Here is a 288,358-nt window from a genome sequence, read left to right as displayed (position 1 = left end):
GGAATTGATTACAAATCGGATGACAGACAACAGTGAGTAAATGGAAGAGAAGAGTGAAAAGTGGAGTGCCTCAAGGATTGGATCTGGAGCCAGTTCTGTTCAATATCTTTGTCAGCAATATTTTGCAAGAGTTAGAAGGAAAACCTTGACTTTTCATGGCTGACACTAAGATCTGCAACGGAAGGGACACATCTGAAGGAATAAAAAGAATGAGACACGATCTAAGAAAGCTTGAAGGGTGTTTGAAAGTTTGGCAGTTGGGATTCAATGGTAACAAGTGCAGAGTCATGTATTTGGGGTGCAGAAATCCAAAGGTGTTCTGTGTGATAGGGGGTGAAAGACTGACGTGCATGGACTGGGAGAGAGACCTCAGGGTGATAGTGTCTGATGATCTGAAGGCGGTGAAGCAATGTGACAAGGCAGAGACCAAGGCTAGAGGGACGCTGGACTACACAGAAAGAGGCATACGTTGCAGGAAAAAGGAGGTGATACTGCCCTGTACAGGTCCCTGGTGAGGCCTCACCTGGAGTCCTGTGTTCAGTTCTAGAGACCGCATCTCTGCACGCACTGGCTTTGAAATCGGGGTTCTGCCCCGCAATATCCCTGACCCCCCCCCCCCCCCAATCCACTAAATGTTTATCGCGCGCTCTGTTGCCTGCATAATTTGTGGGTTTTAAAATGTGAATTGCTTACACTTGGCCCCTATACTCATGTACATGGGCCTTTTGACGCCAGCAGCTCTTTTAAAATTCATCCCCCTATGGTCTGTACCTGAGACAACAGAGGGCAAAGTGACTTATCCAAGGTCACGAGGAGTGGCAGTGGGATCTGAACCCTGGCTTCTAGCCCATTGCTTTAACCACTAGGCTACTCCTAGTGGTTAGAGTGGAGTCCCTTTCCTCTCACCGTCCCCCAAAGTCCCCTAGTGGCGCCCCTTTGAAGTGGTCGGCTGGAATGGGGCTCCTCCTTGGCACAGCTTGACTCCTTGTTGGCCTGGGCATTAGGTGCTAGGAAATTGCTTACATTGCATTACATTACCGGTACGATAAGACCTAGTCTTGAGCATCGGTATAGTAAAAGAAATTAAATAAATAAATAAATACATTGCCTGTGCCTAAATCCTGGCCTGGTTGTGACTGAAACCTGCAGCCAGTTGCAGGGAGCAGGGTGGTTGCCCCGATGTCCTCCCCTCCCCTGCATCTCCCTGCTGGTACCTTTCTTTCTAGTAAAAAAAAAAAAAAGAAAGAAAGAAAAGAGCATTGCTCCTCATACCTATTTGTGCATGAGCCTAATAGAGGGTTTGAATGCACGTTTGACTCTGAAGAGAGGTCAATGAGAGTGCAGCTTAAGGCATGATCTGCATATCACTCCACTACCAGGACCTTACATTAAGCCCTCAGTCAGCACAGGGGTGGACCTCACACCCCCTAAGAGAGGGGCCCTGGTTGGCAGCAGAGCACTATTCCCAACACCCTGGCTTTTACAAAAACAGACAAAGGATTTCTTTCTATCCTCCTTTCCAAATTTTTTTTTTTTGTGGGCAAGGATGTGGCTTTGTGAGGCTCTCCCTGAGAAGCAGCTCGCCGTGTCTGTGGGTTTTCCTGTCCATGTGAGGGGGAAAATGCTTCTTTGTGCTGGAGAGAGGTGTCGGGCACTGTGAGAGCAGGCCGCTCAATCACGGCTTTTCATATTAACGGGGGAGACTTATTTCTGGAATCAGGGCTGGGAGTTCCAGGCTTGGAGACCCGAGGGACAGGGTCCACCACGACCCGGAGCCAGCGGACTCTTCCTTCCGTGAAGGGCGAGGGTCAGGTGGGAAGGGAGGAAAAGGCCTGTGGCTTGGCAGAATTCTAACGTGGCTGCCGTTCGACTGAAAGGTAAACATCGAGAGAGGCAAACCAGAACAAAACAATTTCAGTCAAACTCGCAGGCAGACACCAGCAACGGAGGGAAGAGCGCTGCAAGACACCCAAGAGCAGGGCGAAGCTGCCCCAAGAGTGGCACGGATAGGCACGGCGACAGGACAAAGCAGCCCCGACACAGGCGTCAACACCCAAAGGCACCATGAGAGGAGCAAAGGCACTGCCAACCGTGGCAAGAACACTAACAGTGGCATGGAGACCACCCGGCACCATAAGAGGTGGGGGAGCGGCATCCGAAGTGGCAGGAACACCCCAGTGCATCATGGGAGGGGCAAAGCGGTGCCAACCGCATCAAGGACACCCCAAGTCTCCAGTAAAGCAGCAAGAACAGTTGGTATCATCACCCCCAAGACATAGGAACGAGGGGTAAAGGCAGCAAGCACAATGGCTACAGGGTGCAGGAAGAAGAAGGGCATCAATGCCCCCGGAGGAGGGGCAACAGCACCAACAACAGTGGCATTAACAATTCACGGCACCAAGAGAGGGGCAATGTGGCAGGAACAGCGGCAGCAATTTCCCCAAGACACCGTGAGAGGGGAAGGAGCAGGTCGGGCAGTAACTGAGGCAGAAAAAACACAGCAAGGCATCGAAGCGAGAGGGAGACAGGTGGGAGGTGAAAGTTTTTATTTTTTTAAAATATATATTCTGTTAATGTTTCATTTTGAAGCCAGAGCATCCCAGTATAAATCAAGAGACGGGCAGGGGGGTGGGAGGAGCAGGCAAGGAGCAGCAGAGCAAGGCTGCGGAAGCAGGAGAGAAGCAGGGCACATGAACTGGACAGGGCGGGGGCAGCACAAGAGTGGGCACTGACAGCGACATAGCAAGGGGCTGAGGGCGAAAACGGAGGGCACTGGTTCACTGTCGCTGTGCCACCAGTCCGTCTGCAACTTGCATGGAAGTTCGGGGAAACCAAGGTGAAGGAGATTTATTTTAAGTCAAAACACCGAGCTGTACTCGAACTTTAAGTGGCAAAACAATTTTTTCAAAAATTAAGGGAAAAACCTCGGCGAGCCGAGCAAAACCTTAACCATCAAGCTCCTGTGCGCTACAAAGGGCTGAATGCCTCTCAATCACTGGCAAACCCCACCCCCCACAAAAGGTGCTGATAAGTGCAAAAATATCATAAAACTTACTGAGAGGTCAATATTCAGAGATAGCCAGCTAAGTAAGTTAGAAGAATTAAGACTTATTTGGCTAACTTGCAGGGGATATTCAGCAGCACGGCCACTTGGGGGTAACCTGCCCGGGGCGGCAGTTGCTGGATGGCTGCCAGGAACACCAAGTCACTGTGCTGTGCTGCTGAATATTCCCCGTCTTTGCCACTACTTGGCCGGATACATCTCAGCTGGCTAGGTTTAGACTGACTTATCTGCTCGACTCAGCCAGGTAAGCCCGAACATCGGCACCTGTCCAGCTAAACCCGGAGGGAAGAGCGGACGAAGGTAGAGCAAGTCTGGTGACACTAGCAAATGAGGTTTTATAAGCCTCGGCATGCTTTTACAGTCTCCGCATTTCTCAGCCTTAAAGCGTTAATTGGAAAATCCAAAGTCCTCCCTGTTCTTCCATCCTTGTTTGATTCAAAGAGAACAGACCCTGTTAGCCTGTGGTCGGGTCTGTGGCCTACATTTCGGGAGCTTCATTTGCAGCTTTTATTTTACTTTTACCAGGAATTTATCAGTGTTTATTACAATAGGAACAAAAAAAAAATGATATTTACTCAGGAAAATGGCAAGTAATTTGTTTCCACTGATTTCTCCCAGGCCCTGCAAAAATATGCCTGAGCTATAAACCTTGTTTGCTAGTGTCACCAGGCTTAAATTACCCTTAGCCTGTCTTTTCTCTCTTCCAGGGTATACATATTAAAGTCCTTCAGTCTCATCGCATTTTGGTGGCCTTTCTCTGGATCACTTCCATTCTGTCCGTACCCTTTTCTGAGATGAGGCCTCCAGAACTGAACACAGTACTCCAGGTGAGGCCTCACCAAGGATCTGTACCAGTGGTATTGTCACCTCCTTTTTCCCCGAAATTATGCCTCTCTCTGTGCAGCCCAGGATCCCTCTGGCCTTAGCCACTGCCCTGTCACATTGCCTCGCCACCTTCAGATCATCAGGCACTATCATCCCCAGGTCTCTCTCCCAGTCCCTGCACGTCAGTCTTTCGTCCCCCCTAACACATACAGTTCCTTCAGCTTGCCATGCCCCAAATGCGCGACTCTGCACTTCTTGGCACCGAATCCCAGCTGCCAAACCTTCGTCCGCTTCTCAAGCTTTCCTAGGTCACTTCCTGTTCTCTCTACTCGTTCAGGCATTTCCACCCTGCTGCACGTCTGTCTCATAAGCAAAAAGACAAATTTTGCCTTCTAACCTCTCTGCAATATCACTCACAAGGATATGAAACAGAAGCAGTCCCAAAACAGATCCTTGAGTATCTCCCGTTCTTTCTTCAGAACAGGTTCCCATTTACCACTACTCGCTGACATCTGTCACTTGTTGCGGTCGGCAGCTCGCGGGGGCGGGCCCCCGTGAGCTGCATCACTCACCCCAACGCCATCGCCGACATGCCGCGCTCGGGACGCCGCCAGCAGCTGGGGGCCTCACCGCAGGATGCTGCTATGACCGCCACCTCCCATCTGGCCTCCCATGGGTGCGTGCACACACACGTCTTCCCTGTTAAAGAGCTACTGGCAGGAAGACAGCAGCGACGCCCTCTGATGATGTCACCAGCAGCCCACAGTTTAAGGCTCCTTCCGAGGAGCATCAAACACCTCATCAGTGGGTTTCCTGCTTTTCATTGCCAGCGTTCCTGTTTCCTGCATTCCTGTGCCTATTTGTCCTGCCTTTCCCTCCAGCCTTACCTCATCCAGCCTCTCCTCCAGCCATCCACCTCCTGCCTTCAGCGTCCAGCCTTGCCCTGTCCTGCCCATCTCATCCAGTGTCTCCCCTGTGTCTTCGTCCTCCCTTGGCCTGACTCTCCAGATCTTGACCTCTTTGCTTGGACCTGACCACTCTTGCTAGCTGCCTGCCCTGACCTTGGCCTGTTCCTTATAGTCATCTGTCTGTCTGACAACCAATTTGTAATCCATTCTACCACCTTGGGACCCACTCCCAGGTTTCTCATTTTATTCATGAGCCTCCCATGTGGGATTATATCAAAAGCGTTGCTGAAATGCAGGTAAATCACATCGAGCATTCTTCCTTGATCCAATTTTCTAGTCACCCAAACAAAAAAAATCAATCAGATGTGTCTGACAGAACCTTCCCCTGGTGACTCCATGCTGCCTTGGGTCCAGCAACCCACCCGATTGTAAATAATTCGCTGTCCTTTCCTTCAGCAGCGTCTCCATTACTTTTCCCACCACAGAGGTGAGGCTAACCGGCCTGGAGTTTCCAGCCTCCTCTCTGCTCCCACTCTTGTGAAGCGGGACTATATACATTTGAATGACATGCCCCTCTGAAAGGCCTGACCATGACTCTGAAAATAATTTTTGGTTTCTTGAACAGATGGGGCATGACAGGTTTGCTAGAAGAGGTAAAAGGAGGAGTTGAGGATCTCTCTGAGGTAAACATAAGTACATAAGAACATGCCAAACTGGGTCAGACCAAGGGTCCATCAAGCCCAGCATCCTGTTTCAAACAGTGGCCAAGCCAGGCCACAAGCACCTGGCAAGTACCCAAAAACTAAGTCTATTCCATGTTACTGATGCTAATAATAGCAGTGGCTGTCAACTTAATTAATAGCAGGTAATGGACTTCTCCTCCAAGAACTTATCCAATCCTTTTTTAAACACAGCTATACTAACTGCACTAACCACATCCTCTGGCAACAAATTCCAGAGTTTAATTGTGCGTTGAGTAAAAAAGAACTTTCTCCGATTAGTTTTAAATGTGCCTCATGCTAACTTCATGGAGTGCCCCCTAGTCTTTCTATTATCCGAAAGGGTAAATAACCGATTCACATTTACCCGTTCTAGACCTCTCATGATTTTAAACACCTCTATCATATCCCCCCTCAGTCGTCTCTTCTCCAAGCTGAAAAGTCCTAACCTCTTCAGCCTTTCCTCATAGGGAAGCTGTTCCATTCCCCTTATCATTTTGGTCGCCCTTCTCTGTACCTTCTCCATCGCAACTATATCTTTTTGAGATGCAGGGACCAGAAAGCGCTCCACTGGGGGAGCCTTCATGGAATACAGGGAGCAGCCAATCTCTCTCTCTCTCTCACACACCCACACACACCACCACCACCACCTGCCTGCCTGCCATCCCTCAGGAGAACAAAAATACAGAGAAAGGAATAATGAGATGTGGCAAAGTGATTTACAGCTGTTGTGGTAACCTTGGTTTGTTAAAGGCAGGAAGATCTGTCCCTTGATCTCATTCCCTCAGGAAGAGAAGGAGCTGACTATGAATCACCCAGTGCACGCTCCCAAGGTGCAGCCTGTCACCTTCATTCCCTGCCTTAACTACCAGGAGCCCCTCTCCAGGCTGCCCTGGCGCTGAATACGAGTCACTGTGGCCATACTGAGATATTACATGGATTCTGTGTAATGCTCCCACTCTTCTCGTCCTTGGTAAGGTCACTGTAAAGTATTGTGAGTACCCCATGCTTTATAAACCACTGCGTCCAGAGGAGAGCAACAGGAATGATCAGAAAGGCTGAAGGAGTTGGGTTTATTTAGTCTAAGAAGACAAGACTGGTGGAAGAGCAAACTTCAAACACATAAGGGGGGTTAAAAAAAAGAGGACAGATACATGTACGGAAGAATTTTCTAAATGTAAGGGTAGTTCAGCACCGGAACAAGAAGCTTCCTCAAAAATGCTTTAAAGAACACTTTATACAAACATCTGTCGGGACTGGTTCGGTAGAGTGGATCCGACCCTTTATGATTTCTCTGCAACAAATGATGGTTGGATTACTAGACGAGCTATAATCAATTGCGGGTCCGAAACTGTGGAACAAATTACCATGGGACTTGAGAGTACAACATGATAATAAACAATTTCGGAAGGATTTAAAAACCTGGTTATTTCGGCAAGCGTTTACAGATGAGTAGATTACAAATAAGAATCCCTAGGCAATAACTGCGTGTAAATGGTTTTTATATTTCCTACTTTTAACTTTTACTTTCTTTTAAATGATAATATTTTTATTCTTAATTTCGGTTAATTTTATATTTCTTAATCTTTTTAGATATTTTATAATATTTTATTATGTATTTTCATTCTTCCAATTATTTTTAGTTTGTATTATGTTTCAATTTTGTGAACCGTTGAGACGGATTGTTTCCATTCGACGGTATATAAAACTGTTTAAATAAATAAATAAATAGATAGATAATTTGTAAACCCCTTATACTATTCTCAAGTGTTCTGCCTCTGATGAGAACCAGCTCACCAAGGCCTGCCGGGTAAGATGAAGACCATGTCAAAAGCCGGCACATTATTTCAAAGGGAGCGGGAGAGAGAAGAGGTCATGACACAGCGCTGTACAACCCCCGGGCCAGCGCAGCAGCTTTTCCACTGTACTGGTTCTCCCCTCGCCCTGGGTAGCAGCCCTTAAAGTGTGTGAATACATTTGTTATGCTTTTAGATGTAGAGCGTGTTTCTAGGTCCAGCTGCTAGCTGACAACCAGGTCTCTTGTTCTAGTCTATTAGCAATGCTATGTCTGTGTTATCTGCGCGCTGGACGTCCTGTTATCATAGTCTCTCCATTTGACCAGCCTTGAGCACTGCAGTACACCTGTGTTTAGATTGCACCGCCTCTTTCCTTGCTTTCAGAGGGGTGTGTTGCTTTCCTTGTGCTTCTGTGGTTTTTGCGACTCTCCTAACTGGATGTGCCCACCTCTGGTGACCTGCGGTGGATCCGTGTGTCGGGGGGGGGGCTTTCCTTAGTTGATGGTGATGGTGGCTGTTAAAACAAAGGCCCCCACCCCCCGCTTAGGATCAGCCCTTCATCATTCCATGATGTTGGGCAACTGCTGTAGCAGGATTGCAGGTCAGGACCATATTGGGCAATCTGATTGGCTGCGGTGTGTTTGCGCACATCTATTACATGCATAAAATATATCGTCAACATCTCTCCCTCTCATGATCTTCCCGTCCTGCCGCCTCTCGCCTTTTATTAACTGCAGAATTGTTCTTGACAAATGTGCCCCCTGCGACATTCCTGCACACAGGATTTATAAGGCTGGCCCTCGCCGGGACGCCCTGAGGCATAAATCCTGAAATATTTAGGAAAACCTTCTACATTTATTACACTTAATACTATATTTAACGTGCTCAGCGGGGCCCCATAAATCCAAGACCCTGGTAGACCTCGGACCAAGTTTCTCTCTGGGCCTGTTCCAGGAACCCTGCCAGAGCCAAATTTCTGTTTGAATAGCTTGGTGAGTTTATTGCACTGTAATTAGGGCCGCACATCACAGCGATGGCTTCATGAAGCGTGCTGGGGATTTTTTTATGGGGGTGGGGGGGTGGGGGAGGGGGTGCTTGCTTTCATTTCCTCCTGCCAGGGCTGCGTGTGCTTGTTCGGGCACGGACCTCGCTCTCTTCAGTCTGGTGCCCTGGGTGAGCTTCCCTGAAAGGGCAGGATGGCTTTTCTCTGGAGCTGGCAGGCCGAGAGATGACCGTCTCCAGCGGCTGATCTTGTTTCTTATAGTGATCCATTAATATTTATGGGAGCTGCCAGGAGGCCCTCAGCATGGATCTGGCAGAGTCCCTGGCTACTTCCCTGCTCTCCGGCTCCCCCTCTCTCTCACACTGTGCCCGTCCCTCCCTCCTCTTGGGCACCCTTTCTTCTCTACTCCTTTCACTTTCTCTCGTTTTGTCTTTTACCCACCTACTTCCTTTCTGCCTGCCTGTCTCCCTCACACCCTTCCCTCCCCTCTCTCTCTTATCGCACAGGGGATCTCCCGGTCAGTTGTGAGGGTGGTTTTCAGTGACATGGGCACCCGTCCTCTGGAATCTGCACTAAGACCACCAATTCCTGTCACCGAGTTGTTCATGGGACTGCTTTACACAGAAGCATAGAATATGAAGGCTAATAAGCTCCATCTAGTCTGCCCATTATCGTGCCATAAATCCCACTTGACCTCTGGCTTTAACCTCACCGCTTGGCAACTAGGGATTTGCTGTGCTTATTCCAAGCATTCTTGACTTCCATTAGATTCAGATGAGTTCACTGGCCTGACAATTTTACAGAATACTGTGTGCAATTCTAGTCACTGCATCTCAAAAAGGATACAGCTGCACTGGAGAAAGTGCAGAGAAGGGCGACCAAAATGATAAGGGGCATGGAACGGCTGCCCTATGAGGTAAGGCTAAGGAAGTTAGGGCTGTTCAGTTTGGAGAAGAGATGACTGAGGGGAATATGACAGAGGTCTACAAAATCATGAAAGGACTTGAAAAAGTTAATGTAAATCGGTTATTTACTCTCTCAGATAATAGAAGGACCAGGGGGCACTCCATGAAGTTAGCAAGTAGCTCATTTAAAACAAATCAAAGAAAATTCTTTTTCACTCAGCGCATAGTTAAGCTCTGGAATTCATTGCCAGGGGATGTGGTTTCAGAAGTTAGTGTTACTGGATTTAAAAAAGGATTGGATAGGTTCCTAGAGGAAAAATCCATAAACTGATACTATGGTAATTAATAAGCAATAGTAGCTTGTGCTTTATCTAATGTTTGGGTACTTGCCAGGTACTTGTGACTTGGATTGGCCACTGTTGGAAACAGGATGCTGGGCTTGATGGACCCTTGGTCTGACCCAGTGTGGCATCTCTTATGTTCTTATGTCACCATTCCCATTTTATTCTTCACCACTTCCGCCGGGAGGCCATTCCATCCCTTCCTCACCCTTCTGTGAAGAAATATTTGCTGATCTTCCTCCCGAGTCTACCTCTTTGGAGAATCATAGCAGGTTTGGAAATGTCTTTCCTCTGAAAAAGGTTTTCATCTTCTGCATCACTGATACCCATGAGGTATTTGTATGTCTCTGTTTATCCCCTCCCCCAATCTCTCCTCTCCTCCAGCCTTATTTCATTTGGCCTTTGGTGCAGACCCTGGAGGATTTTGGAAACCTTTGTCTGAACTGACTCTCGCCTGTCTGTGTCCTTCCAGATTTACAGCCTCCGGGACTGGACAAATTATTCTCTCGCTTTCTACTGGTCCTACCTCTCCCTTTGTAGCCCAGCATCCCTCTGCCGCCGGCTACTGATTTGCTTTCAGCCGGTGATGACCTTTAGCTTCTACCAGCCTGATAAACTTTTCACTCTATTCCCTTGTGCCAACCCAACAAATGTTCCCAGGGGTTTTCTCTAGCGCCTTTGACACAGTCACCCGTTTTCAGTCACCTCGTTTATACTCAGGGCACTTACCCAGCTGATGCGCCTTTTTTTCCCCCCAATTCTGGGGGTAGGCGGCTGCTACAAACTGTCCAGGGATGGGCTCTGTGTATTTGCTGGCTTCAGGGCTGGGGAAAAGGGTAGTAAGCAGAACCACATTTTATGGAACATCTTGCACGACATATCTCAGGGAATTTTGCAAAACCAGGGCTCCGCAAAATTCTTTTGAGGTAAAAAAAAAGTGCTACCGAGTTCTTTTGCCTGACGTGCTGTTACACCTGGGCCCTCTGCGCCCATGTCCGCACCTGCCCGCCTGCCTGCGTGAATGCTCTGCGCCCATGTCCGCACCTGCCCGCCCGCCTGCGTGAATGCTCTGCGCCCATGTCCGCACCTGCCCGCCCGCCTGCGTGAATGCTCTGCGCCCATGTCCGCACCTGCCCGCCTGCCTGCGTGCATGCTCTGCGCCCATGTCCGCACCTGCCCGCCCGCCTGCGTGAATGCTCTGCGCCCATGTCCGCACCTGCCCGCCTGCGCACACGCTCTGTCTTCATGTCCAAGCAACTACACGTCTCATGGGTCTGATTTCTTGACTTTGTTTCGCCAGGGCATGTTTTGAGATTTGTTGATCGGGAGGGCGGGATTAAGGCATTCATCTTAGTTTCGAGTGGGTGTCAGAGGCGCAGGGCGGACAGCGAGCCAGTGGCAGAGGGGGGGGGGGGGGGGGGTCATTCTCCAGCAAGTCCCGGGGGGCTTCCCTACTCTTGGTTACCACAAGATACATTTCCCTTCCCCATTTGCCATATTGGGGGGGGGGGGGGGGGGGGAGGGACAAAGCATTGATGATTGAGAGCCTGCATGGCCATACGTTGATATACGGCCTCTGCGGGGCTTCCTTCAGGAGGGCGGGGGGGGGGGGGGGGGGACGAGGAGGCCCGGAGAGGAGGCTGCCCTGATTGATGAGCCACGGCCCCAGCGCTGGCTTAAGGATCCAGGAGTGGTTGCTTACAGTTTCCCAGAGGAAACTGCCTGTTTGCAGATGGCAGGGTGACAGGGTTTACACTGAGCAGCACAGTGCATCTAAGCAAAGCTGTCAGGCAGGGAGACAAATGAAGTGCAGGAGAGGGGGGATTCCTCCGTTCACACCTCGGCAGGCAAACAACGCACCACCCGGCTTTACAGGTCAAAAATCACTTCCTTCCACCACCCCCCCCTCCCCCCTCCCCATCCCCCACCAGCACCAGCACCACCAGCACCTCGGATGCATGTGCCAGCTTGTGAAAAGATTCAACCCTTCCCGCCCCCCCCCCCCCCCCCCTGCCACCACCACCACCACCCTGCACAGCTTAATCTTTGCCAGGAAGCAACCAAGGGAAGGCTCTTAGCCCAGGGCTTCCCTAGCCCGGCTCTGGCCACTTGCCTCCTACAATCAAGTTTCCTTGCTCTCTGCGGGGCCCTTTTTTCATTTAAAAAAAAAAGAAGTTACGATGTTGTTTATGAGAAAGCACAGCAAGTCTGCGCAAGGCCTGAGCACAGAGAGCCTAGGCCCCTGCTGCCCATCCCCCTTCAGCAGCGGCAGGGTGGTCCTTTCTAGCGGACGGGCACGGGGAGTTATTAGCCAAGCAGGGTCTTAAGGCAAGCGCAGAGCTCTGCTCCTGGAGGAACAATTGCATCCCCCACCCTGAACCTCCTGGGACTCTTTCCCTTCAGGACTCCCTCAGAAAGGCTGATACAATGCCCCAAGGGTTTCCCGAGAAAGTCAGGAGCACGGGGGCGGAAGGGACGTGGGATACTTTGGCCCTTACTGGGCAGCGATGGCACGGGCCAAGATTTGGACTGGCTGGAGTTTTTCGGTGCCGCAGGGCGAGCGGGGTGGGTTTATCAACCGGTTCCAGCTTTTCAGGACTGGCCCTTTGCACCGTTCCTGCACGTTGTGCCAGTGTCAGGCACGGGACTGGGCAGTTCCGCCCCCCGGGGAACTCAGCGCTTCGGGTAACCCCAGCTGCTTCGTAACCTTCCAGAGCAGCGTTTCCCCCCAAAGGCGCGCGGGTGCCCCTTCAGACCTGATCCAGGTGCGCCTCGGGGAAAAAAAAAAAACGTCACCACTGCCTGATGCTCAGATCCAGGCCAGCACCTGGGCGCTGCTTTCGGCACCTCGCGGGTGGGCTCTCGGGCGTGTTAGGAGCTCTTTCACAACTGCGCAGGGAAACTGCCTCATAGACTCACTGCACGTTTTTTTTTTTTTATCCTTTTACTCAGAGCTTAACGTTTGTCCCATGAGCACCCACCTCCAGGTGAAGATTTAGGCACAGGCAACTGCCTAATTTTTTTTATAAGCGCCGGAGCATTGCCGGCTGCTCTGCCTCTGTCCGGGCCGCACCTCACGCTCAAGGCCCTGCCCCCTCCTCCCACACAGGCTTCCTGTTATTTGTGGAAATCCGTGGCTGTGGCAGGGCCTTGAGGGTGCAGTGGGGGGGCTGCAGGCCCCACACTGAATTTCTTTTCCAAGTTACTGCCACTGCCGCCGCAGGATCAGGTCGCTGCTGTTTTAGGTAAGCGGCTGGAGTGGAACCCCTCCCTATCTCGGAGGAGGGGGGGGGGGGAGAGAGGGGAGGTCGCCTGCCCCCATTGGCACTGCCTGTGGGCACCGGAAGTGCGGATCTGACTCTGCCCAGCTCCATTGGGCACTAATGAGATTTCTCAGCACATGGCTGCCCAGTGCTATCAGACATCCCAGTCAATGCGCCTAAGGACTTCCCTCCTCTCTCTGCTGCCTTCCACTGACATCACAGTGCAATGGTAAAGCAGTTATACTGGGAGAGGGCCAGTTCTAGGATAAACCTGTGAGAAAACTGAAATTGGCACCACCACCCATAGCCCTGGTGAAAAGTATTAGCTTCACTCACGCCATCTCCTGCAGCCTTCCATCCTCCCCTCCTTGCTCCTCCCTTCCATTCCTGCCCCCACAGCTTCCATCTTCCCCTTCTCGCTCTTTACCTTCCGTCCCTGTAACCCCCATTTCCATCTCTGCCCCCTCCTCTCCTTCCATGCCCCTCCCCCCCCGGCTCTTCCTTCCATTCCGGCCCCGCCCCGGCCCCACCAACGGGAGACCAGTGCTAGGAACTGAACTAAAACGCTGCTTCCTGCCCCCCGGCGTCTTTCTCTCCTGTGCGGCGTCAACGGTGCACCGTGCGGGAGAGAGAAGCTCCGGGGGCAGGAAGCGGCTTTTAGACGTGCCGGGGCCCCCCCGCAGCAACCCTTTCTCAGGCCTACAGGCCCTATCGGAAGAGGGGCTACGGATCTTCTGCAGCCCAATGGCTGCGTTAAGAAGAGGCGCTGGTACCCCTAGCGCTTGGCGCCTTGTGTACACCCCAAAAGCTGGAAAGCACCCCCCCAGGTGCACCACGGTTTTCACCAGAGAAAGGTCATGTTTGGTTGATGATTTTGATTGGGTGACTAAGGAATTAGATCAAGGATGAGCATTTAGGGGTGATTTGCCTGGATTTCAGCAACGCTTTTGATACGGCCCCCGCAGAGGAAGCTCACAAATACGAGAAGCCTGGGAATGGGTACCAAGGTGGGGGACTGGATTACAAACTGGTAAAGTAAGTAGTAATACATGGAACCTACACTGAGGAATGAAGAGTGATACGTGGAGCTTCTCGAGGATCTCTTCAATAGGAATAGAGAAAATGAGGCGTGATTGAAGGTTTGTCAGCTGGGATTCAATGCCAAGGAGTGCAGAGTCGTGCATGTGGGGTGCAGAAATCTGAAGGAGCTCCAAGTGATGGGGGGGGAGTTGATGTGAATGGACCGGAAGAGAGATCTTGGGGTGACAGTGTCTGATGATCTGAAGGTAGCGATGAAACATGACAAGGCAGTGGCTAAGGCCAGAGGGATGCTGGGCTACACACAGAGGCACCACCAGCAGGAAGAAGAAGGTGCTGATGCCCTTGGTGAGATCTCTCACCAAGGATAGTGACGGAGGCAGTCCAGAGAGGCATCCAGAATGCTGTGGAGTCTGGACCAAAAGCCATTTCAGATAAAACGGAAAGACCGAAATACATTTCCCATAGAGGAGGGTAGGGGAGATATGATACAGACTTTTAAATTCCTGAAAGGTATTAATTATGTATATGAATCAAACCTTTTCCAATGGAAAGGATGCCGAAGAACTAAGGGTCATGATATGAAACTTCAAAGGAATAGAATCAGATGCAATGACAGGAAATATTTCTTCATAGAACGCCCTCCCAGAGGAGATGGTCAAGACTAGTATGGTAATGGAAATCAAAAGAGCATGGGATAAACACCAAGGATCTCTAGTGGCTAGAGGTCAGAAAAGAAGAAACGGGGTAACTTGTGGTAACTTTTGGTATAACATTTCCTCATGGGAGTAAAGGCACAGGGGGGTAACCTGCATGGAGCGGCAGTAACAACCCTAAACAGAAGGCACAGGGGTAACCTGCATGGACTGGCAATTACAACCCTAAACAGAAGGCACAGGGGTAACCTGCATGGAACGGCAGTTACAACCCTAAACAGAAGGCACAGGGATAACCTGCATGGAGCGGCAGTAACAACCCTAAACAGAAGGCACAGGGGGAACCTGCATGGAACGGCAGTTACAACCCTAAACAGAAGGCACAGGGGTAACCTGCATGGAACGGCAGTTACAACCCTAAACAGAAGGCACAGGGGTAACCTGCATGGAACGGCAGTTACAACCCTAAACAGAAGGCACAGGGGTAACTTGCATGGAGCGGCAGTTACAACCCTAAACAGAAGGCACAGGGTAACCTGCATGGAACGGCAGTTACAACCCTAAACAGAAGGCACCAGGGGTAACTTGGCATGGAGCGGCAGTTACAACCCTAAACAGAAGGCACAGGGGGAACCTGCATGGAGCGGCAGTTACAACCCTAAACAGAAGGCACAGGGGGAACCTGCATGGAGCGGCAGTTACAACCCTAAACAGAAGGCACAGGGATAACCTGCATGGAGCGGCAGTAACAACCCTAAACAGAAGGCACAGGGGTAACCTGCATGGAGCGGCAGTTACAACCCTAAACAGAAGGCACAGGGGGAAACCTGCATGGAGCGGCAGTTACAACCCTAAACAGAAGGCACAGGGATAACCTGCATGGAGCGGCAGTTACAACCCTAAACAGAAGGCACAGGGGGAACCTGCATGGAACGGCAGTTACAACCCTAAACAGAAGGCACAGGGGTAACCTGCATGGAACGGCAGTTACAACCCTAAACAGAAGGCACAGGGGGAACCTGCATGGAACGGCAGTTACAACCCTAAACAGAAGGCACAGGGTAACTTGCATGGAGCGGCAGTTACAACCCTAAACAGAAGGCACAGGGGGAACCTGCATGGAACGGCAGTTACAACCCTAAACAACCTGCTGGGCAGAGTACTATGTTACAGTGGGATGGATTTACTGCCCCAGTGGCTTTGTATGAGTGCAGATAGCACTGCTCCTGTTGCAAAGTGGTGAAAACATGGTAAGTGAGCCTACAGCTCTCACATCTCCTCTGTGAGCGAGCGTCTCGCTGATTTCCCTCTTACTCGCTTCCCCTTTCTTTCTTCCTCTTTCTCTCCCATCTCGCTCTCTCTCTCATACCTCTTTTCTGTTTCTCTACCTCCCGCCTCTTCTCCATCTTCCTTCCTCTGACCTCTCGCTTGTTATTTTCCCATCTCCTGCTTCACTCTTGTCTTCCCCACCACCTTGCTTTTTCAACCCATTTCTCATCTCGGCTCCACCTGTCTCCCTGTCTCTCCCTCTCCTTTTCCGCTACGGCTTTCTCTCTCGCTCTCTCCATCTGTCTTCTTCCTTATGTTTATTTCTCACAGTCACATGCACCAATATTCAGCAATATTTATGATTACAGCCGAAACCCCTCCGTGATATTAAACATTCCTCCCTGAATCAATAATAAACTTCTGTTTATGTTAGGAATTTGATTGAGCGTGGGTGACTGCAGGAGGCTCATCAAGGCCTGTGATCTCTGACCTCTGACCCGCTCATCCCTTAGCAACCCGGGAGCGCATGTTTCCTAAGTGATGGGCTGTCTTGGGAATGTGTTGGTTTGGTTTTGTTTTTTATAGACCTGCTATTAGAGATTTCGACTCCCCTCCCTTCCACAAAATATTTAGTGTTTCATCTATGAATCATCAAAAAAATAACAAAAGCAGCGAAGAGGAATGGTTGCCTCTCGGGTTAGGGAGATATTGGGGAAATATCCAGACTGCAGCCAGTGCGTGAATGAAAGTGTTTGCAGACTGGGCGCATCTCTACCGTGGCTATATCGGCAGTGAAGGTGCAGAAGAAGGAGTCAGAAACGTGGACACCCCCTGCCGCAAGGTATTGGTTCTCTGGAAACACCCTCACTGTCCCTTGTTTCAATCGATGACCAACGCGGGGCCCTTCTCTACTGCAGATTTGCCCAGGCAGCAGCCGGAGTCATCACCTCCTAACCCTCACTCAGACTGAACTTCAGGAGAGCTCCACCTCAGAGGAGCCTCTGCTTAGATCCTTTCACCGAAATATTCTTGATATATTATTTTTATGTATTCATTCTAATGTCTCTTTCTTCTTCCAGGGGGGAAAAAAAATCCTCCTTAAGTGTGGGAACAATAAAACACATTAAAAAAAATGTCTTCAACATAAACCAAAGACCAGCACGCATCAATAATATATCATATACGTAAACGCATGCAATGCACAATAAACCCCTTATTAACAAGCTCAGCAGTCCTTCAAATCATTGTGGGATCGGTTTTGCAAGATTAATGTAACACCCTATCACGGTCAAGCAGATGGCGTAGTGGACCTGGCTCTGAAGCTTAGGGCTGGTTATATCATGTTGGACATGTCTAAACGGCTAACTTTAGGGCAGCCCTACAGCCCGACCTAAGTTAGCCGCTAACTCCAAATATCTGAATTAGCAGCTTAACTTATGTGGCTAACGTGGCTATTCCTCAGAAAGCCTCTTGCCCGCCCATGGAATGCCTTCTTCTTATTTGGCTAAATTAGCCCGTTAAGGGCTAAATATAGTCGGGTAAGTCATTTAGATGGATAACTATTACATTATCTGTCTAGATGGCTTTTGAATATGGACTTCTAAGTGTTCAGGACACTTTTTTTTCTAGTTTCCTTTTTTTTTCATGAGGAAGGAGATCTGCTGTGCCCAAATCAGTGTTTGCTTCAGGGAAAACCTAGGAGTTTGCGTATGTCTGTGACTGTAACAATTTGACTGTTCTGAAGTTTTGTTTTCCGAATTGATTGCACCAGATTCAAATGTATTGTCTGCCAAATGGTTCATCTACATTTTGTACTTGAGTAAATGGCTATAAGGTGAATTTTCAAAAAGTTGTGCATTTAAAAATCTGCAGATATGCATGTAAAATGGCAGATATGCGAGTATATGCTATTTTAGAAACTTCAATATAAGCGTATAAATAAGGGTCCGCAAATACAATTGTGCATGCAAAAAAGGGGCGAGACAGGGTGTTCCAGGCCAACATTTCCATGACTAAGTTGCTATTTTATAAAATATTTATGCATGTAAATTTGGCAGCTTAGTTGCAAACATTTACACCTGATCAATATATTGAGTAAGGATTGTAAACAACTTAAAAGTGAAATCCTGACTTGGTGGGAGGCCTGGGTGAAAGAGGGGGCTTCAGGCTGAAAAGCCAGGAGGGACTCGATGACCTGCAGATGGACTGGGCAAACAGGTAGACTAATTGGTAAAACTGGTAATTTCATTGTTACATGCATGTTAGAAAACCTCCCGACTTACATGTGTAAAAGCCAACTTACGATGGATAAATGAGTCTGATTTACACGTGTTAAATCTACTTGTGTATAACTTTAAAAATATAAGTAAAAATAAGTGGGTATACCAGTTACGCACACTTATCTGGCTAAGCAGAGGCTTTGATGCTACTTATATGGATAAGTTCAGAGTTTTCTGTCTAAATAGCGTCACTTATCCCGATAAATTCTGATTTATCCAGCTAAGTAGCACAAAGCCGCTACTCTTATGTAGGCCCTTTTTATTATCTTATGATCTGATGATACCTAGTTGTGAAGCTCATCACTTTCAATATTGTATGTGGAACTGATAGATTGAGGGGTATAGGTTGTGACTGGATATCTGTGAATGCATTTAGGTGATGAAAAACGGGGGCGTAAAGTCAGGTATATTAATGGCATGATGTTTGCACACAGACTTATTGAAAGTGCAAGGTACATGTATATATCTAATGCGCAACTCTTGAAATGCCTCTCTTTTATGCAGCCAAAGTAGTGTGCGAAATGAAAGTTCATGCATACTTTCAGACAACTGAAAATTCATTTACAAGTATTCGGCTGACTTAGGTAGGTTTTCATGTGTAAAAAATAAAGACAAAGGCAATTAAAGTTTTGAAAATGTACCCCTTCATTCATATATATATATATATATATGTTTCTAGAACCTGAGATTAAGCAGAAAGGTCATTCACATAACAGGTTAATTGATGGAGGCTCACCATGACCATGAATAAATCATGCATGCTCACATGGATTTTAGCACAAACGATTAGCATCATTTCAGGATCCTCAGAAGTTTGCATACACATGCTTTGGCAGGGTTTCTGGTTTTTATAATACTCTTCATGATACCGATCAGAGCATGGTACAGTCCACAACAGAAAGTGCCATAGGGAATGTGATCATTGTAGAAAAAACAGGTTTTACATATATTTCCTCAACAGTGATTGAAGATTAAGAGTAATTATGAATAGTAATATAGTAAATGAAGGCAAATAAAGACCAAAATGGCCCATCCAGTCTGCCCAGTTGAATTTCAACCACGTGTGCATATAAATTCCTAAAAGCAACTCAAAATCATCTCTGCTCTCTCTCCCACGTCTTCCACCCAACTCTCAACTCTCTTTTGATCTGTCTCAAGCATAACCAAAATCCATTCAGTGAAGGCGGCTTGCCCAGTGCTTTCTTGGAGCCCTGTCGTCATCGCACTATGGCTGTTCAGTGCTGTAACTGCTGCTCTGTGCAGGTTTCCCCAGTGTTTCCTTGAGGACAGATGCAATCATAATACAGCTGTTTTGAGTTAAACTGCTACTCGGTACAAGTTACCCCAGTGCTTCATTACTGTCCTCTTGAATGTCTGCAATACCTTCTGTAACACTATGAAAATAGCCAGTAGTCAGAAATGATAAGGCAGAGAAAACTTACTTACACTAGCAAAGTACAAAGGGTTTGAATTCATGGTGACAGCTCAGGCCTGAAAAGACCAGCGGACAGATCACCCAAAATGGCTACGAAATCAGGCCATATTCATGCACCATGATGGGGTTTCCCAAACCAGATTTTCGCGATATCCACAACAAATATGCACAAGATAAATTTGCATACACTGGAAACTCAGCCAGGCTGGGGAAACCCTGTACGATGAGTTCCATTCAGCGATGTTCCAGGTCTGAAAATCCTGCTGTACCAGGTGCACTGGGCAAATTATTGGCAATCGGTTAACAGTGGGTCGGCTCTTGGACAGCCACCTCGCTTTAAAGTAATTTACCCCGTGCAGCGCCAGCAAATTGACGGTACTGATCGACGGAGATGATAGGGGGACGCTGGCACAAAGTCTGCAGGTACTTTCTATTTGCAGACATTCCACAGGTTTCGCTGAGGAAGCACACGCGTATATATATATATATATATTTTTTTTTACGTTGGAACTCGATGAGGTCATGTGCACCCGCTTTATTTGCGGGTAGATCTCCTTCAGGGAATAAACGTGGGCAGACTTGAAAACGCAGTCTGCAGACATTGTGTGATCATCCTGCCCAAAGCGCTCCAACCCCTAGCGCCTCCTCCTAACGCGGCTGTAACTCACACGGGTTGTTTCGCAACGCAAAGGGGGGTTACAGACAGGCAATTGACATTCACGAATTACTATTGCACCGCATGAATGGCTTTGCCCTCCACCAAGGGCTGAGAAATATCATTCTGAGGTCGTTCCGTTTCAGGCTGCAGAAGTCCCTGTTAGCGTCTCAGAAAAGAAGATGCCAAGGCTTGAGAGAATGAATTAAGCCGGTGGGGGGGGGGGGGGGGTAGTAGAAAAAGCACTGAGCCAGGAGGAGGCACAAAGAAATCCTGGTCCGGATTCCTAGGATGTGACTCACTCCCGAACGTTTCCCGTGTGGAATTCATGTGCATTTCCAGACTCCCAGGAACCAGTTAGACTGGGGATAGATGGGTACCCAGACCTGTTCCTGACTAACTGGCAGCCTTGACTCTCTGAAAAGTTTACCCGTTCAGGATGTCACTGGCGCTTTATGTCTATTAGACCAGTGAAGGGGAACCAACTCTAGTACAGACGCCACTTAATTTTCTCCCCAGTGTTCCCAAGTGGATTTGAAGCTAGCACTGAGCTTTCCCTCAATGACCTTGTCCTCTATAATTTCCTGTCTTCCACTGTAAACTTGGACTTACTGATGACCTCACCATTACAAGTCTTCATACTGTGGCTGCTAAGATTATATTATTCATGATAAGAGCAAAAAGGGACCAGGGAAGACAGAGGCCGCTTTCCCAGGATGCAAAGGAAATCAAAAGGAAGAGGATAAGCTGGGAGAGGGGGAACCAGTGGAGGGGCAAAAAGAAGGGATGGGACTGAGAGAAGGAACACAGCAGAGAGGGCAAAGAAGAGCGGGAAAAAGAGTAAGAAATATTGAAAGGGAGGAGGAGGAGAGGACAAGGACAGAACAGCGGGAAGAGAAGAAGGGTAGCAGCCCAGGGGTTAGAACAGTGGGCGCTGAAACCAGGGAAGCCAAGGTTCAAATCCCACCACCACTCCTTGTGACCACTGCCTCATAAAAGCTTCAGACTGTGAGCCCTCTGTGGGCAGAGAAATACCCTGCATTACCTGCATGTAACCCACTTTAAAGTGCCCGAATGAGCAGAATGCAAATCAAACAAACAACAGCAGAGGGGGAGATGTCAGACGTGAGAAGAAAATGCAGAGGAAGGCTGGATCTGGGTACAGCGCTCCTGCTTTGCTTTGCACGCTGCCAGAAAATTACGCCCTCGCTATTCACATCTGGGGATGGATCATCTATTTACTTTGTACACTGCGGCTCATCCCAAAGATAACTAATTATGAGCGATGGGCCAAAAAGAGATCGCACTCCTAAACCCCTGCCCCACCCTCGGTGCACGCCTTCGCCTGCGGCCAGCGTTCATCGAGTCGCCATTCCGTGCTGCGAGAACACAGCTGACAGAAATCGGGTGCATAAAAATGGGAAATCGCAGTAACGGGGGCGACTTTGGAAGGAAAAGGGAATCCTATGCAGAGTGCAGGGTATCAGGGAATTCACTTTTGCAGGGCTGAGCTGCCCAAAAACACCGGACTGCTCTCTACCCTGCATCCAGGAGCTTTTGGTTTCCTGTTAACCGGGTCGGGGGGGAGGGGGGGGTGTTAATTCTGGATCCCCGAACGGCGTTGCCTCCTTTTTATCGGCGGCCACCAGAGAAAAAAAAAACATATGGACAAATCTTTCACATTTCTCGCTCTTAAAACTGTTATCCTCTCCTGTTTGCTTGGGGGTTTTTTGGCCTCAGCTTCAGTGTTGTCCTTGTAAGGCAAAATGGATATTGTTTTCCTTTAAACCTTCCCAAATATTTGCTCATAAATCAGGCCTTTTATTAGGGGTAAGGACAGGGATGGCTGCTTTCCCTGGTTAATAATTTATGAATGAAGCGCTCTTCCTCCGGCCGTTCTGACTTCTCCAGGAGGAGCCCTTGAAACCTGTCCAGCTCAGAAAGGGAGGAGAAGCAGTTTTACGAGAGGGGGGGGGGGGGGGGAGAAATGCTACAAACGTGTGCCTTGAAGTAAAGACAATTTATTGCCTTCTGCTTAGAACCCAGGAGTTTCCCAGCGGAGCCAACCCCCCTGAACAACACAAGGAGCTGCTATCAATAATCCATTTCATTATTTATAGGGCTGGATAACCTTTTCCATCATTTCCCGTGTTCCAGCAGCATTAGGGACTGACAGGCCAGGCAGCTGGAGAGAGAGGAGCGCTGCATCCTGAAGGGTTGAAGGATGTTTGCCTTCTCTCTGGGATGCTCAAGCCGCAGCCACTCACCGGATTGGCAGTGGGCACTTTGGTTATGTTCAGAGTTCAGGTTCAGGCTAGAGTGACCGTCCCCGAGTTCACAGGGACAGGGGGGGAGCCAATCCCGGGATTTCAAGTCCATAAGTCACAGTGGGAGAAGACCTGGATTGGCTCAGCCTATTCCTTTTTGGGGTTTGCGCAGACGTTTTGTTTTCTTGTTCCTTTCTTTTTTAATTTGTATTTTATTTCATGTTATTTTTATGTTTTTTTGCTATTTAATCTGTTTGCATTTTGTTGTTTTAAATTATGGAATGTTATGCTGTGAACTGCTTTCATTGTATTTTTACCGTTTGCGCGGTATGTGAATTCATTAAGAACATAAGAAATTGCCATGCTGGGTCAGACCAAGGGTCCATCAAGCCCAGCATCCTGTTTCCAACAGAGGCCAAACCAGGCCACAAGAACCTGGCAATTATCCAAACACTAAGAAATAAATACATTGTAAAGTTTCAATAAAAACCCCCAAATTATAAAAACTAAACAAAAAAATGTTGAATCTGAAACCAACCTCTCCCCCACAAGATGTTTGATTGGGTTCAAGTTTGGGCACTGGCTGGGCAACTCAAGGACATTCACAGACTTGTGCCGAAGCCACTGCTGCATCGTTCTGGCTGTGTTCTTAGGGTCGGTGTCCTGTTGGAAGGTGAATTGTCACCCCTGTCTGAGATCCAGGGCACTCTGGAGCAGGTTTTCATCAAGGATCTCTCTGTACTATGTCCTCCTCCATTCCCCCCCCCCCCCCCCAAATCCAGAAAAAATTAACAATGGTGTCAGCCTCGGTCTGCCAGCACCATTTTCAATAGCAACATCAGTGGAGCAGACGTAACTGGGTATTGCTCCTGCCCTGTGGAGGAATTCTTGATTATAGGGTAAAAGGATCTGGGGATATGAGGGAGAGGGAAGGCCCAGGAGAGTGTTTTTTTATTTTTGACTGCAGTGACGGTGTTAATTTAAAAAAAAAGAAATTTTGTTCATTACTCTTTTGTTTTGTTTTAAAACCGAATTCAAACAAAACAGGAAATTTTGTAAAAAAAAAAAAATTTCCCTAATCATTTTGAATATAAAATTATAGGGTCACCTTATCTGAGGCAGAATAAGCAAGGGTGATGTCTTGCCACCTACTAAAAAAAAAAAAAAAAAAAAGAAATGATTTGAGTTTTTGGTTCTGAGGTGGAGGAGCACGCACCGTGGTGAACGCACGCGTTTCTGATCCGGGCCCAGGCCACAGTCAGCGTGGTTGGTTAGGCTGAAAGAAAATCAGAGGATTCACTGAAGGCAGCCTTTGTTTGATTCACCAGCAGATCTTGCCATGCGGTAATCCAGGGGGAGGCGAACAAACACTGTGCATCTGTATCTAATTCCATCCGTAGGAAAACAAATAATCCTTCCCGACCCCAAACGTGCTGATCAGATTCATTCCCTAGGTTCCTATTTTCTGGCGCAGCCCAGGAGCAGCATCGTCTCCATGACTGCTTTCTTCACACCTCCAAAAACCGGTTTTGATATTTTGAATCTATTTAGTGCTCTATCCATCACTCTGTTGGCAAAGTGCCCCACGAGTTCCCCACTTTTTGAAAAAAGAACCCCTTCCTCTGAAGGTGGTGAAATCTATTATCCCTTAAGCCTTGAAAGCAGGCCTCATTTGTTTTGACTGTGCCTGCTGAGGTAAAAAGAGCTTTGAAGGAGACTCCTGGTATTTCCACAGCATAATTAACCCCCTACCCCTCCCCCTGTTGTTACTTTTCTAAGGATAATAATCACAGCATGGACAAACTTTCAGAAGCCTTCTATCCCTTTTTACATTTAAGAAAGCATGGGGCAAGCATAGAGGATTCTTGGCCACAAAGAAGTGAAGGGATTGCCTGAGACCAACAGGGTCCATGGCATTGCAATTAGGAAGGGACTTGGGCAGACTACAGGGACCTCATGTTCCGTTTCCATATTCCAATTCTAGGTTTTGCCGCTTACAGAGCGCCGCGATACCTCGCCAGTGGGGAAAGCGGATGATGCAAACATGGGTGGCGTTGACAGTACTTTTGCACTGAAAGGGCAGTCAACCTGGGCAGCAGTGGCGCAAGCTACATACACACAGACCCTCCCTGCAAGTATAGCACAGGCGCTGGCAGTGCACGTTTTCTTTATGTCTGCAAGAATTAAATGCACCTACATTTCTGTCTGTATTTATATCTATGCCAATGTCTTATTTAAATCATGTAAAAGCAAAGTTCCTCAGGCACATGCACACACTGACCCATCACAGAACAGATACAGCTTGAGCAACAGCAGCGCAGGCTCCACACACACACACACACACACACACACACTGCCCCAACACCGTGTGTCAGGCCTATTCTAGAAGAATCACTTATAGCAGTAAGAGAGAAGAGTCGAATCCCTCGCTGTGGCAGGAATTAGTAATGTGGATGCCTGCTCTCTGAGAACTGTATTCAGTTTGATAACTCATTTCAGACTGAACCATGTATTGAAGCATGAAAAGAACCAGCTGGACCTTCCCTCAAGCAGATGATTCCTGGAACTGTGTGTCCGTACCTGCTGTTCATGGTGTGGGAGGCATTCAGTGATACAGCTTGATGGCTCGATCTTGATATCGTTTAGTATTTAGACCACAGGTTGCTGAGGTGTCAAAAGTCCTTCACCCCGCCCCCTGGATGTCCCTTGGGTCTCCAGGATGTATGTTCCCCTTGGACATCTGTCTGGCACAGAACGGATTCCGGGTTCTGGAATAACGAGATAACAGCTTGAGATAACATGAATCATCTCCAGCGCCGTTTCAACTTTTCACATTTGGACCGTGCTCAAGAGGCTGTCAGACATCTCACCGTCTCTCCTCCCCGACACAACCCCCCTCCCCCCCGCTCACACACCTCCACTTTCCAAACAAGGCTCTCCCCCATCACTGTCCTCCATGGGGTCACTCAATCCTCCCTACATGGCAGGAATTTCAGTTTATTAAAGTCTTTCTAACCTCTCTCTGACACCACTTGGTATCTTCAGTTCCTCTGTTTATCTTGGATTGGGATACGGATATCCTCCTTATCCTGACAGTGATTGGTTATTGGGAGCATCAATCACAAGACTCCACGGACATGAACGGGGGTCTGCAATGTCCGCATCTTTCTATGTATAAGTCTATGCTTGTTGTGTCATAGCATATGTGTGTATGTTAATATCATTGTGTATCTGTGCATTTATGCAGAGTCTGGTGAAAACAGAGGATTTTTCAACCAACTGGGAACTCAGTAATAGAGGATGGAAGATAAAGACTAATGGGGCCCCTCCAGCTTACCGAGTTATTTTTGTCCACACAGTTAAAGATTATGGAGTGAGCAGGAAAAATGTCCTTTTTTTTCTGGTTCATTTCTACTTTCAGGGTGCGGTTGCCGAACCGAAATAAGCACGTGAAAGGTAACCTTCAATATTGTGCACAACTCAGCACGTGCACAGATAAGTAGGTGCAACTAAAGTTACACCCAAATTTTCTAAACTGTGCAATACTGCATATTTCCACTCCAAAAGGACATGCGTATGAATGTGCACATTTTTTTTTAGGTAGGGGCCCACATAGTTTGCACACCTATTTTATCAAAGTGCATGCATACATCTTATGTGCAAAATAATTGTAACATGTGCATGTAATAGCCCTCAGAGTATGTGCAGAAGTAGGTGTTTTATAAAGTTAGCTGATGCATGTACTGCACACGTATCTTGTTTATGAAAATACTTATTTGTGCACATACTTCCAGGTATCAATTCACCTATGCCCTTCACCACTTGCCCTTGACACTCCCACTCAAAAACTGCAAACAAAAGAAATCAGATTTAATTTCCACGACTTGATTAAGGGGTGTACAAGCATGAGCACGTTTGATGACACGTCCATGCTCCCTATAATGTGTGGCCCCCCCCCACCCTGGAACACCCTCATTCTCTGTGCATACTCACGTGGCAGCATAAACACATCTGTACTTGCATATATATTTGTACAGCCATTCAACAAAATGTCGCCAACCTCAGAGGCAGCCATGGCCACTTTGGAGCCAGGACTCGGTGGGGCAGGAGCAATTGAGGATCGCTCCTGCCCCTTTCTACATTGCATACTATCTACAGAAGGGGTAAGTGGTGGCTGGGGGGTGAGTGATAAGGTCCATCCCCTTTAGGGTGGGTCATTGGTCCACGTCTATAAAGGTGACTCCATGAGTCACTGCGAAGAGTCAATCAAGAAGAGTAAGTGAGGGGTTCTGCTCTCCAGTCTCCATTTAGAAGGGAGGAGAGATTTCCTTCCTCTTCTTTGGGGAAGACTTGCGTAGGCTTTTCTTGTCTGTGCGGTTTCACTGTTGGAGTAGGAGCCCAGAGAAACCTAGCTGTAGTATTTCCTAATCCACTGGGAACAGAGATTGCATCTAGGAACTCCCCCTTGTTTTTTCACCTTTCCTTTATAAACACATGAATTAGGTAGACTCGACCTCCTAAAAATGTACTCCCAATGAGCAGCTAACTATAGCTTCTTTCTTATATTTATTAGTTGCTTAAAGTGTAGGCATTCCCAGGTGCATGGTTTAATGGGGCAATGGGGAGAGGGGATTTAGCTGGCTAGCATGAATTTTCAACTAAGTTTAACCGGCTAAGTCTGTGTGTGAGTGGATAGTTAAGAGACTTAGCTGGACAAACCTTGAGATTTCAAAATCCTGCCATACTTACAGGAAAAGCCAAGAGTCACTCAGAAGTGCACGGGTCAGAAAGATGTATCTTTGAGCAGGGCCAACGCAACGATATTAGGCACCCTAGGTGAACCCTTACAGCCTGTCGCCCCCCTCCCCCCACCCAATTTAAAATTGTGCATTTATAATAACAGATTTTACAAGAAAAAGGAAATTCTGAGATAAAAATATAATATCCATGTTGTTGTGATAGTTACATGCACTGCTGTGGTGCCAATCAAAAAGCTGCAAAAAAAACCGACATGTGGAACCCATATGGTATTAGGTCTATTGTAACAAATTTCAAAACAGCAGATACATCAAATTACACCCAATAATTAAAAATAAGGATTAAAAAGTCCCCTGCTCTTCATCCTTGGGAACTTTTGATTTCCAGTCTGAGCTTATCGTGGATCAATGGGAGGAGGCAGCGGCAATACAAACACTTTTTTCTCTCTCTGTCTGACATACACCCTCTCCAACACACACCCCCACACACTCTCTTCTCTACACGCTCTCTCACACCCACACATCCATGCACTCTCATATACTCATACACATATGCTCTTTTATTTCTCTCCCCGAAATGTGGAGGCAGCAGCAGCACCTTTCTTCTTGGAACCCCCATGGCACTGGGAGGTCTCCTCTCTCTATGATGTGGAGCGGACACGGCTCCTCTATTCAGCCGCGTGATCTGGCCACTGCTGCTGCTGCTCCTGCTTCTCTCTTTTCGACTAAGCGGCCCAGCCTGCTGCTGCTCCTTTCCTCAGCTGGGAGGACTTTCCAGTGCTGTTCTTGCTTTTCAAAGTCAGGTGGGGCCCATACCTATTGCTCCTTCCAGCTGCGAAGATTGGGCCTCCTTCCCATCCGCATTGCCCCACCACGCACTTCCTCCTGCAGCCCCCACGGATGGGAAGGAGGAGGCCCAATTGCCATAGTCCTGCGGCTGCTGCCGGTGTTGGGAGCGTTGTTTCCACACATCTGAGCAGGGCCGGTGGAAGCAATTGGTGGCCACCACCCCCAAACCTGTGGTGATCTAGGCTTTGGAAGAATACTAACAAAACAGAGAAGTTAGGGCATCCCGATAGAGAAGTTGCAATAAATGCTCAAGTAGCCCAGGTGCCTTTAAGTAAAAAGCAGCTAGAGCTGAAGGATTCCAAATTACTCCTGTCAACTGATAAGCAGGTTGTTAATACAAACTAAAAACATTGATTTGTGCTATACAAATGCTAGAAGTCTAAAAAATATGATAGAAGACTTAGAGTGCATAGCACTGAATAAAAAGGTTTGATATAATTTGTGAAGGAGGATAACCAATGGGACACTCTGATATCAGGGCACAAATTATATCGCAATGATAGGATGGATCAAATTGATGGATGGGCAGCGCTATATGTTAAAGAGGGCATTGAGTCAAACAGAATAAAAGTTCTGCATAAAACAAAATGCAATGTTGAATCTTTATGGATAAAAATTCCCTATGAGATGGGGAACAGAACAGCAATGGCGGTGTACGATTGTCCACCTGGTCAGAATGAAACAGAGAGATGATGAAATGCTAACAGAACTTAGGGAAGCTAACAAAATCAGCAGCACAGTAATGTCTGGGTGAATGTCACATCAAGACATGCTAAGCCCAGATCAGATGTATTCCACGTATTAAAAAAAGGTGGAAGAAACATCAAATGATTGCCGGCATGGTTAAAAGGTGAGGTGAGAGAGGTTATTATAGCCATAAAAATTTAAAAAAAAATGGAAAAAGGAATTGAATGAAGAAAACACGAAACAACATAAGCACTGGTAAGTTAGATGCAAAGCATTTGATAATGAAGGCAAAGAGAGAATTTTAAAAGACAAATTGACAAACTAAAGAGGAGCAAATCACTTGGACCAGATGGTATCCATCCCAGAGTGCTGAAAGAACTGAAAATGAAATTAAAAATCACTAATAACAGGTCTGCAAGCTATCATTAAAATCAGTTACAGCACCTGAAGATTGGAAGGTGGCCAAAATAATTCCAGTTTTTAAAAAGAGTTCCGGGGTGATCCAGGAAACTAAAGACCAGTGAGCCTGACATCAATGCTGGGCAAAATGGTAGAAAGTATTATAAAGAACAAAATTACTGAACATAGAGATAATCATAGTTTAATGGGATAAAGCCAATATGGATTTAGCCAAGGGAAGTCTTGCCTCACCAATCTGCTACATTTCTTTGAAGGCATGAATAAACATGTTGGTAAAGGTGAGTCAATTGATTATAGTACATCTTATATATATATAAGTATATATATATATATATATATATATATATAGATATAGATATATAGTACCCATATATCTGTATCCAAGTTCTATCTACCTGTTCATTGTAAGACATGTACTTTTCACTGTTATTGTTTAGAATGTAAACCGAATTGATCAGTAATTCTGTTATTGGAAAGTCGGTATATAAAAGTGCTAAATAAATAAAATAAATAATCTTGATTTTCAGAAAGTGTTTGACAAAGTACCTCATAGGAGACTCCTGAGGAATTTAAAATTCATGGGATAGGAGGCAGTGTCCTATTTATGCATTGGGAACTGGTTAAAATACAGAAAACAGAGTAGGGCTAAATGGTCAATTTTCCCAATGGAGAAAAGTTTAATAGTGGAGTGCCCCAGGGATTTGTATTGAGATGATGCTTTTTAATATATTTATAAATGACCTGGAAATGGGAACAAGTGAGATGATCAAATTTGCAGATGACACAAAATTATTTAGTTGTTAAATCACAAGAAGAGGACCTTGCAAAACTGGGAGTCTGGGCATGCAAATGGCAGATGAAATTTAATGTGGACAAGTGCAGAGTGATGCACATAGGGAAGAAGAACCCAAATTATAGCTACAAAATGTAAGGTTCCACATTAGGAGTCACCATTCAGGGTGTTGATGATAATATGTTGAAATATTCTGTTAAGTGTGCAGCAGCAATCAAGAAAGGAAATAGAATGCTAGGGATTGTTAGGAAAGGTGAAACAGAAATGATCAGTGCCTCTGTATCGCTCCATGGTGTGACCGCATCTTTAATACTGTGTGCAATCAGGGCCAGTGCATGGGTACCAGGCACCCTAGGTGGACCCTACAGACTGGCACCTCCCTTGGAATATATGCATTTATAACAATATATTGTATTTGAAACACACACCGTGCAAGGCGAAACTGCTCCTGTCCTGTCATCAGCCAGGCCCTTTTGACTCTGCTACTGCTCCTTCGGGCCGATGCTGTGCCTCCTCAGTTTACCATTCTGGCCTGCGCAGTCCGACTGATTCTCTTGCTTCTGTGCTCTGCCTCCTTCCGGTCCTGCACTCCTTCGGAACGCACCAGCCCGGCTTCAGCTATTTTGTCTCCAGCCCTTTCTTCTAATCCAGCAGGGCCAATGTCAATCAGAGCCAGTGGGAGCACTGGGGGGGGGGGGGGGGGGACGACACAGCTTTATTCCTCACACCTCTGGTGCTCTAGGCGGCTGTCTACTCTTTCTAGGGCTTCCACCCTGGTCACCGCATCTCAAGAAAGATAGAGCAGAATTAGAAAAGGTACAGAGAAAGGCCACCAAAGTGGTAAAGCGCACGGAAGGGCTCCCCTATAAGGAAGGGCTGACGAGGTTAGGACTCCAGCTTGGAGACTGCTGAGGGGAGATATGATAGAGGTCTATAAAATAATGAGTGGAGTGGAACGAGTAAAAGTTAATCAGTTGTTTACTCTTTCAAAAAGTACAGAGACGAGGGGACTTACAATGAAGTTACTGGGTAATACATTAAAACAAACAGAAGTGCTTGGGAGGAGGACAAGATGGCTGCCAAGGAATGAACGGCTAACGCTGAGCTCCCGAGGTGAACTGTTTCCTTGCTTGATATTCCCTGAACTTTTCTCTTTTTCTTGGTTGTTATCATGCCCCATACAAAGCGTAAAGCAAGGATAAAGGATATCACCTCGACTCCAGCTTTGGCAACGCGGATAGAGGAAGTGTGTTTCCCGGACTGGTGCTGTCGACGCTGGAGGGAGGGGCCTTTGGGGGTGTCAGCGGAGAGCAGACGCTGAGCCCCCAGGCCATAGAAACATTGTTGAGCCCCGGCGCGCCAACCGCCCCAGCTCCTCCGTCGGAGGGGAGAGAATTCAAACCGACTACATCTGCTCTGCTGGAAGTAAAATCTTTTCCTTCACCGGAGGTAGGACCCCAGAGAGGGGATGTTTGTATTACATTGCCCTGGGTGAGCCTTGGAAATTCTGGCTCCAGGGGCCTACTCAGTGAAGAGATGCACCGAGCTGCCATGGGAGCTGATCCCCTGAAGGATGAGCGGGATGAAGGAGACCTACAGGTGATTTGTGAGGTCTCAAAAACCAGGTCTTCCAATTCGACTCTGGAGGAAATTTTAAAAGCAATTTCTTCAATGGAAAAAGCGATTGTTTCTTTAATAACCATGGTAAAAGAAAGTATCACTAAGAATCAAGCCCTAGAGGGAAGAGTTGGGAAAATTGAATCCTCAGTTGGTGAAGTGGAAAAGAAAACAACAGAAGTGGAAAAAATTCAAGTAAACTTGATAAAGTCTGAGAAAATTCAATCGGTGAAAATGGAAAATCTAGAGAATCAGTTAAGAAGAAATAATATAAGGATTCTTAATTTTCCCAAAATGCGGATGCTTGCACATCGAGAACTTTTTAGAAGTTATCTTCTTAACAAACTAAAATTCTCGGAATAAGATCTACCAAAGATTGAAAAGATATATTATTTTCCTCAACCTAGTGTCATTAGAAATTCTGCAGAACAGAAGGAGAATCAAGAAGCTACGGTTGATCTGACTGCTATTTTGGAACAATCCTGTGAGTTAGTAGTCAAAGGGAGAGCGACATTGTTTGTCCAACTTGCAACATCATCAGAAAGAGACTTAATTTTGAGAACATTCTTTCGAAATCAATCTTTAAAATTTTATGGGTATCCGATGAAAATCTTTCCAGATATCACCAAAATTACCCAAATTAAAAGGAAAAAATTTCTAGAAATGAGAGAAGAAACCCAGAGTAAGGGAGCTAAGTATAGTTTACAATTCCCATGTTTATGTACTATAATATATAGAAATTCAAGATATATATTTAGAGAACCAGATCAGCTAAGATCTTTCCTAGACTCCCACTCTAATGAACCTTTACGGGAGGGGTTGGCATAAACAAAGTAGAATGTAACACCAGTTAATTCCAAGGCATTTGATATATCTGCTTTATAAATTCCTGTTTTCTGCTTAAGTTACATCTTGCCCTCCTTATTTCCTATATATTGACACATATAGAATAGGTTTATATATTATCCTATTATGATTGTAAAAAGGTTCTCTTTTTTTTTTTCTGTAACCCTAACTATAATGTGAACTATTTCCGGACTGAAGTTCTGTATTTTTTTTTTTTTTTTTGAAAAATCAATAAATAGAAAAGAAAAAAAAAAACCACGAGTGCTTAACACTGAGTTTTAAATGTGTAAATACACTTTACCTTGTGTGAGTAGGCTTTTGAAAATTGCTATAATACATGCGATTGCATAATCCATAGGATTTACTTGCATAAATGCACTTTGTTCATGTAAATGGCTTTTTGAAAATTGCTACGATAGTATGTTGCATGTACTTTGAAAATTCATCTGTATGTGAGCTGAGTTAAAAAAAATAGTTTTGGACAAGTTCCTGGAAGAAAAGTCCATAAACCATTATTAAGAAGGACTTGGGGAAATCCACGACTTATCCCTGGAATAAGAAGCTTGGAATCTATCAAGCTTTTGGGATCCTGCCAGATACTTGTGACCTGGCTTGGCCGCTGTTGGAAACAAGATAGTGGGCTTGATTGACCTTTGGTCTGATCCAGTATGGCAGTTCTCATGTTCTTATGACCAAATCCAGTATATCTGGGTAAGTTTTTATCCAGATAAATCAGGGACGTACCAGGGTGTTTTGGACTGGAGCAAACATAGGATAACCTAGTTGGAGAACTCAGAATTACTTTAGTTATGCCGAGAGACACTCCTAAACATTTATTCGAGTAAACTTATCTGGATAACTTTGGGTTTGTCCAAGAATATTCTGCAGTGTAGCTGCACCTCTGAATAGCCAGTTTAAGTTACCCACCTAACCTACGTATACAGCTTGTGGCTGAATATGGACCTCTGTGGTACTATGTTCCTATGACTTTATACATTAGCTACAGTAAAGCTCTTGAGACCAAATAAGTCCCTTCTTCTGATGCAACCATGTATGGAAGAAAGGACCACAGAATTGCAACCATATCTCTTCGCCAGGGCTGGGAAGTCTGTTTTCTCAGACTTCGATACGAAGTTTATTATTCAGACTTTGACATACAGCCTACCTGGGCGCACACTGCAGAATACTGAAATCTCTTGCAAGTGTTGGAAAGCACCTGGATCTTCCTTAAGAAGACTGAAAGATGAAAACATTTTGGCTTCTGAAACAAAGAACTAAGGTTGACTTGTTTCTGATGTTTCTGCCGAACTTGAGTCAAAGGCATTGGAGAATGAAACCACCCAATAGCACTCGATGGTGAAGTGGTATAATGGGGTTTACGGTTGTCTCTTTGGTATAGGGAAGATATGATCATTTGATTGCTATTATAGTTATTTGATGCTGTTTTTAATGCTTTTATATTGGTGTAATTTTTTTATGTTTATTTTGATGTAATTTTTTTTATAAGTGTGGTAGCATGATTTAAGTGCCACTAGTAAAAGGCATGAAACAAATCTAAAATCTAAACTAACCTGAAAGGTGAAGAATCACCTTGGGATATGAATGAAAGCTTAGTAATTTCTCTGGGAAAGTAAAATGTCTGGGTATAGGCAGGGCAATAGAAGAGAAAATGACTTCTTCTTTTCACCAGGAATAAGACAGGCACATTTCAATGTGGTTCCCCTTTCTTGGACCACATAGGCTTGATGGATGATGAAGGGCATCTTTCCTGATAACAATTAACCAACGGTTCTGGGTCGTCTGGAGAAGCTGGCATCTGAGCTAGTCCGGAGACTTGGTTTACTGAAATCTAGAGATATAATGGGGGCAAAACCTCGACTGCCTCAAACTGCCCAGATGACCTGGATTCTAGCTGATAACTTTGCTCATCATGCTCAACCATCCAAATGGGTTCTCTACATTTTATTTTAGGATTAGAGCAGAATTTTGTGATGCAAACGTTGCTCTGCATTTAAAATTGATATATTAAAAAAAATCCTTTAAGTCTCCCATCATACCATGAACTTTGGGTCTGTTTAAAATTCTGATCTACATTTGCATCACAGAATTATGAACAAGAATAAGAATCTGCTGGCGAAGCCTTGGGTTGAGGCCATCCCCCCCTATCCGCCCCCCTCGACTGGCGATTGCTGCAATGCCAAATTTGGACCACCTCGATACTATTAACCCTCTGTTAGGCCTCTGCCTGCAGCCGGACTCCATAAACTGTTTTCGCACAGCCCCTTATTTGGTAGCTTAATAAGAGATGGTCTCGGACGAGAGAGAGGGGAGGGGACGGTTGCTTCCTTCTGCCAGGTTCATCCTTGTCTGCTAGAGATAAAGAAGCTGCCTCTGCACTCCCACCTGTCGCCATGGAAACCTGCGGGCCCGTCTGCAGATGTGGACGGGGAGAGCCCCTCCCGGCAAGCCCTGCGGCTGGAACCTCCAGCAAAGAATAAATCAGGAGGCTTCCCGCCTTCCCCTCCCCCTCCCCCACTCCCACGCCGGCCTTCAGACGATTTATGGCCGCCTGCGTCGGAGAACAGCATTTCTGGCCAGCTGACCACATGTTGGGATTACAGATGGGAGGGAGGGTCAAGGGGGGCTTCTCAGGAATAGGGGCGAAGAGAGGCAGCCTCTCCGAGAACTAGCGACCAAAAGGGAACCGTTTTTAAATTGGTTTTCTTTGTAATGTTATAGACCGCTTTCCCAAAACTGCTTAAAGCACGGTAGGAAAAAGACGTAAAATCATGAAGCGCTTACAAAGTAGAAACCCGTGTGGCAGGTGACGAGGGAAAGAAAGACCACAGTGCAAGTAACAGCCGTGGATTTTGTACTCAGCTTGAATTTCCAATAACTGTGCGTGCAAACGGCGCACCGTTCACATGCAGAACTTTACTCCCCATTTTGCTGAGGGGACTTAATATTCTACACATCAACTGAATTCAGCAGCACTGTTCCCGCCTATTATTTTGGGTTGCAGACCTGATAAAGTGCTGAGGCTTTAGTCCACTTGTATGCACGGATATAAAGGTCAACACATTTATTTTTAAAAAGTGATACCTTTTTATTGGGCTAACCCAAGCATTCGGGAGTTAAACACTTTTTACCTCAGGTTTTTGTGCGTCCTTCAAATTACATGTGCAGCTCTGCAATTAGAAGCACCTCGAAAATTTACGGCCTGTAGGCACACGCATTCCCTCAGACTTATAAAATCCACCTGCTCCAGCTTCTGAACAAGTCAGGGAAATGCTGCTTGGGTACCTGTGACCAATGGGCCCAGGTAATAAAAGTTTAGTTTGTCGGCGAAGACCTTTTGTGCACACTAAAATCTGCAGGCTAGGCAGTAAGGTGCGTGCTAAAACTGACCCCCAGCACATAAGCAGATAAGCACTGAAATATATGAGGCCTATGGTAAACATCATTGTATGTTCACCATACCTTATTAGGAAGGGAATGGTTACTAGAACGGAAAATGTCATAATGCCTCTGTATCGCTCCATTGTGAGACCGCACCTTGAGTACTGTGTGCAATTCTGGTCATCGCATCTCAAAAAAAGATATAGTTGCGATGGAGAAGGTACAGAGAAGGGCGACCAAAATGATAAAGGGGATGGAACAGCTTCCCTATGAGGAAAGGCTGAAGAGATTAGGGCTGTTCAGCTTGGAGAAGAGACGGCTGAGGGGGGATATGATAGAGGTCTTTAAGATCATGAGAGGTCTTGAACGAGTAGATGTGACTCGGTTATTTACACTTTCGAATAATAGAAGGACTAGGGGGCATTCCATGAAGTTAGCAAGTAGCACATTTAAGACTAATCAGAGAAAATTCTTTTTCACTCAACGCACAATAAAGCTCTGGAATTTGTTGCCAGAGGATGTGGTTAGTGCAGTTAGTGTAGCTGGGTTCAAAAAAGGTTTGGATAAGTTCTTGGAGGATAAGTCCATTAATGGCTATTAATCAATTTTACTTAGGGAATAGCCACTGCTATTAATTGCATCAGTGGCATGGGATCTTCTTAGTGTTTGGGTACTTGCCAGGTTCTTATGGCCTGGTTTGGCCTCTGTTGGAAACAGGATGCTGGGCTTGATGGACCCTTGGTCTGACCCAGCATGGCAATTTCTTATGTTCTTACCTGTGGGCTCAGTAAAGGGAAAAAATGTAACACCTGCCTCGGAGTACTGCGCACACTAAGGCTCTAAATCCCCAGAGCTAATCAGCCCTTTCACTTTTGTCTGGTTAGTACAAGGAAGCATCCCAGTGCACAGAATGTCTCCCCTCCTCACATGACAGAAAACCTGCCCAGCCCCAGCATCACCTGCACTTCCAGCTAGGTTTCTCCCCCCTCCTCCACCCCCAGTGCATTAGGAAACTCTTTATTGCCTGTTTTGAAATTTTTTTTTTAATTGGCCATTAAAAGTACATGACCATTAGCCACAGGGAGTGTAATTTTATAACCGTGCACAGTGGGGCAAAGTCTGCATGTATCTTTTACGCTCAGACTTTACCCTTAATTTTCAAAGCAAACTTATGCGAATAAGTGTAGTGGAGTCAAGTGCCCCAAGGATCTGACCTGGGACCAGTGCAGTTCAATTTATTCATTAATGATTTAGAAGACAGCAAGAGATTTGCAGAAGACACAGGCAGGTTGAAAGGAACTGCAGAAGGCTCTTGCGAGACAGTATCTAAATGGCAGATTAAATTTAACGTGGACTGAGGCAAAATGATGGATATAGGGAAAAAAAATTCTAATTTTAGAAGCATAATGATGGGTTCCGCATTAGGAATAACACTCAGAAAAAGGATCTAGGAGTCATTGTTAACAGAATGATGAAATTCTCATATAGGGAAAAATAACCCATGCTATAGTTACACAATGTTGGGTTCCATATTAGGTGCTACTACCCAAGAAAGAGATCTAGGTGTCATAGTGGATAACATTGAAATCGTCGGTTCAGTGTGCTGCGGCAGTCAAAAAAGCAAACAGAATGTTGGGAATTATTAGAAAGGGAATGGTGAATAAAACGGAAAATGTCATAATGCCTCTGTATCGTTCCATGGTGAGACTGCATCTTGAATACTGTGTACAATTCTGGTCACCGCATCTCAAAAAAGATATAATTGCGATGGAGAAGGTACAGAGAAGGGCTACCAAAATGATAAGGGGAATGGAACAGCTCCCCTATGAGGAAAGACTAAAGAGGTTAGGACTTTTCAGTTTGGAGAAGAGACGGCTGAGGGGGGATATGATAGAGGTGTTTAAAATCATAAGAGGTCTAGAACGGGTAGATGTGAATCGGTTATTTACTCTTTCGGATAATAGAAAAACTAGGGGGCACTCCATGAAGTTAGCATGTGGCACATTTAAAACTAATTGGAGAAAGTTCTTTTTTACTCAACGCACAAATTCTGGCCTAGATTGGCCACTGTTGGAAACAGGATGCTGGGCTTGATGGACCCTTGGTCTGACCCAGTATGGCATGTTCTTATGTTCTTATGTTCTATGTGGCGGCAGCCAGAAAAGCAAACAGAATGCTAGGGATTATTTGGAAAGGAATAGAGAATAAAATGGAAGACATCATGATGCCTCTGCACGGATCCATGGTGTGGTTGCACCTGGAGCATGATGTGCAATTCTGGTCACCCCCATCTCAAAAAGGATATAGTGGAGATAGAAAAGATTCAAAGAAATGCAACCAAAATGGTTAAGGGGTTAGAAGAGCTCCCTGAAGCAGAGAGGCTAAACAGATTAGGGCTCTCAGCTTGAAGAACAGAGAGGGGGGAAATAATTAAGTTAAATAGGGAATGGTTAGTTACCCTTTCAAACAGCACTAGGAGACACTCTTTAAGGCTAACAGGGAGCAGATTTAACAACAATTGGAGAAAGTATGGTTTTTTTTCTCAATGCACAATCAAGCTGTGGAATTCATTGCCAGAAGATGTGATCAAGGCAACAAGCATAGCTGGGTTTAAAAACAGTTTGGACAAGTTCATGGAAGAAAAGTCCATAAATAGTTATTAATCCCATGCTTTTTTGAATTCCGTTTACCATTTTGACCTCCATCACCTTTTCCGAGAGTTGATTCCATGAAGAATTGTCTCCTGATTCTAGCCCTCTGGAGCTTCATACTATATAACCTCTTGTTCTCTGAAAAAACAGATTTGCTTCTTGCTCCTGATTTATATCTTTGAGGTATTTAAATGTCTCTATCATATTAGCCATGCTTTTCATGCATTTTTCTTCTTTATCGCTACGTCCTCTTTTCCAGTATCAAACCTTTTATTGATGGGGATACCTGTGCATCTTCCTCCATATTTGTACAGTTCCTGTCAGGCTGTGTATTTGTCTCCATGTAAGATGCCTCTCTGGGTTTGGGTGTGTCTCCGTGTTACTGCATTTCTGGCTGTAAGATGACATGCACGATTGGTGGTAAGGTTGATGGCCCTGGTTGCGTCTGTGCCTGGAGGTTTCATCACCCGACAATGGCTTTCGAGGGCCGGGATTACTACAACTCATTTATTATGGAGACAGTTGCCTATTGGCCATTTGCCACCGGTGCAAAAGTGTGTGTGTGGGGGGGGTCTTATAACCCTCCACCCATAACTCTGCACTCCAGAGCAGCAGGGTCGGTAACATCTGTATCTCTCTAGCCCCACAATTTGCCTCGAGTTTGTTCAGACATTCTTGCCTCGATTTTTCTGGCCAAATAGCTGACACCGTTTATGTATCTTTCTTCCTTTCCCGATGTTTCGTCCAGATCTCTGATCCCATTCCCATGGAAGCGATCGTGTCCTTTGACAGGCGCGCACAGCATCGCTAACACTGCACAGAGTACGCGGTGTTTCCTGTCCATCATCATGGCTTTGGCAGAGAGAAGACATGCTCATTGCCATAAGCTGCGCTGACCCTTGGGGGCTGTGAATGACAAATTTGTTTTGACAAGTAAAGTGAGTGAGCGTGACCTGGAAGTCATGGCAGAGGTATGCAAGTATACACAAACCGAGCAAAGCACCAGCACCTCCTAATGTCTCCTAGTTCACCATTTAAAAATCGAAAAACGAAAAGCAGCACATTTACTTTTAATTAACAGCTTTCAGATAATTCTGTCCTTTCGCCTTCCACTTGGCCTCTCACCTTACTCTCAACAGGGACTCAAATGCAACCTCTCTCATTACCCCCCACCTTGCATGAAGGAGTCATTATACACCAGCCTCTCTCCTTACTCCATCCCATCTGGCTTTCGTCAGGGCATTATTCTGCATACTCTCCTTATACATTCCTCATCAAGTTCTCATCGGGGAGCAAATATGCATGGCCTCTGCGTATTACCCTTTCATCAGGAAACCATCATGTACAATCTCCTCTCTTAGTCGCTCTACTGTGCCAATGTTTACAATATCTGCAGATACGTACACAAACGCAAACCCTGCCTAAACATACAGCCTAACCCAGGTAAAGCTCGACCATATGTGTACAGTCACGTTCAACCTAACCATACAGGCTATCATGCATAGCCTGACCACACGTGCATTGTCGCACGCAGCCTGACGAAGCACAATGCTGTCGCATATAGCCTGAAAGAGATGCACGATAACCTGCTTGCTGCACATTACCCCTGCCCCCTTGGGAATCAACACCCACCTCTTCTAGCCCGCAGCCAGGATGTAAGCACAACAATCACATTGCCCCTATTATGAAACAATTTCGTTGGCTATCTGAAAGGTTTTGAGCCAAGTCTAAGATCATGCCGCTTGCATAGAAAGTTTTTTTCGGTTAGGGATGCACTCATTTAAAAGATTCCCTGAGATATCGTCCTTCAAGGGTCTTAAGATCTGTAACTGATGCTCTCTTGGTGGTTCCAAATGTTCGGCAGGCTAGATGATCTAGAACAAGAAACAGAGCATTTTCCTGCACATTGCTTATATGCTTTGCAAATATTATACTCTGCTCCGCTGTCAGGTCTATGCTAAGATGGTTTAGTTCTTTGCATATACACCGTGGATTATTATAGTTGTATTGATTTTCTGTGTTTTTGTTTTTTAATTAATTTATGGTCATTTTGTTTTTAGCTCTGTTACTGATGTAAGGGCACCCAAAATTTGCCCCTTATTAGAGGAGTTGCCTTTAACTCTTATGGCCACAGAGGTCTCGACAGACCCTACCCTACTAGTGAGGTCAGTGTAGGTTTGGAGTATATTAGGAGGCCTAACGCTCCCCATAGGAGGGAGCCTTAGTTTTGAGACAGATTCAGAGGGAAAAGGTGCACCAGAGGAGAATGCTGGGGGTTCCTGAGAGGGAGTCTTCTAAGCACAGGATGAAGGCACAGCTACTGGGGTCTTTCCCTTCATAGGGACAGTACCAGGAGTGGGACCCCCTCACTACCAAAGAGGGTCTGGAAAAGAAGAATTCCTGTCCAGTGAAGGGGACTGAGACCCGCGGTCCGGGTGCTTAGTACTCACAGGGAGGGGAAGGGTCCTGGGGTTCAGCAGGGGACCTGAAGAAAAGAGGCTACCAGGAAGCAGAGGTGTTTGAAATTCCTCCTGTCTTGGAAGACAATGTGGCGAAGCGTTCACTGAGAGGATTTTAGCCCTTAGTGGGTTGTTTTTTGGAAAAAAAAAAAGCGGCCCAGCTGAGGAAGGTGTCCCGAGGAGCTCCTGGTTGGGTTCAGCCAGAGGCTCTCTGGAATGGGAGAAGCTGCCGAGAGGAAGTAGCTGGAAAGACCCAAGGGATGAGAGCTGCGGTCCCTGCAGAGCTGACCTGCTTTGGGAATGCAGAGTGTTTCAGCTGAAAGTGTCAGGTTTTTGGGTTTTTTTCATGTGTGGTTTTGGATTTTTTTTTTTTTTTTATTGCTCTTGGGTGCACTTAGAGTATCACTATTTTGCGCTTTCGTCTCACTTGCCACCAGTAAAGAACTTTTACTTTCAACAACAGCTTTGGAGTCTGTCTGGTGGTTTTCTTTTTATTTAGCAATTTACATGCGCAAATCGGGAGATTTTCTAACATGCGCACGGCAATAAAATGACCAGTTTTACCAATCAGTCTACCAGTTTGCCCGGTCCATCTGCAGGTCTCATCGATACCCTTTTAGCTCTTCAGCCTGAAGTCCCCCCATCTCACCCAGGCCTTCCACCCAGCCACTATTTCGCTGTTAAGGTATTTACGATCACTTACTCCAGATATTGCGCAGGAGTAAATATGTGCCAGTAGGCTGACAAATTTACATGCATAAATCGCTTATAAAATAGCAACTTACTTGTGTAAATGTTGGTCCCGCCCTGAAATGCCCTTAGACCGCCACATTTTTACGCGCGCACATTTGCTCATGGACTTTGACTTATGCGCGTGTGTTGAGGCTTCTATAATAGCATATATTCGTGTTTATGCTATTTTTACATGCGTAATTGCTGATTTTTACATGCGCAACTGTTGAAAATTCACCTTTCAGTGTATGGCTACATTTCTGAATCACACATGTTGTGGATTTTTTGAGCCAGACGTTTCCTCCTGCACCTTTGGGCATCAAGGTCAATCGGACCCAGGGCTGGGATCTTGCCAGGATTCACAACTACCCAGGGATTTTTCCCCTATTGTAAATCCCCCTCTCACTTAATCCAGGGGTAGCCAACTCCGGTCCTCGAGAGCCACAAACAGACCTGGTTTTCAGGATATCCACAGTGAATAAGCATGAGAGAGATTTGCATACAACAGAGGCAAGCACATGCAAATCTCTCTCATGCATATTCATTGTGGATATCCTGAAAATCCGCCCTGTTTGTGGCTCTCGAGGACCGCAGTTGGCCACCCCGACCCAGTCCAATTACCACAGCAGTAGTCCTCAGCCGGTGGCCACACACCAGAGCTCCTTCCAGAACTTAGATACTAAGCCCTCTGGGGATAGGAAAATACCTACGGTACCTGAATGTAATCCACTTTGAAGCGCTGAAAAAAGTGCAAAAAGCGGCATATAAATCTAAATAAATAAATAAATAGCCCTGCAATGATAAGTCCTGAAGTTCAGTCACTAGATGTCGCCAACGTAGGAATGGCTCAGACTCCCTTCCTCTTAGGGACTACAAACACTGCCTCTCCCTGACCGATCCCCGGTGAGCAGAGAACCATACCCAGGGTCCTCTGCATGCTATTCTAAGGGACAGCATTCCTAGTAGTGGGTGCAAGCTTTTCTTTTACCAATGCTACTTTTGTAATGCCAATAAGTGGAAAGATGCATTGCCCCTCTTTCTCCTCACAGGCAGTAAGAAAAATCAACAGCTTTGCTCTCATTTTTACAGCAGAGGCAAGTGAAGGGAAACAAGGGGTGAGAGACAGGTTGGGATAAAAAATTTGCATCCTTACTTCTAAATACGATTTAAAAAAAACCCTTTTTATGTTAAAATCTTTCTGCATCAGGGGCTGGGGACCACGCCTGCTGGGTTTATTATTACAACCCAGCAAGGAGGCAGTAATCTCCTCTGGCTTCTGCCCAAACTCATCTCCTGGGGAAGGGGAGAGAGAGACGAGCCCCTTGGATGCTTCCTGTGCCTCCAGCACAGAGAGAGGGAGAGCGAAAAAAAGGGATGAAGAGCAGGGAGAGGGAACAGGAGAAGGTGGGAGGCGAGCAAACAGTGAGGAGAAAGGAAGGGGAGGGTGATGAAGGATGAAGAAAGAAAGGACAAGAGAGTGGCAAAACGGCGAGAGAGAGCGAGGGAAAAGAGCAATGTTTTCTCTCCACTAAAGCTGAGCTGGGAATTCACGAGGTCCTAAAAACCAAGTTTTACACTGGAACTGTGTGGCTACATCTAGCAGAGAGGGGGGAAATGGGCCCTCACCCTTCAGATTATCCCCAGTCCAGCTTGTGTATGGGGGGGGGGGGTAGGAGGAAAGGTCCCTTCTGGTCTGTGAGTCCTGGGTCAGCCGGGGCACCAAGGGGGGGGGGGCAGGTAGTGCTTTGGGAAAGATCTGAAGGAGGCTTTCAGCTAGAATTAGAAACCATTTGCCTTCTCTAGCTGAGAAGCTGGAATGGACGGGGGAAGTGGCCGACGTGCGTGCTGTGCTGTTGGAAGGTCCGGTAATTGGGGCCCTTCTTCTCCTGCCAGGCTGGGCCCGAGCCATGGGCCAGCACCGGGCCATACAATTCACCAGGTATCCTAAGAGAGGCACTCGCCTAACAGCGAACAGAAGAGCTTCAGTGCAAGCGAGGAAGCAGATGGCCAGCAAACACAGCGGAGCCATGAGATTATTCACCTGTTTTTATTTTTACCTCTTCTGGATTTTGTCATCATTTACTTATTTTTATTTACTTATTTATTTATTTTGGTGAAAGTTAAGGCAGATAGAAAGGTTACCCAATTGGTAATGCTGCTGTACCAGAACGTAATCTGCTTCGAAAGGGCCGACCAGCCGTGAAAGGTGGAATAGAAATCAAAAACTAATTTATGCACAGAAGAGGTGCAGCAGTGCAAGCATCACCCCCCCCCCCCCCCACACACACACACACACACACACTCCCAGACCCAGCATGGGACAGGGACAGCACAGACAGCAGCAATAAGGAGCTTTCCTCACACACACACACTGCTCCCACCACCGCAGGCTTCCTTCACACACACACACACACACACACACACTCCCAGCTCCAGCATGGGACAGGGACAGCACAGGCAGCAGCAATAAGGAGCTTCCCTCTCACGTACACACTGCTCCCACCACCGCAGGCTTCCTTCACACACACACACACACACACACTCCCAGCCCCAGCATGGGACAGGGACAGCACAGACAGCAGCAGTAAGGAGCTTCCCTCACACACACACACACACACACACACTGTTCCCACCACCGCAGGCTTCCTTCACACACACACACACACACACACACAATCCCAGCCCCAGCATGGGACAGGGACAGCACACACACACACACACACACACACTCCCAGCCCCAGCATGGGACAGGGACAGCACACACACACACACACACTCCCAGCCCCAGCATGGGACAGGGACAGCACACACACACATACACACACTCCCAGCCCCAGCATGGGACAGGGACAGCACACACACACACACTCCCAGCCCCAGCATGGGGCAGGGACAGCACACACACACACACACACTCCCAGCCCCAGCATGGGGCAAGGACAGCACAGACAGGAGCAATACGGAGCTTCCCTCTCACACGCACACTGCTCCCACCACCGCAGGCTTCCTTCACACACACACAAAGAAACCTTTGCAGCTAGCACTGAAGGACATTTGTCCATAGGGGCTACCTTTAAGAAGGCAATTGTGGGAGGTTAGGGAGCAACATATGGGGAAGGAGTGGGGGAGTCTATTGAGGTTATAAAGAATTCAGCTGGGGTGGGGGGAATAATTTGATTCCCTTACTTCACATGTTTGGGGAGGAAATGGGAAAACCCGTGAACTGATTTTGTATTTTGGCTTGGTGCGCCTAAGAGCAAATGTACGCCAATTATTTGTTTGCAATATTCGATGTAAAAAAGAAAAGTTGAAACACAGAAGTGAATTTTCAGTTTTCCTGCAGAGGTTGCAGGCCTGTGGCTTCTAAGTTTGCTCCCCCCCCCGTCACAGAGGCCGAACAATTTTCAGGGGCCCGTTTTAACCCACGGAAAACATTTTGGAAAAAACAAGAGCGGGTAAAAGTCCTGTAGTGCCTTTTCGCTCAGCACAGCTGTTTCTGTGGAAACGTTCACCCTTCCAAAAGCTGAGGGGAATGAAAGCTTTGAACCCAAGAGGCACCGTTTTTAAAATTATGCAAAGGAAACTGCCCCGCCTTCATTTTGCCCAGTCCTTAAATCTGGCCCTCAGAGCCAGGGAGCAACCTCTGCTCTCGGTATCTCCAAATTTGCCGGAGTTTCCAATTCATTGTAAGGAACCACCAACCCCCCTTGCCTTTTCTGTTGAAAGAAGGCTTCCCTTTCAGTCTGCCCTCAGCGTGTTCTCTGGCTTTGGCATCCTAGACATTTGTATTCAGTTATTAAGCAGTCAGGTGTGAATGGAGCCTGGTTAATCATATATTCTAGCGCAGCAGGAGGATGAGTGAGGCATGGAGATTAGCGGGGAGAGGGGGAGAAGGATTTACTGACAGATTTACAGCTCTCCCTGGTTACAGCGAAACCAAGGTGCCTGGAAACTCATCCCTCATCACGTCAGGGAGTGCGCACGCTGACGGAGCGCTAGGCTCATGGGAAGCAGCCAGGACTGAGGAGGGCTGGGGCTGCGGCCGCAGAGGCAGCTAAAACCACCAACCAGGCTCAGCTAACAGTGCCGGAGTTCAGCTGGACTGAAGTTAAGTCTGAACAGGCGCAACGTACGTGGATCTGCGCGTGGCAAGAAGCAAGCGCCAGGAAAGACGCACGCATTATAGGGGGCACACGTCACGCTGTCTGCCCTGCTGCAAATGCCGCGGGTACTTTTCGCTTGCAGACCTTGCACCAATTTTAAAAAGGGACGTACGCGTGCCCGTTCCCTTTGCAATTTGGTCGTGGGTACAAAGTGCCTGCAGGCTCTGCGCTTGCTTTTTCGCACAAGTAGAATTTTCTTGGAAAGTAAACTCGCACAAGATTGGAAAAAAAATCCAATCTATGTTCAGTATTCTTCCGTCCCACCCAAAACCCATCCACAGGAATGCCTCGTCCAAAGGCAGCGAAAAGCGCACATGTTGGAGAACACCCCACATACCATTCCATGTAAAGGCTTTCGCCTATCTGTTCTAAGTTAACTGTAAACCGATACGATGTGCAAATGGTTGTTGGTATATAAAAATGTCCAAATAAATAAAATAAATACCTTTAGTAAAATTGAGGGGGTGGGGGGAGATTTTCCGACAGGCCAGTTTCCGCACACCACAGCAGGATGAAGTAGCCATTACGCATGGGTGACGTCATCTGTTGGCGCAGACAGGGACCCTGCTCTGAGAGCTAAGTAAAGATTTTATGGAGCCACCTCCTAACCCTTCACTCTCTTCAAGAACTTAAGTTTCAGCGAGGCAGTTAACTCTCCAGGGTGGGCATTAATTATGGCTAATTCATCCTGCTCTCTACAGAGAACCCTTTTTACAGGTAAGCAAACTTGCTTTCTCCATTGACAAGCAGGCATGAGTTAACATAATGCGTGAGGAGTCCCAAGCTGAGGGTTGCAGTACAGAGCAACTACCAAAACAAGTAACCCGGACTCTGTCAGAGGGGAGTGGACTACTGGGTGAAAAGGCTGCGCAAAACTGCTTGTCCAAATTTACTGTCCCTTCGAGACATGAAGGTGAGAATTGATGACCAAGTAGCAGCTTTGCAAATGTTTTCAATGGAAGTGGCTCTTAGATGAGCCACTAAAGCCACTATGGCTCTCACTTGATGTCCCCCCCTCCCCCCCCCGCACCTAACAGTGAACCATACAGTCCACTAGCCAGTTAGACAGTTCTTTTGGCAATTGCTTGCCCTAATCTATTGGGATCAAAGGATACGAACATCTAAGAAGCTTGACGATAAGGTTGAGTCCTTCTCAAGTAATATGCAGGGCTCTCTTGCAGTCCAAGGAGTGAAGAGCTCTTGCTCCTCTGTGTGCAAGTGGTTTCGGAAAGAAAATAGGGAGCACAATAGTCTGGTCATTACCACCCTGTAATGAAAGAACCGCAGGTATGGTAAATACAAAAGCAGAGCCTGTAATTTGCTTACTCTTCATGCCAAACTGATAGTTACAAGAAACACTTTCCAGGTAAGAAAATTCAAGTCCACTTAACATGAAAAGTTAAAAAGGAGGTTTCATGAGTTAAGCAAGGACCATGTTAAGGTCACAAAGCAGTGGACGTTTATTGCCAGAAGCTTGGAATGCCACAAACCTTAAGCCTAACAGCTGAAAGGAGATCAGAGTTCCTTCCCCCTGCTGCTGCTATGGTGCAATGGCACTTAGATTAACTGAAGAGAGGCTTAGCCCTTAGCTCTCCTGTGTGATGAGAGTCAGAGAGCTCCCCAATGAAACTGGAGGCTGAGCTAATAGACAAGATATGGATACATACTTGACATGGCCGTGCCAGTGCTATGACATTCAATATCTCCTTGTCCTGAATGATCTTCTGGACAGTTGTGGCAATGAGAGGAATTAGCAGATATGCATAGAGTAGATCAGTGCTCCAATTTAGCACAAAAGCACAGGGAACTGAACTGAAGTTGCTTGGAATTATGGAACAGAACCTCTCAGCTTTTTTTGTTGTCCTCTGAGGTGAGCAGGTCAATCATCGTCAATCCCCAAAGACTGACAAGCCCACGCCTCCCTGCGTGTTCACGTATGCCCTCTGTGAGGAAGCCCTTTGAAACTGGTTCTGAGCCAGTCATCACAATGACTATCTCCAGACAACCTATCTTGCAGGAGTCCAAAATATTCTGGCAGACAGCCTAAGCAGAGTGCTGCAACCTCATAAGTGGTCCTTGGAATAAAGGGATGCAGATGAGTTGTTCAGTCTTTGAGGATTGCCAGTTATTGACCTGTTTGCCTCAGGGGACAACAAAATAATTGTCATAGAGGTGTCAGTAGGCAGGATCACTTGATGCGCTAGGATACATGGTGAGAGGCCCAGCTTGAGAATCTCCAGATTTGTCCACCACTGAACGAAGATGCCTTTATCGTCAGGTCCCAAAGATTTAATGGAATAATGGTTGAGAGGGCTAATCCTACTAGCTTCAAAGGGCCCACTGAAGGCCCCATGTGCATAGGAGCCAAAGGAACTACATGCACCACTGCAGCCATATGTCCCAGAAGAACCAGGGCCGATCTCACTGGTGTTCAGTCCCACTGCAGAAAAGAGCTTACTAGACCTATCAATAACACTGGGCAACAAATTTTCACAAAAGTCATGTTACGGAAATGAAATTAGTCAATTCTTATACATTACCATGTGCTAAACATGAATGTGACTGTGAAAATGCAAAACTGGCTCTAGTTTTTTTGTAATATGCAATAATATAATTACATCTTGAATTGTATGCCAATAGTAGGAGACCTACGGTTAATACCGTTTGAAAAATGAAGTCATAGACTACGTCTTAGATTTCTTTGCTTGTCTCTTGTACACTTGTTCGGGAGCATCTCTGCGGAGTGTCCAGCAGTAGTCAGCCAGCATGAATATTTCAAATGCTCAACCTTTCTGACTGGGCTTCATATAGTACACTGCTGACATCAGCTTACTCAGCAGCAGCATGGCAGTAGAACTGCATTGCATCAGAAAATGATGTAATAAACTCTGGATGATGTGTACATGATGGTATTATGCAATATTACATCATTCTAGGCTTATTTACAGTCCTACTGGATAAATTTACATGACTAAACATAGAAAGTGAACTATATTAAATATCTTCAAAACAAGAGCCAATAAAAACTTTTCATGGTCATATTCGAGTTCAGCACATCAAGATACTACAGAGTAGGACCTTTTTAGGTCAGTAACACTTTCATTGTTGCCCAGTGTAATGTAGCTCTTTCGACTGGAAGAAATGTTTTCTCCTATGAACTGAATCGTTTGAGATGGGGGTCAGGTTGGACTTGAGTAAGGTGACCAGGAAACCCAGAAATTGGAGAAATTGAATGAGTACTTTGAGGGATTCCAGAACTGCTGTCAGAGATGGACCCATCACCGACCAATTGTCCAAGTAAGGGAATATACAGACTCCCTGCTGACACAAATGTGTAGCCACTACTGCAAGGCATTTTGTGAACAATATGAGGACTGGTAGTATACATTCTTCACCAAAAGCCTGAGGAGCTTCAATGGGAAGGAGTGAATGAGAAAGTGTGCATAAGTATCTTTTAGGTCCACAGCACACATTCAATCACCTGGTTGAATGAAAGGGAAGAATTATCTGAAGGGAGTTCATCTTGAACCTTTCTTGAACCAACAGTTTGTTCAGCCCTCCCAAGCCCAGAATAAATCGCAATCCCCCCTGACTTCTTGGAAATCAGAACATACTAGGAGTAGATCCCATAGCTACACTCCTGAGAAAGGACAAACTCAATTGCCTTGTGCTGCAAGAGCGACTCTACCTCTAGCTACAGCTGGGTAGATTGAGAGGGGTCAGAGCTGACGATTAACATAGAAACATAGATATGACAGCAGAAAAGGACCAAATGGTCCATCCAGTCTGCCCAGCAAGCTCATGGCAGCATCTGTCATGTCATACAATTCCCTCCATACCTAAAAGCCTCCCAGATCATCAAGCCAGGGTTCTTGTCAGCTGCTGTTTGAATCCAATTCCCCATCACCTCTTGCTGTTGAATCAGAGAGAATGATGGAGTTGCATCAACAGTATGAAGGCTTATTGGTTAAAGGTAGTACCCCCATACACTCTTTTCTTCATTTCCACCTTCTATCTAATTCCACTTTTCCTCTTTCCTCCCTGCCGTTGGAGCAGAGAGCAATGTTGGAGTGGCATCAGAAGTATCAGTCTGATTGGTTAAGGGTAGTAACTGCCACACTAGCAAGTTACCCCATGCACTCTTTTCTTCATTTCCATCCTCTAATCTTTAGGGATCCACAGTGTTTATCCCATGCCCCTTTGAAATCTTTCACTGATTTAATATTCATGACCTCCTCTGGAAGGGCATTCAGGCATCCACCACCCTCTCTGTGAAGAAATATTTCCTGATGTTGGTTCTGAGTCGTCCTCCAGGAGTTTCATTACATGCCCCCTAGTTCTACTAATTTCTTTCCAACAGAAAAGGTTTGTCAATTGTGCATCATTAAAACCTTTCAGGTATCTGAAGGTCTGTATCCTATCTCCCCTGTACCTCCTCTCTTCCAGGGTATACATATTTAAGATCTTCAATCTCTCCTCATAAGTCAATTGATGGAGACCCCCCACCATTTTTGTCGCCCTTCTCTGGACTGCCTCCTTCCTGTTTCTGTCCCTTATGAGATATGGTCTCCAGAACTGAACACAATACTCCAGATGAGGCCTCACCAATGACCTGTATCAGGGGATTATCACTTCCTTTTTCTTACCTGTTATTCCTCTGTGTATGCAGCCCAGCATTTTTCTGGCTTTAGCTATCACCTTGTCACATTGCTTTGCGTCTTCAGATCGCTAGCCACTATCATCCCAAGGTTCCTCTCTTGCTCAGTGTAAAATAGCCCTTCACCCCCATCACATACAGGTCTTTTGGATTACCACACCCCAAATGCATGACTCTGCACTTCTTGGCATTGAATCCCAGCTGTCATATCTTCAACTACTGTTCAAGCCTCCTTAAATCATGTCTCATTCTCTCTACTCCTTCTGGCATGTCCACTTTGTTGCAGATCTTAGTATCACCCACAAACAGACAAACTTTACCTTCAATCCCTTCCGCAATGTCGCTCACAAAGATATTAACAGGACTGGTCCTAACACTGATCCTTGTGGCACTCCGCTTAACACCATTCTCTCTTCAGAGTAGGTTCCATTCACCATCACACGATGTCTTCTATCCGTCAACCAGTTTGTAATTCATGTCACTACCTTGGCACTCACTCCCAATCTTCTCATTTTATTCACAAGCCTTCTATGTGGGATCATATCAAAAGCTTTGCTGAAATCCAAGTAGATCACATCTTCAAGCACTCTTCCTCGATCCAATTCTTTAGTCAATCAAATAAATCAATCAGATTTATCTGACAGGAACTTCCCCTGGGGAATCCATGCTGCCTCAGGTCCAGCAATCCTCCTGACTGTAGATAGTTCTCTATCCTTTCCTTCAGTAGAGTCTCCATTAATTTTCCCACCATCGAGATGAGGCTAACCGGCCTGTAGTTTCCAGCCTCTTCTCTGCTCCCACTCTTGTGAAGTGGGACCACCACCACTCTTCTCCAATCACTTGGCACCACTCTCGTTTCCAGGGATCTATTGAACAGGTCACACAGCGGACCTGCCAGCACATCTCTGAGCTCCCTCAGTATCCTGGGATGAACCTCCTCAGACCCCATGGCTTTGTCCACTTTCAGTTTTCCTAGCTCTTCCCATACATTTTCTTCTGTAAATGGAGTTTTATCTACTCCACCCCTATCCATCTTCAGTCTTGTTAACTAGCGACGGTCCTTCTCCTGGGTCTTCTTTAGTAAACACCAATTGAAATATCTGTTTAATATTTCTGCCATTTCTTCGTCTTTCTCCACACATTGATTCTTGTCACATTTGAATTTCAATATACCACTTTGGATCTTTCTCCTTTCTCTAATGTATCTGAAAAATGTTTTGTCACCTCTTTACCTCTTTGTCTATCCTTTCTTCCACATGACTTTTTTCTTTCTTGATTACTTTCTTTGTCTCCCTTAGTTTCACCAGATATTCTTCCCTGTGTTCCACTTTTTGGGATCCTTTATATTTCTTGAACGCTATTTTGCTTTTATTATGTCAGCCACTTTCCTTGAGAACCAGATCGGTTTCTTATTTCTCTTACTTTTGTTTACTTTTCTAACATATAGATTTGTTGCTTTTGTAATTGCTCCTTTTAGTTTGGCCCACTGTTGTTCCTTCTCTCCCATTTTTTCCCAGACTTCTAGTTCTACCTCCAGGTACACCCCCATTTTAACAAAGTCCGTATTTTTGAAATGCAAAACTCGGGTTTTCATGTGACTACTCTGATTCATATTTGCGATGTTAAACCATACTGTTTGATGATCTCCCAGACATGAGAGACATTATCCCCGTTAATGAGCACTAGGTCGAGTATAACACCCTCCCTCGTGGGTTCCATTACCATTTGCTTGAAGAGAGCCCCTTGCAAAGCATCCATTATCTCTCTGCTTCTGGTAGATTCCACAGAAGGGATTCTCCAATCTACGTCTGGCATATTAAAGTCTCCAACAATCAGCACTTCTTCTTTCCTTCCCACCTTTTGGATATCTTTGACCAGATCTCTTTCCAGTTCTTCCATTTGAGTCAGAGGCCTGTAAACCACACCAGTAAAAATGGATGAACCATCATCTTTTTTTAGACCATAATGCTTCTTCTCTACCCATTGAATCGTAGAAGGATGAGAAAAATGCAAATGATAACCAGACTACACAATTTTAGGACCCACTGATCCCTGGTGACATCGATCCATTAGAGAAGAAAGGACTAGGCCTTCCCACCACTGGAAAAGTCAGGGAGATGAGTCTCAAGGATAAAAATAATTGGTCCTATGCTCAAACTGCAAATTGATAGTAGGCCTTCGGTTTTCCCTCTGACAGCCTCTAGAGGGCAGCTATTGCAATTGAAGAATGAGAGGAACCTGAGGGCATTGAAAAGAGCAGAAGAGACATTTTTGGAAGAATGAACACTTGTAGAAAAAGTACAGTCATCTGGCTGGGGCTGGCTGGTCCCCTGCCACCACTGACAGCAACTGTAGGGTGGATTAATGCTTCTTAATTAGAGCCATCATTTCTTTCATCTTATCACCAAACAAGTTATCTCCAACACAGGGAACATCCGCCAGATGGTCATGCATCTCTTCACTATGGCCATTCATTCTCAACCACACAAGCCTTCACGCTCCAATGGAGCGGCAGAAGTTTTGGGTATGGTGTCAAAAGCTTCCTACATGAAGCAAATCATATGCTTCTGACATTCCTTTGTATTCAGGATATCCACAATGAATATGCATGAGATAGATATGCAGACAATGGAGACAGGGCATGCAAATCTATCTCATGCATATTCATTGTGGATATCCTGAAAACCTGGCCTGTTTGTGGCTCTCGAGGACCGGAGTTGGCCTCCTCTGCTCTACTGCTTGGCAGACCTCTACCAGTTTTGGGTCTAATGATTCCCTCAAAGGGTTTCAGCTTCTGAATACATTCATTCAAATATTATGGCATGTCTCGGCACTAAGCATGGATCCCTGGAAAACCTTCTTTCCAGACATGCTTACACAAGATCTTGAGATATCCCATAACCCATGCAACATATAATCATGCAATATGTACCTTGCAATATGGAGTCATATATATCATGATACAATGCAGTCACACTGAGTTAATATATTCTACACACCCATGTCCTTTGCCACCATGCATTAGGGAGCCATATACCATGAAACCTGGTAGCCAACCTGAGCTAATATATCCCACCTACCTATATAGCTATGTATAAAAGTTTACTGTCTTTATCTTGTTTATCTTGCTCCATCTTGTTACATAATTTATTATCATGTATTATATATTCTATATGCATTGTTGCTCTTTTTTTCGGCCCCCTCGGCCTCTTTGTCTGTTCTCTCCCCCTCCCCCCCCCCTCCATTTATTGTAATTTCCACCTGCTGTAAACCGGCATGATGTTCCCCACTAATGTTGGTATATAAAATCTTTAAATAAATAAATACCATGCAACCATGTAGTCAAATCAAATTTACATACCTTACTCGCCCGTGCTGTCAAACTGGTCTTGCATGCTTACATACCCATGCACTATATACAATCATAAAAACAACCTAGTGAACATACTCTACACAATCATGTTAATATGCAGTCACTCTGCATTATGAGCTGTGCAACTATACAAAATGCATCCAAGAGTCAGGAGTAGGGGGATGTATTGTGTGAGCATTAGAAGTGATGAGTGGTTAGTCACTGAGGAACAAATTCTAAGTTTAAATAACATGCATAGCAGCAAGCTTTCTCCTACTCTTACTCTCTCTTCTGCCTTCTTTCCGCGGCGTTTTTTCTTGTAGACTTTCACTCTCACTTTATTTCTCCTTCTCTCACACACAGTCACTTTGTTTATCCTCTTCCATTACTGCCTCCTTCCTCCCCCCTTCCACATCTATGCATTCATCTCTGGACCCCCTTTCCCCTTCTTCTATCCCCTCTCCCTCTCCTGAGCTGTCAGGAGTCCTTGGGAAAGAAGCTTCTTGCAATGAATGCTGGATGATGCGGTAGTATTGGCAAGCTGGCGGCTTCTGTCTTTGATAAGGGATGCGAGAGCAGGAAGAGGCTGGGAAGGAGTGGCAGAAGGGCCTCACGGGATGGAAGGGGAGTACTCTGTTTGCATGGTGTGGCGGGAGTTAATGAGGTGCTGCCATCCTGGACATGTTAAAAGAAGACCGAATCCAAGCACTTTGCCTGCCCGGGGACAGGGGAATCAGACACCAGATAAACAGATATCCAGGAGTTTAAGGGAAGGAGTTTAATTTTTTAAATTTATCTCATCCCATATGATTACAAAAGATCTCGCAAAGATTCATCAATGAGTGGTGGGCCACTAACAGCACAACTGCAAGACCAGTGGATAACAGAGCACTGAGAAGACTCCTGTGGTTATGGGAAGCATAAGATGCTCTTGGACGGAAAACAGATGCCAAGTAATACAGTGCTTAATGAAGCTGCTGTTGCAGACCATGCAGGAATCTGAAGTGTTACCAGCAGGAGGCGGTCTGCTGCTGAGAGAGAAGATGGAGCTGCTGAGGCTCAGTCATCCCAGTGTGCCCTTCAGACCTGATCAGGAGTGCCACGGAAAAGTCAACACTGTCTGATGCTCAGATTCAGACCAGCTTTCAGGCTCTGTTGTCAGCACCTTGCAGCCACAAGAGAGCTCAGCAGTGGCACTTACAAGTTCATGAGCTTCTTTCTGAGAACCTGCGTAATCACTGCGTATCTCTCCTTTTCCTAGCTCCAGCATTCAGCACGTCCACTGCACACAGCATCTCCTCGTCTTCCTCTTCCTGAGCGCCTCCTGCGAGTCCTTTCGGACCCTGTTTTATCCCTAGAAACCTTCATTTACAGTTTTTAGTTTATTTTTCATGGGAATTTGTCCCTGTTTATTACAACAAGAACAAAAATGGGAAAGATCGGTGGAAAAGAAAAACCGATGTAATTTTTTCAATAAAAGTTTATTAGCTGGAAAGTGGTTGGTTGGTTAATAATTAGAAAAATGTAAGGTAATGGAATATTATCAATTGATGAATATTTGGAATATGAAACCATAACCCTTTCCATAAAAAAAAATTTTCTTATCAACAATTTTTTCAAATAAAATACATTTTTCAAAGGTATTGTTGAACACATCATGTAGCATCAATTATAGTTTTATTTGATTGAAGCAAGTTGATTTGGATGCATGACAATTACTAATCTGCCTATGTGATGAATGTCCACACTGTTGCAGATCTTAGTGTGATATGTAAAAGACAAACTTTAACCAGTAATCCCTATGCAATATCACGTGAAAAAATATTGAACAAAATCTATCCTGAGGCAGTCCACTAACCACTCTTATTTAAATGCATTAATCGCCAGTCTAGAATACAATACAGATAAAATCCCAGAAAATACCACAAGATAAACAGTCCAATTAACATAAAATAAAAATGGTAATTAAACTCATATTTCAATTATGACTGTACGGAACTTCACAGCTAACTAGTCTTTGTAACTGTTTCTAAACTTGATTGCAATCCGCCTTGGGGGTCATTCTTAGAAAAAGACAGAATATCAAATAAAATAAAGAAAAGAAAACCTGGGTATCATTTAGGCAAAATTCTGCCCAGAAAAATAAGATACAGAATATTATCAATAAAATAAAAACTCTAGTCAACAAGCCAAAACTCAGCAATTCTGCATAAGACCTTATAAAATATCAAAATTAAATGCTTTGTAAATACATAAGCTCTTAAAAGCCATCCAAAATGAAGATAGTTGTCCAAATCTCAACTCCTTTGGGAGAGAGTTCCAAAAAGCAGGAGTAATATAACACGAGCTCTGGTTTTTACCAGTCAAGGTTTTTGTAAAAGGCCATAATGCAGAGCAGCAAATCATCACAAGAATGTAGCTAACAATTTCTTAATCTTTTCCAACAGATATTCAAGACCCTGACCGCATAAAATTTTAAACTGAGATCTATAAGAAATCAGAAGCCAATGAAATGTGAATAAAGCTGGGGTGATACGATTCCTAGTCTGGCAGCCAATATTCAGAATGTGCGGCCCACGTTTCGCAGCATCGGTAAATTGCACAAGTTCTTTAATGGCAGCCCTTCAAATAGAGAAATGCAGGAGTCTAATGAAGAAAGAAGAAAAGACTGAATCACATGTTTGAGTTGGTTACCAAACAAAAACACCTTCAGAGGGCCAACTAGTCTTTGAACCAGGCTCTTTCACAGACACGCAATTCAAAAATTAAGGAAGGCATCCGGCCTAAACTTTTCGTTTGTGATCTCAGATGAATTGGGACCCCATCCAAGATAATGTGCACCTCTGCCATATCTATCTCTGTGTTACTGATCCAGTTTATGGGGCATTTAGCCCTACTCTGTTGAGTTTCATCCAGGCCAATACCCTACTCAAGCATTCATTGATATTCCCAACCAAAACGGACAAATCCCTATTCATTGGGCCATAAATCTGCAAATCATTAGCATAGTATTGAGTAAAGTCTCCCAAAAGGGTTGAATTAGCGCCAGTTTGAAACTTTTGAGCAGTAGAGCCAATTATCTGGGTTTCTACTCTGGCTTTAAAGCCAAATGTTCTCCTAATACCCAGCACTCAGTGCGCAGAGATGTTAAAAACGGGGGCAATATGTTCTCTTGCGGAATCCTCACATTCCAGTTTGGGTTAGGGTAGGAAGCCTTCCTACTTCTAGACCACCGATTGCATTCTACCACTTAGAAAGGATCATTGATTTGCACTATAACACTAACCTGCCTCTGACACCAACGTCCATGGGTCGGGAGAACAGGATCTCATGGTTGAAGGTGTCAAAGACTCCGATAAGGTCCAATAGAATTTCAGTCAACAGAGAGAGCCATCCTTGTCCAAACCAGATCTCAGGTCATTTATTAAAGCTATCAAAAGCAGTCTCAGGACTGAATCCCGCTCAAAAGCCAGACTGACAAGTGTCCAAGCAATTGTGAACAGACAAAAACTTATCAAGCTGATGTAGCACTGCTGTTTCTAATTAGTTTTGCTAGAAATAAAAGATTTGCCACCTGATTATGGTTTTCTACATCCAAATAGGTTTTTTGTTGGGGTTTTTTTTTAACATGGATTTAACTAATGCATGCTTAAAAGATGACTGAAAAAGAAGCTTCAGTCAAGGAGTCTCGAATAACAGACGTTATCCTATCACCTAGCAGCTCTCCAGATGCAAGGATTCACTTGCAGATAAAAAGGAAGTGAAACTGTGGAGAGGAGGGGAGAGGGGAGTTAGAGCCTGGTGTGACTGGATGGGTTCAGGACCCATTGTGAATTCTTTCTCCCAGACACACACACACACACACAGAGACACACACACACACAGAGACACACAGATACACACACACACAGAGACACACACAGAGCACACACACACAGAGACACACATACACAGACACACATACACAGACACACATACACACACAGACACACACACATACACAGACACACATACACACACACAGACACACACAGAGCACACACAAACACACACACACAGAGACACACACACACACACAGACCCACACACATACACACACACAGACACAGACACACACAGAGCACACACAAACACACACACACACAGAGCCACACACAAACACACACACACACAGAGACACACAGATACACACACACAAACACACACACATACAAACACACACACACAGAGAAACACATACACATACACTTGAACACACTCTTCTTCCTGATTACCCAAATGATCTTCCATTCCCAGGCTCCACCAGTGCTCAAACCCGAGCTGTTCTTCACCCACCAAAAGTGAATTTACACCATTAGCTTTGCTCCACGTCCTCAGATCCTGGAAAAAAAGGTGGCAGAACGCCATTCTAGACTGTTGTTTCAGAAATTAAGCCGTGGGTAATAGACACAAAAAGGCATTCAAACAGCACAAGTCCGAAACTTGTGAGCAATAGCGTATTGCCAGGGTCGACGCCTTGATGATTGGCGCTACTGCTCACAAATTTGTGCTAATTTGACCCCCTTTTTTTTGTGTGTGTCCCTTCTTTAGATTGAAGTGTCTGCTGGACTGCTACAGGACCACACCCTCCTCTCCTGGTCTCTGCACAACAGGAGGGGAAGGGCTGAATTAGGGAGCAGAGTGGCTCTTCTCTGCTCTGTCTGCTCCAGGCTCGCCTCCCTCCTTCCTGCAAGCTCCCTGGAGGGGAGGGGCTGAAACCTCTGCTGTGCTGCCTCATGAGCCTGAAAAGAAGTGGTGGAACTCAGTTTCAAGCAGTTCCCCCACCAATTAAGCCCTGTACAGATGCCTTTATTTGAGGCACTGTTATTGTTATTATGTAAACCGTTTTGATTTGTAACCTGTTACAAGAAATTCGGTATATAAAACTGTTAAATAAATAAATAAATAAAATAGAAGATGGACACGAGTCTGAATGACAGGCAGACGACTAGTCTTTGCTTAATAACACTTGTGCTTCAGAGCTATCCATCGGTACAAAATGTACCCAGGAAACCGGTGAGGAGGCATTGGCCTGTAATGAATCTCTTGCCAGCTCCAAGGCACTGCTATTTGCCCGATGGATCTTTTGAATTTTTTTTTTTCCAATGAAAAACACAGCAAAACCGTTGCAGTCCAAAACAACAAGAAGCAGATAACAACTGCCTAGAGGGAGAAATCAAATCTTTAACTTGTTGAGTGTTATTCTGTGTGCTCTCGTTTTTGATACTAAGTTCATGCAGCCTCAGGGAGGGTATTTTTTTCAGCCGCCCACAAATGGCTAATGTGTGCAGGTGCAAGTTTTCAAAGCAGACCTTATGCGTATCAGACCGCCTTGAAAATTCCCGGGGTGTTCCGGACACGTCGTACATGCAGGAGGCTTCACCCTCTCCCGAGCATGCTTGACTGTTCGCATGTACGTTTAAGGTGCATGCTTTTGAAAATCAAACTACTGCCCTGCATGCACAGCCTCCAAAGTTACTCTTCCGCATGCCAGGCTATACCGCCAGCCCTGGGGGATAATTCATTTCCAGGGACTGCAAGCTATGAAGAGAGAATTATTTTACTTCCAGGAACTCTGCCGAATCTATTAGCATGGCAAGAAATGCAGGCTGGAAATTAGGGAGATACTTTATTACTCAAGCATGTTTATCTGTGAAATGTGCACGAAGGATATTGTGTTAGTAATATGTGGTTAGCTGTTCCGTTAAGTGCGATAAAGGATGTGGCATGGAGCCTAGCTTATTCCACCATTTATAACCCTTATGGCAAAAAGGTATTTTTCCCATCTGTAATAAAGCTCTAGTGCTCCCTCTGTCTCCTCATGCCATCCAGAAGACTACCAGTGCTGCAGCCGAGTTAGAACAGTAAATCTCGGGTGAGGAGAAATTTCACATCTATTCCCAGCTCTGCTGCACTCTGTGGCCTTGAGCAAATCAATCTATTTCCTGCTGCAACAGTTTAATCACTTATCAGAATTTGGACAAGCACCTGGAAGAAAAAGTCCATAAACAATTATTAGCGAGGTAGACTTGGGGAAAGCCACCGTTTACGCTTGGGAGTGAGATACAAGAAATGGATCTCCTTTTTGGGATCAAGTCCCCAGCTGATCCCAAAAAGGAGATCCATTTCTTGCATCTCCTTTTTGGTCTGAACCAGCATGGTACATCTTATGATCTTAAAACTGGAAAAGCAAGATATAAATTTGATAAATTGAATGATATAGTTGTGTGTGCACTTTTTAAACTCTTTGGGACTGATTTTCGAAAGGATTTATGATGAATACTTCTTCTTTGGTACCAGCCTGGCCCAATGTACTTGCTTAGGGTCCGGATATGTGCAGTGGGGACCCCCATGCCTCCAGAAGAAACATTGTGAAGCAGAACTCATCTCTGCTAACAAGCAAAGTTTCTTTACTGGGAAAACTGGGATAGAAAAGCAGTAAAACATTACATACATAGTTGCATGACTCAGTAAAGGTGATTGTGCTGTGTGACCAGACACAAAAGGCACCGAGCAAGTTGGAGACTCCACCCACTAGTACAGGTTACATCCTATCTAGGTAACACCTACAGCCCCATCCCTTCCCATGCAAGGTCAGGTGACATAGCTGGGAAAAGTTAACTCTTGGCTTTCTGGTCTAGAGGATGACCTTTTGCTATCAGTCCTTCAGCCATTTACATGTATAAAACCCAGTTTTATGTATGTACATGGCCTACACGCACAAAAGGTTGTGCAAAACCCAATTTCATGCATATTTTTGTGCATGGCCACAATGGGCATTCCAGGGTGCAGAGTGGCAGCAGAGAACGGATTTACGCACATACACATGCACATAAATCTATCCCCTGCATGGGATAACCCACACAAAGTTACACCTGCGCATAGCAGGACAGCGCCCAAACTTTCAAAGCAGACTTGTGCACGGAAGTCCGCCTGGAACATCTGGGCTAAAGTCTGCAGAAGGCAATTTTCAGAGCCATCTACTCAGGTAAGCCGGCTGACTTGAAAACGGCCCCTTCCTCAATCCGGCCAGAAGTCCTACATGCATGCATGCTTGCAGCTGGATTGAAGAGGGATGTTTCCAGGGGCATGGGTTTTTGGGTGGGATTGGAAAATAAGGCACACGGATTGCATTTGATAATCTCCGTGCAATAAGGTGAACTTGAACAGCCCGGCGTGTGTCAAAAGCAGGAGAAGCGCGCACAGGTTGGGCCGGCGCACGCAGCGGTGGATTTTAAAGGCTGCCCAGGTAACGCGTGTATTTGCCGCTGCGTGCACAAATGAAAGTTAAGCGAAAGGGGCAAGGCGTGATCTGGGCGGGGCATGGTCCGTTCTTAGATTTTAACTTAAAATTAGCACGTAAATGCTTACGCTGACCGGCGCGCGCCGGGATCCCCTGCCACGTAACTTTACTTCTGCTACGCGTGGCGCGTAAGTTGTAAAACAAAATATTCTAAGCAGATTAGCGGGGTTTTAAAGGTAGGGGCAAACGGGGGAGAAGGGAGGCTATTAAACTTAGGGGGCATTGGAAGTCCTCTCCCTTACCTGGGCAAACTGGGAACGAAGTGGGAAAACTGGTAGCGGCGTTGGCGCGCGTGCCTTTTAAAATCCCACCACTCACGCAGTAGACTTGCTGTTTATGCGCAAAAGGTGCGCATCCACTTAAAACTGCACGCACATGTGCACGCGTATTCGCGCGATTGTTATAAAACGGCCGCGTCCTTGGGCGCGGGCCGACGAACACGCGCACGCGTACCCCTCGCGCGCTGGTTTAAAATCCGCCGTCCCTATTTTCCCATAGAAGTTCCACTTCAAAAAAGGCAGGTACCTGGGGCAGTTTACAAGGAGAAAGTGCCCCGCGTACGTCGTACTCCTTGAAAATTAAGAGCCAGGTCCGAGGGTACAAAGTGCCCGTGAACTGTGCATCCAGCCAGACGGTTTGAACAGTGGCCCCTGTATGGGGAAAGATCGATCAAAGATTTGGCCACTGCAAAATTTGTTCAGCTTGTGAGGAAGGTGTTTCAGTGATCTGAACGGGGAAAAACAGAAGCAAAGCCTCACTAAATCTGCCCCCCCCCTCCCCCCACCACCCCCTTGCCCCAGTAGAAAGCCCATTGAGATCAAGTTTGGACGACAGGCATAAGCAGGGTTTGCTTGCTCAGTTTGGAGGGGTAGGGAGATCATGTTGGTGGAGGCCAAGGGAAGATTCAGTACAGCATGTGGAGTGTTCGGGGGCAGCTCCCCCCTCCTCCCCCCACCCCCAAAAAATAAATCTATGCCTATGATGAAAGGTGTCATGACAATACAGATTCCTGCTGCTTTCTGAGCTAGGACAGGTCCATTAACCCAGATCTCTGAGTCTCCGAGCCCGGCGTGGACTGGAGGAAACGCTGCACAGCGGAGAAGCCATCCAAACTATATTTTCTACAATTTCTGACCCTACAAGAAGCTTGTAAAGTTCCAGCAACAGCTCGTTTGTCTTCCGCTATTTTGTCATGTTATTCCTACATTTGGGGGCTTTTAGGAATTAGTGCAAACACGGAAACATCCTAGCTGGTTTGAGGAGGACTTGGCAGTACGCTGCTGGCTACTTTCCCCACCGTCTTCTCCTCCCTTGTGCTTCGTGGATCCCTGCTCCAGCTGGAAGATCTGACATCTCTCTGCTCGGCCCTGCCGCTCACGGCGCTGTAAGCTGCAAAAAAAACTGAGAACGCGTCTCGCAGGCTGAGATGGATTTCGCACACTCCGTCTGCTCCAGGCAGGAGAGACCTGTCTAGGAGGAGATGAGCTTATCGGTACGAGACTGGGTTCCTGCCAGCTCAAACCGATGCTGTCCTGTCATCAGAATATAAGCCAGACACATGGAGAAATCTGAAGGGTGTTGTGGAGAAAGTTTTATCTAGGTGATTAATATCTGAATTTAAAAAAGATAATAAGAATGAGAGAAAGCTGGAAGCTGTCCTGGTTCGAGGAGAAGCCACTCGTCATACAGGAAAAAAAACCTTGCACAACCGGAGGAGGAGTCTGATGCTTATCACGGAGGCGATTTTAAAGCAATCCTTAATATTTCAAGCAGGGCAGGCACTTGGCCACTGTGGCCAAAGAAGTCTGAAACTGATGTGAGTGATTACTCCATGACTTGTCTATTGACAGCCTCCCTCTGAAATGAAACAATGCCAACTTCCATCCATCAAGGATTATATTTTTAATTTGGGTAAATCAGATCTCTTTGCCCTGCTTGAACTTGTCCCAGCTGAGTAAAGGGGAATTCTGAGAACATGTCCTATGGCTTCCTTTCATGCACTGTCCCTCGGAGATCTAACTCTTTATCCCCTCCCTTCCACGGCTCATAATCCACGGCTTGTCATATCCCATTACCTATAACTTCCCCCACTCTCCTCTGCTGTGCCATTTCTCAACAGACTTTCCTGTGAATCTGTCCTATTACCCTTCTATTTCATATCCTATAAGCCCTCAAAATTACCTCCTCTTACCCACATCCCATTACTTCTCACCTGCATTTGCAATTGTGTATTATTCTTTCTTGGCCCATTAACCTCTTCCTTTCATCCTATTACCTCAATCATATCCCCATTGTCCATATCCCCACTCTAATCTCCAGAATGCATAGCCCCACCCCTATCTCTACTACTCCGACTCATAGACTTGCAGATCTCTGGATGTGGCTTTTGGGCCCCTCTGCTGTGCAGGACAAGTTAATCATCCTTCCAACGTTTCTCTCCAAGCCACATGTCCGCAAAGATGAACGAGCCTTGCACATGAACTGCAAGAGACTCGTAGCCTTCTCTCTGGAGTGGACTAAAGCCCCTTAGAAAGTCCACCCAGATTTTTCTTTCTTTTGACCCCCAATACACCTGGAAATGCTGTTGCCAAGTGCAGCCTTTCTAATTGGATAGCAGATTGCATCTCTTTCTGTTAGGCCCAGGCAGGTCAAGGTTCATAGCCTGACAGCCACGACAGGGTCGGTGGCCCACCTGGGATGACCTCCATGGAGGAGATTTGCAAGGCTGTGACGTTAAGTCCTGGCGCGACAGTAGAATTGGTCGACCTGTCCTGCACGTTGTATCTGAGATTTAGAATCCAACTCCATCTCCCCTAGAGTCCGTCACTGTTTTCCAGAGTGCCCTCTTAAAAAAAAACAAAACAGAAAGATAGAGGAATGATAAAAATGGCTTGTTGCCAGCAAAAGCAGCTTTTCCGTCGGTAGTGCTTCCTAGTTATATTATTTTCCTCTTCTCCATTTGGGATAGTTTTAGCTATGCCAAATGGAGATAGGACTTCGCATCCTGCTGGTCTTCGGAGAAAGCACATTTTCAGGATGAACCAGGAGTTCTGCAGTGGATCATCAGAGGGGCACATCTGGGGGGAATCCACATATCCTAGGAAAACGCACTCGCAGTTATGCCACCTTCTAACTTTTTTGGCGTCACGTCCCATCCACACCGAATTTCAGAGGGGGGAGTCGTACCAATATGTTTTCCTGGATCCGCGCACATGAGGGCAAGCACATTAGGGAAAATAGGGCCCATCAGTTCTGCGTGGAAGTCCCAGATTTTCATCGCATCAGTGAGGTTCCCTCAGGCACTCCTTCTCCAGATACTGAAACTGGAGCGGTACTGACCCCCCCATCCATTCGATCGATTGGATCCCTCCCGGTTCGTGGCTCTGTGTACCCTGAGAGAGGGTGCTCGCAGACCATACCTTCAAGGAACCGGACCACTCGTGGTGAATTCAGCACTTGGAAACAAGGAGCTAGGAAAAGCCTTCTTGTGCATTGTTTTTTAAAATCTCCCCTCTCCGCGCGCTCAAGAGGCCACCAGCCCGCACAAATCTTGATGCGTTAGTAGGGTCTGATACAATAGTGCTCCGATGTCTGCTCCCTGCTTAAGACTTCCCTTGCTACTAAGGAATATGGCTCAACACGTAGGGAGACAGAATTCAATGAGATCTTTCATACAAGCTCTAAACGCTTCATGATTACTCTGAGTCCCTCGGCCTGCAGCGACCGCTCCCACGTCCGTCAGCGCTGGAAGGCTCTCTCAGTCCCAGACGGTCTTAGTGTTTGAAGGGCCCTCACTCTTCTGTATACCTGATGCTGACAGTCCCTCAGCCTCAGGTGAAAGCCATTGCTGTTGCAGGGCCCCTGATCCTGCCCCAGTGCGAGAAGGAACCTGACAGAAGCCATTTTGAGCTTTCCGAAATTCCTCGGTCCTCAGGCGACTGCTCTGTCTTGCCAATGTCTCTCACTCTGAGGAGGCAATTCCACGCTACGTGACTGCATAGTAAAGTTAACAGACGGCCGGAGGTCCATCTGGCACAGCCTCCTTCTGACAGCCTAATAACTATAGCCGTATCATTATACTCCTCAAAAGCTTTCCCTGTGTGCTGTGCTGGAAGTTTCTTGACTTAGGCACCAGCTCTTTACCCACCTGAGGGCAGGGCCTCTGTGCCTCTTACTAGGAGGTCTCCGATTTCCAGAGACAGCTCTAAGGCTCTGCAATGCCAGGTCTTCGACGCTCACGTGACAGCTGGGTCCTTCCTTCCCAGGTAACACCCCAGCATGGACGTCCTATGCTCCCATACTCACCACTTCTTGCCTTCCGCCTTGTGCCTGCAACTATAAGTTTCTCTAAGAGGAAAATATTTGTTTTCATCCAATCAAGCCAATTTACAAAGGCAAATGAGATCATCCCAAAATAGCATCTTAATGGGTAAGCGAATATTTAGAGCCTGTTCTCATCAGCTGTTTGTAATGGAAAGCATTTTCTGGGTGGAGGTTGGGATAAGTTACTCCAAAACATATTTATTTAGAAATCAAAGTTAAAAATATTGAATGTGATTTTGACCTTAAGATTTCGTTGGGTTTTTTTAAATCTATTTTTTTTTCGGGGGGGGGGGGGGGGGGAATTTATGAAGGGGATAATGTTTGACATTCTCCATTGTATGTGATCCTGTGCATGTACGTGTCTGTTTATAATTATATGTGGCCTATGTAGTTGTGTGTGAATGCTTTTTCTGTGTTGGTGCATGTATGCATGTCAACGGACAGAGACTTGCATCCATGTCAATACGTGTATGTATATATATGTGTGTGTGTGTGTGTGTTTTGTTTGTATGCTGTGTTGTGTCCTGATGTCTCTTTGGCATTCAGTCCTGTGGCTTCTCAGAGCCAAAGCTTTCCCAGCAGACACTGCAGGGATCCAGAAGAGCCCGGTCTCCTAATTAATTCCAAACAACCCTCTTAAAAATAAACACCGAATGAACTAATCTGTGCAGGAGCAGCATAAAATGAAAGGAATCCCATCTCAAGCAGCAGGGAATGGGTCAGTAATACATTAGGAATGAGGTGTGTTTTTCATACACAGTCAGTGGGTTTTGGAGGAGTCTGTTCTCTGCCTCTCAGGATGGGATCCACCAGAGCTTGGTGGTGGTCAGCGAGGAAGGGAACCCCCTGTGCTTCTGGGATGATGGCACGCTGACCAGAGAGGGCGTTTCCCAGAGGAGCTGATGCGGCAGAGGGCAGCTACACCTGTGCCTTAGTATCATCAACAAGTGCCTTGTGTATCCAGATAATCTGCCCATTCGTCAAACACAAAGTGCATTAGTGTAACATTGTGGCTATAAGATAAAGTCAGGAAGGCACTCATAATTCAGCACCTTTCTTAAGTCCGAGGCAACGGGGGGGGGGGGGGGGTTTTCCAGTGAAATGAGGGTATTTGCATGTATCAGGAAGCTCTGCCATCAGATTCCAGGTCTGCATTAAACTGTGCCTTATCTTGCATCATTACAGTGCAGCGAGTGACTGACTGCAGGTGCTGAGAAAAGCTCATCCAAAGCTACACGAGCAGATACTGCTGCCACTATTCCAGCCTATTCTTATCATTTCTATGGCGTACCCGGATGCATGCAGCTACGTCTCCGCAGAGCTTATAATAATAGCTAGCACAAACAGATAGGACAAAAGATGCTTTTGAAATCTCATTTATTAAGAAAAGGAGAGCGGCAAGAGGCATGTTTTGAGTATGGCGGACAGTAGATTAAGTGCTGCTGGGTGTGGAAAATGCTTTGATGCCAAGCAGCGGGTGCCACCACGCTGGTGGACCTGCAGTGCAGGAGGGTGCCACTAGTGTCACCTCTCCCTGTCTTTAGAGAGGCATTTCCTTGCTTCCTGAACGTGGAATCAGAGGGCACTATGAGGCTGGCGTCAGAGGAGGGCATGTCCGAGCAGCTCTGGCCCATTCATTAGTGAGGAAGGAAGAGAACAACGTGGCGCGGTCCAAAATTCAGCTGCGTGGCTTACCTTTCGCCAAAGTCGCTGCACCCGTACAATCCCTCTTCTCAAGCCACCACATCGGCTCCCTAGCCGTTCCCACCTACAGTTCAGGCTCCTCTTACTACCCTACAAGAGCCCCTTCACTCTGCAGCTCCTCTCCTCTCTCTCCTCGTGCACGCCGCATATAAGGCAGGTCACTCCTATCTGTGCCCCTCTCCTCTTCTGCCAATTCCCGACTCTGTGCTTTCCACCTGGCTGCGCCGTCTGCTTGGAACAGTCTTCCTGAACTGGCGCGTCCTGCTCCCTCTCTTGCCAAGTTTAAATCCCTTCTAAAAAAACCCACCTTTTTGAGGCTATTTTTAAACCTTAACTCCTGGTTGTCCCATTTACAGCCTCATTCATTTTTAACCGTTGTCTTAATAAAGAAAATTCCCCAAGTCTCTTTTGTCCTTGCATGTTTGTCTTGATTAGAATGTAAGCTCTGCTGAGCAGGGTCTGTGTTTTTGTACAGTCCTGTGTACACCGAGTAGCGCTATAAATGTGTTAAGTAGTATTAGCAGTACTAGTAGCAGCAGCATTTTATACATCAAGCAGCTCCTGACGCTCCTCCTGGGTCTACGTCCTGGGAGCTGAATATGCAAGCCCAGATTTAGTCAGCAGCAGCACAGGCCACGGCCTAGGGTGCCACGTTTTGAAAGCGTTACGTGTGCAGAAGAAAGAGGAGCCCTGCCTCTGCTTTCCTTAGGGGCCACGGGACCAACGCAGCTTCAACACGGAAGTGCTGTGGCAACTCTGCCTGTGGGCAACATCTCCCTGGCATCCCTCAGTCTCTGGCCATCGCCTAGCTTCACCTGCCTGAAATGATCGGATACAACCATCCCACGGACTCGTTCCTGCCTGGTGCGCATCGGTATTTCACACCCGGCCTGTTGGGCTTCTGCACCCCCAAATACCTAAGCCTGCATTTTTTTTTTTAGCACTGAAATTTAGCTGCCGAGCTGGAGATTACGCCAGATTATTTTTAGATCACGTCTCCCTCCTATTACAGGTCTTAAGAGCATGCGTGTACTCTTGATACTATTATTAAATACTTAAGAAGTGCTTCTAGGTGTGTGTAATGCTGTGCAGACACAGAGAACAGACAGAACCTGCTCCGTGGAGCTCACAGTCTAGCCACAGCGAGGCAAAGCTAGGACTGGATCGGCCTGTTCAGATGACTTGAGATGAGGTGCGTGCCCACCCTAGCACAGACGAGGAAGGGGGAAAAGGGCTAGGTTTACCCTGTTGAACACCTCCAACAGGGTGCCGGAAGGGGAGGGGTTGGATCAGGCTCATTATTTCTTGAGTACCTGGGGGGGGGGGGGTCTGAACAGACAGCTTCCTCCTTCTGGGAAAGAGCCGGGAACTTCCCTCAGAGGACGGCCAGGTGGCAGTGTGCCCGAGATGGTCTCACACACCCCCTGGTCAGGTTTAGGTTACAGTGGTGCTCTCAAGGGGAACCCTTCACACCTTCAGCCCTTGGATAATATGTAAAGATTTACACACCCCTGCATGTTAATGGCTCTCTCCCTCCTATCCCCACAGTGTGGATCTGGGCATAAAGTGCTACCTTTCCGTTCTAGCGTTTCCATACCAGGAATAAATCAATCTCTTATCTGGATCTCAGGGGATGTTACAGGAAGACCTAAAGCGAGAGAAACGCATCGGGCAAAGACTGCAGGAGGCATGGGGAAGGTGCCCCTGGGGTGCACCACTAGTGACAGAGCTGATGCGCCACTCTCGAGGGACATGCACCGTGAGTTTAACGCTCAGGATACTGGAAAGAGAACCTGCTTTACAAGCCTCCCGTTCCCAAAGTGATTAGTTAATATTTCTCTATAATGTTATTTTTCCTTGACACTGACACCTAAATATTTTGCATGGCTGGGAGCCAGAGGATATCTGTCTGCTACAGGGGAAAAAGGTTTGGCTAGGTTCCTGCTCTAGCCTCCCAGTTGGGGCTCACAGCTTGGACGCCTGGAGGGCTCAGGTTAGGATCAGAGCTCTGCTGCTCCTACTGGGACCCCCCACCCCTCCCCATTCCTGAGGAAGCTGCCGCCTCCCCTATCAAGTAGCTCTCTCTCCCCCCCCCCCCCCCCCCCCGGTCCCAGCCTCTTCCCCCCCTACCCTTATTATTATTATTTTTTTAATTTGTTGGATTATTTGTAATGGAAATGAAGCATGGCCAGCACTTGGACTTCACCTGGGGGACTGAAGGCCGTAAATCGAGTTATTCCAGCATCAGGGAAAGCCTGTAATGTATCACGCACACACACACACACAAACAGAGACACAGAGACACAAACACGCACGCACACACACACATATACACGCACACAGAGACACACACACATATACACACACACAGAGACACACACACAAACACACATACACACACACAGAGACACACACACACACACACAGAGACACTCACACAAACACACACACACACACATATACACACAAACACACACACACACATATACACACACACAGAGACACACACACATATACACACACACAGAGACACACACACACACATATACACACACACAGAGACACTCACACAAACACACACACACACACATATACACACAAACACCCACACACACATATACACACACACAGAGACACACACACACAAAGACACACACACGCACGCATGCACACACACACACGCACACAGACACACACACACACAATGTAACCAGTATCATTCGTTTCCATTTTAAAGATTTGTGATGATGTCACACCAGTGCTTTTGACATCAGAGCACAGACTCCTCAGCCAAGTGGCGCTGTCCTATTTTTTGCTGTCGCTCCCCAGTGTAGTAGGGGTTTGCGGGGGGCAGGCGCTCCTTGGAAGGGTCCTGGAGCTGAGAGGGCGGATGAGAGGTGAAAGTCAGCGGCTATGGGGCGAAGAATCGGCAGCCGCAGGGGTAGGGGGCAGCAGCCAGAGGCGTGAGTGCCGTCACGGGTACCCGCTCCCCCTCTCGGTTTCACTTCACGCTAGAAAAGCTCCAGAGTGCTTTGCATTTTTTTGTACATTTTTTTTTTTTTTGTAATTTTGTTTTCACAAATGTTTGCAGCTTCCTGCCACGCGTTGTTCTTGGCTGCGTTACAGGCTGAAAGGCTGCGCGGAGCTTTGCTGCTTTTTCTCCCCCTGTTTTGAAGGCTCACCACGTGAAATATTTTGGTTGCGTGCGTGGGCTGTTTTTTTTTTTTTTTCTTCTTCTTCTCTCTCTCTCCCCCCCCCCCCACCCCCCCTCAGTCCCAGCTATGACTTGGAGCCAGAGTCCAGGAGTTCCCCTTCCACCTTGCTTCAGAGCTCGCTGCCCCTCCAGCACTGGCAAAAGGATCCGTTTTCTCAAACACCACTAGTCCATCCTTCACCTCCCTTTTTCAATTTCTTAGCAAAATGTTTTGGTCAAACCCCCAAAATACTTCCTTTCTCATTGTGTTGCCGAGTTCGGCTCACCCCATAAGGAATTTACAAGTTCTGGAGGAGTGCGCTGGGTTAAGAGAAGTAAAATCCGCAGGCCCTGCAGAGATGCACAGCTGGCAGGGACTGGAAAGCACATCCTGAGCAGAAAGGGAAGCAGAGACGAATGGCCCGGCTAGAACCCAGGACAGTGCAATACCAGAGGCCACGGAACCTTTCCTGAGGGGTGAATGGGCAGGGGGAGGCAGGTTCTCTCGCACCAGGAACTTTCGTGCATCACTGAAGAGCTGGGCTGAGGAGGCCGGTTCTGAGTTTCTTGGGGAATGCAAGATTTTATAACAGCTGGTGGCCTGCTCCTGTCCAGCAGGGGAACAGCTCCGAGCAAACATTGACAAGCGTTTTAACTAGGTGGTGCATGGAAGTGGGCTGATTTTGGCTGTCACTCGTAAGAAACAAGTAAGATTTAATTGAAACATACAGTGATGTAAATGTCAAAGCCACTGGTAGACAATAAGGAAGGCAGGGTGGATTTTAAGAGGCTACCAGAGGGAAGACCTAAGGGAAGAAGCCATGTCTGGAAGACGTTGGATAAATTGCTGTTTACTACTTATTATTTCTTTTATGCCTCCAGATGTACGCAGCACTGTACAAATAGCGAGCAAGAGGCAATCCCTGCACCGTGGTTCCGGCAATTTAGTCAAGATGCAGACAAAACAAAAAAAAGATGCTTCGGTACAGTCAGGTTTTTGTTTTTTTTTAATAGTGAACATGGTTAAAAAATCAGCAAGGTATGATCAGAGCGCCGGGGTTTAAGATTTAGAAGCAGGTTCAAAAAGGTGGGTTTATATAGGCAGCACTGGATTATGGAGAGAGAGGGCTGTTCCAGCAGGGTGGAAACATCTGAGTAAGGAGGAGAAGAGTGCAGAATGAATGGAGATCATGAGGAGGGGCAGTGAGGAGCTGTGGAGTGAATGGGCTTGTAAGGTGAGCAGGAGAAGCTTGAACTGTGTGTGGAAGCAGAGGGGGAGCCAACGTAGCCACTTGAGATGAAAGGTTGCAAGGCTCTCACCACACTGGAGGAAGATACTGTCATGCAGCTACATTTTGGACAGATTGTAGTGGAGATGGTTCAGGGAGATATAAAAAGCAGGTCGCAGGAATCTAGGAGGCTGATGATGACAGAGTGGGTAAGGATTTTGGCAGGGTTTTCAGAAAGAAAGAGAAAGGCCCAGAGGAAGAAACAAACACATTTTAGCAGTGTTTTGCATGGGCGCAGAGACAGAGAGTAGGAGGGCTTGAAGGTTGCAGCCACAGGGGACGGGGAGGATGACCATGTTATTTACATAGACAGAAAAAGAGGAAAGGAAGGAAGCAGATTTGGGAAGAGAGATAGGAAGTCCTGTCTTGGCCATGTTAATTTTAAGGTGGTGGTGAGATACTAACGGTGTAGTCTGCCAGGAGTGTGACCCTCTCTAGCATTGGCTTCTGGCACATGTGAGAGTTCTGATATTGGCCCCTTCTCTGCTTTCTGATTGGCTTTCACCTCTCTTCACTTCCTGGTTTTACAGGCCCGGCACGCTGGATTTCTTGTGGCTCGCCCTAATGATGACATCGCTCTTCATGCATATAAGCTTGTTCAGTCTGTTGGGTGATGCCTGAGACACAGGTTCTCTACTTGTGTGTCCTGAGTCTTTGAGCTTTGGGTCCTTGCCTTGCCTGCTGACTGTCTTCACCTTTGCCTGTTCGCAGGATCTCGCCTTATCTGCTGCCTGCCTCAACCTCAGTCTGTTCTGTGGACTTCACCCCCTCTGGCCTAGTCCTAGACCATCATCTGTCAGCTGACTGACAGAAACATAGACATGACGGCAGAAAAGGACCAAATGGTCCATCCAGTCTGCCCAGCAAGCTTATGGTAGTATCTGCTGCATCGTGCAGGTTACCCCCATGCTTATCAGTTTCCCAGCCTGTAAAAGTCAGGGCCCTCGTTGGATGCTGTTTGAATCCAATTCCTCATTACACCTTGCCGTTGAAGCAGAGAGCAATGTTGGAGCTGCATCAAAGTATTAGGCTTATTGGTTTAGGGTAGAAAACGACGCATCAGCAAGTTACCCCCATGCTTATTTGTTTTCCCAGACTAAGAGTCAGGGCCCTTGTTGGCTGCTGTCTGAATCCAATTCCCCTTCCCCCCTGCCATTGAAGCAGAGAGCAATGATGGAGTTGCTTATTGGTTAAAGGGTGGCAACCGCCACACTAGCAAGTTACCCCCATGCACTCTTTTCTTCATTTCCATCCTCTAGCCTTTAGCGATCCACAATGTTTATTCCATGACCCTTTGAATTCTTTCATTGTTTTCATCTTCACCACCTCTTCTGTAAAGGCATTCCAGGCATCCACCACCGGGAAGAAATATTTCCTGATCTTTGTTCTGAGTCGCCCTCCTGGAGTTTCATTTCTTGTCCTCTAGTTCTACTGATTTCTTTACAACGCAAAAGGTTTGATGATTGTGCAACATTAAAACCTTTCAGGTGTCTGAAGGTCTGTATCCTATCTCCCCTGCATCTCCTCTCTTCCAAGGGTAAACATATTCAGATCCTTCAGCCTCTCCTCATAGGTCTTCTCATACCGACCCCACACCATTTTGGTCGCCATTATCTGGACCGTCTCCATCCTGTCGCTATCCTTTTTGAGATACAGTCTCCAGAACTGAACACAATTCTCCAGGTGAGGCCTCACCAAGGACCTGTACGAGGGCATCATCACCTCCTTTTTCTTACTGGTTAATCCTCTCTCTATGCAGCCCAACATTCTTCTGGCTTTAGCTATCGCTTTGTCACATGCCGGTCTGTTTGCAGACTGCATCTTCTCCTCCTGGCACCGGCTTCAAGGGTTCACATGTCCACCTCCAGCCAGTTTGAAAAGGGTCATGGAGTGGCTGGAGGGCTGCCCCTATCAGAGAGTGGATGGTACACTCACTGGCAAGGCGAGTCAGATGGATTTCAATAGGAACAGCAGCAGGATGTCTTCTGCCTGCAATAGCCACCTTCCCCTCGGGTCAAGCCTTTGGGTGCTGGTGGCCAGCAGGGTATTTTTTAGCAGGCCCTGAACCAGGAACTTAGAATGAAGCACAAGCGAACTGGAAACAGGAAGACCAAATGAATTGAACCAGTAGATCTGGAGAAGCAAGGAATATGCTGGAGTCAATTCAGCAAGATGAACTCCGGAAGCAGAACTCCAATGAGGGGACTGGAGAATGAGAACTAAGCTCTGGCAGCCTGCTGACTGGAAACCTGGTAATTATATATGTCCAGACAGGAAACAAGATGGCTGCCAGCAGGGTTGATTGACCAGATAGCCCCCTAAGCCTACAGAGGCCCCTGCTGGTGGGAGGCAAGAACTGCCTGTAGGGACCTCAGACATTCAGGCTGCAATATCAGACAAGCAGGCTGAGATTTGGCACTGCTTGGTAAAATTTCTGGTGCAAACAGGTAGTTCTAAGTGTCATCGCACTTTTAAACATGATACAAGCAAGAAGGTTTTGGGGAAAAAAGATGACGGTCTTATGGGACAGGAACCTACTTTGGGATTTTCTGTTACAGGCTCTCTCTAGATTGGAGGTTTTGATTGTAACCAAAATTGAACTGCAATGTAATATAGTAATACAATTTGAAGAGCGGATAACAGCTTGTGAGGGAGACTGCAGTTCTTGCTAATGTTATGTCAACGCTGGACTCTTAAGTTTTCCTTATTACGATCTAGGTATGAACTTCTCAAAAAGGAATATAGTGCTCAGATGCAAACCGGAAAATTGTGATAATTCATTGAAGTATAACAATTTTCATCTAATGATGAATTTCCCCAGAGTAGTTAATGTTTATGGCATAGATCTTTTTAACAATTATTTAGAAGAAATGTTGGGTGTTTTAGACTCTGTGAGGCCACCACAATTAAAGGCTCATTACCTTCCTAATAAGAATGTTTCTAAAAAATGATACAAAGGTAAAGAGATCATAATTTGAAAGATATAATGTTAATTAATCTTCTGGAGAGCTTTCTTTGGATTACTACCTCAGTCCTTTGAAAAGGTCACCTTTTTTGTTTCATTTATTTTAGAATCAGATAGGGATGGAATCTTTAAACAATTTCTGTCTAAACGCGATGTCAAATATCTGGGCCAAAATATTTGAAGTTTTCCAGATGTTACTAGGGGATCCCAGCTTTGGAGACAGAAAACCTTGGCCATGGGAATGTCTTTTTTTAATTATCCCTAAATACAAAATTGTGCATGCAGTCAGCTATCTGATTTTATGAAAAATCATCAGGTTCTTAAAATCCTCATAAGAGGATTGATCTGTATAATTCTCTCTAATAACTGAAGGTAACAAAATTAGTGGCTGTCTTCTTTTTGGTGTCTTTTTTCTTTTAAAAAAAATTGCTTGTTTTTGCTTTGTTTATATGCGCATTATCTCATAAACCAGTGAACCTAAAGCAACTAAATTTGCAAGATAGGTAGAAACCAGAATAACATTTTCTCAGCGATCTAGCCAAAAAATGGGAACATTTTTTTCAGCTGCAGTACAAGCATTGGCCAAAAGGTGGCAGTATCTTATTATAAATAGATGATATTGACACCTTGTGGCCACTGCAGTACTGCAGTCTAAACAGGCAAATGGATGATACCAGTTCCCAAGAAATCACCATGCACTGAAAAAAAATATGACTTATAAGAATTGCTCTGCAATTCTTTCCTAACTTGTTTTCCTACTTTTTTTGATACCAGATGGAATGAGCCCAACTCATTACGAATGGTAAAGTTGAAGTAATTATGGCCTTACTGTATTGATCATGCGTATGCAATACCAATTTCACTTGTGTGCTTTCCTGGTAATTTGCTGAATGGGGGAAATTTGGTCTTAACCTGTTAATTTCCTTATCTTGAGTCCAACCTTGAAAACCTAACTGGCTGGGTGTGTCCCAAGGTCTGGGTTGAGAACCCTGGAGTAAAGATTCTGGGGCTAGTGGTAGTCCAGGGGTGGTCAGGTTATCAGGCTTGCCCACAACAAAGATGTATGAGACAGATTTGCATACAATGGAGGAAGTGCATGCAAATCTGTCTCATATATATTCATTGTGGACATCCTGAAAATCAGACCTGTTTGTGGCTCTCGAGGGCCAGAGTTGGCCACCCCTGTGATAGTCTGTGGCACTGAATCTGGAATTCATGGGATCGGTGTCCTGTACTCTGAATGTATTATTTTGTGTGAACAGCTTTTAGGAGGTGCAACTTTTATGTCCAGAGATCATGTTTGCTGCACCCAATGTGCACAAACCATGGTATATGCTCCTAAGTCATGCTTCGTGCATATTAACCATGATTTATGTGTGCAAAACATTGTTCGTTTGCATAGATCATAGTCTGTGCTCATTAATCATGTTTTAAGAGCATAAACCATGGTCTATGCCCATTAAACGTGATTTACGTATGCTATTTTTAACTCCCGATATATTTGCATACTATTAGCTTACTCCATCAGGCGTTAACTTTTTTTTTTTCTAGGGCGCGAGTAAAGAAAATGTGTGCTGAAGCTCAGGGCACATTTTTTACATGCAGCTTCTTACACTGGGGCCTTAAACGAGATAGGGTAGACAAGAGAAAGGTCTTGAAGGAGGTGCGAGGATAGGCGAAAGGCTGAGAAGAGGTGGTGGGCAGGCTGAGCGGAGGAGGGAGAGAAGAGCACCACTCTCACTCCTCCGCGTGCAGTGGCAAGGTGACGGCCGCATCACTGCAGTGCCAACTCCACGCCGCTTTGTATTATTTCTACCTAGATGAAGGCGAGGTACGTTCAGGTTCTGTGGCTATTTCTCTGTCCCCTTACAACCTAAGGGCTGGATTTACTAAGGCTTTTCTCCCATTCTGTGTCTGGTGGGATTGAAGCTTAGCAAGTAAGGTCCCAAGTTTGTATCTGAGGCAACGGTGAAGTGACTTGCCCGAGGTCAGGGAATGGCACCAGGGTTTGAACCCTGACTTCCTTGGTTCTCAGCCTGCTGCGCTTAGTAACCACTAGGCTGCTTCGCTAATCTTCCTGCCCGAGCTGCTTCCATTGAGCTCTCTGGCCGGCCCCAAGGCTGTCCTGTTTCCAGCTTCCCCTGGCCGCGGCTGGCGCTGAGTGAAGGAGGGTCTGAGCCAAGGTGTTAGTTAAGCAGTGAACGCCCGCCAGTCGTTCCCGCAGGGCCGTGACTGTGCACGGTCGGAGCTCGGGCTTGATGCTATTGCAGGTGCTCTGAAAGCAGCGACTTTCCCCTTTTTTTTCCTTCATGGATTTCAGGGTAAAAGGGCGTCCTCCTCCTCCTCCTCTCCCCCCCCCCATTCTCGGATACTCGGCCCAGCTTTTCTCTCTTGTCTGTTCCTCCCTGTGTTGAGCTCTGAATTTTTAATATAAGTCAGTAAGACAGACGCCCACGCCCTGCCCCCTCCCTGTACCTCTTTCCATAGGCCAGAACTGCGCACCCATCGCCGCTCTCCTTAGGGTGCTCACACACACCTTCTTCTGAACCTCTCTGCTTGGGACACACACATCCAGCTTCTCTTTGTACCTCGCTCCTTAGGACAGACACACGCCAAGTCCCCTTATACGCTCTCTGTTTACGACACACACACACCCCCAGCTCTCCCTTTCTCTCTCTGTCCATGATAATATCTAGGTCATTTTCCTCCACACAGTAACATATCACAGTGTCCCACAACAGCGCATGCATAGCTGAGCACAGTAACTAATCCCCGTGTGGTAGTACTGCTTGTTGGGATTACAGTTTATTCAGGTCAGCCTGCTTACTCCTTACTGTTACTGGAAACAGCATTTTAACACCGTGCGTGACCAGCGTGGTTATTGTCACACCGTCGTACTCTGGGCACCTACATCTATTCATCGGCGCTCCCCGAGACCTGTCTGCCACGTAAGGTGGAACGACAGGATCTCCAATGGGGAGAGGTAATTGAAAATGCAAAATTTACAGTGTGGCAAGAATGATGATGAAAGCTCAGCTTCTGGGGGCAGGCCGTGCCCTAAGCATGGAGGACACCAGAATTCCCAAATTTGTGCTCTGTGGGACATTCTGTAAAGTGGGTACAGTTCCCAGGGAAGACCATGCCTTACATTCAAGGACTTCTCAAGCACAACCTTAAAATATGTAAGATAGCTGAGAGGGCAGGGGACTTGGCAGATACTGGCAGCTCTGTCACTTGGGCCATCCAAAGCCTGGAAACCAAATGAACGCCAGCACAAAACGAAAAGAATGAGAGAAGAGAGGCCAGATCTGCAACTCAATCAACTGCAGGTTTCACCTGCTTCATCTGCGGTCGCATTTGTGGATCAAGGATAGATCTTATATCAAGGGACCCGTAAAGAAACATCGTGAGATGGAGTTGCTGAAAGCATATCTATTCATCCGCAGTGGATAGGACAAGCCCAGCTAAAGGTCTATTAATCACCCTGGGGCCCTATCTCACCTCACATTTGTATGCTCTGATTTCCAGTCAGCACCAGGATCTGTAGACTGGAGCCCTGGGTCTATAGTAAGTAATTTTACCAATGAACCCCATTTTTATCCACAAGCTGACTCCCAGTCCTGGTTTTTGCCCCCATTGCGTGTATAGGGATGTAATATCCTTTCCTCGTCTCAGGGAAAAGAGAACTACAAATCCATGCATGCGGTGAGGCAAAAGAATGACTGGGTCAGTATGTCCTCAAAAGGCAGAACAAACCAGTGATGGTGAACCCTGCTCTGTAAGGGCCCCAAACAGGTTTGGTTTTCAAGGTTTCAACAATGAGGATACATGCAATATACATTTCATTACCTTGATCCAAGAGGAAATTCAATTTCCATAATTTGACCAACATCTGTTATTACACTACATAAGGCTGCAGTACTAGCAATGGCCACAAGGTGTCAATATCTTCTATTACAATACTAGCCAGCTGTTGAACACACACATGGTAAGTGAAGCCAGACCTGTGGGATCGTGGCATCAGAGTGAGCCACCACAGAGAGCTAGTAATGTTCAGCTGGAAGAGTGATGCCAAGGTGGGCCATGTCACTGGAGAGGCAAGTCATAGCAGTGCCAGCAGAATCAGATTGAGAAGAGGCAGGCCAACCCAAGTGTGCCAGCATGGGAACACTTGATGTTATTAGGAGAGGTTGAAGGACCTAAATATGTACACCCTGGAGGAGAGGAGGTACAGGGGAGATATGATACAGACCTTCAGGTACCTGAAAGATTTTAATGATGCACAACTGACAAAAAACCTTTTCTGTTGGGAAAGAAATCAGTAGAACTAGGGGTCATGAAATGAAACTCCAGGGAGGACGACTCAGAACCAACGTCAGGAAATATTTCTTAATGGAGAGGGTGGTGGAGGCCTGGAATGCCCTTCCAGAGTTGGTGATGAAGAAGGAAACAGTTAAAGAATTCAAAGGAACATGGTAGAAACGCTGTGGATCTCTAAAGGTTAGAGGATGGAAATTAAGAAAAGCATACATGGGGGTAACTTGCTGGTGTGGCGGTTACTGCCCTTAACCAATAAATCTGATACTTTTGATGCAACTCCAACATTGCTCTCTGCTCCAACCGCAAGAGATAACGGGGAACTGGAGTCAGACGGCAATAAGCAAAGGCCCTGACTTTTATAGCCTGAGAAACTGATAAGTATGGGGGTGACCTGTATGGCACAGCAGGTGCTGCCGTGGGCTTGCTGGGCAAACTGCGAGAGCCATTTGGTCTTTTTCTGCCATCGTTTCTATGTTGCTAAAGTAGCAGTGTCATGGTGGCAGCAGTGGCCTTAGTGATGAGGCCTGCGACTCTGGCCACATTATACTTCAGGGGCAGCATGGGGTTGCAGCCGATGTGTTATGGGAGTGATGGAAGATGCCCTGGGAGCTGCACAGGCTGAAGGTACCAGGCTGGAGGCACTGAAGCTGGTGAGAGACGATCCCTGAGTGTGTGTGGGGGGGGGGGGGGGGGGGCGGGGGCACTGCTGTCCCGTGGACAAATGCAGCACCACTAACAGTGCAAGGAAGTCTGCTTGCAAGAACATTAAACATGAGACTTGCAGGGCGGCAGAGAGGTTCGCCCAGGGTCCCGCCGGCTCAGTGACCGAGTGAAAAAGTGAAAGCCGCTTGTACAACATTGCAAAGTGTATGTCCCAAGTGAAGATGTGGATCACAAGGGATCGTAAGGAGATCTTGTCTTTGACATAGGTTGCTGCATCAGAAGAACTGCATATCGGATCAGAACATCATCTACCATTTTCTTTGGATCTAATCCGCCTTCCTTTTATTTGCTTACATGATACTCTTAATTGGTTTTTGGTTTTTACCATTCCCTGGCTTTGCTGAGTGTCTTTTTCTGAGGTTTGTGCCTTGGGCCCACTGGCACAGCTGGGACTGATTTTTTTTCTTTTTTTTTGGGCAGAGCCCAAGGTTTAAGATGAATGGGCTTTAGGCGGAATTCGGGAGGGGAGAGATGAACTTTCTTTCACACACTCATTATCTCCCTCTTCCCCACTCCCCTTCTCCACCCCAGTTCTCTCCCCCTCCGCTCTTCGGCCCTCCTACCCCTGAGGCCGCAGGCCGATTCAGCCATCCCAGCGGCGCTGCCATTTCCAGCCCAGGTACTTAGGGCTCAGGCCTCTGGGGCCTGCACAGTCCACCCACACATCTTGATAACTAAAGCACTGATACTATTCCTCTTCCCCCTAAGAATGAGCCTATTGAAACGCATAATTAAACATCACACTCAGAAATATTAAACTGTAAATGAGTTTTCCTAATTCTGGTCTTAGCTCAGTAACAACAACACAACCTCCCTTCCGGTGCCAGGCACATCGTGAGGCACTACAAATCCCTGCAAAAAAAAAAAAAAAATGCACTTGGAACCTGCCGAACCATAACAGTGGTAACTCCCTGGTCTCAGAGCAACCACCCTACCTGTGGAAAAGTGATCCTGCAACCCTTGCACTGCAGCATAGGACATTAATACATCTGAAAGGGCAGGTAAGAGCCCGCAGGTCTCCTGCCGGTTTTAGGGATTTGGAAGTGCGGATATGCGGTCAGATATTTTCTAAGATATGGGACGGGCTGCTCGGGGAACGTCGGTGGGACAGCGACTGGCCTGCTACAATTGGGGGGGAGGGGGCATATTGGCACTGTGCTTGCTCGCTTGCCAATTTTATTTTTCACTTATCAGGTTAACTTAAGGTTTGTGATTGTTGTGAACGCAGAGAGCCAAGTAAGTTTATCCCATGCTTGCTAGATCATTTTTAGCCGCACCCCTGGAACAGCTCCCCCCCTCCCCCACCCCTCCTCGTTTTATCCAGCTAAGTTTTAGCCCAAAGCCTCTTGAATACTGACCTTATTAAGACTAGAGGTGAATCCATGACACTAACTAGTGGTGGATTTCAATCACATTTTTTAAAAAGTCTTTTTTTTTTTATTTATTCCATAAAGACTTAAGCTACAGAATTTGGTACCAGAGAAGGTGATGGAGGCCAGTAGAATAACTGGATTTTTAAAAGTCAGGACAAGCTTCTGGAGGATAAACAGTTATTAGCCAGATATAATTGGGTGCTTCCACTTCGTATTTCTGAGAGCTGCGCAATGGGAAATGGACTTTCTTATTAGAATCTACTGCATTCTTCCCAGTAACCCGGACTGGTCACTGCTGGAGATAGGGTGCCAGGCTGGATGGATCACTGGTCTGTCTCCGCATGGCTCTTCTTGTGCAGATTGTCTCACATGCTTACGTTCATTTCATGTAAAATATTAACACATTTACCTGTTGCCAGTACGTAATTTACATTATATGACCCCCTTCACCTAGTGTATTTCTTTTGTGGAACTTAGATGCAGTGTTATCTTCTATTCATTTCATAGACGGAAACAATTATTTTAGCACCTCCTAAAGGTGATCATGTTTGTTCAGCTTGCCCAATGTGCTTACCTCACTGCTAATTTTAGTGGTAAAAAAAAAAAAGTCTTTTAACCTAAAAATGATAAAAGGGAGATGCTGTGGCAATGATCAGATTCTGCAGCTAAGGCATAATTTTTTATAAAATTATTTAACAAGCTGCCTTAGGGGTGAAAAACGCCAAGTTATTCGCTGGCCATATACCCGAGAGGGAGTCATTTTTCATGTGATCAGGAGTACATTTTACAAGTGAGCCTCTCTCTTGGGCATGAGAAGGCTCTCAGTTACCTCGTGATTTAAGGACTGCTCCACAGCACTTCACGATTTTCATATCAAACAGTGCGAGAGGCTGCTTTAATAGGGCCGAGGGTCTCACAGAAAGCTATTAATAGATTTTATTTTAAAAAAAGCAAGCAGCAGAAGGACCAACCGTGGCACCATTGGCACACGTTAAAAAAGCATCCAGCTCGCCAGCCACACATACCAAGGGTGACCTCAAACCTCACAGTTCCTCAGATGGCACTAGGCCATGCTGCAGCTCCCAGGCCACAGCGGGGAGGGGCTGGGTCTGTGGTCCCTTGCTTTCTGAAACATTTGGAGCTGGCAGGCACCCACAATGCTGTGCTCTGTGAAGGTTTCCCCTCGGCCTCCCTCCATCCATGGCAGGGTCACTGAGAAGCTGGCTGTGAGCAGAAAGCCACAGGAGCCAGGGTGAAGAACCTGGCAGGTCACAGGATTCATTTCACTGCTGATAATAGGGTCATTCTCCTGGCCATGGCTTTTGCACGTCAGGGTCGGGCCAAGCCAAGCTTATTTGAGTCAGAAAGCCTTCCCACATGATCCAGAACGCACAGCAGGAGGGCACCAGCGAGGAATTCCACCCAAGAAGCAGCTTCAGGCGTGCTGATTCTGCTGGGCACCGTGCAGGAGGTGGCAGAACTTTGTGAGAGATGCTAATATTTGAAAACTCAGAGGCACTTTTTAAAAGAAAGCAAGGGGCACCCACACCTTAATCCCTTCTTAAAATGCATCAGATCAGGGCAGTTATTTTTGTGGCGGAGGCAGTTTCCGACTCATAAGAACATAAGAACTTGCCATACTGGGTCAGACCAAGGGTCCATCAAGCCCAGCATCCTGTTTCCAACAGTGGCCAATCCAGGCCATAAGAACCTGGCAAGTACCCAAAAACTAAGTCTATTCCATGTTACCATTGCTAATAATAGCAGTGGCTATTCTCTAAGTCAACTTGATTAATAGAAGGTAATGGACTTCTCCTCCAAGAACTTATCCAATCCTTTTTTAAACACAGCTACACTAACTGCACTAACCACATCCTCTGGCAACAAATTTCAGAGTTTAATTGTGCGTTGAGTGAAAAAGAACTGTCTCCGATTAGTTTTAAATGTGCCCCATGCTAACTTCATGGAGTGCCCCCTAGTCTTTCTATTATCCGAAAGAGTAAATAACCGATTCATATCTACCCGTTCTAGACCTCTCATGATTTTAAACACCTCTATCATATCCCCCCCTCAGCCGTCTCTTCTCCAAGCTGAAAAGTCCTAACCTCTTTAGTCTTTCCTCATAGGGGAGCTGTTCCATTCCCTTTATCATTTTGGTTGCCCTTCTCTATACTTTCTCCATCGAAACTATATCTTTTTTGAGATGCGGCGACCGGAATTGTACACAGTATTCAAGGTGCGGTCTCACCATGGAGCGATACAGAGGCATTATGACATTTTCCGTTTTATTCACCATTCCCTTTCTAATAATTCCCAACATTCTGTTTGCTTTTTTGACTGCCGCAGCACACTGTACCGACGATTTCAATGTGTTATCCACTATGTCGCCTATATCTCTTTCTTGGGTGGTAGCTCCTAATATGGAACCTAACATTGTGTAACTATAGCATGGGTTATTTTTCCCTATATGCATCACCTTGCACTTATCCATATTAAACTTCATCTGCCATTTTGATGCCCAATTTTCCAGTCTCAGAAGGTCTTCCTGCAATTTATCACAATCTGCTTGTGATTTAACTACTCTGAACAATTTTGTATCATCTGCAAATTTGATTACCTCACTTGTCGTATTTCTTTCCAGATCATTTATAAATATATTGAAAAGTACAGGTCCTAATACAGATCCCTGAGTCACTCAACTGCCCACCCCCTTCCACTGAGAAAATTGCCCATTCAATCCTACTCTCTGTTTCCTGTCTCCTAGCCAGTTTGTAAGCCACGAAAGGACATCACCACCTATCCCATGACTTTTTACTTTTCCTAGAAGCCTCTCATGAGAAACTTTGTCAAACGCCTTCTGAAAATCCAAATATACTACATCTACCGGTTCACCTTTATCTACATGTTTATTAACGCCTTCAAAAAAGTGAAACAGATTTGTGAGGCAGGACTTGCCTTGGGTAAAGCCATGCTGACTTTGTTCCATTAAACCATGTCTTTCTATATGTTCCACCTATTCAACATCTTTTTACATCCCCTAGGCCAGCTTATTGTCTCATACAGGGTAAGATATAAAATCTATGCCAATGAAATACAGTTGGTTTTCCCTTGTGGCTAAATCCCTTCAAAATGCTTTGTCTCTCTTGGTCAGTTATACTCAAGGATTCCAGAAATAGATATTTTCCAACAAACTCTCCCTTGATCTAAAAACGATTGAGGTCTTAAGTGATATTCACTACCCCATTTCAGTCGATTTAAATTGCCTGTAGATTGATGGCATCATTTATCCATTCCAGATGAAGTGAGGGATTTAGGGTTGATTTTGGATTTGGTCCTCACATTTAAGCCACACATTATAGGGCTCTATTAAAATCTGTATTCTATAAGCTAGGGCTTTTTAGAAAACTAAAATATATCTTGGCCACTCCCGACTTTGTTCAGTAGTTCAAGTGCTGGTACTCAGCGCTTGGGTCTTCGTAAAGGGCAACTTCATATGCTTCAAATGGTTCAAAATTCTGCGGGTCAGTTGATTTGTGGTATTTGCTGTTCTGATCCTACAATTTAAGGAACTGCTTTGGCCAAATTTAAGGAGGTTTTCTTAACAGTTAAGGTCTTAGAATTGATGGTCCTCATACTTGAAGGATCTACTAAATGCCTATTCTCCTCATTTTTGACAGTCTGCTGAGAAAATGTTATCTATACCGTGTTTTAAGATGTACTGTCTGAAAGGTACTCTCCCCACCCATCAAGGAAGAATGTGAATTGGTGTTTTTCAGGAAGAGGTTGTAAACTTTCTTATTTTCTGATATCTTTCCCAGCACTTGTTAGAAGCAGCTTTGCATAACCTGATGCACTTTGTGGTTATTGTTTTATTTTGTTTGGATTTATGCTATTTTGTTTGTCATTTATGTGAGAGATAACTGTGTTGTCTCTGTTTTTAACTGTAATCCGCTTTGAACGACGTTAATTAAATAAATTACCTTCAGACTTCAGTTTAAACTCGAAATGCCAGCGATGAATTCTGGACCACTGGGTCCTAACCGCATCTTGGAGGAGCATCTAATTGGTCTGGTTATCAGGATATCCATAATATAGTTACATACACAAAGAAATTCAGATATGACCTAAAAGCATGGTTATTTCAAAATGCCTAACTTAGAGCATGCACCCTCAAGGACAAAGTCACTTAAAATATATGTTTCTGACCTCTCCCGATCAATGTGCAAGTCAATCTATAATATGCACATCATGTGATATTTTATTTGGAACGACGGTATATAAAATGGCTAAATAAATAAATAACATAGGAACAATGACAGATAAAGTCCAAATGTTCCATCCAGTCTGCCCAGCAAGTGGCTTATGGTAGTAAGTGCCTCAACATGCAGGTTACTCCTATGCCTTCTGTTAAGAGTAGCAACTGCCGGGCCATGCAGGTTATCCCCATGCGTTCTGTTAATGGTAGCAACTGCTGCCCCATGCAAGTTGCCCCTATGCGTTCTGTTAAGAGTATTAGCTACCACGCTGTGCAGATTACTCCCCATGCAGAAATGTAACACCTAAAGTGAATGAGGGTATGCAACTTCCAGTCCTCACAGACTCCAGTCTTCTTGGATTTTCAGGGTAGAGGGAAGAGGAGATGGTGGCCTGAGCAGTGGCCACCTGCACCGCTTGGGTGGCAACTGTCTCTTCCCCTCTTGACACTTACACTGCTCAGCCTGCCACCTATAGCTCTCTCCTTCTGCTCGCAACCAAGGCCTCTGCCCATTGGAAGGGGATTATCGCGCCATTAAGAAAAGGACATGCTGCGTGGACGTTCACTTCCCAGTTTCAGGTGTTAAGTGACCTCAGAGGAGGTGACTCCTCACGCATATTGTAATAAAGGTGATAACGTATTACACCTGGTTTTCAGGGCCACAGAGGTGCATTTTTTGGACCCCCTCAAGGAACTTTGAAAAATAACTTTAATGAGCCCCAAATGCTTCATGCACATTTACCTGCACATCATTTCACGTAGGGCTAGAGTCTGCATCTAGAAAGGATAACCTGAATTTTCAAAGCTTATTACATGTATGCACGTGCGCTATGAAAATTAGTGGGTAGCTGCATACCCCTGTTCGGCATCCACGCACATATTTATACCTGCTAAGGAGCGGCACTAAATGTGCACGTGTAGATTTACACACATACTTTTGAAAATCACCAGTATGCGTGATTGTGGTTTCCCTGCTTCCAGCTCCACCTCACTGCGGAATTCTTCAGTCTAGTGCGCACAGAAGTAAGCGAGGAATCCCTGCTGCTCTTACTTTTACGCACCCGAAGGGCCAGACAATTTTCAAAAGCCGATTTATGCGCATGTGTCTGGGATTTGTGCGTATAAATGTTTTTGAAAATTCAGCCCTTATAGAACGACACTGCTTCTGTATAGCAAAGGTCTCCTCTGCTTGTGTCTCTCAGCTGCCTTTCGGCAGATTCATTCATAATAAGTACATGCAGTTGCTTTATCTACTCTTGTCAGAGTCAATAAAAAAAAAAATTAAAAAAAAAAAGCCACATCTGAAACAGATGTAGTGAGTACAGCAGCCCGTGGCTGTGGTTAGATTTACGGGCCTCAGCAAATCCTGCTTGGTTGCCGGCTGGATGGGCATGCAACCGGCCTGGCATGCTGCTCATTTTCCTGACCTGACCTGAGAGGCGTCTGGAAGTTGGTCGCTTGCCCGCTCTCTGCTGGTCCAGGCGCATATCTCGGAGGACTGCCAACGATGCATTGACCTGACAGTCAAAGGTTTCTCACTGCGAGCTATTTATAAACACTTCCTGGACCACAACCCATCTCAGAGGCTGAGAGAGAGAGAGGAAACTTCTCTGGGTGGCATCAGCAGATGAGCTGACATTCACACTGATACAGAACCACACTGACCAGAAACCAGCCTTCTTCTGGCACTGACACAACAGTCCATTACTGTGCTCCTGTTACCACATCTGTGCAGATGAGGAGGGACGAGCCCAAAGTCATTCCTACGGGTCTCACTACAGTGCTCAATAAAGCTCATTTTACAAGTTTTCGCCAAAAGTAACCTTTTGTCACTGTTTAAACAGAGAGTACTTTGTCACCAAAGGTCAAGACATGGAGCAGATGACCCATAAGTGATGCACTCTCTCTTCTAACTGCCAGCCAATGGTGGGGGAGGGGGGATGAAGGCAAATGGACAGGATTATCTGAGGATCCATGACTGATTTCGACCACCTCAAAGCTCATCTGCCTCTCAAACTTTGCAAAACACAAAGGAGCTGGGGAAAACATTTTTTTTTTATTAGCTATGGGACAAACCCAGAGAAAGAGATCAAAGAGATATACAAGTAAACGAGTTGTCATGGGCCAGCTGTCTGGCTCTAGTGGACTAGATAACACAGCATAGAAATACAATATAGAGAGAACACATACAATTATAAATTGTAATGCGATACTTTTTCAAAATTTTTATTCAAGTTAAACAATTTACACTGATACATGGAAATCAATTACACAATGTAAAAAACCCCAACTAAAACTCCAAATCACACCATTCAATCAGATGAATTCATACAATTCACTCATACAAAACATGTCCCAATATCAACCCTCATTAACTAAATGTATTAAATACAAATATCTTATCTCTGATATAACATGTCAGATATAACATAGAAAGTCTTAAATTGATTTTCAATATCTTCAGTCATGTTTTCAATAATTTAATCTTAGACTTGTCAATGTTTTATTAAACTTTCCACACAAAGACTCTATATAATGTTTTTACTTGTTGTACAATATGCGATTAAATCCAATCTTGGTTCTGTCATCAACAACTGAATCTTTGATTTGGATCCCTGTGTTTAACTTTATACTTGTTGCTCAATGTTGTAATTAAACACAATCTCAAGACAGAATTCCTCATTTCACCCTAGATAAGAGCTTCACCAGGGGAAACTAACAACCTTGACCAAGCCTTAGATTCTCCCAGCTTTATCAAAAAGACCTCCTGGAGACAAACTTAAATCTTCTGACTTTACTTCAAAAGGACCCCTCTATTATTATCATGCATATATGAATGTCGAATGCCAGCGAAAAGGACCACAACTTGTACTGCACGTTTACTTCATGACTGTGCCAGACAGATGTTGAACTAACGTCAACACAGCAACAATTTATGTGATTCGGTTGTAAGTTCTAAAACTGTTGGAAGAATATGTATTCCCTGATTGGCTGCCAAAGATTCTGACCTGTAACCACGTCCCAACACTTTTCCGGCAATTTCTTCTGCTTAATTAATTTTGGGATGCATAGCCTGCCTGTCCAAATGATGCTCCCGGTGACTTAGAAGAGTACTAGAAGTCAGATAGTGTAAGGTTGGGAGAGTGAGGGAGGACGAGGAGAGGGTGCCCTGCCGGAGCCAGACTTACCCTGCTAGGAACTTTGTTCTTACTTCATCTTGCAGGTGTGTGAGAGGGAGATCGGGAGATCGGCGGCGCTTGATGACACGAAGAAGGCGGGGTTAGCCCCTATAACTTCGGCGTCGCGGCGGCAGAAGTCTGGGGAGCGAGGGAGGACGAGGAGAGGGTGCCCTGCCGGAGCCAGACTTACCCTGCTAGGAACTTTGTTCTTACTTCATCTTGCAGGTGTGTGAGAGGGAGATCGGGAGATCGGCGCCGCTTGATGACACGAAGGAGGCGGGGTTAGCCCCTATAACTTCGGCGTCGCGGCGGCACACTGCCGCCGCCGGCGCACGGCTTAGTCCGGCTTCGTCCAGAGAAGTCTGGAAGCTGGACAAAACTCTACCCTCCTTATCCCCCTTATGGGGAAGAAAAGGAAGGCGAGGGTTGTTACATCCTCACCCGTCATGAGTCAACAAAGAAGGGGCCCGATGGACCAGCATGTCACTAGACAGTTGGAAGCGCCAGGAATGGACAGTTTTGGGGGCAGTTTTCAAGCCTCCCTAAGTCCAGGCGATGGACCAACGTCTCCACCTCAGCCCGCTAGCCTTCCATCTGTAGCGTTGGCACAAAATGAGGTAAGACTAGATCAAAGGGTTAATGGCCTCCAAAAGGCCGAATTACCCGGTGATCTTAATGTATTACTTAAAGAGAATTCTTTATTAGCCCTACCTTTAGTTTCTCAAGAAGGTAATACTGGAATAGCTCCAGATAATATTACCTTAGTAGACTTATGGCGTATGATATCTAAGCTTGATAGTAATATTACTACGATGAACAATACCTTAACATCTGTTATAAATGAAAATAGGAATGCTTTATTAGAACATAAGACAAAGATAGAGGAGTGTGAGAAAAATATAAGTAGTATGAATACGAGAATGCAATTACTTTCCAACTCAGAGGAAGTTTTTATGAGGGATAGTCTATCCATGCATAAAGAGATTGAGATTGCTGAAAATTTATTAAGGATTAAAAATTTGAGGATACTCAATTTTCCGATGACACGGTTGTTATCCCCCATAGAAATGTTTAAAAAATTCTTAAAAGAAATGTTAAACTATGAGGAGAAAGATATCCCTAAATTATCAAAAATTTACTACTTTACAAAAAAGATTGCTCCTAACTCTTTACAGGGTGGGGATGCAACCTTGGGGGTTTCAACATTCTTGGAAGAATCTCTTGATATTATAGAAAGTAGGGCAACACTATTTGTTTCTTTTGTTGCAGAATCTGATAAGGATATATTGTTCAAAAAGTTTTTTCTGAATAGAAATATTTCCTTTTGCGGACAGAAAATCCAAATCTTCCCTGACGTGGCCCGAGCCACCCAGGCTAGAAGGAAATACTTTCTTTCCTTGAAGCCTAGGGTTGTGGCATTGGGGGCCACGTTTTTCTTAAAATTTCCTTGTACATGTTATATTAATTATCAAGGGAAGAAGTTTGGATTTGGTGATCCGACACATTTGGAAACCTTTCTAATTAATAAGAATCAAGCAGAGATTTTGGAGACAGAAGGTCAATAAAATAAATACACTCCTCGTTCCTCCTTTAGAAATTATATTGGTATATATAAACTTTTGTTTATTATCTAAATGTTTCTTAATTTCTCCCCCAATTATGGTTATGCCAAATATAGGAAAAGTAATTATTTTATTTTATGTTATTGTACTTATTGAAGGATATTTGGACATGAGAGTTATGTTTTTTCATGATTGTAATAAATGTGAAAATTTAATAAAATATAAATTATAAAAAAAATAAAAAATAAAAAAATAAAAATAAAAAAAATATAGTGTAAGGTTTGCGCAAGCAGCTACTGCCCTTAGAAATTTAAAATGCAGTACTACCCAGCAAAATGTCTACATTAGACCTCAGTTAACACTTCCCCATTCCTTTTTTGCCTTGACGTCAATGATCCCCATCTGTAAAATCTGTCAATCCTTCTTTTCTGTGCATTTGCACTATGACAGTTTAATATCTCCTGCACAAATGACAGTATTTGCTACTTAAAGCCTGGATTCACCATTCTTTCGCAGAATGGTGAATCCTGCGAAAACGCGGGGGGGGGGGGCCTGCGAAAGCCAGCAGCCTTCGCACCACTGCGGTGCCCCGGCTGCCGGCTTTCACACCAAATAGTGACACCATAAAAGGTGTAGTTATTCGGCGTGCTACTGCCGACGAGAATGTTTGTAACATTATCGCCAGCAGCGAAAACACCGCCGACTCCGCCCTGACTCCTCCCCTCCCCCTAATTTGCATCACGTCGCATGCGAAATGAGTGCCCTATTGCACGCGGTAAGGGTTTAGAAAATCACCCCCTAAGTTACCTCTTCAGATCACTGCAAATTATCAATAACAGCAGACCAATGGCGAAACATTGGGGGAGCTCAGTTGGGGCACATGCCATTGATTTTCACTTGCTGATGCCTCTCCCTGAATCAACTCCTTAGTAAGTCACAAATTATCTCTCTACAGGTTGATGATTCAAAATTTGAAAGTCAGTCATTGATGGGGTAGGATCGAAATCCAGGTAAAACTATTTCAATCTTCTGTCAGACAGCTTTCTGATAATTGAAAAGTGGAAAATTCCATTCATCATTGAAATGGTAATATCTAAAAATAAAACAGATTGAGTACTTGCATCAAAAGTAAATTGCAAATTAGCATTATAGTTATTGAGCCAGTCAAAAAAAAAAGCCTTTCTAGCAGGGTTGGTTACTGTAATGTCCCTTCAGAAACTTTAGTAATTTATGGAGGCAATTTATTACTGACATATTAAGGTTATTGGTAAGTGACTTACTGCTTTACAGGCCTTCTTGTGACAAGGTGGATACAATTAACAGTTTGGCAATGAGGAGAAGGTAGCCAGAGATGCAGAGGGCAGGCCACCTGAAGAGAGAGAGAGAAACAGGAGCCTGAGGGCTGTGGTTCCTGGAGGAGGCAGGAGGTTGATAGTGTAATTCCAGGAAGTCTTAACCTAAAGCTAGCCAGGGGAGAAAAACTAAAGGCAGAGGAATGAGACACTAATTGGGAAATACAGGAGAGGGTAATTAAGGATGCACTTAGAGAAAGCAGAGGCTTTCCTGCAGGAGAAGATTGCCACGGGCAGAAGGCTGCCAGAGAAACAAAGGTTGGTCTGAGAAAACTGCGATAAGCGGTGACAGAGCTGCCACTCCACAAAGGGACAACCTCAGTAAGGAGACCTGGAGAGCCTGCTGCTACCTGCTGGCCACATGACAGTAGGGAAGGGTGTTTGGATGCAGCATACAGTTTATGATAGCTTGCCGTGCACATCTGGAGTTACCTTAGTGGGATCTGTGCTGCTGAATGTGGAAGGACAGACAGAATGACAAATGCAAATGACTGGCTGTGCTGGTTGATCCTGACAAGCTGGTTATAGTCAGTGGCTCTGCTGTAACAGTGTAGGATTCATCTTTAACACTTTTTGTAGGAAATGATAACGAAAAATTAAGCTCCTGTTCTTAGTACGTTCTCTCCCATATCTATAAATTGTCTTTTGGCCAGAGTGGCCCACATCTGGTAATATTCTGGACAAGGAAGGAGTTGGGTTTTGTTTTTTTACACATTGAAAACATCTTTTCAGCATCAAGGGCCCTACGCATTAAACATATTTCCCAAAGACAGAAAATGGGAGAACACTTTTAGTGCATAGGCCCCTAACTCTCTATCCATTTGCAATGCAAACTCTACGAATAGGGAACCTTTTAGCACCGAAAAGTTTAAAAGGCCTTGACAGCTACAAGATAAATCTAAAATGTCACTCCCCTCCCCTCCACAAGGGATTGAAACCAAAGGATTTAATTCACTCTTCTAACTTTATTCAATAAAGGCCCAGGCAAATAGTAAACTTTCACAATGAGGGGATATTTCTTTTTCAATATTTAGAAGGCAATTGTAAAAAAGCAGTTTATGCAGGTAAGGGGGACAATTTTCTAAGCATTTTACTGATTATCTGAAATTCGCTCTCCCAAATTGCAGATAAAGGTCCACACGCTACTGAGTGGGAGGAAAATATCACACGGAGTTTTGCGTTTTCAAATGTGCGTGCATTATTTTCAATGAGAAAAGAACCCACAGAAAAGCAAGGTGCAAATGTCTGTGAGTGCGTTCCTGCAGCGAGTTCAAAATGAGAGAAATGCGGACTTTTGGTTTGAAAATTGGGACAAGGTTAAAAATACCCACAGACCTTGTCTCGATGTGGACAGTTTGAGACTTGACTCCTGTGAAGGGGTATGCACAAAAAAAAGAGAGCTGGCCTGGTCCATCTTAAGCTCCAGACAACAGGGGAATCCTGGTCCAGGAGGAGGCCCCTGGGAAGGTGCACATCTAGGCAGGCCCAGAAGAGAAGAGGAGGCCCCAGGGAAAACAGAAGGAAAGTTGGGCAAGGTCCAGACCAAGAGACTGTAAGTTGTTCTATTGCTTTCTTTGTTTCTAAGCTGCAAAGATATGCAGAGTGTTCCTCTGTTCTGACTTGACTTAAAACTTTCTTGGATATTCTGCATCTGTTCTCTGGCCATAATTTTGGGAACTTTTGCTGGCTGAGAAACTCCTGGGCTGAGGGTCTGGTTCGCCTTCTTGACTTTCTGAGGGTTGTGTGTCTGGATAATTTATTGTGAAATTGCACCTGGAGAAGCAAATCTTCTGAGGGAGAAATTCTGTGTTTCCCCTTCCTCTTAGCCATACCAAGCTTTTCATGGCCTACAATGTGTCTGTGACATTTTTAGCAAGATACTGCAGCAGTCTGTAGCTTTATAGCACCTGGACTTTGGTGGTCTCCTATCCAAGTACTGGCCAAGCCCAGTGCTGCTCAGTTTGCAAGATCACAAAGGGTCAGGCTCGCCAGTGGTGGCATTGCTGGGAGAACCATACAAAAAAGCTAAGTAATATTCACCCCAAGCAACAAACGAGCCTTGAAGTGACCCTACTAGGTGGCAGCCATCTTAGGATATCACCCCCCACCCCACCCCCACTATCTATGTGCAGTCTTTGTTGCTCAATTTTCTTCGTTTATTGACGGTCATAAAACTGCTGCTGTCCTGCCTCAGGCGTGTCCATCCCTGCCTTCCATCCATTGTAATGCTCCATATATTATTTTCATACAGCAGTTTTCCCTTAGATCTGTGACTCTCACTAAATACAGTCTTCCAATTTAGCCTGGCTCAATAAGGATTCATGCTGCTGTTGGTTGTCCTGGCTATGAAGAGGGGTTTATTTTGGGGTCCATCTAGGCATGCTCCATAGCCCTTACCCATCTGGTGCCTTCTTCAACTGGGCGATTATTTGTCCTCAGATTGGCTCCAATGGCTAAAGGGGCATTTTCTCTGAGGCAATCCTTTGGCTGTACTCAATGGCCAGCAGGGGGTCACCCCAGCGGCAGCCATCTTCCGTCCGGGATCTGCGTCACCTCTGCAGAGTGCCCGACCTCCACCTGCTGCCGTATGAACGGGTGCAGACGTTCTGCCACTGTTCATTTCGCCAGCTGCCAGTAGGCCTGGGTCACTGGTGCTGGAGAACACCGGGTTCTTTGCAGTTTGTTGTACCTTTTTATGGGCTACCATGAGAGCAATCCCAAGATGTATGGCTGTGCCTGAGCGTCTGGGATCACACACACAGATCTCTTCCTCAGATGTGATCAGTGCCGTTTCTCGAATCTTGGTCACTGAGGCCCCCCAAACAGGCTCTGGTTTCAGGGCATCCACATTCGGGGAAGGGGCTTCAGGGTCCAGATGCAAGAAGCAGTATAGTAGACAAGCAACTCAACAAAGGATCCAGTACTAAATGCAGTAAGTGACTTCATTTTAAAATAAAAATGAACTAACCTGTATAGGAGGAAATGTTCACAAGGTCTGCTTTGGGGTAAAGTCTGTGGATTGAAAGTGCCTGCGGACTCTTGTACCTGCTTTTTGTGCAGATGGAAACTTTACGGAAAATAACCCACATGCATTTAAAAATACTGTCTGCATGCATTACTTCAATCCCTCCCAATGCACAAGCCCCTCTCAGGAATACGCAGGACCTGGAGCCCTGTGCACACTCTGAAGCCCTCTCTATCTGCGCTTCAGGCTTTGAACATTGCCCTCCCCCAGATTATTGATTTCATCGGCTGACGGAGTGAAGTCACCGAAGTGCCTCCCCAATCAGGATGGGTCGTGCTGTGCCGATTTAAGAAATACAGAGACGAAGAAACCTTTCGCGGCAGATGATGCCAAAAGTAATGCATGCAGACAGTGTCCTTGCTTCCCCGTTTGCCCCTTTGCAGCTGACCCGCCATGGAGTCTCAGGGTCTTACTTGACCTGGGGGTCATCTCCCAGACACTGCTCGAGTTCTGTTTTGGCTCTGCAGGCCTCTGTTGGGGATTGCAGGATCATCCTCGGAACTGCGTCACCCACAATGCATTGTGCTGGCGCTGTCATCGTGCATCACTTATTGGCAGGCGCCGGAAGGAGGCTGAAAGAAAGTTGGACGTTGTTTTAAAATATTGCCACCTGGATCGCTCCGGCTGCGGCCACTTGCCCTCCCAGATAAACAGCAGGATTTCCCACAGTGAAATTCTGCTTAATATTTGAGACACAATAGAATTCCTTTAGTATTTTGAAATTTGAAAAAAAAATGTTGTAAATTGCCTTGAGACAAAATTGGAAAAACCGTCTAGAGATACAAAATATTATTATTGATATTATTATCCCGGAGTACTGCTCTGTGCTGGGAAGAACAGGCCCAGATCCAGGGCCAGCCGCTTCAGGGGGAGTGGAACGACAGCGTAGAGAGAGAGAGAGTTGTGTTGTGCTGAGGATATCTCATATAAAAAAATCCTCAGGGCTGAGATTCTTCCAAAACAGGAAATTAGTTCTCTCCCTTTTCTGGTGATAATCCTGGGGGAGTCGCCCAGCTGCTGAGCTGCCCAGGCTGTGAGAAAGGACAGCAGCAGCCCCGCAGCAGGGCTATGAGGACATGGAAACAGGCCTCTGAGAGAGGGGGAGCCAGACCGACAGCTGGAGAAGTGCACAGAGAGGGGAGGGGACAGGGGTCCTAACTAGATGACAGTCGCTCTAATATTGCTTGTTATCAGTTATGCTAGGTCATTACTGCAACTAAGTTATTCATTTCTCCCTGGGCCTGCAGCACTGGATATGTTTCCCCAAGGCACGGAAGCGCTGGATCATAGCTTTTCTATAATAATTAAAAGGGCTGGGCAGTATAAAATAGAGAAAATAAGACGTACCATGCTAGGCCAGATCAGTGGTTCGTCAAGCCCAGTATCCTGTCTCTTCACAGTGGCCAATTTGAGTCACTTGAAAGTCCATGGCGGATCCATTCCCTTTGCCTTCCCAATCCAAGCTCAAGGCAAGTTAGAAATTCAGGTATAGTTGATAAGTCCGAAGGTCCTTTCCCCAGGGAGCTTACAATCTAAGGGGGGGGGGGGTGTCATTTATTATGCCATGATATTTTATCGTGGGGGGGGGGCAAAATATCATGGGGAAAGGGCAAAACCGCACACTGGAGATCCACTTTGCACAGGACCACCATCTTCTAAAAAGGCCATATGGCCTGGAGTAATCACCCCCTCCCAAAGTGCAAAAATCCCCTCCAAGGATTTGGTTAGACCCCCGCTGTCTCTAGAGGTGGTTAAGCTTCAAAAAAGAAAAAGAAATAGCATTATACGCAAGCGGCGATGCCCCACTCTGTTCCCAAATCTCTCCCCTTTGCACAAAAGCCATCCCTTCCAAACCCTCCCCCAGTAGTAGGCCCGCCGGGTCACCCCTTTACATACTACATATTTCCTAGTAGTTTAGTGGCCCTACTCCCCTCCTTACATAGAAGAGACATCCTGGTGGTCTAGTGGAACCTTCCCAGACCCCTCCCTTTCCTAAGAAAAGCTACTCCGATGGTCCAGTGGTGACCCGAAGCTCACCCTAGCTCCGGGCCAGTTGGCACCATTTTCCAAAATGGCGCCAGCCAGCCTTGGCCCCTGTCACATGATGAGGCAAAGGCTGGTTGGTGCCATTTTGAAAGATGGCATCGACCGGCCTGGAGTTCAGGAGGTGCTCCGGTCCCTGAATGGACCACCAGGGTACCTTTTCCTAGACAAGGGTGGTCCAAGGGACAGGGGTGGTGTTCAGGGGGCAGGCCACAAGACTACCAGGGTGTCTCGTCTGTGTAAGGGGGCCACTAGACTACCAGGGAATAGGTAGTATGTAAAGAGGGAGCCAGGGGGGTCTTTGAATCTGGGAGGGTCTTTGTTTGATGGGGTGACTTTTGGGCAAAGGGAAGGGGCTTGGGAAGGGGGTTGGGGCATAGCCATGTGACTCTAAATGTTCTTTTGGGGGTTTGTTTTTTACTTTTTTGAGGCTGGGCCACCTCTAGAGGTGTCAGGAGATGAGCGGGGTCTAACCAGACCCGGGGGGGGGGGGGGTGGGGGGGGAATTTTGCACTTTGATAAGGGGCAAATTTAGGGCCACTGCACGGACATCGGGATGCACGTTAGGGTCCAGATTCCCTCTGAATCAGCTCTTTACAACTCCTGAGTTTTCGTTAAAATATTACGGCTACCTTTTTATGAGGCAAGCTGAGTTATTTTATTACCATAAAATTAGTTTATTAATGAACTGTTTTGCATGCATTTGGAAATTTTTTGCATGCAAATCAGCTGATTGTAATAGGAATCAGTTTTAGGCCTGAATATCGCATGATAAACAGCATTTTCTAGACGTTATACCCATATTGCAGCTTAGTAAAGGAGGGCCTAATTTTGTACCAGGAGCGGTAGAGAGTGAAGTGACTTGTCCAAGGACACAAACAGCATCAGTGGGAGAAGCGAGATTTGGACCCTGTCTTCCCTTGTCAGCCCGCTTCTCTAACACTAGACTATTCCTCTGTTCCATGCTGCAAGTCTACGTAGCTAATACATTTGTCATTTTCAAAACGTTTTATGCACTAAAATAGACTGCGCACTTAAATTGGCTTTTGAAAATTGCTGCTTTTATGCAATTTTTTTGAAAAGTCACTCTATAGGGGCTGAATTTTCCAAAGGATTTATGCGCCCAAATGGGCTTTTGATAATTGCTACAATATGTGCATCTTAATTCCTTTGAAAATTCGCTCTAATGAGCGTAAAACCTTTTCATGAAGTGTCCCCTGGTGCCAGTACTATTTGAAAGGATAATTAGCAGTTCCTTAGTACTCTGTCCCATCCAATTCTGTCATATCCCCACTAAGTTGTCCCTTCTCCCAGGAACCCTGACCTGTCAAGTCTTTTTTCATAAAGGAGCTGATCCATACTCCCTATCGTTTCCACTGATCTTCCCTATTCCTTTTCTATTTTCACTATATCTGTTTTGAGATGGGGGGAGCGACCAGAACTGCACCCAATACTCAAAGTCCTGTCACACCTTACATCTATATAGAGGCATTTATTCTCCTTTCTGAATAATTCCCAGCATTTTATTTATTTAAGCGCTTTACATACCTTTGTTCCAAAAGAAGATCACAACAGTTTACAATAACTACATTCATATTCATGGTCAACAATCACCTACTTTGTGTCAACATTCACCTACTAGTTCAACACCATATCGTATACATTTTATAGTTCATAATCATAAGTATTCTAGGATATCATTTCTTCTACCATATAATCTTTCATATTCATACTTTTTTTTTTTGGTCTGCCTCATGGTAAATACAAGTTCCAAATCTACTAACAATACACTTTCCATCATTCAATCCTTCTTGCTCGCTCCACCAACATTGTCTCTGGTACTGGAGTAGCAATTATCCGCATAATGATATTTTACGTTAAGTCGTAAGCATTTCTAAAGAGCCCACGTTTTCAGTTCATGCTTGAAACCTTCTTTTGTCTGACGTATTGACTCCGGGAGGGAGTTCTACAACTTGGGACCCGCTATGGAAAACATTTGGTCTCTTATATGCGTAATGTGTGTGTTCTGAGTGGAAGGCACCATTAGAAGTCCTTTGTTTTGTGATCTTAAGACTCTCTGTGGTGTGTAGTGTTGAATTGTAATGCTTAATAAACATGAGTTAATATTGTGGATGATATTGACAATTAGAGGTAATTCTTTGTAATGAATTCTGGATTGTACAGGAAGGTAGTGCAGAGCACTCAGCGAGGTGGTGATGTGATCATATTTCCTTGTCCCTAGTAAGAGTCTTGCAGATGCATTTTGAAGTAACTGTAGTGGTTTTAGTAGAATTGAGGGTAGGCTTAGAAAAAGGAGTTGCAACAGTCTAGGTTTGAAAATGTAAGAGTTTTTAAGACACTGCGGAAGTCCTGTATTGTTAACAAAGGTTTCAAATGATGATAATGGAAGGACCGGGGGCACTCTGTGAAGTTAGCAAGTAGCTCATTTAAAACAAATTGAAGAAAATTATTTTTTCACTCAGCGTAAGCTCGGGAATTCATTGCCAAAGGATGTGGTTACAGCAGTTAGTGTTAAAAAAGGTTTGGATAAGTTCCTAGAGGTTAAATCTATAAACTGGTATTACGATAGATCTCAAGCTACTATTGCTTATTAATTATCTAATGTTTGGGTTCTTGCCTGTGTGACGTGGATTGGCCTCTGTTGGAAACAGGATGCTGGGCTTGATGGACCCTTGGTCTGACCCAGTATGGCATTTTTTATGTTCTTAAGTTAATATTCTCAGCTTGGAGTACCTTGTTTTGATTAATTTGCTTATATGCTCTTTCATAGTGAAGTTCTCATTGATCTGAATTCCAAGGTCTCGTACTTGATCTGAGAGAGTGATAATAGTGATTCCTAGGTCTAGGATTGGTGGTTTCATTTTTGGGTTGTCTCTCCTTAACCATACACTTTCAGAGGTTTTTGGGGGGTTAGAGTTAGTTTCAGGTGAGAGAGTTTTTGTTGTATTGCCTTCATGCAGGTTGACAGAGACGCCGCCGTTTTTTCGAATGTTTTTTGAATGGGATATAGAATTATATGTCGTCTGCACACAGGAAGAAGTTGATTCCTAGATTTGCTAGCAGGGTGCATATAGGCAGCAGATAGATGTGGAATATTATGGCTGAACCTTGGGGGACGCCTGTATCAATTGGGAAGGTGTCTGATATTTGATTACCCAGCTTGACTTGGAATGTCCTGCCTTTTAGCCTTTTCACCAATGCTGCACATTGAGCTAAGGATTTCAAAGTATTGTCCATAATGGCTTCAAGGTCCTTTTCTTGAGTGGTAACCTCTAATGAGGAACCCAGTATTGTAGATATATAGCTGGGATTCATTTTCCCTATGTACATCACTTTTCACTTGACAACACAGAATTTCAGCTGATATTTAGATGCCCAATCCCTTAGTCTTGCAAGATCCTTCTGCCATTCCTCATAGACTGCTAGTTCAGTGTTTCCCAACTTTTTTCAAGGTCAAGGCACACCAATGTTACCAAAAATGCTGTGGTGTGGCCCACCAGCCTCCATGGAGAAGGTAGTATTGGAAATGGAGCGGACTCATATGGCCAAAGGATGAGCTAATGACCCCACCAGTCTCTTTTCCAAATTTTAAACAACGGGAGAGAGGGGGTGGAGACACACGAGCCCATCATGTTAGACCAGCTCCCTTTATATATGAGTGCAGAAGAAGGGAAAATTCCATGTGGTGCAGGCAGCTGGTTCAGTTAGTTACCTTGGCTGCTGCATACAGCTGCCAGTGCTCCTTCACTGTTGCTCTTCCCAACACTCAGAGTAAATCCCATGCAATGCTCGGTGCACATTCTCCCTATCTTAGCCTGGGGATAGGAGAGGAAGCAGTTCAAAAGGGACAAAGCAAGCTTCGGCTATCCATGCCCTGCATGCTGTCAATTAATTACCACACTCTGAAGCTCATGCTCTAGCTAGGAAGAGGCGGCTTGCATGAAGTTCACAGGTTCTCAGAAAAGAGCTCCTGTGGGTTTCACAGCTGTCACTGCTGTCTGTAGTTGATGCAAGGTGCTAAGAGCAGAGCCCGGGCTGCGGCCTGGATTTGAGCCTCAGGCAGCGTTGACCTTTCTGTGCTTCACCTGATCGGGTCTGAAGGCACAGTGGGTGGGAAACACTAGGCGGATGTTTAAACGACTTTGAATAATGTTGTGTTATGTATAGATTTGATCATCTCACTCATTGTTCTCTTTTCCAGATCATTAGTGGATAAGTTAAACATCATCGGTCCCAGTACAGATCCCTGTTATACTCCACTATTTACTTTTGGAAAACGGACTGCTTGTTCCTGCTCTGTGTTTCCTATCTCGTTGCTAATCCATAGTCAGACATTGCCTACTATCACATAACTTTTTAATTTCCTGAGGAGTATTTCATGAGGGACTTTATGAAATGCTTTCCATATATCAACCAACTTGCTCTTATCCATTCACTTATTTACACCTTCAAGAATTCGGATAGATTTGTAAGGCATGGCTTCCTTTTGCTAAATCCATGCTGCTTCTTCCACATTAAGCCATTCTTAATCTCTGGTCCAGTAATTATTTTCTTAACAATAGCTTCCAACATTACACCTGATACTGACATCATGCTCAGTAGTTTGGTTCACCCTGGAGCCCTTTTAAAAATTGGCCTTACATTGGTTACCCTCCAGTCCTCAGTTGCAGTGACAGATTTTAATGATGGATTACAAATTTACCAGTAGCAGGTCTGCAATTTCATGTTTGAGTACCTTCAAAACTCCAGGGTGATTACCATCAGGTTCTGGTGATTTGCTACTATTTAATTTGTCAATTTGCTCTAGTATCTCTTCCAGATTAACAGTGATTTGTTGCAGGTCCTCTGAATCATTACCTACAAAAAATAGTTCTGTTTTTTTAATCTCCCAGAGGCGAGCAAGTAAATATTTTTGGTTTTGTAATTTTTTTATTTTGGTTTTGGTGTGTTTCATTTACTTGAAACAAAATAATCAATAAAATAAATGAAAAAAAAAACTAAAACAAAAAAACTAAACAAAATGTTGGTTCTGGGGCCTCTCTCACCCTACCACCAAAATTTAAAGATTCAGACCCTTTTCCTATCTGCATCTTACCCCATTTGTCGGGACCACAAGTCCAACGGGTAGGAATCTCGGGGTTGTCTGGTGCCATTTAGAAACACGAAGCTGGTGGGGCAAGAGTGACTGGGGATTGCTTCTGCCTCATTTGGACTTCAGGACCCCATGGGTGGGGTAAGATGCAACTGAAGTGGGAGCAGACCCAAAGGAGCTGAAATGTTAAAATTTGGTGGAGCTGGACCAGGGCAAGTGGCTGCTTCTTCTTGAAAATGAAATGAGAAATGAACAATTGTTTTCTTTTCAAAATGAAAAGAAATAGGAAAAATTAATTTCAGAGGAAAATACATCCCTAATATCTTTCCAACATCGTCAGCAAAGAATTCAGAGTTTCTTTGTTTCTTTATCTGGTTTATATTATTTATGGTATCTGACTTAGGTTTTTCCCCTCCTTCAATGGCACTTTGGGCATACAGTTTTGCCCCTTGCCACGGGATACAAGTTGTTTTGTTTACCACTATGAGAAAGCTACTGAAGAGAGGCTCCTGCAGACTAGACAAAATGCCCATAAGAATAAAGTGAGTGGCGGGACTCCCAGCAAAAGGGAAAGACATTTATTCTTGAGCTTTCTGTAGTATAAGAGGGTGATGGTTGAGGCAGCTTTATATCACTGGATGCCACACTCCATATGCAAGCTAAGCATGATTTCTCATACCACCATTCTTGCTGACAGCTGGGAGATATCCTTAGCGCGGGGGCAGTGGTAAGGGCAAGGAAGGACAATGGCCACAGCCAGAATATTGCTGGTGGTCATGCTGACAGCTATTAGGCAGCCTGAGCTACAGTAGTCTAGGCAAGATCAACCATGCAGACTGGGTGGGCCAAAAATGGTCCTTATTTGATGATATCTGCCATGCTTCTGGGTATGTATGTTGTACATATACCGTATGTGGCTATGTTGTAGTCAGATGTGCTCAGTTTTACATCGCAATTCTAATAGCAAGAATGGATATAAAGCCACTCTTACATTGCAAAAGGTACTATGGTTGGCAGCACTGATAGAAGGTTTTGCTAAAGGGTGCAGACTTTGCTAAAGGGTGCAGACTTTGGAGGCTGCAGGTCTAGAGACTCCCAGCATATCATGCTCTTTCATATCCTCGCTTGATTTCAAGCACTGCGAATACACCATGGCATGCATCGCCTGTTTGCTGTAAAGCACCTGAATGTGTGCTGAGGAAGAAGCTGGCTCTGCCTTACGCTACCTTTCTGTCCAGCAACTGCAGCCCTTCAGGTATGAGTTAAAGAAAATATTTCTTGCAGCTAGGGGATCTGCCAAGAGCACGTTTCGGGGATTGAGGCCAGTTATGAAGTATTAATCGATTCCATCATCTCTTCCAACCGGGAAAGGTTCTTAGGATCCATTCTGTACAGTGTTGAACCCCAGGAGAACGCATGCTATCTAGACTGGAGCCTGGTGCTTGGACTTTGATGCAGGCCATTTCTGGATCGGTTGGAGCCGGCCTGGCCGGCACGCCAGCCTGAGAAGCTTCCATATCCTTGAAGGTCTTGGGAAGAGCTGGCTCTCCGATAAATCTGTCGCAGGGCTAAGGTGTGTCCCTGCCAGACTGTGCCCTTTATCATAAACCAAACAAGCCTGCTTACGCCACAAGGCCCTGGAAGGGAGTTCTAAGGCCAGGATAAAGCAGGCCTGCTGCTGTGGGAGGATTCTGGGAAGGGCGAGGTTTTTTCCCTGGTATCAGAGTTCCTGTGCAGAGTGACAGCTGAGGCCCCACCCAATGGGATTCTGATCCAGTTCCCATGACAACCCCACCCATCAGCACAAACAGGAAGCGGCCGAGGAGCGTCAGGCCGGAGAGAGGAGCCAGGTCCTGCACACCCTGGCTGACAGTGCTGTCAGTTTGAGGGGACAGAGCTGTGTCCGGCTAGGGAGGCACCGTTTCCATGCACGTTACACAATGCTCCTTGTTCAGCCACTTTATTAAGCAGAATCTGGTAGGCTTTCTAACAAGCACAGAAATCGGAGAAATGATTTCATCCCATGATGCTCCTCCTGACCTTGGGCAAATCACTTTATCTGCCCTTGCCTCAGGTACCCATTAGACTGTAAATTCTTTGGGGCAAAGGTTTATTGTACTTAAATTACTAATAACGCTGTAAACCATCTTGAGAATCATTTGGAAACACAGGCTAAAAATCTAAATTATTATTATTATTATTATATTAGCCCAAGGAAAGTTAACTAACGTCAATCATGGGAAATGATGTTTCACCTGCCCCAGAACCGACTTTGAATCACCCACCCATTTTGAACTGGGTCCCTTTGTATCTTTGTTCTTCTTTTGGACTCTTACATGTGCTCAGAAACAAGGAGCTACTCAGGCCCTTCTGAAACAGACCCAGATAAACTGAGCTCCAAGTCCATAAAATGCAATGGGCAAAGCCAGAATTGGCTCAACTTGTCAGGCTTAACCTGCGTTAGTTGGCAGCCCTCAGTGTCATGGGTGTCTCTGAGAATGGTGCTCACTTTGGTGGTGATTATAGCACGTGAAACGCATTCTGCAGGTGAGTTTGTTTTGCAAGTTAACATCATTTCCCATGACTGACGTTAGTTATTGCTTGCTCAGACCCTGGTTTTTGAGGACAACATTTCATTAAGGACATGCCTATCGCTTGTTGTGTTTTGAAATAAAGCAGCACAATCTGGTGTAGTCTGACAAAGTTAAATTACTGCAGCAGCTAATGTTGATTAGCCAATTAACTGTTTGTCATAAGGTAGGGCTTCCCAGACCAGTTTTGGTGACCTCACAGACAGTTGAGTTTTCAGGCTATCCACCACGAATGTGCATGAGATACATTTGCAGATCCTGGGTTTCCAGTATATGCTAATTTATCTCATGCATATTCGTGGTGGATAGCCTGAAAACCCGACTAGCTGTAGAGTCACCAGGATGGGTTTGGGAAGGTTTACAGCAGAGGTGAGTGAGAGAGACTGTAAGCGCATGAGACAGAGTGTAAGTGTGAGACTGAGAGCACGAAAGGGTGAATGATAAGGATGTGCATTCATTTGAAATGAATGGATAAAATGCAATGAATGAGACCATTTTCGTTTCCTTTGGGGAATCTCCTGAAACACATAGAGCGTGCCCATGATTTATTTATTTATTTATTTATTTATTTATTTATTTAAAGTGTTTTGTATACCGTCATTCTTTAAACAAAAATGTTAGTTTCATTTATTTATGTTTCCTGTCCATTGAAAAGTGCCGCAGTGAGACCAGCAAGTAGAGCAACCAACAAATTCCTGAGTGAGGAAGTAGCCAGGACAGAGTTGAGGCGGGAGAAGAAGGCAAGTAGACAGGATGGAGGATCAATCGAGGTGAAGCTGTCCTGCTTCTGATCATATTCCTTGGAGGTCTTGCTGTCACTCACCCTTACTACCAAACCCTAGACTCTACACATTAGGGGTTTTGCTGCTACATCTCTTATACCACACCTTGGGGTCTATCTGACACTCAGCCTTGCTGCCATCCCCTAGACTTTACGCCTTGGAGATCTTTATGAAATCTGGATTGCTGCCATACTTCAGACTCTGCAGCATGGGACATTCTCACACTGAGAGGGGCTGCTTTGGGGTCTTCATCCTACTCTTTATGCTGCTTTGTCCCTCTGTCAGTGCCCATTTATTTCTACACCTTTGATGCTTTTTTCCCCCCTTCATGTTGAGTTAGGACTTCATGCCAGTGCCACTTTGCCCCTTTCGTGCTGCCTTTGCAGGTTCATGCCACTGTTATCGGTGCCATCTTTTGAGGTCTTGGGGCATTCTTGCCACTCTTGTTGCTATTTTGCCCCTTTATGGTGCCTTAGGCTTTTCATGCCCCTTTGGTGCCGCTGTGCCACAGTCGTGGTGCCTTGGAGTTCTCTTCTCCCTTCTGATTTATTTATTTATTTATTTAGAGGGTTTTCTATTCCGGCATTCATGATACAATCACATCCTGCTGGTTTACAAATAACAAGGGGTGTAATAGCTCTGAACCTTGAACAAGTGAAGAGAAGCAATGAAGTTACAATAAAACAAGGCTGATCAAACTGGGGGAAGAGGCAAAAGCTAGAGTAACTTAACAAAAGGAGGAGTCCATTAGAATTGATTAGAAAACTCCAGTTTTGAAGTTCAGAATAGGCTGCATTGCTTTCCCCATTGAAAAATGAAAAAAATTTGCCTTTGCACATGCCTAGTGCATGAGCACGTGGGCAGGCCCGGAGCCACCAGGTGTGCAAACTGGGCAATTGCACAAGGCGGCACACCCAGTGGGGCGGCATCGAGAGCAAGGAGAGGCCTGTGCTGCCGCCGGTGGACCTGATCCCACCAGTGGCGGAAGAAAGAGGTCCGTGCTGCCAAGAAAAAGTATCATGGCCCCGCCGAAATTGACGGCATGGTCAGCACTGCTTTAGTAAGTGGAGAAGCAGCGCGGCCCCACCAGAATCAGCAGCATTGCCAGCAGGGCTGCGCTGCTTTTCCACTTACTAAGGCAGCGCTCACCATGCCGTTGATTTCAGTGGGGCCGTACTACTGAGGAGGAAGAAGGAGCCTCTGCTGCTGCTGCTAAGTCAAGGGAAGTGAGAGAGCATGTGTGTTTGAGTGTGGGAGAGTGAGAGAAAGCATGTGTGTGTATGAGAGGGAGCATGTGTGTGCACAGCTACCCCAGTTACTCTCTGCCTGATAATCCATGACAATTTCAGAGCATCTAGAAATCAAAAGTTCCTAGGAATGGAGAGTGTTAATTTTTAAAATCCTTTTTAGTTTTATTTTTCAGGTGTTATTTGCTGTGTCTGCTGTTTTGAAATATTTTATTGGTTTGGGACATTAAAAAAAACAACCTTGTATATGAGTTTTTAATTATTTGAACTTTTATTCATCAGTTTTTAAATAATATTATTAGTATGTCTTTAGTATTATGATTATGTATCTATTTTATTTGTTGATTTTATTGTTTGATGTTTGAGGAATGGTGATGGTTCTGGTTTTTCATTGTTGCACTGCATAGAGAGTCTGGCTTCTTGCGGTTTCCAGTTCATTTTTTATCTGCGTGCTTGTATTTCTACTTTATGGTTGCTCTATTCTGTATTTGGTGAGGGTCTGCTTATGCTCCTCCTGCCCCTGTTGCTCTCTGCTGTTACTCCTTGATCTGGTGCTCACGCTGCTTTGACCACTCCTGCCCTGGATCAAGGAGTGGAAGTGGAGAAGAGGCAGTGACAGATTCGGTTTCGGTAGTTTCCAGCAGCTGTCCCAGACAGCCTGGCTGCTCCTGGGGTTTCTTCTCAAAGTGAACATTCTAGGAGCGCAGGTCGCTGGAAAATCAGAAAGAAGCAAAAAAAAAAACAAAAACCATACCCAAGGCTATACAGGTGTCAGGAAACAATGGAAGATCCACTTCTCAGGAAGATTGCTTGGCATGAATAACAAGATGACCTTTCACCCTTGTAAGCTCCGAGTATATGATACTCAAGGCCCTCAGTTAGCTTCCCGACCTCTCTTTTTAAATGCCTCCCCGGACTGGTGAATGTAATATGCTGTATCCCAGCTGGAGTTACCCAAAATATGGCAGCAGACCTCACAGGAGGGTTCAGCGAATGCCTGCGGTATATATAATTTTGCTCTGTGTTATTCTACAGATATTTTCCTCTTCTGTCTCTCATCTGTCCAAAATCTGCCTCTCCTCTACTTGCTGGTCTGCCTTCATTATAAGTCTCCCTGCGTAGCCCAGTGGTTGCCAGATCCGGCCTTCCAGACCACCAGAGAGAACTGGTTTTCAAAGGTAGCTCAGAACATGCAGATTAGCCTGGCTGCTAGACCACAGTATGCAAAATATTAGCTCATGAGTATTCATTGGGAACATCCTCTATGTATGTTTTCTTTTTTTTTAACTTGTTATTTAACAAGCAGGAAACACAGTTACATCCTTCAAATCACAGGAATAGCAAATTACTACCGAGCACACTTCTCATCCTGCTGCTATTTAAACTTAGCAGGCTAGTTTACATCACCTCCTTTAATCTGAACGTCAGACATTTTATAAAGAACTATTCATATAATCCCAGTATTTACTCCAAACCCCGCCTTATTTGTCCGTTTTCTCTCTAAGCACGTATGTGATCCTTTCAGTCGGTGCTATCTCAAACAGCTGTTTCCTCCGATGGGCTAGACAGGAAGCCCCCTTCCAGGTGTGGCCTTACTGCATGTATACTATATGTAGTAAGATCTTTGCCCCTCCCAGGAACATTATCACCCAAGTCTCTCTCCCCCCCCCCCCCCAAATCCTAGTAACACAAAGTTGGAGTAGGGAAAATCCCACCTTTAAGTATTGTATTGATTTCTGCTTGAATTTTTCTCCAGAACTGATGGACGACCACATATGCAGATGTGAGCCTTCAAGGCCACAGCCTCTCCGACATAATGGGGAGGCAGACCCGAAAAACTTAGTAAAAGAAATAATGGATATCTAGTTCCTGTTTCTCAATCTGCCTAATTCGAGTTCTCCTCAGAGAGAAAAAAAAAAAAAGTAGATTTGTTTTATACAACTGAAGCCATGTCAGGCAAACAACTCTTCGAATTGTGCACCAAATGCGGCCACAAACTGGCTTCGGTTGATTTTCATAAATTATGCTTGAGATGCTTGGGCCTGTGGCAAAATGCTGCGCTGGCTATGAGGTACCACCAGTACAAGCTGACCGATGAAAATTCCTCACTAGAATAAACTAAGGCAGCTGCCTTAGGTAAATCAGCACCAAAGATTAAAAAAAAAAAAGTCAGAGTCGCCACAACACAACAGGTGAACGTCCACTTCTTCGCCTCTCGCTCACGGAGACCGGGAAAGATTGCCATCCAGTTACGAATCGCAACATCGGGACCGCAAGTTGGCACGCAGACCTCATAAACATTCGGCGCCTTCAACATCAAATTCCATGGTGCAAGAAGCCCTCCAGCTAAGAGAGCATGGGCTACAGGAAAGCCGCATTTCCTTTTAGCTGGTTGGATTAGATTTTGATGCGGTTGGAAGTACATAAACTGTTACTGAATGTGGGAAAAACAGAATGGATGTATGAGGGGGAGGCTGAAGATCCAAAGGAGTCCCTGTCTTTGAGCATCCAGGACATGATTACAACCAAAGCCTGGAAGATTGGAAACCTGGGGGTGTTATTTGATGCTAATTTGAATCTAGACCTCCATATTTCTATGGTGGTTGAAAGGTTTTTTTTGGTTTTTTTTAGGATTAGGCAATTGGGAAGGCTATGTCTGCTTTTAGATCTTCACGTCTTTAGAATGGTAGTTCAAGCCCTGATTTGCCCTCTGTTCGATTATTGTAGCATTGTATTGGTCGGTCTCCCAAAAAAGGGCATGCAGCATCTACAGGTGGTACTGAACATGGCAGCCCAGCTAATCTTTAGTTGTTCAAGACGGGCGAGTGCAGCACCTTTGTAAGCCCATCTGCACTGGTTGCCGGTTGAAAAAAGGGCACAGTTTAAGATGACGCTCTTATTAATTATTTATTTGTGCCATCTTATATTCCGCAATTTCTATATTGTTCTATGTGGATTACAATAAAAACATACATAATAAAACAAAAATAAGATACATAAAACAGTAAAATACAATATAATATTTATATGCAGATAGTTTGCTTACAGCAGCAAATATGGAGTGCCTGATTGATGATGCATAGTACCATACAACACTTTCAGTTGTAAAGACTGCACACCAATCCTATGAAAAAACTGATGAAGTCACATGACTTTGTTCTACCAATAATCCTAGGAGACTATCACATACAAGGCCCTGGTCTGCTTTAAAAATATTCAGACTTGGGCCTAGTTTCCAGGTATTTAATGACTTGATGCTCTCAGTATTTGCTGGACAGGATCAGGAGCTACATTCCCAATCGAAGCAAACGGTTGGTCTATGACAGCGGCCTTGGTTCAAGAACTAAGAAGGCAGGGCATTCGCAAGGTGACGCACAGAAAGAGAATGTTTTCTGTGTGTGGGCCTGAGCTGTGGAACTCGGTTCCTTTGGAGGTGAGAGTGGAGTCAATAATTACCTATCCTTTAGAAAGAAGGTGAAGGCTTGGCTGTTCCATCTTAATTTGAGGTTGCAGCATTTATAGGCACTTTGAGAAGGGCAGTCTTGTGATTTTCCTTAAGGTGATCGGGGGGGGGGGGGATGAATTGTTGTAGATTTTATATGTTGATTTTATTTGTATTATCACGTGGCTTTTATTATTGTTTCATGCATGGTGTTGTGCACTCCTTTGGCCAAATCTGGTATCTGTTTGAGTGGTACAGAAGAATCCACCGATAAATAAATAAACAAACAAATAAATAAATAATGTGATGTGTCACTGAGTAGGATCCCTTGCAAAGATATCAACAAAGGAAATGGAAGAAAATGCATGCAAGTCTTTGGCTTTTCTCCACGTGACCTTAATTTTTCAATTCTCCCCTCCCCAGCTGGCACTAGAAAGCTTTGCAACCCACTCTATCATTGGCAAGGGCCATCACAGTAGTAGCAGTCACTTTCCTTCCCTCCGCAGGCTCCACCCTGTCACTGCTGGCGGTGCGTCTGGGTCCAGCTGGCTCCACTGGAGAGTAGACTCAAACCCGAGTCCTGCTGTATCACAGCGCTGCGCCTAAGCCATGAGGCCGGCTTGCATGGCATTTGTTTCAGCCCAACACGAATATTTCAACATCTTGAAACCTGATTTGTCCCAGATAATGGGACTCTTTTTCTGACTGCAAGGTGGGAGTAGGCTACATCCTGCTGCTTTCCTCTCTTAGCTCATCGAAGGTCACATTAAATGCAATTACGATGTGTACAAGTCTGAAGCCCCGTCAATCGACCTGAGGTTAGCTTCCAAAAGGCTCTTCAGATGTATGGTTCTCCAGGTCTCCCTTTTGAGCTCCCTCCTCCCCCTAATGCCCCTCTCTCTAAAGGTAAATTGGCTTTGAGTTGCCAAGGGTAACCAGAAGGGATCTATTTTTCAGAAAGGGTCTACAGACCCTGGCAGGCCATCAGTCAAGGGAACAGGTTGCACTGACCTTCAGAACAAAAGGCAAGTCAAAACAATCAAAGATGTCACTAAAACTGTAAAAAAAAAAAAAAAAAAAAAGTTACAAGAAATAAGCCTGGATACTTAAGATTTTCCATCCCTGAACGTGGGAAAGTGTTATTGCCTGATTGCTTCGCAACCATGGGGGCTTTAGAACCATCAATGGAAGTGTGAAACTGGGGAGAAGGGAGGGAGCCAGATGTAGCACAGAGGGAACAATTTACACTGGAAGAGAGAGAGAGCAAAGACTGGAAGAGGCTGGAGCTGTACTGGGCGGAGGCAGAGAGTACATCGGAAGGTTAATCCAGACATGACAGAAATTATACTGGAAGGAATCGGGGAAATACTGGGAGGGGGAGGATGTTACACTGGGAGGTATGAAACTTCTGTTGCAAGGGGTAGCGCTTGTAAATTACATCCAAAGAACTTAGGTTTGGTTCATATGTACTTGTTGAATTCACAAGAATTTTTAATACAATTTCCATTCACTGTATCTAACAGCAACTCACTTGGGAGGATACTATACTACATTCTTGTATAAGATAGATTATCCAGAAATACAAAAAAAGGCGGCTATAATAACAGCACCGAATGATTGACAGGCTTTGAGGTTTTCTGAAATTTTATGAATCTATTTTTCCACTGCAACATTTGTACATCAAACATACTGGGTTCCATCAGACATGTATCTCTAAGAAAGAGCAATCCTTAAAGATAAGTTTTAAGGCCAGGATGGGAAAATATTGAGCTCCATATTCAGAAAGAGTCCGGATTGTTGTGTTCCACACCCGTGGACGGCCACGGGTGCGGCCCCCTACCTCACCTGCGGCGGCGACCCGCGGCAGCAGCTCCTAGTTCATCCCCTGGGCTGGTGCCCATCGCCCCGGCGCAGGTCCCCGGTCTGGCCGCCGGGTGGGGAGCCGTCCCTGCTCCTCCCTTGTGGCGTTCTGCAGGCTTTCCTCCGCGAAGGACATCCAAGATGGCCGTCGCCATCTTTAGGCTTGAGGCCGCGCCTCCTCCACAGATTTAAAGGGGCCAGGCCCCTTAACTACTCACAGCTGTCTCTAATGGGCCAGAGTAGAGGAAGTATAAAGGGAAGTTTCCTCTGCCCATTCTTCAACTTGGCAACGTCTCTTGTAGCGCTGTTTAAGTCTGCTTGCTTCGGTGAGTTCCTGTACTTCGGATCCCTGTTCCTGTCTTGTCTTGGTGTTCCTGGTTCCTGACTTCGGATCGGCTAGCGGTGATTCCTGGTGTGTGACTTCGGACTGGCAAGTGGCAATCCCTTGCTATACCTTATCTGGCTTAAAATTAACACGGATGCAGCAAAAATTATTTGCCCTACCATTTTAAAAAAATAAAAACTTCCACAAAACATAAATCGCCATGGTTTAATTTCGATCTAAAAAATAAAAAACGTCTTTTAAGACATGCTGAGAAAGCCTGGAGAAAAAATCCCTCAAGTCAACTTCTAGATAGATACAAAACACTACTTTACATCGCTTCGACTGACATTAATACGGCCAAGAGAGATTTTTACTGTAAAAGAATTCACGAATATCAATATAATCCCAAAATACTTTTTGAATATGTATCTAATTTAACTCTCTCCATTAATCACGACTCTCAAATTGATAAACCTTCGATAGCCTGTCATGAATTTCGAAACTATCTTAATGACAAAATATTGAAGCTTGACACAATAAATTTCATTTGTATTTCTGATTTGTCTTCACACACATCTTCCATTACTTCTGATTGGTCACATTGGGAGACCATTGCCCCCTCTGAAGTAGAGTCCACCCTCCATAAAATGAACCCAGCTGCACACCCACTTGATCCTATCCCTATTAAATCCCTAAAGCTAATTCCAAACTGTTTAGCTAGGCCTATCACTGATATAGTTAACCTGTCTCTTGCTCAAGGTTTTCTTCCAAATTCACTCAAATGTGCAGTTGTTAAACCAATTTTAAAAAAGCCACATTTAGACCCATCTATTTTAGCAAATTACAGACCCATTTCCATTTTACCTTTCCTTAGTAAAATGGTAGAAAAAATAGTTAATTTACAACTTACGGACTTCTAAGAAAATAATAATACTCTACTTCCAGCCCAACATGGCATCAAAAAAGGAAATAGCACTGAAACACTTTTAGCTACTCTGGTGGATAATATTCATCATGGTTTCGATAAGGGAATCTCTTTTATCTTGATTCTTTTAGACATCTCTGCTGCATTTGACTCAGTCGACCATAAGTTACTACTCCATAGATTAGATGAGATTGGTATAAATGGTAAGGTTCTGAAATGGTTTCAGTCTTTTCTATCTAATCGCTCCTTCAAAGTATCGTACAATAACAATACTTCGGATCTCTCTCCTCTCCCACTAGGTGTCCCTCAAGGTTCATCCCTTTCTCCCACCCTTTTCAACATTTACATGCTTCCATTATGTCACTATCTAAATAAATTAGGACTCTCATATTTCCTTTATGCAGATGATGTCCAAATTTTGTTACCCATCAAAGATAACATCAACAGTACATTGTCACAATGGGAACTATATCTTTATGATATCAATAATATCTTATCTCAAATGGCACTTTCACTCAATCATAACAAAACAGAGTTTCTTCTTCTCTCCAAAAAGTTAATGCCACCACCTATAGATCCATCAGTACTCTCTAATTATAGAATATTCACGTCAGTTAAGGACCTTGGAATTACCTTAGATAAAGAACTTAATTTCAAAGCTCACATCAAAAATCTAATTAAAGAAGGTTTTATAAACTTCAGGTTCTAAGAAAATTGAAACCGTTACTACATCCTCCTGACTTTAGAACAGTACTACAAGCCTTAATTTTTGCAAAATTGGACTATTGCAACTCCATCTTAATAGGATTGCCTGCTTCCACAATTAAACCACTTCAACTGCTTCAAAATGCTGCCGCTAGATCCCTATCAAATTGCAGAAAATTTGAACACATCTCTCCAACTTTGCACCAATTACATTGGCTTCCCATCGCTTTTAGATCACAATATAAGACATTTATGCTTATTCATAAAGCATTGTACAATGATGACTCATCTTGGTTACAAAAACCACTATATCATTGTATTTCTACTAGAAATCTTCGTTCTACAGACATTGCTTTACTCTCTATTCCCTACAGCAAAAAAATTGTCAAAACAGCTACTATAAATCGGGCCCCCTCTATAATTGGTCCTACTCTATGGAACTCCCTACCATCGCCACTAAGGACTGACCCTTCCACATCTACCTTTAGAAAAAACCTTACAACATGGCTTTTTATCAAAGCTTTCCCCCAATAAACTCGATAGATTTCATCCCTTTATATACGGTTTGTTCCTTTTATTCTCGATGAGATACTGAATTTTGGTTTGATAATGATAGGTTATTATTTTATATAGTTCTATAATTATTAGGTTTTTTTTTTGTTTCTTATTCCACATGCTGTTTTTGAACTGTTATACTTTATTAGGTCTTCAATAATATTTGTTGACAATTTGTTTCAATGTAAACCGATGTGATATTTTGAATTGAATGTCGGTATAAAAAAGCAAATAAATAAATAAATAAATATACGACCTCGGACTGGTAAGCAACGATCCTCTGGCACGTGACCTCAGACTTCTTCTGGACCATCATCTTCAAGGGCCCAAGTCCCAGTGGCCCGGGTCCCTACGGGCTCCTCCCGGGGGGACCGCGGGCTTCCAGGGGTGAAGCTCCAGTTAGCCCTTGCACCGAACACTCGACTCCTTGACCTCTCAAAGGTCCACCTAAGTCCCAGCGGTCCGGGTCCCTACAGGCTCCTCCTGGGGGGACCGCGGACTTCCAGTGGTGAAGACTCCATTCTTCTCCTCGACGTCACGACTCTTCGTCTGCTTCCACAGTCGCCTCAGTCTCCAGTGCAGAGGGTCAGCTGGTCATGTCTTCTGTTCCTGCCTCGCCACCTGACGGGAGAACCTACGGATCTTCCTCCTTAGGTATACCATCCTCCCATCGGCCCAAGGGTTCACAAACCTGAGCATAACACGGATAGCAAAGTTAGTCGGATAAACTTATCCAGCTAACTTTGTAGGTATATTCAGTAGTGCAGGTGTATTGAATAGCTGGCTTCTTAAAGTTAGCCGGCTAACTCAGCTCCTCCCAGTTACACCCCTGGAATGCCCCCAACTTAAAGGTGAATTTTAAAAGCCACATGTGCACCAAAATCGGGAGATAGGTGTGCATCTAACACATGCGCATGTCCACCCAATTTTATAAGCTATCCACATTCGTGGACAGGTGGCAATGCACGCATATCTTGCATTGGGGGGGAAAAAAGGGGTGGAAAGTGGGCAGGGCATGGGCATTTCGGGTTGTGGCCATGAGCTATGCGTGCAAGTAAAAACAGGTATTTAAATGGTTTTGAAACGTTAAGTAATTTTCTTCCTTTCTCAACCACTAGTGGGATACAATCTCTACAGGAAGCCAGTGACGATGGAGTAATATGGTCGCTAAGGTGAATGCCAATAATTGTATATGCTGCAGTGTTTTTAACTGTTTGCAGAGACCATACAGTTTTCAATGGCAGACCTACAGAAAGTGAATTGCAGCAGCCCAATAAGGATAACACAAGTGCTTGCATCATCACTTTAAATTGTGCGACTAACAGAAAAGGCCTCAGTGAACGAACTACTCTCAACGTAAACCAGGCCCTTTGACATATCTGAGAAATATGTGCATCTAAAGTAAATCTGGTGTCCAACATTATTCCAAGACTTAACTTATGACTTCAATGGAAGAGGAACCCCTTCAAACAAATATGAGTCCCAGCCATATCAGTCTCTGAATAACTGACCCAAATAATCTCCATTTTGGAGGAGTTTGAAGCTAGTCTACTTTGCTTCATCTACAGAGAAATCTGACATAAGCATTCATTATCATTCTTAATCAAATTAGTTAAAGAGCTTTCCATAGCATAATATATTTGAAGGTCATCAGCTTAACATTCAATCTTAAATCTAAAGAGGATAACTGTCAAACAAATGCAGGCAGTGGCATATATGGCTGTAAGCAGATATACGCAAGTATTTTATAAGTCGTGCATATAATATATGCATGTTTTATTTTATTTATTTATTATTTTTATATACCGACATTTAATCTGAGATATCACATCGGTTTACATTCAGGTACTGTAGATATTTCCCTATCCCCAGAGGGCTTACAATCTAAGTTTGTACCTGAGGCAACGGGCGGTAAAGTGACTTGCCCAAGGTCACAAGGAGCGACAGCGGGACTCGAACTCTGGTCTCCTGGTCCTGTTTTATAACCCCGCAACATACATATGTTCATAGGCTTACACATGAATGCGTGCAATGCACTGAAAGCAAGCACACGTAAATAAAATTCATCAATTTACCACTTAGTCCACCAGTTCACTCAGTCCTTCTCCAGGTCATTGAGACCTTCCTGGGTCTTCAGCCTGAGCTCTCCCCAGTTCACACAGACCTCCTACCCAATCAGTATTGCACAATAAACACGTTTAATATCACTTACCCAAGATAGTTAACAGGTGTAAAAATATGCGAGAAAGCTGGCAAAGGTACGCATGTGTCTTTTAAAATAGCAGCTTACGTGCGTAAGTGTTGGTTGCACCCTGGAATGCCCTTAGACAGCCCCTTTTTTATGTATGTTTATGTGCGCACAAAAGTGCAACTAAGCACATATATTAGTCTTTTACAAAATATGGATATGTGAGTGGAGGCTACTCATGAACATGTACGCTAATTTTTACACACATCAAGTTTTGAAAACTCACCCCAAAAGTTCTAATAATATTCAAAACAGAATGGAGATAAATATTAAAAAGAATGAGAGATAATATCAACTCTCGTGGAATCCCACATTCCGAAAGACGCTCACTGCCATGCTACTGATTGTGTTAAAAATGATCTAAGCCAAAGAATAACATTGCCACTGACACCAAGAAGGTCTCAAGGTCAGGGATGATTCACCCTCATCTCCTGCCCAGATGCCATTCTTCTGTACCCAGAGAGCAAAAATACAGAATAAGCAGCCAAATGTCCAATCTGGATTTCTTTATTGTGTGGAGACAAGAATGTGCAAATAAGCCCGACTCTGGCCGAGTTTCGCCCTCTTTCAATAGGGCTGCATCAGGGGCTCCAATATATCGGTGTATCCTTTCTGTATAAATATATTGTATTGCATACACCAACCAATTCTATATCCACATTGTCAACTTATGCACTTTAATGTCAACGATACCAATTGATGCGCTACACAGCCTAATCGGTACACCATAAATTTTGTCTCTCTCGAATCCAAATACCAATATTTAAAGTGCATAAGTTGACGACGTGGATATAGAATTGGTTGGTGTATGCAATACAATATATTTATACAGAAAGGATACACCGATATATTGGAGCCCCTGATGCAGCCCTACTGAAAGTGGGCGAAACTCGGCCTTATTTGCACATTCTTGTCTCCACACAATAAAGAAATCCAGATTGGACATTTGGCTGCTTATTCTGTATTTTTGCTCTCACGGCTTTGTTAAGCAGCCTTCCTTGCTGTTTTGTTAATTCTTCTGTACCCAACTGACGCTCAGATCAACCAGTGATTTAAGCTGGAGAGTTCTGCAAGGACCTACAAGTAGAGGCGAGTTATTAGCATGGCCCACAGGCCTCTCAACAAAGGCCGGGGCACTGGCTTACAGAGCAAGAGATCTCTCGCAAAGATGGCCAGCATTTGGACAGGGAGACACCCTTGAACCATGGGGTCCTGTTCAGGGCAACGGTGCGCCTCCACGTCCAAGCAGAGCACTAGGTTGTGGTGTTCAGCTCGCTGGATGCCTTCACTGAATGGTGCGCTCTGTTCAACCTGTATCCCCCCCCCCACCCCCGGATTATGTTTTGCAGCCGAATACTTAATCCCCCCCCGCTGTATTTCTTTCTTGATTTGCAGTCACATTACTGGTTTTAGTTTGATTCTTTTTTTTTTGAGTTCCCTTTAGGGACCTGAATTACTGTGCATGGTGATGGGTCCCGCCATTTGCTAGGAACAGTCGGCTTGGTCTATAATAGATTCAACTTAAGACCAAGCAGTGCCGCATGTTCATGTAATTCATCAATGGGGGGGTGAGAACCGGGCTGGGCTCGGCCTGACTTGAAAGTCTGAAGCCAGCAGATCACCTAGACGGGGGCTCATTGTACTCTCGGCCTCAGCAGCAAACAAGTGAGCTTTGGGAGGTAATTAGGACATTTCCAATGCTTGGCATCTCGGCGGGGAATACAACAGAAGAGCCAATCTTCTCAGCTTAACCCATGCAAACACCACCGCCCCCCCCCCCCCTCCAGCCCTGGCCCTCCTCCATGCAGTGTGCTGAGAGGGTGGGAGTGGGGGGGTCCTTTATCCTGGGAAAGCAGAGCCTGTGTGTCTGGGGCTGTGGGAGTTCCAGGCTCTCCAAAGGTAGGGGGGCTGGCGGGTTTCTGGCTGCTGAGTGACTTATTGCAGGATCCTGGGGAGATAAATTGTGGCTTATTGTGGGCAGGTGACAAAGGCAGAGCAGGGGGGAAAGCCTGAGGTTTTCTCTTCAGCTGCCGGGGCCCCCGCAGGCTCCCTCGCTCCCTTTTCACTGCCTTTTCTACTTTGCTATTTTAATTTTGCAAACACAGCACTTGGAGAAAGAAAGAAAGAAAGAAAAAAAAGTGCTGAGCAGTTCAATAGTTAATTGTTACCTATCTCCCCCTTTTCGGGCTTTCTTTATCTGCGTGCTCCACGCTTTTGTGTTTCCCCTCTCCCCATGTTTTCCCTTGGGCTGCATAATGAACGCTTTGCTAGATGCAGGATCCGGGCCACGGAGAGGGGCTTCTTCTCGCTCCTGTGGGGAGCTGTCCCACGCGGTGCTCGGTGCCGGGGGGGGGGGGCCCCCCGCAGGAAAGCTGCATCCAACCCTGCTTTATCTGTTCCAGCTGCACCCCAGGGAGGGCCGGGCGAGAAGGGGGCTCTTGCAGGCTGAGATGCTCCTCTAGGAGGGGGGGCTGCTTAGACGAACATCCTTTCATGGTCCTCGTGTGTTCCCGGGGCCAGAACGTAAGTCATAGCAGGAAACACTCTGGCAGGCGGGGACTGCGAACAATTGCGTGGCTGCAAAGCCCATGGGTACTTTCACTTTTTAGCTGCAGGCTTTGCCCCCAGCTTTCAAAGGTAAAGAATATGCCCATAATCTGCCTTTGAATATTGCACTGGGATGGAGGGGGGAGGGGAAGAGAGAGCTGCAAACATTTGCACCTGATTTTTTTTTCCCCACCGAAACTATTGAGGGTAACTTTCAAACAACTTCACGCTGCCCCCTATATGGGTGTATCTGGCCGTGCAGAGATCTAAGAAAGTATTTTATAACGCACGTGTATCGGATATGCGCGTCATATAAAATAGCTGCACGTATCCACGAGTATTTCAATGCACTGAACACGCGTACTTTTCCTTCCTTCCAGTTTTAAAAATGTGTGCATATTTTACGCATGAAAAAACTGTAAATGCTTTGGTGCAAGCATGGGGTGACTGCCCTAAACTAAGCTGGAGCGTCTTATGATCTGCACTAATGTACGGAGAACCCCCCCCCCCCCCTGTCCACAGTCTATTCTAGCACTGCGGCTGCCTGGCACAGCTCTACCAATGCACCTGAATCCTGCCCAGTAGCACCCAATGCTATTCCAGCACTGCATCCCTCTCACATGGGGTTTTTGCTAGGGCATCACCTGCAGGACCCCATCCCCCATCCTCCTAATTCCAGCACTGAGACTCACTCACAGCTCTGCCAGTGCATCTCAGTCCTGACTTTTACATCACCCCACCCCACCCCACCCTCTTGGTCCAGTACTGAGACCCTGTCTCCCTCCCGCCACCACCACCACAGTTCTACCAACAAACTTCAGGGCTGCTGAATCGGATGTGAATCGGTTATTTACTCTTTCGGATAAGAGAAAGACTAGGGGGCACTCCATGAAGTTAGCATGTGGCACATTTAAAACTAATCGGAGAAAGTTCTTTTTCACTCAACGCACAATTAAACTCTGGAATTTGTTGCCAGAGGATGTGGTTCGTGCAATTAGTATAGCTGTGTTTAAAAAAGGATTGGATAAGTTCTTGGAGGAGAAATCCATTACCTGCTATTAATTAAGTTGACTTAGAAAATAGCCACTGCTATTACTAGCAACGGTAACATGGAATAGACTTAGTTTTTGGGTACTTGCCAGGTTCTTATGGCCTGGATTGGCCACTGTTGGAAACAGGATGCTGGGCTTGATGGACCCTTGGTCTGACCCAGTATGGCATGTTCTTATGTTCTTTCCAGGATTCCTCTCCCCCCAGTACTGAGAGTCCCTCTTCCTATCCTCGCCCCACCACATATGGCTCTGCCAGCAGCACCCCTCAATCCTTGAACCACGGCACACACACCCCCACCTCTGATTTCACATTTGGCGTCAGTCTTGCTCTATAAGTTCAATCATTCTTTTTATATATAAATAAAGACAAAAAGATCAGCAAAATGTACCAAGGAACTGTAAAAAAAAAAAAGTTAGAACCTGATATCTAAGGAAGCTGAAAGAGAAAAGGCAACTTTTCACACGGGTGGGATTATTTTAGCGTGCTACAGTGATGTTTGATGAATAAGTGGCACAGGCCGGCAGAGCCAGGGAGAGACAGAACTAGAGAAACTTCCAGTTAAAAAGGAGGATTCGGAGGGTGGCAGGGAAGGGGCTGACCCGGCCGCGGCGTTGTGAGCCTCCACGCAGGAGAAGCTGGGTTTGATCCCCCTGGACATGGGGTCTCGACGACTCAGACTCGCAGGCGCCCCCCCCCCCCCCAGGAGGGAGGGAGGGAGGGAGTCAGTCCTGGTCACTATAGGACGGTGGGTGGGGGTTCGAGGCTCTGAAAGGAGCCTCGGTTTTTTTTGTGCCCACCAAGGACGCTCAGTCTGGGCTATAGAGGGAGGAAGGTGCCATAGCTACTCCCACTGCTTCTCACTCCTGCAGCACTACCAAGACAGGGGCCGGTAACCCGAAAGAACAGGAGGAAGCTGCTTGCATCCCCCTTCCCTTCCCCCCACCGAAAAAAAAAAAGTTCGCTATGAGATGTGAGTTAATGCTACGGAAATGTAGTGCCCTGCTCTGTATGTCTAAGGCCCCTGCGGTATATGAAGAGAGAGAGAGAGAGAGGAGGCGGCCGTCACTGCTGAGTGGACTGGGGATGTGTCCTCAAGGCTTCAGAGCTGCACTTAGCAATGTTTATATTGGGTTAATGTGTGTGTGTGTGTGTGTGTGTGTGTGTGTGTGTGTTTGTTTGTGTTAGGAAGGTTTTAGCGCTGGATTCAGTTGATCCCTTTTTGCCTCGATGCCCCTCAGGCTGCTGATCTGGAGTGACAGACAGACGGGTCTTACTCTTACCTCCTCCACTCAGCCCCTCCCCGACACTGAGCTATGTGGTCTCCATCATCTGCAGTCCAGCTCCGGACTGCAGTGCACCTTAGAGACACAGTCACTCTGCTGCAAGCTCTGTCTCTCGGCGACTGCTCCGGCGCCCAGCCACTGTCGCCGAATTAGCGGCAATGTCTCGTGTGACTGCGGCCGGACTGTGGCAGCGCTTCTCGGTGACTTGTCACGAGGGCAAAGGCCTCTTTGCTGCGGCGTTTCTCAACCTTTTGCAGGCCAGGGAGCAGCAAGCTACTTTCCTAAAATGATGTGGACTGGCTGCAGGGCTGGCCCAGTGAGATTGATGAGCACCCACGAAAACTGAGCGGAAGGTCGTCTTTTTCTGGGTTTTTTTGTTTTTTGTTTTAATTTTTGTTGCAACTGTGTCAGATGCTTCGTGTAATCCGGTTTTAAGATGCAGTCACGCGCTGCATTATGAGTTTGGTTATAAATAGACCTGGACAGGCAGGGCTGCTACACCAGATGGGCTCGGAGATGCAGGTGCTGATGCCGGGGAAGAAAAACAATTCCTGCACAGCGTAAAAATGAAGACAGAAGGGAGGGGGCGCCGCCGAGCACCCACATTCATAGCACACAGGTGGCCTTCAACAGCAGATGAACTCTCGGTTCAGGAGCAAAGCTTCACAGCAAAGCTGGTCAGTCCCAGGTCATAGGAGCAGCACCTTGAAATCTCTAAGGGAAAACGCCAGAGCTCTCTCTTGGGTCTGTTTATAACTGCGAGAGACTCAGCATTTCTCTTACCAGCCTGCCAATGTGGTGCATAAGTGAGCGAGACAGCCCGCTCCCCAAAAGTCCTCTCCCCACCATGGGGACACCCCACCCTGCAATGAGATCTGGCCCTCCCTTCATCCACCTACGTTTTCCCTGATGGCAGATTAAATTCTTCCCTTTTCACCGAGGAGAGAGCTTGGATATTGAGTATGAAGCCAGCCAGCCAGTCCCTGCCGGCAAAATTGTGAGCCAAATACAAAGGGGCTTTAGGGTACAGAGAGTGAGACACACACACACGCACACACATATTTACACGTTGTCGCTCAGAAATGCACTTCTGCAGGCACGCAAAGCCAAACACACAGAAAGTCACGCCCATATACAAAGCACAACAAGACACACTTCCACAAACAGACACGTAGAGACAGAATCGGGCCTGCACATGCTTACACTGCTACTCTCACACAAATATGCACTAATACAGCAACAATTTTATGGAGGCACAATCACACAAAGACACATACATCCATGCATGGAAACCAGCAAACACACAATACTCGCACAATTATACAAAAACCCTGATCTGCAGGATAGATTGCACCTTCAGAATTTTTGTATGTTCGTATTATTGGCTTTTATGTATCCCTGCTATCCATTGCTTTTATGTATGTGCTTTAACAGTGAGATTATACAATGCATTCCCAAGGCAAGTTCTTCCTTTGGCTGACTTGGTCATCATCTATAGGTTGAGGGGGAGTGAGACTATTCACTAATTTCAAAGTGTACCAGGCACTATTACCATCCACACTGCTGTATGGGTGTGAATCCTGGACACTCTACCACAGATACGTCAGGCAACTCAAGCTATTCCCTCAGAGCTCCCTGAGATTCACCTGCAATATAAGGAGGCAAGATGGGATCTCCAACAGAGAAGAAAGGTAACAAATTTCTATCATGGCGGGAATGGTGGTGAAAACTCAGCTTCATTGGGCAGGCCTTGCGATAAGACTGGAAGACATCAGAATTCCCAAACTTATGCTCTATGGCCCGCAGACAAATGGACACAGATCACAGGAAAGGCCATCTCTCAGATTCAAGGACACCTCAATACAACCTTAAAATCCGTGAGGCAGACCTCAACAGTTGCGGGGGGGGGGAGGGGGGGGGCGGGACACAGCCTTGGACATGGTCAGGTGTTGGCAGTTTGGTCACTTGGCTGTCCATAATTTGGAAACCCAAGCACGTCCAAGCACGAAAGGAAAAGAATGAGAGGAAAGAGGCCAGCTCTCCAACGCCATCACCCGCGCTTTCATTTGTGGGTCAGGGATTTATCATACATCACATCAGCAGACACAAGACTTTAGTCAGAGGGAGTTGCTGAAGACTCATGTGTCATCACCGATGGGAGACTCCATCATCGTTCTCCATCCTTCAAAGGCGAGGGCCCACAGCTTCTTGCACCATAGTGGGTACCAGAGCGTGAAACAGCATGGGGTGGTGGGGTCTGCACAGTAAAATCCCTAGCCTATAAATCTAAGTACTCCCTTATAGCCGCAAATTTATCAAACTCCTTCAGGATTTTGCACAGATGAACCCTTAAGCTTGCTTTTCACTAATTAAAACAATCATTTGGAGTGGTTTTGTGCTGCAGATAAAACATCAGCATGCTAAGACTTTTTCGTTGACAGGATTCATAATTTATAAGCGTTCAGATGTTCTTTTTTTAACATTCCAGTCTGGTACTCATATTTATCACTCTTCCATCTCTTTCTAATCTTCTCCCTTGTCTTTTCCATTCTCTTGGCTCAACCGTAAATCACGGGGCAGGTTTTTTACTGGGCAGATACTTTATTTTTCATGGAGCTATTACAGCCTCAGCCCTAGTGAACTCCTGATGCCAAGTATTGGCCAACACATCTACCTGTAGATTAATCAACTTCACTTTCAGATCACCCACAGGCTCAGCATTTATTAGATTTACTGCTGTTAAGTTATTTTTACAGCACATCGTAACTATTCGGGGTCTAAACTTCCCTTTTTTGCAAGAAAACTCTACTAATTAAAAAGTGATGCTTCCTAAACACTGAATTTATCGCCAGTTCTTTAATTACCATCACAAGAGAATCAGTGGAAGATATAAAAATCAATTCAAGTGTGTGATCTGCTTGATGTGTGGAGTCCTTGATTATCTGCTTCAAACCCAGTGCAATCAGTGAAGCAATAAAATCTAATGCCTGACCATTTAATTCAATATCAAGCTGCAGGTTGAAGTCTCCCAATACCTCAGGCTAGGAACTTTCAAAGCATCTCCTGATACCACATCTGGAAGTTCTAATAATGAGGCACCTGCTTCCCTAATAACAGACCAAAGGACCCATGGAACCATAGTGAACCAAGAGGCACTCAGAACCCTTCAGTTGGAGTACAGAACTCTTCTTCATCTCAAATTATCCTGAAAAACCACAAGGATATAAGGTGCAGGGGAAAAAGTGACTCCCCCAGGGTCACACAGAGAGTCAGTGACTGAGGCACAGGGGGATAAAGTGGCTCCTGCAGGGTCACACAGAGAGTCAGTGACTGAGGCACAGGGGGATAAAGTGACTCCCCTAGGGTCACATAGAGAGTTAGTGACTGAGGCACAGGGAGATAAAGTGACTCCCCCAGGGTCACACAGAGAGTTAGTGACTGAGGCACAGGGAGATAAAGTGACTCCCCCAGGGTCACACACAGAGTTAGTGACTGAGGCACAGGGGGATAAAGTGACTCCCCCAGGGTCACATAGAGAGTCAGTGACTGAGGCACAGGGGGATAAAGTGACTCCCCTAGGGTCACACAAAGAGTCAGTGACTGAGGCACAGGGGGATAAAGTGACTCCCCAGGGTCACACAGAGAGACAGTGACTGAGGCACAGGGGGATAAAGTGACTCCCCCAGGGTCACACAGAGAGTTAGTGACTGAGGCACAGGGAGATAAAGTGACTCCCCCAGGGTCACACACAGAGTTAGTGACTGAGGCACAGGGGGATAAAGTGACTCCCCCAGGGTCACATAGAGAGTCAGTGACTGAGGCACAGGGGGATAAAGTGACTCCCCCAGGGTCACACAGAGAGTCAGTGACTGAGGCACAGGGGGATAAAGTGACTCCCCCAGGGTCACATAGAGAGTCAGTGACTGAGGCACAGGGGGATAAAGTGACTCCCCAGGGTCACACAGAGAGTCAGTGACTGAGGCACAGGGGGATAAAGTGACTCCCCCAGGGTCACACAGAGAGTCAGTGACTGAGGCACAGGGGGATAAAGTGACTCCCCCAGGGTCACACAGAGAGTCAGTGACTGAGGCACAGGGGGATAAAGTGACTCCCCCAGGGTCACACAGAGAGTCAGTGACTGAGGCACAGGGGGATAAAGTGACTCCCCCAGGGTCACACAGAGAGTCAGTGACTGAGGCACAGGGGGATAAAGTGACTCCCCCAGGGTCACACAGAGAGTCAGTGACTGAGGCACAGGGAGGTAAAGTGACTCCTCCAGGGTCACACAGAGAGTCAGTGACTGAGGCACAGAGGGATAAAGTGACTCCCCCAGGGTCACACAGAGAGTCAGTGACTGAGGCACAGGGGGATAAAGTGACTCCCCCAGGGTCACACAGAGAGTCAGTGACTGAGGCACAGGGGGATAAAGTGACTCCCCCAGGGTCACACAGAGAGTCAGTGACTGAGGCACAGGGGGATAAAGTGACTCCCCCAGTGTCACACAGAGAGTCAGTGACTGAGGCACAGGGGGATAAAGTGACTCCCCCAGGGTCACACAGAGAGTCAGTGACTGAGGCACAGGGGGATAAAGTGACTCCCCCAGGGTCACACAGAGAGTCAGTGACTGAGGCACAGGGGGATAAAGTAACTCCCCCAGGGTCACACAGAGAGTCAGTGACTGAGGCACTGGGGGATAAAGTGACTCCCCCAGGGTCACACAGAGAGTCAGTGACTGAGGCACAGGGAGGTAAAGTGACTCCTCCAGGGTCACACAGAGAGTCAGTGACTGAGGCACAGGGAGGTAAAGTGACTCCCCCAGGGTCACACAGAGAGTCAGTGACTGAGGCACAGGGGGATAAAGTGACTCCCCCAGGGTCACACAGAGAGTCAGTGACTGAGGCACAGGGGGATAAAGTGACTCCCCCAGGGTCACACAGAGAGTCAGTGACTGAGGCACAGGGGGATAAAGTGACTCCCCCAGGGTCACACAGAGAGTCAGTGACTGAGGCACAGGGGGATAAAGTGACTCCCCCAGGGTCACACAGAGAGTCAGTGACTGAGGCACAGGGGGATAAAGTGATTTGCCTCTAACAATTATTTATGTCTATCATCATTTTTAGATATTTGCCCTCCATGCCCTCTGCTTTCATGATAGACTGCAGTAATGTTTGGAAGCGAGGCACTCTAGGAACTGACAGCTTCCATTGGCTTGTGATGTCTTTTGTGTAGAAATTACCAAGCAGTTCTTGTATTCTAGCCTGTGGCGGCTGGAAAGGAAAAGCCATAGAAAGGGCCCGGCCAAAAGCCCATCCCGTGGCAGCAGGAGGAGGCTGCTGGAGAGCAGAACTCATTCCCTACCAGTCTGCAAAGAAAGACTGGACACCACTGGCTGAGCAGGTTAGCTGGATAGAGGTGCGGCTGCGCCACTGAATATATTCTGCTATCTTATCATCAGCGGGACACGTTTATCCGGCTAACTTTAGAACAGCTGAATAGCAGGTCAAACGTAGCCGGATCAGGCTGAATATTGGCACTTATCTGGCTTATGTTACCCGGATAAGAAGCTCCACCCTGGAATGCTCCCACTTATCCAGATACCTTTTTATCTGGATAAGTGGCGGTCACTGAATATGGATGAATATTGAAACAGTACAATTAGCAGGGTAAGCCAGGACCTAGGCAGCTGAATATCGGTCTCTTGGGGGGGGCGGATTCTCAAAAGGTTTAACGGGCCAGCTTTGGGAGTTGTTAGCTGGTTACAGCTTGGCTTTTAAATTTTTCACCGAATAAACGTAACCACCTAAAATCACAAGGCAGACCAAATCTAAGCACTGAAAAAAAAAGGGCAACTCCAGGGCTATTCCCAAGGAAGGAATATCACCAAGCTGGCTAGTGCTGATTTTCAGCAGCAGGTGGGCAACTCCAGCTGCACAAACAGTAGTCCGAAATCTAGCCGGGCACATTCAGACTGGCTAGATTTCGATGATGCTTCAACTGAAAAGCTTGCCAGTCGGGTCCAGTTGAAAACTTTCCTAATGATAACCACCTCAGATGAGCTTGTTCTCTTTATCTGTTCCCGAGCCGCAGCCCATCTGAGAATCCCTAGCTCGCCGGCCTGCTTTCCTTGTGCTCCTGCACATCTGGGCCTCCTCCTCGTGCTACTCCTCCCTCCTCGGTGCTGCCGCACACCTGGGATCTCTCTCATTCTCCACTCTCCCTTTCCTGGCGCTGCAGGATAGGACAGACAGGTGCAGACCGCACGGGGGATTTTGTTCCATGGGAGTCTGCCTCTCACTCTGCACTTCATCTGTCAGCAGGAATTTCAGCGAGATCTCCCAAATATGAGCTGAATGCGGAAGGCTGGCCCAGTGCCTGCGGCGAGGGACCTGGAAGATGGGGGGAGGGGAGAGTAGCAATATAGCACAAGCGTCTGTGGAGAAGGACGTCCCAGAATGATTGTGGAACCGTGATTCCCACCGACCTCACCTAATTCTGGCCCCCAAAAGGGAAATTAACGCTGAAATGCATTTTTTTTCCTTTAAGTACATAGGGGGGGCTCGGTTTTGCGGAGTTATATTCCAGCCCAAACCTTGAGATCTAGTCACCAGGCTCTTCCTGAGGTGCCCTCCCCACGTGAAAGCGGGCATTTTCAGTCGCTGGCCCACTACTGTGAAATTCGTTGCCTGCATTCCTGCGGAGCATGACAGGCAGTGAGTCTTTTGCAAAAGGCTTTTGAGCTGACCGAGCCCCCGGGTCCCCTCTAGCTTACGGTACTGGGCAAATCATGGCTGAATTATTCTCAGTTCCTTCCGTCTGTCGGGTTGCTCGCAGTCTCTCGGGCAATACACCTGGCTCTGATTTGGGGTTATAATAGAAATGTTACCCTTGTCTTATGACTGCTTTATATGTGTGCTATATTTTTTATGCATGTTATTTATGTCCCCTACCCCGAAACTTGGAGGGGGTGGGCAATAAATATTTGAAATAAAAATAAGTGCATAAATGAGCAAAACTGCCTACATTTGGTGAAAGCTCCAGGGTTTGGTTTGTCCCAGCAATCGAAGCAAAAACCCGCAAAGGCTTTTCCTTTGATTACCTCCCCCCGGAAAAAAATGACTCACTTAGACGGTAAGTTGGAAGCAGCTGCATGGGTGCACGTGTGCGCGTTTGCCGGCTGGCACCCGGGGATGCGGCCATTTTATAAACATACGCGCGTTCCTCTCGGTTATGGGGTGCGCCAGGCTTTTAAAATTCACCTTAAAGATTTGCCTTTTTTCTCCGTGAGTACTTTTTTTTTCCACCTGAAACAATGCGTGTAGTTCTGATTACACAAAACTAAGAGGATATCTTTCAGACAACTGCGCGCAGTCCCATACACTCACACATATAGGCGTGCGGAGATCTACTATAGCATATTATAACTCGCTCGCATCTGGTCCTTGCAGATGATAAAATATGTGTATTTCCACCCCCAACATCCAACAAACATACATATATTTCATTGGGTGCGAATATCAGCAATACATTGAAAGCGTGCATGTTTTTTTTTTACCTGTTTTATATACGTGCGCCTACATTTTCTGCCTGAAAAATATTAGAACTTGCTTGCATAACACCCTGAGCTATATGCAGAAGGAGGTGTATTTTTAAAAATGTGTGTGTAATATGAAATCTCCTGTTTGCCGATACCTCAACCAGTTCACCCAGTCCATCACCAGTTCATTGAAACCCTCCTAGTCCTTCACCCTGATCTCCCCCTCCCCCCCAGTTGACCCAGACTTCCCATACAACAACAGGCAAGCCTAATATCAATTGTGCAAGATAATTAGCAGGCATAAAATCATGCTAAGTTACCCAACATATTTGCGCAAATCTCTCATAAACGGGTTCCTCTTGACCCCACCCCAGAACGCCCCCGGACAATCCGTTTTGCGCAGGTAAATGTGTGCGTGAAACCAAGAATATGTGCGCACTTTTGATGCTTATAAAATTGAATGAGCGCGAGAACAAGTTACTTATGCGCCTACATGCAAATTCTACGCTCGTAACTCCTTTGAAAATTAACTCGCAGTTGCACTGTTCCGATCCCCACCCCCTGCCAGCTCTATATTTTACAAAGTACTAGCGTACGCATGGTTGACCCACGTGTAGACTTCCACTCTTGGACAGGTTAGGCAATAATGAACGTCCCGATTTCCTGGGATAAAATGCTATTTCGCCCATGGAAAGGGCATTCATTATTGCCCTCCTCATAAACAGCCTGCAGATTTATCACATGCCCCAACGGTCAGGATCTGTAGGCACCACGGCACAGGGAGGGTAACGCACCCGCCAAGTCTCCCGCATTCAGCAGGCGACTCCCACATTCCTGCCAGTGAAGAGCAAACTCCCGCAGGCGGAGGTGCCTGTTAGCTGACCAATGGGCTGCAGTAGGAGGAGGAAAGTGCAGCATGAGGAAGGCAGGCCGCCTGTCCGCTGATCACTCCCATGGCTGCTTGAGCTGCTCATTGGGTGCCACCATTGGGAGCTGCCTCAGCAGCGAACCCGAAGCCAATCCTCTCTTGCTCAGGTCGCCACCAACAGGAAGAGCCTCGGGGTAGCCCACAAAATTGAACCCTTCCAGTTCTCAGAGTTGCTTCTGCTGCCAGAGAGCAAATCCCCTGGTGGTAGGTGGGAAGAAGTGGGAGAACAGGAGGAGAAGGTGGGGGGGGGGGGTACGGCATGAAGGAGAGGACGGGAGGTGGAATGAAAGATGAGGTGGGGTGGGGAAGGCTGAGAAGAGAGAGGAGAGGCAGAGAAGCAGCATGAAGGAGGAGAGAAGGCAGAAAAATGGCATGAAGAGAGAGGGAAGCAGATGGTGGGGGAAAGGAAAGAGAAGGAAATGAGAAAGTATCAGGATGCGGTGAGAGAAAAAGGGTGGAGAAACAAATAAACACAAAGGATGAGGAAGAAAATAGAATAAGACAGGAAAATGAGAAGAGGAGAAGGAGAGAGAAGACGGAGATGGAGCTCAGAAAAAAATCAAGTAAAGAAGGAACAGAGAAGATAAATCATACTACAGGTGCTCCCTAGTTAGTCTGTGGTGAGGTGTTTTTTTTTTGGGGGGGGGGGGGGGGAGGAGAGAGTCTCCTAATACTGGGGTAGACCAGATGCCGTTATCTGCCCTTCAGCAACAGAGATGTTGCAAGGTTTGTGAGACCAGCAGGTGGCTTCAAGCTTCTGAAACTGAACCCTATTGCCTGCTGTGTGTAGAAGGTGTCTCAGGCAGGGGAAGAGTCAGAAAATCTTATAGCTCACAAGGGTGTAGAAGGAGAGCCTGCATTAACTCACCTGAACCAGGAGGTGGTGCAATTGCTCAATCTGAGGCATCACAATAAGGTTGCCACCTGATCCAGGCCTACCCAAACAGTTCTGATACAGTCCTGGTTTTAGCCCATTGCCTGCAGAGAGTTGTAGTTCTGTTTCATTAAGAAAAATAGGACTGCATCTCTGTACAAGCAAGAAGGCAAAAGCAGGACTGGACTAGCCTTTTCATGTTGACCTGGGTCAGGTGACAACCCTACATCAAAAGACCCTAATATTCTCGCGACTCTCCCTGCAGACAAAACAGGGACGTGCCTCACAGGAAAGAGAAATCCTAGCGGGCCTTCCCTTGATTATGGCATCAAGGATACTGAGGAGTCTGATGTGTTATTAAGTGAAACTTCCAAGGATTTCAATGATGAACTCAGGAGCAGAGAAGGGCTCAGCCCTTTAGTGAGTCCTTCACAAGATCTCTCCTAAGGAATGTTCCCCGTCTAGAGAGTGTAGAGCTGGAGACCGATAATCCTGAGCTTCTGCTGACTAGAGAAGCCAAGCCAAGGTCAATAAGATTGCTGGTACACTTGTCTACAGGAAGAATGGGCTCATCTAGATAAGAAGGCTGTGGTAACCAAAGCCTTGCTGAGGCTGAAGAATAAGACGGAATTGCAGGCAGGCCTGGATTTAGACTCAGACCTCTCCTCCACTTCCAAGACTTCCGTACAGTACTTCAGGCAATCATTTTCTCAAAGATAGACTATTGCAACTCACTCCTGATCGGCCTCCCTGCAAATACTATCAAGCCATTACAGATGGTACAAAATGCCGCTGCCAGGATTCTAACCAGATCCAAAAAATGGGACCACATCACCCCCATTCTGAAGATCCTCCACTGGCTCCCTATCAATTTCAGAATACTGTTCAAAGTTCTAACCATCACCCACAAAGCGATATTCAACATCACACCTTTGGATCTCAAGTTCCCTCTCAGACTGCACTTACCATCCAGGCCGGTAAGAGCAGCATATAAAGACACCCTCCAAGTTCCCTTTCTAAAAACAACTTCAGGAATGAGAGCCCTCTCAGCGTCTGGTCCAAAACACTGGAATTCTCTCCCTCCAGACCTACGGCTAGAACACTGCCCGGTTACTTTTAAGAAAAGACTCAAAACCTGGTTGTTCAATCAGGCCTTTTCCCATTCAGATAATCCTCTGAATTAAATTCCTCCCCGTTCCTCAGCAGTATTTACACTTTTCCTATTCATTTATATCTCCTTAGTCAAAAATTTCATGTTCAGATTTGCTCCTCTACTTAGCTCCTGTTGCCTTCACTACGGTTCACATACCTAATCCTCACTCCACTAGCCGTTTATTATATTTGTACAGTGACACCCTTATGCCCCTCTGTTCCAAGATTTCAGTTTGGTGCTATACCTTAGCGTCAACCCCTAGTTTTCTGTTGCTTAGTCCAAGACCTAAGCCTCTGCGATCATATATGTATTATATTTACTCTCTTTGAAACATTGTTTTCTGTACAAATGTTAAATGTTATTCTGCTTGTTTTTTTGGTTAATAAGATATTTTATTATTAGTTCTTTGTAATTGTTCACATTTGAAGCTCTGTCAATGTTCAATGTAATTGCTTTCATTTACTGAAGCACTGTTTCTGTTCAATGTAAACCGAACTGATTTGTAAACCCTTACAAGAATTTCGGTATATAAAACTGTTAAATAAATAAATAAATAAATAAATAAATAATTTAGGCAGAAGCAACTGCCTAGGGCATCAAATTTTGAAGATACCAAATATCCAGGCCCAAAAGGAAACTGCTTCTTCTTGCTTTAGGGCCACGTGTCAGCACAGCTTCAACGGGGCGTGCCTTGGCATTCTTATCTATAGGCGCCAAAATCTTAAATCGGGCTTTGGTCGTGAGTCAAGCCCCCCCCCCCCATGAATTCCTCGATTGCTGGAATAGCTCATAAGGATATTATTCCCATAGAGGACACCACCAATCTAAAGGATGGCACTGATACAAGAATGGAGACGGCCTGACCTATGAGAGTTTGGTTGTGTATTAATTGTCTGTGGCGTCGGTTTTCGTAACCGGCAGCCGCTGCAGGTTCGTGTTAGCGCGACCCCCTAACTTGCATATAGCATGGTGCCCTCCTTGCGGGCGCCATGCTCGCTTTCCGTGCTTGTTTTTTGCAATACTGTAAGGGAAGAAGCCAGGAGACCGATATACAATGCAATACAGTAATTGAGTAGGGGTAAAATCAGAGATTTCACAATGACCCGAAAATTGGCTGGAAATAGTAGAGGCTTAATAGTACATAAAGCATGTAATTAAAAAACCCTACTCAAACAACTGATTTAATCTGATTTTTAAAAGAAAAGTGAAAGCAATAAGAAAACAAACTTTTGACAGCAGAAGACATTGGCATTATATGGTTCTCAGTGAGGATCGATTGATGAGATGGTGGTGCAATATTATGTTGCAGAACTAAAATCTCAGTCTTGGTGAGATTTAGGGCTAAGTTGTTGTGAGTCAGCCATTGACGCATGGCCAAAACACAACAAGCAACCAAGGCTGCAATTTCATCCTATGATGAACCCACATGCATGTAAAATTGTATGTCAACCGGTATCCCATGCAGAGCCCTGCCAATAATTTACAGACTGGATACAATAAATGTAAAATAATTGGGTTTTGAGGGCAGAACCCTGGGGGACACTGGTATCCTCCTTTTTTCCTGCTGGTTTTTCCTCTCTCTATGCAGCCCAGCATTTTTCTGGCTTTAGCTACCGCCTTGTCACATTGCTTTGCTGCCTTTAGATCACCAGACACAAGCACTCCAAGGATCCTCTCCTGGTTCATGCACGTTAGTCTTGTTCCCCATCACATATAGCTCTTTTGGATTGCTGCACCCTAGGGTACATGACTCTGCACTTCTTGGCATTGAATCGCAGCCGCCAAATCTTCGACTAAGCTTTCTTAAATCACTTTTCATTCCCTCTATTCCTTCTGGCATATCCACTCTGTTGCAGATCTTAGTATCGTCCACAAAAAGGCAAACTTCTCCTTCTAGCCCCTTTTATTTATTATTTATTTATTTATTTGTTTTTATATACCGACATTCGATCTCAATCGAGATATCACACCGGTTTACATTCAGGTACTGTAGGTATTTTGTAGTGTCGCTCGCGAAGATATTGAACAGATCCGATCCCAAAACCAATCCTTAAGGGACTCCATTTACCACTCTTCTCTCATTAGAGTGGGAGCCATTTACCATTACACATTGTTTCTTGTCAGTCAACCAGTTGTTAATTCTTATCTAATACCATCTTATCTAAGCTCAATAACGGATACCAAATCCTTCAAAAAAGAACTTAAAACCTGGCTATTTAAGCAAGCTTTCACAACCTAAATTAATGTCCACCCTCAGTCTTTGACTTCTCCACTTGTAAGAACCCCTTACCCTCTCATACTATCTCGACTTCCTTCTACTTAACTCTTCCCATTCTGTCCACTCTCTCTTTTCTCCCATTTCTCACCTTGAACCTTACCACTATAATTTCCACAACCCCTTCACTTTTATTTCTCTTTTTTTCATCACTCTTCCTCTCCTTTCTGACTTCTCCATATTCTTAACTAATATTCACCTTTTCTTAAGAAAACCCAAATTCATGATACTTACTATAGTTACGTTTTCTAATAATGTTTCTTATCACTCTCCTTTGCTGAGATGTTATTGTTAACACTGATGTTTAAGTTTATATCCACTGTTAAAAATGTTTAATGTATGAAGTTGTTCACTGTACACCGGAGTGAAGGCTCCTCGCTATACTTCGGTATAAAAAAGAATCTAAATAAATAAATAAAATAATTCACTCCACCACTTTGGCGTCCACTCCCAAGCTTCTCATTTTATTCACGAGCCTTCAGCTTTGCTGAAATCCAAATAAATCACATTGAGCACCCTTTATTGATCCGATTCTCTAGTCACACAATAAAAAAAAAAATCAATCAGATGTGTCTGACAGGACCTTTCCCCTGGTGAATCCATGCTGCCTCGGGTTCAGCAACCCACCTGATTGTAAACAGTTCACTGTCCTTTCCTTCAGCAGCTTCTCCATTACTTTTCCCACCACTGAGGTGAGGCTTACAGGCCTGTAGTTTCCAGCCTCCTCTCTGCTCCCCCTCCTGGGAAGTCAGACCACCACCGCTCTACTCCAATCTCACAGCACCACTCCCATTTCCAGGTCTTTCCGCGGGATCCACCAGCACAGCTTTGAGCCCATCCGGCCCCATGCCCTTGTCCTCTTTCAGTTTTCCTAGCTCTTCCCAAACCTTCTCTTCTGTAAACAGGGTTGCGTCAGCCCCACTTCCATCCAAGCTCTTGTCAACCAGTAATGGTCTTTTAGTGAACACCGAATTAAATTATTTGCTTAATATTTCTGCCATTTCATCATCTTTCTCCACACATTGCTCCTTGTCTCGATTTCACTATTCCACCTTTGGTCTTCCTCCTTTCACTAATATATCTGAAAAATGTTTTGTCACCTCGCTTTATCTCTTTAGCAATTCTTTCTTCCACTTGACCTTTTTGTTTTCCTGATTTCTTTCCTAGTTTCCCTCAGCTTCACCAGGTATTCTTCCCTGTGGTTCTTCTTTTTGGGAACCTTGGTACTTCTCGAACGCTATTCTTTTTGGCTTTATTTTTTTAGCCTACTCCAGATTGGTTTCTTTTTCCTTTTACTCGTTTCTTTTTTTTCTAACATTCTGATTTTTTGCCTGTGAAATAGCTCCTTTTAATTTGGCCCACTGCTCTTCCACTTCACACACCGTCCCCCAGGTTACTAGTTCCTCCTCAAGGTACTTCCATATTTTACCAAAGACTGTATTTCTGAAATCCAAAACGTGGATCTTCGGGTAACTTCTCTCCTATCCTGGCTGCAATATCGACCCATCCTGGCTGGTGATCACTCCCTACTCGGCCATTAGAGACATCATCCCCATTTGTTAGTACTAGCTCAAGTAATCACTCCTTCCCTCATGGGTTCCATCATCATTTGTTTTAACAGATCCCCTTAAAGGGCATCAGCTAGCTCTCTACTTATTAAGGATTCTGCAGAAGGCATACTCTAATCCACATCCAGCAGATTACAATCTCCAACAAGCAACACTTAACCCTTCTTTCCCATCTTTTGGATGTCTTCGACCAGATCTCTGTCCAGTTCTTCAGTTTGGGTTGGAGGCTTGTAGACCAGGAGAAATATATTGCCTAATTGAGATACTGGAGATTATGCGTGCCGCAGCAATTCTGAACCAGCTGCATTGCTCGGAAGGTGGCACAGGGCAGTCCCTATACCATTTGAGGATGGTTCAGGCCACTACAGATGGCCGGTGAGCAAAGGAGACCTTATCGCGGGTGTAAGTATCTGTGCTTGATTTGCTGCATAGCGCTCTGAATTTATTTACAGTCTGGGTACCTAACAAATTAAATTTTCCTTCGCCATGTAAATGAAAGCGAACAGCTCTATCCCCAGGAAACCAGAAGGAGCAGCCCAAGGCAGGTAAGGAGGACATCTTACAAAAAAAAAAGTGGTAAGGAGACAATCTGATCAGCAGAGAAGCAGGCAAATAGAATGGATTTGGGGAGGAAGATCCTATTAAGCTAATCTCCTTGACTTCTTTCAGAAGGTCACAGAGGTCAGCACTATTGTCACTTTGTGTCCTTTCTGTGAATTTTCAGCGGCCCATGAATAAAAGGTCACAGGACACAATTGCTTTCAAGGTCTCCTATAATAACCAAGAGATGGAGGCTGATGCCTGTGCATCCTTAAAAAATCTGTAACGCTAAAATATCCGGACAGGCTCCAAGTGTCTTGAAACCCGGTATGTACTGGGGCAGAGAGCCCTGCAGCCCAGGGCTAGTAAAGCTACTAACGAGCAGGGATACCGGGAGAGGGGAGTTAGGGGGCTGATAAATTAGCAAACAGGTTTTAGTGTAGAAACATAGGAACAGGGCATCTGGTAAGCTTGGGAGGGGAGGTGATTGAGACATGGACATCCAAAATGGACCAGAAAGATTCCGAGACAGCCCATTCACCACAAACGCTATCACAGTCAGTCTGTGGCTGGCAGGGAGGTGAACTGCATGCAAACTCTGCTCGGAGGCATGTAGGGAAAGAGGCACTTTGGCAAGGTGCAGAGGGGCGACAAACTACAAGACAGCCCACCCCGGTGCAAAGCTCACAGTCCCTATGAACGGGTACAGCCGGCCCAAGGACCTAGCACCAGAAAAAATATGGGTGAGACTTAGAAAGCTCAAGGAACAGCAGCAGAGCTTAGAAGTGGAAATGGAGTATTAGAAATATCTGGAGAAACCAGAAGGTCGAAGACAGTCACTATGGAAAAGAGGAAAATAAGAAATGCAATAAGATTGAACAAGTATTTACAAGAGGACCACAGTAAGGGGACAATGTGCTAAAGTGCGTTAACACTACTGCATGTTAATACAGCCGAGCTAGCTTACGTGTGCTAACGGGGATATTAAGGCGCGTGAACTAGCTTGGAATGGTGTTATTACAAAATGTATACTAATAAGGTAACGAGATCAAAAACTACGCAAAACAGCTCCCGACTTCTTAGGGTGGAGAAAAAGTGCAAGCTTAGAGGTGAATTTTAAAAGCCTGGCGCGCACCAAACCCGGCGAGCTCCGAGCAGATTTTATCAAAAAAAAGGGTCTGGGCAGAGCATGGGCGTTCCTGGATTTCTCACCGAAACCAGCGTGTACATACTCACGTGCACAAGCGCGCGCCGGGGTCACCCTGCCGCGTAACTTTACTTCTGCTACGGACGGCGTGTGAGTCAGAAAACAAAAAAAAAATGAGACAGATCAGCGGGGTTTTTAAGGGTCGGAAGAAACAGGGGAGAAAGGAGGCTATTTAACTAGAAAGGATAGAAAGTCCTGTCGCCTACCTGGGTGAACTGGGAACAAAGTGGTTTAACTGGTAATTGCGCCAGCGCGCATTTCTATTAAAGTCCCCCCACGTATGTGGTAGAGGCGGCGTTTGCACGCACACGCATGCGTCCGTATAAAATTGTGCGCACATGTACGCGCATTCAGCCTACTGTATACCATGCGTGCGTATATGTGCATATGCTATAAAATGGCTGCTTCCTTTGGCGTGAGCCGGCATACGTGTATACAATATGTGCGCCCGCGCGGCTGTTTAAAAGTTACCGTCTTCAATTGTTTGCAGCTGCATGAACACAAAAAAATTAAATACACCTCAAAGAGGTGCAGCACTTCTTTTCCAGACCATCTGCATGTGCACTCGTAAGTTAATGTCCACAGAATGTGAGCTTCATCTGCTTCTCATTAACATCGGCCACTGCTACGTGTGCCAGTCATGGCATTTATACACGTTAACGGCCGATACTGGCAGACTTTAGGATACTGGTGTCATAGATTGGTGTGAAGGATTGACCAAGACCTATGGAACTGGTCCAATCAGGGGTGGGGTGCAGCACATGTCAAACCTGATCAACTGTGTAAGCACTGAAAGACAATATTTCTTTTATGGCAGAGGTGATAGGTTTTGGGAAGAATTAAGAAAGATATTTTTGAATTATTTAGGAACTGTTGGGATTTCGCCTGCTACGCAGCCTTATCCTATCTCCCTGGCACCTCTCCACCTGCAGAGGCCCTCAGTCTCGTCAAGCTACTCCTCACTGCCCTAGCCACGCCAAAGTCCCAGCCCTGTGTAACCCTGTCTTGCCAGAAGCTCCTTGTCTTCTCATGGTGTCACTTCTGGCTCCATGACCCGACCCTTGTTCTGCCTTGCCTTGTGGCCCATGGACCTTCTGCCTTGCCTTGTCTTGAGGCCCTTGGGCCTATCTTATCTTGTTCCCTGTCTTGAGGCCTTTGGCCTGTTCTCTCTTGTATCCTTGTCCTGGGGCCTTCGGGCCTATTCTGTCTGTTCCAAGCCTTCCTGCCTTTGGGCTTCTGTCTTCTTTGGTGTTTCCCTTGTCTAAGTCTTGCCTTAGTCTGCCTTGTTGGTCTGTCTTGCCTGTTCCAGTATCCTGTCCAGTCCTGCCAGTACCAGAGTCCTGTCCTTGCTTTGCCTTCCCTGTCTCTTGTCTAGTTCCAGGTCCTGCTTAGCATCCTGCCTGCCTGGTCTTCAGCCTGCCTTGCCTCGCCTACTCATGTTCCTGCCCATGTGGACTTACTATGATGTATTGCCGCTGCTGAGACCTACTGGCCCCCAGAGCCCAAGGGCTCAACCTGAGCAGGAGGGGGCTGGCTAGGAGGAAGGCCGGCCCCCGTCTTGTCCCAAGTCCTATAGACCAAGCAAACCACAGACCAAGCCCCATCCACTGTTCAATATATTATACCAAAAGGAACAAAAAATGGACCGCAAATAAGATATTTCTAACCTAACCCTTCAACACTCACCTCCTCTAAAACATGCCAAGTTTCATATATTTTTATGCAACTAAATTCATTATCAAGGAGTCAATGAAATTAGGCTTTACTTATCTCCTCTGAAAAACTTTGATGCAAATGTTAGAGGTGCTTCTCTGGCTGGAAGAAGCTTTTCAAACACAGCTCCTTACAGATGTATCACTGTATACGCCGCGAAAACCCCGACGCTGCAGCGTTTCGGCAAACAAGCGCCTGCTGCAGGGAAGCTGATTGGAACAACTTCTCTTTTGTTTCAGACAGCCTTACTTGTGCCGCCATTTTTCAATATAACCTATGTACTTTCCTGCACGCAGCCCAACCATAGCAGATGCAAGGTCCACGGGTACGTCGATACTTGGGTACCTTGTACTCTACTAGGGATAGCCACTGACCCAGCTTGCTCTAGGATAGCCGCTGATAACCTTGGGAAGTCACCGATGGCCTTGGGCAATCATGGATTGAATTTTTGGGATGTCACCGACAGCCCTGAAACAGCCGCTGACCCAGCTAGCTTAGGGATTTGTCCCAGACAAGCCTTGGTTATTCACCGACATAGTCTTGGGACAGTCAGTGGCAGCTTTGAAACGGTCCTAGTCATTTGCCCGGTTGACCGACAAGGCTGCAACAGTTGTGTTTTGAAAAAAGAGCATAGTTTGTTCTCGCACCGACATGTGGGCCTATACACCTGCATGTCTGTGTGTCTGTGTGGGTGTCCGCCCGTCCACGATGCTGAAGATAAGCTCCTGCCAGTAGAGTATCCCGCGGCTGCGTATACGGCATGCACGAGTGACTCGCAGGCTGGCCCAGGCTGGATTACTGCCTGTGCGGCACCCTGGCGTTCAGGATGGCATCTCTGCTGGGAAAGAGCGACGCAAAGCCCTAATGCGCAGTCTGAGTTCCTCCTGGAGCTGAAAGCCGAGACCCTCCTGTTATATTTCACTCTTCCCACCGGCACTAATCCCTCTGATTTTCTCAACCAAAAAAAAATAAAACAGTCTGTTCATGAAGCCTGAAGGATTTCTGCGATTCATTAATTCAGGATTTGCAGGGACTCGAGAGGTCACGCTTCCCACCTTTGTCTCTCTCTCTCTCTCTCTGCAGGTTTGCTTTATTTGGGGGTTAGAGCTTCCAACAGCAGGTAATTCTTAAGAAGCTGAACCAGGGGGGTCCATGGTCTGAGGATTAAGCCCTATCCCTTTAACCAGCCCAGTTCCCTGATCCTGGATACCTGGGGAACAGCTTCTGGGCATGTGCCATCCTGGGATGCAATCCCAGCAGGATGGCAGGGTAGTGCCCAGTGGCCATTAACCATTAGTATCAAAAGCAGGGATAAGTCAATGTGATAGGATAAACCTCATTTGAGCTGTGCATTCACTAAAGAAGTCTGCAATGCAATGGAAGGGCCTTGGAGATTTCACACTTCCTATCATACTCATCAAGGCCATGGATTCATAGTAACATAGTAAATGACAGCAGAAAAAGACCCAAATAGTCCATCCTCTCTGCCCAGCAAGTTTTTTTTTTATTAGGGTAATAACTGCCACTCCGTGCAGGTTACCCCCATGCATTCTGTTAAGAGTAATAAACTGCTGCTCCTCACCCGATAAAAATTTTGCTAGCAGTAATATTTTATGGGTTTGCAATTGCTTGTTTTTTGATTGTAAATATTACTACCCTTATCATAAGGATTGGGGGTAACTGCATGGACTACCTTTAAGAGAAACCTGGGGTGACCTACATGGCGCAGTAGATATTCCCATCAGAAGCTTGCTGGGCAGACTGAATTTGGTCCTTTTCTGCCATCATTACTATGTCACTATGTTGTGTATGTTACAAAAAAGCCTGCGTGAAGACTCCTGCCTCTCTGGTTGAGCTACCAACCCTCCAGCATCTTTTAATGGCTGTTAGGATATTGCATGAAGTATGGGGTCTATCCATCACCTGAGTGTGCAGCACAGCCCGCCTGCACTCTGATGCTCAGTCCCCTATGCTGCCTGCCCTTGCCAGCTCCCATCAGTGTGCTATCGAGGCGAGGTAAGGCATGCATAGTATTCACACTGGTTCAGATGTCGCTGGTGAAATGCACACTACTCCCCTCTGTCTTGGCCAGATGAGTCTGCATGCAATTACTGCACTGATTGTACTACTACTGAATGTAGTCCTGGAGGGCACTTTGTTATTGGGGGCTAAGAGGTGCAACAGACACTTAAAGCCCAAATTCTCCACCCTCTGCAGGGGATGGTCATCTAGAGCAATCAATTCCCCCATGCACCTCGTCATTACTATGGATACTGCCTGCCTCTTTCCCTGGCACAGTGATACCGAATAGCAGCTAATTTCCTCTGTGGCTGCTGCCCTGCCACCTGACTGGTGGAGGGGACCATGAGCCCAGCCTGGGGAAGGGTTTTCCTCTTTTCAACTCCTTTGCTATGGCTTTGAATGGCAGAAGGGGTCCCCAGGCTAGTATTGCTGCCCTCCCCTGATGCTAATGCTAGCGGGGATAATTCTGTAGATGATACTGTATTCCAGCATTTGTCAGAAGCCCTGGTTCTTTCCCTCGACTAATAATCTTACTGCAATGAATATATTGAACAAAATGCGGGTCATCCCTAACTTTAGTGACTTCACACCAGGGATGTCTTATACAATCTCCTTTCTGCATCCTTAGAAACTGCTGCTACTGCTGGCACTGGAGTTGAGGTTGAGGATTGACCGTGAGGTAAAAAGCCAGGGGCATTGCTCATGCTCTCTGCTTGCTCTTTCTGGGGACTGTTCTCAACACCATCAGTATCATCTACCTCCCCTGCCTCCTCACTGGGGGCTAAGCCACTATTGACCAGAGTTCCAAAATTCTCTTTGGCCACCAACAATATCATCTGATTCAGGAAATCCCAGACATGCTTATTCCTCAGAATCAGAATTTGAAAATACTGCCTCTATTAACTCAGAAGTAGTAATCATGGAGGAGCATGTTGCTAGTTTTGGGTGTTACAGTTCTGCTGCCCTTGTCCATCCCTCTGCTCTGCTAATGCAAGCCTTAGATGGCTCTTTTGCCTGTTGCCTCTCTTCTCATTACTACTAATACTGCTTGTACTTCTCTTAGGCTGGGCTGGCTCTGCAGCAGCACCCAATCTCTACCCCTGCCATTCCCTCCTCTCCCCTTTCCTCACAGTGGCTTGATGGAATACCGGAATTTGAAGTGGCTATGTGGGGGGGGGGGGGGGGAGAGATGGGAGTTCATATCACAATTGTACCAGCACTCACCAGTACCACTCTAGTATTACTAAATGAATGTGTCTCACACACACTCAGAGACTGAGCTCACTAGTGCACTGCCAGTTTGCCAGAGTTACCAGCTTGCTAATGCACAAACTCAGTCTCTGTCTTTCTAGAGCTATCTCTCACAGTGTGTGCAAAAGTTTCTCTGTCTCTCTCACACACACACACACATGTACAGTGTATGTTTGTGCACTGCTAGCCTATTCACACAAAACAAATGTTAGAAAGAGAACCAAGAAGGCTGATAAGTCTGTGCTTCTCTTCATTTCAATGTCCACTCTGTTTACTTGTGCTGTGTGAGACAGACAGACAAAAAGATCAGTTTTCACTGGCTAGAACTGCTTTAATTTCCAGTCCTTCCCTGCCCTGCTCCAATGCACAAAGCTGTGCCTCTGACTTTCTGTCAGAATCAGTGAGAGCACTGACTGCAGCAGTGAAGACATGAAAAAGCCTTTGCCAATACCAATGCCTTCTTTTTTAAAGCTTAGCTTTTATTCCACTCTAAGAGAGCTTCTGAACACCCAACTCATCTCTGCAAAATCCAAAAGAACAAATGGAATTTAATTGCACATGCTCAGACTTTTCAGTGGGAGGATGTCAGTGTCATTTGATCCAGATGGTAGCTATAGATGTCATTAACCCGTTGTGTCCGTCGCTGGTAGTAAGCAATCTGTTTAGATTGTGGGTGGATCCTTGGACCAGTGGCAGATGACCACGCCCTCGGGGGAGTCCAGAGAGGGACCACTGGTCAGGCTTAGTGTAGGAGACAGACGCACACTAGTTCTTTTATTAAACAATATGATAAACCACCAGAGGTGGCAGTAGTGAGCTGGAAGTGCCCGGCTGGACTGTAGTCCCTCAGGTACTCGAACAGTGATCCCCAGGTAGCTGAACTATAGAGAACTTGAGAAAGTGAGTAAGTAGGATATGCAAAGTTCTGGAACAAGTCCTTGATGGTAACACTCACACAATAGTCTCTTGAGGCAGCCCAGGAGATGGTATACATTAGGCCCTCGAGGAGTGAGTACCTGGACCCAGGGAAGGCTCTGAGAGATAGATGGAAACTCACTGTTGTTGTAAGCAGCGATGACTTCTTAGCAGAAGTGGTATTCAGGAGCAAGTCCAGGATGTGGGCCCTCGAGGAGCGAGTACCGGTTCCGGACTGCGACTTGGAAAAGAAAAAGAGAGAGCGAGGCCCCCGAGGAGGGTACCTCTAGTGAAGTCCAAGGAGGCAGAGTAGCTGGGTTTTCAGAGAGCGAATCCCATCCGCAGCGACCAGGAGGAAGCGAACCCTTGCTAACTCGTCTTGTTAGCGAAAACTGAGACCTTAAATATCTGGAGCTGGTGACGTCATCTCAGGGGGACGCCCCTGAGGTTCGTGCAAATGCTGGTACATCAGTCAGGCCGCGCGCGCGCTCGCACTTAGGCATCTGGTCAACATGGCGGCTTGCAACATCGAGCCGGTCCGGGAACGCTGGAGGAGGATGGCCTGGAGACGCCGCAGCAGCTAGCCTTCCATCAACCCCGGAGGGAGTCACCAACGAGGTAAGGTGGGCGGAGCAGAGACATTGGGCAGCAACGGACACAACAATAGGCTAGTTAAAAAAATGCTTCACCATAACTGGTCTTCTGTCTTGTCCATTTCCTTAGCTATTCTGCCTTGGCACCCACCAAGCTCCTATGTCACAGGCAAGAATTGGTTACTATAGTTACCAATTAGCCCTGTCAGCTTTCTGACTAGAGCAGGTTTGAATTTTCCATAGACTTGAAAGGGAAACAAACAAATTAAACTAAAATTTTCATATAAATTTGTGAGCACCCTCTATTATTTTAGGAGTCCATGACTGAAACAAAAATAGTCTCATTTGTTGCATTTTTCCTATTCATTTCAAATGAATACACATCCCTAGTATATATGGATATCATTGTCAACTGATACATATATATAGCAAGTTATTTTGGAACAACACTATCTGGTATGGAGCTATCCTCATATCAAGGTGAATCAAATGTGTCCATAGCCCTACGGTTCCTGAAGCAAGACTACCCCCATGCTGGAGGAACCTCAAGCATCCCATGAATCGCATGATGGCCCAGCAGCTACCAGATATGCCTCCTTGTCCTGTAAGGTTACATAAGTGTTCGGGGCACAAGAAAAGTGTGAACTATGAGTCACTGGATTTCTACTATCTAAGGCAGAAACTGAAATGAAATGGGATGGATGGTTCAAAAATTCAGGGAGTGGAGGAAAGATGGAGACAGACATGAGTTTAGAAGGCTACTTTCCCAGTCGGAAAAAGGCTAAAAATGAGGACATGCATGGATCTGAAAGTGTACATGACATTCATTTGTCGGTCCCCAGCATATAAGGTGGAGGTGTAGCCTAGTGGTTAGTATAGTGGGCTAGGCATTAAGGAAGCCAGGGTTCAAATCCTTGTGACCTTGAGTAACTCACTTCACTCTCTATTACCTCAGCTAAAAAGCTTAGATTGTGAGCCCTCTGGTGGCAGAGAAAATACCTCCAGTACCTGAATGTAGGCAGAATATAAAAAAGTATAACTTTGATCTTGAGTAGAACTGCATTTATTATTTTATTGAATGAGGAAAGACCAAGGCAACCAAGAGAGGAGAAACTAAAAAGGTGAAATGTCTTCTGTATACAAATATTCAAAAAATCAACATGTTAGAGCAGGGGTTTTCAACCCATTCCTCAGGAAACACCTAGCCAGTCATATTTGCGGGATACAGACAATGAAAACGCAAATTCTTTGTGGATATCCTGAAAACCTACCTGGCTAGGTGTGTCCTGAGGATAGAATCACTGTTTTAGAGCATATTAATGATGACTAATAATGGAAATTAGGGATGTGAATCGTTTTTATAACGAATTGAAATATCGTACGATATTTCTCAATTCGTTATATATCGGTAAAAAAGCGAAACAAACATTTTTTCCCCCGAATTTTCGTGAAAATTGTTTTTGGGGTTAGTGCACGCTAACTCCTGTTAGCGCGCACTAACAAAAAAACGTTTTAGTTAAGTCACTAGATAGCCAGATAAGTGACTTATCTGGCTATCTATTGGCTGTTGAATATGCCTGGATATTCAGAAGCCCGCTAGATAAACCCTACTTATCCGGCTATCAAGTGCTGAATGTGCTTTCAATATGCTACCCATGTGGGTCCAATTTGGAAAAGGTTCTACCGAAAGTCACAAAACAGAAAAGCATTTTATAATCAGCATTGTGTCCTACACTCCTGCATTTATTTTACTTCTCAAAGTTTTCCCGAAGAACAGATACAATTTCCCTCACACACGCTGCCCCATCGCAAAACAGATATAGCAGGGGCGGCAGCAGTGCAATCTTACTGTCTAACGTCTCTCCTTAGATTTTATCCTTTGCTGAAGCAGATCCTGGGACACCTGTTTCCCTGTTCAGTGGAAGCAGAGCTGAGACCATGTCAAATGTCAAAAGTAGGTACTGTGTGATGGGAGGTACTGGGCTACAGAAACTGCATAACCCCCTCCCCTCCGCCCCATGCACGTAGTAATAATTCATTAATGAGGGTGATTCTTCTTCGCGGTGTGATTTTTAGAGAGCTGATGAAAATAATTATGGCAAGTCCTCCCTGAGCAAGGCTGCTTCAGGGGAAGTTCGGTGACCCCCATAGGCAGGGTGGAAATGAACCAGCGGTTACTGAACCAGGCATCTGGAGGCCAGAATGTTTGGGAAACTTGAACTCCGGGAGCCGTCAGATACACGGCACCGAACAGAGGCCCGATTGCTTCCTGTTTGTCTAACTCTGTTCCTGCACGGCTTCCTGGTACTTCAAGTGTGTTTGGAACAGGGATCAGAGGTTAAACCTATCAAGAAAGGGAGAAGGGAGCTTAAAAAGCAAAGGAACTGCCCTGAGCGTGGGCCGATTCAGCAATGGCAGGCCTTCATCTGCAAGCACCTGCAGTGCTCAGGCGCGGTGGCGCCAGCTGCTGACATCACTTTTTTTGCAGAACACCTTGATCCAGTCCTGATTTTATCCCAAACGCCTGAACTTGTTCTGATTGTCCTAAGAAAGGCAGGACGGTAAGTCCACACAGGACATGAGATAAAACGAGGATTAGCCCGATGATTAAAAACCCTGCTTGGAAATAGGAGAGCTCAGAACACCGACCATATATCTGTGGGACGCAGTTATAAAGCTGAAGGGGTAAAGAGAGGTGCAGAACCCAAAATAAGCTCATGTGCCGAAGATGGAAGCCCTGATCTCTGGCACTGGAAGCCCTGGCATACATTCTAACCCAAGGTTGGGCAACTCTACTCCTTCAAGATTCCGTTCTCAGAATCTCTCTCCTGAATATGCACGAGACAGATCTGCATACAATGGAGGCAGTGTGCAAGCAGATCTATCTCATGCATATTCATTAGGGCTGTCCTGGTGATCCACGTGGATCGGAATTGCCCACCCCTGTTCCAACTAGATCTCATTCTGCCTGGCAGCGATCCAAGGGAATCCCAAACAGTCCTCGGAGGGAACCTAAATACCAGAAGCTAACACCTTCCCAGTATAGCAAACACTGAGGTCAACATTCAAAAGCCATTTAGATGAACAACTCACAAGTTAATCGTCTAAATGGCAAGTTTTGAGATATTCGGGCATAAATTTTAAATACCCCTGCTGGCCGAGCCCCCCCGTCCCCAAGTTCCTCCGATGTAATTCAAGATAATTTTCTACATTTGGCTCATATGCTGGTCTGGTGATCAACTTCCAAAAATTCAGAAGCTCCATCTCTTGGCTCCTCAGTGAAAGGAAAATGTGCAGGGGAGTTCCCCTTTCACTGGGCAGAGGAAACAAATCAAAGACCTGAATACCTACTAAGCTGGTGTTTTCACTTTATCTTCCGATGCTGCAAGCCTCAAGAGGATTCAGCTGTATACAAACCATTATGCCTAGATAAGTTTCGAGATCTTATTCAGTTGATTACCATATTTTAATTGCATCTAAGAAAAAATTATCAAAAGACGAGAGATGCATTTTTGAGATGTTTTGGGACAATATGACCTATGATTACATGTAAGGCCGATGTTTCAATAAGCGTGAGCTAGCACTGATGATGCCTAGTATGATGGTCATTTAATGTTAACTAACAATATTCTTTTGGTTATTTGTAACTAAGAATAAGCAGTTAAGGGAAGGAATGTGGCATTAGTTTTTGTTTTTTGGAGGAACAGTATCACCCCCCAAGCATCAGTACTGGTTGGATTTGTTTGTTGGAATAATTGTGTATTACCATGTTGGATAAAAGGGAGGCGTGTTCAGATGTTTAACAAAAGTGTGACCGACTTTATATGGAGCGGAAGATGACCCTGCATATCTTTGGTTAAACTGTGCCAGCTCAAGGTTGTGGGTGGTATTGATGTACGTTGATATAATGCAGCACGCCAACGACGGGCATTGTCAGATTGGATCGATGAGGAAGACAAATTTGCCCAGAGGGAGGGTAATTTTATAACCCCCTGTACAGTAGGGTACATGTTCATAAGTTCCCTTAATTGGTCAGGTACACGCCGATTTGTCCGCGCGAAAGTCTGCATCCTATCCTATCACTGCCCTCTGACTTCGCCCCCGTTAGGCCTACCACAAGTTTGCATTCAAGTATGTGCGAAATAGGGTTACGCACAAACTTTCATGTCCATTGGGCTTATGTGTGTAAATGCTTTTAAAAATCAAGCCAGTAGACATAGGAAAGGGGGCTCATGAAATCCTATCTGTAAATGTTACGAACTACAAACAGTAGCAATTAAACCTGTTAGGTTGGCAAAAATGGAAACTGAATACTAAATATTTGCCACTGATTTGTCTTTATGGGCAAGCCATCATTTATACCTGGGATGGAAAATAAAATATTTTCCATGGGGCGTGGAAAAGTATGAAAATGATCAGAGATAGTTTAGCGACAGACTGAGCGCAAATACCGACATTTGAAACACGGAGAAAAATCTGAAAAAAAACTAATAGGCAATTGCATGCTTCTTTAGCATGCAAGTACAGTAAAGAACAACGTAATAATGAAAGGGAATTCTTGCATTCTGACTGCCAAACCAGTTCATAAAGCAATAAAAGAAAAATATCAGTCTGATATACTGTTGGGAGATGGAGTTTGAAAGAGGCCATCCTGGAATGATATAGCAAATACTGGAATTTACCACTAACTACAAAGAATTAGGAACATCATTTTGTTCAGGGAGCTAAGGTTCTAACGGATGTCCAATTATGCAAAATGCAATTAAACATTTTGCATATGGCCTATATTGGTAAAAGCAGGCTGCCTGAATGAAGTTTATTGATTCAGAGCTATGTAATAAATGTATATTCACAGGTCTTTTTTAAGGTGTGCAGTTATGGCAAGATATTTTTGCTGCATTACATACTATTTTAAGTTTTTTGATTGTTGTTCTGAACCTCCTGTTTTATCTATTATTGTATTTTACTATGTTTATTTTTGTTTTATTGTTTGTTTGTCTGATTGATTGTACTGTCATTTTATGATTATTTTATTTTGTAGGTTGCTTGTAATCCTCTGAGATTGGTGGATCAGTGAAATAGAAATTGTTTAAAAAACAAACAAACAAAGTAATGCAGGGTAAATGAAGTATGAATGTGTGAGTGAAGGTGAGAGGATTAAAAAAAAATGAGGTATTGTTGGAAATATCCCATATAGATAGGTTTTGTGATTTGTATGTTGTGGTGAATATTGTTGACACTAGTATATGTTGCACTAATATATGAAGATGATTGTTTAATATGTAGGCATTGCTAATAGAATTTTTTTATATTAGCACAATAAACATTCTGGGGGGAAAAAAAAAGAAGGGGTGAATTTTTTAGCCCGCATGGTTTAATCGGCTCATTTCCAGAGTTAGCCAGTTAAACCTTTTAAAAATTGTCCTCATGACTTTCAGCTTGAACACAGAAATGCAGACTTCTGAAAATGTAAACCAAAAAGGTAACCTCCCAAGAATTCAAATTACAAATTGACTGGGAGTTCTTGTGGCCAGTGACATGCAGGCGAATCGGAGGATGCTAAAATTCTTCCACCGAGGTAGCAAACAGTAGAAACTGTGATTCCCAAAGGACTCGTTCTGCAGAAGAAGGGACCTGTGGCATCTCCAAACCTCACATACTACAGCATCTGTTTTGTTGGTCCGTTTAAGGGTATCACAACCTAGAAAGACCGATTTTGTGCGGGACCCATATGACTGCTGATCTGCTGTCCTGCGGATGGACATGGCCTCCGCTTCATGCCCCTTTTTCAGCCCTGGTGCAAAATGTTTTGCACATTGCTGCTCTGACGTCACGGAAAAGGTCTAACGGCAGCAGCGCAAAGGCCAGAGACATCCGGAATGTTCTCTGGCTTGGAGAGTTCCTGGCGTTCCCACCCCCTCGACGTCTTGGAATAAAATGTCCAGCTCTGAAACGTTGCACGGTTTGGTAGAAGGAATAAAAGGCACCACACTATCCCACTGTGTTGTCCGCAACACATCGGCTCATTTCCGGAGTTAGCCAGTTAAAGCTTTTTTTGATAATGATTTTTTGATAATTATTGATCTCCTGTGAAGACGGTAAAATAATTCCTTCGGGACCCCAAGAAGACATTAAGAGCAAATCTCGGGATCAGCTTCAAGATCCCTAACCTATGAAAACTCATCCAACAATTTCACCAATACTCAATGTATTGGCGCACTGTCCCGTCTATGTATTCCATGACTTTAAACGTCGGCATGAAGACTATATTAGAAAATCCTCACTATACAACAGGCAAGGTTTAGTAAGTGGTGTTGGGACTGGGAACTAAAAGAGCTTGGTCTGAAGCTCCAGGCAACCTTGGGAGCAAACCATTTTATTTCCCTGTGCTGTTTACCCTGCTGTAATTAAGTTATATTAGTAATTGTGTTAATTAGCTTTCTTGTCTATCTTGGAAAAAAAAAGCCATGCTGTATATGTGGCTAGGCTGCACTGTCTGTTCTTTACAAAGAATAAATATGGTCAACCACTAGTGAAGCAGAGGGCTGGAAAAAAGCCCAGAGGGTGAGAAAGGTAGCTCAGGTACTTCTGCAGCCACACCAGTCTTCCACAGCACAAAAATAAATAAAAGTGTAAAGCAAATATTTGTATATAAAAATATAAATAATTATAGAATAACATAATATCAAAACACATAGCGAGAGAGAGAGAGAGAGTAGGTTATTCTTTAATTCACCATAAGAGCCCATAGACAAATGCAGCAAGCAGTACAACAACAAACCATAATCAGGGACCTTCATTTTCAGTTTTTATTTTACCTGGAATTTATCAGAGCTTATTATATCAAACAAAAATATGAGAAACTCAATGGGACAAAAAAAATGACATTTTCTTCCATTGAAGTTCTCTGGTTTTTGTTCGTTATAATAAACTGATAAATTCCAGCGGAAAATAAAAATTGAAAACGAAGGTCCCTAAAAATACATTGAGTTAAACAATAACCTAATCCTAGAAGTATGCATAAATATATATATAGAGAGAGAGACACACACACACACATTAAGGATATGTGTGGAAAATATTTTCGGTTTTGTTTTGTTTAGCTCAGTGATTTGTTTTCTTCAGTTCGGGTGCCAAAATTTCATTCGTTTATATCATTCATTCATTTTCCATTAAAGTCAATGAGGGAAGCAATGCATCCTATTTGGGGCTCTAACACTGGGATCTTCTAAGTTTAATGAAACTCAGAAGCAGGCAACAGCAGCAGAGGGATGAGCACCACAAGAGTAGGGTAAAGTGGAATGAATAACCACAAAAAAAACTTGGGGTGCCTCAGAACACCAGCTCCGGGCTGGCGTTAATTTTTGAGCGTTAAAATGTGCGTGTCGGGTGCACATTTGCTTTTAGATCGGGGGAACTAGCTAATAGCCTCCTCAACATGGCATCTGCATGTGATGGATGCTATTAGCCACGTGCCAGTAGGCACACGCGCTTTTGGACATGCTAACCCCGATATTGCATTGGGCGTATGTCTAGTGCGTCCAAAACGCACGTCCGACCGCGCGTTTAGCAGTGTGCGAGCTCAGCGCTCGATATTGCATTGGCCCCATACTGTACACAACACTGACTTGTTTTTCCACATTCAGAAAGTCAGAGACCAAAGAAAAGGCTGCTATACCATAGAGTCACTGCAGCTGTACACGACTGCTATGAAACACAGATCTCCCTGCTGCAGACAGACACACTCTTACCCCCGTTGAAGGATACAGTAACCATGTAATAGTCAATAGAGAGATATTACAGTGTCTCCTCTGACACAGTGATAGAGTAACAAGTTAACAACAAGAGGCAACAGCCACCTTTTTCCTCCTGTTATTCCTTTACGCTGAGAAAGAACTTCAGGATCAGAAGCTCTCACTCTGAAATCCAGCAGACAAACGAACAAAATGCTGACTGCTCAAAGTTACAATTTCAGATAAAAAAAAAAAAAGAGGAACTCACACTGGGGATAAGCTGGCTTGAAAAAAAAGGTGCTTCGCTTTGATTGGTTCTTCCACCCTGGCTCTACTCCGTTTGGATTGCAGAGAGAGAAAAAAAAGTGCAGTTTTCCTTAATCCATAGACTATAATGTATCAAAAAATGAATGAAACACATTTCTGGGTATTTTCAGAGGCACCGTCCATTCATTTCAAAAACAATGTTTTTAGAAACAATGAAAGAAATAAAAAAATGGACTCATTTGTTGTGTTTTATTCATTTGTTTCACAGGAATGTACATCCCTCACATGCATGCACCCAGACTGAGACATACAACAATAATGAGTATGGTCTGTCACTCTTGCTTGCTTTTACTTTAGAAAACAAGCCTATGCAGTTAAGTAATTTGTAGATCTTTTCACTGCCATTTGTGATCCAGGCCCACTTGTCCGCAGACTGACTACAGTTCCCAGATCAAAGGAGGTCAGGAGTTTTTCAATCAATTATACCTATCTCCTATGTTTCATCCCTGATTACATTCTTCCCAATAAATGTCCCACTCAGCTTTGTGTTCTTATTTTTGACTCACCTTCCTCAGTCTCACTAAATCTAAGCGTTTCATTCTCTCCTTCCCCCTGATTCAGCCTGAGGTAGCCCTGGGGCTTCTTTCTGGAATGACAGCTCCCAACTGAACACAATGTTTATGGGTGAGCCAGGCCTCGTCCATCTTCTGTCACCTCCCTGGCTTCAGCTTGGATCCTGTAGTCTCTCTTACAGACAGCAACCGAGCGGCAACGCAGGAAGATGAGAAGGGACAGGGAAGGAATGGAAGAGGGGACAGGAAGAAGCCAGGGTGCTTCGCCAGCGGGGAAAAAAAAACTAGGGAAGATAACAAAGGATTATAGCTCCCAAGCCGATCAAAGGCTATTCTTGTTCTGACCGGTTTCAAGAATCACCCCCTAAAGGTAAAGCCATCGGATCCCCTGTCTCAGCTCCAGTGTCACAACAGCCTTGTTACCTCCTGAGGTCAGGGGGCAAACCAGTTTTCTCACTTAAAACCTTAATCTCCACCTGCCTTTCCTTTTACTCTCTGGGAGACTATTTCTCCTGGAACACCCTGCGGGGCATGTCTGCGAGAAGTACTTCCTCCCAGGCTGGGATTCAGCAGCGGAGGCTGAATCGTAGGGCAGGTCATGCCAGGCCAGGCGCTGTTTATACTGAGGAAGCACGGGGAGCCTTCTCTGCTCACTAACCTTGCCTTTCTGCTGCTAGGATTAAGTCTTGTGTCTTGTTTCCCCACCGTGCTGCTGGAATGAGCTGTCAGTTTCCCCCCCCAGGACAAGTGCTGAAATGTGAATCTGTCTGCCAGTCAATCTATTCATCTATTTATCCATGTCCAAGTAGCTACATGTCTAGCCATTATCACTCTATCTTTCTTTCCATTTTGTAATACTTCTGTCTAGTTCTCTTCTCCCCGACTGTTCATTTATTATTGACTGCACAGACTAGTATACAATCATTCGGCATGACTCCTTCACGCTTGCATCCAATGCTGTTTATTCCACCACGCGCTGGACCGTGATCGGCAATAATGGTTACTGTTCCAAGTGAAACAAAGACATGCAAAATTCATCTTGCCAAGTCGCATGGCTTTCTCAGTATCAGGGGTAGAACAGTATCAACAAAGGAAACCAATACACCTTCGTCTGAAGGGTCTTCCATCAAGCAGCTGGGAATTGTGTGTTAATATGTAGAGCAATTTTCCTAATTTTCACTCAAAATGCTAGTCTGAGCTTCTTAAGGCGATTTAATTGAGAGCACCAAAGGGGCTAGCCCTGAATTAAACTACTACATAAATGCTTACAAGGTGGGCAATTTTCAAAGGCATTTACCCTGGCAAGATGGCCTGAACGAAACTTGCCCTCCTCAATTCGGCTAGAAGCCCTGCACGGTTGCCACAACAGGCGTACATTTAGCCGCATTAAAAAGCAAGGCATTCCTGCAGGTGGATTTGATTTCCAAATGTATGTGCGTGTTTCGAAATTGTGCCCTCCTCATTGGGTTTCCAGCTGGCTCCAGATCAGCAGGTCCAGACTAAAGTCAGGTCTGGTTCTGCCTGATTACTTCCGTAGACCTGCACTTCCAAATTCTTTACCTAGAGATGCCCGGCCCGTGAGGACACAGGTGCAGGGTACAGACTGGCTCAGCCTGTCCCTGATGACCTGGAGCCATCTGACACATCCGATCATGCAGGTATGCATTTCCGGAGGCTGACTGCATTCTTGCAGGCGTGTGCCTGCCCCAGCTCGGATCCCCTACAGAGAGCTCTGGACTGGGCTCAGCTGCTGCCATATGAAGTTTAACAGGTACTGCTTATAACTGGTTTCTTCTCAATGAGGGAATTAAAGTGGACAATTATTTCTCTCTCACACACACACACACACACACCCCCCATCACATTCTATTTGATTATATACAGGTTATTTATTATTTCCCAGGATGCCCTCTAGTGCTTTACAGCTTTTGCTGATAACTTCATTAACACAGCCTCCATTTTAACATTATACTCCAAACCACACCCACTTCTCAGTAGGCGTCTGGAGGCAGGGGTGGTTTTCCAAGGAAACGATACCAGGTCAAGCGATGATGGGATAGCGGAGAAGAAGGGCGCGTCTGAAGATGGAGCCTGCACGGATCTTCTCCTCTCCCCCCCCTCGACTTTGTTCCTCCTTCCTCCATCCATCTTCCTAAGCACTAGCCTGACCCCCATCATTCTCCCCCCAGCCCATCCCCACCTGCCTTCTCTTCCATCCCTTCCCCCAAGCTTGTTCCCACTACTCTTTCCCTTCTTTCTGGCTCACGTTACTGTTTCAGCTGCTGCCACTCTGCCCTTCCTCCAGGCAGCAAAGATGCCGGCCCCAAGGGTCGGGACAGCTCACTCTTCACTTCCCCGACTTGTAGGGGTTAGAGGTGCTGGCCCCGCTTTCTCTCAGGGGGGTGAAGGGCAGACACAATCAGCAGGCCGCTCGTTTAACAGCCGTGTGTTTCACAGGCGGCGTTTCACGGACTGCCAAAAATCCTCCGGCTGAATGGCCCAGCACGAAACCACCACTGGCTGGTGGTGAAGGAAACGGCCAAGACGCTTCTCCAGTCGCAAGCAATCCCAGGAGCGAGGAAGCTGCTTTATGGGATCCTAAAAAAAATCCCCAAGGGTAAAAGCCCAGCTTGGCCCTGGACCACGAGGAAGAGGCAGAGGCAGGAGCAGGGTAGACATCCTGAATCCCAGCCAGGGCTCCTTAGGCCAGACTGCGTGTCACGCCCCTCTGCAAACAAGGATGACGCCTTAGCCATACCTGGCCACAAGCAAACACAGAGAAGCATTTGGAAGCTAAATAAGAAGGAAGTGTTAAACCCCTAGAAAGGGAAAGTCTCACAAAATGTTTGTTTGGGGAGGTGGGGGGGGGGTTGTTTACATACCTTGCTGTTCTGGCAAAGGGAAATACATTTCATCACCTTCAGAGGAAGGGATTCTTCCCTCAAGGAGTTGTGAAATGAATTGCTCCTCTTATCAGATAGTTTCTTTCAACCACTTAGTTGGACGGGTTTTAAGGTTGCCTTAAGAGCACCTTTTCTAGTTTTGAACTTCTCCGAAAATCCTTTACCAAGTTGAAAAAAGAAAGTGGCTGGGCTCCCAGACCTACGAACTCTGTGGAGCACGTGCTGTGCGCAAATAAGGAGCCAAAATCAAGGCAGATTCCTCCGTGCTACTGCCAAGGCTCGTCGAACGACCTGGTAAGCAAAATACAGACCCTAATGCAGACGTGGAATGAGGAGCTCCAGTTCGAATTTGCTGAGGAAGGCTGGGAAGCTCGGTGGGATAGGAGACATAGCACATCGATATATCGCAGAAGAGCAGATCTGATGTTCAGGCTCCTCACATTGTGCATTCAGATTTCCTGCACTGCATCGTAGATTTAACCATTCACTCCCCTCCCGGGGTTGGCGGCATGGTGGACACCCCCGTTTCCCATATGTGGCGGACTTGCCCAAAAGTTCAGGATTTCTCGGTCGAGGTGTCTGGGGTGGGAGATAGAGCAAGATTTCTTAGCCTCTCCTGGCTTTACTGGGTCACTGGGCTTCCTCTCCTGTTTCCATTTCCAGTAAGAGTGAATCAAACCCTACCGGCTGCCAGGTGCACGACGGCTAAAATTCTAGGAGCAAAACACGGACACTAAAGTAGTTGGCACCTGCAGCTCTTTGCTGTGGCCTGTACTGAGAAACTCTTGCACCACTCAATTTTTGGGACTCTATTTGGGGAAAGTTTTGGTCCTACTGGGCACAAAATCACAGTGCACCCAATGGCGGCAGAAACGAAACTGACAAGATAGAGTTTCTTGTACACAATCGTCATTATAAATATATGCATATGTATAAACAAACCTTCTTGCTTTGCTTATCAGTGCTGATATAAAAGTTACTATTGCTAACATCGTGCGCTCAATCTGCGGGGGAGGGGGCTGGTATAGGCAAAGCTCCACCGGTACCGTCACAGGGCGGTGTGGACCTATTGGGCTTGCTCGCTAGGCGGCGTCAATCACACCACAGCACCAAGGGCCCACTGTTCCTGCAGGCGTTACCCCTAGCGAGGAGAGGTGCAGGGTCCCCCACCCCCAACCCCTCACTATCATCATCTCTCTCTCCCACCTCACTGACATGACTCCCTCCTGCCGGCAGTGGGAGAGTTGCACTTCTCACCTGCGGCTGCCTCCGGCTGACAGCTTCGTCTCTGAAGGTTGAAGAGCAGAGGGACAGTGGGGCCCTGTGAGACCACAGAGCCCTGGGCGTGGCGGACTTCACAGGGAAGCCGGCAGAGGAGCAGGAGGAGGCGGGTGCCCTCAGACTCCTCCCCCTAGAGGGAAGGAACCGTGCCAGCGAGAGGAGTTAGGAAATGGAGCGGCGCGGAAGGAGAGAGTTGGAAGAGGCTGCCCATGGCACTGCAAGGTAGGGCACTGCTGTGGTCAGGCTGCCCCCTCCCCCTCCACACACACACACCCTCCTCCAGAAGTGGCTGATACGCAGCGGCAAGGGGGCACCCCAAAAGCAGGGGCCTGAGGAGTCACCGCAATTTGATCCCCGACCCTGTGGCAACCCAAGTTGTAAAGAAGGGAAACTTGAGCCCTCATTTCGCCGGTCTTCATCCCGATGCTCTCACCACCAGGTCACTCCTTTCAGATGGGCAGAGGAAAGCTATTTCCAGACGGGTCCGTTTATCCACATAAATGGCTTTGAAAATTGCCGTCCCCGTGTTGTTATGACTCCCTCTGTACTTTTTTTTGCACCTTAGTCCAATGGTGTGAGAAACACGTAACTATCATTTGGGAAAGTGGAACCTTCTCTACTCTTGCCTGGAGTGAATGCTCGACTTTGGAAAATAAGTGACCCTGGTGGGCATCCAGTGGCTGACGCTGGTCAAGAAAGCCTGGAGAATGGAAGGCGAAGGGGATACATCGGGTGCAGATACTTTCATAATCAGGCTAGATTCCTCTGTGTGCAATGCTCTCCCGGCCCGAGAAAACCAGGGCACATCTAGGACAGTCTCTAAGCAAGGGTTTACATTGCTGCGGGATCTTGGGTTGAAACTATTTCAGCTTTTCTTTAGATAAATGGTACGTGCAACATGGGTTTCCCAAGACAAAATTATTTTTGTTATTCATTTATATAGGACTGCCAAGTATATGCAGCACTATACAGACACATGTAATAGACTGTCCTTGCTTCCTAGAGCTTACACTCTAGTTAAGACATGCAAAGAAGAAGTTCTGCATTATCTAGCGATGGTTATGTTAAAAAAAATCACGTACAAGGAGAATTAAAGTTCAAGTTTAACCCAAGTAAGTGACTGACAGAGAAGAGACTGAGAGAAAACAAGGAGGGCAGAGAGTAAAAATGAGACAGAAAATAGAGAGGGGAGAGAGAATATATTGAAGAACTAAATAGAGAGAGAAAGAAAAAATGGGGAGGGAGTGAGATTGATAGAAAACTGAGGGAAGGGAGGAGATAGCAAAAGTCTGGGAAGGAGAGATAGAAGACTCAATGTGGAGATGGTGAGGGTGGATGGAGGGCTAAAGGGGTGGAGGTGCCAGAGAGGAGAGATGGAGAGGGCTAAAGTGAGAGATCAAGAAAAGGGGAGATGTAGGGTTACAGGAAGAAATCAGAAGGGAAAGAGAGGGCCGAGTGAATGAGGGAGAGATGGAGGGCCAATGGAACATAAATAAATAGATGAGGAGAGGGTAGACGAGATAATAGGAGCTAGGAAAGGACAATAGGAGACAGAGGAGTGAAAGAAGAGATGGGGAGGTGATGGAGAGTTGAGGGATGCAGCATGGGGTCTCTAGATGGATGGGGAAGGCTGATAGAGGCCACCCTGCCAGCACCTTCTGCGCAGGTGCCATAGATCCCTGGTCCTATTGACTTTTTAATCCATGGCATAAAGCACAGGGTCCCCCTTCAGCATGGGGCCAGGGGCAGTCACTCCACGCTCACCACCTACTACCTCATTTCTCGGTCTCACAGAACTGTGCTGGCGGTTAAGGACCATCCAGTTTGCCCAGTTTACCACCTGGGGCAATACCACAGACTCCAGTTGATCTCTGTCTTTTCCTTCACTTCTTCGCAACTAAGGATCCTTTGGGCACATTTCAGCCTCCTCCACCTCCTCTGGGTGGCTGTTCCGTGTACCTAGCGCCCTTCCCATAAGGCAATAGTGCCTTATGTTACCCCTGAGCATGTCCCCTTCGGGTCTCCAGAGTTTCTTTTCCACTGAAAAATGCTTGCGTCCTGTGCATTATGGGGGCACAGAGGGTCCTTTCACTCTGAAAATTGCCTAAGGACAAAGTACCAGGTAGACATGTGGCACCGCCTTTTTCCCCGGGATTACTTTTTCCTGAGGAACCGCATGTACTTTTCAAAATAAGAGAGCAGGGGCGCTCTCTTACTCCCCACTCCTAGGAACGCTTCCACTAAATGTTGTGGTGCAATGGGCCTGCTTATAGGGAAAGAGCCCATTTCTTCGGATAAACATTGCTTGAAAATTGCCCTCTGTTTGTACTTTTGAGCAGTGCTGGTAAGTATTTGAATGTCTCTTATCATATCCCCACATTATTCTCCTCTCCTCTAGAATATGCATATTTAGGTCCTTGAATTTCAGTTCCTAGGGCTTTTGAATTTTTTTATTATTTTTTTTATCCAATCTGCCACCCAGACCCAGAGCTCTTGGCACTAATGCAAATATAGTTCAAAGGACTACATATCCAATTATAGAGATGATGCTTGAACTACTTCTCCCATGGTGCTTTGCAATGATACCATGACATAATTCCTAAACCTTTAGGGCTGGCCAGTTAAACAAATACTTAACTGCAAAATACAAAATAATTTAGTGCTGCAGGGCATGGTAGAGGGCATAGGGGAGATAGAGAAAAGCAAAGGGCAGTCAGAGGCATCAACATTAGACACGGGTCAAGGTCTAGAAACATGGCTAAAACATAGGATAAAAGCCTAGTAGTTGCCAGCCTTCATATCAGAGATGGTCGTCAGTGATGATGAAGCACACAAAGTAAGATCAGAGCGTGTAGAGCGAGAGAGAACGCCCAAGTAAAGAAAAGAAATACAAAAGACGACAGAAGGCATAAAAGAGAACAGACAAGAATTGGAAAGAACAAGAAACGGAGATAGAAAAATCAAGGGAGGAGAGATGAAAAGGGAGAGTGAGGGACTGAGTGTTGGTAGATACAGAAGAAGAGAAAAATCAAGGGAGGAGAGAGAAAAGCGAGAGTGAGGGACTGAGTGTTGGTAGATACAGAAGAAGAGAAAAATCAAGGGAGGAGAGAGAAAAGCGAGAGTGAGGGACTGAGTGTTGGTAGAAACAGAAGAAGAGAAAAATCAAGGGAGGAGAGATGAAAAGCGAGAGTGAGGGACTGAGTGTTGGTAGATACAGAAGAAGAGAAAAATCAAGGGAGGAGAGAGAAAAGCGAGAGTGAGGGACTGAGTGTTGGTAGATACAGAAGAAGAGAAAAATCAAGGGAGGAGAGAGAAAAGCGAGAGTGAGGGACTGAGTGCTGGTGCTACAGAAGAAGAGAAAAATCAAGTGAGGAGAGAGAAAAGCGAGAGTGAGGGACTGAGTGTTGGTAGATACAGAAGAAGAGAAAAATCAAGGGAGGAGAGATGAAAAGCGAGAGTGAGGGACTGAGTGCTGGTGCTACAGAAGAAGAGAAAAATCAAGGGAGGAGAGAGAAAAGCGAGAGTGAGGGACTGAGTGTTGGTAGATACAGAAGAAGAGAAAAATCAAGGGAGGAGAGATGAAAAGCAACAGTGAGGGACTGAGTGTTGGTAGATACAGAAGAAGAGAAAAATCAAGGGAGGAGAGAGAAAAGCGAAAGTGAGGGACTGAGTGTTGGTAGATACAGAAGAAGAGAAAAATCAAGGGAGGAGAGAGAAAAGCGAGAGTGAGGGACTGAGTGCTGGTGCTACAGAAGAAGAGAAAAATCAAGGGAGGAGAGAGAAAAGCGAGAGTGAGGGACTGAGTGCTGGTGCTACAGAAGAAGAGAAAAATCAAGGGAGGAGAGAGAAAAGTGAGAGTGAGGGACTGTGTGCTGGTGCTACAAAGGAAGAGAATGGGAAAGAGTAAGCTCTTCAGAGCACAGATACTTTTAAGTTAAAGGCCCGAAAGAGCTCATGGAACAAGTGCAGAGAGACTTGTTTAGTTTTGTGCTTAAGCTGGTGACAGAAGTAACCCCCTCGTTAAATAATTACATACTGTGTGGCTGCATAACACCACTGGCATGTACGCCCACACTGACTCAGCCACAGAAATTAAACACACGGCTCAGGGTTGCATAGGGCACCTAACTACAGCGTGTTGCACACCTGTCCTCTGGAGGCATGGCACACCTGACCCCAAGAGGTATGGCACGGGTCAGTGTTCCCCACCCAGTGTGCCGTGGGTCACTGGTGGGCCCTCAGACCTGATCAGGTGCGCCACGGAAAAAGTCGCCACTGCCTGATGCTCAGATCCAGACCAGCACCTGGGCTCTGCTCTCAGCACCTCACAGCAACAAGAGACACCAGCAATTGTTCTTAAACATGTGGACGCTCCTTTCTTCGCACATGCATAGTTACATACGCCTCCCCTTCCTAGCTACAGCAATAGCCCTGGAGTATGGAGATCAATAAGCATTAATGGATAGCAGAATCCCGCTTTCTTTAGCAGACATATCTTCCCCCTTTGAGTCCTTCCAGCCTCTGTCTTATCCCTGGGCTTAAAGAGACGGGCAGAACATGCACTGAGCACTGGATGTGACTTATTCTGAGTGCTGGGAGCAGCAGCAGTGGAGGAGCTCTGGCAGCCACGTGTGGCAGCCAAGGTCACTAACTGAGCTGGCAGCCCGTGTGACACTGACTTCTTTCTCTTGCACTTGTATGTAGAGAGAACTGGTCCTTAGTAATGGGATCATGTGTGTCTTGGCCCCACACATGACAGGCAGGTCATATGTGGGGCCAGGTCTTTCAGCGCTCCCCTAGCTATTCTTCTGGCCATACGAATCCTCTACATGTCTGTATTTCTTGCTCCATGGAGGTTGGCGTGCCACACAAAATGTTTGTTAATTTAGGTGTGCCTTAGGCTTGAAAAGGTTGGGAAACACTGGCTTTGATAAACCCAGGACACACAATACAACTGACCCCCTCCCCCCCAGGGTCCACAGTGTACATGAATCTAGCACACCTGACCCCAGGGGGACACAGTGCACATGAATCTATAACACATGGCACACCTGACCCCATGGCACCATGGCATATATAAACCTAGATTCAAAAACAGAAGAGCTAATCAAAGTGTCCTTAATCAAAAAAGGCTACCTATGAGAAAGGAAAAGCAGAAAAAGAGTAAAAGGTGATCAATGAGACCCAATTATAAGTGTATACTTTATTATATATATATAGGTGTCAGCAAGCCACGAAACTGTGCTAGATCTCTTTACAAAGAGGTTATCCGGACTATTCAATCATATGGCCCACAGCAGGTGCCACAAATATCTATTTTTCAAATATTTTTCAATTGCTAATTAAAGTCAATATAAATAATAGTAAAAGTACTTCCCCTGAAAAGTGCTGAAATGTAAAGGCGCAATCACATAAACGCAAAAGTTAACCCAACCCAGATGTCAGCTGGCATTCAGACAACCAGCATCAGGGGGAACTTAGTGGTTGGTCACTCCATATTGTATTATCTGATCACCAAATGTTGAAAAAAGGTCTTCCTTTGAGTAATCCAGGTAACCTCTTTTTAAAGAGGTCTAGCACAGTTTTCCGGCTTGCTGATGCCCAAAATATATAATAAAGTATACATTTACAATTGTGTCACATCGATAGCATTTCAGTCTTTTTCTACTGTTCCTTTCTAGCAGATGGCCATACATGAACCTGGGATAAACAACACATCTGACCCCAGGAGCCACAGTGTACATGAATCTAGGACACATGGCACACCTGACCCCAGGGGGCACAGTGTACATGAACCTAGCACACGTGGTGCGCACCTGACTTCAGGGTGCACAGCATACATGAACCTAGTGCACATGGTGCACCTGACTTCAGGGTGCACAGCATACATGAACCTAGTGCACATGGCGTCACGTCAGCAGTTGGCATGGTGTACAAGGCCAGCTTTTGGGGTATGTCAACTGTGCAGTCGCACAGGGCACCAAGCGCAAAGAGGTCCATATTCAGACACAATCCAGATAGCAAAGTTAGTCGGATAACCTGAATATAGTTGGCTAACTTTAGGACAGCTCTTTGGCCTGACCAAACTTAGCAGACTAAGTGATCCAACTAGCTCTGAATATTGGAGTTAGCCGGTTAATTTAGCTGGCAAACTCAACCCCTCCCAGTTATGCCCCCAGAACACCCCTAACGTATCTGCTAAATTCTAGCCTCCTAACTCATTAGACAGCTAGAATTTAGCCGGATATGTGCCCAAACAGCATTTAGCCTGTGGCCACGAGGTTGAAGAAGAACTGCAGTACCTATTCTGATAGGGCCTAGGGGGTCCAAAGAAGAGTTTGCTTCTGCCCCCTAACTACTGAACAAAGAAGAGTAGCTGCTGAGTGCCACTCCGTCCCTCTGCTCCTGCTCCCACTAGGGTTGCAAGCTCACACCGCACCACCCAAAAAGGCTGATCCAGTCCTGGCTTTGCCCCGTTGCATGCATGGAGTTGTGGCTCAGATTGTCCCATTGATTTTCAGATTTGCAGATGACACAAAACTATTCGGGGGTCGTTAAAGCACAGGTAGACTGCAGGGAGCTGCAGAAGGTCCCTCGCGAAACTGGAGAATTGGGCATCTAAACGGCAGGCGAAATTTAACGTGGACAGGTGCAAAGTGAAGCACATAGGGAAAAATAATCCTAACTTTAGATACACAATAATGGGTTCTGCAGTAGGACTCACCACCAAGGAAAACTAACTAGGAGTCATTGTTGACAGTACGCTGAAATCCTTGGCTCAGTGTGCGGCGGCAGCCAAAGGAGCAAACAGAATGCTAGGAATTATTCAGGAAAGAATGACAGTGTAACTTCCGCATGTACATCTCCATGCACACCCAGCACAACCTGCAAAGCAGATGTATGCACAGGGCTGGGGCAAGGTTATTAGGGCAGCCTTACAGCCTGGAGCCCACCTCCTCCCACCTCGCAATTTAAAATTGTGCATTTATAATATGAGATTTTACATGAAGAGGACTTGGAAATCTATATGGTATTAAATCTATTGTGATGTAATACTTAAGCAAGTGAAAATACCACACCGAGGGGAAGTAAATCATCTGACAACGGTACAACTCTACGGAGCCAAGATACTAACAACAATCTTGTTAAAATGTAGGTTCAGCACCACATTTGATCTTTTCAGTGCTACTGACTTCAGTTTAATCATTAAGCACGGGCTGTGACATACTTCACGTACAATTAAAATCCATAATGGGCTTGCAGCATACTCTTATGTCAACTAATATTTACACATAAATAATCCCATCTTATCACAAAAATTGTGCAAAGAGAGCTGGAGCACTTATCTTAAGCTCAATATGGTGCAATTATGGTCGGCAACTTCAGAAGTACCTGATACTAGGCCACGTTCAATCTCCTTCATCAGGGCTTCCAAAGCATTTGCTGCTGTAATTCAGGGAAGGCTCTCTAGATGTGCAACGGCTTCTAGGAAGGGACATATTACATAGTCCTTCTTGACCTACAAAAAGACCAATCATGGGTCACATATGTCGCTTAATATCATGATGACAATTTGCAAATAGAAAACTTAAACATAGAAAACATTTTATTTAACATATTGCCAGTATGTATAATAATTGCTGACGATTATTTCATCCAAACACTAAGGCTAAATCAATGAAAACCAATTGAGGACTCCATTGAACCCCAAATGGGGCCTTTGTGTGTAATCTATAAATCTAATACTGCTCCTTAAAGTTAAGAGCAGCCAATCCATTACCTTCTCTTGCTGGACCTCACATTTGTTCCAAAACAGTTCGTTGGAGGTGCGAAAATTTGTGTTTCTATTGCTGTGTTGACTCATCAGGGCATATGCCTTAGGTGTACTTAGGGAGCTCTGCTGCTCTGTTAACCAGATCCAATTGATCTGGTGATCCAGCCTATAATATATCTTTGGGCATGGACAAATGGTGTAAATTACAGCATTTTATGTACACTCTGTCACCTTCAGATGCGTAGTTGGATCTTGCCATATGTGCCCTGAGACAGTATTATCACAACAATCGCAACACCGACACACCCGAGGTCCTGCCTCCCCTGGGTCTAGACTACTGGCTGGATCTGTTAATGGTGCATGGTCTACTTGATCACATATATTAGGGCTTCAGGAATACGCTATTTGGGGGGAATTTTAAAAGCCCGGCGCGTGTCAAAGCTGGGATATACATGCAGAAGTCGGGCCGACACGCAACACGCAGGTTTTAAAAGGCGCTCGCATATGCACATATCTCCAGTATGCGCACAACATTTTTTTCCAAAAAAAAAAAAGGATTTATGAATGAAACCAGCACGGAAATACTTAACCCGCTCAAGCCGGCGCTGGGGTTCCCTCCCGCTGAACTTTACTTCTGCTATAACTGCTAATAACGTGGTCAGCGTGGGAAAAAAGCCATGCATAAACCTGCTTTAAAAAACCCTGGCTGGTTTTGCCTGCATGCAAATGGCATGCAAAGGAGGCAATTAACTATTCACAAGCTATGCAGGGAGCCACGCATCAAGTTAGTGCGGGTATTTGGACACGGATTTTATAAGCGCCTGGGTCAGGGCAGGAGTTAAGTTAAAAGCACGTGTCGGGAGGCCAATTCACTCCATCGCTGGCAGTGATAATCATGGATTACCTTCACTTTTTCTGGACGCTATTGGTACATTTTGCGGCTCATCTGAAGAAATCTCTGTTGCATTTCCCCCGCGCTTGCCGGCATCCCCTGGTACAGCTGCCACGCAGTCGGAGACAGATCGTGCAGGGGTTGGACACTCCCAGACCACTGATGACTTCGCTGTTCGATGAAAGGGAAAAGCTCTCGCCCCGTGAATCACTCGCAGGTTCAGCACATTAATGCGGGCCTCAGGGCGGGTTTCTGCGCGCTTTATTACCGCGCTTTACTTCTGCGTGCATCTCATTTGCATGCCCGTCCTTTATTGCGTCCCGCAGGGGCGCCAGCGTTTGCCACGCACGCTAAGAAGAAAAAACACGCAGGCAACCAGCGCCGATTTCACCGGTCCCTCAGCGCAGGGGCTGTCTCACGAGGTGCGGTCTCTTGGCTGCGCCGAGAGGGTGCTCCCGAGGGCTGGTGCTTAGGCCGGGGAAAGGGACGGCAGGCGCCGACAATGCAGGCGGCAGGGACCGCGCTTCCCTGGGCGCCCACGGTAAAGATTCGACGGGCCAAGCGCAAGCCGACGGGCGATGATTCAGCGCGGCCTTTGCCCTAAAGCGCAGAGTCTGAAAGCTGGAGCCCTTTACCGACACGCGCGGGATTTCCATTTTTTTTGTGAACTAACAAGAGACGGCGCCGAAGCTTCGGCTGCCTCTGCGGGTTATTACCCCTGGATGCAGATGAGTCGGACGCAAGGACGCCACACGGGGAGAGCGCGCCTCCTTGGGCAGCTCTGTCACTGTCCGTATAAAAGTATTGGGGGGGGGGGGGGCAGTTGAATCCCCCGCGATAGATAGCAATAGGAATTGGCAACTTCTCACTCTCCCCCCGTCCCCCTTTCCAGTGCTCACAAAGGTGATTTGGAGAGGATTGTGCTGGGATGAATCACGGTGGCTGGGGGACCGTCGGCGAGCCCTGGCAGTGGGTGGTGAGTTGGGAGGTTGCACTGCAGGGGGGAGATGGAAGGGTCTGCAACTGGGCTGGGGCTGTAGGTGAGCAGTGCAAGGGATGGGGAACTGTAGGTGGATATAGCAGGTGTTAGGGAGAGGAGGGGCTCTGACTGCGAAGGATGGGGGGGCTCTGTATGTGAATGCTGCGGGAGCGAGGGGCTACAGGCAAAACTGCAGGGGATGATGCAGATGGATTTTTTTTTTTTTTTTTTGTTAGGAGGCAACTATTGGGCATTACGGAGTTACCCAGGAGATATGCTCGAGCAGGACAGGTAGAGCCAAATATTTGTGTTAATCCCAGCTCTGGAGAGCGGCTCTCAGGTTACAGACCCTGTGAATGGGATCTATGTTTCAGGGGGGGGATCAAGCTTCCTGGAATTTTGGCCGTTAAGAGTTATCTGCTCTGGCAGCTTAGTCCCGGAGCACCTCAGCCCGTCTGCAGCTGTGCTCACTGTCCTCACATGAGTCCCGTGTCCAGCCGCACCCCCCGGCCATCGCTTGGATGGGGGCTTCTGCTGGCACCGACTGCAGAACCTGGCCAATGCCATCCGCCCTGACCCAGCACCGTTCTCAGTGCCCCCTCGTTTGGTGCTTCTCAAATCCAGCCCTCCGGGGCCTCTGTCCCGGGCCATGCACTGAAGTGCACGCGGGCTAAGCGGCATCTTAGAATGGCTTACCCTGAAAAGCAGGTCCTTTGGGGGCTTTGGGGACTGTGTTTGCAGAGCTTCAGGGTACGGAGGACAGGGGCTTTAGTGTAAAAAAAAAAAAAAAAAAAAAAAGCTGATGGAAAGGAGCAGAAAGAAAGTGAGAGGACCCCCCTCGTCCTGCCGAAGGCTCCTGAAATCGTCAAATGCCGGCACTGAAGTCAGAAGGAGAGGAGGACGGTGTTTACAGGGGGCTGCACGAACGCCGCGTCTATGGTGGAAACTCTGTTAGCGGTTCAGGGAAACACTGGTGTCTCCATCACCGCTTGGGAAGGCTGCTGCTGTCCTCAGGAACCAGCAACTCCCCGTCTGGAGAACCCTACCCGACTACACCTGCACAACTGCCCCTGCGGCATCCGGCAGGCTCGCTGCCATTCACCTTGCCAGATTAAGTTATCTGTGAACAAACGGAGGCCGGGTCGCTCACTGCGGGCCCACTGGCACTACCTATGGGCTGGATTTCTACCCTCATGCACCCCCAGGTGCAGGGTCTTCAGGGCCTTCCCCCCATCTCGCCCCTTCCCCTTCCCGCTGGTAGAAAGGAGATGATGGTGCTCGGGGAAGGGGGGAGGCCAGGTGCCCCTAGACGTCTGACTACTGTGCCCGAGGGGAAATCCAGCCCTGGGGAGACTGCCTATTGCCATTGCTGGGAGCTGGCGCTTGCTGCGTTAAGCACGCCCGGTGCCAGGCAACCTGAACCGGGTCTCTGGAGGACCAGAGCCATTTAACTATTTATTAGCCGGGCAGAGTTGGGGCACCACCACTTCTTATTTCAGGAAGTGAGCACCAAGGGATGGATCTCCCCTAGCGACCCCGACTGGTCACTGTCAGAGAAGGGATGCTGGGCTCAATGGACCTTACGTGTTTCTCACGGCTTTAATTACTTTCATTGCCCATCCACTGAGGGCCTGCCAGGGCCCAGGCTGTCTTGCTTTCGCCTGCTGTAACACTACCAGGCCTCTGCCAACCCTCTCCTTCTGTTTCCTTCATTTCCTTTCTATTTTTCTTGTCTTTTTAATGTTACTTTTGTTTTGTTTGTTGTTTTTTGGGGTTTTTTTTAATCGCCTGACCACTGTTTTAACTTCTTTTGCTTATCTGTCTTTCTCCAATCCCTACATTTCCCTCACAGCAAAGAAATCCCTAAACCCGACCCTGCCCTCAGCTCCCGCCCCTCCCTGCGAGAGCTGCCATGAAGCGACAGGAGACGCCGAGGGGCAGCGCGTGCAGAGGGGGCCAAATTCAGCCAGAACATTCATTCTCCTGTTATTTTGTCAGAAACGTGAACCAAACCCTTGCTAGCAGCAGCTGCAGCAGAAAGCGTTGCCACCTTGCCCGGGGCCCAGCTCAAACAGTCTGATCCAGTTTGGGTTTCGGCCCCTGGCATGAGAAAAGCCGGATTGTTATTTCCACAAATGCAAAGGGGCATAGCAGGGCTACTGGTAAGGTTTTCAAGCAGCTTCAGGCCCCGGGTTGACCCAAGTGCACCCATGGACTTGTGGTCCCAACGTCTCCAGGACAGGCAGGAGTACAACGGGGCCAGAACCTGGACTGGCTTGTCGGGTTTGCTGAAGTCTGCTCGTTTGATGGTATCGCCCGCCCCGGAGATTGCAGAAATTGTACTCAAAGGGTATCTGAAGTGTCCTGGCGAGTCTGCGGAGCAGTGGGTCACATTGGGTCATATTGGGTCACATTGGGTCATATGCACAGCAGTTCTGCCCTTCTGGAATCAAATTCAGAAGCGCACTCAAGATATCGCAAAAAAAAAAAAAAACATAGCGGTGGTGCGGCGCCCTGCATTTTTCTGGTTCAGTGCCCTGGCTGAGGAGGCATCATCTGTCTCTGCCTATTAATAGGCTAATTAAACAAATACTAACGGCAGCCAGATAGGAAGCGGCTGCCCGCTGAGGAAAGTTCATTTCTGCCTGAGTTGTATAAGAGGTTGGGGGGGGGGGGGGGATACAGAATGTGACAGGTGATATGACAGACTGGCTGAATTTCGGAAAGTTTGGCGGCCATTGGAGGACTCGGATCAATTGCACCAGTCGGAGGTGGGGAGAGGGGTGGTGGGGCTGCAGGAAGAGGTAAGATGATATTTTTTCACTTTTAGATGGCTCCGTGTTGTGAAATGCTGAACTGCGCTACGATCTAAAGAGTTAGACGACTTGTGATAATTTGTGGTGGTTGTTGAGAAGAATTAATTTACATAAAAACCCTGTTTAAATAAAGATTCAATTAAAACTAAAAACCCTGGACTGGCTCTCTCTGACATGCAGCTTGTTGGCAACCGTCCTCGTGGCCCTGTGTTCCTAACAAACAGGCCAATATAGTACAGTGCGCTCCACCGGCATTTGCACACGAGTTTGACGCGCTAGCTTTACCCCTTATTCAGTAAGGGGTAATAGCGCGTCGAAAACGCATGTCCAACCCCCCCCCCCAAACATGTAAATGCATGTTGATGGCCCTATTAGTCATTCCCGCGCAATACAGAAAGTAAAATGTGCAGCCAAGCCGCACATTTTACTTTCAGAAATTAGCACCTACCCAAAGGCTGGCGTTAATTTTTCTCGATACTGGGAAAGTGCACAGAAAAGCAGAAAAAACTGCTTTTCTGTGCACCCTCTGACTTAATATCATGGCGATATTAAGTCGGAGGTCCCAAAAGTTAAAAAAAAAAAAAAATTAAAATGGGCTCGCGGATTGAAAACCGGATGCTCAATTTTGCCAGCGTCCGGTTTCCGAACCCGTGGCTGTCAGTGGGTTTCAGAACTGACGCCGGCAAAATTGAGCGTCGGCTGTCAAACCCACTGACAGCCGCCGCTCCTGTCCAAAAAGAGGCGCTAGGGAAGCACTAGTGTCCCTAGCGCCTCTTTTTACCGCGGGCCCTAATTTAAATAAATTAATTTACTGTATCGCACACAGGAGAGGGCAATTTTTACTGTATTGGCCTGAGAGATATCCAGCTTGTGTTTCCCATGATCTTCCCTTCCTAGATTGTTTCTAGATCCTATTAATCTAAATCCCATTGTCTCCTAGGGAGGATCCAATTAAGTTTTGTTTTTTTTAAATCACACTCATCTCCGTTGGTGCTCATAGAGTCAACCTCTTCACCTTATCTCAGCTTTACCATATTAATTGGTAGACACCACTGTAAGAGGTGCCACTCTAGAGACTGCAGACGCCGTTCTGTGTCACCTAGAGGAGGGCAGATCATTACCTACAGGAGTGAATCTCTGCCCCCTACCTCCCCACTCCCAGCCCCCAATATCTTTTTGCACGCATGAGAAAAAAACACAGCACAGTGAACATCTGCAGATATCGGGCCTCAGGAGTTCGGTGGCTGTATCAATCTTTTTTTGTTTTTTCTGATACAAGCAGAGCGCTCTACAACAAAGCATTAATGTATCTGCACACCGGTAAAACACACAATTTGTTAAAAAAAAAAAATAATCTGCGTGCTCGGGAGGAGCATTCCCCAGCAGAGACTGTGCCAGGGAGAGCACTGCAAAAACCCCTGAAGGTGCATGTGGTGAGTGAAAGGTATGAGCAGAGAGGAGGCGTTTGAACCTGCCAGGATTAAGGATGGCAGACTGGCTGCATCCCAGGAAAAGAGTCCTGACACTTTTTCATCACACACCCCCGCCCCCCTACACACACACACACACACCCAGCAAACTTCTCCTAAACGTCTGTGCCGTGGTCTTCTCTGCCTTTGGGAGCTGTCAGCTATGTGCCGGGCCGATCATCCACCGCAGAGGCTGCTGCGCACCTGCGTCCGTGTATCAGCAGATGGCGGGATGCTTGTTAAATGAAGGAATTGTTAATTAGGAGTTCTGATCTTTACTTATTGTTGTAGCTGTGGACCCCCGGGCAGGCGGACCCAGGGGAAGCAGAGACCAGTCCGGACCTTCACCTCTACCGGCCAACGTTCCCCTCGGGTTGAGCCTTTGGGTGCCGGGGCCAGCAGGGCTCGGGTGGGGGGGGTCTCTGCTGAGGGCAGGAGAAAAGGGTCCGTAGTAAGCTGGGTCGTAGGCAGGCGGCAGTCAGTCGTATCCGAGGTCCAAGCCGGGGTCAAACCAGGTATCTGTCCGAGGGAGGAAGAGAGGGACGAATAGGTAGGGCAGGCAGGCAACGTGGATGGAGCAGGCGGGGATGAAGAACAGAAGACAAACCAAAGACAGCTGAGAATGCTGGGAAGTAACACGCACTATTAGAATGAGGTTGGACCTGTTGCTGAAGCGAGTTGCTTCTGGGGAGCTGCCCGAATATAGGGTTGTGCCAATGATGTCATCTCTAGGGGCCACAGGGACTTTCCCGTCGTGGTCCCTTTAAATATCAGGAAGAGGAGCGAGCGCGCTCCTAGGGAGAGGTGCGGAATCTACCCGTGGGCCCTTTCTACAGGGGTTAAAGGTTATATATTGCGTTCGGTGGTCTGCGGGCTGCCCCCCACGAGCTGCTGGTCAGCCGCCCGACGGGACGCCGCTCTTCGACGCGGCAGTGCATGCAGATCTTTCTCATGCGTGTTCATTGTGGATATCCTGAAAGCCTGGCCTGTTTGCGGCCCTCGAGGACTGGAGCTCGCCCTCCCTGCTTTAAGAGCCATGTGCTTGGCACAGCTGCAAAAGGGCAATGCCTTTGGCGCTCTGCCTGCGGGTGCCCGAATCTTAAATCCAGCCCCAGGGAGTGTGGCAGGGGCTCCTCCAGAAGCAGCAGAGGTGGGGGCCGGTGGGGACCTCGAGCTGAAGATGAAATTCCCTTTAGCAAAGTCTGGGTACACCCCCCGCAAGTAACGCCTTGCCCCCCCCCCCCCATCCTGTCTCCCCTCACCACCTCTCTTCCCCCCCCCCCCCCCCTTCATTTCTAGCTTCCTCTCCCTCTGTTTCTCTGCTCCTCTCCCTGGCCCGGTAGAAACGTAATCCCTGTGTGGAACAGGCCCTGCAGGCACGAGCTTGGGAATCACTGGGACCCAGAGCCTGGCGCTTCCCTCTCCAGGGGGGGGGGGGGGGGGGACACAGCCCTGCTGGCGGCCTGCGGTCGCTCCCAGAAATACTTCTTCTGTTTTGATTCGGCTGCTCGTGGGGGCAAGTATTTAGATATTCAAATATTTGCTTTTTAAAACAGAAAGACATTCTTCTCCACATTAGCCAATTGGTATTGAATTAGTCAGATGCTTATCCCCTGGCTGCATTAAGACAAATATTCTTAGCCAGGAATGTTACCTGCAGCGTTTCCCCCAGCAGCGGGGAGGGAGGCAAGTCCCAGCACAGAAAGGAGGAGGAGGAGGAGGAGGCCTGTCAGGGGCACGGGGGGGGGGGAAAGGAGGTGGGAGGGACAGCGAGAGCGGCGGTAACGCGCTCCTTCCACTACCGGCGGCTTTAATATAAAGCAACGCAAAGCGAGGCAGGCGACGCCCCTCCGTGCCCCCGCAGCAGGGCCTTATCCAACGGTACCGGGACTGCAAGGCCAGCGACCGGCAAAGGCAGCGCTGCCAACTCGGCAGCAGGGCCCTGGAACAGCGCAGGCCTCACGAAGCCACCTTCCCTGTTCCCTGCCCCCCACCCCCGGCTTGATCACGCTCTTCTCTCTCCCCTCCACCACCATCCCTTGGCATTATCACCTGCCTCTCCCTCCACGCTCTTGCCATTATTACCTTTTCTTCTCTTCCCTCACCTCCCCCGGGCAGGGCCCACATGACTCTCTCTTTCTCCATCTGTTCTCTCACACCTGCTGGAAAATACAGGGCACATCAGATTTTGGGGAGGAAAGAAGTGCCAGAGAGCCCACGTTTGCATGGCGGACTTCAGGGAGATGGGGGAAGGAGACAGACTTCACACCCCCCCCCCCAACAGTCACCCTTCCTCATTCCCCTCCCCCTTCTGGCCACCTTACCCCCAGAAATGAGGCGCGAGGCCTGGGAGCCGGCGTGCACCCAAAGGTCTTGCCCCAGTTCCACCCTTTGCATAGGATTAGCTGGAAACGTGAAACCCCCCCCAACACCGAATTTCTCGGTCATTGCTGCCCCCTCTAAGCTCTCTAACAGCAGAAACTGCCCTGGGCTTCTTTTCTTCCTCCCTCGTACACTGACTCTGGCCACGGCTGAGGTGGGCCTGAAAGACTGGCCCTGCTGCTGCTGCCAGAGGAAGGGCATGAGCTGGCCAGGTAGATCGCAGGAGAGAGGTGGAACGATTGCCCAGTGCCCACCTTTTCCCTGTGGAAGTGCCACAGGTTAAAGGTGAGACCTGCAAGTCCTCCTCTACTATGCAAAATACGCAGAAACAGCATTTACACAAGTGAGGCATATTTCCCAGAACCGACAGATAGCAATGATTTCCCACAAAAGAATGAGCAGGAAATAGTCTGTATAGTCCGGAGGGAAACAGCTCCGGGTTGCCAACCCCCCAAAGGCTGTCCTGGATTCTCCGGGAAGTAAAGGTTAAATTCCAGGGCCCTGCTAGGAGCCAACAACCAACAGCCCTGGAGAATATACTCAGAGGGAATGCTAAAAGAACAATGAACAGGGAATCACATTTATCTCGTTATCAGCTTCTCATTGGGGTCCTATATTCCTGGAGAGACTGCAGTGCAGGCAGTGTTTGCGGTACCAAGGTTTAAGAAGAAAGGCACCAGACACCCTCAATTACAGGAGACCCAACCCTTGTGAGATGAATACAATAAGGATTTAGTGAATAGTTGCAGCCCTAATGACCACATTTTGCATGTAGCAGTGGCTGAGGTGGGACGCTCTGTATGCAATAAAGCATCTTGGAATCTATCCATATGTTCGGAGGCACAGTAATGTCTGAAAATGTATTGGTTAGGTGCAGACTATTGGAAATGACTTCGATCGGATGTAGGTGAGGGTCAGTTTCAATAAAGTCAAACGCTAGAAATTCCATGCATCACATGGTTTTCATCACCCCAACTGGAAATAAAACCCAGACGCAAACGTATGTCATTAGTAGGCATTGGAAAAGCAAAGTAAACATCGTTCCTCACTCAAACATAAGATTAACTCTGTTTCCAGTGATTTTTCAATGTTGATAAGTTTTCACGTAATGCACTTGAACATTTTGTGCGCTCATGAAAAATCGGACACAGGGGCAGCAGAACGCCTTTTTTTTGGTTGGAGGGGGCCAAATAAACCAAATGCCCCCCCTACCTCTCACATGTGCCCTACTGGCTGGAGCAATGTAGGGGAAAAAGTTGGTAGGGCCATGGCCCCAGAGGCCCACACCATTCCACTGCCTATGCGTAGACACACAGAGCACATACACAGACACAGTGACACACACACACACACACACCCCCACGTGCTTGTTTACCACTGGACGCAAAGTATGAGCAAGGTACTCCCTCCAATCAAGTTTTGGGATGAAGCGTTCCAAGGATCGGTTCCCAGGGTAGAGAAACCCTAGTAACAGCAGCAAAACATGGTGCGTCCTGCTGCCACATCAGAAAGGCAGCGCGCGCCCAGAGAGACACTGGGGAACATCGCCAGCATACAGGAGATGTGTCTCAGCTGTTCTGCTTCTCTCCTTGCATTTCTTTCTTTTTATCACTTAAGGAACGATGTTCCCGCTCTGCGCACTGAGATGCAGTCCACACAGTGATTTTTTAATCCCATGGACTCCGCCCCAGTTATCAAAGATAAAAAGGACATGCGGGCTTTCGTTTTGAAAACTTGCTAAGGATGCAAAAAACCCAGCGGACAAGCGCGTCTGCTGTTTCATGCGGGTACTTTTTTTCAACGGAAAATAACGCGCACGGATTTTCCCTCTGCTGATCTAAACACCATCCTGGGAATGCCTCCTCTTTAACCAGCTAGTGCCGAGTACACCATGTCTTTTTATCCGGCTAAAACTTAGCTGGTGAATATGGGTACATTTTTAAATGCTGTGTTTAATTTCCAGCTTATTTCATAGTTAGCCAAAGAAACCCTTTACGTATCACTCCAAAGTGCATTTATATAAATGTTGTTGCAAAAGAATATGTGCATGGGGTAAACTGCCCAGAGCGGCATTTACCATCCTAAAGAGAAGGCATAGTGGCAACCTGAATGGAGCAGCAGTTACAACCCTATATCCCTTGCTGGGCAGACTAGATGGGCCATTTGGGTCTTTATCTGCCATCATTTACTATGTGTGTTACTATGTTATCGTTTTTGCTGTGGGAAGGTGTGAGAGCTATTTTATGAAAGCGAACTGATCAATGGAACTTGATTCCCCTCCCTCCCCCACCTTATTTCCCACTGAGTCAAGTTACATTTTTTTGGTATATAGATCTTTACCCCAATTAGGAGGTACGGAGGGAAATTAGAAAGGTACATCAACAAGTGAATAATGAACCCTGACCTTACAATTGATTAACTGTAGTCATATTGCAGGCTATTTGAAAACTGACCTAAGGTACACCTAATAAAGTCAAGGGATTTTAATTTGAATTAAGCATCTCCACCCCTTAAACAATTTTAAATAACTTTAACAACTCAACTTTAAGATGCAAACTGCAGCCCAGCAGCTGTAGGATGGGAGCTATCTAGTGTTTTGCACAGGGAGGCCGATGCAATCAAGTGCACCCAGCAAACGCTCATCCATAACCCCAATGCAATAAGGGGGTCAGCACCTCCAAAATAGGTGACCAAGAAACGGCATAGCTAATAATGCTCATCACACGTAAATACCACATGGATGAGACTATTAGCTATTACCCTGCAATGCAAAAAATTGCCGTTCACCCTTAGCGCACTTTTTAACCCGTCAAATTTTACGCCTGCCCCAGAGCTGGCATAAAGTCTTGCTGCACATCAAGGGGTCTATTTAAAAACAAACAATATTGCTTTTGCAGGGTTCCTCTTACCTAGGATCATCACGATACAAGTAGGAGGAACCACAGAAAGCATCATCTTACAGATTCCGTCAGGGGTATGCAAACCTATGAGCACAACTGTACATATCCAGAATTTGTAAGATGTATCACAGCGAGTTTCTGAGTGGAGGAGTCATCAAGGGGATTCTAAGCGAGTTCCTTGGATACTGTGTAGACCCTTCTACATGGTGTACTGTTAACCAGTGTCCTGAAGATCTTCTGCAGTGGTCTCAAGGACTTTTCCATGAATACAGTAGTACTCAAGGACCACTCCTAGGTGTTTTGCTCTGCTCTTCCAAATGGAGCTGGGAGGAAGTCGGAAACAGACACATCATGAACTCCAGGTCCTGTTATATAAGCCTCCTCTCAGTGAGCTTATTGTTCCTTTGTGAATACTGATGGGATTATCTTGGGACAGATAATGTCTATTATTTGTCTGGAATAGAGGTTTGCCTGAATTGTTCTGCTATTAAACCGAGGATGTGTTTCCTCTTTCGGCTGTACGTTGAGTTGTTTCTCCACTATGGCAATTGTGACTTTATTACTGTATTGATTTACTGCTGTTTACCCTTGAAAAGTTAAGTAAATTTAAGTTAAAGTTGGAACAACACAGCCAATGTGTGACTCCCTATAATGGATCCCGGAGTCGTGCATTCAATGAAAGAGGTCACCGAAGGGCTGGGTGAAGAGGAAGCAAGAGGATTTCTCTTAGCGGGGCAAGTTACAGTCATGGAATGGAAAACGTGGGGTCTTTTCCCATTTTCCCTGTCCAGAAGAGTCACACCCACACCAATAACCTCTAAGCCAGTCCAATCCAACATCTTACCCAACCAACTTCTGAACCCAAAGACCAACTGCCAACCTTAAAATCCCTTGGTGCCAGGACTTTTAATCAATGATTCCCTGTACGTACCCGGATCAGTCCAGACCTTGGGTTGAGCCTCCTGTCCAGCAGATGGAGACAGACTAAAACTGTGAGGGTATCCCATATCAGGAAAGAGCCTACCCTGCAGCCCTTCAGTATTTGTCTGTCACCAGCAGATGCCAGGCAGCTCACCTTGTGGTTCCCTTTCTTCATTCCTTATCTTTGCCCTGCAGGGGTTTTTTCTACCTATTTCTCAAGCTCAAGCAAGTATTATTGGTCTGTGTTTTAATTTAAAAAAAAAAAAAGTAAAAGTTGGAATAATTTTTACCTCAACCCTGTCATAGGGGACAGCGCTGTCTCCTCGCTCTTGGGGGGGCTAGAGGGGCTTGCCCCTTGAGTTCTCTCAGTCTAGGCTCCCTTCCCAGTGACCTGTATCCTGGGGCGATACTGGTGGTCCAGTCACTCCCCCTCAGAATTTGCCTTGAGCCCCGGGACACTGAAATTCCCTGGCAGCACTTACAGGGAGGCTAATTCCCCTGTCAAAAAAAAAAAGGAGAGACAAAGGAGGAATTTTACAATTATTTTTACATTTCCTCAGAAGGCAGTTTATTTTCCTCTGCGGTAGCAGAGAAGGGAGCAGGCAGGGTTCATTCGCCTGCACGGCTCAGCTGTTTTTTTTCTTCAGCTCGCAGCGATTTCCTCAGTCATGCCGCAATCTCACTGCTGCTAGCTCGTGGGGAGTCTGCTCTCCCTCGATGGCCGGTGTTCGGGGTGCTTGCCGGGTGGGGAGGGTCCCTCAGCAGCGCCAAACCCACCAAAAACCCAGGGATGTTTCTCCAGTCGCATGGCCAGGCCGTTCCTGACCCGGCAAATCACGGGAACGGCGGCCATTTTGGGTATTAGTGCAGCTCCTGATTCGGAGCTGCATGGAAGAGAGGAGTCGGATTTTCTTGTCCTCCCCCCTCCCCCCGTTTTGAGCTCCGTGCCTCCCCCCAGATGGGGATTCCAACCCCCCCCTCCATTTTTTTCTTCAGAATTGGTGCCCCTGATGCACAAACCCTACCTGGCAAGCCTGCAGGAGGAGGAGGAGGGGGACCTCTAAGCCCTCCGCCCACCAAAATCCTACAGATGCCCACTCCGCCCGCTCCTGCGGCGCCGGATCTGCGCGGTTCCGTCAGAATTCGAGCGGTACCAGGGGTGCCCCCCCGGATCCGCCTCAGCCACCTCTGCCAGGTCTCTCCCCCCCCCCCCCCCAGGTGCTACATCTATTTCAATGGGAGGAACTGGAACCTCTTACCCCCTGCATCCTGACGGAACTCTATATTGAGGACCCCCGGGACGAGACAGTACCGGCCGCAATGGCGGCCCTCGTGGACCTGGTCCTGGCGGGACTAAGGGTGCCTCCACGCACTTTCCCGTTCCATCCCATGCATAAGCCGCTGCTCCTTCAGGAATGGGAAGCTCCCGAGCCGGGGCTACGAGTGGGTAGGGCTATGGACAAGCTCTATTCTCTCCCTGAGGATTGCCTGGAAATGCGGAAAATTCCCAAGGTGGAGTCTTCGGTTTCTGCGGTCACTAAGCACACCACCATCCCTGGTGGTGGGAGCCACTGCCCTCAAGGATGCCCAGGACCGCAAACTTGAATTTTATCTCAAGCATAGCTTTGAAGTCTTGGTCTTAGGTTTCCGGGCAATGATCTGCAGCAGTCTCATGCAGCGGGCAAGCCTTACGTGGGTACAACAATTGCTCAGCACCCAGGACCTCCCGTCTGCAGAGGCGGAGCAGGCTGAACGCCAGGGAGGCGCGGTGGCGTACGGAGCGGATGCTCTCCATGATTTACTCCATGTACAGGCCAAGGCGATAGCCACAGCGGTATCAGTTAGACACCTCCTCTGGCTGCGCAACTGGTCGGCGGATTCCTCTTCCAAATCCAGTTGGGCACACTTCCTTTCAAAGATACGTTGTTTTTTGGCAAGGACCTAGAGCAGCTTATTAAATCCTTGGGAGAGCACAAGATTCATACCGGAGGACCACCCTAAGCAGCCTAGATCTCTCTTTCCTACCTGTTTCCGGGGGCAGAGGAGGTAACACTAACTGAGCACGGGCTTCTTTTCCTAGAGGGATCTCCTCCAGGTCCCAGGCATGGTCTCATTCCCTTCGTGGCTGCCGGCCCTTCCGGGATGGTAACCCACAACTTTCCACTGCTAAACCCACCTCCCAATGAGATCAGACTGACCCATTCCTCCGTTCCAGACTTAGGTGGATGTCTCCCTCGTTTTCTGGAGGTATGGGTCAATTCACGTCGGACTAGTGGGTCCTCGAGATGTTAGAGAAGGGTTATGCTTTCGAGTTTGCTCGGGATCTGCCAGACCACAATGGGATCTGGTCTCCCATTGTGGTCCCCGGAAGTGGGTGACCATTTGCCAGACTCTCACCGGGCTCCAGGGTTTGGAGCCATAGTCCTCATCCCAGTGGAGGGACAAGGCGTCGACCAGGATTCCCTCTACTTCGTCGTGCCAAAGAAGGAAGGTTCTTCTGTCCCAGCTTGAACCTCTAGAGGGTCAACCGGGCTCTCAAGGTACCCCATTTCCGAATGGAAACCCTGAGGGCGGTGATAGCGGCGGTTCGCCCCAGCGACTACCTGGTCTCCCTCGACCTGACAGAGACCTATCTTCACATTCCTATTTGTCGCGAACACCAGCAGTATCTTCACTTCAATATCCTGGGCCAGCACTTTCAGTTCCGAGCTCTGACCTTCGGCCTCGCCACCGCTCCACGCAGCTTTTCCAAGCTCATGGTGGTGGTGGCGGCAGCTCTCGAATCCTAGTCCATCCTTACCTGGTCGACTGGCTCGTGCGGGCCAAGTCAGTGATTCTCTGCAGATTAGCGGTGGATCAGGTCCTTGCCCTCCTCACTTCCCTCGGGTGGATAGTCTATTTTTCCAGGAGCAATCTTCAACCCTCCCAGATTCTGGAATTTCTGGGGGCGCGCTTCGATACCCAAGTTGGCAAGGTGTTCCTCCCGGGCACTCAAGCTCATGGAACAGGTGCACAATCTTCTCTCGCTTCTACTGCCCACGGCGTGGGATTACCTCCAGGTACTGGGGACCATGGCTTCCGCGACCATTACAGTGAGTTTTGCTATCCCGCTGGAAGCCGGTGTCCGAACAATTTTGAGTGCTCCTTCCTCTCTCCGGCATACAGTGGTGGCTGTCGCCAGCGCACCTTTTGAAGGGAATGCTCTTACTGACTCCACAGTGGATGGTAGTGATGATGGATGCCAGCCTCTCCGACAATCCTGAGCCACACAGGGGGACTGGTCCCAATTCCAGTCCAGGTAGCACATCAATCATCTGGAAGCATGAGCAGTGCGTTTGGCTCTTAAGGTTTTTTCTCCCTCTGATCCGCCACAAAGCGGTACCTGTACTCCGACAATTCCACCCAGTGGCCTATATCAATCGACAAGGGGGCACCAGGAGTTGTCTGGTTGCCCTCTAAGCCCGCAGACTCTTTGACTGGGCGGAGCAACATCTGGAGCGACTGGCGGCCTCGCCTATAGCGGGCAAGGAAAATGTCCAAGCCGATTTCCTCAACCGTCAACATCTCGATCCCGGCGAGTAGGAGTTGTCTGTGGAGCGTTCAACCTTATTGTTCGCAGGTGGGGTCCTCCTCACCTGGACCTGATGGCTACCTTGGACAACACCAAAACTCCACGGTTCTTCAGTCACCGGAGGGAACACTGCTTAGAAGGAGTAGATGCTCTGGTCCTTCCCTGGCCCTCCGGCGTTCTCCTCCATTCCATGGCCCCTGGTGGGAATGGTTCTCAGAAGAATAGAGCTCCACCGGGGGTCAATCATACTCGTGGCACCTGAGTGGCCCCGCGGACCTTGGTTCGCGGTTCTGGTGAACCTGGCGACAGACGGCCCTCTTCGCCTCGGCCATCTACCATACCTGCTTCAGCAGAGTCCCGTATTTTACGACCAGACTGATCGCTTCTGTCTAGCCTCCTGGCTTTTGAACGGCGACGCTTAAGAAAGAAGGGATACAGGGAGAAATTTATTTCCACCCTGCTTTGGTCACAGACACCATCTACTTCTCTTGCCTATGTCCGTGTTTGGAAATCTTCAAGCCTGCCTGTGTAGAATCCGGCATACCGGCTCATCGAGCTCGGGTATCCCAAGTCCTTTCCTTTCTTCAGCAGGACCTCTCCAAAGGTTTGTTTTTCAGCTCCTTGCGGGTCCAAGTGTCTGCCCTTCGTTTCTCTTGGGCAAAGTTAGTGGATATTCGTTGGCGGCTCATCCAGATATCGTTCGTTTCCTCAAGGGTGCAAAGCACTTAAATCCGCCTGTTCAGGGTATTTGTCCCTCGTGGAGTCTTCACTTGGACCTTCGGGCTCTCTTCACGGCTCCTTTTGAACCTTTCCGGCGCTCGACTCTTAAAGAGTAACGCTCAAGACAGTTTCTTTTTTTCTAGTTTTCCATTTCCTCTGCCAGGAGAGTGTCGGGGATTCAAGCATTGTCCTGTTGGGAGCTCTTCCTAAAGTTTTCTGATTCAGGGGTTTCCCTCACGATGGTACCTTCCTTCTTACCGAAGATAGGCGGCTTGATGTGAAGCGGGTTTTGCTGCGCTACCTCCAGGTTACCAATGAGGTCCAAGTTTCGGATCATCTTTTGTTCTCTGGAGTGGTCCAAATAGGAGCAACAAGGCCTCTAAGGCTACGATTACTCGTTGGTTTAAGGAGGCGATTGCGTCTGCCTATATTTGTCAGGGCCGGGCGGTCCCAGAGGGCCTCAAGGCTCATTCTTTGCATTCTCAAGCTACTTCGTGGGCGGTGAGTCCGTCGGTCTCTCCTCCGGAGATTTGTAGAGCGGCTACGTGGCAATCTCTGCATACTTTTGCTCGGCATTACCGTCTGCAGGTTAGGGCGCTAATGTTTGGGTCCTTTGGATGGCAGGTTCTTCAAGCGGGACTGTCTCAGTCCCACCCTCTTTAGGGAAGATGTGGTACATCCCATGGTCTGGACTGATCCGGGTACGTACAGGGAAAGGAAAATTGGTGTTTACCTGCTAATTTTCGTTCCTGTAGTACCACGGATCAGTCCAGACGCCCTCCCGTGTGTTTATTGGTCTGTCCGCTCGAAGTTTTTTCTTCCTGGATTTCATTGTTGGCACCGGAAGCATCTCTTAAGATGAACATGGATACAAGAGTGCTTATTTACAGAGTTCATTCACTGTTTCTAGTGTTCACGTGTTTCACTGATTTACCAGCTATCTTTTTACTTGCTTGACCTTATACTTGTTGTCTTTCTACTTTTCTGCTTTGACAATGGTTATACTGAAGGGATGCAGGGTAGGCTCTGTCCTGATACAGGAAACCCTTTCAGTTTTAGTCTGTCTCCATCTGCTGGACAGGAGGCTCAACCCATGGTCTGGACTGATCCGTGGTACTACAGGAATGAAAATTAGCAGGTAAGAACCAATTTTCCTGTTCTAGCTGGGTTTACATATCTATGGACTCGTGAAAAAGCTTATTAAGAAACGGAAACTGCAGTGGAACAACCTGCCCAACCTATCCTAGGTATTTTACTGCATCAGGGCTCCCCACACCACTCCTGATGACTCCAAAGCCAGTCGGGATTCAGAGGGCATGGACACTGAGATAGATTTGCGCCCAGTAAATGAAGATTTATGTCATGCCTATGCATTGTGACTACCCGGGAAGCTTGACTGGCTGTGGGATCACCAGGGCAAGTTTGGGGAGCCCCCGTACTACTACACACCCCTCATGGCCCATTCCTACAACATAACGCAGTCTGAGGTGAGCTGAACAGCAGAACAATTATAGTAAGTGAGTGCAGCACGGAGTGCGCCGTCACCACTTCACCCCACTTTCATCAGGCATCTTGGGAGTCCATTGCTGCCTTCTAAATAATGCACCCTCCGGGGAGAATGAGGGCCAGATTTACTTAAGAATTGGACAAAAATATAATTGCAAAATAAAAAAAAAATGCAAGGCTCTGTTTGTAGGCACAGATTTTTCCTCCTTTGAGCTGCACTGAAGGCGTGTTCGACCCCTCCCTAGAAAGTTGCACAACAAATATTAAAGCAAAGCTGAACTAGGTTTTGATGAGGCTTCAGGGCACATCATTTTTGCCAAGTTCTTGTGGACATTTTATAGCTTTGACTTATGGATTTGTAAATATATTTCTTCCACTGAAATTTTCTCTCTTTTTTTTTTTTTTTTCATTCTGGTTCCTTCTCAAAGGTGACCTTATGTCTGAAGTTAGGACGTTATTTATAAATTCCGAGTTTGCAAGTTCTCCTGCAACATTAAGGGGCAAAAGCTGATAAATCTGTTTATTTATTTATTTATTGTACACTTTTATTACTTGCCCTGTCATCAAAAATGAATGCCCAAGGTGAGGTACAACAAATATAACTATAAAAAAGAGGAATGTCGCCTCACACCTGAATCACCGGTGTGCAAACTGAGCTCCGCCCTCCCTGTGCTCTCTCCAGCTCCGCCCCCTCGCTCTCTGTATTGTCCAATCCATTGTCTGCTACCACTTATGGAAACTGAGCTCCACCCCTCTCTGTGGCTGTACTCTCCAACCCTGTCTCTCTGAACTGTCCAATCCCCTCTCTACTGCCATACAGTACGCCCGAGTTCAGCCTGAATTCTCTGCTAGCACACATCTCAATTTCATCCTTCCTCCACTTCACAATATTTCCCCATCCTTTGATGGGCTTTTACTACTAGTAAGAACAATAGCAATAAAAACCTCCTCCACGCATAACTGACACACAATACAAGTCAAAATCCACATTACAACTCAAAAAAAAAATCAAACAAAATAAAAACATTATGGGCCAGATTTTAAAAAGCATTTACCTGCGTAAAACTGGGCTTTACTCAAGTAAGTGGGCTTTTGAAAAATGCTACATTATATGCCATTGAATTGCCAATAGGATTCACTCGCGCAAGTGCACTTTACTTGAGTAGATGGCTTGCTACGTTTGTGTGTTACATTTACGCACATAACTCCATTGAAAATTCACCTGAAAGTTACTAATTTGGATAATGTTATGTTGTTCACCGACACTGAAGCCCAGGGTCAGGAATTTGGGGGTGGTGATGGATAATGGAAGGACTATGCATGCAACACTGCATACATGCTTTTTTTTTTTTTCTATTTTTGGCATCCTTGATGATTGCATCCACAGTTGTGTGAAAAGGATTTGATCAAGTTAGTACTTGCTTCTGTTTTGAGTAGGCTTGATTATTATAATGCATTTTTAATTGGCCTTCCACAGAAATGTATGCATTCATTACAAATGATTTAAAGAGCCACAATTCGGGTTGCTACTGGTGTGTTGCGACTGTCGCTGCCCGACGTCTCCACTCCGCCCACCTTACCTCTTTGGCGACTCCCTCTTTGCCTGTTGGAAGTTTGGCTGCCGCGGCGTCATCATGCCGTTCTCCTCCGGCGTCCCCGGACCGGCTAGATGCTGCAATCTGCCATGTTTCCCAGCAGCCTAAGGGCGCGGCGCGGCCCCCAACTCAAGTACCAGCAATGATGCGAACCTCAGGGGCGTCCCCCTGAGGTGACGTCATCTTCAGCGGATATTTAAGGTCTCTGAAATCGCTAACGAATCGAGTTAACAAGGACGGGGGTTACTCTCCTAGCTGCTCTGCCTCCTTGGACTTACCAGGGGTACCCGCTCCTCGGGGGCCTCACTTTCTCTTTGCTTTTCAGATTTCAGTCTGGAACCGGTACTCGCTCCTCGAGGGCCCTCATTCCCTGACTTGTTCCTGAATACCACTTCTGCCAGGTAGTTATTGCTGCCTACAACACCAGTGAGTTACCATCTCTCTCTCAGAGCTTTCCCTGGAACCAGGTACTCGCTCCTCGAGGGCCTACTTCATTCCAGCTCCTGGGCTGCTTCTAAGAGACTATTGTGTGAGTGTTACCATCAAGATTCTGTTACTGAACTCTGCATATCCTGCCTACTCACTATCTTCAGTTTCTCTACAGCTCAGTTATCCGGGATCACTGTTCCAGTATCTGAGGGTGGGGGGGGGGGGTTGGAAGATATTTTGTTTGTATTGCAAATTACTTATTTTGTTGTTTGATTGTTTGATTTTAGCATGGTGTTTTGGTGTTTTATGTTTTATTTTATAACTTGCTTGTTTGTATAAGTGAACAAGATGTAATAAATGAAATAAAATAAAAGCAAAATCAGAAATATGAAAGAAAAGGGACATAATCGTTAAATACCTGGGGGTCCATATTCAAATGCTACTTAGTCGGTTACGTTGGACTGATCTGGCTAAGTGGCTGCCACTGAATATCTGCTATACTTATTTTTTATTTATTTTACATATATTTATATTCCACAATTCATTGACAAAAAAATGTCCAAAGCGGGTAAGTCACTTATCCAAGCTAAATAGATAGCCGGATAGTCAATGAGCGGGGAGTGGGCATAACTGGGTGGTGCTACCTAACTTAGTAGTGATAGTCAGCCTTGTCCAGTTAAGTTAGACGTGGCCCATAACTTACCTAGGTAACTTTAAGTATATTCAGCGGCATTGCTGTGCCACTGAGTATCCCAAGCAAGTTAGCCGGATAAGTCTTATCCAGCTAACTTACAAAGCCGGCTAGCTTTACATATTGGCCTCCTGATTTTCAAAGCCATTTACAGACATAAAATCCGATTTTGTGTGTGTAAAGGTTTGTACTAAAATAGCTTCATAAGTGCTACCTGTATCTCCATCACTCCAATACTGGCCAATGATGGTCTGTGAACTCATGGAAGATCTTATGCAGTAAATGATAATAAGGGCATGTTTAAAAAAGTACCTAGTTAGGAGTCAATGTAAGGTATGTACGTGTTTAATTGAACATCGCAGTTGTATTGCCACAAAGAAGATAGAGGCACCCATGGTACAACACTGTATACAACGTTCATAAAGCTTTTCTAATTTAAAATAGAGAATTATTGAATGGGTTCAGGAAGAATTGCTGGGAGGAGATCATTACTGTGAGCAATACTGGATTTTTCATTTAGATATGGTCTGCCCCAATGGACTCAACAACAAGCTAGAATAGCATTCATTGATATAAATGATGTGATTGCTGTGGTAATTTAAAGGACATAGGAAGGGGAGGATTGAGCAATGACATCACTTCCAGCTCACAGCCATGTTGGAAAACTGAGGACACCGAGAAAATATTACTGTGACCAATAAACACTGATGAAGGACTTATTAGTCCAAAACACAGCCCCATGTCAGACTCAGTGGGTGTTGCGAGAAATATAAATTAATATAAATATAAATTAAAGTGAAAAAAAAAGAAAACAAGAAAATAAAGAAAAATCGAGTGAAAATACAACAGCGATTATAACAAGTCTAAAGAGATAAGTAAAAGACGCTTATGAATTAAGGCACTACTCTGAACATTTTATTTGCAAAAAAACTCCAATTTAAAAAACGATGAAATGCCTTCTGATTAAATATAAGGCAGAGAGTGATGTTGACCCTCTATTGTGGGATGGGGCTAATTGCTCAATATAATGTTACTAGTCTTTTTCTCTTTGCTTTATTGATTCTGCGGACAAGAGTGGGGGTGGAATTACGCAGAAGTTACTCTGAACAGTTGACCTGGTGTGCATCAGTTAAATGCGCGCCAGTGTTTGTTATATTGTTCTTGCTTACAATAAAATAAAATGATTTCAAATAAACATAAGCCAGAGACTTATACATGTCTAATTCATTTTTGATGACGCCCAGTCTAATGGTCACAATATTGTTGTGATACATATGGAGTTGGGGAAAAAATAATTATGATGTCAATTTTACAATGAATACCTCTGAATGTGTCTGTAACACCCCCCCAAACCCCAACCCACCTCCTGAAAACTCACCCAAGTGCCCTCTTACAATGGTCCATATATTGAGTGTCAGGCTGAGTCCTATACAGAGATTCTCTCGCTCTCTCGTTCTCTTTTCACACACATAAGATATGTATGTAAAGGCTACATGCGCGTATAGTTTATAAAACAGCGCGCATCTTTACGCGCATTTATGGGCACAAGCGAGGCCCCCTTTTATAATCTATCCGAAAGAGAGCCCAGTTTTTGTGACCTCTCCCAATGCAAAAAACTTCCTCCTCTTCTGCCTGTGGGATTTTGTTTTTTTTCTTTTTAATTTTCTGAATTACTCTCTGCTGTTACCGTTTGTTTATTTATTTATTTCTACAAAACGTGCAGCCCGCTAACCCGCAGACCTTAGAGGGTAACAAGAATTCCAAACAGTACAAAAACTAAAACAATGCCCAGATCGAACACACACACAATTTCTTCAGCCTTTCTAGGGAACCACGGCTCTTTCTCCTTTTTTGTCTTTCTTAACCCGTGGGAATAGATATGTTGCCTGCTCGGTGCTCCCTTATATTCGCTAAAGTACTAACTTTTCCAAACATTTCTCCGCCAGCTCTAAAAGCCTCATTTTTGCTGGATTGGCTTGCACTGAGAATTCATTTACACGGTTCCTTCCCTCTTTTTTTTTTTGTTCTTCAGCTTCTTCCCGAGCTTCCATCCAAACAAAACCGTCTCCTACAAGGCCTTCATTTGCAACTTATCTGTGGTTTGCCCCACTCCCCCCATTCTCTCACCCCTATTCTCGTCTAGGCCACCTATTCATTCATTCATTCATTTTTCTTGCTTAGCCAATGTCTCTCTATTCAGAGTTGCAACGTCCGAAAACACATTGCAGCGCCAGTCCTGTGGTTGAGAGGCGTGGAACCCGGTTCTCTCCAGAGCGTGGCTGAAGTGCATTCGTGATCCAGTCAGTGAGTGTCGCTGTCATGAGAAGGCTGAGCCTCCTTCCTGGTGGGGGTGGGGAGGGAGGCGGGTGGCAGCTGTGAACGCGGTCTCCTTGGCATGCCCAACCCTTGACTGGCCTGCAGATGCAGGAGCCAGGATCAAGAAACAAGCCAAACTCTCCCCTATGGCAGTGCATGGTGCTTCCACGTCCACTGGGTCATGGGGAAGGCCTAAACATAAGAAATGCCAGGCTGGGTCAGCCCGATGGTACATGAAGCCCAGCATCCTGCCTCTGACAATGGCCAATCCAGATCACTTGAAAGTGCCCGACAGATCCTGATAAGGAGGATCCATTCCATGTTGCTTATTCCACAGAAGCAGTGGTTATCCTGAAATCTGCTTGGCTAATAATTATTAATGCAGCTGTCTTCCTTTTATGAGCTCAGCTATTCTATTAACCTTGTCCACATCTTCCAGCGACAAATTCCACAGCTTAATTGTGTGTTGACCAAAAAAAAAAAAAAAAATTGCTTAAATTTTGTTTTGAATTTCCTACCAGTATCCCCCAGTTCTAGTAATATTTGAAAGGGTAAAATAATTTTTTTTCTAATAACCCGTTTCATGGCTTTCACTATTTTATAACCCTCTATCACAACCCCTCTCAAGTCGACTTTCCTCCCAAGCAGAACAGCCCTAACCTTTACGTCTCTGGGTTTTAATCGTCTGCTCTCTACATGATGTTGCGTGGTGCGGTTTTCATAACCTGTCGTCGGGTTTTATCCACATGCCTGGAGGTCCCAGAGTGGGGGCATTGGGACGGCACGCATCTGCACGAGGAGGATATAGTCCCACCCCACAAGATGCCAAAACTGAGAGAGAACCTGGGACGCGCCCTCAAAAGACGAGCTTCCTGGGAAATACTTGGCGGATTAAGCGGCATGATCATAATTAATAATTGCAGCATATACCAGATAAACCATCACCCCCCACAGATCCTTACTGAATCAAAAGCACCAGCATTGGGTAAGCAAAGGGCATTTCCAATTAAGATCTTCTGAAATTCACACGTCCTGCCAGCGCCTTTCTCTTGGAAATTAATGCTCCGGGCTGTTTTTTGTCTGTCTTTTTTTTTTTTCTTTCTTTCTTTTTTTACTGCTGAGCAAAGCAGGTCTGAAAAAATGCAAAATATGAACTCTCTTTCGGTTTAGTGCTCTCAGATAATGTGTAATAAACCGAGGCTATCATTAATCGCTCCATATTTGCATTTTTCAGTGACATTAATCTCCGGCAAAGAAAAAAAAATATCTTTGTGGATGAGTCTTTTCATTTTTTTAGGCATTTAAACTTGGCCAAGAGAGTCTGATCTGACAGAAAAGAATTCCTCTTACTGATGCACGCACACACCTGAGAGAGAAGGAGGCAGGCTACAAAGAGAGACAATGAGACAGACAGACGTAGAGACAGATGAGGAGAGATGGACCAAGAGAGACAGAGGGAGTGAGAAAGAGAGAGACAAAGAGAGTGATAGAGATGGCATACCAGACAGACAGACAGAGTGGGAATAACAGAGAGAGGAAGACAGACATCCAAAAAGACAGAGGGATGAAAAGGGAGATGTATATTGGTGGACAGAGAGGTGAGGTAAACAGAAACGAAGGGGCTGATGCAATACCCTGCGCCGTGGCTCGCGCAGGGCTTAACACGCGATTGGACACGCATTTTGGATATGCGTCCATAACCCCCGATGCAATACGGGGATTACTGCATCCAAAACACGTGTCCACACCACCGTGGAGCTAACAGCGCCCATTACATGGAAATTCCATGCAGATGAGGCTATTAGCTAATACCCGTGATGCAAAAAATGTCCCGTGCCGCCAATACACCCATTGCAAGATGGCAAATTTTACTCCAGCCCCAGGGCTGACGAAAAGGTATGCCACGCTGAAGGACTCGTTGATCAAGACAAAAAAAATCCTGCTGTCTGTGATTCCTCCTGTGCTATAGTTACACGATGTTAGGTTCCATATTAGGAGTTACCACCAGGAAAAAGATCTAGACATCATAGTGGATAACACATTGAAATCGTCGGTTCAGTGTACTGCAGCAGTCAAAAAAGCAAACAGAATGTTAGGAATTATTAGGAAGGGAATGGTTAATAAAACGGAAAATGTCATAATGCCTCTGTATCGCTCCATGCTGAGACCACACCTTGAATACTGTGTACAATTCTGGTCACCGCATCTCAAAAAAGATATAGTTGTAATGGAGAAGGTACAGAGAAGGGCAACCAAAATGATAAAGGGGATGGAACAGCTCCCCTGTGAGGAAAGGCTGAAGAGGTTAGGGCTGTTCAGCTTAGAGAAGAGACGGCTGAGGGGGGATATGATAGAGGTCTTTAAAATCATGAGAGGTCTTGAACGAGTAGATGTGAATCAGTTATTTAGTCTTTCAGATAATAGAAAGACTAGGGGGCACTCCATGAAGTTAGCATGTGGCACATTTAAAACTAATCGGAGAAAGTTCTTTTTCATTCAACGCACAATTAAACTCTGGAATTTGTTGCCGGAGGATGTGGTTAGTGCAGTTAGTATAGCTGTGTTTAAAAAGAATTGGATAAGTTCTTGGAGAAGAAGTCCATTACCTGCTATTGATTAAGTTCACTTAGAGAATAGCCTCTGCCATTAGCAATGGTTACATGGAATAGACTTAGTTTTTGGGTACTTGCCAGGTTCTTATGGCCTGGATTGGCCACTGTTGGAAACAGGATGCTGGGCTTGGTCTGACCCAGTATGGCAATTTCTTATGTTCTCGTGTTCTTATGATCACGATACTAAAGTAGGAGAAACCACAGAAAGCAGATTCAGGTTAAAAAAAAAAAAAGTCTTGGGTGAAGAAAAAGTAATTCTGGGTGTCCAATATAAATGCACAAGATAAGCCACCAAGACCACTTCCTACAGCACACCATATTCCTTGGAGGCTAGCGATCCAGGTATTAGCCACACCCAAACCTATTTAGTTATTCTGCGCCTACAGAATCAGAGGTCAGGAGGCTATGGCAAGCTCCTCCAGGAATTTGAGCAAAGGTAAACTTCAAGACAGTCTGGTAAGCAGGCAAAAGTCAGTTATATCTATAAGTAAAATATAACTCAGGCCCCCGACACAGGACCGTGTTTCACCAAGGTTGCATCAGGAGGGACGGCTTGCATCAAAAGCACTTTAAATTACTAGCATCAAAATGCTTTAACAGGTATCAAGCTTAGAAACTATACTGCATTTAAGTCCGATACTGTTGCTGATTATTTTAACTTATGGGTCTGTGCCAAGGCCCTGATCCCAGCTCTACACATCCTTGGGAGACAGCCTGACCCGAATCTCCACAATTACTGCTTAAGTCCAGTGAAACTTGTCTAGTTTGCATAAACTATATGAATCATGGTTATTTTACCTGTTGGCTGTTTGCAAATTAAATATTTTTGTCTATTCACTGTTCTTGCTTGTTTAAAAAAAACAAAAAACAAAAAAACTTATTTTGTTAGCTCTGTCCTGTAACATTGACAATCCCAACAAATCTTTGTATTTGGTCTGTAGGTGGATATGTAGGAACTGTGTGACCTTTGGGTTGAGTGGGGCCTCAGTGTCCCTAGAAGTCACTGGGGAATTGCCTGAGGGCAGGGAACCTGCCCAGAAGCAAGTGGGAATCCAGTTGGCGGGTGAGAGGTTGTCTGTGTAGGGTTACATGCACAGGTGCAGATAGGCCTGAGGGATACTTGGCAGAACCCTCCAAGTGTCCATAGGGTTGACCCTGAGTGAGCGTTAGGGGCAGCGCCAAGGTGTTATGTGTCAGTACCAAATACACACTTCAGTTCTATATCATGTGAAGCAATGGTTTCTCCCTCCCTCTGATCTCAAAAGTATAATGAGGGGCTAAGGCAGAGTCAAATGTGATTTCAGTACTGTTACAAGTTCATTGTGGAGCTTACAGTTTGGCAATGAAAAACAGAAGCCTGTCTTCACTCTCAAAAAGCTGTCGTTTCGCAACAAACACCTGAAATAATTCAACCTCAGTGCCTATATGCAATATAAAATGCACTAACCAAACGGGGATTCAAAATCCTCATGCCCACTGTTTTATATTAGAAATGACTCTTTACGCGTTTTTATGACAAAACCTAAAAAAATCTCTCTTTGCGATTCTCCCCCATTCAGGGCAAAGCAATTTATGTGAATTAAACCCTCACTGTAAAAAAAAAAAAAAAAAAAAAAAAAAACCTGAATAAAGTGGGATATAAAATTCCCTGGGCAGTCAAAATAATGAAGGTAGTTATAAGAGGGCTGACTCCGGGCTCTAAGAGCAAAGCCTGCAAAGATTTCACTGGCTAGTGGCAATGCCTGCAGCTGTCTGTGTGTGACTGTGTGTACCATACTGGGGTGTGTGCCTGTAATTTGTACTCCTGGATTTGTGCCTCTGCCTGTGTCTCTCTCTCTCTCAGCACCACTGAAAGTCAATGTTTGGTCACTTTAAAATTCGGGCCCCTGTCTCACAGAGGTGGGTGGGTTCACAGACGTCTGACAGAATATGAATTCCTGGAACATCAGAGGTTTGTTTCGGGTCCGCAGGGCGATGGTGAGACCCTCCTGACTGACTTGGCCTCCAGCAATTCTACCAAGAACCTGTGCTAACAAGGGATTCATGTTAGCAAGGGGCCTGTCCTGGTGCTTGCAGGAAAGAAATAAAAGAGCCAGCCGAAGCAGAACAAAACAGCAAAAGTTAGGAGCAGGGGAAATTGGCACTGCCAGGGAAAGAGCCGTACCCAAGCCTCTGATTCACAGACGACCATCAGCAGTGCCGGGGAGAAGGCTACACCAAGTTTTTCTTGGATCCTGTTCCATTGAATCCTCAGAAGTGCCTGTGAAAGGGCCACGTCCAACCCTTTTGATACAACTACAGTCGCAAACGGTGCCAGGGAAAGGCCTTACTTTACGTCTCTCTCTGGCAGGCTGGAGTCAGAGAGCAACCTGCAGAAGCCACGCGGGCCTGCAAGGCAGGACGAGAGGTGATCTTTTGCCTAAACCAATCCCCTGACCCACGGGTTCTGGGGGCCGGTAGGATTTTCCTTCTGGTGAACATCATAGCGGGCACAGGCAAAGCTGGATACAGGCTGGGAAGCTGGATACAGGCACTAACTGGGAGCTGGATCCGGGTACAGGCTGGGAAGCTGGAACTAAAGCATGGATGAAGATAAGGCCGATACTGAAGACAGACAGAGGATGGATACAGGCAGAGATGAATGCAAGGCTAGTACTGAGGATAGGCAGGGGCTGGATACAGGCTGGGGACTGAACTAGACTGGGCAGGACAAGAACTGAACAAGATAAGGACAGGACCAGACAAGGACAGTAAACAAGAAAGCCCAACAGGACACAAGACAGGGCTAGGAACTCTAGTAGACTCGAAGGCCACAGGGCAGGACAGGTAGGCCCAGAAGGCCACTGAGCAATGCAGGAGGCCAAAATAGGCCACAGAGCAAGGCAGAAGACTTGGATAGACGACAAGGCAAGACAGGAGGGCTGAACTGTTGCACAGGGAGGCTGCATAGCAGGCAAAACCATGACAGATCCTTAGCAGTGACAGGGAAAAAGCTGTCCCCTTTCCATGTCTCACTGTCGGATTATCTGACAAAACACGGAAAAAGAGCAGCTGTATTTTGCAGAGACCCGATCCCCACACCTGGCTTCCTTTGTGGACCAGAGGTGGGAGAATTGCCCAACTCCCAATTTCAGTTTCAGACCTGTAAAACATGGCTCATGTTTCTGTCCACAGTTCTGAGATGGCTCGGAGCTGGTTTGAACCAAAATCTTAATTTTTTATTGTTTGGCTCAGATTATCAATCCCAGCCAGCTCTGAATTTCTCACAACGAAACTGTTCAGGAGCCGGCAATGAGTAGCAAACGCCATCCGGCTCAGAAACGGTGCGCGCCGGAGGCAGCGCCAATGCTAACAGCGATGGGTCATTTCAAAATGATGTGGAAATAACAACAACCTTTGTTATTTAACTTGGTGTCATTTCCTTTCGGATGTTTCAGCGTACGCTAGTTTGCTTTAGTGTGCACTGAACGTCTCTGGCCCGATGCTCCCCGTTGTTGAATCAGCCCCCGTTTCCGGTTGTACGGGAATGGCTGCCCTAAGATAAACTTCCGGGGGACCTGGGTCACGGCGTAGCTCTTCACCTGAGCACAGTCTTCAGAAGACAGATCCAACGGTACAAACCAGTTTTGTGCCCGCACCGAAGTGCCTTGCATCCCAGGCTAAACGAAAGCTCGTTTATAATCTGCACAAATTTCACTTATCATCGTATTGCTTCTTTCTCCATGTTGTTTCTAAAAGTGGCCGTGCTGTCTTTAAATTCTGCCAAATCCGGGGCAAAATGTATTTGAAGCTATCTGAAAATGTTCTACCCTTTGGGCTCGCAAAACACTTTCCCCACTCAGAATTGTGTTCCAAATTAAAATCTTTCCTGCAACAACACTTCTTTTGTGGAGGCGATTTGATAGTGCACTCACGTGGCCAGGCATCCGTGGTCTCCATCCACTCATCCAATCCTTCAAGCAGTCAGCGCTCCTTACTTCACTGGAGCAGCTTCTCCTAGTCACTCTATAAAAGGCACTCCCACACCTTTTAGGACACTCTGTGCACCTGAAAATCCTGTTTAGTTGCACCTCTGCAGAGCAGGCTCTGCTCCTTTAATGCCATGTTGGAACAGCTCTCCGTTACAATGACTGGACGAGTCAGTGTAATTCTCCTTCCTTTATCACATCGAATTGCAGTATGGGTCCCAGATCCCTTCTGAACAATCCAGCTGCAACCCTCCTGCTGCAAGGATTAGGATCCTTTCCTTCCCTGAACAGCACTAGAGCAGGAGCTTTCTTCCTCTTCTTCGGATACCTTAGGAAGTCATAAAAAAACCTGCACACTTAATAAGAACTGTGCAGTTTGTGAATTGCTAGTAGAATTAGAATTTGTATCTACTGCTGAGCTGACCCAGAAAACGAATCAATATGAACTATATTATATAGTAGTTACTTTGATATCCTAGAATATGGATGACTATGGACTAGAATATGTACTTGCTATGGTGTTGAATTGGAAGATGAATGTTGACACAAAGCATATGATCATAGACCATGAATATGAATGCTGATACTGTAAACCGTTGTCATCTTGTTGGAACGACTGTATACAAAACGCCTAAATAAATACAATAAATACATTGTGAAAAAAATGTTGTATATTTTTTTTTTATCTTGTATATCAATCTGGCTGTGTTTTTGTGTCAGTGTGAATGCAACAAGATGGGTAACCAAGTCTTAGTTTATAATTTTACAAATGCCCATTTGAACATCAAATTCTTTGAAAAGTACACTTGGCTTTGATAAATTCCAGTCATTTCAGAATCTCATATGATTCTGTAGTTAGTCCAGTTACGCCAATGCTGAGCGTTTCGCCCGAAAAGGCTGTCTCAGGGAGTCCCTTGCACTGCTTAAGTGTACATCTCAAAGTAAGCATAAGTAACAATCCTCTGCAATATCTGCAAAAATGAGCAATTCTTTAAATGACATCATACATTTGATTGTGACATTAGCGTCTATGTTCAAACAAAACGGTCAAAAGCCGCAAGCAGCTCTTCATCTCAGTTTTTAAAGGGAATTCAGCCAATCACATTGTATCAGGCTTAATGATTAAGGGTAATAAGCGCTGCATCAGCAAGTTACCCCCATGCTTATTTGTTCCCCAAACCTTAAAAGTCATGGCCCTCGTTGGCTGCTGTCTGAATGCAATTCCCCTTTTCCCACTGCCATTGAAGCAATGATGGAGCTGCATTAACAGTATCAAGGTTTAATTATTAAGGGTAACAACTGCCACACCAGCAATTTATCCCCAGTTACCCCCATGCACTCTTTTCTTTATTTCCAACCTCTAGCCTTTAGGGATCCACAGTGTTTATTCCATGACCCTTTGAATTCTTTCACAGTTTTCATCTTCACCACCTCTTCCGGAAAGGCATTCACCACCCTCTCCGTGAAGAAATATTTCCTGACATTGATTCTGAGTTGTCCTCCCTGGAGTTTTATTTCATGACCCAATGGAAAAGGTTTGATGATTGTGCATCATTAAAATCTCTGAGGTATCTGAAGGTCTGTATCCTATCTCCCCTGCACCTCCTCTCTTCAAGGGTGTGCATATTCAGATCCTTCAGCCTCTCCTCATAAGTCTTCCAGTGCTGACCCCTCACCATTTTGGTTGCTCTTCTTTGGACCATCTCTATCCTGACTTTATCCTTTTTGAGATACAGGCACTAGTACTGAACGCAGTCCTCCAGATGAGGCCTCACCAAGGACATAAGAACATAAGAAGATGCCATACTGGGTCAGACCAAGGGTCCATCAAGCCCAGCATCCTGTTTCCAACAGAGGCCAAAACCAGGCCACAAGAACCTGGCAAGTACCCAAAAACTAAGTCTATTTCATGTTACCGTTGCTAGTAATAGCGGTGGCTATTTTCTAAGACAAAACAGAAGAATGTACAAGGGCATTATTATCACCTCCTTTTTCTTACTGGTTCTTCCTCTCTCTATTCTTCTTGCTTTAGCTAACGCCCTGTCACATTGCTTCGTCATCTTCAGATCATCAGACACTATCACACCAAAGTCCCTCTCTCAGTCCGTGCGCATTAGTCTTTCTCCGCCCATCACATAAAGCTCTTTCGGATTGCCACAGCCCAGATACATGGACTCTGCACTTCTTGGCATTGAATCCCAGCTGCCAAATCTTCGACCACTCTTCAAGCTTTCTTAAATCACTTTTCATTCTCTCTACCCCTTCAGGCGTGTCCACTCTGTTGCAGAACTTAGTATCATCTGCAAAAAGGCAAACTTTACCTGCTGTCCCTTCCGCCAGGTCGCTCACGAAGATACTGACAGAATCAGTCCCAAAACTTGCTTTGTTAGGACTGGGGAATAAGCTATTGATTCTGAACATATAAAGGAACATCAGTACATGTTAAGACCTAAGTACCATTTTGGATGATACTGTTTGCAGCCCATAGCAGGCAAGAGACAGTGAATTACTGCAATGGGCACTGTGTTTGATACTGACGTCCTGGCAATACACATTTTTCAAACATATCTTTTTGCATACAAAATGTTTTTGGATTAGGTATTTAATGTATACATTTCTGGTTTTTCATCTCTTTGGTATGGTTTTTTGGGTTTTTTAAAGAGGTCAAGCAGAGTCATGGAGCTGGCAAAGGTCAGGGTTGGCAGAGATCAAGCAGAGTCAAAGGCAGTCCAGGTCAGCAACAGAAGAAGAGTCCAAGGGAAAGCTGACTGGCAGGTAAGAGAACAAGGCAGGACAGAAGCAAGGCAACGCTGGGCCAGGCAGGACCAGTAGCAATATAACACCAACTGAGAACACTAGACAACCTGTTGCTGAGGCACTGGGCTGGCTGCAGAGGATCTCCTTTTATACCTGATTAGGATGTGATGTCATCAGCCAGCACCACACAGGAAGTCCTGGCTGTAGGACCTATAAAAGGAGCTCAGGCCTACAGGAAGTTCTCCACGGGGCCTTCGGATGCTATGCTAGAGGTAAGGGGTGTCACACTTTCACTTGAGCTTTTGCCATTCTGATTTCTTTCCTTGTCCCTTTCAGCTTCCCTATTTATTATTTATTCATTTATTAAAATTTGTATACACATCCCAAATCAAACTTATACCATTCTTAAATCAAAATATCACAATCAGACATAAATTACAATCAAACTACAATCAAACAAAAATACATTTCAAAGAACTTTCCTTACTTGTTTATTTATTTATTTAAAAGTTTTTATATACCACAAATTGGGCAGTGTCCTGACCATCTAAGCGGTTTACAATAAGACATTCATAATAAAAAGACAAAACAAGCAATTCATAAAAGTTAAATTAAAATAAAATTAACTTAAAAGACAAAAAGCAAATTAACAGAATACATCATTTATATACATCTTAATTCTTATTATATATCTCTCATTGAGTAATAATGAAGAGATTCCTGTAGGGGGTGTGATTTAATGATTAACAGCTATTATAGGCGTTGGTGTAAAGGTAGGTTTTTAAAGATTTCTTAAATTCTTTACAGTTTGCAGGTAGTCAAACTTGTTCAGGTATAGAGTTCCAGAGGATCGGCCCTGCAACGAAGAAAGCTCGTTTGCGAGTTAATGCCAAACTTGCAGTTTTTAAAGATGGAACGTCCAATATGCATTTATCCATAGAGCGGAGCTGTCTAGTAGGTTTGTAATCCTTAATAGGGAGCAAAGCGAAACTGAGTTGTTGTATAGGAGGTTATGGATGATTGTGAGAATTTTGTAAGCGATGCGATATGATACGATAGGAGTAATATGTTCTCTACGAGGCAAATTAAACAGCATTCGTGCTGTAGCGTTCTGGACCAGTTGTAAGGGGTGGATAGAAGATGTGGGTAACCCTAGGTATAGCAAATTGCAGTAGTCTAGGTTAGTTAGAATTAATGCTTGAGTAACTGAATGAAAATCAGATGGAAATAGAAGAGGTTAATTTTTTTAGCTTTTGGAGTTTGAAAAACGATTTCTTTACCGTAGCTGATATGTTGTTAGTCATAGAGAGTCTAGAATCGATAAGCATGCCTAGGTTTTTGGTGTATAATTTTATTGGTATTGCTTGTCCTTCAAACATGAGATTTGTTGGAGGTTGATGAAATGAGTCTGGTACTGTCGATAAAAAGATTAGCTCTGTTTTTGAAGCATTCAGTTTTAGTCTATTGTGGGAAAGCCAGGTTTTTATTGTTGTTAGGTAGAGTTGAAGTAATGAAAATGTTTTTGACCAGGATTCAGAGTATGAATAATGAATTATATGTCGTCTGCGTAGATTTTGAAGTTTAGATTGAGGCCAGATAAAAGATGGCACAAAGGTAAGAGATAGATATTAAAGAGGAGCGCAGAGAGTGATGATCCTTGTGGTACACCAGTCTTAGTGGTGTACCATTCAGATTGTGAGTTTCCAATGACAATTCTTTGAGGATGTTCTGAAATAAAAGAGGAGAACCATTGAAGCACTGATCCGTTTATACCTATTTGTATCAAGTTAGATAGTAGAATGTAATGGTTTAGAGTATCGAAGGCTGCAGATATGTCAAGTAGTACCAAAATGTAGTTTGTATTTGAATCTAAGCCTCTAATAATAGTATCGAAGGATGAAATGAGTAATGATTCTGTGCTGTGTCCTTTCCTGAGGCCATGTTGATTGATATGTAATATATTGTTGTCTTCTATATAGTCAGAAAGTTGGTGAAGTGCAACAGATTTGATGATTTTGGCTATTGAGGGTAAAGTGGCAATGGGTCGATAATTTGATATGTCCGATGAATCTTGGTTTTTGTGTTTTGGAATTAGTAAGATGGAAGGTTTTTTTTTTAAGAGATGCTGGAAAAATACCTTGTAATAGTGATGCGTTTACTACATCAGTAATCGAATGAGCAATATGATCTTTGATGTTTCTGAGTAGATAACCAGGACAAGGGTTAAACGAACTGTTTGAGGGTTTTGATTTTGTTAATATATTGATAATAGTAATGTCGTTAATAGGTGTGAATTCAGAAAAAGAGCAGGCGGCTTGAGGTAGTATAGGTTTGGGAATAGGAAGTATTTATAAAAATACAGGGCCTGACATTCAAAGATATCCAGTTTTTTAAGTTATCTGTTAGATCTATGACAAGCGTGTGGAGACTAGACGAAGTCTTTTCCCTACGTGCTGTTAAATGCCTCCATTAACTCAAAACGCTCGTAGCCAAATTTAGGTGGGAGCTGCAGAAGCACAGTGACGGAGGTTATCAGAGGTAATGAGCAATGTTCATTTATTTATTTTATCTCCATATTTATTAGCTGCCTCTCCTGAAAGGCTACAAATCAGCGTACAATATAGCGTAATTAAAATCACACAAGTTTCAACATTGCATAATACAAAGAAACAGGCAATCTAACATTAAAAGCCTTGCACTACCTGTGCTCATGTCTCCAGTGCGCAGATAAATGTTAGAAACAGCCACATCCTTCCACTTTTCCCAGGCACATGTGGCAGTGGGAAAGGATCGACCGCAGCCAGCTCTAGTAGGTTTGCCAACAAGCTCCTTGTCAGTCTGGCAAAATCCAGGGGTTGGTTTTTTTTTGGGCGGGGGGTTTGCCCCTTTGAAGCCCTTCACCAAACAAACACCCCCCCCCCCCCCATCTCTCCTGCTCCCTCCAGCAGATCAACAAGTCCATTGGCACACCGTAAATGGCTTGGCTCTTGGCTCAGCAAGACCTTCAGAAAATGGACCTGGTGGGGAACTTTACACATGGAGCTGCAGCAGCTCTTAAGGTTTGTCTGGAGGTTAACCCTGACGGGTGGTTACAGTCATTCAAATTCATAGAGGTTGGGTTAAGCCAAGCTTAGTGGCAATCCTGGACAATTGCACTCATAGAATATGTAAGGATGTTCCAAAAGTGTCCTTTACTAGTAGCTTGGTGTCTCCAGAGACACTTACGGTGACGCCAAGCTGGAGGAGTGTATTACATTTCAGACATTCCCCTCTGGGAGGTGTATTGGTGTATTGGTCTTGAACAAAGTTGCCCTATGGTTTCTTTCTTCTTTTTCAGCTTTCCTCCAGGGAAAGTGGCTGAGGCTCAAGGTTGGAGCCCTCAGGCCTTCAAGGTTGGATATTAAGCTTGTGTTTTTCTTCTCCATCTCCCGTCATAGGAGCATGCTGAGGCTCGAGGAAGGAGTGCTCGGGCACCCCAGATTTGAAGGCCTTTTCGAGTCAGATCCGGAGAGGACCCAGATGTACAGAGTGGTAAAAGAGGAGTTAGTCCCATACTCCTAATGTTTCACTGAGTGGCTAAAGAGTGGATTTCTGGTGGGAGTCAGAAGAAAAACTGCCAGACGTGGAAACCTTCTTCTGAATGACAGCTTAGGAAGCATCAGCATGAGCTCATTTGTATCTGTTCAGGAGGCTTTGCCCTCTTCAGCTGCTGGATTACAGAGATCTGCACACCATAAAGCAGGCATCAATAACGTGAAAGTCCCAGGATGGGAGCATCTCTAAGGAGTTGACTGCGAGGGAGCTTTGAAGGAAAGAAATTCCACATGCCAAGGATTTCTGTGACGGTGTAACTTTTGACTTGTGCTTTTTGGATTTCTTTTTAATTTCTGTAAGGATTGTACTCAAATGTACCACCTGCTGGATTTATTCATCTGCATCAGTAAAAGTATTTGTTTTTGGAACTCCAAACCAATGTAGATGTGTGTTTATTTCTGTTGGGAGGTGCCTGCCTTGAAAGAACCCTAGGAGCCTGGCTCACAACGTGGTCCTAGAACTCCCTAAGGAGCCCCTGCATCTGCATGGAGGGAGGCGTGGGATCTACACCTGATGTAGATTATTTAAACTGTGTCTGTCGCCGTTCCCATTGGCAGATGCAGTACAGTTCTTATGTGGCTTAGATTCCCATAAGATAGGTTCAGGTTCTAATGAGACTTGGATTATCCAAGCCATCCTCATCTCTCTATCCAACTGTGACTAAATCTGGGGGCGACTCCCCAAAATCCAAACCAACCCTAACTTGACTGTCATTCCCATTTTTGACCTGGTTGATTATTTGGATGCTCACTTTACAATTAATGCTGCAAAACGTTGGAAGCCTAGTGAGAGAAGGCCAGAGATCTCTCAAGATCACCACAGCCCCCATCTTCCCTTCTTCCTCCTCGCCTCCTTCCCCCCCCCCCCCCAACACCCACAGCAACAGGAAAACTGATCAAATCTGAGTTTGATCCCATTGCCAATTTGAGCTGAGGAAAACTAGGAAGATCCCACCTGGACTAATGAATTCCAGTATTGATCACACTCAAGAAACCAGAAAACAATTTCTGGTCAGAATGGGATCAGTTCACCTCACCATAATACATAGTACAATAACACAGTAATGATGGCAGATAAAGACCAAATGGCCCATCCAGTCTGCCCAGCAAGTGGACCATGGTAGTAACTGCCCCATTGAGCAGGTTACCCCCCCCCCCCCCCACGCATTCCGAGAAGGGTAGTAGATGCTATTTTGTGCAGGTTACTTCCCATGCAGAAATGTTACACCTAAAGTTACACCCTTTTCTTCATTACCAGCCTCAAGCCTTTAGGGATCCATAATGTTTATCCCATGCCATTTTACATTCATTACTGTTCTCGTCCTCACCACCTCTTTCGGGAGGGTATTCCAGGCATCCACCCCCCTCTGCAGGAAGCAATATTTTCTGATGTTGGTTCTCAGCCACCCGCCTCTAGTTGTAAAGTTTCCTTTCCAACTGAAAAGGTTTGAGGTTTGTGCATCATTCTTCCTCTGGACCCTTTCCATCCCGTGTCTATCCTTTTTGAGATGAGGTCTCCAGGATTCAACACTATACTCCAGGTGAGGCCTCCTCCAGAATCCTTCATAATAAAAGCACTTGAAACTCACATTTATGATGGGAAGAACTGGAAGATGCCACAATAGATCACCTTCATATTCCATCTAATTACTTGGGCACCGTTCAGTCATTCATCTGCTCTCTGTGCAAAGAGATTTCACCCATTCCTAGTAACAGTCTGGCCCTCTGCAATGGAAATGTTGGTCTCTGAAGTATTATCTGTGCTGATTACACATTATACAGGTTTCTGTAATACAGAGGGAAGGGTGCCCACAAAAGAGCAAGCAGTAGTCATTGGGACCAGCAGTCATTTGCCTAACAAACTGACCTCCTTAAGGCAGAGAAGTGGGTTTAGACTTAAGGAGGTCTGCTTCAAGGACGTTATCCTGCCTTCCGGTTGCTCATAGCAGTCAATCCTATCTAATGTCAAGCACATTGACGTCCGTCTGTACATCCAATGCCTTTGAAACTATTTTCCCGTTTTCTTTCAGAACATCCAAACACACTGCAGGCAGAACCTCACCACAGGGAAGAACCGCCGACCTTAAGTAGCTTTAGTTAGAAGAGGAGGTTATCTTTATAAGGCAGGAAGGTTTAAAGATACAAGGTTTTGGAGCAAACAATTGACAAAGTGACTCAGATCCACCAAGTCCGTGTTCTGAAGGCCAGGCTTAGCCCCCAGGCCCCTGCAGCTGAGGACAGCCCAGCTTTCAACCCAGAGTTCAAAGTCTCCCTCACCCCTGTCTTGCCAGATAAACCCTGGACAGCAAAGGCTGGACGAGGAGAAAAGGCAGCAGGAACCGGGAGGGAAGGGAAGAGACAGATCCTTAGAATAAAGCACAGCAAGGCTTCTGCAGCTTCTCTCGCCAATAACCTTTTCCCAGCTAATTACTGCAGCCCTTGGCTTGCTTTCCAGCCCACTGGCCAGCGAGAAAAGTCTATTAAATTTAAGACTAATAGGATTTCAAAATCAAAACGATCCAGTAAGATTTTATGGTGGGGGACTGCACTTCAGAAGTGGGCACAGATAAAGGGAGAAAAGGATGAAGCAAAGTCACCAAGTCTCTTGCTGTGCAGCGAGATGGGCTGTCAAAGGAACATTTCTGTATCAGACTCACCAGATAACCCTCATTCCAAACCCGCTGGGTCCTGCCACTGGGCCAGAGACAGAGGAGGTGATCCCTGCATGCTTACATGGTACAGAGAGAGGGGGGAGGCGTTCTCTAGGTCTATTGTCAACAAAGTGTCCCTTAAAGGGTCTTCACAGACGGTGACTGCGTGATGTGAGAAATAGGGGTGCGCCCCGGTGGGAAGTGGTTTGTTTTAACAAAACCCAGAAGCTCGCTTTGGCTCCTGTTCTTTTGTCCGGTCTTCCAACCTGGTAAGATGGTGGAGGCTCAAGGTCAGAGCTCTCGCTCCTTCTGGGAGGCAGGGAGATTCTCTTGGGGTCCAGAATAACCCCCTGCCACACCAGACGGTGTGGCAGGGGGTTATTCTTACTGGAAGGTGTCAGAGGGCATCCAAACAGCCTAAAGGCTTTGAAAGATTGCAGCTTTCCCCCCAGCAGGAAAGAACCCAAGGGAGCATGGGGTGGCTACTTGCCACAGTGACCCTAAATGCACCCCAAAGTTCTAGTAGCTAGTGGAGCAGGGGCTACATCCATTTACTCACATGGGATAGAGAGATGGGGTGTTCTGTGCGCACTTGCATGGTGCAGAGATAGGGTGTGTTCTCTGGGTACTAACTTGGTACAGAAGAGGGGCGCTCCCTATGCCTGAATCAGTGCAGAAAGAGGAGCGTTCTAGAGTGCACTAACATGGTACAGAGAGAAGGGTTTGTGCTCCGTGATACAGACAGAGGGAGGGCATGCTCTGTCTAGAGTCTTCTGCACACTTACGTGATACAGAGAGAAAGGATGTTTTCTGCACACATATATAAAATAATTAAGTGTGCCAGAGTCAATCAAGCCATCGCTGCCTTCTGTGATGTCAGCATCGAAGAAGCAGTAGCTGAGAATCAGAGTCTTGACTTTGTGTCCTTAGAAAGGAAAGCCAATCTACAGACAGGCAAGAAGAGGAGCAGCTGAGCTCTGGACAAGACAGAAGGGCTTCTCGGTGGAGGCAGGGAGACCATGGGTGTCCAGAAAGGAGATAATGAGAGAAATCCAGTCAGATTTTGGCTGTAGAATGAATTAGAAGCTTTGCAACAGAGAGGGAAAGGAGACATTTACGAAAGCTTGAGATCAGAAAAGGCTCCAATATTTTGGCCATGGGGTAAGAAGACAGAGGAATTCTGGACCTGGATAAAAAGAGATGCAGATGGGGTCAAGTAAGCAAAACTGCTTGGGTTTTTCACAAGACTGAGCCAGAATACATGAACTTCAGAAAGGTAAAGAGAACTCCTGACCCCGGGTCTATGATAAAGAGGCCATAAATGCAGTTCTATTTTGGTTAAAAATCTGGACCCAGTCCTGGAATCCGTGAAGAAAGAGCAGCAAATAAGTGACAAGGGAGTGATGGGGAAGTGATAGAGTAGTTGAGCAGCAGAGTTTGGTAAGCTTGCAAAAGGATGAAGAAGAGAAGTGTGGCGTTCACCATTGAGAAGACTCTCACAATAATCCAGACAGGAATAAAAAGCCAGCATAAAGCATGCATCAAAAGCGAGGGGAAAGCAAATGTTGGGAATATTTCACAATGATAGCAAAGGATAGCTCAGAGAAAAGAGATTTGACAGCAGAAAGCGAGGGTGGATCAATAATCATCAATAATCATGCCCATACTAGAGCTTTCTCCACTGCGGAATCACAATGTTGGAATAATTTAAGAGGAAAAAGCTGAACACACTTATTTAAGGAAGCCTTTGATTTATGTGGTTGACTAGAACCTCGGCAATTCTAATGATTGCAGTTGTATTTTAATTAAATATGCTAAGGTTTTATTTTTTAATGATTATTTATTGATTTTAATGATTGTATTATATGCTATTTGTTTTATCCTGATGTTTATTTAATATGGTGTAATGCACCTTGGACAATAATATTGAAGAGTTGGAAGTAAAGGGATAAACTAAGTTGATGGAGAAGAAGCCAGAAAGAAGACAGGAAGTCACAGAATGGTCTGGAAAATAGAGACCCTCTGTTTTGAATGAACTAAGCATCAGAAGTGAGAGCACATCCAGGCAGATACTGTTGAAAGGCCTAAGAACAGCTGGGCAGAAACTGCAGGAGAAGAGTTAGGAAGGAAAAAAACATGTCATCAGGGTAGGGGTGATATGACCACCCGAAGAAGGAAAGAAGAACATCAGAGAGTGAGTGTAGACAGAAAAGAGCAAGAACCCAAGAATGGGTCCTTGAGGAGCATCGAGTGAGAGAAGAGAAGAAGTTATGGACCAGGACAATAAAAGAATAATTGGAGAGATCAAAGGAAATCTCTGGCTGGGTCTGAAAAGCTGATGAAAGCAAGGCATAGACAGAAGAACTCAGAGATCAACCATATTGAAGGCAGCTAACAGATGAAAGACAAAGAGGATAGTAGTTTGGCAGGAGGCAATGGAGTGGTGGAGATGGTGATGAAGCACAGTTTTAGCTGTGGAGGGTTCAGAACCTGGACTGAGACAGGTCCATAAGCACTGGTGGAAAGAAGAATGTACAAAGTCTGCTGGTAACACTACTCTTCCCAAAACTTTAGCTAGAAAGGTAAGGGGGACCCCAAATTTGCCCTTTACTAGTGCAGGATCAGTGGTCTCAACAGTCCTGCCCCTGTGTGTGATGCCAGTGTGGAGAAGGGTGTTAGAAAAGATTTGATACCCTGCAATGGGAGGTGTTCAGTTTAATAAAACGTTTGTGCCCATGTAAGTACAGAGGGAGTCGGAGACTGTCCCTCTTCACAGAAGGTGCTTGGAGGGGTCTTTTCTCTTCAAGGGGGAAAGCTCTAAGGGAATGCCTTTCTCAGTGGAAAGGTGCCTCTTCCAAAAGAGAGGTGCCAAGAAGAAGGTGGCTGAGGTCCAAGGTCATCGAGAAAGGATGGAGGTCCCACTCTCTGGGACCTCAAGACATCTCCTCCTCAGAGTGTTCCTGATGGTCCAAGCAAGCAGGATTGTTTCAGAGTGGATTTAGCGGCGGGCCCTTTGTGGGAGTTCAGAGGGAGCCTGAACAACAGAGGAAGATTCTGAAGAGCTGCTGACTGACAGAAGGAGTGTGAATGGCTACTTACATGGGTAAAAGTGCTAATTGAAGACTGCCCGCCCTGTGTACGGGTAAAAAGGACATGTGTTGTGTGCCACAGTGCCTGGACATTTGCCCTCACTGAGCGGAGGCATTTCTGGGAGTAGGGAAAGCAACAGCACGCATAATTGAGCATTTTCAAAACTGCGCCTTGTTTCGGCTGGAGAAGTGGGCAGCAGAAAAAGGAGGTGCAGATCTCTTCCGGTTGCTTTTTCCTTTGCACACAGCTGCCTTACCCCCCTCCCCGTCTCTTTGAGAACTGGTGCAAAGGCTGGGGGGGGGGGGGGGGAAGAAATACCTGCGGACTTTGCACCAGTGCAGGTAGCTCTGGAAATTTCCCCCTAAATAGGGCATTCAGTTGCTTAAAAACTTGGCCTAGCATTCAGACGTCTAATAAACTGGAAATGATTGCAGTTTGACATAAGACCAGGCCCGTAAACTTTCTGTTTTGGTTTTTGGTTTTTTTAGAGATCTTAAATGCTGTACCGCCTTTGAAAATTTTGCCCCATGTGTTTACATTGGGTAACACAGAAAGGAAAAAGATAATCATCGGAAGCATCAAAAGAAAACGTAATTCTCTTTCAGGGGAGAGTTACTTTCCTGCTAGGGTGACCAGGTTATGGAATCTTCTTGCGTGCCCGGTCCTACTCAAGGCGTCACTGGATGTTCGCAAGAGAAAATGGGGGAATTTCATGAGCCTGCTGGGGGAAGGGTGGGTGTTAGGTCCCACACCAGGCTCCCAACTTGCGATGGTGCCTAAGAAACTAACGAAAGGAACGTCACAAACAGCGGAAAGGTGTGCAACGTGTGGCCACTCTTCAAGGCATGGCTGGGAGTGTCCCTTAGCAGGGTCCTTGGAAGAGCTGTCAGAATGGGCTTCTGCCGCAGATAAATCTCCTGAGCTCTTTAACCCTCTCCTTGCTGATCCGATTTTGCTGGTTGGCTGTCTCATTGCTTTTAAACTCAGAAACAAAGAGCTTTGTTATGCACTTCGGTGGCAGGTTCTTTAGGCTCAGCGATGCAGAAAAGACACTTTTTTCTTTTTTTTTTACTGCCCCGCATTTAGGAACAGAACAAAAGAGGAAGGGATGATAGCTCCTGATGTCTTGAAGGGGCATTAGGAGGTCAGGGCAGTCCTGCTGTCCCAACTCTCTCACCATGCCCTGGTTAAGTAATGGAATTACTGGGAGGTGTGGGGGGGGGGGTCGATATTGGGGAAGGAATTAACAAGTGGGGGCGCTTTTCTCAGCCCCTGACTTCCAGTAGGAGTCTCAGGTTCTTCCCTCACTTCCCTCATCAGTGCTGTCACACACGGGAGAGGTATGCAGTGCCTATCGAGGGGTCCCATAAATATATACCTGCGCCCATCAGATAACCGCACTGCATAACCCACACTCGGAAGAGGAGAAACCTTCTGCCCTGGCCTACACCCGTCCCGGGAGTGCCTACATTTAAAGTGCTTGAATACATCCACCTCCTGGAAATAGGCAACTATCATCTAGCCGCCGCACGGGGGAGAATACTCAGTTGGTTAGTCTCCTAACTCAGCAGATAGGTGACTAAATTCATTTGAAAATCAGCCCCTTGGGTTATGAGAAGTGTTGCATGTCGGTGATAGGGACTGAGCCGAATGTGAAGGAACAGAAATCAGAAGCTTGAAGGGACAATTGCATTTGAAAACCTCCCACCCATCCCAAAAAAGGTCTCTTTATGCAACTATTTATTTAGCTGCTGAGGTACAATTTTGAGGTGTTAGTAATAGTGGTTAGTTTTGAGGGTACAATTACTGCGCTGCAGACATCCAGATAAGAGCACAGCGACGAATCCTGGGGCAGACGTGAGAAGCGGGCATTAATTAAAGGGTGACCACTGTGCATCTTTTTTTCTTTTTGCTGTGATCTCTAGCTAGAGACTTGGATTTTCATGTCAGCGTCTTTTGTTCTGGCAAATTTTAAGCAACGGTGGTCGTGCTGGATTTCCAGGCGCGCCATGACCACAGGATCGAGAGCTCGATGCCGCTGAAGAAATAATAAGATCAGCAAACGCGTAGTTCCACATATCCACGGGGACTAACGCTGCCCACAGAAACTACATGAAAAACGGGCGTCACACCATTTGTTTTAATTAAATATATAATATATGTCTTTCATTCATTGCAGAGTCTAAGGCTCTAAGCATAACGATCATACATTTTGGCAAAAAGACAGCACGTGCTAGAAATCCCCAAATGTGATCTTTACTACATGCACCCAATTGGTGCTGCTGTCTTGAGAAAGGGAAGGCATGTGTTCCTGTCTCTGCCAGTCTGCATGTGTGTTTAGATTTATATCTGTTCATGTGTACATGATTGTGAATCTATATGTATGGATGCTTGTTCATGCATGCATCCCTGTGTGACTGTATGTGTGTCTTTGGGGGAGGAGATGTCTGTGTGTGCGTACGCATGCTTGTCTACCTGTATCTATGCATCTTTGTGTGTGTGTATGTGTGAGTGGAGAGGTGTGTCGCTCTCTCTCTCTGGGTGTGTGTGAAGGGGAGGGAGGGGAAGGGAAGTTGGAAACCAAAGCAATTCTAAGAACTGTCATAATATTGTTTTAAACTCTCCTGTGGAGGCTGCTGCCAACCCACAGGTTCCTCCATTCTGCTGAGTTTGCTTTTGTAATATAGCTGGTTTCTGCCAGTGCTGAGTCATTGCGGTGAGATGAGGACAGGTAATGCAGCACCCAGCAGCAGGGAGCTCGCAGTGAGCAAAGGGCTCACTGTCAGCACTAGGCCAGTGAGGTGAGGACAGGTAAGGCAGCAGCAAGGCGCTCACTGTCAGCATTGGGTCAGTGAGGTGAGGGCAGGTAATGCAGCACCCAGCAGCAGGGAGCTCGCAGTGAGCAAAGGGCTCACTGTCAGCACTAGGGCCAGTGAGGTGAGGACAGGTAAGGCAGCAGCAAGGCGCTCACTGTCAGCATTGGGTCAGTAAGGTGAGGGCAGGAAATGCAGCACACAGCAGCAGGGAGCTTGCAGTGAGCAAAGGGCTCACTGCGAGCCAGGTAAGGCAGCAGCAAGGCGCTCACTGTCAGCACTGGGTCAGTGAGGTGAGGGCAGGTAATGCAGCACACAGCAGCAGGGAGCTAGCTGTCAGCATTGATATATTTGATATTTATAATTTTTAGGATGATGGAATTGATAATCTATATTGCTATATTCTCTTTACATTATGCTTTATACTATAAGATACGTTGGGTATGGGTTTAACTTGTAGATAGATGTGCCTAAAAACTGAAATTACAATTAATTACCCATTACAATTGCCCTTGGGTCAGTGAGGTGACCATGGGTAATGCAGTATACAGCAGCAGGGAGCTCCCAGTCAGCACTAGGTCAGTGAGGTTAGGACAAGTAAGGCAGCACACAGTAGCAGTGAGCTCCTTGTCAGCATTGAGTCAGTGAGGTCAGGACAGGTAACAGCATACAGCAGCAGGGAGCGTCCTGTCAGCACTGGATAATTGAGATGACGATGAGCAATGTAGCATACAACAGCAGGGAGCGTGTTCAATGTAGGCAATTTTCAAAGGGGAACCACTTAGCAAATTTTCCCCCTCTGTGCCTAACTGGTGGTTTCACCCCTTTGTTTTTTGGATTTTTTATTTTTTTTTTTTTTTTTACTTCTGCTCCTTTGGGCTTCCAGTTCAGTTGGAACCAGGGTTGGGATGTGGTAACCTTCAGCCTTCTTTCACAACCACCTGGGGATTTTTTCCCTTTAACCCAGTCCAGTCCCTGAAATCACCAGCCATTAGGTGTCGCCATTGTGCAACGACTAGGACTCCCTTCCCCGCTTGAGCGGATGTGATTGTTGGCTCCGCAGCAAACCCCCAGCCCCGAAAGGAGATGTGAGCCGAGAACTGAAGCTGGGACCTTCCGCATGGCAATTCACAGCCCTGCCACTAAGCTACCGGGCCAGCCCGGCTTTGCCCCTTTGTGAATTATTCACAAAACAAAGATTTGAGCTTTGCACCTTCCTCAGAGCCCATGCCAGCCTCAGTCGTTTTGCTGTTTGCGTGAAAAATCGGCCATCGGTTTCACAAGAATTCAGTGCCTTTCTCAGGAAAAGAATTTGCATTGAATCCTACAGTGAAAACCAAGAGTATAAAAGGGTAATTTTTTGGCAAAAAAACCCAAAACAAACAACTGCAGTCATGGAGGAGTTTCCTTACCAATACCCAACCTCTCAATATCTCAGGTATGGAGCAAGAAGCGAGAGAAATACTCGCGAGACAAAATGGACATTCCAGCAGCCGAGTCCCCGCCGCCTGGAGCAGACTAATTACAGCAAAGATGGCGTTGTCTCCGACGCCCTATGCGCCATAGTGGGACGCTCCAAAGAACTAACGATGAAACGGGGTCAGATCACTGGTTCAACCCTCTATGACCGCGGCAGAGAACCTCCGACCACGTGACACCTGCCAGGTTTGAAGATGTACGCGCGGTGAAGGATCTCGCAGGGTCCAGGGGGTAAAGCTTAACCATGTGTGCGACCAAATGGTAAGATGTGGCAAAAAAAAAACCCCGCAAGGAGAAGCAGCAGCAGCAGCCATGAAATGGGAAAATGAATTTTCTGCTTTGCACATCCTTGGCTCACAGGACAAAAGCAGAATTGACATTGAAAAATGCCGTGGATTTACCTCGCACCTTTTCGCTGCTAGCTCAAGGCAAGTTACATTCAGTTACTGCGGGTATTTCTCCGTCCCCAGAGGGTTTCCAATTCCAGTTTGTACCTGAGGTAATGCAAGGTGAAGTGACTTGCCCAAGGTCACAAGGAGCAGCAGTGGGATTTGAACCCTGACTTCCCTCGTGCTTAGCCTAGTGCGCTAAACACTAGGCCACTCCTCCACTAGTGTACGAAAATGCACTTCTCTGCTCAGAGGGGCTCTCTTTCCTTTCGGCAAAATATGATCAAAGAAAGTTACTTAAATATTTAAGTCCTCTGATTCACAGAGAAATTCTGGGTCTGTTGCTGTTAATATTAAAAGACGATGTTGGATAAGACCCAAAGATCGAGCACTTTCATTAAGCTTATCCATCCCATTGAAAGAGCAACGCAATTACAGTAGTGCAGAGGAGATACGGGACTGCTAATTTCGAAAAGACCCCGGCGGATTCGGAGAGAAGAGCGGGTGCTTTGAGCGTGGGACCCTGCCTCCTCCGGGGAAGTCAGGAGCCCTTCCCCTGCCTTGCGTAGTCTTAAACGTGGGATTACTGAAAGCAAAACCCGTTCACGCAGCGGCGGCTTTGATTAATGACTTGACGGCAGACATGGGGAGGGGGCCACTTTATAACCGCCTGCGTGAATTTTCCAATCAGGCCTGCGTGCCTAAATCTGAGGCTGGGACTTTAAAAAATGAAAGGGATGTGGGTTTAAAGCTTTCCCCGTTCCCCCTCCAAGGAGCGCCTCTTCCTAGTATGGGGGAAAAGGAAGCTGCAAGATGGAGTTTCGGGTGCACGGCCCCTTAACTGGTTTCCGAAGTGCCCCTTAGGCGCGGCGAGCAGGGCTCTGCGCGTGCGTAAACCGCTCTGAGAATCAGGCCCTTTGTACGTGGCTGAATAACAGAACCGGAGTGAACCTCTGCAGTTAGGTCTCTCAGGCTGCTTGGTCCAACATCAACCACGACCTGAAGCTATAGGGGAGGCAGGGTGGCCGCTGTTTATACGCATCCCCTTGTCGGTTTGTCAGACTGAGGGGGCTGAAGGTCTGTTTTTAAGATCTATGGGCAAGGAGGATTCAGGGTTTGTACAGGGCTCCGCAGAGCTGGGTTTCTTCCATTCAGGAAGCATCTAATATTAATGCAGACATCATTGTTACAGTGTTAGGGGGTTTCAGTGTGCATGTACACGAGGGAACTGTCTAGGGCCGTTGATCTTATGCCAACTCCGGATCCAATAGGATCTAACAGTGCCTTTGTCCAGAGCGAGAATATCTGCAACTAGGTATATGACTCCAGTTTTCTAAAATATTAGAATTAATAATCACAAAATCAAAATGGGGTTGAAAACTATTATTTTATGGGCACGGTTTATCGCAGGTGGAAAGGAGCTCAAACCATGAATCAGGTCACATGCTGGATGTAGTTTTTAATTGTCTGACCTATTTATTTGTAATCTTAAAATGTGTCCCTTTCTCTTGGTCAGATCACTGTTTTCTTATTTTTAATATGTATTTCGCATTTGGTTTGCCCTCGGAAAGAGAGGTGGTCGGAAGGTTACAGTAGTAAGGAAGATTAGTCCTGACCAGTTTTCAGATAATTTATGAGATTTCTCTGCGACCTTGGTAGCTAAATCTATAGAGGAACAGGAATTTATGTGGAATGAGGAATTAAATAGAGATTTTGCTCATTAGCACTAGGAAAACAACATTTTATTGATATTTCCAAATCATCCCCCTGGCATAGAGGAATTGTGTCTGAAAAAAAGAACACACAGGCATCTTGAAAGAAAATGGTGCAAATCCCTTGCTCCAGTTGATAGGGATGAATGCATTTCCCATGTCAAAATGCCATTATTTTGGCAAAGAAACAAAATATTTTTCTTTCACTATTAACTCGCCTCAGAGCAGTTCGAAAGAGCTTTTTCTGGGGACAAGCTTGGATCATCCACCCACTCTTATAAAAGGATGCAGAAAATGTGACCTTTGATTGTAATGATTTTGCAAGCTTCTTTGTAGATGTTACCATTCTTATCTGAGATTTGCTGAACAACATTTCATTGGAGCAATACGAGACAACAAGAGCTATTCCATGTGCACAGCCGAGGGTTGTCCAATGGCCAGGAGGCTCTTCAGCGGGTTAAGGACCCTTCTCAGTGAGGCCTAATGAAAACTACCAAGGACTTCAGGGACCCCCCTTGAAATTGATAATGGATTTCTTTCTGAGACAAGGGATATTTCCCTGATCCATTGCCACGAACTATTCTGAGACCATTATCGAAAAAAAAGTCCTCCTTTAGATCTGGGAAAATGATATACATACAGACTGGTGTCAAACGTTTCATTCGAGAGAGCAGTCACCACGTTTTCTAGATGGATCTGGATTTCTTGACCCCTTTCAATCGGGTTTAGACTGAAAGCTGGTACAGAGACAGCTTTGGTCGCGGTAGTAGATAGAGATTTAGCTAGAGAAAATGATTCCCTAAACGTAAGAATACATTTTTCCTTGGAGACAAAATGTCTATTTCCAGATGCGACTAAGGCCGCCCAATTGAGAGGAAAAGCTTTGTTTAATGAAACGAGAGAGTACTTGCTCTTCATGCATTTTTTTCTTTTTGCAGCATCCCTGCGAACGTTTGGTCAAATTGGATGCTACTAGATATATAGAGGTCTATGTTCAGACACAGTCCACAAAGCAAACTTTGGAGGCATATTCCACAGTGCAGCCACACTAGTGAATATAGCCGGCTATCTTAGTTAGCCAACTAACTTTAGGACAGCTTTGACTTGACCAGATTTAGTCGCCTAAGTCATCCAGCTAACTGAATATCGGAGTTAGCCGGTTAACTTAACTCCTCCCAGTTACGCCCCTGAACCGCCCCTAAATTATCCAGCTAAATACTAGCCTCCTAACTTATTAGCCAGCTAGAATTTAGCAGGATAAAGGCTGAATATGGCTGGGTAAGTCATTTAGACAGATAACTATTAAGTTATCCGTCTAAACGGTTTTGAATATGGACCTCATATTTTTTTGGTCCTGTTCCATTAGAAGACTTCTTGCAGAACAGGGCTGGGCCGCGTGAACAGATGAGGTCAGCCCTCTTCTACATCCTGAGCTCTTGCTTATTTTGAGAATGTAGCTATATTGTAATCTTTCTTCAGTTAACCCCCTTTATTTTTTGGTCTAATGTTTAGATGGGATTGTTTAACTTTTCTTAATGTTTTTCTTCATTTCAAATGTTTTATCACATTTGCTGTCAATCGAGTTTATTTATTTAAAAACGTTTCTATACCGTCGCTAAGTTATATACCATCGCAAACTTATGAGATGATACATTTAAGACAAATAGGAGAAAATATTTTTTTATTCAATGCATAATTACACTCTTGAATTTGTTGACAAAGGAAGTGGTAAAAGCTGATAGCGTAGCTGAGTTTAAAAAAGGTTTGGACAAGTTCCTGGAGGAAAAGTCCTTAAACTATTATTAAAGTAGACTTGGGGAAATTCCCTGCTTATCCCTGGGATAAGCAGCATGAAATCTGTTGACCTTTTGGGATTTTGCCAGGTACTCATGACCTGGCTTGGCCACTGTTGGAAACAGGATACTGAGCCTGATGGACCTTTGGTCTGACCCAGTATGGAAAGTTTTATGTTCTTATGCCTTCACACGTATAAGACCTGTATGTACACATTTTTAACTACTTTGCTCCAATGGTGTTCCAGAGCATGCGCGTAAACCTTCACAGCAAAACCGCCCACACCTTATACAGATTTAATTGTGTATGGGTACCTCTGTAAGGGTAATTTTCAAAATAAACATACGCACTTAAGTTTGCATTGAAAATTGATGTAATTTATGTGTGTAATGGCCTGCAAATCTATGCAAGCTTTGGCAAAATTATCCCCTTAATATCTACTTACAGCCTTTAGCTAAGGTAATTCAGGAATTTGGAATTTGTCACTCACTGATGATATCCGGTTATTGGTTTCATCGGGTTCCCAGCAGATTAAGTAGATTAAGTTTATATCTCAAGGCTATCACCAGTTGGTTAGATGTAAATAGGTTAAAATTGAATCCTGAAAAGTCAGAGGCCTTATGGATAAAAAAAAGAAGGGGACTTGGATATCTTAAGCATATCATTGCAGACTGATGGGGGGTGATCCTTCCTTCTGAAGACTCTGTGCGTACTCTTGGGGTTATTCTGAACTCTAACTTGACGCAAGAAGTATATGTGCACAATTGAAATTATTGCATCAATGCTGCCCTTTCTTGGAGTGGGATACCTGTACGTTTATTGGTCACATCCGGGCAGTTTTGAAGTAAGGCTCATGGCCCCAGGATCCCTGTCCTGGTTCCGACTGAGCTGGAAGAAACAGGAGAAAAGAAGAACCAATGGGACTATAAAAATATCATTCTGCCTATCTTATACAATTGAGCAAGTTTGCTATTGCCTGGGTTGGAGTCTGAGCTGACTGATCGAGTCCTGATTTGCACGTTAATCCAGTATTTGGAGTCATCTGCAAAAAGCGTCTCTGCTTGCATCTTACAGGCAAACTAACAGTTTAGTTGACATGATTTTAAAAAGACACAACTGTGTCCTTCTTGAAGGCCAAGAATGGTGCTAGACACTTAGCGTGCAGGCCTTGGCTGGTTCATAAACCTCCTCCGTTAGAGTCTTCACTCTGCAACAAGGGACGAGAGCTGGAACTCGAGCGCTGACAAGATGCCACCTCTGAAGCTTGTAAAAAGGTGGCAATTCAGCACAGACACAGGGTGGCTGGGTGAGGGTTCATCATGAGACCCATCGGATTGCCATCAGTACTCTCCGGGAAACAACAGGAGCTCTAACTGAGATGGATGATTTGTGAGATCAAAACGGGAGGAACAAAAGTGAAAAAAATAAAAATCAATTTTGGCCTCACCAGTGACTGAACTTGGTGCGTGCAGTGCATCTCCCACCTGTCAATAACATCTTCTGTCTATTACTTGTACAGTAAGGGGTCTGTGATACTTTGGAAAAGCTCTCACGTATTTTTTTTTTCGTTACTCCGCAAGTCTCAGCTAGTTACTTGTGAGATGTTAAAGATCATGCGAGGCATGATCTGGAAAAGATACACAGGAGGAGGAGAGCAATGGGGGATGAGAGCAAGAGTACGGGTCAGTCTGGTGGGTCAGTGGGTAAACGAAGTTTAATTGTTGCCCCATCACATACTTTTGTCGCATGTACTTTTCGCCACAGAAAGAGAAGGGCGGAGTTGGGTGTGGAGAGTGCATTCGGAAATCTCCGTGCGTACTCTTGCACCCGCCTAGCAGACGCAAAACACAGGGGCACAAATTTGCTCACGTTTTTGTGTGCCAGCCGCGTCTTCGAAGGGAAGCCCCACAAGAAGCCCGTGGCATTGTTTCCCTCTCTGAGAGCAGCGACCAAAGCTATTCCTGTGTCACCTGCATGCCTGGGCTTTCTGATTGCGGCCCCACCCTCCACATAGGTACACGAAAATCACCCCCATATGTCAGCAGCACAGACAACGTTTATCTGTCTTCCGGGCGGGACTTGCTGAGAAGACACACTTACGTGGACACTTTTGAGAAACCAAAACGATTCACGTATTTCAAAGTTACCTACACATAAAGCAGGCAGTAATCAAAGCAAAGCTCCCTGCGTAGTTCTGCTTTGATTATTCCAACGAGCAGGGCTGTCAGGAGGGTGGGTGAGGTGGACGACTGCCTGAGGTGCCAGGGTCTGCCGAGCACCAATGCGCCTTGTTGAGAGGCTGGGGGCGTCAGCATGCCCTGCTGCTGCTCCAGCAGCGGGAGCTCTCCGGGCCGCGTCGTCTTAAGGGAGGACCTGGGCCAGCCACAACCGCCACACACGAGGGGGGCTCTGCCATCTGCTGCTGGCTTTGGCGGTTGGACTGTCCCGGGGTACTGCTTGGCCCAGCCATGGGCCTGCTGACGAACACCGCGGGTTAAAATGACCCTTGGAGTTTGCGGAAATGTGGGCAGCTTGAGTTTTGCCTCCCATACTACTTTGAGAACTGCCTTTGATTAATCTTGATATGGTTGTAATTAAAAATAAGACCTCCCATGTAAAGAAGGTATCCCTGCAATCCAAAGGACCATCAATCGTAGTTTCTGATGACCGGAAGGTGGCGAATCAATGTGACAAGGCGGTGACTAAGGCCGGAGGGACGCTGGGCTGCACAGAGCGAGGTATAACCAGCAGGAAAGAGGAGGTGCTACAAGCCCTGTACAGGTCCTTGGTGAGGCCTCACCTGGAGCACTGCGCTCAGATCTGGAGACCTCATCTCAAAAGGGATAGAGACAGGATGGAGGCGGTCCCGAGAGAGGCCATCAAAATGTGTGTGGGGGGTCTGTGTGGAAAGCCATGTGACATGAGGCTGGAGGAGCTTAATATGTACCCTGGAAGAGAGGAGAGACAGGGAGATACCGTATGAGAGAGTTTCAAATACCTGAAAGGAATGAACGATGCGCAAAAATCAAACCTTTCCCGAGGGAAAGGAAGCTGTAAAACTAGGGGTCACGATAGGAAACTCCGAGGGGGAGGACTCGGGAGCAAGGTCAGGAAATATTTCTTCACTGAAAGGCTGGTGGATGCCTGGAACGTCCTCCCAGAAAAGGTGAAGGCGAGAACGGTAATGGGAGTTCTTAAGGGCGTGGGAGAGACACAGAGGATCCCTGATCAGGCTGGAGATTGGAAATGAGCAAATGGGGGTAACTTTATTATTACACCTAAAGTTTACAGTCCTGCTTGGGGGTAACCTGCACGGAGCAGCAGTTACTACTAACTTAAAATACTTGCAGGGCAGATGAGATGGATGACGTTTGTCTTTATCTGCCCTCATCTCCTATGTTACGTGCTAATATAAAACATAGAATATGACAGCAGATAAGAACTCCAGGACCTATCTAGCTTGCCCAGTTTACTTCGTGGTGCAATGCCATAGATCTCATTTGATCTCTGGTCTTCCTATTTGCCATTTCCTATAAGAAAGGAACATCCATTTGGCTATCCTACATGAAACCAACCAATACAAATCTCCTGCCTACCTTCCTAACAATAACAGATTACTTAGTAACTTAAAAAATCCCTCACTGACCAAAGCACATTTTATCAGTCCAGAAGGGGGGTAAAACAGATACAGTTGCTTGTCGGCCCTTTGACGCTAAGTGGCTGGTGGCCAACTGGCCGACCGTGGCTTATTTTCCTTGGATAGAGAAGGAAAAGTTCTGAGTGCACACACAGCTCAGCTATTTCTCCTGCTTGCGAATAAATGAATTACTTACTGCAGTAAAACACCCTTCCACGCTTCTCTGCATTCATCACGAAACTCTGGGAGGCAGAATAAAAAAGCAAACCAATTACTAGTAAGTCATTCAGGATATGAACAGACACCTGGAAATGACTGCCAGCTGGCTAGTCACACACTGCAATAACAAATGAACTGTTTGCCGCAAATAGATCCCAAATTTATATTGTTTATTCTGAGATACACGAATTGCTCTTATAAAATGCCATTGCCACATCGAGCATTTCATAGCTCTTAAGCACATCTGTTACCCGTGTCCCATATTGCAAGGCTGCTACCTCCAAGCAGGGCAACGATTATCTGTAACTCCGAGGAGGGAGGGACAGATGTGCACTTGTTGGTAGCTGGTTTTCCAGATTAGAAAGCCCAACATTCACTTGGTGATCCACACTTGAAAGAGGAAGCAAACGTCTTAATTGGAAATACCTCAACTTTTTCTGCTGTTTACCAAGGAATAAACCAATTTCCGCTGTAAAACATCACTGCCACGCAGCTGAAGGCACATCTGTACACTTCTGGGAAAGATACACTGTACAAGTTGCCAACTGGTTTTTCGGATTAGCTTGCCCAGTATCCAAACTGGCAGCCAGTTGCCTATTTACACTGGAAGGGGGAATAAAACTTTGATTTCAAATGCCAAACACAATCTCCTATTTATTCAGGAATAACTTTCGGTAAACACCAGTTACACGTGGGCCAGAAGATGACCCAATCTGTTCCGGGAAGGAAATACAAAAATCCAATTTTTAGCTCGTATTTCAATGTCATGTGGTCAGCTGACTTGGTTATTAAGATGTTGGTTGCTCTGATCCTTAAGTGCCAGAGGGAGCACATCAGGTCACTGGCGCTCTGTTAGTCGTGTTTCTAATAAATGACCACCGAGTAAGCGATGCTTCTCCACATCAAATACGGAAATGTTACCACACCGCAGACTGCCCTTCAAAGGGACGCTGCTATGGCACTCTGGAGGTGGGGGGAGGGGGCATCCCAAATATTAAGGGTCTCCCAACCTTGCCTAGGGGTGCCACATTGTATGTATTTATTTATTTATTTATGGGATTTTCAAATACGAACCAAGACGGATCTTGTAAAGAAATACATCGGAAAACTTTAAAGTAACGATATTGAGGAAAATCCACATCTGATCATTTGCCCTTAAATCTGACCCTGTGCTTTGGGGGGGTGGGGAGTAAAAGGTAAAGCAGTAAATCAAGGAGCGTTTGCAACAGGGAAGTAGGGAGGGAGGAGGAGCAGACAAGACGGGCCTGCGGGTTGGTTGGTTATCTGATTTTCCTTAGGAGCCCTCGCTCTTCAGCTCATTAGAAGAGGGAATCCCTACAAAACTCAGGCCCAAGTCATCCAACCTGTGAGAGGGGAAACCCGGTCTCTCTTATTTGGGCCCACTCGTATCGCCCCTGCCTTGCCGAGTGCCAACGGTTGAGCCGCTCCTCTTGGCCAGCATCTGCCTTGGCTTACGTTGCAACTCGGCGAGTTTAAGCGCGGCACTGCCGGCTAGATTCCTCACCGCGCGGACAATTTTCAAAAAGGTTCCAGAGTCCCCCAGCTGGATCAGAGGGTTTGAGCGGGGCTAGGCATCTCCGGTCCTGGAGGGCCACCCACAGATCTGGGTTGCTGGCTACCCCCACAGTGAACCTGCATTTCAGGTAGATTTGCCTGCGATGGAGGCGGTGCAGGCAAATTCTCCCTCAGGCATATCCAGCGTGGATGTCCTGAAAACCAGATCTGCTTGCGGCCCCTCCAGGACGGGAGGCGTGCACCCTCTGTGTTTGAGACGTGTTCCTCCCCTCTCCCCACCCCCAACGAGAAGGGTAAATACAGCCAAGTTTTATTCAGTGGATAGATTATAGAGAAACAGGGCGCTCCGGGAGACAGGGTTAGGTGACGGGAGGGAAGGTACAAGCCTACGAGACCTTTCAAACAAATACGCATGTTTTCCTGGGTGCAGCCGGCCCACAGAAATAACAGATACGTCTGCACCTGGGGACCTCACCCTAGGAGGGCTGCTGAAAATTGTCCCCCATGGGGACTTGCCCAGTCTTGCTCCTCACTTCTTTTCTGTTTCATTGTAAACCCTGGGTCTTTTTTTTTTTTTGCCCTAACATTTTATTTCTTAAATATTTACACTTTTCGGCGTGAAAGGTGCGCGCCTTTTTTTCAACCGCTCCTGCTGTCTTCGTACGTTAATCCCCTGGGGATGAAGTTACCGATCCAGATCGACACAACAGTATCCCCCCCCTTTACATCCCAAGTCACTTGTTCCTCTGAAAGATACGGACGCCACAAAATAATTTAAAAAAAAAAAAAAGGTGAGAAGCATGACAAAACTGGATTCTTTGTCGCTGCTCCATCTCTCAAGGCAACAGAAACAGTGAATTTCACCGACTAAAGAAATAAACTGCAGGCTGATGGGGTTTGAGCCTGGGCGGGTGCCTCCTTGTGAGTTCTAAACTCCAGGCTCTATCATTAACACGGGTGACCTCTGGCATTTTGCTTTATATGTTTATCCAGTTGTAGCTCAGTGGGAAAGGAAAAGGTTACTTAATTTCATTTTTCTGAACTGAATATATATGTTATTGTTGAATAGCTAAGCAAAGGATCTCACTCTAAGGCCCTCATCTAAGACTCAGCCCTCTTCATGCTCAGAATATTTGAAAAATACACAGATGACCCCCCCCCCCGACTGGAAGAGCCAAGAATCCCCTCTAAGCCGAGGCAGAAGAGCCAAGAATCTTCTGGGAACATGCAGGAAAGTGCAAATGTTTGCCATCTCCCAAGACCAAACAGAAGGACCAAGGAGCCTTCCCTGAGACTGGACATAAGATTAGAGGCTCCTTCCATTTCCCCAAGATATCATGGAGGAACCCGTGAGCTCTAACTCAGAACCATCTCTTTTCTGAGGCCGTAGAACGCAATAGATGTTCATCTGAGACTGAAAGGGCCAGAAACCCTCCTTTAAAACTAAATGGAAGAAAACCAAATACCTCTGACTGGATGGAAGAGCAGATTTTCTCCGTTTATCGTTTGGTTTAAGAGCAGATGGAAGAGCCAATGAGCTTCTTCTGAGACTGGGCAGAAGAATCAAGGATCTTCTTGGTTGGAAGTAAAAATAAGAAATGCTTCTGAAGTGGGAGTTAACTTCTATAAGAGAAATGAAGGTCTCCTCTGGATTTAGTGTCTGTTAATAAAATTCGGATCCATAACTTTCAAATGACTTCAGCTTAGTCTGTGATTTAAGGCCATGGAATTTACCTAGCCAATCAGTCACAAGGATTGTAGCTTGTAGACGAGTCTGTCAGATCCCGTTGTCTTTTTAACTGCTGTAACCTAACCTGCTAACCAGAAGACACAGATCTGCACCAAGAGTGCTGCTAAACTGAGATTAATGCATGATAACCCAGCATCCTCTCTCTCTCTCTTTAGAATCTATATCTATCTTTATAGATATGCAAGACACTTTGAAAATTGCCCTTACAGTGTATTCATGACCTAGCACCTTCCAATCCCCGCTTTTTCTTTTCCGATTACGATCTTCATTGCCTTATACCAGGGGATGGCCAACTCCAGTCCTTGAGAGCCACCAACAGGCCAGGTTTACTGGATATCCACTATGAATATTCATGATAGATTTTTATACAATGGAGGCGGCGCATGCAAATTTATCTCATGCATATTTATTATGGATATCCTGAAAACCAGGCCAGTTTTTGGTTCTTGATGACTGCAGTTGGCCATCCCTGCCCTATAAATTCCCAATGACGACAATAGGGATCGGATAAAACAAGCCCTTTATTGTCACAAAATGTCACATTTTGTGACATTGCTCGTCAGTTAGGCTTTTATACACATCGATGTGTTTGACATTACAGTTGCTATTTGTAGCTCTTCTATGTGGATAAGGAAAATCAAATTGTTTTCGCATGAACTCATCTATGCTGACAACTACTTTCTACATTGACAATTCCAAGTCCTGGTTTCATTAATTGCCCCTGAGGCAGCTCTGTGCAAAGAGCGAAACTCGGCCAGAGTCGGGCGTTTCAATAAAGGGCTTGTTTTATCCGATCCCTATTGTCGTCACTGCTATACAGCTCACTGGATCGGCTACCGATTTGTTTTTTGGGTCCATCCCTATAAATTCCCAATCCTGGACTCTTCCCACTATGCTCCACGCCAAACAAGCCTCACTACACACTTTTCATGCCATCTCCTCAGGGTGTGCATAGAAAAATGTTTCCTTCGTTTTATTTAGTTTTCTATTTGTGTCCCTTTGCTTCTGTTGTTTTAGCATATGCTAAATCGTCTCAGCACGTGCTGAAACTGTTTCGCGTGCACTAAAACAACAGAAATGAAACGAATGGAGAGGGATACATAATGAACCAACCAATGTTGTTATTTTCCAATTTTAAAACAACCCCACAGTCCGACTTTTTCGCTATACCTTGAACACCTTTGGAATTAATCTCCCTATAGAATTCCAAGATTCTCCATTACTGCCCATTTTCTGCTCACATCTAAAGATACATTTCTTCAATCTCGCTTTTTTCTAACTCCATCAGTTCCATTCTACGCTTACCAGTCTCTTATCCAATTGATTTCTTGTACTGTTGTTTTTTTTAAGTCATGAATGATCCGTGATCTTGATTTTAAGATATTTTTTGTTCTTTATTGTGAAAGTTTGTTTTGTAACCTGCTGCAAACATTGGAGCATGCAGGATATAAATATTTTAAATAAATAAATTCTGACAAACTTGTTTTGTAAATTGTATACAAGGCGCCTTAGTCACGGGTGCCATATAAATCCATCCATAAATAAATACAATTTCCCTTTGGTACAGATGTCAATTTGTTACCTCTGTCAGGGATGATGGAGGTCAGTCTGAACGGAGGTTTGTAAAGGGATGTTTTAACATTAAAAAAATAATATTTTTTCTCAGTTTATAAGAAAACCTTTGTGGGCACAGTTTGTGGCATAATTTCTTGACCCAACAGGTTCCTCTTGCTCCATTGGTCTTCCAGGTCAACTGGAGCTGGGGTGGGATGTGTTAGTATGAAGCCTTCATTGTCAACAACTTTGGGAATTGTTACTGTATTTTGTATCCCATACCAACCTGCTTCAGGTTGGTCTAAACAAATTTGAGATAAGTTTCTCATTTTATCATAAAGAAAAAATCATGATAAAAATTTTTTTTGTAAAATAAAATTCAGGAAGGTCGCTTGGGAGGTTTTTTAGACCAATGATTGAATCACCTATTCACATGCTTTTAAGTTCGGTTTGAACTATGCCTGTGAGTTCTGAGGTCTTTTCCTCCTTATTTCAAGGAAGTATTACTCACATCATGTTGAAATGATAATTTAGGCAATGTGGTAATATTTGTATCACCAGTCCTCATAAATAATTCATCAAACAATAAAATCAAGGAAAATAAAAATTAATCATATTAGTAAAGCCATATTAATAAAAATAATATTTCCAACGAGCTGATGAATAGAATAACATCCAACAATTAAGAGCTCATACAATTTTTTTTTTAATTTTCAAAACAGCAGTAAACTATTTCAAAATGGCAGATACAGACACCCAAGATTTAAAACTAATAAGGATGGGAAATTTGCCATTTTCCATACCTGAAAACTCTTAATTTCCAGTCACTATGAGCATGTTGTGGATTAGTGGGGAAGCACAAACTTTCTCCACACACAAAACCCAGGTAGGTTCCCATTCACATACACACATAAAACCCATGCAGGCTCTCATTCACATACACACATAAAACCCATGCAGGCTCTCATTCATACACACACGAGACCCAGGCAGGCTCTCATTCACACATACACACACCAAACCCAGGTAGGCTCCCATTCACATACACACACCAAACCCATGCAGGCTCCCATTCACACACACACATAAAACCCAGGTAGGCTCCCATTCACACACACATAAAACCCAGGTAGGCTCCCATTCACATACACACATAAAACCCATGCAGGCTCTCATTCACATACACACATAAAACCCATGCAGGCTCTCATTCACATATACACGCCTCTGCCGCGATTGTTCTGTTGTATTGTAAACCGATATGATTTGTATATCATACAAGAATGTCAGTATATAAGAATCCAAAATAAATAAATACACATAAAACCCATGCAGGCTGTCATTCACATACACACATAAAACCCAGGTAGGCTCCCATTCACACACATAAAACCCAGGTAGGCTCCCATTCACACACACAAAACCCATGCAGGCTCCCATTCACATACACACATAAAACCCATAAGAACATAAGAAATTGCCATGCTGGGTCAGACCAAGGGTCCATCAAGCCCAGCATCCTGTTTCCAACAGTGGCCAAACCAGGTCACAAGTACCTGGCAAGTACCCAAGCACTAAGAAGATCCCATGCTACTGATGCAATTAATAGCAGTGGCTATTCCCTAAGTAAAATTGATTAATAGCCGTTAATGGACTTCTCCTCCAAGAACTTACCCAAACCTTTTTTGAACCCAGCTACACTAACTGCACTAACCACATCCTCTGGCAACAAATTCCATGCAGGCTCCCGTGCTGCTCCTCCTCCTGTGCCGGCCCTGCACTTCCTGTCTGCCGTTCCCGGGCAGCGCTCGATCAGCAGGGAGCAGGTAGTAGCCCCGCGGGTTTCGAATACCGGGGAAGAGCCGGAAAACGGGCTTCCTGCCGGCGGGACTCTCGCCTTTCCTCGATCGCCGCTAGTACGGGGTCTGCTGCCGCCGCTCTGTGCAATCGCACGGGTGCGCACGGCCGGTCGCGCCGGGACGGTCTATGGGGGGGGGGGGGAAGTATCCCAGTAACAGAGGGAGGGGGCTCGCCTAGGGCAGCGAGCAGGCAGTCCCGCAGGGCCCCTCGTGGATCCAGCGTGGCAGCAGGGAACCCCCCCCCCGGGGGTCCCGTGCCCTGGCCGCAGCGAGCCGGGCGAGCAATGAATGGGAAGCGCAGCCTCCCGGCGTCCCCTCCCCCGGGGGCCGGCCCCTGCCCCGGGCCCGCCTCCCTCCTCGCTCCATCCCGGGACTGGGGAGCCCAGCTGACATTCGGCGTCCGACCCAGGCAGGAGGTGCATCTCCAGTACATCGCGGGGGCCCCCCCCTGCCGCTGGCAACCTGCTGCCAGAGGTTCCCCCCCCCCCCCCGAGGGGCAGAGTCCCGGGGAGCGCCCCCCCCCCCCTCCCCTCCCTGCATACTTACAGTGAAGTCCTGCCCACTGATCGGCTGCAGCTTCATGGGGAATACGGTGCTGCTCTGCCTCAAGTGCCAGTGAGGAGCCCTGGCATGGAAGATCTTTCCACCGTGAGAGGGTCTCTGCCGCCCCCGATCCCCCCGCCCTGACAGCTCCCTAGCCGCAAAGGATTTCTCCTGCTGGAAATATTGCGCAATAAAGCACCGAGGATCTCCCCCCCCCCCCCCCACAACGGGGGGGGGAAAAAAAGCAATCAATCAATCCCTGTAACCGAAGATTTTGGGGGTTTTTTCACCAATACCGAGGATCTTTGGCACCGAGAGCCTCTTCGGCCAGGAGGATCCGGTGGTCCCGATGCTCCCGCTCCTCGCTGCAGAGATCTCCCGGCCCTGAGGATTCCCCCCCCCCCCCCCCTGCAGGAAGAAGGCTCGTGAGGCGCCCCGGGTCCGGCAGCCCCTCACCATGAGCCCGGAATACTTCCTCAGCCCCCTGCTCATGATGATCCTGGCTGCCTTCTCCGCTCACGCTAGCAACTGGCTGTAAGTAACCCGGGCAGGCGGGAGGGGGGGGGGGGAAATCAGCGCCGGGGAGGGGGGGGGGGATCAGCGCCTCCCTCCCTCGGCTTGCAGCGGCAGGTGGAGCGATTCCTGCGGGACTTGCACAGGACCTGCCGGAGCCCCGCTTCTCTCTCTCTCTCGCTGCAGGAAGACCTTTAGCCAAGCTGGGATTTATTATTATTATTATTATTATTTTGTAACTTGACATCCCAGTGCATGGTGGTAGCCGTAGTCCTGCTTTCTGCCGTGCGAAAAGAGCAGCAGGATACCAGAGAGCAGCAGCCGAGGGGCTGTTAAAGAGCCACCCCTGTCCTCAAGCCTCTCTCTCTGCAGAGCTGGCTCTGGCTCCTCTCGCCGTCCACATTCTGCTTTCTGCTTTAAGGGTTCGGTCAAGGCTGTTTCTAGGAACTTCACATCGCAGGCAGTGAAAGACAAACTCAGCAGCGAGGCGTCACCTAGGTTAGCTCAGGTTTCCTTTTGACATCCCTGTTCTTGGAAAGAACCGGCCACGTCCCTCGGGAAGAGGCTGGCCACAGCCCTGGCTCTCGTTATTATTTCAATCTGTAGACAGCACCCGAAACCAGGGCGCTTTAAAACAAAAATTACATGCTGACAAGTCCCCACCCCGGGGAGCTTACCGTCTAAAAGCGGGTACCAGAGGCACTGGGGAAATGAAGCGACTTGCCCATGGTCCCGACCAGTGGCAGAAGCGGAGATTACAGCTCCTGTCTTCTGGCTACCCCGCCTTCATTCTAGGCACATTTTGCAAGGGCAGTGGCACCTGAAACAAAAACCCTTTGGAGTGGAAGGGTGATTTTTTTTTTTCTTTTTTTGCTGGCACTCCCTCCCCGGGGTCCTTGGGTCCTTCTAGCCCTCCTCCCTTGGTGGGTAATGCCTGCTGCTTTCTTTCTTGTCAGGTCTGTTTTGAAGGCAGGTTACTGGCGATGGCCGAAAGACATAATACCAGCTTAATCTGAGAGAGAGAGAGGAGAGGGAACATCTGAAGCAGCGGCTCTTTGGTTAGGAGGGCAGTAGTGAAGGAGGGCTCGCATGCAGGAACCTGCTTCAACAGCTTGCAGAAAAATCCTCTGGCTTTCTGCTCTGCATGGGATGTCTTCCCAGTCATGAGACTTGGGTAGTGCCTGCTCTTACCACCCTGTGCAGGCCGTCCGACCCAGTGATGCCTCCCTCCTCCTGCTAATTCCCTGCCTTGCGTAGGATGATGATCAGGGACATGATTTTAGGACACTTCTCTTTTGGCAATTTTATGAGAAGTTCTTGAGGGGTTTTTTTTCCCCCCATTTTACTTTTCTGACCTTTTATCTCTGTTTTTATCTTTCCCCTCCTTCCTTGTGTATGTCTCCCCTTTCCTCTTTGCGTCTCTGCTCCTCTCCCTTTCAGTGTGTGACTCTGCTCTTCTCTCTCCCCTCGGGTTTCTCTCTCTGTCTCTCCCACCTGCGTTCCTGCTCCACGTGAAGAACCAAGCAGCTTGCAGCCGACTTTTTAAGGGGGCATCACGACACTTAGGGGTTCTGGTTCCGTGGCAGGAGGAGCAGGTTAATTCAGTCCTGCTTTAACCCCGCTGCAAGCAGGATCTTGTGGTTCTGATTGTCCCAGGTGAATCAGCGGAAATACAAGTCCCTGCTTGCACCAGGGTAAAACCAGGAGCAGAGCTGCCTGTTGGATACGACATGGAGCCAGCTGGCATCCCTCTTCTAGAAGCAGGTACACGGTGAACTCGCCCCTCTGGTTCTTCTGTGCAGCTCCACGGAAGCAGGCTCTTCAGTTCAGCTCCTGCGACAGTGGTGGAGCTGAGCCCAGCTGGACAATTACTGGTGGTGGCACAGGCTCCATCTTCGCCCACCGGGGAAGGAATATTATTATTTTCTTTCTGTTAGCACAGGGACCTGGGTTCCCACTCCGTTCAATCTCTGCTTACAGAGGATGCACATCCTTAATTAAAATTAACCGGGCTTCGTGTAAGCAGCAGGATTTTGTAAATCGGTAGCAGCGCGCCCCATGCCGGATCAGGTACTCCCGCTGTTAAAATGTTACTTGGAGCGACAGTGTTGACTTTTTGGCTACGAAATAAGAGCGCTGGACCCTGAGGGGGCAGAGGCCGACCCCTTTTAAGACTTCTGCGTCTATTCAGACGCTCGACTGAGCCTCAGGTAACAGGGCCAGGTTAGAGCTGCGCCAGCACGCGGGAGGAGACACTGATTTCAGTGGCCCTTGTTCTGTCGACGAGGTGCCTGGTGCTCTGCCGCTGCAAAGCAAAGTCCAAGTTTCCCTTTTAGTTCCTTTTATCTTGTCCCCACCACAAGTGCTAGAAAGGTATTGGGAAGGGCTTTCCTTGTACAGATGTTCTTGCTGGGTGAGTGGGAGAGAGAGAAAGGGGATGAATGCATTTTCCCACCACACGAGACGGCTGTCATAGTCCTGATGGCCATAACCAGAAAGCCACAGGCACAGCTGCTGCCCACATTCCTCCTTGGGGCGAATCGCCGGAGGACGTGCCTGAGAACCTTCTCAGGTGTCTTGGGACCTCTGGGAGATACATTTTCTGGCCAGCAGGAGAGGATTTGGTACTTTTGACTAGCTTGGTACTCTCGATGTTCCTTTCAGCCGCGAGCACAGAAGGTCCCAGATACCTCCCCGTGGGGTCCAGCCAGAGAGCCCAGGCATGGGGGGGGGGGGGGGGGGGGGGGGAGATGTGTGTAGCGAATGATCAGATGCAAAAGGCAAACCTTTAATTTTCACTCCCCTTGGCTGATGCCTGGGACCTGCTGCAGGCAGAACGCGCAAAGCCAGAAACTGGGATGGGAGGCGCCGCTTGTTCTGTATGAGAAAGTTCCTGAAAAGAATTAAGTAGATGGTATGCAGTTATCCAGAGACTGTCCCAGTTTAGCGTTTAACTCGGATCATTATCCAGAAGGAGAATTTCAAAAGCAGGGTTAAACTCCATGAAGCCGAAATGCAAACCTCTTCAGGCCAGAGTGAAATGTAACATATTAAGCCCAAGTGTGCCGACCCTTTTCTAGTCATTTTGAACAGCGTCTGTTTCAACAAGTGAAGTGTTTGCAAGCTTTTAGTTTTTAGAATCTTTTCTTTTTTTTTAGTGCAAAGTTGTCCTTGTAAATAGAATCGATGACAGAATTACTGTCCAAAAGTTGCAGGACCCCAAGGGCATCAGCCCCTGCAGAGAGAGTTTCACCGCTGCAAGCCATGTAGTGATCCTTAAAGTGGAGCCAATCACACAGATCGCCAGTCAAAACAGGGCAACAGCCAAAGGAATTGGAAGAAGATTGACAGGGAGCCCACACCCAACCATCTCTGCACCCCAGATCAAGAACTGACATGTGTTGGTCAATAATCAGAGGTCACTGCTGACCACTTCCAGTGGCCTTAGCAACTGACCACTTGTGGTGCTCAACATAGCTGTCAGAAGTCTGTGTGACAGTGGGGGTAACTACAGTTGTACATAAAACTGTAGGCACCTCAGCCCAAATGTGTATTCAGTGAGTATCTAAGAGAACAGAAACAAATGCAACCTGTACCATGTAGAAAGTTAAAACACAAAATATTTCTGCACTTTTTAAATTAAAATTTCTTTGTATAGTTGTGGTCAAACAGTTCCATTTTCTTTTCATCAGTCCAAATTCTTTGTTTTGCCTACTTTAGATGATCACTTTTGTGATGAGGTCATAGGAAAGATTTTCTTCTTCAAGCTCTCCCATGCAGATCATTGTTGTGTAAGCAACTCTGTACTGTGGACCAATGGACAACTGCTCCAGTGCCAGCTAAACTTTTCTTCAGGTCATTTGCAGTGATCTGTGGATTCTGTTTTGCAGATCTGATCAATTTTCAGGCAGTGCTATCAGAGATTTTTCTTGATATTCCAAATTTTTGTCTTTAACAGTTCCATGTAACTTCCATTTCTTAACAATGTTTCTGACAGTTGAAATTGCTAGCTGAAAACATTTAGATATTTTTTTATAGTCTTCCCCTGCTTTGTAAGAGTGAATTACCTCCATTTTCAGTTATCTTCATTTGGGCCTTATTAACACATTTTTATAACTAAAGTAATGACTCAACAGTAAGGGTATGCACATGCCATATTCACTGTTTTATTATTTTCAATTTGTTAAAATCAGATAATAAATAGTAATTTTGCATTAAAAATTGCAGAAAGATGTTGGGGGTCAATATTCAGCAGCATGAAGTTGGATAACTCAGAAGTTATCTGGCTAAATGCCAACTTTTCAATATTTATTTCCCCCACTTATCATGCTAAAATTTAGTTGGAGTACATAGAGGTGTTCTGGGGCGGAGTTAAGTTAGCTGGATAACTTATCTGACCAGTTTTAGTTGTGCCATAAAGTAGTCCTAAAGATGACTGGATAAAATTATCCAGCAATCTTTAAGAGAGCTATCTTTATTCAATAGTGCAACTGCACTGCTGAATATCCCTCCAAAGTTAGCTGGATAAGTTTATCCAATCAGTGAATATTAACCCCCCCTTGTGTTTAACTCCCTACCATGTAGGGATTGTGTCAGCTTCTGTTCACTTAGAGGTTTATTGAAACACACAGTTTGACCAGGAGGTGCCTAACCTTTTGCATACAATTGTAAATGATCAATACATTTCCCCCAGACAGCAAAGAATTTGTCTCACCTGCGAGGTTGCCTACTGGCTCCAGATTTTCAGGACAGGCTGATCAAGTCCTGGTTTAACATCCACCATCTGCATGGACGTGTAGTCTTGCTTTTCTTAGAGAAATCAGTAGGGGACACTGGAACTGCATGCCCATGCAGGAGGTGGATGTAAAATCAGAACTGGATCAATGTATCCTGAAAAAAATAGAGCCAGTTTGCAATAAAAAAAAATATAAATATATATATAATTGGAGGACCTGGAATCAGATGAACTGGCTTGCAGCTGAGTGATTTCAGCAAACACTTTTTTTTTTTTTTTTGTTAGAATCTCATCCTAAAAATCTTGTGGCCTGCTCCTACAGTACATGGCATTTATGTCTGTATTGCCTTATAGTCTTAGACCGTGTTTCTGTTTTAAAATTTATCATCTGCTGGGAGCAGGTTTAGAAGTGCTCAGACACCAATAAATAAAGTTTAGCTCATCCGAATCTTGATTCTGTAAAACTCCTGCCGAAAATCTGGTAAGGCTTTTTCTTCTCATATTGCAGGGAAGGTCTGCCGGGCCAACTCGAGTAGAGGGTGGGAGCATTCAGCTTTGTGTCACGAGAATATACGTCCCCCCCCTAGATAATTTTAGGGGTGTTGGTTTTGTGGGAGGAGGGCTGTGATCCTCTGAAATTCATAGGGTTGAGGCCTTTCTGAAGCTAGGTTGGTTTTGGGTTTGTTTTTTTTCCGGATCTCCTCCGTATGAGAAGCAGGAGAAAAAGACAGCTCTCTCTTTTTTTTAATTTTTTTTTTCCGAAAATCTGGAACGTACAGACACGGCTGTGTCCTAATTCAGTCACTGGGGATGGATTCCATAAATCCTGTCCTCCGAGCCGTGAGGGATTGCTGGGGAAGGATCCTGACTGGAAGTGAACGGGTTTCCCACTCCGTCCGATGTTGTCGTTGAGGTTTGCCTGTCCTTCACATGTAAAAGTCGTAAGAGAGTGATCTGGGCTAGTTTGGAAAGTCGGTACAGGTCTGGAAGTTTTTCGGACGCCAGCCCCTGCCTCGCCGGGGGGGGGGGGATTTCCAGCAGATGACTGCCGTGAGACTTGGAAGTTAGGAGCCAGAAAAAGATTTGCCAAGGACGGTCATCATGGCAGAGCCCTGTACCTAGAGGGCCAGTGCACTTAGCAAATGACATCTTTAAAAAAAAAAAAAAAATCAATCTCATGAATTTTTTTTTTTTTGTATTTATAGTTTATTAGAATCTCATGAATTTTTATGACTTAATTTAGCCTGCCACTTCCAAGGGCAGATGCCAGGGGGATTCCACCTTCAAAGCTGGCTGCTCCTGGGCTAGGGGGAATCGTTGCCCTTGGAAGATAAGGAGAGAACATTAATGGAAACCTGGCTATCCCTCAGCTGTCGACTAGAATGGGGAGAAGCTGTAAGCGAGGAACCCCTGCAGCTCCTCGCGCTCTCTCAGTGGGTTAAGGCACAGAGCTAACTACACCTTGACTGACATTTGCCAGGGGCAATGGTGGCACTGCCCATCTGGGCGTTAACTGACAAACTGGGCCGGGCCAAATGGTCCTCATGCCCGGTCCAGGAGAGCGGAGCACGTACTCTGAGAATTTGATGGTGAAGATGGGAGGGGAAAGGATAGAGTCTCTCTCTAATCTGTCTTGCCTGCATCAGCAGGGCCTGATTGATCAAGATTTCTTTTTTTTTTCCAGAGACACAAAACGTGAGGGACGACAAAGCCTTAGTCAATTAGCCCCCTTGTGAAGCAGTCAGAAAGACAGATGATAAAATAAAACTCTTTCTTCTGCCTTCTTGCTATTCCACCACCTCATGTGTCTCGGCCTGGGGGGAGGAAAGGTTCTTAGTGGGGTGGATGAGCTCTCAGGCTGAACCGGTGGATGTTGGCCGGAGCCCCAGCACCGAGGGATAACAATCACTTAGGCCCCAGCACGCAAGGAAATGAGGACTCTTGGGTTCTTGTGGCCCGAGATGTAGTAGTGCCAGGGGTAGCGTGGATGACAAGGGAGCCTCTGAGCTGAAGCCGACTCCGCATAAGCTTTCGGAACCAACAGAGGTCCGGTGCCACATTTCAAAGCCCCCCCCAAATCTCTTCATTTTCCTGGTCTCAATACAACAGTAAACCATTTTAATGCACGTTTCTAGTGAGAGCATTAATAACTTGTTTTGCCAGTTTGCACAGCAGTCTGCAGGGCTGATAAAGTGATAAAACTTAAGTCTGCTCTCGGGGAGAAGATCAGACGAGAACGAACCAGCATTAAGAGAAGAATTTCCTCTCTCCCGCGGACACAATTTTTCTCTTGTGGCATTTCTAATGCAATTTGTTTTGTAGGATTTTTGCCCTTTTTTTTTTTGTAGGAGATTAAAGGGCCATATTTAAGTTTTGTGCAAAAATAGTGCATCTTTTATGCAAGGATTTTAGTTTCCTGCAATGCTGGAGAGGGAAGAAACCCACCGAAAAAAAGTCAGCCAAGCAAAAAGTGCTGTGGGACTTGTGCTCATCAGTGTCGCATGTACGTTATCGGGGGGGGGGGGGGGGGGGGGGCGGGAACCGGTGTTGGTGTAAGGGCGTTTACATGAACATCTACCCAAAGGAGTAGAAAACCAGAGCTCCACTGGTGGCCCCGAGCATCCTTCCACAGTAGTGACGCCCCTCGAGGTGTGGCACCCTAGGTGACTGCCTCGTTCGCTTACTGGAAGCGCCGGCCCTGAATGGGGGTCCTTAAACACTTTCCGAGGTATCCGTTTCTCTGGCCTCGGGGAAATCAGCCAGGGGGCTGATATTGCCGGGTGTTTGACAGGAGCCTGACTCTCCTCATTCTGAAATCCCGTTGCTAACATTTCAAACAGCAAGCAGCAGCCGCCAACCGCTCGGTCAAGATGGGTGCTAGGCTAGGATCGGTGCTCCCACCATCTCAGCATGTAAGGCAGATTCAAGCTGGATGGAGGTAATTTCTCTAAATGTCTGCACCCTGCTCATAGGAGTCAGCCTTTCAAAATGACTGGGGGCAGTAAACTCAACACAAATTACCCTTCCCTGACGTGCTCTTTAATTCTCTTCTCCCCGCATCCCTGCCAGAGGTGCAAACTATTAACCAGGTAGGCTTGGGGAAAGCCACTGTTTATCCCTGGGCGTTAGCAGCATGGGATCTCTCTACCATTTGGGATCTTGCCAGGTACTTGTGACCTGGATTGGCCACCGTTGGAAACAGGTTACGGGGCTTGACGGTCTACCCCAGGACGCAGAGCTTAATCTGTAGTGGAAGGGCCTGGAACGCAGTTCCCTCGCTTCTTTTCAGGCTTGCGGCAGAGCAGCAGGGGTGCGAGTGTTCTGCTCCAGCCCCTCCCCTCCAGGCAGCCTGCAGGGAAGAGGAGAGGAGGGGTGAGCCTGGAGCACACAGAGAAGAAGGCAGCCACTCTGCTCCCCAATCCAGCCCCTCTCCCCCTGTATTGCAGGGAACAGAAGGGGAAGGGGTGATACTGAAGCAGGCACTGCAGAGCAAAGAACGGACACGAAAAACGGTTTGAATTAGCCCAAGTTTGAAACTTGTGAGCCGTAGTGCCAATTGCCAAGGCTTCAGCCCTGGCCTTGATGAATGGCCCTAGGCCTCACAACTTTCAAACTTGTGCTAATTCATCTCCCTTTTGTGCCCATTACCTGGGGCTTAATTTCTGGCAGAACAACCCAGAATGGCGTTGTTTTTTTCTGGGACCTGACAAAGCGGGGCAGAGCCGGCAGTTTATATCAGCTCCGGCTCCCCTGAGGAAACAGAACAGAGCCATGGATTATTTACGGCCCCCGATCCCTTGGAGGAAGCAGAGAAGGAGAAGAGAGCGCATGGAGCTGCTCACCCTGAGAGGAGGGCAGCCTCATGGTGTGCGTGAGCGACACCCCTGGCCCCGCCCATCTCACCCCCTCCAAAGTTCCACTTCCTTTTGGTCTAATAATGAAAGCCTGCCAGTGTGGAGGTCCCTATAGAAGGGGCTACTTTTAGCACAGTTTCTTTGCCATGGCTAATGTTCAGAAGGAAAAGTGCCCAGGTGCTTACCCTTGGACATTTCTTACATAGAATATGTGGCTAAAAAGGCCCTTCTACTTTGCAAAGGCTTGAGCAGCTCTTTACTGAGCTGGGATAGTGCCTCTTCTCAGTGCTAGGACTTTGCTCCATGGTAAATGCCATCTTGAATGACTTTGTGCTTGATATTTGGACCGAGGGTCCAAGTGTTAGGGTAACAGGTGCATAACATGGGGAGGGGGGTGCGGGATACCTGTGCACAGAAGATATGGGGGAGGGGGTGCCTTGCTGCAGCGGAGCCGAGCGCAGGGGCTGTGTTTGAGTGGGGGAGGGGGGAGGGACCCCCCCCTAAGCGCAGGGTCTATGAGTGGGGGTAGAAGAGAAGTGCAGCCGATCCCAGGATGTGTGTGTGTGTGTATGTGGCATGCAGTTGTGTTTAGAACACATACCCGCATGGGTGGGGGCCGTACCGCTGTGCTGTGTAGTGTCACTGAGCATATAAAATGTACACTATGTCAACAAGGATGTGTACACACATGCTCATACAATAAATACATATAATGGGTCACTAAGGATGTACACAGTTGGGCAATAAGTTTACATTTATTCAAATTTCTGAATCGCCCAACACAATGAAGGCCTGGGCGATGAACAAAATGACACTTACATAATCATGTAAACATACATAATCATAAACTCACATAATCATGTAAACATAAAACCAATACAAGGACGAAACCATAAAACGAATTATAACAACTAAAAAATAAACAGAAGTGCATGTTTATCCCCCCCCTAACTCCCAGCCCCCCCTCTCTGCCCTCTTCTCCCCCATTTTTATTGAATGTTATAGTTCTCTATATAACTGAGTTCCTTTTATTGATTGTTCTCTGTAAAGTTACCATCCCCACATTCCCCACCTCTTTTTTCCCCCTGCTATTGATTGTTTATAGTTCTCTGTAAAACAAAGTCCATATTATCGCTTGTTCTCTTTTAACTAGTTTACTGTTTAATGATTGTTCATTGTTCTCTGTAAAGCTCGTTAGCTGCATTTTGTTTACTGTGAACCGATGAGATGTTCCCAACGTTCGTCGGTATATAAAAGAATATAAATAAATAAATAAATGTTAGAAAGGCAGATTGTGTGTTAAGGAGACATGCATAATGCTTCTGTGGGTTATTAAACATAGCACCGGCAGTCGTATCGTACCTGACTGCAAAAGTATTTCAGTCAGGGCTCAGAGATATTTTGTAAATTTAAGACAAGTGGCACCGCAGCTCCTCCTGCACGCGGCCTCCACCCGGGTCTAGTCTGGCAACAGCGCCTTCTCTCGGCCCGACCGTGGGTCGGGTGTGGCAGCCAAGGAGGGGAGAGAGGTGGCAAAATAAACAGATCCAAAAAAGGAAAAAGATAGCAAATATTAATTACATAAAACATGCAAAGAATTAAGAGAGTAACATCAATAGAACCAATCCTGGTATTTCATTAGATAATGAATATTTTTCCACTATTTATTCCCTTTCGGGTCTATTTTGTCGCCAGCACTCTCCTCGCTTGCCCAGTTTTAGGTGCCTGACTGAGCTGGCACCCGGGGACTTTTCCAGCCCTAATTCTAATGTTTCATGGTAGGGTTGGTGCCAGACAGAAAACCCAACCAGAAATCACCCAGGTCCGTAAAGCTTCCCCCCTCCAGCCCCACTTCCTCTTCTCTCACTGTAACGGGACGGCACAGGACACAGTGCCGGACGGCCCACGTCGTTAACTGCATGGGTGCGCACATACAGGCTTAGCCTGCGCTAAAACCACGCGGGTCTCTGCGTGGGCCACGCGCGTACGTGTCCCCCGAGCATCAACAGGCCGCTGCGCATAATCCATTTTAGCTACGAATCGCTGAGCGCGTGACTTCCGAGTATGCACACAGGTCGTGTAGGTGTGGGATAAAAGCATGGAACAGGTTTCTGAGCGTCATCAATGGGTTTCTTTGGCTCAGAGTAAGAATTACCCTTTTGGGGAGCGTGTTTAGAGAAGATGGCAGACCCCCAAAGATTCTTGGTAAATAGCAGTGGCCTAACACAGAGGATCAAGGCATGCGAGCTTAAATTGCTCCTGCTGCTGGGAGACACTGATGTAAATTAAGGGCGACTGTCATGCTTGGTATAATTTGGGGACCTTGGCTAGGGAATGCCATTTAAGATGAATGCTGACCGATCTCACCGTAGCTTAGGGAGCTCTGCTGGGTTACTTCTGTTCGTCGGACACTGATACAGGTAACACTGCCATGGACACAGTTTGCCAGTATGCATTTTTGGAAACAAAATAAATTATCCCAAACGAGGTTGCTGCAGGCGAGCTTTCAAAATCATCGTTCTGATTCGTTATTAAGAAAGGCAATTCATCAAAATTGATGAACTAAAATAACACCGCGGGGGAGGGGACTGGAGTGGTCTGATAAACTCAAAAAGTAGGGGTTTTACAGTTTATTAAAATTTCGCAACTGCCAGTTGTGCAAGACTGTAGGCCACGTACAATAAAAGCATACATAATTACATTCCACAAAAAACCAGCATAAATCAAAACATCCAATAAAACTCTTCATTCTACCAGCTCTAACGTTTTTGTAAGGAGCACCTCGATCAGGCATAAGGCATAAGGCTTTCTTGGAACAGATGGGCTAAGGCGGCAGCGTAGACATCATCGGTTTGTGCACCACCCCTGCCGTAATTTGAGAAGATCCCTTAACACCCCCCCCAAAAACAAGCCCGGTATAGGTAGGTCCCACATTTGGGTGGCATCAGCACAGGCCTCCGGCACTGGGGAAGGCCGGGCTCTGACACAATCTGATTCATCCACGAAGTCCAGTATCGACAGGTAAGATGGGGAGGAGAGCGGCACTGGAGGGACAGGGCAAAATGTGTTCTTCACACGCGTTAAGGTGCATCCGGGTAGATCAAACGTGAAGTGAACCTTAACTTGGCCAAAGTTAACGCGGTCAGTTCTGTTACGTGTCCGCGCGGGCGAAGCCTGCCGTACAAAACCGTTTGATGTGCCCTTAGCTATTTTTTTTCTTTCGTCGTTAAAACTAAATAAAGAGGTTGAGGGAAGCCCGGTGGTCGTGCAGGGCTGGTTGGAAGGCCCCCAGTTTGGATCTCGGGCCCGGAGGAGGGCGACACACGGTTATCATCCAGGGCGACACCTGGTGGCTGGAAGGAGAGCCCATAACCAAAGGCTCGTGAGGGAGCCCCCACTGCACGGCCCCCCGGCCTCAGGACTGTCGCTGCATGGACCAGACAAGGAACAGCAGAGGGAACCGGTGGTCAGAGGTGGCTCCAGAGCATAGGGCACTGTTCGGGGTGCACGTGATTTACCGTGCACGTGTACATGTAGTGGTTCCAGCAGGGTGACGTTCACTTCCTGCTCACCCCTAGGAATAGTGGAGCAGGACAGGGCAGGGGAATCCCCCCTCGGAAGATGCTTGATTGGGGGGATAAGGGAAATACTTCTCTAAAGCTACGCCGCAATCCCTGGCCACCGCTGCCTCTCTCTCTCTCCTCCCAGACCCACAGCACCCTTCAGGCAAGCAGCTGGCCGGTGCCCCTGCTCTGCCCGGTGGAAGATCCGGCCCGGACACTGGATAAAGGCTGATAAATCAGGGTTAGTTGTGATGGCGTATGGAAAGCACCAGCAGTGAGAATCACAGACACCGCCATGTATAGTGGGGCAGGGTTACCAACTGAACTGTTTCATCTGAACATACTGGGTCAGTACTGCTTTTTTTAACTCCTGTTGCAGGACTCCCCCAGGCCTGACCCAATAACCCCTCAGCCAGTCAGATTTTTAGGATATTCACAATAAAATTAACATGAGATGAATTTATGTATGCTGGGTCTCCGATATTTGCTCATCTCTCTCATGTATATTCACTGTGGACATGCTGCAAACCCAACCGCTTAGCTGTGCCTTCGGATCTAGCCACGGCAGCTGAAAGTCCAAAGACTTGGTTTTATTAAGCTTACAAATACATTTTTAAAAAGTTCTTAAAAACCAAAAATTTGTGAATTCCATAGAATTTGATTTCTGATGGGTTCCGGAGTTTGTTTGTTTTTGTTTTTTAAGTGCGTTGGATCCCAGGTCCTGGGATTTTCTGTCAGTGATCTTGTGGCTTTGCTAGTGCAGTATCTGGTGTGTTTCTCGGTATGGCTGTGAGCATAGATCTTTACAACCGGGGCTGTGTGTGTGTGTGTGTGTTCCAGATGTGTGTTGCTTTAGTGCATTTTGGCACAGCTTTGTTTGTGGATCTTTACACAATGATGTGTGTATGCTCCAAGGAAGCTAGCGAAACCTTATAGCATTCTGAGTCCTGTGTCAACATCTGTAGGTGTAGGCTGATGATGGGAAACCCAGGTTTAATAGCGTGTTCTAAAGGTCACCTGAATATAGCCGTGATTTGGTGCAAGTTTCTTCTACGTGTGTGCCGTTATAAGCCCCCGATATCGGATAGCTGTCTGACTTGCCTCTCGCGTCACCTCTCTTCTCAGCTGCCGTGGATCTGAGAGATGGAATAAGTGACATGGGAGCGAGATCAGACAGCTGGCTGAGAATAACTTAGTATATGACGGCAGAAAAAAATTAAAAAGACCAACTGGCCATCCAGCGCGGTGTGCGCCTAGCTCTTCCTGTCCACGCTGCAAGGTTATAGACCAAGTGCAGAAGCAGGACCACTTGTAGAATATCGCTTCTTATCCAAACTCGGGGGGGGGGGGGTTTGTCTCCTCCCTGCTTCTCTATCATGTTTAATCCAGCACCCAATTTCCCCTCCCCCCCCTCTCATGTCCCACCACCAGGCCCCGCAACAATCCAAATAGTTTCCAAAACTGCCCAAAAAGCTGGCTCCCTAAGATCCCAGGACCTTCCTGGATAGTTACCTGGCCACCACCTGGTTGGTTTCTGGGACGTTGTCGTTTGCTGGTACCAACCCTGGCTACCCCCCAGGGCTTGCAGTATGTTTAAGGCCGTTCTTCCTTTCTGCCACCCGCAGAGCGGGTGCCTGTGAATTGCCGTGTACTTGCGTGAGCTGTGTGCCTGGGCGTGTTCTTAAGGAGACTCGCACGTGTAAAGGCAGGCCGGTCTCGCCTGCCTCCGTTTCTGTCCTCGCGGCAGTACGGCCAGGACCCTGCCGGATCCCCCAACTTTATCATCACTTTCCTTCTTCGAAGGATCCTCTGGGTTTATCCTAAGCTCTCTGGAACTTTGGTCCATGTTGACGCAGGTGGTGTGTGCTTGTATGTGTCCTTGAGTTTTGCCATTTGGAGGCATTTGCTTGAGTGCTAGGAAGCTCCCGTGTATCACCATGCGCTTGCATGCGTTCTCCGTGCCGCCCGTGCCTTCCACGCACACAGATGGGTTGCATAGTTCACTCTTAAGTTCCGTGACCCACCCCTGCAGCCCAGATTGCTGTTGCACAAGGCTCCTTGGATTAGTGGTTTAAGCTTCAGCGCCTTCCCCAGACAGAAGCTTTTCCACAGCTCCTTGGAACCTGTTGAAACCTGCGCTCTCAGCTCTCTTCAGCGAAGGGCTGAGAGCCGCAGGCAGCCCTGCATGGGTGAGACTGCAGCGCTGCCCTGGCTGTAGATTTCCTGGAATTTCACCCACACTCTCTCATGAGTTGTAACATGTAGTGGCTGCTACCTGATAACCCCGACGATTCAGTAGAAGAGAGGCGGCAAGTGGGCAGACTGCATGCAGCCCGGCACCTCTTCCCGTGAGGGAAACTCAGACACAGTTTGTGCCCTTTCAGCTGTTTCTATTCTGCTCTGGAAATAATTGGAAATCTCAAGCTATTTCTCCTCAAAAGAGGTTTTGCTGCTACGGTTGCCATCTCGCCCCAGGTCAAGTAAACCAGTCGATCCAGCCGTGGTTTTTCCCCATTGATTGCATGCATTTGTAGCTCTGATTTACCCGGGGAAGTGAACTGGAAAATCAGAACTGCAAGTCCATGCATGCAATGGAGCAAAACCAGGATTGGATCGGCCTGTGGGGCTGACCTGGGGTGAGGTGGAAACCGTGCATGGAATCAACAATACCAAAGATACAACGTGACCCAGGTTCAACAGACATCAGGACATAACTGGCCGCTTTTTTTTTTTTATCCTCCCTCCATTCCCTATTTTAGTGCATTATGGGGGTTGTAGTGCTGAGAAGCAGGGACTCAGGGTGGGAACTTCAAATCTGTGACTGCTCAGTGTCCTGCCACATCCCTGCAGTTCCACTTTCGCCTTCCAGTGGACCGGATGTACTAAGGTTTGTTTTTTTTTTCCTATACTCAGAGTCAGGCCTGATGCCACTTGTTCCTTGCGTTTTGATGGGTTTGGCAACGTCTAATGACAATGACAGGCCGAGCACGCAGGCTGGAATATCCTGTGAGATGTAGGGGAGTAAGAAATGTCATGGCGTGCACCTCTGTGCCCACTTTCTGCCGCGCTCAGCCTTCTAGCAGGGGATCCTCAGGATTAAGATGCAAATTCAAACTCAAAAAGGTGACTTTTTTTTTTTTTTTTAAACATGGGAGGCCTCTCTTCAGGCTGTACTCATACTTTGGGTGTCTCTTGAGTCCTGCTGTCTCCTGCCCTGAGCTTTCTCTTCAGCCGTTAGCGTTCTGTTCATATCTTGGCTGGCTCCAGAGCTGCCCCCTCCGATCTCTCTCTCTCTCATGCTGCATTCCTACTGTGGGTGCCTCAGGGTGCTGCTGTCTCCTCCTCGGAGCGTGCTCTCTCTCTCTCTCTCACTCTCTGCAGGCTAGGCCGTGTCCGGATGGCTCCAGTGCTGGTTTCCGACTGAACTAGGCAGCAGCATCCCAAAAGGTTTTGGCTCCGTAAAAACAGCAGCAAACATTTTGCAGGGAAATCGCAAAGCGCTCCGTCGATTATTCAGCCTTGGACCTGAAATGGGAGCAGAGAACTTAAGGCATGTGAAAGCAAACCTCTGCGCTGTCCAGCCGACGGGCAAGTGAGGGAGGATGATGAAGGGCCCAGGTTTGGCACACCTGGACTCATCTGCCATCTGCTGTCCATACAGTGTCACTGCAGGGATGCAGCTAGGAGAGCCCTGCAACCCTAGCGGTGTCTGTCCCCCTGATCACAATGCAGCATGCAATGACATTATGGGCCAGGCCACCCACCTGCCATCAGGGGGGGGGGCCATTGATTTTTTTCTCTGCCCCCCTCCCCAGGTGGGCATTGACTCCAGAGAATGAATGGATTGCGAAATTTTCAGACTTTGCAGAATAGCAGCTGTTGGAAAAGGGGATATTCCAGAGATATTCAGGATGGTCAAATAGGTATTTGGTGCGACTGCAAAAAAAACAAAACAAAACAAAAGCAGATATTTGGGGGGAGTGCCACAGGAGGCGTAGTCCCACAATGGATGCTCCATGAATGTCCTCCACTTTGCCTCTGAACTGCACAAATTTAAAAGCTGGTGAAAGTTTTAGAACAATTTATGCTAAAAGTTCTGCTCAAGCGATCACCCTGACTGTCAGCGATGTCTCTGAACGTCTATAATTCCGCTTTCATTGCTTTCAAGTGATTGTGTGGTCTATAAATTTGTTAAATAAATATCTATAAAAGATAATTGTATGGGCGTTGTCAGAGATGTCTAATAGAAGATGACAGCAGTGACAGATTTAGGCTTTGGCCATCTCTAGGGCTTGTTTGTGTCCCCTTCCCCCCTCTAGCTTGCACAGGGTAGGAAGAGAGGAGCTGCTCTGCTCCCACCTTATCCTCTCCCCTTCCCGTTCTCCGCCAGTTGCCTGGGAGGAGAGGGGCTGGAGCAGGAAGGAGAGGGCTGTGTTCTCTACTTGAGTGAGATTCGGAGCAGCTGGGAGGCATTTGCATATCATAGCCATCCTATATGCAAATATATTTCATGCATATTCGTTGTGGATATCCTGAAAACCTGATTGGGCAGCCCTGCACTCAATCTTTGGCCTGGTCTGCCTGCTACTCCCAGATTTGCTCCCTTAGCGTAATGGATGGGGGGGGGGGGGGGGGGGGGGGGGAGTGAGTTCTTGGTGCTGTGCATAGTTGGCGCAGCCTTGAGGGCGATTCCCGAGGTCTATGCCGGCAGCAGGCAAACGAACGTGATAACGGGCCAGACTGGAGTTTCGCTTATGCCAGCTGCCTCCCCCTTGGATTGAGCCCTTGGGTTCTGGTGACCGGCAGGACTTAGGCTCAGCCCTGGGACAGAGGTCATAGATAAGAGTCTAGGCGGCAGATAATCGTAGTCGAGTCCTGGCAGGAGGGTCCAAGCAAAAAGGGCAAGATCCAGGCAGCAGGCAATCATGGTCAAGCCCCGGCGAGAGGTCAGACCCAGAGCAGCAAGCCGAGGGAGAAGTGAACACACGGGAGCCGCCGAGGACGGGGAACAAGGAGAATAGGATGGGACAAGGCCGGCCCGGGTGAAAGGGCAAAGGTTGGGCTGGAAGAGGGAACAAGGAACAGGGGACGCAGGAGACCCGTTGCTGAGGAGCCCTTGTATGTGGAGGCCGCGTGATATCATCAGGAGGCGCAGGGGGGAACTTTCCCACCACGGGCCCTGCACTGAACAGATATTAGGAAGTTGCGGAATAAAAGATTTTTTTTAAATAAATGAGAGATCGGCTGTCGGGCGCACGGGCACCTAAGGAAGGACGCCGGGAAGCTGGGGTCATGGCGGTGGCGTCCTGCCGCGTTGGAGCAGCACGGCAGCAGGGGCGAGGGAGGCAGTTCGCAGGGCTGCCCCACACGTCGCCGATCATAACACTTCGGCACAGGCCTGGTTTGCCTGTTGGCAAGTGCAGGCCTGGATTCTGGAAGCGGTGTGCCCTATGGCATTCATTAGCCATTTATAGGCACCGGGAGCCTCGTCTCTTACTGATAACAGGAGCTGGAAGCGGGGGTCCTTGTAGAGGGCAGTCGGGAAGGCCAGTCCCACCAGTGAAACAGCTGCTCAATAATGCGTACTTCAACACGCGTGCGGTGGAGGCGTTCCCGCAGGCAGGGTTAGGTCCGGGAAGACGACGACGCACACAATTTTGGATTTCCAAAACTGCACGTGTTCCAGCCACAGAAATAGCAGATACAAATCTCTTCTTCATCTCCCTTCTCCCACAGCAATAATCAAAGCAAAAACTAGAGGCGTACTGGTGCAAACCCCAGAAGTAGATACCACCTCCAGTGTTTGCACCGGTGCAGGCTGGGTTACTATTGCCCCCATAATGTATAATGTTCTGTTCTGTACTAGTTTCAGTGTGGGGCATGCCTTTGTACAGAAAGTCTGTAATCCGGCACTGGGAGCAGTGTCTCTTATGGTATATAACAGAAATTAGTTAGCACTGGAAGTGATGCCCCTGAGGCTGTATAATAGAAATTTAGAACATGACAGCAGATAAAAAAAACCGTACGACCTATCCAGTCTGTCCGTCCACATCTCCTGCTAAGCTTTATAGCCCCTTCTTCTCCTTCAGACATCATCTTTGCTTGGTTCATGTTTTCTTGAATTCAGACGCATCCCTCGTCTCCACCACCGTGTCAGGGAGGCTGTTCCATGCATCCACCACTCTCTTTGCAAAGAAATATTTTCTTAGATTACTCCTGAGTCTATCCCTTTTCACTCCCATCCCATGACCCCTCATTCCAAAGCCTCCTTTCTGTTAAAAGAAGTCTGCCTCATTTAAATGTCTCTATCATATCTCTCCTTTCCTCCAGGGTACACATGTTTAGATCTTTAAGTCTGTCCCTCAATTGCTTTATTATGAACACCAATACCCATTTTAGTAGCTGCCCTCTGGACAATCCAGTTTATATCCTTTCGAAGGTGCATTCTACAGAACTGTGCACTCTACTCCAAATGAGGTCCCATGGCACGTGGAAAAAGAAGGGGAATTGGATTCAGACTTGGCCTCCATGATTGCAGAGTAACAGAAGAAGCCCTGGTATATGTGGCCTCTAGCCAGTGACTGCTGCTGCAGTGACTGGGCTGCGAGTTCAGAAGGGATATAAAATAGAGCAGTTGTGAATGAAAACACTGGATCCCAACCCCAGTTCAGATTGAGCTGGAAGGCCAAAAGAACAGAAGCAGGAGCAGAGGAGACTGCTCGGTACCCCTCCCCTCCAAAAAAAAAAGTTAGTAGGTACTGTGTATGATGTCTGCTATGCTGCACAACAGAAGATGACTAAGCAACTAAGATGACTAAGTCCATTACCTGCTATTAAGTTCACTTAGAGAATAGCCACTGCCATTAGCAATGGTAACATGGAATAGACTTAGTTTTTGGGTACTTGCCAGGTTCTTATGGCCTGGATTGGCCACTGTCAGAAACAGGATTTGGGCTTGATGGACCCTTGGTCTGACCCAGTATGGCATGTTCTTATGTTCTTAAGCAGAGACACATTTTATCTTTTTTCTTCATTGATTTTCAGTTTTTATTGTTTTTATTTTAAGGGATAGGTTTTTACATTGCTTTTCTGCTTGCTAGCTTATTATTACTGCTTAGTTTATAGAAAGAAATTTTAAAGGAAAGGGCTTGCTTTGCTGTTTTCTACTTTTAAGTGTAAGAAGTTCAAAGGGGAAGTTTATTTGAAATCTAGGCTCATTAGCTGTGTTATTGTTAATTGTATTTCCTATAAATCAGGGCTTGTGTTTGTTTATATATATGTCAGCCAAGCTATGAAAGATCTGCCACTCCTAGTAGGGCTCAGTTTTGTACAGGGCTAGTTTTCCTGGCTTTTGATTCAAGCGCTGTGACCTTATTTTGAAAAATCTCTAACTGCCCTCCAGCCCCCAATTACCTCCAATTTCCCACCCAATTCCCCTGCTGTCCCCAAACTGCCAAGACACCAAATAAACTTCCCCTTTGGACTTCTGAACCTAAGGTAAAAAAAAAAAAAATTAACTACAAAGCAGCCCTTTCCTTTCACCTGGAATTTGTCAGACTGTTTTCACAGTGACTCAGCCAAAGATCATGTGATGGATCAAAATAAGAACAAGTGAATGGTCAATAAATATCCCTTAACCAAAATAAAGGTCATAGCATTTGAATCAAAAGCCAGAAAACATCCCTCTGTTTGTAATTAAACTTGGTAGTCCATGCCATGATAACATCACAGCTGAACTGCGTATAACAAGCGGAAAATGAAGGGCATTCATCAACTCCAATTAATAGCATAACGATTATAGGGCTACAGTTATCTGGTTAATTGCTGAATTTTTAATACCGTTGGTTCTTACCATTATCTAGAAATACATTATCTGAACAGAATGTATCTAGATAAATAAAGAGGCATTTGGGGGAGGAGGAGCTGAATAACTTATTTGGATTGGGGTAGAATTGGGGTAGGTTGACGGAGTGGGGGGGGGGGGAAGAGAGGCTTTTGGGGCCTATAGGTCTCCAATTGTTACTAATTTGGGGGGGTTTGAGGGGAGAAGGGGGTCGGTTACATAGCATTCATTCTGGTTACATTCGTATCATGTACTTACCGGTAAGTCTAGTTACAAAATATTGGTCTTCAGTGTGGCAGTTGGTGGAGGTGGTACATCACATAGATGGCATTTCAGTTGGTTTGAGTATTTTGCTTCATGTATATTTTTAAGTTTCTGATCATAATAATGTATGGAGATTTTTCTCATTTATTAGATGGCACTATTCAGCTGCTATTCTGATTAGTATAATATTCTGATTAAGTCATTTTCAGATGTCATGGCTTTCAATGGCTTGTACATGTTGGTTAAGAAAACATGTTTTTAATTTCACATCCAAAGTTCAAGTAGTCAATGTTTGCAAATTAGGGAGTAGTGTGTTCCCGAGGTCCGGTGCTGTCCCTCTGAAAGCTCTGGCTCTTGTTTTAAGGCACCTTAGATTGGCTGAAAATTAGCACCTAAGTTAGGCACCTAAATTGAAGATCTCAGCATTATTTGATTATCGTCCTCGATGTTTCTATGTTAGATATGTGATGTGTGTTAGATGAGAGGAGTATATGTGAAGAAGGATTTGCTTGCATGGAGAAAGTGTATTGCATATATGTATAAGTTAGTGTGAAAAGTTATACAAGAAAGGAAAATGAGCTTTTGACTGGGATAGGAGATGTCGAGATCTTTGTACAGGATAATGCAGAGGATAGGTCTGGCCAATGCGGTTATTAAAAAGTGAGCACAGTGATCCCTGGCCAGAAAAAAAAACAGGACTAACCCTTTAAAAGCGCCTTTTGCAAGGAAAGGTTTAGGTAGTATTTACAAATAGGTACAGCTTTTAAAATCATTTTGGGTATTATGTGGGGGAATAAAAGAGGGTCAGTTAACAAATGGCTTGCCTATTTTTCTCCAAGCATTCAATCTTTTTTTTTAAGCATGTTAAAATTGCTCCCATAGGAAGTCATGAGAGCTGCACAACAGTGGCTGTGCCCTGTCCCGACTTATACCAGCCTAGAACAGAAATACTTATGTTCGTTTGCTCTAAGGGCTGTTGGAAATTAATAAAAGGCACATGTGTATGTGAATGAATAGGTATTTGTGAGTATATTTGTGGCTGGCGTGGAGAGTGTTAATGAAGCATCTAGGGTAGCTCCTTCTCCTGCGTGCTCCAAATCAGATTCCCCCCTAAATAAACCTTTAACAAAATAACGAAAAGTTGAGCAGCAGCTGATCCCCCGAACCCAATATATTTACAAATGTTAGCATGGGCCAAGCGACCCCACCCTCAATAGTTAAACAAGATTGGCAGGCCAAGCGTTGCCGATTCCTCCCACCTTTCAAAAAACAAAAAATAAAACGGTGGCCAAAAATCCCTACCCCTGAAACCCCAAAAGTGTTCCCAAAGGAGAGGCTCTTTCCTCTTACATGGAAACATGGCAGCATAAAAAGACCCATCCAGTCTGCCCATCCGTCCAGTTTATCTAGCACTTACAATTCCCATTCCTCCATCAAAGATTCCCCGTATTTACCCCATGCTTTCTTGATTTCAGAGACCATTTTTGTCACCACCATCTTCATAGGGAGGCAGTACCATGCATCCACCGCCTTGCCCCCCTGTAAAGAAATATTTCCTAAGATTACTCCTGAGTCTACCCCCTTTCAACCTCATCTCCTGACCCCCTCTTTCTAGAGCCGCCTTTCCATTGAAAAAAGGCTCCCCTCCTGTGCATGGAAACCTTGGAGATATTTGAATGTCTCTATCATAGCTCCCCTATCTAGTCTTTCCTCCAGGGTACACGTTTAGATCTAAGTCTATCCCCATATGGATTAGCACAAAGACCACTGACCATGTTAGTAGCCTCCCTCTGGTCCGATTCCATCCTGGTTATATCCTTTTGAAGGTGAGGTCTCCAGAATTGTACTCAGAATTCCAAGTGAGGTCTCACCAGGGATCTATACAGGGGCAGTATCACCTCCCTTTTTCTGCTGACCATTCCTCTCCCTGTGCAGCCAAGCATCTTTCTGGCTTTTGCCAATGCTTTGGCCACCTTAAGATCACTGGATATAATTATCCCCAGATCCTGCTCTCTCTTTGTGCTTAGAAGAAATCACCTTCAATACGGTTCCTTTTCCCTTGGGATTTTGCATCCTAAATGCATTACTCTGCATTTTTTAGCATTAAATCTTAGCTGCCAGACCTCAGACCATTCCTCAAGCTTTGCTAGATCCCTCATTATGTTTCCCCCCCACCTTCCTGGCTGTCCACCCTATTACAGATTTTAGTGTCATCGGCAAAAAGCCAAACCTTTCCCGACAACCCTTCTGCTATGTCGATCACAAAAATATTGAAAAAAAAAAAAGCAGTGCAAGGACCGATCCCTGCGGCACCCCGCTGGTAACATTACCCTTCTCCGGGAAAACTTCATTTCCCACTATCCTTTGTTACTTCCCACTCATCCAGTTTCTAACCCAGTCACGCTATGTGCCATACCAAGAACGCTCGGTTTATGCCTCCTGTGTGGAACCATGTCAAAGGCCTTGCCGAATGAACTGTATTCGATGGGGGGGGAAAGGCTGACGTGCACGGAGCAGGAGAGGGACCTTGGGGTGATAGTGTCTAATGATATGAAGTCTGCGAAACAATGCGACAAGGCGATAGCAAAAGCCAGAAGAATGCTGGGCTGCATAGAGAGAGGAATATCGAGTAAGAAAAGGGAAGTGATTATTCCCTTGTACAGGTCCTTGGTGAGGCCTCACCTGGAGTACTGTGTTCAGTTCTGGAGACCGTATCTACAAAAAGACAAAGACAAGATGGAAGCAGTACAGAGAAGGGCGACCAGGAAGGTAGAGGATCTTCATCGGATGACGTACGAGGAGAGATTGAAGAATCTAAATATGTACACCCTGGAGGAAAGGTGGAGCAGAGGAGATATGATACACACTTTCAGATACTTGAAAGGTTTTAATGATCCAAAGGCAACGACAAACCTTTACCATAAGAAAAAAATCAGCAGAACCAGGGGTCACGATTTGAAGCTCCAGGGAGGAAGATTCAGAACCAATGTCAGGAAGTATTTCTTCACGGAGAGGGTGGTGGATGCCTGGAATGCCCTTCCGGAGGAAGTGGTGAAGACCAGAACCGTGAAGGACTTCAAAGGGGCGTGGGATAAACACTGTGGATCCATAAAGTCAAGAGGCCGCCAATGAAGAGTGGGTAACTCGCCAGAATGATGGCTACTGCCTGGAAACAATACCCTTATTCAATAAACATACACATGGTTACTGTGACTCCAACATCAATCTAAGCTTCAACAGCAAGAGGAAATGTGGAAAAAAGGATTTGCACTCACAAAGCCGGGAGTAGCTGGCTTGTTACGGCGGTTACTACCCCAAACCAAATGTGCCTGATACTTCACTTTCGATGCACATCCAGCATAGCTCTCTGCTCCAACGGCAGGAGAGAAGAAAAACTGATACTTCACGCATATCCAGCATAGCTCTCTGCTTCAACGGCAGGGGAAAAGAAAAACTGATACTTCACGCATATCCAGCATAGCTTCAACGGCAGGGGAGAAGAAAAAAGGATTCACACTCACAAAGCGGGGAGTAGCTGGCTTGTTACGGCGGTTACTACCCCAAACCAAATGTGCCTGATACTTCACTTTCGATGCATATCCAGCATAGCTCTCTGCTTCAACGGCAGGGGAGAAGAAAAACAACCAATAAGGGCTGTATAACATAGTCTGGGTTAAAACAAATAAGCATGGGTGTAGCTTGCTTATTGCGGCGGTTACTACCCCTATTACCCCTAACTAATCAAGCTAGATATTTCACTTGGATGCAGCTCCATCACTGCTCTCTACATTAATGGTGAGGGGAGGAAGGGAAATAGAACCAAGAGCTAAAAGAAACAGATAAGTATGAGAGAAAAAATGTGTGAAGCTTGCTGGGCAGACTGGATGGGCCGTTTGGTCTTCTTCTGCCGTCATTTCTATGTTTCTATGTTTCTATAAATCCAAGTGCACTACGTCTAGCGCTCTCCCTTGACCCAACTCTCTGGTCAGCCAATCAAAGAAATTGATCCGACTCACCTGACAAGTTTTACTTCTGGTAACATCCTGCTGTCTTGGACCTTGCGATCCATTGCATTCCAGAAACTGCACCATCCTCCGTTTCAGCAGAGATTCAATTAATTTGCTCACCCCAGAGATCAGACTAACTGGCCTGTAGTTCCCAGCCTCCTCCTTTCTTCCACTTTTATGAATAGGACTCCCATCTTCCCCTCTCCAGTCCTCTGGAACTACTCCAGACTCTAAAGAAGCATTGAAAAGGTCAGCAGCCAGCAGAGATGCCAGGACATCCCTCAATATCCTCGGATGCATCCCATCCAGCCCCATCGCCTTATCTACTTTCATTTTAGTTAGTTCCTCGTGAACACACAGATCTGAAAATCAATTGAGGTTTACTTCACTGCCAGCCTTGTTTGTGTTTGTTTTATGTGGTCCTGGCTCCAGGCCCTTCCATAGTAAACACCGAACAAAAATATTCATAAAGCAATTTTGCTTTTTCCTCATCAGCCTTCCCTTCACCTCTGAGTCTCACAATGCCCTTTTTGCACTTCCTTCTATCCCCAACGTATCTATAAAAAGTCTTGTCCCCTAAATTAATTTTATTTGCTGGTTTTTCTTCCATTTGAAATTTTGCATTCCTGACTACTTTCCCAGCTGCTCTTAGCTTATCCAGATATTGTTGCCTGTCTTCCTCTTTCTGTGATCTATTGCAGTTTTTAAATGCTGACCTTTTCTCACCTTTTCAGCTACTTCCTTAGAAAACCATAGCAGCCTTTTTTTAACTTTCCTAACAAAAAGATTAGTTGCCCTTATATCTCCCCCCTTGGCAACAGCTGGCAGGTACTGGCACTTAGTATTAATTTATTCACTTCACTCCCAGGTGAAGCAGCCACACCCCATTTAGAACTCAGAACTGAATGGGGATTGGCTGTTTCCCTCTCAGTGAATTCTGAACCGCGATTGGTCTGTCCATGCCAGAGTGAAATGAATACATTAATAATAAGTGCCAGTTTAGCACTTATTATTAATGTTAGCTGTACCGGCATTTGGTAGAATGAGGTAAAACCCACCCCGATTCAAAGTGCCCCTCTAGAGTGGTACCTATATAGAGAGAGTGTCGGACTGACCCTATACAGAGTCTCTCTCTCTCACATGCATGATATACCTTTAAAAGGTTGTAGAAAAGTACATACAGCAACAGTACTTTAAATGTTACGTGCGTACTAAAATAAGGCGTATTTTTGCTCACGCTGCCATACACACGTTTATGGGTACATGTGCGTTCCTTTTAAAATTTATCAGAATATGTTACAACATTTACTTGCGGAGGAGAAGGTATGGTGCAAAGATTCAATATTCATATTAAAAGTCATTTTTATTATTTTCCAAAAGACAGCACAAAAAAAATGATCTAGAAACAGTGTAAGAATCCCAAGTTGAGAGTCCCCCGACACTGACCGCCTTTCAAAAATACTGCGTCGGGTGGGACCCGATACCTAAGAACAGTAGAGCAAATTAACAACAGAACAAGTAAAAGCAGCGCGGCATTCAACAAGGGAACATTAACAAGTAGTGACATTATCCAGAGAAATATTTAAACCAAATGAAATAAAGAAATGTATACATGAGCTTACCAGAGCTTAAACCAATTCAAAACATGCCAGGCAGCATGTACAGACAAACTTCCGCTAACGGAGTTAAATACCTTTAACGAACTGCGCCAAACCTCGAGCATGTGGCACACTTCTGTCAGTCAGCCCCCGTGATACCAGTTCTAATGGTCATGATGTATTCCTAGCCAGCACAGCACCAAGTATAGCTCTGGAGGTTTAAAAAAAAACATGTGTTTCCAGTAGATGAAACAAAAGGGGTTCAATGAACCGATGTAATATCAATTTTGAATAGACAAATCGCATATTCCTTTTAAAGCAGGCTAAGTAACAAAATACCTCTTGTCAAGCTAATCACCGTAGATACGAAGGGTAAAGATCTCAAAGTGCATCTATCGAACCCGTGATAAGAAACTTAACACATATACAGGTTGATTTTAAAAGCGTTGCTCGCACAAAAATGCTTACGTACGCCCGAGCAACGCGGATTTTAAAAAGCCGCAGAGTGCATATACCAGTGCACGCGGCAAAAATAAGAAGGCGAAAAAGGGGCGGGGCACGGTCGGAGCACGGGCATTCTGGGGCGGCGCCAACAGTTACACGCGCAACTCGGTATTTTAAAACCAGAGACCGCGACGTGCACCGGCTTGTTATCCGCGTGACTTTACTGCCGCTCCAGATGAGAAGTCGGCAGATCTCGAGGTTTAGGGCTCACAGGACAGGGTGAGGGGTCTGGCGTGCAGGATGAAGAACCAGAGGGGTCTGGAAGACCTCGATATTAACGGGTTCAAACTGATGGACTAATTGGAAGAACTGGGTTGTCTCTCCCGTGAGCATGTTTTAAAATCCGCTTATATACACGCGCAAAAGCCGACAAAGTCCCGTGGAAGACACGCGCACTAGCTATGCTCAAGTAACCTCTTAAAATTAGGAGCACACTTACGCAAAATATAAGTGTGCGCACAATTTAAAATTCCGGCGTGTCTTTGCTTGTGCACCGACACGCACGTTTTTATGGACGCACGCGTGACAGAATATGCAGAATTTATGTAGTTAATCAAAAACATGCGAACGGATATTACGCATATACAGTATTAATTAGGGCAAAATATAACAAAATCCAGATGTCAAACGGCAGGTTATTGAGTGAAAAATACGGCAAGATGAGCACATAGGACATAAAGAGGCCTCATAAAAATATAGACCAAGAGATGGCTTGATTTAGCCCAAAAGGGCTTACTGTATTATGAATCCATTGCTGTTCTTCTTGGAGGAGGGGCAGTGAAAGTCACCCCCACAAGAGAATGGGCAACATCAATCAATAGCACAGAAACATAGATCCTCTTTTCCCCAATGATCGGCAGCATACTATTATAGTCTGCGTGCTGCCATCCGGTGACACCATAAACTAGTGCCACACCAGGATCCTCCAACAGTTAAGTGTGGAGGAAGTATTCCCCAAGACCTCCCAATGAAGCAGTCCATGATTATATTTTTTAAAATAAATAAGCCACACGTGCAAACTGCAAAACCAAAAAAAACACAAAACCAAAACACAGTTGGACTTTTTCTATCTCTGAAATAAATCTTACAGCCACTTCCTGGAGAGGGCGTCCTCCTCCTCCGACAAATCAGCTGACAACTTCTGCCAAATTTTTTTTTTTTTTTTTTAATGTCTCGTTGAAGCTCGCAGTTTTTCAGAATTTCAGGGCGATCTGATGGAATTCCATCAGAACCAACTTAAGTCCTCCAGGCCCAGCAGATGGGAACACGGGTCTGTCCTGAAGGTGCGTCTGCCTCTGCAGTTGGGAGCCCCCGGGTTCGCAGCCCCCCCCCCCCCCCCCCCGTGGTTGTCTCACCCTACCTGGCCGAGCGACTGTGCTTCCCTGCCAAGGGTGCCCTGATCCGGCCCTCCGGCTGCTCCCCCGGCAGGGCTTCTGCAAGCAGTGCGGCACTGAAGGGCAAATATTCCAGGCACAGCTAAGAAATCAGCAGGGGGTGTCCCCATCAGAGGTAACTGTCTCCATAACCTGCCCCGCAGACAGCTGACAGGGGATCCCCTGACCCGGGCACTGTCTTGGAGGTAACCTGAGAAATAATATTAGGCGGTGTAGGGTTCATCCTTATTAGGACCTCTTTAACAGGTGCTAAACCTATAACCTGGCTGGCAGGGATAGGAAAAGGCCACAGTCCCAGTGTCTGGCACAAAATCGTATTTCTCAGTAACAGCATGGGAGAAATGGCCACGAACTGTTCAAATATTAGGGGGGGGGGGGAAATTAAAATACGTATTTTAAGAGGGATTTTTTTCGATATATACTGTGGGATGAACCTGATGTGCCAGAATATTCTGTCAGGTAAAACAGAGCATTCAGCCCAAGGGTGGAAGCTTCTGCTACATAAGGTGACGCGTGGACAGACTTAACAAATCATTTCTCCTTTCACTGCTTCAGCAGCTCCAAGTTGTAGGAGGACGGGGAGGAGAGCGGTGCTTTGGGACCCAGTAGCCCGTGGGCATATACACATGGCCAGGTGTGTGCCAGTCTCACTGGGGTAGAAAGGGGGAAGGTAAGGTCCCATACTGGGAAGCCGGCCCCTATATGCTCCGGCCCTTATTCCTGCACAGACACTGAAGAATCAATCCTTCATGACGTCCCTGACCCCCTGGAGGCCTTCCTCCTGCCGCTGCTACCCGGTTTCATGTTCTGAAATTCATGTATCCACAGGCAGTCCCTTTCCATCCTGTTATCAGGGGCCCGTTTGCCCTGCCCCTCCTGGCATGCAGCCCTACACTGGGACACAGAGGGCTTTCCAACCCCATTCCTGGCTGGAAGGCGCAGGCCAGGCTCTTCAAGAGATGCAAATTATGTGCAAAGAAACTCTACTTGTTCACAGTCTTTCCGGGGTAGAGGCGGAGGAGCGGAGGGGGAATTGCTGCTGGGGGCACCGTGGATCCATGAGGCCTCTAGCGAATAAACGGACGGAGCTTCCCGGGCCCCTTCCGAAGCTTGCTGAGAAATCCCCCGCATGAAGGGTAAAGGTTCTTCATTCCACCGAGGCCCTCCGCGCCCTCCCCCAGAATATCCGGACACCCCCACAGGAAGCATCGATTCCTGGCTCTGCGTCTTTCTATCCTTCTGCTTAGCAATACAAGCTCCAGGGCCCAAAGGAAGGTGGCTTGTAGGCTCTCTCCCTGTTTTTAGAGAGAGGGGAAAGCAAGCCTGAAGCTCTCTCATCTTATCTCTCGGTGGAGGTGATTTTTCAAAGCCGCCCCATCCATGCCGCTGGTGTGGAGAAGGAATTTCTCTCTAATTTTTTCCAGTTAGCGTGCAAGGTGCCTGCTTGATACTGCGAATCGAGGGGGGGAAAGGAGCTTGTGCCCACCCGGTCCTTGGCCTGAGGAGAGGAGAGCGCCCTGCGGTGGAGCGGAGCCATTGGAACTCAGTGTCCAGGGAGGGAGTCATAAGAACATAAGAACATAAGAACATGCCATACTGGGTCAGACCAAGGGTCCATCAAGCCCAGCATCCTGTTTCCAACAGTGGCCAATCCAGGCCATAAGAACCTGGCAAGTACCCAAAAACTAAGTCTATTCCATGTTATCATTGCTAATGGCAGTGGCTATTCTCTAAGTGAACTTAATAGCAGGTAATGGACTTCTCCTCCAAGAACTTATCCAATCCTTTTTTAAACACAGCTATACTTACTGCACGAACCACATTCTCTGGCAACAAATTCCAGAGTTTAATTGTGCGTTGAGTAAAAAAGAACTTTCTCCGATTAGTTTTAAATGTGCCCCATGCTAACTTCATGGAGTGCCCCCTAGTCTTTCTACTATCCGAAAGAGTAAATAACAGCTTCACATCTACCCGTTCTAGACCTCTCATGATTTTAAACACCTCTATCATATCCCCCCTCAGTCGTCTCTTCTCCAAGCTGAAAAGTCCTAACCTCTTTAGTCTTTCCTCATAGGGGAGTTGTTCCATTCCCCTTATCATTTTGGTAGCCCTTCTCTGTACCTTCTCCATCGCAATTATATCTTTTTTGAGATGCGGCGACCAGAATTGTACACAGTATTCAAGGTGCGGTCTCACCATGGAGCGATACAGAGGCATTATGACATTTTCCGTTTTATTCATCATTCCTTTTCTAATAATTCCCAACATTCTGTTTGCTTTTTTGACTGCCGCAGCACACTGAACCGACGATTTCAATGTGTTATCCACTATGACACCTAGATCTCTTTCTTGGGTTGTAGCACCTAATATGGAACCCAACATCGTGTAATTATAGCATGGGTTATTTTTCCCTATATGCATCACCTTGCACTTATCCACATTAAATTTCATCTGCCATTTGGATGTCCAATTTTCCTGGAAGGTAAAGGAATCCCTAGCGCCTGCCCGTTCGGAGATCCCGGGAGTGTGACTGAAAACTGAAGATACGTGCTCATCCTCAGGTAAAGGCACCTTCCAGCAGGTTATCACTACTGAAGAAAATCGGTTGATAAGGAAAGGATTTTTATTGCTGGAACACCAATCAGTACCGAAGAGCGATTCGTTCGTTCAAGTTCAGGGATGTTATTTCTCCCCCTGGCACCTCCAGCAAAAGCCCCCATCTGCAATGGAGACTCAGCAGGGAGGCTACACGTGCATCCCCTCTTGATGTGTGTGTATCTATATATAAAATGCACGATTTCTAAATAAGAATTAAGAGGACTGAGAACAGGACAGCAAGGACTATTTATGTCACTATTACAATACACAGAATCGTCTATGGGGGATACATCTATCTCAATATTATCACACAAAGCCACAGGGGAAAAAATACTGAGATATATCCCCCATGGACATGTCCAAGACTGAGATAAACACAGTCATTCAGGTCCTGCCTGTCCGTGTTCTCAGATCTCTTAACGCTAACTTAGAAATCATGTTTTGCTAACCAAACAAGTATAAGCACATGGTGTGTTTGTAGATTTGGTTTTCCACCTCTTACATTGGGCAGCGTGCAGATCCGCTCTTGCTTAACTGTCTTCACGCTCGGGCTGCCTCATGGTGCTGACAGTAAGAGGCATAACTCACATGCCCAGGGGTGACCACCTGTTCCCAACACACAAGCAACAGCTGAGACAGTCCCTGGGATAGACTTTGCCAAGAAGTGCTAAGTCGTGCATTTGGGTTACGGCAATCCAATGGAGGTGTATGTGACGGGGGAGGTGAAAGACAGGGGAAAAGACGTTGGGGTGATAGTGTCTGATGATCTGAAGGCAGCAAAGCAACGTGACAAGGCCGGTGCTAAGCCAGTTGGGGAACTGACTTCAGATCCAGAAACCGCATCTCAAAAAGGATAAGGACAGGATGGAAGCAGTCCAGAGAAAGGCAACCAAAACAGTGTGGGGGTCTGCACAGAAAGACTTATAAGATGAGACTGAAGGCCCATAATATGTATACCCTGGAGGAGAAGAGAGATAGGGGCGATATGATACAGAATTTCAAATAAGAACATAAGACTTGCCACCCTGGGTCAGACCAAGGGTCCATCAAGCCCAGGATCCTGTTTCCAACAGTGGCCAATCCAAGTCACAAGTACCTGGCAGGATGCCAAGGGGAAAAGAGATTCCACATTGCTTATCCCAGAGATATGCAGTGGGTTTCTGCAACTCTTCCTTAATAATGGTTTATGGACTTTTCCTCCAGGAACTCGTCCAAAACCTTTTTTTTTTTTTTTTTTTTTTTTTTTAAAAAATACTCAGCTACACTAATAGCTTTCACCACATCCTCTAGCAATGAATTCCAGAGCTTAATTATGCCTTGAGTAATAAAATATTAGTTTTAAACCTATCACCTAGTAACTTCATTGGGTATCCCCTGGTCTTTGTACTCTTTGAAAGAGTAAACCACCAATTAAAGTTTACTTGTTCCATTCCTCTTATTATGTTATAGACCTCTATCGTATGTCCCCTCAGCCGTCTCTTCTCCAGGCTGAAGAGTCCTAACCTCTTTAGTCTTTCTTCATAAGGTGATTGTTCCATCCCCTTTATCATCTTGGTCCCCCTTCTCTGTACCTTTTCTAATTCTGCTATATCTTTCTTGAGATGTGGGGACCAGAACTGAACACAATACTGAAGGTGCAGTTGCACCATGGAGCGATACAGAGGCATTATGATATTCTCTGTTTTATTCTCCATTCCTTTCATAATAATTCCTAGCATTCTATTTACTTTCTTGGCTGCTGCTGCACACTGAGCAGAAGATTTCAATGTATTATCAGCGATGACGCCTAGATCCTTTTCCTGAGTGGTGACTCCTAATGTGGATCCTTGCATTGTGTAGCTATAATTTGGGTTACTCTTCCCTAAGTGCATCATTTGCCCAGTGTCCCAGTTTTGCAAGGTCCTCTTGTGATTTAACAACTTTGAATAATTATATTTGATCACCTCACTTGTTCCCATTTCCAGGTCATTTACAAATATATTAAAAAGCCGTGGTCCCAGAACAGATCCCTGGGGCATGCAACTATTCACCTTTCTCTACTGAGAATATTTAGGAAATATGTGAAAGGAATTAATCATGCATAAAAATCAAATCTTCTCTAATGGAAAGGAAACTGTAAGAGTAGGGATCACGATATGAAACTACGATTCTGGAACAATGTCAGGAAATATTTTTTCATGGAAAGGGGTGGTGAATGCATAGACTGAGGTGCTGAAAATGAAAACGGTAATGGAATTCAAAAGGGCATGGGACAAACAGAGAGGACCCCTGCTGGCTACAGACTGGACATGAAGAAATGGGGTAATGGGGGTAACCTGCAAGGAGCAGCAGTTATTACCCTAAGAAACTTACTGGGCAGTCTGGATGGACCATCTCGGTCTCTCTCTGCTTTCATTTACTATCAGGCCGATACAGTAAAACCCGTGGGAGAGCCGGTGCTCCGAGGCGAGCGCCCGCTCTCCCAGGCCCCTCTTCTGGGCGCGCGATCAAGTATTTAAATGAGGGCCCACGGTAAAAGGAGGCGCCAGGGACACTAGCGCGTCCCTAGCGCCTCCTTTTTGGACAGGAGCGTCGGCTGTCAGCGGGTTTGACAGCCGACGCTCAATTTTGCCGGCGTCAGTTCTCAAACACATTGACAGCCACGGGTTCGGAAAACGGATGCCGGCAAAATTGAGCGTCCATCTTCCGACCCGCGGGCCGCGAGCCGATTTTTTATTTTTTTTTTTTAATTGTTAATTTTTTTTTGGGGCCTCCGACTTAAATATCACCATGATTTTAAGTCGGAGGGTGTACAGAAAAGCAGTTCTTTCTGCTTTTCTGTACACTTCCCCGGTGCCTGGAGAAATTAACGCCATCCTTTGGGCAGGTGTTAATTTCTGAAAGTAAAACATGTGGCTTGGCTGCACATTTTCCTTTCTGAATCGTGCGGGAATAACTAATAGGGCCATCAACATGCATTTGCATGTTGCGGGCGCTATTAGTTTCAGGGGGGTTGGCCGCGCGTTTTCGACGCACTATTACCCCTTACTGTATATGGGGTAAAAATAGTACTGTATAGGGGTAAAAATAGTATTGTATCAGCCTGTTAGTAACTATGTTAGACTTTAACCCCAAATTTTCAAAGCAAATTTTATACAGATAAGTTTGTTTTGAAAATGTGTGGTTTATTTGCCCAGTACACACTCAGATTAACTTGCACGTTACACCTCTTCTCTGGAGGGCGTAACTTGAGCAATCTACAGTTTGGAGTAAATTTTCAAAATGGCAAAAACTGGACGTTATGTAAGCAAGTGCACTGAAAGTAGTGTTTTGCAAGAGCCTCTGGCGTGCATGTACTAGGGTAACTGTGACTTAGGGACGATCTGGCGTGCGGCTCGGACATTTGCGGACAAGTAGCATACGCCAATTCATTACCGAACTGAACTGGTCAGTACACTTAGGCCTGCTGATTAAGTTCCAGAAAGTTAGATTGCAGTTGTCTTTTGGCTGCAGTTTTTGGGAAGGAGGTCTGGATTGAGTGGTGAGGGCTCAAGGTGAATTCTGGAGGATCTGGGTGAACTGATGGAGGTGTGAGCGAACTGGTAGTTGCAAACATGCACACAAGTAAGTATTTTCAAAAACGGCATACGCACATTCTTTATAAAATACTTGCCTCCGCATATAACTCAGGATTATTATGCACAAACATGTCAGTTATTACACACATAAAATATATGCATGTAATTTTAGAAAATGGGTGGAGAAAATATGCGTTTTTCTGCATTACAAATATACGCGCGTGCTGAAACATAGACACGTATTTTCCAAGCAAAGATTCGCGGTGTTTTATAAACTATGTGGCTCCCATGACACAGTGAGATTCCAGCTCCGCCCTTCCCAGTTTCAGACAACATAGGACAGGGCAACACGTGTACTTTTATGGGCACTGGGCAAGTTTCTAACAGGCATTTGCGTTCATAAAAGCTGGTTTTATGGGTGGAAATGGCTTTGAAAACTCAGCTCAGAATATCAATACCCACCAGAAATCTGCCTTCCTTGGTTCTTCTCCCAGGAGAGCAGTGTGGCGGTGGCAGGTGGCAGCTGACTCGAGTGTCCCACCGCCAGCCATTCCCTGCCAGTAGTGTGTGTGTTGTGTGTGTGTGTGGTGTGTGTAGTGTATGTGGACTAGGACAACAAAGCAAACTGGGCTCCAATTCACGCAGATTCAAAATTTAGAAACATTTAAGCCAAAAAGATAGTCACCTACATTGACAAATAAAAATATTCAAATCCTCTATCAAAAAAGAGCATTTCTAAGGCTTTGTGTATCTCAGGAAAAACTGAATAAACTCCCTTAATGTGGATTTCTAGACCACCCACCCCCTCTCTACATAACATAAAACACATTGGCTGCTTCATTACAATATGCATGATCCTCATTATTTCTTTCCTAATATGCAGATTGCTTATCTGATGTCAGTCACAAGTTGCTGGGGCAAGGGCAAGAAGTCAAAACACTGGTTCAGAATAGGATAAAAGTAACGCCATGCATGGTAGATAAGCAAAGGTCTAAAAGGATAGGTCAAAGTGATTTTTTTTTTTTTTAAAGGTTAACACTACAGTCCCCGGCGAGAAAAGTGGTGATGACCCTTTAAAGGCAGCTTTTGCATAGTGAATTTTAACCAGTATTTAAAAATAGGGTAGGACTGCAAAAAAGTCTTTTTCAGGTGTTATATGGTAGAATGAAAGAAAAGGGTTTGCTAGAGTTAGCTTGCCTAGTTTTCCCAAGCACAGAAATATTTAAAAGACTTATCAAACGTGCTCCAATTGGAAGTAATATCAGCTGCTTAGCTGCATCAGCACAGTAGTATGGATTTAAGCCAGCCTGGAGTAGGAGTAAAAATATTCAGCTCTTAGGCCTGCTAGGGGCTAATACAAGGCGCATGTGTATTTGGGGTGAATGGGTCTGTGGGATGAGAGGAAGGTGTTAATGGAGCATCTGTGCTAGCCCTTCCTCCTGTACGCTTTAAATATCTTATCTTTTCAGTCCGTAAGAAATATTTTCTTATTGTTGTCAAATATTTTCTTGGCCTGGCAGTTTCCTCTTACTCCTTTGGGCTTTCAGCTCACTTGGAACTGACCTCCATTGGACTGCACAGCACAAGCCTTCATTTACAAGCACCTAAAAGGTTTTTACCGCCATTTTCACTCCCCCTGCGGGATTAGTCCTCGGCCAGGGGCCACAGACCGCAGTTCCCGCTGGAAATCCAGATAACCTGCGCTTACCGAGGTCAGCCACTGGTGTCGCCATCGAGCAATGACCGAGGCTCCGCCCCCCCCCCCCCACTCACCGCCCATAGCAGTATCCCCAGCCAACACAGGGAGAGGAAGCCTGGACCAGGAACTGAACCCAGACTGGGCTGGTGCAAGGGTAAATTAGGTACCTGAAGTAAACATTCAGCCTTGTGTCTCAGCCTCCCCAACTACCATTAACTTTCAGGTCAATAAGCCAGCTTCCCTCCTATCCCCAGCAATCAGGATGACCCCACCACCACCCCTCCCAGGACAATCCTGTAAAAACACAACTGGACGTGCTTAGGACAATTTTGAAAAGCTGTTTATGTGGGCAAGTACCGGAGTTATCCTCGTAGAAGGGTTTTTTTTGAAAACTGCCCACCCTAGAGGCACCTAAACAGGTGAACGAAGCCTTTCACAGAGCGATGTCATCTTTAAGAGGTGCTTGTAAGAGTCTAGAAGGTTGCGTTTCTCAGACTGTACTTGTGAGGACCCAGAGAGCGGTGTTTCTCAGTCGTATGAGATTTTTAGGAGGTGGCTCTGAAAACCCAGGTGGTCATGTTTCTCATGCTCGTGACGTTTTGTTTTTTTTAGGGAGAGCTTTAGAGAAAGGAGAAGTCGATGTTTCTCAAGCCGGTGAGATCCTTAGGATGTACTCGTCAGAGCCTAGAAGGCAGTATATCTCAGATTGGTGAGATCTTAAGAGAAGTCCGAGAGCCCGGGTGGGGGTAGCCAACCTGAAATGGTTTGCCCATGACAAGGCTGCTGACTCCAGCCTCCTCGCTTCAAGGCACCACCGGATTCCAGCCACCTCCTTTTACCCACAGCCCTGGGCTTCATGCTCAGGAAAACCGAGGAGAGGGGAGAGGGGCCTGTGCACTGAATGGAGGATTATAAAAGGAAGTGGTTTGCAGGGAGATGTTTGTTGATAATTAAAGCACAGTGCAAGCTGAGAAAGTAAATGTGGCAGCTGGCAGGCACAGCCACTCTCTGCTTGCTTTGGCTCGCGCCAGAGACCCCGATGACTTTTTTTTCCTGCAGGATTTTCATAGGGCGGCAATTAAACCCTCTGAGTTATGACAGGAGAAGTCCAACCACAAAGGGATCAGCCCTATAACAAGAAGAATACCAGTCGAGTGGTTGGGTGCAGATGATGCTTGTATAAGGGCTAACAAAAGTTTAAAGATGACGGCATGCGGAACAATCTCGGGCTATGTCCGTAGGCGGAGTTACCAGTCGGCAAGAATAGGCAGCTGCCTAGGGCAGATCTCACCTTGCACTGAGCTTGTGGTGAAAGAGGACGTCCCTGCCGCTGCATCATTATATGGGGATGGCCGGACTGATGTCATAACACCTCAAAGTGGGACCCTCTTCCCCCCACCCTAGCCACAACTTTGGAGAGGGACGGCCCGCTGTCTAAATCCCAAACGACAGCCGAGAGGTTGACTCTACTGTCCTTGGCGGTCCTGAAAGCTTGCAGCTTCCAACCTTCATTAGGCCTATAGAGACTGCATGGCAATGCTACTACTTTGGTGATTTAAGCTCATTTATTTTCTATAAAGCAAACAGTAAGGAGATCTCCGATTGCACCATCATCCAAACATTCTCCAGAGATTGAGAACAACTGGGACCTCGCCGTTGCCCAAGCAATCCCTCAAGGACAAAGCGAGCATCTCTCACCACCCTAGAATCCTTCAAAGAAAAAGAAAATCCAAACTGCAAAAACAACAAGACGACATTTCTGACTGTATCTTTATCCAAACGTGACCAGAGGTGCAGGAATTTACTCAACTTTAAAAAAATTGCCAGCAGAAATAGATTTAGATTCTTCAGTGGGAAAAAAAAATGTGTTACGCTGTATTCAATTAAAAAAAGCATCTCTAAGACTGTGTGAAATACTTGTCCGAAGCAAATAAACCCTCGTGTATGTAGGATTTTAGGCTGGTACCCCCCTTAGAATTTATCATCAGCATCATTACAGGCTGCATGACCCTCATTTTACTTTTCCTGCTATGCCACCATGATGTCAGCTTGAATTAAGAGCAAGAAGGCAAAAATGCTCGCCCGCACGTCAGTCACCACACTGCCGCATTTTAATACGCTCAAAAGCACACGTGCCTGAAGGGTTCCAGAAGCGGGACGGGCATGCACGGGACCGATGACTCAACAGGCATGTGTGGCAGTGCCATTTACTGCCACGTGGGAAACCTGGGGATGCTGGGAAAGCAGTGTTCACAGCACCCAGGAGGCCTGGATTCCCAACCATCATGCAACCGGAGTGGAAACAAAAGCCTTGGGTAGTTGCATATGAGAGATCATGTTGCCCCAGTGGAGTGGCGGTGGTGGTCGTGGGGGGAGGTAGTTTTGATGGTGCTGGAAACGCAAAGGGGCAGAAGGGTGAATAGGTGTTTGTGTGTATTTCTGCGGGTGGAGTGGAGAGTTTTCCTGGGGTTTAGATGGTGATTTTTCCTTCTGTGCATGCTGAATACCTTTTTTTGTCAGGTCATGACGAATGCTGTTGGGTTTTTTGGGTTTTGTTTTGTTTTTTTACTAAATCATGCGATTATCTGCTTTCATGACAGCTGCTATTAGGCAAAAGCGCTATCATCCAGCAGTAGGAAACTCGGAGAGTTGTATAAACACAATATAACGTTTTATCACACAGATGTAGGAAGCTTCGAGAGATGTATAAACATGTTGTAAATGTAAGCAGATATAAGACATGAGAACTATTCAATGTTTAGAAAGAAACTGAAGACTTGCCTGTTTCCAGGGGTGGATAGCAAGCAGGCGAGGAGAGCTCTGAGGGCTGCATAATGGGGTTGGGGATAGCAGAATTACCTTGGTCAGTCTTTTTTGTGTAGTGCTGTGGTTGTACTCGATTTTATTATTTTATATTTTGGTTTGTTGTTGTGAATGTTATGTTGGATGTTGCAGTTCATTGGTGTTTGATGTTGTATGAAATTGTTTTTATTTGCTGTGTGGTTTGTTTGTTTTTTTATTAATATATTTTGTGCACACTCAGGATGATTTATAATCACAAGAGCGGTATAGAAAAGCTTTTAAATAAGTAAACTGGGTTTCACAGGGCTGTACCTTTTCTCAAGCCAGAGTTCATTCCCTGCTCTAAAGATCTGAAATTCAAACCCCGGCTGGCAGAAAACTATTTTAACTTCCGAAGCATGTCTGGTCAGCTTATCATCTACCGTTGTAGCTTGCCCCGCAAATAAATAACTTCTCCACCTCTGGCTCCAGAGCTGGGATGCGGAAACCAGCTTGCATTGCAGATATCGACTTTGCAAAGCCCTCGCCCAGCTACTGAGTATGGCCAGGTTCACAATCTCGCCCAGGGTGGGCCAGTCTGGGATAGGTGATGGAAGGGACTGAGCTGCTCCACCCTCCCTATGTGTTTTTCTCCCTTGCCTTCCTGGGCCCTGGACCAAGTCCCTAGTAGCCGAGTTCCCCCAGCAGCAACTGCTCCATCTTCAGCAAGCCCATTATGTCTTCCGCTAATCTGCTCCATATCTCTCTGGGGGGAAAAAAAACCCCAAAATAAAGCACACCCACTGAGAGTTAGGGAAGGGCAGGATCAGAGAGCTGACTAAGCTTCTTTCTAGCTCTAAGCCTTGCCAGACCCTTCTGGTCATGGTGGTCAGCCAAAAAACAACGATTCCCCTGTGAGGAGGGAGATCCAGGTGTCAACTGCGCTGTGTTTGGCACAGGGGCTGCATGAAGTTCTGTCATCCAGACGCACAGATCTGGGGAGCACTGGAAACACTGCACAGCTCTCTGCCTTTTAATTCCGAATGATGCTGTCCTTCCTTTTCAAGTTACAAGGGATTAATTCTGTTGTTCTCAAGTCATCCCTCTAGGTGACCGATTTATAAAGGCTGGCATACATTTTCCAATCTAGGGTAGCTGATTGGCGTTTTTCAATGCCACTTGGTTGCCCAATGTGCTGGGAAGAGACTTCCTGAGCTGGCGCGTCCTGCTCCCTCTCTCGCCTTGTTTACATCCCATCCAAAAACTCACCTTTTTGAGGCTGCTTTTAAATCTTAAGCATGATTGTCTGCCTTCAGCCTCATTGACTAATTTTAACCCTAAGTCTCTTGACCTGTAGGTTTGTCTTGATTAGACTGGGCAGGGACTGTCTCTTATGTGTTGTTTGTACAGTGCTGAGTACATCGAGTAGCGCTATAGAAAAGTTAAGTAGTAGTAGTATTTTGTAAGCCTGTACATCAGCTCCTCTGTTGCACAGTTCTTCCTTTATGACTCCACATGGCAACTGTTGTGATATCACAAGAAGGCTTTGACTTCCGCAGAGGTAGGGTTGCCAGAGGGCCCCCAGCCTGTTACAACTACGGAAGTTCAGTTCGCCTAAGAAAAGCAGAACTAGGTGCACCGGGACAAAACTAGGACTGGTTGAGCCTGTCCGATGACCTAGAGCCAACCGGTAACTCTAGCTAAGAGGCTCAGCGGGAGGTGCATCGGGAGGAGGGTTGATTTTAGTAAATAACTAGGGCTGGAGAAGGAGGCTGAACCAGGAAAAATAGAATTGAAGATTTCTGAGCTGGGGTAGGGTGGAGAGGAGCGATGGGGCTTAAAGGAACATGGGAAGGAGGAGGATGAGTATGAGACAAGGAGCAAAGGGACTGAAAAGGGACTGGGTGGGAAGGACGGATGGTCGGTCTCCAGCCTTGCACGGTTGGAGCTGGAATTGCAGAACTTATCCGTGCCACTCGAATATAAAACAGTTGTTTTTTTTTTTTACTAAGGCAGACCACTGGAGACTGGAAGATTCATCCCATTCGGCCTACAGAAATAATTCCAGTAGCTGAACACCACATCTAGTTTACACCGAAGTGCAAGCCATAGCAGCACTCTGGCAGTCAGAGGGGACACCCTGTTGTAGGTTTCATGCAGGCTCAGACCCCAGCTCAGGAAGGGAGGCCTTTTTAGTTTTAAAGATGTATCTGTACCCCTCAAGGCACACTTATTACAAAAGGAGCAAAAGGGAGGGCATCTTATCTATTCTGTCTCCTTCCCCCCCCCCCCCCTCCCTTCCTCTGCATGGCTCCTTCATTGGCTAGCAGGCTGGCTCTTCCAGTAGCATTCCTGTCCTCTCTGGCTGGGCTTCCTGCCTGGCGGGATTATCGCACTCCAGAGAGAAGCAGAAAGCCGCCCAAAGATATGAATTCTCCAGGCACAGTCCTTGGGGCTTTTTAAAGAATTCAGCGAGGGGGAGGGGGCAGGGGTGGGTGATTTTGTACCACTCCTGGAGCCCGTGCAGGGGGGCTCACGTTGCAGGCCCAGGCAGACCCGTAACGACATGTCTCTCTCTCTCCGGGCCACTTTCACCCACAGGTACCTGGCAAAGCTGTCGTCGGTGGGCAGCATCTCCGAGGAGGAGACGTGCGAGAAGCTGAAGGGCCTCATCCAGCGGCAGGTCCAGATGTGCAAGCGGAACCTGGAGGTAATGGACTCGGTGCGGCAGGGAGCTCAGCTGTCCATAGACGAGTGCCAGTTTCAGTTCCGGAACCGACGCTGGAACTGCTCGACCCTGGACACCCTGCCGGTCTTCGGCAAGGTGGTGGCACAAGGTGAGAAAAGAACCTCCCATGGGGCTTCAGCCCCCTTCTGATCTGTATCAGGATCCCACAGTGTAATGTAATGGGTGACGGGAGGGATGTGTCTTGCGATACCAAGAAATTACCTGTTTCCTGGGTTGGGTGAAAGTGTTTCTGTTTTCCCCTCCCCCTCAACCAGAAAGAGAAAGATATGTTTTGTACCATGAGGGGCTTCATTCTTAGCAGCTAATGATTTCAATCTCATTTCACAATTATTATTATTATAGATTTTTTTTTTCCATAGAATGTCACAAAAATGATCTATTGGGAAATTTTCCGAGGCTCCTTAAAATGATAATTACCTGTCCACCTTCCCTCCCCCAACCACAAACCTGCGTATCCCTCCCCCTCACCCGTAACCCTTCCCCTTCCAGTGCTTAGCACAAGTCACAGAAATAAGGGCGTTCCCCCTTCCCGAAGAGCTTATAATGCAAGAGTTAACAGGCTTCTCCTAAGCCGCCTCCTCTTTCTTTAACAGTGCTGGCCTGGATCGGTGCCAGTCCGTAACCAATACCCGCCGTCCCATTCCAGCTCGGCCAGGAAGCCGCAGGGGGCCGTGACACCATGATATTCCACGGGCTGCAGGAGTGCTTGCAGAGCTCGTTGACCGGCTAGGTCTCTCATCACATTAGTAATACGATCCGAGGAATGTGCAGGATGGAAAGGGACTCTGCACTCTGTGACCACTTTGCTGGTTGGAAGGTGTCTAAGAAGCAGCTGGTGTGGGCTGAGCAGCGCCTGGGGATTAATCAGTATATCTAGCATACATTTATCAAATAAAAGGGTGTTAGAGAAACTACAGCCCTCACTCCCACCCCCCAACTCTGACTTCTAGGGGACAATAAACAATCAGCCAGGGGAATTATAGCCCCCGTCTATCAAGTTTTCATTCCAAGCGGGCAACGGATTTTGTTTGATAAGCCTCCAGTTTTGCTTTCATGGGGCAGGCAGTCAGGAACGTTGCAGGTTTCCGTGGAGGTCTGTGGCCGGAATTTAAGTTGCCCACGGATGCTTGCAGGCACCTAGAGGTTTCCCACAGAATGTGGGTCTCTGCAGCTGTGGGCCAGGCTGTCTGCTACTTAACAAGGTCTCATAGAAACACAGAAGACGACGACAGCCCACCAGGCCCATCCGATCTGCTCAGCCTCCTTACCTACTGCAATACCATGGGACCTTCTTTGATCCCCCCGGTTTTACTCTCGCTTCCCCTCCACCTGGTTCATGACTTCCACCGTTGCTTTCGTACCCGCTACCTGCCCAGGCTGTTCAATACATTTGTTAGGGGTAACAAGTGAGAAACTTGGATAATGTGAGCAGTGTAACTAAAGAGCTCACAGTCCATGCACTGCAGAGCAGACGTAAATGCACAGAGGCACCTGACCGCGGTGCAACACGGAGCTCCACGAGGACTGACCTGCTAAGCTCCTGTTCAGGAAACGCATGGGGGCTGGAACTGGAGGGGTTGGAACCCACTGCGCCAAGCCCTGGGCTTCTCTATTTATCAAATGAAAATCCCCGCACAGGTGGACATGGCCAACCGATGACCTGCCTCTGACCCTCCAGGGCGCCATCAAGCCAGAGGGCAGCCAGCAGACAGCTCGCCTTTTGTGCTCCTCGACTCTCATTCTGCCCCACCCCATTTCATCAGAAACAAAATCGCCAATAAGTCCTGCTGAGCCCTCCAGATCCAACCCGCGTGAATCTTGCAGAACAGACATCGCAAGTATTGGGGGGGGGGGGGGGGGGAGGAATTCCCAGACAGCGTCCCTCGGACAGGTTTATGAATACCGAGGAATGGGGAGGCCCTGCCGAAGTGCCAGCACCGAGATAACACGTGCCGTAAATATTAAAACGCCACACAACAGTACTGCGGGAAAAACTGCCTTCCCTGGGTGAGGCTTGCTGGCGGCACCCCTTACTCTGCAAAACCCGGAGCATGCCGAGCGGGGGACTGGCATTCGTTCATCCGTGTGCGGCTTCTTCCGCCCTAAATTGCGCGGCGGCAGTTCCACGATCTTTGATGCCGCCCCGTATAGTAAAAGGAGCTCTCTTTCATTCTTCGTTTCGTTATGTACCACCCCCATCCTTCCAAAAGCTGTCCAAAGCGGTGTACAATAAAACAAAACAGCAAATTCAACATAAAACAACCCAAAAAGATAAAGCCAATAATAAAAAAAAATTTAAAAAAGCAGAATGTGATCTGTATCTGCACCCTGTAAGGAACAGCCATGCAGTAGAGAAGAGCCGATGCTATGAGCCCTGCTCTCTAGAGAGGGCCCATAGGACAGTGCAGCTCCCACAGCTTCCTAGTGATAGCAAAACACAGCCCATAGGGATGTGTACTTGTTTTAAACAAATGCCAGAAAATGAGACAACTGAAGCTCTGTTTTATTCATTCTGAATGGAATGGACCAAAACTGGCCTCTAAGGAAAATACTCCAAAATTTTGGGGTGTTTTTGTTTTCATATGGGAGGGAAGTTAGAAAAAAATACACACACACCCCCCCCCCCCACCACCACCACTCTCCACACCTAAACAGAAGCCTCAGGGTACAGGCTGGGACCCAGCAGACCCCCTCACACCCCCCTCCCCCCTCCCCACCACTCTGATCCTCCTCCTGCTGCAAAAATAGGTTTGGGTCCAGGTCCAGGCCAACGTGGCTCGGCCTATCCACGTCCTTTCAGTCCCTCTCCCTCCATTTCCATAAATGGCCAGGGCCTTCCCCGGCCCCCACTTATCCCATCCATTAGGGGTCTGGGGGTCCTGAAGGAGAGGAGCGATGCCCACCAGCTCCTGCCCTAATCATGGTCTCCATAGAAATGGTGGCGTTGATCCTCCTAAATGGCACCGAAGTGGTCCCTCTGGGGGACAGGGAAATACCAAAAGTACCTGAATGTAATCCGCTTTGATGCGCCTGAGAAAGTGCAAAAAGCGGAATATTAAAAAAAAAAAAAAAACTAAACTAAATAAATGCCCCTTTGGTGCCTCTTTCAGGCGCGGCCAGCACTACCTTGTACGAAACAGCACAAAAAAAAATGCATAAAATATCATTTGTTGTTTTAGCAAAGTGCCACACATGAAAAAGAGAAATGATAAAAAAAAATCACACAAAGCCGAAACGACACGACGACACTGATTTCTTTTCTCCTCATAGCCCCGAGGTTATTCCAGTCCTCAATGCCAGGGATACACTCCAGCTGCCAGCAAGATATTATCCACTCCTTATATCCAAGACAAGTTGTGTGGTCCTTCTCCCTTGCACTTCACCTGCCTGAGCCTGCAAGGTTCCCCTTTGTAGTTTGCATTCAGCACCGCGCCCTCTTCCCTTGACCCAATCACAAGGTCCCACAATAATCCAAACAACTGCCAACACAATGCAGACACTGCCCGAACAGCTGGCCTTTCCCGATGGCACCACTCCCATCGATATATAAGGAGCAGGTAAGCCTGCCAGGCAGACCCAGCTGTCACCTAATTCCTCTGCAATCTCAGCACTTTCTTTTTTTTGCAGCCAATCCCATAAGCTTATATTATCCTTTAGCGGTTTGGCCTCCTCCACTCACTCCAGGACGACGACCCATGCATCTACCACCCTTTGCACAAGAAAAATGTTTTCTGAGGTTGCTCCCAAGTCTGGATACGCGCGGAGCCACTAAAATCCTGGATCGGCGCGCGCAAGGCTATGAATTCTGTATAGCCGGCGTGCGCCGAGCCGCGCAGCCTACCCCTGTTCCCTCCAAGGCCGCTCCGAAATCGGAGCGGCCTTGGAGGGAATCCTCTAACGCCCTCCCCTCACCTTCCCCTCCCTTCCTCTACCTAACCCACCTGCCCGGCCCTGTCTACACCCCCCCTTACCTTTCTCCGGGGATTTACGCCTCCCGGAGGGAGAAGTAAATCCCCGCGCGCCAGCGGGCCTGTTGCGCACCGGGACGCGACCTGGGGGCGGGTACGGAGGGCGCGGCCACGCCCCCAGACCGCCCCGGGCCGTAGCCACGCCACCGTACCCGCCTCCAAAACGCTGCCGACACTCCCCCTAAACGCCGCAACGACCGGGCCCGCCCCCGACACGCCCCCGACACGCCCCCCTCGCAGAACCCCGGGACTTACGCGAGTCCCGGGGCTCTGCGCGCGCCGGTAGGCCTATGTAAAATAGGCTCACCGGCGCGCAGGGCCCTGCTCGCCTAAATCCGCCCGGTTTTGGGCGGATTTAGGCAAGCAGGGCTCTGAAAATCCGCCCCCCTGTGCGTAAATTTCCAAGGACAACAACGTGCCTAGATAAGAACATAAGAATATGCCATGCTGGGTCAGACCAAGGGTCCATCAAGCCCAGCATCCTGTTTCCAACAGTGGCCAATCCAGGCCACAAGAACCTGGCAAGTACCCAAACACTAAGAAGATCCCATGCTACTGATGCAATTAATAGCAGTGGCTATTCCCTAAGTAAAATTGATTAATAGCCGTTAATGGACTTCTCCTCCAAGAACTTATCCAAACCTTTTTTGATCCCAGCTACACTAACTGCACTAACCACATCCTCTGGCAACAAATTCCAGAGCTTTATTGTGCGTTGAGTGAAAAAGAATTAGTCTTAAATGTGCTACTTGCTAACTTCATGGAGTGCCCCCTAGTCCTTCTATTATTCGAAAGTCGTTCAAGACCTCTCATGATCTTAAAGACCTCTATCATATCTCCCCTCAGCCGTCTCTTCTCCAAGCTGAACAGCTCTAACCTCTTTAGTCTTTCCTCATAGGGGAGCTGTTCCATCCCCTTTATCATTTTGGTTGCCCTTCTCTGTACCTTCTCCATCACAACTATATCTTTTTTGAGATGCAGCGACCAGAATTGTACACAGTATTCAAGGTGCGGTCTCACCATGGAGCGATACAGAGGTATTATGACATTTTCTGTTCTATTAACCATTCCCTTCCTAATAATTCCTAACATTCTGTTTGCTTTTTTGACTGCCGCAGCACACTGAGCCGACGATTTTAAAGTATTATCCACTATGATGCCTAGATCTTTTTCCTGGGTGGTAGCTCCTAATATGGAACCTAACATCGTGTAACTACAGCAAGGGTTATTTCTCCCTATGTGCATCACCTTGCACTTGTCCACATTAAATTTCATCTGCCATTTGGATGCCCAATCTTCCTGTCTTGCAAGGTCCTCCTGTAATGTATCACAGTCTGCTTGTGATTTAACTACTCTGAATAATTTTGTATCATCCGCAAATTTGATAACCTCACTCGTCGTATTCCTTTCCAGATCATTTATATATATATTGAAAACCACCGGTCCAAGTACAGATCCCTGAGGCACTCCACTGTTTACCCTTTTCCACTGAGAATATTGACCATTTAATCCTACTCTCTGTTTCCTGTCTTTTAGCCAGTTTGTAATCCACGAAAGGACATCGCCTCCTATCCCATGACTTTTTAGTTTTCGTAGAAGCCTCTCATGAGGGACTTTGTCAAACGCCTTCTGTGAAAATGCCAATCTGTGCGTATTGTTTTCTGCCCTGACCTAAAGACGCCCCCTGGGAGCATCTCCTCCTAGTGCAGCTGAGAGTACCCGCATGGTGGACAGGGGCAGGCACCCTTTCACCTGGGTACATATCTGAATGTCTTTACCAGATCTCCCCTGTCTTGCTCTCCTCTAGGGTATTGCACGTCCCTGATCATGGAGGGGAGTGGTGGGGGGGGGGGGGGGGTGTTTTCAATTATTTCTGAAAATGCAAGTGCTTTAGCCCACAATTGCTTCTTTCGACACTGGGGTGGGCACAGACAGGTATGGGATAGCGAGAATGATCGCTGCCAGGCCTGTTAGAAAAGAAGCTGCATATGTCAGGCTATTTGAGCAGAAAGACGCTCCCCTTCCCTCTGCCACTCGCCCAGTCTAACTCCAGCTGCCTCGGAGGGGTGTCTGTTCTGACAGGAGCTGGGTCCTAGGCTTGCTCTGGGGCGTGCGCATCTCAGCTGTACCTCAGCTGTACCTGGTCCAGGTGAGGCTGCAGCACTGAGCTGTAAGTAATCACACTCTCTGCCCGATCCATTTGTACCCGCAGTGCTGGACTGAAAATGACCATACACCCTGCCCAGTCCACGTGTACCCGCGGCGCTGGGCTGAAGATGACCATACACCCTGCCCAGTCCACGTGTACCCGCGGCGCTGGGCTGAAGATGACCATACACCCTGCCCAGTCCACGTGTACCCGCGGCGCTGGGCTGAAGATGACCATACACCCTGCCCAGTCCACGTGTACCCGCGGCACTGGGCTGAAAATGACCATACACCCTGCCCAGTCCACGTGTACCCGCGGCGCTGGGCTGAAGATGACCATACACCCTGCCCAGTCCACATGTACCCACGGCGCTGGGCTGAAGATGATCATACATCCTGCCCAGTCCACGTGTACCCACGGCGCTGGGCTGAAGATGACCATACATCCTGCCCAGTCCACGTGTACCCACGGCGCTGGGCTGAAAATGGCCATACACCCTGCCCAGTCCACATGTACCCACGGCGCTGGGCTGAAAATGGCCATACACCCTGCCCAGTCCACGTGTACCCACGGCGCTGGGCTGAAGATGACCATACATCCTGCCCAGTCCACGTGTACCCACGGCGCTGGGCTGAAGATGACCATACACCCTGCCCAGTCCACATGTACCCACGGCGCTGGGCTGAAGATGACCATACATCCTGCCCAGTCCACGTGTACCCACGGCGCTGGGCTGAAGATGACCATACATCCTGCCCAGTCCACGTGTACCCACGGCGCTGGGCTGAAAATGGCCATACACCCTGCCCAGTCCATGTGTACCCGCGGCGCTGGGCTGAAGATGACCATACACCCTGCCCAGTCCACGTGTACCCGCGGCGCTGGGCTGAAGATGACCATACACCCTGCCCAGTCCACGTGTACCCGCGGCACTGGGCTGAAAATGGCCATACACCCTGCCCAGTCCACGTGTACCCACGGCGCTGGGCTGAAAATGGCCATACACATTTCCCAGTCCATATGTACCCACAGCAGTGGACTGTAAATATAAGCCCTCCCCAGGGGTGGATTGCAGGAAAATATCAGCCCTGGGGATTTTTTTTTCAAAAGCAGCCTATGCGGTATCTGACTCCCTTGTGTTCCCTGCAGCCTATGTTTCAACAGTTCCCAATAGCATGCCAAACTAACCCTTCAGAGGTATATCACGTGACAGGACTCAGCCAAAAAATCTCCAACATAAATTTCACATTTTTCTAAATAACTAAGTAGTAGAGCAAACACAGCTGCAGGCCCCCTTCCTTCCAAGCAATCAGTTTGGTTACCTCTCTCATATATATACCAGGAATTCCTGGTATATATGGATTCCTGGTATAGTATTAAAGTCTTTTGCCAAGCAATGAGCTCTTGAAGCAGTTGCCGTGTAATGATACCAGAACACTGCCAGCCAGTGTCAGATACACTCCCACTTTGTGTCTTTTTCTCCGACATGGAAAAAAAGACCACCACCCAGCCATTCACTCTGACACAAACATTGCATCCCGCGTGGGTCTGCTGCTCGTGCTCACACACAGGGAGGGTCCCCACTCCGCTACTGCCTGCCACATCCTCATGTAGTGTTTTTTGCTTGTTCCCCAGCCTGTACCAGCCCTCTCCCTTTCCCATCCCCCTCTTGGCGACCCCCACTGGTTCCACCGCCGAAGCCTCCCCAAAACTGCACAGGCCCTTCCTGCTAGGCTCACCCCCATCCCTTTCTGTGACTGCTGCTTGCCTCCATCCTATTCCCATCGACTGCCTGCTGCTGCTTTGCAGCTCCCTAGGCTTTGCCCTGCCCACCTTACTCTCCGGGAGGGGGAACCAGAAGGGGTTCGAGCGGTTCCTCCAGGACTTAAAAAAAACAAAAAAAAAAAAAGAGAAAAAATGAAGTCCTGGGTCAACAATGGGAATAGCCACAGAGCCCAAAGCAGCCCAGCTCCAGAACCCTGCTTTCCCCACACGGAGCCAGTGCTGCCAGGGCTGATGCAAGGGTATTAGGTGACATAGGTGAACCTTACAGCCTTGTACCTCCCACCCCACACACAATTTAATATTATGCATCTATGACGACAGATTTTACATAAGAACAACATTCAAAGTACAGTTTTATGAGGTAAAAATCTCATTTATGACATATACATCAAATTTAAATGCACTGGCAACCATGAAACTTTGCAAAAAAATGTAAAAAAAACTTGCATTGGGCCTACTATAACATGTTGGGTGTGAGCTTAGTTCTCACACACTCTCGAGTAAACTCAATTACAATTACAGTATAGTAAACCTACACTAAAACAGCACTAAATGCCAGAATTCAAACAGAGAAAACCCTAACTTTGTAAAGGCAATACTGCAAATATTACACCAGGCCCTAAAACACTAACGTACCCACTATTTGGAAAAGAGAACACGCCAGGCTGCTATAAATCCCTATATAGAAACGCCGTGCTAAGCAGAATGCACCTTGGGCACACATGCAAAACACAGATAGACACTCACTAAATACAGAAGAAAGAAACCAGAAAATATAAACAGAAATGTGCAGACAAAAACTGAACTGGAAACCTCAGGTCAGACCCTATATGCACTGCAATAATGGAAAAACAAAAGCATCACCATTCCTTATAAAACATCAAACAAACGAAAGCCAGAAATATAAATTATCAGTAATAATGAAACCATAATAATAAAAAGAATACATATTTCAAAACAGTGATGAATAGACATCTTATAATTAAAAACAAATATATAATTTTTTTTTTTATTTCACCAAACAGCAATAAAATATTTTAAAACAGCAGACACATCAAGGAACATCCAATAATTAAAACCAATAACAATTCAAACTCTCCCCGCTTTATATACTTGGGAACTTTTAATTTCCAGTCATTCTGAGCTTGTTGGGGAGGTAGGGGGCGGGGGTGCACAATCTTTCTGCATTCTCACATACAGTCTCTGACATGGTCTCTGACACATGCATAGGCTCCTTCGCACACGCTGAGAGTATACCCACCTGAAGCGCACACACACACGCCTCTGCTGATAGCTGAAACATACTGTCACACACGTTCCCTTGCACACACTCCCTCACACATGCTCCCTCACACTCACTGATGCAGACACACATTGCTCCTTCACACACACACATGTTCCCATGCACACTCACTCACACAGACCCACACTCACATACTGAAACATACTGTCACACATGTTCCCTTGCACACACTCACTGATGCAGACACACATTGCTCCTTCACACACACACACACACACACGTTCCCATGCACATATGGCTCTCACTCACACAGACCCACACTCACATACTCTCAATCACTCTCCCCCCTTGCTGCCTCTAAATATAATCACAAAACATATTTACTTACATTGGGGGAATCTCGGCAGGGATACCTGCTGATGGCCCTGATATGGGAAGAGGAGAGCCCCGATACAGGGAGGGAGTCGAGGAGAGGTTATTAGGTTTTGCCACGGCCCCTGTGTAAGGGGGGAGGGCGGCGGCCAGCGATAAAGATCAAGGAGAGGCTTCCTGCAGCTGCTGTGAAGGGAGGCCGCGGGAGTGTTTCCCGGTGATGGGGGGGATCGGTTCCATAATACAGCCAGGCCACGGGATCCTAAAACGGCAGGCTCATATAGCCGGGGGGGGGGGGGAACCAAACAGATGGAGATTCAGCTAAAAATCGAAAGTAAAGGACAGAGCAGAGCCAGGCTCCCGTTCTCCCTGCGGGGCCTCATATTGATCGCATGGGGGCAGTCACGCAACTGGCCTGACCGACTCCCCCCCGGGGCATGCCCGAAGCCCTTGCCCCTCCCCTCTGAGATTACCGGATGCCAAGAGGAAGGGGGGGGGGGGGGCAAATCACGCTAGAAAAAAATGAATACCATGACCTCAGTGACTGCAAGGGTTCACCCGTCAGGGGCAATGTGAGACAGACGTCCCCCAAGCAGCCCCCAGTACCAGGCCGAGGACCCTCCTCAGGAGATCCCCAGGCAGCAGTACCACCCCAGACCACGCAGCATAACAGTTTCTTGAAAAATTGTACTTAAGAGAAAATAATCTTGCAAAGGAGAATAAAAACACTATTGACAATTCAAATGATCTGGTGCCTTACAAATACTGTTACACTATATACTATACTGCAGGGGTAATGTATAGTAAAGCTGCGGCAGGCAGTCTGGCCCTGGAGTGCCACAAGCTGGCTGGGTTTTCAGGATTTCCCCAATGAAGATGCATGGCTAGCTTTGCATGCAATGGAAGCAGTGCATGTGGATATACGTCAGGCAGCTGCCTGCCCCTGCTTTACTCCATAATAGTTAAGCAAAGAAAAAAATATTTATGCCCTGCTCAAATAAACCTTGCTCTTGAAGCACGGGGAGAGGAGAAAAAAAATGCACCCCCTTTCAAAGTCCTCTCTTATAATATTAAACAAAACTCCTCTGCCATAGAAGTCCTAGTGTTGGCAAATATTTTCCTAGAACTTAGTGCGCACGCTGTGATGAGAACAGTTGGAGATTTCAGTGGTTTGCCCTGGTGGTTATTTACTTTACCCCAAAATGAACAGACGGTTCCAAAGGCAACATACTTTCCCCCAGAAATCCAAAACCTTTTGGACGTTACTCCACTGACCAGTAGAAAAGCTGAGAACTCACAGTTATTGGTGGCAGTCCAGGATCTTGCCAGCCTTCCCCAGCGCAGATACCTGCAGCTAGCGTTCTCACAGCGCCAGTGGGAGCACAGTCTCGCTCCTGGAACAGCTCCAGCAGGCAACTTTTCAGCCCTGTCCTGCTCTCTGGAAAAGGCTGAGATTCACCTCCGGAATCCCTTCATCACCCAAGCCTCCTGCCAGTGATAACAGGGGATGAAGGTCTCTCTCTCTCTCCGCCCAATGGTTCAGGCCCTTGTCCAACAGCCTCCACCCGCTCCAGGGACTGCTCTACAAATAACAAAATCAGGAAGTACACATCCCATTGGGGCTGAAACATTAGACAAACTCCCATTGGTCCATCAGAGTCAGCAGTGTTTTGAGATCTTGGTCTTGCGTCACACAGTCCCCTTCCAGTTAACCCTTTGTACACCGGCTTCCCTCTGGCAGCATAGGTTGCAAAGGAGACAGATGCCAAATGGTCCATTCAAAAGCATTTAGCTGGCAAGCTCAAACGTTAGCCAGCTATATGAATATCTGGGCACTTATCCAGCTAAATTCTAGGCAACTAATAAGTTAGGCGGCTAGAATTTAGTCATATAAGTTGGTGGCGTGCCAGAGGCGGAACTGGGAGGAGTTGAGTTAACCGGCTAACTCCAATACTCAGATTTAGCTGAATGACTTAGGCGACTAGAGAGCCAGTTATATTCAATAATGTGGTTGCACTTTTGAATACACCTCCAAAGTTAGCTGGATAAACTTATCTGGCTACCTTTGCTATCCGGACTGGGTCTGAATGTGGACCTCCAGCGCACCTCAGTCTCTTAGGCACATGCCCCCCCAAAGAGGTCCTGTAAGCAGAGGTCAAAGGTGAAGTGTATCTCAGAATTTACATCCATAACCGCTTACTGTACTTTCTGCTCTTGTAGGGACCCGAGAGGCAGCCTTTGTTTACGCCATTTCCTCAGCTGGCGTTGCCTTTGCAGTGACTCGTGCCTGTAGCAGTGGAGAGCTGGAGAAGTGTGGCTGTGACCGGACTGTGCAAGGGGTCAGTCCTCAGGGTAAGCAAATGCCCGCGCCCTGGGCCTAAGGGGTCTCTTGAGCAGGAGAGCACTGGAAGAGGGCCTCCTGTGGTGAAGAGGGAGGGGAGGTGCTCCTTAGCAACTGATGGACACCGGACTGACCTGAGTCATCTATCCCCATCCACATCTCCTCCTGTGAAACGTGTCAAGGTCATTAAAAGCCCTAGATCAATATTTCTCAGATGTGGCCACCCTCGAACGCAATTTTGTGCTCGCACAGCCGCCACAGTCCAGCACCGACCAGAGGCACTGGTTCTTCAGTTAATCGAGCAGCAGTAAGGAGCCAGCTCAGGTGGATTTCCGGAGCCCACGCACACTGTTTTGCTCTGCACGTACTGTGTGCCCCCCACTAATTTTCAAAGATAAACCATGCTCGTGCTTTCCCATTGAAATTTGACTGCAGTGTAAGTGGGCTAAAAGTGCTATTCTAAATTGCCCCCTCCAAAAAATGTGCCCAATTCAGACCAAATCTCCTCCATATTCTCGGAATATCAAACGTCCAGGGCCTGGCTGTGACAGCTGATGAACTGCTAGTATCGTGCAGGAGATACCTCTTGTGATATAAGATTGTTGTCTCGCACAAGTTTAGAGAAGAACTGATTTGCCTGACAGCTTTGTCTGCATTGCAAAAGTAATGCTCTTATAACCATGAAAGATGCCTGCTGCAAGATGTAACTGATTTCTAGGCTGCTTCATGCAGAGCATTTATGAATGTAACATTTGTAGATGTTTGGAAACGGTTGTCCATGGGGAGGGTGAATGTGGGTGTGCGGGTGTTTGGGAAGTGACAGGGCAATGCTGCTGGCAATGCACAATGGCACATTCTTCTGGACAAAAAAATATATTGAATGATACGCATCAGGTAGAACGGTGGCAGATGATCCGCACAATGGACCAGTAAAAAGTTCTAAGGGATTTGTGTATTCCTGGTTTGTTCCCCTCCAATATGATAATTTTTGGGGAGAGTCTCCTCCGCTGACAAGAACCAGGACAGGGGGGGATGAGACACTGCTGTATTGAATGTGAGCAAGGCACCTGCATGGCTCAGTCAAATTGAGCCCATATGGTTCCCACATGAGTTGACTGAGTTATGCAGGTGCAGCCCCCTTCACCAGTTGGGACCCGGTTGTCCCCTCGGTACAATAGGCTGGAGAGGTGGGCAGGAGGAACTATTCTCTGGATGTCCTCTCTCCTGCTTCTGGTTTCACTTGAGGCACCTTCAGACATTTGGAAGCAGCAAAGGGATCAGGGGTGCTGCAGTAACCTGGGGTGGGGTCCCAGTTCTGTACAGCAGAGAAAAATAAACCAAAATCATCCCCTTCTGGATAGCCTAATAGTGCAAGTCCATATGAGAGTAATGGAAGTGGTTCTCAAAGAGTTACGTGAAGGTTGCAGATGTAAACACAGCACATACACGTGTAAGTAGCTTGTATGTACAGGTGTCTATTTTATAAACCTCAAGAGTACATGCTTACTTGCAGTATTGCACACAAACGTGAATGAGGGGGCGATTTAGGGGCGCTCCAGGGTGAGATTAGAAGTATGCGTGCAAGTTGCTACTATGAAAGCAGGATGCGCACGTACATTACCGAACTTGTCCAAACACACTTAAATCTGAAATCCCACCTACCTTTTGTCTGAAGTCTTTGGGTAGGAGGTCTGGGTGAACTAGTAAGGGTTCGAGGTGTAGTGCTGGAGGGTCTAGATCAGTGGACCCCAACCCTGTCCTGGGGGCCAACCAGCCATCCGTTTTTCAGGATATCCACAATGAATATGCATGAGAGAAAATTTGCATGCACTGCCTCCAAAACATGGTTGGAAGAAGTAAGAAGGGATGGTTGAAAGGAGTCAGAGTGGAGATGATTTGATGGACAGAGTGGTTTGAGAGAACCATAAAGGAGGCGGCCGTTGAGGGGTGGGCAAGGGAGCCAGTTAGCAGAAGATTGGTGAGGGGAGAAGGAAGGGTGAAATCTAGCTCTGAGTAGAGGGAGGCAGAGAAGAGAAAAATGAGATGAGAGGGAAATTTGATCAATGTCAGAGACAGATGGAGGGGAGGGAGTGAAGAAGATGAGGAAAAAGAGTTAAGAGAAGATTGAGGAAAGTGGAAGAGAGAGATTGGGAAAAACAATTAGAAAAATAAAATGTCCAGACAAACGTAGAAGAAAGCGTTTTAGTTTCAGTTTAGTGATTGGAATAGGTCAGTTTTGGGAATGTGCGTCTCTTTTATTATTGTATTTTGTGCAGTACAGGAGGAAATGCGTTTTTGTTTCTTTTCTCTGGTGCTGCGCTGGTTGTAGGGTTTGGCTTCTTGGGATTTCCACTTCTGTTTTTGTTTGCATGTTCCTTTTTCTAACATGTGATCCCTTATTCTGTTTTTGGTGAGGGTCCGTCCTTGTTCTGCATGTGGTATTCTGCTAGCATGACATTTCTGTCCGGGGATCTGTAGCACTCTGACTTGTCTGTCATCCCAATGTGTTGGTGTTCTAGGGCCCGGTGTAATTTACAGTGTTGCCTTTTCAGAGGTAGAGTTGCTGCTGTGAGAGTTCTGGGCAAGTAGCACATTTAAAACAAATTGGAGGAAATTCTTTTCCACTCAACACACAATTAAGTTCTTGAATTCATTGCCAGAGGAAATGGTTAGTGCAGTTAGTGTAGCTGGGTTTAAAAAAGGTTTGGATAAGTTCCTGGAGGAGAAGTCCATAAACTGTTATTAATCAATAGGGAAAAGCCACTGCTATTACTGGCATTAGTAGCATGGGATCTTCTTGGTGTTTGAGTAATTGCCAGGTTCTTATGGCCTGGATTGGCCACTGTTGGAAACAGGACACTGGGCTTGATGGACCCTTGTTCTCACCCAGTATGGCAAGTCTTATGTTTTTATATATTATTAGTATGCTTTGGTTATGGCAGGTTTGCTACATAGGTTCTGAGTGTGGTTCAATAATTGTTCTGGTTGGCATCCCAGCAATGAATGTAAAAATAATATGCATATCTCAATAGAAGACTGTATTTTGAATATCTGTTTGTGTACTGCTTTAAAATATCCAGTGGACCTGAGGTTTCCCAAGCACCCAGATCTGTGCTTCAGGTGTCAGCCAAGCGGCAGAGCTTCACATGTAAAGAAAGGGTCTGACAACTCACGCACAGTGACACCTTTGAGTAATCCCCATGCTGGCCCACTAAAAGCTATTACAGCCCACAAAGAACCATTTTATCCCAGACCCATCCATCTACTGGAACTTTATCCCATTGGTACTGGAGCACCTGGAACTTGCAGTTGACTGCATTTTACTAACACGTGCTGGGAATTTAGCTGGTCATTGTGACCTGTCGAATTCTATGTAAAGATGAAAGTCAGAGGTCTGGTGGCCAGGAACTTGGGCGTGTGCAGACCGCAGGGGTTCCAGATGTTCAGCACAGACTGCTGGGTGCCCAGAGTGCTATTCTGTGGGCTGCTTCATGCTCTGTTGACACCATTAGCAGTTTTTCCTCTGTTTTCTGTACACAGGGGTTAATTTTCTTCTGCTGGTTGATGTGATCTAGGTTTCCAGTGGTCCGGGTGTTCGGATAACATCGCCTACGGTGTGGCTTTCTCACAATCTTTCGTGGATATCAGGGAGAGGAGCAAAGGAGCCTCATCCAGCCGGGCACTCATGAACCTCCACAACAACGAAGCTGGCCGCAAGGTAAGGAGATCACGAGACGTGTGGTGCCGGGGAGGGAGAAGGGAAGGAGAAGGATTTCAGTGAAAACACTGGAATGTGAATGATGCAATGCTGGTCAGACCAAAAGGTCCATGAAGCCCAGCATCCTGTCTGTGACAATGGCTGATCCAGCACCCGGCAGATCCATTCCTGGGGATAACCAGGAGCTTTCCCAGATTTTCTTGGCTAATAACTGTTTATAGACTTATCCTTCAGGAACTTGTGCAAGCCCTTTTTAAACCCAGCTATCCTAGATGCTTCGACAGGGCCGGTGCTCATTTTTTTTTTGCTGCCCTGTGCGAACAATTACTGTGCTGCCCCTCCCCCCATGCCCCCACCCCAGTTCAGTAATCTAAACTTTAAAAACTGATATTCCTCTCTATCCAGGTCTACCCTCTTTTTTCTGGAACCCATGGCCACTATTAGAGGTCATAAGCGAACTTCAAAATCCCATGCACCCACATTTAAAAATTATGCATTTACATTAAACACAACATTCTGGGTATAGTCTTCTGAGGTAAAAATATCACTTACAGCAACCTGTATATTATGTTTACATGCACCGCTGTGGTGCCTACCAGAAAACCCTGCAAAAATACCCATATATTATTAGGCCTATTGTAATGCATTTTGGATGGGGGCTTGACTCTCAGAAAGCCTTGAGCACACCCATACCAATCAGCACTAACTGCCAGCACTCAAACAATAACAATCTTACCTATGAAAAAGTAAAACTGCAAATATAAACCAGCTCCTAATATACCAAAACCCCTCCTATAAGCCATGCTGCTATACATCCCCCCACAGAAGCTACATGCTAGCCGAATACCTCACCTCAGTCACACATGCAGAACACAGACAGTCCATCACTAAATAAAAAGGGACCATAAAGTAGAAATAAAAATGTGCAGACAAAAACTGAACTGGAAACTGCAACAAGGCACACTCTGTATACAGTGCAACAACAGAAACATCACCATTCGTCATAAAACAATAAAGTCAAGAAATATAAAACATCAATCATAATAGTAAAACCATATTTATTAATAATGAAAAATATTTCAGGACAGCTGAAGAATAAACATCCAATAATTAAAAACTCAAATTGTTTTTTAAATTTCCCAAATAGCAGTAAAATATTTCAAACGAGCAGTCATGAAATAGCACCCAATAATTAAAACTAATAAGGATAAAAATAAAGTATCCCGCTCTTCATACATAGGAACTTTTGGTTTCCTGTCACCTTGAGATTGTTGTGGATTAGTGGGGGAGGGAGGGTACAACAACTTTCTCCTCTCTCTCATATATACACACACACTTTCTCTTTCTCATACATACTCATGCTTCCTCTCTCAGTTGCTCACAGCTCCTCTCTCCCACGTTCACACACACGCACTCCCTTTCTCACACACACACACACTCCCTTTTTCTCTCTCACATACACACACACACACCCTTTCTCTCACACACACACACACACACTCCCTTTCTCTCTCACACACACACACACACACACACACTCCCTTTCTCTCTCACACACACACACACACACACACACACACTCCCTTTCTCTCTCACACACACACACACACACACACACTCCCTTTCTCACACACACACACACACATATGCACTCCCTTTCAAAAGTACTCACACACACATGCTTTCTCACTCACAGGGGCTTCACCTTCTTTTCTTCTATTTGCACTCCCCAGCAGCCTTGGGTCCAACTCTTCACTTTGACCTCCATCGGGTCGGATAACAAGGTGGTCTCCACTCCAGTTTGGCTGCTGGTGAGATGGGGACCGCTGGCAGCCCGCAGTCTCTTTTTTGCTTAGGCTACCAGTGGATGGGATGGCGTCTACCAGATAACCCGCGGCCTCACTACCTCAACTTTTTCCCTCATTGCTTATCCTCTTCCCTCAGTACCTCAGCTCTTTCTCCCCATTCCCCTCACTTTCGCCCACTTTTCACCCCTTCCCTCCCTCTAGATATTTGCCCCCTTCTCACACTCCCTCAGTTCTTCCTCCTCTTGTGTCACTGGCTCCGCAGCAGGAGGAGATGTCATTCAAATGCTGCTGCTGCTCCTGCTGCTCCTACTGCCAGTTCCCACAGGAAATCTACCTGTTCATGCATCGGATTGGGCAGGGGTTTGGATTACCTCTGCCCAAACCGCTAGGTACATCTGAGCTGGCAAGCCTCCTTTAGTGGCTCCTAGACCGAAGCCGGTCTGCTGGCCTTTTCTTTACTTCGGCGGCTGGCAGGGGGTGGAGTGCGCCAGACAGCCCTGCAGCCTCCGTTCCAGTTTGGCTGCAAGTGGCCCCGTCCGCTGCTCCCTTGGAGCCGCCACCCTGTGCAAGTGCACGGTTTGCACAGTGTGTTGTGCCCGCCCTGTGCATTGATCACTTTCTTTGCTAACACAGTCCACAACTTGACTGTGCATTGAATAAAAAAATACTTTCTCCAATTTGTTTTAAATCCGCTACCGTATGGCGGCTCGGGGTTCTCCGAGACGACGGCAGCGGTTTTTCCAGATCTGGAACCCGTATATTCAGCGGCTATCCCCCCGGGCGCGTAGCCTTGTGCTCAATGAGTGAGTGCGGCCATCAACCTTCTGGAGACCTCGCCTGGCGCCCCAGTCAACACGGCCTGGCATCATTCGTCTATTCCACTAGTATTGGACTTTAAGGGTGGGAGGGGGGGGGTGCTGTTGCTACTGAGTTGGGTTTCTGGTGTGGGGGAGGGATCAGACCTCACCCTCCCTCTTTGTTATGGTATTTGCTATTGTATTTGTTGAAAATCCAATAAAATTGTTTAAACATAAATCCGCTACCATGGTCTTAGTACTATTGGAAAAAGTAAATAACCATCCCCACTAAAGAAGATGTTAAAATCCGGCGCACATGTGTGCGGATATCGTATTTTATAACATGCACATGCCAACTTACTTTGCGTGTGAACACAATCAGCAGTGAGTCTGGAGTGAATATACATTTAGTACTGGATTAGAGGGTGCATAAGGACACTTTTCGATAAACTGTACCTACGAGTCCCTAGATTAAAGGTGTTGGGGGGGGGGGAGGGATAAAACCAGGACTGTCTCAGCCAGTCCTCTATGACATGGAGTGCATTAGCTTTCCTGCCTCTCTCTCTTAAATCAAGACACTCCTTACTAGACAGAGAGTGAACGAAGCTCTGTAAATATTCTAAGAATGGAGACCAGGGATGGGCAGATATACATTAAACAATAATCAAATGGGCCCTGGTAAAATAGAATCAAAGTCTGTTGAGACAAAAAAACATTTCTAAAGTTGTTAAGAGGCACTTTGGGTCCAATGTTCAAAGATATCCGGCTAAGTTAGCCAGATATAACTTATCGCTTTAGTTCTTAGAATGCGTATTCAGCAGCACAGCTTGGTTATCCGGCACTTATCTGGCTAAATTAACTGAATACATAGCCTCTCCCTGATCTGCCCACATGTTATCTGGTTAACTAGTTAGCTGGATAAGTATTTCTCCATCTAAGTGGCGACCACTGATCTCAGCCGGATATTTAGCGGCCGCCACGTAGCCAGATAAGTCACTACTTATCTGGTTAACCTAAAATTAGCACTAGAGCATGCAGACCACAAGAAGGTATTGGAGCTGCCAGGAGAAAGGTCCTGAAGCTTTGAAGAGGAAACTGGCACTGAATTTGGGATGGGAGAGGTCCTAGGATAGAGGAATTGAAGATAATAGGATGGACCTTAGTGAAGTTGAGAGGAGGAAGAGGCTGGGTCAAGCTGCTAAAGGCGGGAGGTTTACAATTCTGGATCCTGGGGCTTGTCCAGGCTCATGCAATCAACAGCAGCGCTGGGGCTAATACCTGACGTATAGACTTCCTAGTCCTAGGCTTGACGTGTATCCCTCTTCTCTTCTTTCACCCTCCTGGCGTAATTCTTGTTGCATCTTGATTTGGGAGGGAAGATGAGTTGGTCCTTGCTTGCTACAGAAATGTTGGGTCCCCACTGACAGAAATGTTTCTTCTCCATCTCTGCCCTTGCAGGCCATCTTGAGCAACATGCGTGTGGAGTGCAAGTGCCACGGCGTGTCCGGCTCTTGCGAAGTGAAGACGTGCTGGAAGGCCATGCCTCCTTTCCGCAAGGTGGGCCTCGTCCTAAAGGAAAAGTTTGACGGCGCCACGGAGGTGGAGCAGAGAAAGATCGGCTCCGCCAAAGTCCTGGTGCCCAAAAATTCGCAGTTCAAACCCCATACGGATGAGGACCTGGTGTACCTGGACTCCAGCCCGGACTTCTGTGACCATGACTTAAAGAACGGGGTCCTGGGCACCACCGGCCGACAGTGCAACAAGACCTCCAAAGCCATTGATGGCTGTGAGCTCATGTGTTGTGGGAGGGGCTTCCTCACGGAAGAGGTGGAGGTCATGGAAAGATGCAACTGCAAATTCCACTGGTGCTGCTTCGTCAAATGTAAACAGTGCTACAAATTGGTAGAAATGCACACGTGCCGGTGATCAGGGGTGGAGGGAGCCCAAACGGACTCCACCCTCACTGGCTGCACGGCCGCTCCTCTGCCACCCAGCGCCCGTCCCACCGGAGGAGCTCTAGAGACTGCAAGAGATGGAGCAGGGGGAGGGGGAGGGGGAGGGGGGGGGAAAGGATGCTACAGTCCCGAGAGGCCCTGGCTGCCTTTTTTTTTTTTTTTTTTTTTACCGATCGCTGGGTTTATTTATTGCTGACAGATGGTGAGGCTGTCGAAGGGCGGTGGCAAGGAGCTGCAGAGAGCAGATCTCACACCTGTAGTTGCTGCTGCTGCTTTAGGAGTGGAGGCCGAGGGCCCTGGAGGCCAATGGGGACCCGAGGCTGGCCTGCTGTGCTGAAATGGGATAAGCCCGTGACAATAAGCCCATTTCTCATCTTGTTCATTCGATGACATTTTGAAAAGTCTCCACAAAATGACCAAAAGGAATCATTTATAAATGCTCATATATTTTTTAAAGAGAAAGGAGGAAAATAGTGTAGTTTCTGTTATTAGGGTTTTGTACTACAACTTCAGAAATGTACTTCTAGGTCAAATGTGAGGTTTGCAAGGTCTTCTATGCAACTCTACTCGTTCTTTGCTGGATTCTGCCTGTGGAGAAAGGATCACTGCAGCAGGAGAGACCGATGAAGCCACATATCTCTCTCCACCTGGATAGCCCCAGATTGCCACTAATTTCCCTATGGGTTCTTGAAGAAATACATCAAGCCACAGAGCCCTTGTGCTGACGCTAAATAGTAGAAGGAGTGAACATGATAAGTCTCTGGCTGCTTCCTAGAATTCTGCATAGTAATTCTCCTAGGGACCAATTTACCACACAATACAAAAAAAAAAAAATACTTGAATAAGTGAAACTGCTATGTTTTTAGGAGCCAGAGTGATTTTCTGTGTATAGGGCAGGGCCTTGCATCCCTTTGATACGCATCCACATGTAAAACATGATTCCAGGCTTCTGTACAGTACCAGCCATCTCCATGCACCTTCTTATCCGATTATGTATTATAGTGTAACGAACGTGTCACTTCCTGTCATTTATTAGCACTAACCGTGTCACGTCCTGTCATCAGCGCTAACATGGCACTTGTCATTGCAGGCTTGTTATTTCCTTGCATTCATTTCAACTGCATTCTGTGGAGGCTCTGATACTTTTTATTGGCCCAGCCTCCGAATTATCTAGAGAGGATGCCAGAG

At 46.3% G+C, this 288,358-nt stretch overlaps 1 protein-coding gene and 1 long non-coding RNA gene across 2 annotated transcripts; one reads left to right on the top strand and one right to left on the bottom strand.

Moving 5' to 3' along the window:
* Window positions 1-46,970: 46,970 nt before the first annotated feature.
* Window positions 46,971-278,115, bottom strand: LOC115076628. Its single transcript, XR_003852818.1, has 3 exons — window positions 277,850-278,115; window positions 163,851-163,977; window positions 46,971-47,063 (listed from the first exon to the last, which is right to left on the bottom strand). It is a non-coding gene; the product is annotated as an uncharacterized LOC115076628 (long non-coding RNA).
* WNT4 (Wnt family member 4) lies at window positions 225,239-287,260 on the top strand. Its single transcript, XM_029578277.1, has 5 exons — window positions 225,239-225,909; window positions 266,887-267,122; window positions 278,772-278,903; window positions 282,468-282,610; window positions 286,674-287,260. The coding sequence occupies exons 1-5, from the start codon at window positions 225,833-225,835 to the stop codon at window positions 287,139-287,141; spliced, it is 1,056 nt and encodes a 351-aa protein (XP_029434137.1). The 5' UTR covers window positions 225,239-225,832; the 3' UTR covers window positions 287,142-287,260.
* Window positions 287,261-288,358: the final 1,098 nt, after the last annotated feature.

This window comes from Rhinatrema bivittatum, chromosome 15, assembly GCF_901001135.1.
Source record: "Rhinatrema bivittatum chromosome 15, aRhiBiv1.1, whole genome shotgun sequence".
In the NCBI taxonomy this organism is placed as follows: domain Eukaryota; kingdom Metazoa; phylum Chordata; class Amphibia; order Gymnophiona; family Rhinatrematidae; genus Rhinatrema; species Rhinatrema bivittatum.
This window is presented reverse-complemented; position numbering and strand designations above follow the sequence as displayed.

What these genes read in the sequence shown, in the direction of transcription:
- WNT4 (XM_029578277.1), top strand. Translation starts at nt 225,833, where the DNA reads ATGAGCCCGGAATACTTCCTCAGCCCCCTGCTCATGATGATCCTGGCT. An exon ending in CGGCAAGGTGGTGGCACAAG is followed by an intron (nt 267,123 to 278,771) that starts GTGAGAAAAGAA and finishes CTGCTCTTGTAG; the next exon opens with GGACCCGAGAGGCAGCCTTT. An exon ending in ACAACGAAGCTGGCCGCAAG is followed by an intron (nt 282,611 to 286,673) that starts GTAAGGAGATCA and finishes CTGCCCTTGCAG; the next exon opens with GCCATCTTGAGCAACATGCG.